The sequence below is a fragment of the Eschscholzia californica genome, unplaced genomic scaffold (assembly GCF_041429995.1).
Source record: "Eschscholzia californica isolate CP2 unplaced genomic scaffold, dmEscCali1.0.p SCAF_6, whole genome shotgun sequence".
Classification (NCBI taxonomy): domain Eukaryota; kingdom Viridiplantae; phylum Streptophyta; class Magnoliopsida; order Ranunculales; family Papaveraceae; genus Eschscholzia; species Eschscholzia californica.
This window is the reverse complement of record NW_028238483.1, coordinates 40,004,811-40,278,364: the sequence shown is the minus strand read 5'-3', so window position 1 is coordinate 40,278,364 and position 273,554 is coordinate 40,004,811. Positions and strand designations below refer to the sequence as shown.

At 36.1% G+C, this 273,554-nt stretch overlaps 36 protein-coding genes, 3 long non-coding RNA genes and 5 pseudogenes across 63 annotated transcripts; 19 read left to right on the top strand and 25 right to left on the bottom strand.

Moving 5' to 3' along the window:
• Nucleotides 1–2,762: 2,762 nt before the first annotated feature.
• On the bottom strand, nt 2,763–5,337 carry LOC147534828 (uncharacterized). The gene has a single exon (XM_086645386.1). It carries the CDS (start codon nt 5,127–5,129, stop codon nt 2,988–2,990), a length of 2,142 nt encoding a protein of 713 aa, XP_086501512.1. The 5' UTR covers nt 5,130–5,337; the 3' UTR covers nt 2,763–2,987.
• A 2,059-nt stretch (nt 5,338–7,396) lies between these two features.
• LOC147534827 (pentatricopeptide repeat-containing protein At4g21300-like) lies at nt 7,397–10,639 on the top strand. Its single transcript, XM_086647106.1, has 2 exons — nt 7,397–7,662; nt 8,212–10,639. Exon 2 carries the CDS (start codon nt 8,532–8,534, stop codon nt 10,365–10,367), a length of 1,836 nt encoding a protein of 611 aa, XP_086503232.1. The 5' UTR covers nt 7,397–7,662; nt 8,212–8,531; the 3' UTR covers nt 10,368–10,639.
• A 141-nt stretch (nt 10,640–10,780) lies between these two features.
• Nucleotides 10,781–15,742, bottom strand: LOC147534826 (translation initiation factor 3 (IF-3) family protein). The gene is made up of 9 exons (XM_086647107.1): nt 15,570–15,742; nt 15,035–15,521; nt 14,838–14,928; nt 14,558–14,625; nt 14,171–14,269; nt 13,684–13,740; nt 13,008–13,076; nt 12,244–12,306; nt 10,781–12,094 (listed from the first exon to the last, which is right to left on the bottom strand). The coding sequence occupies exons 2-9, from the start codon at nt 15,245–15,247 to the stop codon at nt 11,180–11,182; spliced, it is 1,575 nt and encodes a 524-aa protein (XP_086503233.1). The 5' UTR covers nt 15,248–15,521; nt 15,570–15,742; the 3' UTR covers nt 10,781–11,179.
• Nucleotides 15,743–22,152: 6,410 nt separating this feature from the next.
• LOC147534824 (dynamin-related protein 4C pseudogene) lies at nt 22,153–30,437 on the top strand (annotated as a pseudogene).
• On the bottom strand, nt 26,418–28,423 carry LOC147534825 (uncharacterized). The gene is made up of 2 exons (XR_015228389.1): nt 28,303–28,423; nt 26,418–26,666 (listed from the first exon to the last, which is right to left on the bottom strand). It is a non-coding gene; the product is annotated as an uncharacterized LOC147534825 (long non-coding RNA).
• Nucleotides 30,438–30,665: 228 nt separating the features above from the next.
• Nucleotides 30,666–35,838, bottom strand: LOC147534823 (proline--tRNA ligase, cytoplasmic-like). The gene is made up of 13 exons (XM_086649290.1): nt 35,611–35,838; nt 35,239–35,365; nt 34,312–34,394; nt 34,077–34,169; nt 33,743–33,859; nt 33,461–33,648; nt 33,238–33,304; nt 32,660–32,782; nt 32,394–32,546; nt 31,638–31,922; nt 31,333–31,551; nt 31,017–31,110; nt 30,666–30,879 (listed from the first exon to the last, which is right to left on the bottom strand). Exons 2-13 carry the CDS (start codon nt 35,279–35,281, stop codon nt 30,815–30,817), a joined length of 1,530 nt encoding a protein of 509 aa, XP_086505416.1. The 5' UTR covers nt 35,282–35,365; nt 35,611–35,838; the 3' UTR covers nt 30,666–30,814.
• A 575-nt stretch (nt 35,839–36,413) lies between these two features.
• LOC147534822 (putative dynamin-related protein 4A) lies at nt 36,414–37,706 on the bottom strand (annotated as a pseudogene). Its single transcript, XR_015227961.1, has one exon. The product of XR_015227961.1 is annotated as a putative dynamin-related protein 4A (transcript).
• A 1,949-nt stretch (nt 37,707–39,655) lies between these two features.
• LOC147534821 (dynamin-related protein 4C pseudogene) lies at nt 39,656–42,245 on the bottom strand (annotated as a pseudogene). The gene has a single exon (XR_015227960.1). The product of XR_015227960.1 is annotated as a dynamin-related protein 4C pseudogene (transcript).
• Nucleotides 42,246–44,265: 2,020 nt separating this feature from the next.
• LOC147534820 (dynamin-related protein 4C pseudogene) lies at nt 44,266–46,683 on the bottom strand (annotated as a pseudogene). Its single transcript, XR_015227193.1, has one exon. The product of XR_015227193.1 is annotated as a dynamin-related protein 4C pseudogene (transcript).
• A 2,702-nt stretch (nt 46,684–49,385) lies between these two features.
• Nucleotides 49,386–52,888, top strand: LOC147534819 (putative polygalacturonase). 2 transcript variants are annotated; one of them, XM_086645280.1, is made up of 6 exons: nt 49,386–49,988; nt 50,249–50,629; nt 51,200–51,320; nt 51,564–51,738; nt 51,838–51,914; nt 52,020–52,888. In XM_086645280.1, the coding sequence occupies exons 1-6, from the start codon at nt 49,965–49,967 to the stop codon at nt 52,718–52,720; spliced, it is 1,479 nt and encodes a 492-aa protein (XP_086501406.1). In that variant the 5' UTR covers nt 49,386–49,964; the 3' UTR covers nt 52,721–52,888. The 2 variants fall into 2 exon arrangements, with proteins under 2 accessions (XP_086501406.1, XP_086501407.1); XM_086645281.1 differs by having other exon boundaries at nt 49,827–50,144.
• Nucleotides 52,889–53,149: 261 nt separating this feature from the next.
• LOC147534818 (putative polygalacturonase) lies at nt 53,150–55,821 on the bottom strand. Of its 3 annotated transcripts, none has more exons than XM_086645283.1 (6): nt 55,670–55,821; nt 55,187–55,549; nt 54,603–54,723; nt 54,331–54,508; nt 54,155–54,225; nt 53,150–54,071 (listed from the first exon to the last, which is right to left on the bottom strand). In XM_086645283.1, the coding sequence occupies exons 2-6, from the start codon at nt 55,532–55,534 to the stop codon at nt 53,374–53,376; spliced, it is 1,416 nt and encodes a 471-aa protein (XP_086501409.1). In that variant the 5' UTR covers nt 55,535–55,549; nt 55,670–55,821; the 3' UTR covers nt 53,150–53,373. The 3 variants fall into 3 exon arrangements, with proteins under 3 accessions (XP_086501409.1, XP_086501410.1, XP_086501408.1); XM_086645284.1 differs by having other exon boundaries at nt 55,678–55,814; XM_086645282.1 differs by lacking the exon at nt 55,670–55,821 and having other exon boundaries at nt 55,187–55,656.
• Nucleotides 55,822–57,173: 1,352 nt separating this feature from the next.
• LOC147534817 (mitogen-activated protein kinase homolog MMK2) lies at nt 57,174–61,894 on the bottom strand. The gene is made up of 6 exons (XM_086645285.1): nt 61,221–61,894; nt 59,546–59,675; nt 58,884–59,021; nt 58,407–58,739; nt 57,773–57,956; nt 57,174–57,683 (listed from the first exon to the last, which is right to left on the bottom strand). The coding sequence occupies exons 1-6, from the start codon at nt 61,391–61,393 to the stop codon at nt 57,511–57,513; spliced, it is 1,131 nt and encodes a 376-aa protein (XP_086501411.1). The 5' UTR covers nt 61,394–61,894; the 3' UTR covers nt 57,174–57,510.
• Nucleotides 61,895–63,827: 1,933 nt separating this feature from the next.
• LOC147534816 (mitogen-activated protein kinase homolog MMK2-like) lies at nt 63,828–68,939 on the bottom strand. Its single transcript, XM_086648577.1, has 6 exons — nt 68,651–68,939; nt 66,016–66,145; nt 65,611–65,748; nt 65,132–65,464; nt 64,441–64,624; nt 63,828–64,348 (listed from the first exon to the last, which is right to left on the bottom strand). Exons 1-6 carry the CDS (start codon nt 68,821–68,823, stop codon nt 64,176–64,178), a joined length of 1,131 nt encoding a protein of 376 aa, XP_086504703.1. The 5' UTR covers nt 68,824–68,939; the 3' UTR covers nt 63,828–64,175.
• Nucleotides 68,940–70,514: 1,575 nt separating this feature from the next.
• Nucleotides 70,515–74,229, bottom strand: LOC147534815 (putative serine/threonine-protein kinase At1g01540). Its single transcript, XM_086648576.1, has 7 exons — nt 73,371–74,229; nt 71,983–72,087; nt 71,733–71,855; nt 71,453–71,623; nt 71,115–71,244; nt 70,814–71,020; nt 70,515–70,721 (listed from the first exon to the last, which is right to left on the bottom strand). Exons 1-7 carry the CDS (start codon nt 73,886–73,888, stop codon nt 70,680–70,682), a joined length of 1,296 nt encoding a protein of 431 aa, XP_086504702.1. The 5' UTR covers nt 73,889–74,229; the 3' UTR covers nt 70,515–70,679.
• Nucleotides 74,230–76,002: 1,773 nt separating this feature from the next.
• On the bottom strand, nt 76,003–78,216 carry LOC147534814 (small ribosomal subunit protein eS10z-like). Its single transcript, XM_086647573.1, has 5 exons — nt 78,011–78,216; nt 77,877–77,925; nt 77,503–77,779; nt 77,079–77,211; nt 76,003–76,302 (listed from the first exon to the last, which is right to left on the bottom strand). Exons 1-5 carry the CDS (start codon nt 78,011–78,013, stop codon nt 76,219–76,221), a joined length of 546 nt encoding a protein of 181 aa, XP_086503699.1. The 5' UTR covers nt 78,014–78,216; the 3' UTR covers nt 76,003–76,218.
• A 14,367-nt stretch (nt 78,217–92,583) lies between these two features.
• MDAR6 (monodehydroascorbate reductase 6) lies at nt 92,584–97,743 on the top strand. Its single transcript, XM_086650807.1, has 16 exons — nt 92,584–93,007; nt 93,115–93,214; nt 93,315–93,392; nt 93,480–93,551; nt 94,340–94,458; nt 94,781–94,865; nt 95,492–95,581; nt 95,783–95,884; nt 96,006–96,095; nt 96,184–96,264; nt 96,507–96,578; nt 96,673–96,767; nt 96,880–96,968; nt 97,083–97,145; nt 97,236–97,276; nt 97,468–97,743. The coding sequence occupies exons 1-16, from the start codon at nt 92,853–92,855 to the stop codon at nt 97,597–97,599; spliced, it is 1,464 nt and encodes a 487-aa protein (XP_086506933.1). The 5' UTR covers nt 92,584–92,852; the 3' UTR covers nt 97,600–97,743.
• A 737-nt stretch (nt 97,744–98,480) lies between these two features.
• LOC147534812 (protein REVEILLE 6-like) lies at nt 98,481–105,519 on the top strand. Of its 2 annotated transcripts, none has more exons than XM_086650804.1 (8): nt 98,481–98,844; nt 99,702–99,759; nt 100,134–100,257; nt 100,628–100,810; nt 100,912–101,034; nt 102,157–102,266; nt 103,802–103,861; nt 104,870–105,519. In XM_086650804.1, the coding sequence occupies exons 1-8, from the start codon at nt 98,648–98,650 to the stop codon at nt 104,936–104,938; spliced, it is 924 nt and encodes a 307-aa protein (XP_086506930.1). In that variant the 5' UTR covers nt 98,481–98,647; the 3' UTR covers nt 104,939–105,519. The 2 variants fall into 2 exon arrangements, with proteins under 2 accessions (XP_086506930.1, XP_086506931.1); XM_086650805.1 differs by having other exon boundaries at nt 98,506–98,844; nt 100,930–101,034.
• A 697-nt stretch (nt 105,520–106,216) lies between these two features.
• LOC147534811 (heavy metal-associated isoprenylated plant protein 39-like) lies at nt 106,217–107,983 on the top strand. The gene is made up of 3 exons (XM_086650806.1): nt 106,217–106,389; nt 106,755–106,830; nt 107,327–107,983. Exons 1-3 carry the CDS (start codon nt 106,384–106,386, stop codon nt 107,785–107,787), a joined length of 543 nt encoding a protein of 180 aa, XP_086506932.1. The 5' UTR covers nt 106,217–106,383; the 3' UTR covers nt 107,788–107,983.
• Nucleotides 107,984–113,194: 5,211 nt separating this feature from the next.
• LOC147534810 (1-aminocyclopropane-1-carboxylate synthase-like) lies at nt 113,195–116,393 on the bottom strand. Its single transcript, XM_086650442.1, has 4 exons — nt 115,717–116,393; nt 115,468–115,599; nt 115,191–115,351; nt 113,195–114,440 (listed from the first exon to the last, which is right to left on the bottom strand). The coding sequence occupies exons 1-4, from the start codon at nt 115,897–115,899 to the stop codon at nt 113,438–113,440; spliced, it is 1,479 nt and encodes a 492-aa protein (XP_086506568.1). The 5' UTR covers nt 115,900–116,393; the 3' UTR covers nt 113,195–113,437.
• Nucleotides 116,394–121,830: 5,437 nt separating this feature from the next.
• On the top strand, nt 121,831–130,521 carry LOC147534809 (DNA primase). Its single transcript, XM_086650803.1, has 14 exons — nt 121,831–121,973; nt 123,320–123,456; nt 123,761–123,930; nt 124,057–124,203; nt 124,332–124,383; nt 125,422–125,596; nt 126,213–126,295; nt 126,594–126,806; nt 127,659–127,775; nt 127,943–128,096; nt 128,759–128,866; nt 129,315–129,380; nt 129,482–129,717; nt 129,910–130,521. Exons 1-14 carry the CDS (start codon nt 121,916–121,918, stop codon nt 130,012–130,014), a joined length of 1,821 nt encoding a protein of 606 aa, XP_086506929.1. The 5' UTR covers nt 121,831–121,915; the 3' UTR covers nt 130,015–130,521.
• A 7,847-nt stretch (nt 130,522–138,368) lies between these two features.
• LOC147534808 (uncharacterized) lies at nt 138,369–140,435 on the bottom strand. The gene is made up of 2 exons (XR_015228338.1): nt 139,331–140,435; nt 138,369–139,238 (listed from the first exon to the last, which is right to left on the bottom strand). It is a non-coding gene; the product is annotated as an uncharacterized LOC147534808 (long non-coding RNA).
• LOC147534807 (WRKY transcription factor 22-like) lies at nt 138,592–140,599 on the top strand. 2 transcript variants are annotated; one of them, XM_086650799.1, is made up of 4 exons: nt 138,647–139,059; nt 139,134–139,264; nt 139,605–139,724; nt 139,844–140,599. In XM_086650799.1, the coding sequence occupies exons 1-4, from the start codon at nt 139,024–139,026 to the stop codon at nt 140,253–140,255; spliced, it is 699 nt and encodes a 232-aa protein (XP_086506925.1). In that variant the 5' UTR covers nt 138,647–139,023; the 3' UTR covers nt 140,256–140,599. The 2 variants fall into 2 exon arrangements, with proteins under 2 accessions (XP_086506924.1, XP_086506925.1); XM_086650798.1 differs by having other exon boundaries at nt 138,592–139,264.
• Nucleotides 140,600–151,799: 11,200 nt separating this feature from the next.
• LOC147534806 (putative NADH dehydrogenase [ubiquinone] 1 alpha subcomplex subunit 5, mitochondrial) lies at nt 151,800–154,648 on the bottom strand. The gene is made up of 2 exons (XM_086650801.1): nt 154,196–154,648; nt 151,800–152,195 (listed from the first exon to the last, which is right to left on the bottom strand). The coding sequence occupies exons 1-2, from the start codon at nt 154,506–154,508 to the stop codon at nt 152,002–152,004; spliced, it is 507 nt and encodes a 168-aa protein (XP_086506927.1). The 5' UTR covers nt 154,509–154,648; the 3' UTR covers nt 151,800–152,001.
• A 1,834-nt stretch (nt 154,649–156,482) lies between these two features.
• Nucleotides 156,483–158,231, top strand: LOC147534805 (uncharacterized). The gene is made up of 2 exons (XM_086650800.1): nt 156,483–157,092; nt 157,954–158,231. Exons 1-2 carry the CDS (start codon nt 156,491–156,493, stop codon nt 158,129–158,131), a joined length of 780 nt encoding a protein of 259 aa, XP_086506926.1. The 5' UTR covers nt 156,483–156,490; the 3' UTR covers nt 158,132–158,231.
• An 877-nt stretch (nt 158,232–159,108) lies between these two features.
• Nucleotides 159,109–170,082, bottom strand: LOC147534804 (uncharacterized). Of its 3 annotated transcripts, none has more exons than XM_086647341.1 (16): nt 169,531–170,082; nt 167,823–167,895; nt 166,667–166,732; nt 166,056–166,121; nt 165,875–165,957; nt 165,704–165,755; nt 165,137–165,205; nt 163,871–163,938; nt 163,725–163,773; nt 163,515–163,599; nt 163,315–163,416; nt 162,480–162,531; nt 161,695–161,746; nt 161,198–161,314; nt 160,134–161,123; nt 159,109–159,968 (listed from the first exon to the last, which is right to left on the bottom strand). In XM_086647341.1, the coding sequence occupies exons 1-16, from the start codon at nt 169,695–169,697 to the stop codon at nt 159,321–159,323; spliced, it is 2,739 nt and encodes a 912-aa protein (XP_086503467.1). In that variant the 5' UTR covers nt 169,698–170,082; the 3' UTR covers nt 159,109–159,320. The 3 variants fall into 3 exon arrangements, with proteins under 3 accessions (XP_086503467.1, XP_086503468.1, XP_086503466.1); XM_086647342.1 differs by lacking the exon at nt 169,531–170,082 and adding an exon at nt 168,616–169,342; XM_086647340.1 differs by lacking the exon at nt 163,725–163,773 and having other exon boundaries at nt 163,876–163,938; nt 169,531–170,075.
• Nucleotides 170,083–172,135: 2,053 nt separating this feature from the next.
• Nucleotides 172,136–174,546, top strand: LOC147534803 (late embryogenesis abundant protein Lea14-A-like). 2 transcript variants are annotated; one of them, XR_015228337.1, is made up of 3 exons: nt 172,150–172,439; nt 173,984–174,383; nt 174,480–174,546. XR_015228337.1 is itself a non-coding variant. In XM_086650797.1 (2 exons), exons 1-2 carry the CDS (start codon nt 172,234–172,236, stop codon nt 174,231–174,233), a joined length of 456 nt encoding a protein of 151 aa, XP_086506923.1. In that variant the 5' UTR covers nt 172,136–172,233; the 3' UTR covers nt 174,234–174,546. The 2 variants fall into 2 exon arrangements, 1 of the variants encoding a protein (XP_086506923.1); XM_086650797.1 differs by having other exon boundaries at nt 172,136–172,439; nt 173,984–174,546.
• Nucleotides 174,547–178,319: 3,773 nt separating this feature from the next.
• On the top strand, nt 178,320–187,797 carry LOC147534802 (respiratory burst oxidase protein F). The gene is made up of 14 exons (XM_086650795.1): nt 178,320–179,607; nt 179,705–179,864; nt 179,954–180,002; nt 180,439–180,552; nt 181,898–182,320; nt 182,984–183,364; nt 183,453–183,548; nt 184,359–184,474; nt 185,065–185,232; nt 185,320–185,479; nt 185,582–185,782; nt 185,887–186,015; nt 186,792–186,870; nt 187,007–187,797. The coding sequence occupies exons 1-14, from the start codon at nt 178,914–178,916 to the stop codon at nt 187,114–187,116; spliced, it is 2,880 nt and encodes a 959-aa protein (XP_086506921.1). The 5' UTR covers nt 178,320–178,913; the 3' UTR covers nt 187,117–187,797.
• Nucleotides 187,798–188,113: 316 nt separating this feature from the next.
• LOC147534801 (UDP-glycosyltransferase 88B1-like) lies at nt 188,114–189,705 on the top strand. Its single transcript, XM_086650796.1, has one exon. The coding sequence runs from the start codon at nt 188,114–188,116 to the stop codon at nt 189,233–189,235; it is 1,122 nt and encodes a 373-aa protein (XP_086506922.1). The 3' UTR covers nt 189,236–189,705.
• Nucleotides 189,706–194,784: 5,079 nt separating this feature from the next.
• LOC147534800 (putative membrane-associated kinase regulator 2) lies at nt 194,785–196,609 on the bottom strand. Its single transcript, XM_086650794.1, has 2 exons — nt 195,273–196,609; nt 194,785–195,158 (listed from the first exon to the last, which is right to left on the bottom strand). The coding sequence occupies exons 1-2, from the start codon at nt 196,327–196,329 to the stop codon at nt 195,052–195,054; spliced, it is 1,164 nt and encodes a 387-aa protein (XP_086506920.1). The 5' UTR covers nt 196,330–196,609; the 3' UTR covers nt 194,785–195,051.
• A 5,696-nt stretch (nt 196,610–202,305) lies between these two features.
• LOC147534799 (glycosyl hydrolase 5 family protein-like) lies at nt 202,306–204,498 on the bottom strand. Its single transcript, XM_086650675.1, has 3 exons — nt 203,887–204,498; nt 203,090–203,684; nt 202,306–202,879 (listed from the first exon to the last, which is right to left on the bottom strand). Exons 1-3 carry the CDS (start codon nt 204,457–204,459, stop codon nt 202,452–202,454), a joined length of 1,596 nt encoding a protein of 531 aa, XP_086506801.1. The 5' UTR covers nt 204,460–204,498; the 3' UTR covers nt 202,306–202,451.
• A 754-nt stretch (nt 204,499–205,252) lies between these two features.
• On the bottom strand, nt 205,253–207,604 carry LOC147534798 (glycosyl hydrolase 5 family protein-like). The gene is made up of 3 exons (XM_086650665.1): nt 206,837–207,604; nt 205,962–206,556; nt 205,253–205,772 (listed from the first exon to the last, which is right to left on the bottom strand). Exons 1-3 carry the CDS (start codon nt 207,413–207,415, stop codon nt 205,348–205,350), a joined length of 1,599 nt encoding a protein of 532 aa, XP_086506791.1. The 5' UTR covers nt 207,416–207,604; the 3' UTR covers nt 205,253–205,347.
• LOC147534797 (glycosyl hydrolase 5 family protein-like) lies at nt 207,445–210,396 on the bottom strand. The gene is made up of 3 exons (XM_086650663.1): nt 209,787–210,396; nt 208,359–208,953; nt 207,445–208,161 (listed from the first exon to the last, which is right to left on the bottom strand). The coding sequence occupies exons 1-3, from the start codon at nt 210,366–210,368 to the stop codon at nt 207,725–207,727; spliced, it is 1,614 nt and encodes a 537-aa protein (XP_086506789.1). The 5' UTR covers nt 210,369–210,396; the 3' UTR covers nt 207,445–207,724.
• Nucleotides 210,397–212,072: 1,676 nt separating this feature from the next.
• LOC147534796 (glycosyl hydrolase 5 family protein pseudogene) lies at nt 212,073–213,658 on the bottom strand (annotated as a pseudogene).
• A 5,118-nt stretch (nt 213,659–218,776) lies between these two features.
• LOC147534795 (glycosyl hydrolase 5 family protein-like) lies at nt 218,777–221,706 on the bottom strand. The gene is made up of 3 exons (XM_086650408.1): nt 220,899–221,706; nt 219,471–220,065; nt 218,777–219,273 (listed from the first exon to the last, which is right to left on the bottom strand). Exons 1-3 carry the CDS (start codon nt 221,478–221,480, stop codon nt 218,837–218,839), a joined length of 1,614 nt encoding a protein of 537 aa, XP_086506534.1. The 5' UTR covers nt 221,481–221,706; the 3' UTR covers nt 218,777–218,836.
• Nucleotides 221,707–223,612: 1,906 nt separating this feature from the next.
• Nucleotides 223,613–225,930, bottom strand: LOC147534794 (glycosyl hydrolase 5 family protein-like). Its single transcript, XM_086648647.1, has 3 exons — nt 225,303–225,930; nt 224,333–224,927; nt 223,613–224,135 (listed from the first exon to the last, which is right to left on the bottom strand). The coding sequence occupies exons 1-3, from the start codon at nt 225,882–225,884 to the stop codon at nt 223,699–223,701; spliced, it is 1,614 nt and encodes a 537-aa protein (XP_086504773.1). The 5' UTR covers nt 225,885–225,930; the 3' UTR covers nt 223,613–223,698.
• A 1,702-nt stretch (nt 225,931–227,632) lies between these two features.
• On the top strand, nt 227,633–228,650 carry LOC147534793 (uncharacterized). Its single transcript, XR_015228317.1, has 3 exons — nt 227,633–227,811; nt 227,950–227,966; nt 228,496–228,650. It is a non-coding gene; the product is annotated as an uncharacterized LOC147534793 (long non-coding RNA).
• Nucleotides 228,651–230,203: 1,553 nt separating this feature from the next.
• LOC147534792 (reticulon-like protein B3) lies at nt 230,204–232,743 on the top strand. Its single transcript, XM_086650792.1, has 5 exons — nt 230,204–230,697; nt 231,196–231,376; nt 231,466–231,607; nt 232,151–232,220; nt 232,342–232,743. Exons 1-5 carry the CDS (start codon nt 230,481–230,483, stop codon nt 232,509–232,511), a joined length of 780 nt encoding a protein of 259 aa, XP_086506918.1. The 5' UTR covers nt 230,204–230,480; the 3' UTR covers nt 232,512–232,743.
• A 359-nt stretch (nt 232,744–233,102) lies between these two features.
• On the bottom strand, nt 233,103–236,657 carry LOC147534791 (Tetratricopeptide repeat (TPR)-like superfamily protein). The gene has a single exon (XM_086650776.1). The coding sequence runs from the start codon at nt 235,796–235,798 to the stop codon at nt 233,258–233,260; it is 2,541 nt and encodes an 846-aa protein (XP_086506902.1). The 5' UTR covers nt 235,799–236,657; the 3' UTR covers nt 233,103–233,257.
• Nucleotides 236,562–242,861, top strand: LOC147534790 (S-type anion channel SLAH2-like). Of its 6 annotated transcripts, none has more exons than XM_086650787.1 (7): nt 236,562–237,032; nt 237,559–237,649; nt 239,339–239,543; nt 240,009–240,506; nt 240,798–241,568; nt 241,930–241,961; nt 242,059–242,861. In XM_086650787.1, the coding sequence occupies exons 3-7, from the start codon at nt 239,355–239,357 to the stop codon at nt 242,423–242,425; spliced, it is 1,857 nt and encodes a 618-aa protein (XP_086506913.1). In that variant the 5' UTR covers nt 236,562–237,032; nt 237,559–237,649; nt 239,339–239,354; the 3' UTR covers nt 242,426–242,861. The 6 variants fall into 6 exon arrangements, with proteins under 6 accessions (XP_086506913.1, XP_086506910.1, XP_086506914.1 ...); XM_086650788.1 differs by having other exon boundaries at nt 236,621–236,686; XM_086650784.1 differs by lacking the exon at nt 237,559–237,649 and having other exon boundaries at nt 236,576–237,032.
• Nucleotides 242,862–244,388: 1,527 nt separating this feature from the next.
• On the top strand, nt 244,389–248,621 carry LOC147534789 (G-type lectin S-receptor-like serine/threonine-protein kinase At5g24080). Of its 3 annotated transcripts, none has more exons than XM_086650773.1 (5): nt 244,389–244,795; nt 245,274–246,658; nt 246,855–247,035; nt 247,126–247,579; nt 247,883–248,621. In XM_086650773.1, the coding sequence occupies exons 1-5, from the start codon at nt 244,530–244,532 to the stop codon at nt 248,222–248,224; spliced, it is 2,628 nt and encodes an 875-aa protein (XP_086506899.1). In that variant the 5' UTR covers nt 244,389–244,529; the 3' UTR covers nt 248,225–248,621. The 3 variants fall into 3 exon arrangements, with proteins under 3 accessions (XP_086506899.1, XP_086506898.1, XP_086506900.1); XM_086650774.1 differs by having other exon boundaries at nt 244,427–244,795; nt 245,286–246,658; XM_086650772.1 differs by having other exon boundaries at nt 246,855–247,579.
• Nucleotides 248,622–248,799: 178 nt separating this feature from the next.
• LOC147534788 (uncharacterized) lies at nt 248,800–253,246 on the bottom strand. The gene is made up of 7 exons (XM_086650793.1): nt 252,877–253,246; nt 252,325–252,391; nt 251,408–251,529; nt 250,550–250,686; nt 250,179–250,326; nt 249,709–249,868; nt 248,800–249,115 (listed from the first exon to the last, which is right to left on the bottom strand). Exons 2-7 carry the CDS (start codon nt 252,335–252,337, stop codon nt 249,024–249,026), a joined length of 672 nt encoding a protein of 223 aa, XP_086506919.1. The 5' UTR covers nt 252,338–252,391; nt 252,877–253,246; the 3' UTR covers nt 248,800–249,023.
• On the top strand, nt 253,003–258,737 carry LOC147534787 (kinase with adenine nucleotide alpha hydrolases-like domain-containing protein). Its single transcript, XM_086650777.1, has 11 exons — nt 253,003–254,235; nt 254,868–255,315; nt 255,393–255,490; nt 255,575–255,827; nt 255,920–256,666; nt 256,775–257,023; nt 257,125–257,282; nt 257,381–257,460; nt 257,542–257,689; nt 257,771–257,920; nt 258,009–258,737. The coding sequence occupies exons 2-11, from the start codon at nt 255,111–255,113 to the stop codon at nt 258,255–258,257; spliced, it is 2,337 nt and encodes a 778-aa protein (XP_086506903.1). The 5' UTR covers nt 253,003–254,235; nt 254,868–255,110; the 3' UTR covers nt 258,258–258,737.
• Nucleotides 258,738–260,462: 1,725 nt separating this feature from the next.
• LOC147534786 (protein ABIL1-like) lies at nt 260,463–264,901 on the top strand. Of its 2 annotated transcripts, none has more exons than XM_086650791.1 (9): nt 260,463–260,986; nt 261,457–261,539; nt 262,128–262,278; nt 262,406–262,505; nt 262,598–262,684; nt 263,054–263,138; nt 263,238–263,290; nt 263,420–263,526; nt 264,273–264,901. In XM_086650791.1, the coding sequence occupies exons 1-9, from the start codon at nt 260,894–260,896 to the stop codon at nt 264,429–264,431; spliced, it is 918 nt and encodes a 305-aa protein (XP_086506917.1). In that variant the 5' UTR covers nt 260,463–260,893; the 3' UTR covers nt 264,432–264,901. The 2 variants fall into 2 exon arrangements, with proteins under 2 accessions (XP_086506917.1, XP_086506916.1); XM_086650790.1 differs by having other exon boundaries at nt 260,543–260,986; nt 262,592–262,684.
• A 189-nt stretch (nt 264,902–265,090) lies between these two features.
• LOC147534785 (uncharacterized) lies at nt 265,091–271,966 on the top strand. 6 transcript variants are annotated; one of them, XM_086650782.1, is made up of 17 exons: nt 265,317–265,502; nt 265,958–266,074; nt 266,338–266,729; nt 266,848–266,964; nt 267,519–267,663; nt 267,751–267,998; nt 268,326–268,384; nt 268,551–268,645; nt 269,057–269,159; nt 269,294–269,388; nt 269,471–269,533; nt 269,712–269,787; nt 269,888–269,996; nt 270,215–270,327; nt 270,483–270,541; nt 271,109–271,217; nt 271,646–271,966. In XM_086650782.1, exons 3-17 carry the CDS (start codon nt 266,339–266,341, stop codon nt 271,778–271,780), a joined length of 1,917 nt encoding a protein of 638 aa, XP_086506908.1. In that variant the 5' UTR covers nt 265,317–265,502; nt 265,958–266,074; nt 266,338; the 3' UTR covers nt 271,781–271,966. The 6 variants fall into 6 exon arrangements, with proteins under 6 accessions (XP_086506907.1, XP_086506904.1, XP_086506908.1 ...); XM_086650779.1 differs by having other exon boundaries at nt 266,848–266,970; nt 267,522–267,663; XM_086650783.1 differs by having other exon boundaries at nt 265,320–265,502; nt 265,958–266,092.
• The last annotated feature ends 1,588 nt before the right edge of the window (nt 271,967–273,554 follow it).

Genomic DNA, 273,554 nt, shown 5'->3' with positions numbered 1-273,554 from the left:
CTCAAACTCTGACTCAAACTCAACTAACTATGACCTAAAAGCCCATCTAACATATGGCCTAAAGCCCATCAACAATTATTTATGCCCTATAATTCCAAGTTCAATAATCCAGAAATTCCACCTTCTCTGAGGAACGAACGCAAGACCTCCAGGTACCTTTGGAGTATATGTCAACACTTTAACCACTTGGGCTATCAAGTGTTGACATACTAGTACTGTATTATGCCGGCCTTTTAGTAGGCCAAATTTTAAAATAAAAACATCTTGGATTGACGTGTAAATTTTTATCTTTTTTTTTTTTAGAAATCAAACTTGATTTAAGGGTCAAAAGGCTAATGAGAATTACATCATGACGTTTAAAATAACAAAGACACAACAAAAAACGGACAAACAAGACAAGTTATGCCCACGTGGGTTGCCTCTAGAGCTGCTTAATCTAACTGGAGGGCTACTTCTGGTGCAGTGGCCACTAACCATCTAAGGGTAGTTTTATAACCGATGCTTCTTTCACCTTCTCCTCTTCTCGCCGTCAACCGTCGGTGTGAAAACACTGGTTAGCGCCTCTGATTCCGGTACATCGGTAGAGAGAGTTGTAAGTTGATGAAGAAACTCCCAATAGTGGTCTATGATCAAAATACTCGGTCCTGAAAAACGAAAATAGCAAGAGGGTCCTAAAGACCAACAAAACAGGCCATAAAAGACCAACAAAGAAACATAACCTTTATTGTACTAAGTAAATAGAAAACTAGTAACTCTCTCTTCTCGCTTGCTCCGCATCACTAACTGGATGCAATATTTATGCACTAATAAACCCTAAGGCCATGTTTGGCACGCGGGAATCGCGTGGGAATGGAATGTGATTCTTGGGAATCACATTCCCGACTATTGTTTGGCTCGCGGGAATGCAGGGAGAATCCTATTCCTGGAGGAATGGGATTCCCCCGAAATGGGGTAATAGCAAACCCAGGGAGGGGGTGGGTTTGTGATTCCCATTCCCGGGAATGATTTCATTTAATGTTTTTGGACAAAATAATCCTTGATAAAATATTAGAATTCTCATAATATTTTTACTAAAAAAATTTAAAAATCTAGGGTTTCAAGTTTCAACTACCACCATACCAACACACTCTCTCTCTCCCACCCACTCTCTCGCTCAAACGTAACTCTCTCTCCATATCTCTAGTTTTTTTTTTCTTCTCTCTCGCTCTTTGTTCGTTAAAAATCGATTTCATAACATTTAAAAAAAATTAGTCGAGACCTTATTTATTTTAAATAAATCTTTAAATACAACTTAAATTAGTGTATTACGTTATTATTTCACATCTATAAATTTGAATAGACAATACTATTTAAAATATATATAGCAAAGTTGACCTATAATTTATGTAGTTTGAGTAAAAGGATATAACATGACTTTCGTAAAATTTACATTCCTATTCCTACACAAACCAAACAACAAGTTAGGAATCCATCGGGAATGGAATTCCTATTCCTGGTTGAACCAAACATTAAACTAAAATAATCTGATTCACAGGAATCGCATTACGGGAATGTGATTCCCGGGAATGACATTCCATTCCCGCGCGCCAAACATGGCCTAAAAGATACCTAAACAAAAACCATAAATTACATCAAACACATAATGATGAACAAGCAAAACCTTAGATTGAAATAATAGACTATTGTAAACACACAATTAAAACAAAAAGTTTCACAATCTTACCATCTTCGTTATCATAATACTCTAATTGATGACATAACTGGAAATTTAAGTTGCATCAAGAAACAAGAAAGATGAAATGAACCAAACCGGAGATGGATCTCCACTAGGAAAATACCAAACATCAACAACAATTAGATGCATTCCATTGTAGTAAATGGGTTTAGGGCGCTTGATTAAGAACAATTAGATACAAAAGAATCATGCATAACTTTTATAAACCATGAAAGAAATATTGCAGAAAAGATTCTCAATTGAGACTTTTCGAGTTAATTTAGAAGCGGGATTATTTTTATGAACACAATGGTTTGAATTTCTTTTTATGTTGTTCGCAGGTTGAGATGATCATGGGAGATATAGCGTTTTTGTTGTCGCGGAACAATTGCCACAAGTTCAAAAGACTGGGTGAAGACCTATTTGCCGAGCACACGTTGACTAAGCTGAAGCCTTTTGTGGATGTTAGTTTTGTTGTCCCATTTATACAGTAGACATTTACTCATCCAGACCAACCCTGTATCTATTTTGTTGCAACAAAACCAACCCTACAAGATGTGAAGAACAATTTTTCATTGTTAAAAAAAAAGTCAAATATACAACAATCGTTATATTTGGTGGTGTTGTTAAAATTTATAATATTGAGTCTATTTTCAACAAAAAAATAACTAGTCTCTGTATTCTAGTGGTGGTCGACTGACTTAACTGACCCATCATCCATGTACCCAAACTCAATTGGCATACGAAGGGGATGGAGATAAGTATAGTGGTGCAAGAGGGATGCTTAATTGACCCTGTACCCAAACTCAATTGGCATACGAAGGGGGTGGAGATATGTATGGTGGTTCAAGAGGGATGAATGTGCCCAACCGTAAGGAAGGGGTTAATGAAATGATTGACTATTTTTTGTGTTTATTTACTTATATTAATTTTTGAATGTTTAACTTATATTTGTCTCCGTAAATATTTAACCCTCTAGTGCATCAAAAAGAACTGTCCATGCCCCGTCAAGACACCCTCGTTAACATACAAGACAATAGGGAAGCAATAACATTGAAATTTTTTTAGCATATCTAATTTCATCACCAGCCACGACAAGGAAACAGAAAGTACAAATAAGAATTACAAATAAAATATCAGTCCATGACATCCACTACCACATTCTCCTTATCATACAAGAAAACTTAACCCAAAGTAATACAATATAAATCCAAAGAAACTGTCTTACAGTTCACAAGGACGGAATGGAATTTGATCCATCCACAACAATGCGCTAGGAGAGAGCTTTGTCATTGTTAACACGCAGAAGGCTCTCAGAGAAAGTAGCAACAAAACATTCGGTGCATAAATGTGGAACCGACACAGAGCTTCCACGTACTTCAAACTCTCTCCAACAACCCTTCTTCCAATTGTAAGAATAAAAAGACACACATTTCTTCTTCTCCGCTTCTTTACCACAATTTGGTCCCTCTGATGATGTCAAAATTATTTCATCATCTGATCCTACAAACTTACAAAACCTAACACCACAACTCTCACCCAAATGAAAAGGCAATTTGATACTAGTCACCTCACTCCATCTTCCAACGCTATTACTTGGATAACTACCACCGTTATCAATAGGCATTCTATTGACCTCCTCTTCCAATTTGTAATCATCATCTTCATAAATATACATCTTGAACAGACAATTGGTAATTCTAACTAACATAGCTAAATGTCCACCCACTTCTAATAACTTAACACACCCCCCAAAGTCAATATCATACGATGGACTGGTGAGGGGGTTGAGTTGGTCTCCAATATCATCTCTAGGTTGATTAAGGATAAAATCAGATACTGTGATTGTTTTAAACTTCTCCGTTCCTAAATCAAAAGCCAATATGCATACAGGACCATGTTTACTATCCCAGAAGCCATTATGAAGGAGAATACTGTTCCAATAAATAACACCATTCACATGAACGGAATCGTCATGTGGGCGATAAGGGATGTGCGGGACCTCTTCGATCCTCCTCCATCTATTATTGCCATTAATACCTTGACGCCCTACTGTCAATACCTCACAAATCAGAGATCTCCTATCACCACGATCTGTAGGAATAACTTTCCACAAACAGACCAATTTGTGTTCGTTAGTGGAAGGATCAAAACCAAATTGGTAGTTGGGTCGTGCATCGAGATAGTTATCCATCTTACTGCAATGTTTTTCTTGGCATGCCAATGACGATTCAAACCATGGTGACAATTCTCCAGTACAGATATTGCATATACGTACAACATACTTGACACGTGAGTCAATCAGACATATTAAACCGTTTATAGGGTTTGAAACATAATCGTAAGAGGTTGAATCCACCTCCCTTACTGTGTCAGCCACTACTACTAGTACATTTGTAGCAACACTAGTGTCTACTCCTTCTCCTTTGTTAGTGTTGTTGTTGTTGTTGTGTTGTTGAAACAAAATTAGGTCAGCTGTAATGTACGACTCGTTATCATGGTCACTGTCGATAAGGAAGATTTCATTACTTTGATCACACTCCTCCTGATTTATCTTTGGCGGACTAGGTGGTGTCTCTGGGGGAGACGGCCAAGGTACAGGGTTGAGAATAAATAGACGACGAAGACGGGAACGATAAAGAAGGTGTAAATCAATAAAATTTTGATCATTTTGAATTAAAAAACACCATCTCTTACAAACACTCTTAAAACGAAGAAGGGTTTTGACAGGGAGTCTGGTTAGTACCTCAAATATGAACCAATTGTCATTAACAGGAACAGGAGGAGGAGGCCTACTACTAGTAGTATCACTTGGAACACAATCAATCAGACCAATACTACTACTAGTAATAGTGTTGTTGGGTTCAACAAGATAACCATGGGGAGGAGTAATTGATTTGAATACCTTACTTCCTGCTGCTGCATTCACAAATACTAGTACGGCTAAAACAAGACGACTATTAGGAATACATAAGCCATAAGTTAAAAGAGTACCAGAATTCGTAATCCTCCTGCTCTGGTAGTAGTAGTAGATAAAACCATTGTTATAATTATGTTGAAGTAGATATGGTGGGAAGTCATCGGTATGATTATCATCATCATCATCATCATCATCATGGTGGGTGAGAAGTTGACAATTAAAATAACAAAGTTTTTTATTAGTGTCGGACACTAGATAAAGACCATACTTTTCAACCCTACTCCTCCTAGTATAACACATTATCTTCTTCTTGATAGTGAATAAGAGTAGTAATAGAGATTGTTTCTTTTGTTGAAATAACAAGGTTGGAATTTCAACATGACTTTCAACGTGAATTCCAATCTTCTCATTCTTCTTTTTATTCTTCACATTCTTCTTCTTCTTTTTCTTGTTGGTGGTGTTGTCAAGATGAAATTTCGGAGCAACTTCAAGCATTATTTAAAACATATAAGTATGTACAACTTACCCTAGTTATTAGAAGAAGAAGAAGAAGAAGAAGATCAATAGATAAGGCCAGAGATCCAAACAATTTCAAGAGATCAAGACAGAGAGAGGCCTCTCGTCCCCTTGTATCTAATAAACGAGGGAGGGAGGGAGGGAGGAGTTACTTTTATGCCCTAGCCCCAACGGTTCCGATTCAATTAAACTCAAGAGAAACACATCCAACCACTCACTCAATTTCATCTTTGGATTCATTCCTTTTGGCCCCCTAGTTTCTCGTTAGCTCCCTCTTTGATCCCTACGAAATTGGGGTCCCAATGAGTACCCATTTAAGCGGGAACAATCGAGCCACAACTGTTAGTGAATGCAGCAGGAAGTAAGGTATTCAAATCAATTATAAAAATGGTTTTATCGACTTCCCACCATATCTACTTCAACCACTCACTCAGTTTCCGGCCGGCCACCTTGCCGGAGAAGAAAGGGGTGAGTTGGAGAGAGAGAGGTGAGTTGGAGAGAGAGAGATGTGAATTGGAGAGAGAGAGAGAGGGGTGAGGTGTAAGGAGAGATGAGGTGGAGAGAGAGAGGGGTGAGGTGGAAATAATTTTTTCTTTAATGTTTTAAATTTATTATTAAGAAGGGTAGTAATGACATTTACCTGAAAATAGGGGGCCATATTTGAATTTACGAAGAAAAAGAGACCATAAAGGAAACTGGTCACAAAGTAGGGGGCCATATAGGAATTAACTTAAAAAAATTAGACACGGAGTAGAAAAAATGATCTCCATACTCCAATCATGGCCCAATACTTCTTGAAGAGGGCTGAAAACCCATCCAGCCCAGGAACCTTTTCCGAGCGAACGGTGGATAAAGCAAAAGAAAATGACAACCTCCTCTCTTGGTGTGCCGTTCCAAAAGAAAAAATAACAAAAATGTTCAAATATTTACATCGACTATCTTTTTCTTCTCTGTTAGTATTGGTATATTTCCTTATTTGCTGTTACATTGATGATTGATCTAGTATTTTCAATGAACTTGTACAGGAGGATAATTGTTCATGTTGATGAATCATAAGGAACAAAAAGAAAATTGGGGGAGAAACATCTAAAGCTAAAGCACAGTTTGGGTTGAAGCCTCAGAAGCTACATTTCAACCATTTGAATGTATACAATCTTTTAGAACAAGGAGTTCCTTCTCGAACAAATATGCAGCTATTGAAGGAAGCCGATACTTTTACAGTGACATTTAATTTTCAAATTGAGTTCGAATCTTGTTTCTTTTGTACATCTAGTGGAGATATTTGCCAATCCAGTTTGTTCTTACACAAACTTTTGAACGATCTTTGTAATGTTTGAAGCTCAATTGTGGATAAAAGAATTGGTTTCATTGTTCTAAAAAATGGGTTCGAGGATTCAGAGGTTGTTTAGAAGAATTTCATGGGAAAAACATGGAGATCTTATTCTTCTTAAACTATGAATTTCAAGGTCCTTCAAATATGTTCTCAACCAAGAACGATAAACTTCCGAACGAATAACCCCCACCTAGTGTGCCATTAGAGTAGGTCAGAGTCGGATTAAGTATTATTGATCATAAAAAATTATTTGGGTCTCGTGTAATGATTGTGGATGAATTGGCTGGCTGGCATCAGATTTTCATGGTGTAGACCATTTTTAAAGAAATTCTAAAACATCTTTAAAAATCCCATCTTATAAGTCTCAAATATAGAGAACCTCTAATTTGTTGTGGCAGTATATAGATCTCAATTAGAAAGAACATCTTCAATGAAAAACTTCAAAACCAAATAATTTGCTTACGTGGCGTTTTAAGGTTTCTTTTAATTTGTTAAAAGGAGCAATTTTTCCATCAAATGTGAAAAGGAAACAAGGGAAAGGTGGCGATGTTGAGGGGGCAGGAATTGGTGTTGATGGAGAGGCGAAATTCTGTGGTAAAAGAAAGGTTTTGCTTCAGAACAATAATTCTTATTTGTCGCATAGTTCCTCACAATCTAAGGAGACGAAAATATCTGTTAATCATTCATTTGAATTTGTTTTTTCTTTTTGCAAAAGCAAATTTCTCTATCCAAGTCTCCTTCTTGTTAACTTTACAACAGCCACTCCACAACAATCTATATTGACTCATTTTTCGAATAAAGTCTTTAGTCCTTGAAGCGAATTCTTGTGTGCCCCTAGCACTAGCCTCGAATAGACATTTTGAAAAGAGGGGCCAGACATGTACTTGGCAAAAGTTAGGGGCTTTTCACGAAAGTTAGGGGGACAAGCTGAGAGCTCAGTCTCAAACTCTCAATACCTTTTTCCCACCTCTTTCGAGTTTCCCCCATTGTTATATGTAGATGAAATCAAATTTGTTGTTTCCCTCCAACTCTTGAAGAAATTTTGATCAATGAAAATACCCAGAGGATATCTATCAAACTACTGCCTAAAAGTTGAAAAAAAAAATCAGAGACCTTCTTTTTGAGCTAAAACAAAGAAGAAAAGATTCAACCTTTTTTTACTATAATTTCTTCAAACAGGTAATAATCTTCAGAACTAGAATCAGCTAGACATCTATTTTTTCTGCCCTCATTTAGTTGAAGTTTTGAAGTGACACCCATTATGTGTTTATTGTTAATCATGAAGCATCAAACTTGTTTGTATTCAAATTGAAGTTTATGTTTTGTTTCTAATCATAAGATAAAGAAGAGATACTAGAGTAACCCACCTCCATGAATCACTCTTATAGTCAGTATAATCCATAAGATTGAAGTTTATGTTTTGGTTTTCGAAGAGGCGACAGCCATTGTCATGCATGAAGAAGCTTCTTGTTCATTCTCTATCATATAAAACCTACTCTAATTTTCAATCCTTAACTTCTATAAAAACCTTAGTAAGTAATGGCTTCTACCCACAAGCCCTCAAAGCTTCAACTTATCTTCTTGACATTCATCTCATTGAACAAATCTATTCCCTTTTCATCAAATCTGGTTTTACCCTTGACATCTTTTTAGGTAGCTCCCTTGTTGATCGGTTTTCGAAACTTGGTAATCTTGATAATGCTCATTCTCTCCTTCTTGATATGCAAGATACAGATATAGTTGTATGGAATGCATTGATATCTGGGTATGCTAGAATTCAACAAACTGAACAAGCTTTTAGCCTTTTCGATAGATTGAGATGTATTTGTCTTAAGCCTGATGTATTCACATTAAGCTCTCTAGTTAAATCCTGTTATAATTTGGAACAAATTGAGATTGCCCATGTTGTTGCTATCAAGTTAGGATTTTCTTCGAATTGTTTCGTAGTTAGTGGCCTAATCGATAACTATTCGAAAGTAGGAGACTTGAGATCTGCTAAGAAATGCTTCAAGGAGTTTTTCGTAGTGGATATTGTGGTTTGGACAACTATGATAGTTGGGTTCATTCGAAATGGAGCGATTGAATTGGCTCGAGAAACTTTCATGGAGATGAGATTATTGAACATGGGTGTGAATGAATTCGCCTTAACTAGTGTTCTTGGAGCAACTTCTGATATAAAAGATGGGGAAAAGATTCATGGATTGAGTATAAAGATTGGTTTATTAGCCGGTACTTCAATTCCGCTTAGTAATGCGGTTATGAGCATGTATTGCAATGTCGGGAGAAAAAGCGATGCGATTAAGATGTTCGATGAAATTTCTAACCCAGATGTTGTTTCTTGGACTGCTAGAATTGGAGCATCTTATGATGGTGAAGAAGCACTTGAACTGTTTAGGTTCTTGTGTTCATCCGATATCGAAATAAATGAGTATACAATTACTAATGTTCTATCGTTAATTGAAAACCCGAGACTTCTAAGTTCTTGGAAGCAAATTCATGCTCATTGTTTTAAGATGAATTATATATTAGCAATTTCTGTTAGTAATGCCTTGATTTCAATGTACGGAAAGTGTCAGCATATTGAAGAAGCTAGGCGGGTGTTTAACGAAATGCTCGAGAGAGATTGTGTTTCTTGGAATGCTCTCATTGCTGTCTATGTAGAAAACAAATTGGTAACTTCAGCTTTGGACATATTTTCTTGGATGAGACATTCTTTCTTTGTACCCACCAAATATACCCTAGCTAGTGTTCTTGAAGTTCTCTCAAACCCTTGTCTCATAGGGCAAGCGAAGCAAGTCCATGTACTCATAACTAAATTAGGGTTTATTTCCGATGATTCTATGGTTACCAATTTAATAACAGCGTATGGGAAATGTGATGAAATCGAAAATGCGAAACAAATATATTTAGAGATCGATAACTTAGGTACACTGCATGTGAATGCAATGGCGTCTACTTTTGTTCATGTCGGTGACCATTTCGATGCCTTAAAGTTATTCCTAGAAGTATGGAATTCTGAAGTCGAAGTGGACGCTATAACTTTCAGCATAGTTTTTAAAGCTTGTGGTGTTTTGACTACACTAGAACAAGGTAAATGTCTTCATTCTCTCTCTCTAAAGTATGGCATTAATCAAGATAACTTCACAGGAAGTGCTATTGTGGACGTTTACTGTAAATGTGGAAGCATAGATGAAGCAAAGAAGGCTTTCGAAGAGACAAGTAAAGATAACTTGGCTGCCTGGAATTCAATTATAATGGGACAAGCTCAGCACGGGAACTATGACGAAGTTTTCGAATTATTCAATCAAATGCCCAAATTCGGGACCGACCCAGATGAGATTACGTATCTTGGAGTTCTTTATTCATGTTGCCATGCAGGTCTAGTAAAGGAAGCATATACTTTCTTAAACTCAATGACGGAATGCCATGGCTTAATGCCACAGTTAGAACATTATGCTTGTATTGTTGATTTGCTTGGTCGGGTTGGGGAATTCGATGAAGCTAAGAAAATTATAGATCAAATGGTTGTTACTCCTGATGCTCATATATGGCAGATACTTCTGTCTGCCTGCAACATTCATGGGAATATAGAGCTTGGGAAGATCGCGGCGAAGAAACTTCTCGAGTTAAGACCTGAAAATCACTCTGCTTATGTTACCCTTTCAAATCTATATGCTTCGGCTGGTATGTGGGAAAGTGTTGAAGGATTGAGAAATGTTATGAAAGAGAAGATAATTGTTAAGGAGCCTGGTTCAAGTTGGATTCAAGTGAAGGGAATTTCGCATTCTTTTTTCGCCAATGATAAAACACATATCGACAATATAGAAATTTATTCAAAGCTCGAAGAGCTAAATAAGCAAATGAAGGAGGTCTCCGTGTTTTAGTCTATGTCTCTTAACGACGACATAGATGGTGGCGGAGCAGCGAAGACCAAAACTTTTGTGGTGGTTGCAGCTTGCAGGTATAGGTTGTGATTTTGTTTGTTGTTACTATGTGCATATGTATGTATACATAATGAGCTAAAGAGTCGAGGAGAAATACTATAAAAGCAATAGTACTTCTATTTCATACTCTGTTTGAAGTTGCCTGTTTGGAATTCTTTTCGGTCTGTTTGAACCAAAGAAATATGAATCCTAGTAAAGAATTTGTTTCGGTCGTGTTTAGGTTCCTTCTAATGGCTTAGGAATGTTCTTTCATTTCCTCAAGTAACAAATGAAGAGTAGGTTGCAAATTTTCTATAGGAGACACTTCTAGTGTTGATTTTGAATATTTTTTGATGAAGAAATAAGACATACAATTGGAAATGAAGATTAGAAAACTGTCAACTTATACGTAATGATTTAGTTGTACATTTAGCATTTCTCATGGAGAAAATGGCATCCCATAAAAAATGACCTAACAAGGAACAAAGTACTAGCAAGAAAACCCCAAGGAGAAAATTTTCACTATCCTATAAATTATTTGATCAAAATTTCTCATCTCTCTGGTTTACCTTCTCTAAATAAATCTTATTCTCAATCCAATAAAATCACAAGTAATAATATTAGATGCTTCAGCAAAATGATCTCCCAATAGGTGAAAGAGGAAGGAAGACCAGTAGCCAGTAAGTACTGCAATTGCCTGATCAGCTTAGGTAATCTTCATCTTCTCCGGAACAAAACGATAGATAAAGAAGGCGGTTCAAGCTATCGACTCATCATCCCTCCCTACTCTCTCTAGTTGTTGAACTGAATATACCCCACTTCTTTTCCTCGGTTTCTGGCCTTTGCCCACTCTCTGTTTTCTGTTTTTGTCGGTATGCTTCTGTCGCTGAATTTTGTGTGTTACTGCTACGAGGTGGAGGGTTAACAGGAGCTTTTGGGGCACTGAAAATGCCGTAACTTGGGGATGGCGGAGTTGGAGTTCCTAGTCGACCTTGTCCTTGTTTTAGAGCTTCATCATTTCCTCTGGCTGGGGGAGGAGGAGGCTGCCTTAATTGTGGTCTGTAAGTGGAGCTGCGATTTCCTAACTGCTGATTTTGTTCCGTCGATGGTGGTGGCTGTACCCTAAATGGTGGTACACCTGCAAGGGGTCTGCCAAAATCAGGCTTTTGCTGCGTAAAATTTCCTGGGACTTTTGCGAACACTTTAGGCTCTATCAAAGGAGAAGGTGGTACTTTTGTTGTCACTGTCAGGAGCACTTGTTGAGGATAAGCTGAATTTATGGTTTTTCCATTACCATTATTATTCACATCAAATATTTTTTCGAAATCATCGTTGTTTGCACCAAAAGCTGACCAACCCATTCTACTTTTCTCAAGATTTTTATCTGTACGTTCCAAAGAAGCAACGGATAAATCTGGGCGGTTAGGAACTTCGTCGTCTTCCAGTTCTGAATCAGACTCTGTAGGTATTGAACTCTCTTCGATCTGGTCGGAAGTTTGGACATAATTCACATTGTTGTTGGCTGTTGAAGACGTAGCCCCTTGTTCAGCCTTTGTTGGTTCTGAAACCTTGGCAACTTTCTTGGCAGGCCCATTCTTTGAAGGTCCAAACTTGACGTGCCTGACTATTATATACGCCTGCTTCTTCTCCACTCTTGGACCACTTTCTATGATAGCAACATCCTCTATCTGCAAAAAAGAACGTGCTTCCAATTTCCATAAAGAAAGAAATAATATGTATTCCCCTGAATGAACAGGCTCACCTGTGATTGCTATGTCATGTTGGCTAAATGAACACAAATATGAACAGGAAGACAAAGTAAAGGTTCATTAGTTACCAAAGCGGATAGACGAGCTATGAATCCCCCTAAATCTTGATCCTCTGTGCCCATGGCCATGCACTATATCAATCAGGAAAATATACAAATTAGACTCGACCATAAAGCATATGTAAAGCATAAAATCTTCGGCTTCCAAGAACTTGATTTTCCACAGCATCTTACTTAAGATGGCTTCTTAAATTTTTAATTTTTTGCCGTGTCGAATCCTTCTCATTCCCATAATTTGAGATTTGTTACTAAAACTAAATAAATTTGAGATTCTATTTTGAAAGAAGTTCAGATTTAGAGTATACATTTTAATTATACTTGCACAAAATCGTTTTGGACCATCAATTATCACTCTAGGTTAGTTTGCATACAGTATAGCGGAGTTGGTCCAGAAATAAAAGTAACATAATAATATATAGGACATTAGGATAAGAAAATATATGTGTCGATAGAGAAGTTGTGTTCTGTATCTGACAAATAAGTATCTGAGATTCTTTTATCAGACTGTAGTTTGTTAGTTTGTTTAGAACCAAACATGGGTGGGGGATATACAGTAGCCATACGAGATGCAGAACAAAGAATTTATCAAAGTGGCAATACTTTTATAAAAAAGGGAAATATGTTGGAAGAGTGATTAAAAAATCCCAATTTGAAAAAAAGTGAACCACCATGACCAAATCAAAGTCAGCAATAAGAGACTACTAAACATAAGTTTGTCGAAGAATGCATAATCTGAGAGAGAAGAATGCATCACGAGAGGGGGAGAGAGGTACCTTCACCCGATAACCTTTTTCCATCAATCTTTTTGCTGTATCTGCTTTCATTTGAAGGTCTTTTTGTTCCTGGAAACAGCAGCATTTTGTAATAATATTATAAAACATATCTTGGTTGCAAGGTACAAGATAGTTGAGGCTCCCAACTATCAAGGGCTATTATGTAAAATCTACAAGCTAGAGTAGTGACCTTTACCAAAAGATAACATTGAGAGAGCGAGATTTATTGAAGTAATGGTCGTGCATATGTAACCTCTAGTAGATTGACGCACAGACATCCCATGGAAGATAATATGCTAAAGGTACGAGTCATGGCATAAAATAAAAGTAGAAACCCAGCAAAGCCAACTTTTGAGGCTAACGAGAAAAACTTAGGACAACCATATGATTCAAAGACGTGTTTATGCAATTCTATTATTCCATAAGCACATGATCCTCGTTGTCGCATGGATAGGATAGGGCAAAATTTATTTAACAACTATAAAATCTAGCCTCCAACGACTAGTGTCTAAGTGAAACCATGTTTCCTCAACCTATCCACTTAGGCAGTTTACCTCCTGGTTGGAATTTATTAAACTCACATAAGTTCAACAGATGAATTATACAACAGATCCACAATTATTTATGTGAAAGAACCATAGAGATGCTTGATGAGAACGGAATAACTGTGACTTACCGTTTTTCCTGAAAAACGAACTTCCTTGCAATCTCCTTTGCGCAGTGTCAATTCTGACTGCAAAAAAAATTTCAGTACCGTTAAGTATGTTAAGACTGAAAATATTGATGCTTACACCACACGTGAACTATCTGATTCCTAATCAAATAAGACAATTTACACTAAAAACAACATATTCAAGTGATAATACGTTTAGCTGTAATCTTTACAAAGATTTCTCTACTCTACTTCTCTAGTAATTTTAGTTGAGGATGAAAAGATGTGCATGAGGGGCCGAACAGACAAATCCTTCCCACAGTTTATGTACGATATCTTCAACACTTAGACGCCTTAGTACCTATCAGCTTGTGGAATACCTAATATGTGCATAACAAAGTCATCGAATTTCTTTTCTCATGTAACTCCAAGAATGGGTTGTTTCGACAGTCCTATCTATACGCACGTTACTCCACAAGACCGAAAAGAGTTAAAACATAAAATATTTTACCTTGCCCTTTGTGCGCTCTTTCTCCTGTACTTGTTTTTTGTACTTTTCTCTATGGAAGTCCATAATTTTACAAACAGGTGGGTTTGCAGTTCGTTGAACCTGAAAAATATGAAACTAATGCTTCAGGGAGCCCAAGTATAAGTTATAAACTTATCTTGTCTTCATGTGACAAGGCATCATGAAATTTTCCGATACCAGTGAAATTTTGACACATTATCTTGAAAAGCAATTTATGTTAATCAAGGGACATCAAAGCCAGAAAACTTCAGCAGCTCCTTGACGCCGAATCTCAAAAGGTAGAAACACCACTTGTATGGAAAATTCAATACCGAAAATTTGTATATTTATGTTAATGAGTATGAAAGCGATGATGTTACACCAATGTACCTCAACCAAATCAAGCTTTAGCTTCCTTGCGCGATCCAACGCCTCACGCCTTGAAACAACCGTATGCCCTACAAATCAACGTAAATGATTACATTAATCCATCACATATACTAAATCACGAACCATATGGTGGTTCTTGAACCCTTCAAGCATTTCAAACATCTAAAACCTCCCCCCAAAAGTTAAAGCATTGTGAATGAATTTAACAAAAGATAATTCAACAACTTGATATAATTAACAAACAACGATTCTCACTACAAAAATGGATTAAAATAAACACCTTCTTCGCCAACAAGCCTAACGAATTCGCCGGTAATTTGATTATTAAGCCGAGGTCCATTGAAATCTTTTGTTTCTGGTTTAGGTTTAGCCTGAAATTCAATCAATTGACAATATAAACAAACAATATGACTATATGAGGATTCAAACTAAAATCAAGATAAGATAGAAGTAAAAAAAATAAAGGGGGGATAATACCTGAACTGGAGCAGCAAAAAACCTAAGACCATTGTCAAGATGATTCGGTCTCCAAGAGATGATAGAACTCTTAGGGTTATTACCACTTGAAGTGGTTACTCGTCCAGCTCCAGCAATGAAGTAAGAAGAGGAAAGTTGAGAATACCATCTTCTTTTGAACTGATGAGATATGGATTCTAATCTTAAATGCCTAATTCGATACCAAAAACTCATCTTTCCCAATTTGAAAGATTTCAAATCAAATAAAATTTCAAACAAAACCCTAATCCAACACTTCGAAGCTTTTCTTTATCTTCTGCTTTCTTTCATTAGTTTTAACTAGTTTCTCTCTGAATCGACATCGGCAATGGTGGTAGCAATGACCGTCGGCGGTGTTGTTTCAATGGTGGAGGAAGAAACGACGACGGAACTGGTGTCGTTGACGGTGGCACTATAAATAAGATCCCCCGAAAGAATAACAAAACTAGTCCAGTATGGAGTTAGGCCCCTCAACAAAAAAAATAAAAAAAAATAAAATAGAAGTATGGAGTTAGGCGGGTTGAAGGGGGTTATCACGCTAATTTAGGCTCGGCATAATTCGCTACATCAGCTTTCAGGTTGTGGTCCACTATATTTTTGGGTCAAATAACATTTTTCTTTAGTATTATTGTTTTGAGACGTTCATATCCATCGGACTTGGTGAACATATCTGATGTCGGATTTTCAGTCTTTTTTTTTTTTGAATAGGGTGATTGAATTATAACGAAAAGAGGGACAAAATATGTACAAGCCAAATCGGCAAGAGCGACAAAAAAAGAAGGAAAAAACAAAGAAACAACAAGCAAAAAACAAAACCCTACACCAACGAGATTACATCGATGAAATGAAGCCCCCCAATTCCCCACTATGTCCGAAAACGATCTATATTTGGCCCTCGGATTGTTTCGGCTCCAATGAAACACAAGACATTTAGCTGAAAAAAATTATATCTTCCACAGTCGGATTTTCGGTCTTTTCTCTCACCTTGATGCCTGACCCCCTTTTTTTCACTTGAGTTAGGCTGAAAAATAACTTAAGAGTTTGCGACATGTATTTATCCGTCCAAATAACGTGTAGGTCTATGAGTATCTAACACCTAGCCTCAGACTGCTCGACCTCGCTCTGGTGAAACTAACTCTCCACCATAGTCGTTGCATAGGCATAATGTCTCACCCAAGTATCCATCTTGGTAGACCCGATCACTACTAGTCTAGTCATTAGGGGGAGCCAAATTTTGATTTTATACATTATTTTGATGATGAATAAAAATCTTAAATTCTTTCTACTTTTAACTGGTACGTTTAACTAAAATCAAGATAAAAGTCAAGAACCCCTAACAATAATGACAACAACAACTACAGTCTAATGACCCCAAAAATAGTAAAAACAAAGAACTCATCAACAAAATTCTATTCCACCTCTTATCTCCAACTACAACGATGATGTTCGTCCTTTACTTGGCGTTGTCAATAAACTTCGCCACCTTCAAGTCACGAGTGAAGGAATTCAACTACCAACAATTGTTGTAGTCCCCGATCAATCCACGGGGAAGTCTAGCGTTCTTGAGTCATTAGCAAGTATTAGTCTCCCTCGTGGTCAAGGAATATGTACTCGTGTATCACTCATTATGCGCTTGCAAAACCACTCATCTTGCAAAAAGATGAAGATTTCAAAACCAAGAGATCAAAAGATGATAGATCTTCTAGTTGGATTAATCGTTTTGATAGATTTCTAAGTTTTACTCTTTTTTTTTTTTTTGAAATTGATTACGGTCAACGATAGTCAATACATTTGGCATTCATACATCAAATATGTAATAAGCTCGATAACCGCCCATTCAAACCCTTACAGGATCGGGCTTATAACCCAACTAAACTATGGCCTAAAGTCCAACTACACTATTTTTTTTTGTATGGTCAGCAGGCTTTTTCTAAGGGAAGCCAGAAACCCCCATGTGCCTCGAACCCTGACCTCGAGGTAGTGAAGCAAGAGCTTCACCACTCGGCCAAATATGTAATAAGCTCGATACCCTAATAATCTCAATTCAAATAACTAAAGACTCCACATTATCTGAGATTCGAACTTGGGACTTCAATGACTATCTGGAGTTTATGCCAACACCTTGGAACCACTTGGGCTACCAATTGTTGACGGTTTACTCTTTGTTGGTTAGAAGATTATAGATTGAAAGAAAAAGTAGAGAGAGAAAGTTACTGAAGAAGAAGGGGGTGCTTGGGGGCGCCTAACGCAAAATGCTATTCTCTGTACGGAAACGCCTATAGAAGGAGACCCCTACAATAATTTAAGGAGGCCCCTACGAACGCACCCTTCATCTTATTTGTTTTCCAACCAGACCATGTTGATATACAATGGTTCAACAAAAAAAATATTGATATACAATGTGCTATTTAGATATGTGGTGCCCCTAAAGTAATTGGAAGAGAGCACAAACGAAAGAATAAAAGAAATCAATCTTCAGATTTTCCCCAAGGACGATAATTTATTTAAGTGAAAAAACTGATAAACGACAACTTCAGCGATGAAATTACACATTAGCTGCAAATACATCTTTCTTTCGAAAGTATTAAATATTAGTTAATTTCGCGATCGCATTTGTAGATGCATCTGTATGGACAATACACCGCTGCAAATCACCAAGTTTGAGAAAATGTGTTAGTATGATCATAATAATCGAAAAAAAAAAACTAGTTTTAGAACCAAATTTTGTGTAAAAGTTTTTCTGACATTGAATAATACCAAAGTAGATAGATAAAGAAGGGCCTTACACAGGGCCGGCCTTGAGGGGCAAGCGAGCAAAGCCTCGCTTCGGGCTCCCAAGGCCAAAGGGCCTCACGAAAGGTAGAAAATTAAGAATCGAAGGGGCCCCAATTTTTGTATCTTTACACAAACAATGATCAAACATGACAAGAAATTAACATCAGCTCAATTGGTACAAAACATTTTAAGCAGTCCAAACAACCCATGTTCGATCTCAAGCATAAGCAGTTTTTTTCTTATTAATTTTTCTTTGGGAGATTTTGACCTACACCCCCACTATTATATCAATATTAGGACTACACCCCCGTTTTTTTAAAACTTTTGATTTATACCCCCACGTGGACGGAAACTGTTATTTCGTGGTTAAGTTGAGTGTGTGAGAAACACACGTGCCAACCAGGACGGTTTTTCCCCTGTAAAGTTTCTCTCTCTAAACTATTATCTTTATCGACCCAAAATTTTCTCAGCTCTTTCTCTCAATCCTCCATCACTCTTCTCTTCCCAATCTTTAAAAAAGTCATGGGAGTGTACAATCTGTATGATAAATGTGTTTATAAGGCATCTCACGAGCTTCATATCCAAGCTCAAAAGCTTCTGTACAAACAACAATGATATTTAATGGAGATATGGGTATCACCTATTTGAGTGGTGCCATTGATTCAACTGTTGCTTTTATTGTTTGAGGGCAATCACATGGATTTTCAATGCCATTGATCTCAGTTTGTGATAATTGATCCCATTACTAAATCGAACATATTTGAGGATGCTAGTACCATTAACCGGCACCACCATGGTTGATTCCACATGAAATTTCCTCTTTTTTCCACCCTAGATTCAACATCACCACCGCCGCCGCCACATTCGTTAGGGGGGTAGTGGAGCGGGACTTTCATAGACAAAATGTCCCGTAGACATTTCAAGACATTTCGGATGAGTTATTATAGACAACATGTGTTCATAGACATTTTCAAGACATTGAGAGTTTGTAGACAAAATGTCTTTATAGACATTTCAAGACATTTGATCCATAGACAAAATGTCCTGGGGACATTTTAAGATCTTGAGTCCATTGACAAAATGTGTAATGCATATTATATTTGTGCTAATCAAAAATATATTATTCGACTTTTGTAGACATCTATGAATATTTGTGGACATTGATGGACATTTGGTAGACATTTATTATTTTAATATTATTATTATTATTTAATCACATGAAATAATATATTAATACTAACATTTCAAAAATATATTTTTCGACTTTCGTAAACATCTGTGAATATTTGTGGACATTGATGGACATTTGGTAGATATTTATTATTTTAATATTATTATTATTTTTTAATTACATGAAATAATATATTTATACTAACATTTCAAAAATATATTTTTCGACTTTCGTAGACATCTGTAAATATTGTGGACATTGATGGACATTTGGTAGACATTTACTATTTTAATATTATTATTATTGTTTAATCACATGAAATAATATGTTTATACTAACATTTCAAAAATATATTTTTCGACTTTCGTAGACATCTGTGAATATTTGTGGACATTGATGGACATTTGGTAGACATTTATTATTTTAATATTATTATTATTGTTTAATCACATGAAATAATATATTTATATTAACATTTCAAAAATATATTTTTCGACTTTCGTAAACATCTGTGAATATTTGTGGACATTGATGGACATTTGGTAGACATTTATTATTTTAATATTATTATTGTTTTTTGATCACATGATGGACTTCAAATGTCTCTTGTTTTTTGAAAGACATTTTGGCTTCCAAATTTGTCCCAAATCCTTCACAAATTCATCAAACTATGAAGTCCACCAAAGTCTGAAACATATTTTGTCTACAATCGAATGCCTCGGACTTTCATAGACTCTCAAATGTCTGGATTTGAATGCCTCAGACTTTCGTAGACTCTCAAATGTCTGGATTTGAATGCCTCAGACTTTCGTGGACTCTCAAATGTCTGGATTTGAATGCCTCAGACTTTCGCGGACTCTCAAGAGTCCGCGAAAGTCTTGCTCCACTACCCCCCCCCCCCAAGTCCTCGAAGAACATTTACGTGATCAAATGGAGATTGATCACCTCTAGTCCCCGAAGAACAATTTTCTCTTTTCGCTCCAGAACCCTAACGAATCGACTGCATCAATAAGAAGACCATGGTGAAGCAGTTAGTTGAAATAAATATAAAACCTTACAAATCCAATTTTTGTAATCAAACCGATCCTGAAATGAAATCATACACTCGGTTTGAACTCAAAATCAAAATCTAGTAAGGAACTACTTGTTTCTCTAACTTTATCTCTCTAGCTTCAATCGAAATCAAAATCCATTAAGCTTGTGGTATTTGGGTGATGGATACAATTAGAAGTTTTAAAGAATTTTTGGAGAGTGGATGAAATTATACCTGTTGATCTGAGTTGGATTTCATTTGGATGAAACTTAGGTTCAAAGATTTGTTAGAGAGTGGGAACAAGGAAGTATTGGGTATGAAGTTCTTACTTTTGGAGATTTAAAAGATTTCCCTGAAGATAGTTGTTCATATGCCATTAATAGTAGTGGGCGATGAAGATGAAGAAGACGATGTTGGTAGTGGTCGGAGAAGATGACGATGACATTGGTGGTCGGTCGATGAAGGTGGTTGTGGTGATGGAGGTGATTAGAGATGATTAAGGAAAGAAGAAGATGGGCTTAAGTTGAAAATTGAAATTTAACGAGGGTATTTTTGTCTTTATTCACATGTGTCTTTGGCACACGTTTTACTTAATCCCAAGTTGACGGTTTCCATCCACGTGGGGGTGTAAATCAAAAGTTTTTAAAAAACGGGGGTGTAGTCCTAATATTGTTACAATAGTGGGGGTGTATGTCAAAATCTCCCTTTTTCTTTTCTACTTTAGTTGATTTCTACCACCACCACAACTACTAAACCTCCACATTGTACCTCCACTACTACACCCACGGTTATTAAACCTCTACCACTATCTCTATCATCACCACCACCATTAAACTGTAGATTTAGAAAAAAAAATTCTTCGGTTGACACTTCTACTACCACAACGATTACTAAACCTACACTACCACCACCACAATCACTAAACCTCTACCATTGTAGCTCCACTACCACCACCATCACAACCACGACTACTACCATTACTAAACCTCAACACCACAACTACAACCATTATAAAACCTCCAGGGCCACAATCATAATCAAACCGCAATCAACACTATCCCCTTAAACACAAAAAAGAAGGTTGAAACTTATTGATTTTTTTTGGAGAATCATTATCTAATATATATTTTTTCGGTTTAAAAAAATACTAAACAATATACTGATTCACCGAATTCTGAATTCGCTGAACCACTTAATTGTGAGGTTGTTCATAGACCGACAAGGGCTCTCCACGAACCCATGCCGATTTACGAGTAACTCAACCAAATCATTCAATTCAGAGTGCAAATTAATTGTGAACACAAGTTTCATGTTTAAATCTCACATTATGTGCAAAGAAAGCACAAAAAGTTCTGATGTACAAATTTTTTTTCTTGTAAAACGTGTATAGGCCCCATTTTTAAAACTCGCTTCGGGCCTCCAAAATCTCAGGACCGGCCCTGGCCTTACATGTGCCACATCGGCTGATACATTTGAGTTTACACAAAGTTTTCTTGTCCAAACTTTTCATGTCTATTGCCGAAGCTTGTTGATTGAACAGGGCTAGCATAACAAGTACTACCATAAAAAACATAGCTACAGTTATCATCTTCTTACCAACTTGCCTCTCCATATCTTCTTCCAAAACAAAACAACAATTTTGTTTTGGATCAAGCTTTCTATATAATTTCTCTCTAGGTTTCCGATGTGATGGGCTTATTTATATTACTAAGATGGTGTTGAAATAATCTTCAAATGTTCATCACTTTTTGGTTAACAAAATCCCCAAGATTTATCTACTTAAAAATAAAATCTCCAACATTTATCTACTTAAAATAAAATCTACTCCGTAATAGATTTCGGTAACTCTTGTACTCAGAGCCAAGAAGGTTCTGACATTGGTCAAAGCCCGACATCTATAGGCTCTTGGACTCACCTGTCCGAGGCCTAAAGCATGACATCGGACTAGGTCCAATCCGAAAGTAGTCAATTGTCTAGTCCGACTAGCCACGGACTAGGCCCAGTTCGAGGCCGTGTTTTGGGCCTCAGACACTGTCAGTCTGAGCCCAGCCGGATTAGCGTCTAACCTTTTTTTTTTTTTGAGAGAAACGAGAATTACAATCCAACAATTACATGGTTACGATGTTTTTGTCTCCTTGGAGTAAAAAAAAAGGAACTCATCAACAAAATTTTATTCCACCTCTTATCTCCAACTACAACGATCGTGTTCGTCCTTTACTTGACGTTGTCGATAAACTTCGCCACCTTCAAGTCATGAGTGAAGGAATTCAACTACCAACAATTGTCGTAGTTGGCGATCAATCCTCGGGGAAGTCTAGCGTTCTTAAGTGTTGCATTGGAGATGCTCTTAGAGCATCTCCAATGGGACACTCAATCTCTAACACTTAGAGTGCCACATATGACTTTTTAGAGTTTTTGTTAAAAAATCATCTCCAATGGAACACTTTGTTACACACTCTATTATGAGTTTGACACATTTATTATAGAGTGTCTAGAGAGAGAATCTCTAAAATGAGAGTGTCTACTTGAGACTCTCTAAGTGTTACTTTATTATTTCAACCAATAGAAAACGTTGTTTTTCAACTACTTTTTATCTATTGAATTGAAGAGGGACATGTGTATTAAGTAAGAGATTTTAGAGATCTCCATTGGAGACCAAACAAATGTAGTCTCTATATTGACACTAGGAAAAAGAATCTTTATTTGACACTTGACAACTAGATTTTTAGAGTGTTTATTAGAGTGTCCCATTGGAGATGCTCTTAGATACCAAACCTCAATTGTATCCGACATGCCCCAAAACTCATGGGGGACCACTTGCCTCTTTGCATTCTTTTCTTGAAAGATTGGAACGCATTCTTTACATTGAACATGGCGTGACTCTTCAATTCTATACTTAACTCTTTGACTTCCCCAACCCCACTACAAATTTCAACTCTAAGGTTGGAAATATGAAAACCCATCCTAGCAACTTCTCTTCTCTTCAGTTCTCTTTCTTTGATCTCTAGTTCTCAATGGCTACTCTAAGAGGCAGAGGAGCGAAACGCAGAAAAACTGACCCAAGTGGTGATAAAACTCAGCAGATTATAACCTCTAACAACAATGACTGTGAAGTGGATTAACCCACTTTGATTATGATAGAACCGAGAGGAATGGAGAGAGAGAGAGAGTAGTTCGGTCGACAGAGAGAGATAGAGGGAGAGAAAGTGAAACCAAAGTAAATGAGTAAACTCAATGATATTTCTCTGTAAGTTATTAGGGTTACAATTGAAACTATATATAGGTTAACAAAGATAAGTACAACTAAGGATACAAAAGATATTTACCAAGATACAAAAGATATTTACCAAATCTAAGTTGGTTAAGATCATGGAGGAGATCTTGTTTGCATGGGTTGCATGGGTCGGCTCCTTGATATCGCCGGTTTGGTGCTTGTGTCGGGTATGTGGGTGAGAGACCCATAATACTCCCCCTCAAGTTGGAGCGGAAATAGAAAGGACGCCCAACTTGCCAATAATCTTCGAAAACGCATCAGCTCCTAAAGGTTTGGTGAATATATCTGCAAGTTGATCCGTTGTCGGTGTAAACTTTGTTACAATAAGGTTGGTTTTGAGCTTTTCCCGTACCAGATGACAATCTATTTCAATGTGCTTCGTTCGTTCGTGGAATACTGGATTGTCGGCTATGTGAAGGGCTGCTCGATTGTCACAGTGGACCGTCATAGGAGAAGGATGATCGACTCCGAGGTCTTTAAGAAGATATTTGAGCCATTGTAGCTCACAAGTAAGAGTTGCCAAAGCACGGTATTCTGCTTCTGCGGAGGAGCGTGCTATAGTATGTTGTTTCTTTGATTTCCACGATAATGGACTTGATCCAAGCATCGTGAAGTAACCTGTCGTTGAACGACGAGAGGAAGGGCAACCAGCCCAATCTGAATCACAATAGCCAGAAACATGGAGTGAGCTGGTTGCGGAGAGAAAAATACCGTGATCCAAAGTTCCTTTAATGTAACGTAGGACTCGGTTAGCAGCTTCTAAGTGAGCAGTGGTTGGTTGCTGCATAAATTGGCTTAAGTTATTGACCGCAAATGAAATATCAGGTCGTGTAACTGTAAGATAAATTAAGCGACCCATTAGTCTTCTAAATGGAGTCGGATCTGGAATATTGATTCCATCCGTTGATTTGAGACGGAGTTTTTGTTCCATGGGAAATGAAGAAGGCCGGGCTGCAGTCAGACCCGAATCCTGAAGAATGTCAAGGGCATATTTTCTCTGACAAAGAAAAATGCCTGAAGAAGAGCGGGAAACTTCTATTCCTAAGAAATACTTAAGAAAACCAAGATTTTTAAGGGAAAATGTATCCCCAAGAAAGGATTTAAGCTTGGAAATGGCCATTTCATTATTACCTGTGATAATAATGTCGTCCACATAGACCAGTACATGAATAATTATGTCTGCTTTGAAGTAAGAGAAAAGGGAATAGTCTGATAGGGACTGTTTAAATCCTTTTTGTAAAAGAACTGAAGAAAATTTAGAGAACCATTGCCTAGACGCTTGTTTGAGGCCGTATATTGATTTATTCAGGCGACAAACACGTGTCTCCCCCTTGTTGGAATAACCCGGAGGTAATTTCATGTATACTTCCTCATTTAAGTCGCCTTGAAGAAAGGCGTTATTAACATCTAGTTGATGAAGAGACCAATTTTTGATGGCTGCAATGGAGAGGAGAACACGAACTGTTACTAATTTAGCAACCGGAGCGAATGTGTCATGATAATCTAGCCCTTCTATTTGCGTATAGCCTTTGGCGACTAGCCTGGCTTTGTAACGTTCGATCGAGCCATCGGGTTTAAATTTTATCTTGTAAACCCATTTACAACCTATGGGACGTTTGTTCATAGGGAGAGGGACAAGTGACCATGTATTGTTTGATTCCAAGGCCTCAATTTCTCTGGTCATAGCCTCTTTCCAATGTGGGAATTTCATGGCCTGAGAAAATGATGAGGGTTCATTTTCCGAAAGGACTGAGGCAAGGAAGATTTTGTGATCCGAAGATAAGAATTTATCGGAAAGAGAATGTGATAAAGGATAAGGAATATCAGAGTTTGAATTGGAGAATGGGAAAGTCGGAGTGGCACATACATAATCGTCCAAATGAGGAGGTGGACGCCGGATTCTAGAGGGACGAGTTGTGTCCACTTCCTCGGTGACTGGAATTGGGTCAGTGGTGACCAAAGATTCGTCGGAAATAGGAATCACAGAGGGATTCTCGATCGGTTGGGAAGCACGATTCGAAGAACTGGCCGAGGTGCCTATAGAATCAGTGGGAAGTGATGGGAGGACCGGGGTTGCGGTGTCTGCAGAACGATCGTCTGAGTCAGCTAAAATGGCTGAGGGCACCACAGGTGATGACGGCCCTGAGGTCTGGTCAGTTCTTATCGGCACTCCAGTGAGTGGTCGTGTCAAAGAGGAACTCTCTGTGGGCACCCCAGTGACTGGTAAGGCCGAAGGATGGACTGTTGGAAAGTTGAATGTGCCATCATCTTCTATAGAAATGAAGGGACGTTGTAGTTCTTGTGTGTTACAAGGATTAGATGACATTGGAAACGTGGATTCGTGAAAGACCACATCACGAGAGATGACCATACGGCGGGATCGTAAGTCAAACAATTTGAACCCTTTTTGTCCATGTGGGTAACCTAAAAAAATTGCCGGATTGGCACGAGGATCCATTTTGGTAGCGGGTTTTGGTGTTCGTACAAAACACAGACAACCAAATACCCGAAAGTTAGAGAAGGTAGGTGGTGATCCAAGTAATTTCTCATGTGGAGAAAGACCATTAAGAACCGGTGTTGGTAATTTATTAATTAAATAGATGGCCGTTAAGACGCATTCACCCCAAAAGGATAATGGAAGACTTGCTTGAAGTCGGAGGGATCTTGCAACTTCTAAAATGTGTCGGTGCTTACGCTCAACGACACCATTTTGTTGCGGAGTGTAAGTGCAACTACGTTGGTGTAATATTCCTTGAGTGGAAAACCAATTTTGTAGTTCCTTGTTCATAAATTCCGTTCCATTATCGGAACGAAATATTTGAATTTGAGGAAATAGAGTATTACCATTCCCCGAAGAAATAGAATGGATTCTTTTATTGAATTGGGTCGTTACGTAATTAAAAAAATGTGTGATCCAATTTGTAGTGTCCGATTTATTATGCATTAAATATATCCATGTACACCTAGAAAAATCATCGATTAAGGTGAGGAAATAGCGACACCCGGACGTGGAAGGAGTCGAAAATGGTCCCCACACGTCCGCGTGGATAAGTTGAAATGGGTGAGTGGATTTAGATGTGCTAAGTGGGAAGGGTAATCGTGTTTGTTTGGATTGTGGACAAATTACACACGGAACTTTATTATTATTCATAATAGTAGAACGCATACAAGGAATACGGGAAATAAAATACTTATAACGAGAAACCGAAGGGTGACCTAACCTCCAATGCCATAAATCAAAAGAACTAATATTATTACTACTAATAGAACTAGAAATTGAAAAGATCCTAGGTTCCGTGCGAAGTAAGTATAGTCCTTCGTGACATTCACCAAGTCCAATCGTCCTTGTCCTCCGTAGGTCCTGAAAGACACAATGAGAAGATCGAAAAATTACTTCACAATTAAGTGATTTAGTAGTTTCGGAAACGGAGATGAGGTTAAATTTAAAAGAGGGTATATGAAGAACATTACGGAGAAACAATGTAGGAGTGAATTTAATTGAACCTATATTGTGAACTCTTACTCGAGTACCATCGGGTAGTCGAACAAAATAATTGTCGGGAGCCAATGAGTAGGATGAAAAATAAGAAAGATCGGAACAAATGTTTTTAGCCGCCCCCGAGTCAACAACCCAAGTAGCGAACAAAGGAGAAGACGTACCTGTCATGTTGACCGCCGGGTCTTGCATAGTGGAGGTGCCTGTAGACAGTGACATTTGAGTATTTCTTTGCTGGTCCAGGAGTGTCAATAGGTATTTGTATTGATCAAGTGACATGGTTGTTGCTGCAGGCACCCCTGCGTCAGGAGCAATGGAGGAAACCGTGGCTGCCAATGGACCGGTTTTGGTCTTTGGTGGGTAACCATGTAACTTGTAACAAGTCTGTTGAAGGTGACCATGAAGTTTGCAAAAATCACAGAATGGACGAGGTCGTTTCGGACGAGGTTTATCAAAGGAGTCCACACGGTTTCCAAACCGAGAGTTGTTATGACCGACGGCTAAAGAAGCCGATTCAACATCAATGACGGAAGAGTTCACGATGTTTTGTTGAATCTCTTCTTGTTTAACAAGAGAGTGGATCTTCAAAAGTGATGGAAAAGGATCCATAAGCAATACCTGACTTCGAATAGCCGAGAACCGGTCGTGAAGACCTTGGAGGAATTCCATGGCACGATCCTGGTTAGTTCGATCGAGGATCGATTTGCCATGACTACAAATACACGGATCAATAGCCATTAAAGACAATAACTCGTCTTGAAGAGACTTAAGACGAGTAAAATAAGAAGAGACATCGGAAGTTTCTTGTTTAAGTGACGAAATCGCTCTTTTAAGTTGAAACACTTTTGGAGCGTTCGTTTGATAAAACCTATCGTATAAATTTTTCCATATGTCTGAGGCAACATCATCATAAAGGACAGATTGACGGAGATCGGGAGCAATGGAATTTGTGATCCAACTAACCACCAAATCGTTACAACGTTCCCACGAGTGGAGGTCGTTTGGATTGGTTGGTTTTGGAATGGTTCCATTGACAAAGCCGAGCTTGTCTTTAGCTCGTAAAGCTTTGGTCATACCTCGAGACCAAGACGGATAGTTATCTCCACTAAGTAGAGGCGTTATCATCACCGTAGTTGGTGAGTCGGAAGGATGAACATCATAAGGAGATAGAACTCGGTTAGGAGCTTGCATAATTGATTCAGAGGTGATATCTTCTGGAGTTGTCATTGAAAAAAAAATGAGAGAAATGGCTCTGATACCATGTGAAGTGGATTAACCCACTTTGATTATGATAGAACCGAGAGGAATGGAGAGAGAGAGAGAGTAGTTCGGTCGACAGAGAGAGATAGAGGGAGAGAAAGTGAAACCAAAGTAAATGAGTAAACTCAATGATATTTCTCTGTAAGTTATTAGGGTTACAATTGAAACTATATATAGGTTAACAAAGATAAGTACAACTAAGGATACAAAAGATATTTACCAAGATACAAAAGATATTTACCAAATCTAAGTTGGTTAAGATCATGGAGGAGATCTTGTTTGCATGGGTTGCATGGGTCGGCTCCTTGATATCGCCGGTTTGGTGCTTGTGTCGGGTATGTGGGTGAGAGACCCATAATAATGACAACAACAACTACAGTCTTAGGACCCCAAAAGTAGTAAAAAAAGGAACTCATCAACAAAATTCTATTCCACCTATTATCTCCAAGACTCCAACTACAACGATCGTGTTCGTCCTTTACTTGACGCTGTCGATAAACTTCGTCACCTTCAAGTCATGAGTGAAGGAATTCAACTACCCACAATTGTTGTAGTTGGTGATCAATCCTCTGGGAAGTCGAGTGTTCTTGAGTCATTAGCTGGTATTAGTCTTCCACGTGGTCAAGGAATATGTACTCGCGTACCGCTCATTATGCGCCTACAAAATCACTCGTCTCCTCAACCTAAATTGCAGTTGGAATATCTTGGAAAAGTAGTGCCTACTGATGAGGCTAATATTTCTGAAGCTATTTGCTCTGCAACCAAAGAGATTGCGGGAAAAGGTAAGTGTATTTCCGACACTCCGCTTACTCTTGTTGTTAATAAGAATGGAGTTCCTGATTTAACCATGGTTGATTTGCCCGGTATTACTCGAGTTCCTGTTCATGGTCAGCCAGAAGACATATATGAACAAGTTAGTACCATTATCATGAAGTATATTAGCCCTAAAGAAAGTATAATTCTCAATGTGTTAACTGCTACTGTCGATTTCTCTACCTGTGAGTCGATTAGAATGTTTCAGAAAGTTGATAAAACTGGTGAGAGAACTTTGGCTGTGGTTACTAAAGTCGATAAGTCGCCAGAAGGGTTACTTGAAAAAGTTACAGCTGATGATGTTAACATTGGTCTTGGTTATGTTTGTGTGAGAAACCGTATCGGCGATGAGAGCTATGAAGATGCAAGATTGGAAGAAAGTAGGTTATTTCAGTCTCACCCACTTCTGTCTAAAATTGATAAGTCTATTGTGGTGTTCCTGTTTTAGCTGAAAGATTAGTTCAAATTCAGGCAACTAGTATAGCTAAGTTCTTACCTGATATTGTGAGGAAGATATCAGAGAAACTGAACCAAAATGTATCAGAGCTCGATAATATGCCTAGAAATCTTTCTAGTATAGCCGATGCTATGACCGCTTTTATGTGTGTTCTTGGATCGGCTAAGGAGAGTTTGAGAAACATTCTTATCAGTGGGGAGTACAAAGAATTTCCAGATGAATCGAAGATGCATTGTACTGCTCGCTTATCTGAGATGCTCGATAGTTACTCTAAAGAGCTGGAGTCGAAGTCTTCTGAGAAGAGTAAGGATAGGTTTTTAGTGGAAGAAATCAAAGTGTTAGAGGAAGCAAAAGGGATTCATCTTCCTAAATTCCTTTCTCGTTCGGCTTTTCTAACACTCCTGGAGAGAAAAGTAAGTGAAGTAGCGGGAACTCCTATTGAATTTGCTAAAAAGGTCTGGAGCTATGTCGAAAATGTGTTTGTTCGTGTGTTGGTTATGAAGTCCGAAAACTACCCACAGCTTCAATCTTTGATGAGATCGGCCGCTCATAATCTGATGTCTAAGGTACGGAAGAAATCCATAAGCAGAGTGATGGAGATAATTGAGATGGAGAAAATGACAGACTATAGTTGTAATCCTCAGTACATAGAGACATGTGATATATTGATGTTGGAACAACAGAAATTCATTGAGTATATGAATGACAAGTCGAAACCGAAAAAGATGAAGTTGAAGATGATAGGTAATGTTGAATTTGGCCATTTGCAGGATAGTGCATTAGTTCAATAGGCATTTGACATGAAAATGAGATTGATAGCTTACTGGGAGATTGTTCGAAGAAGGTTAGTCGACAATTTGGCATTACACCTGCGTTTTGAGATACATAGTTTAATAAACAAAGAGATGGAAGAGGAGATTGTGAATGAGATGATGGGTGGTAAAAGTGGTGGTGGTGGTGGTATTGAAATGATGCTAGAGGAATCCCCTTCAGTGGCGACAAAACGTCGAAAGTTGAATCGAAGTATTAAACTACTCGGGGACTCGAAAGATGTTCTGGCCAAGATAATGGATCGGATTGCAGTTTATGGTGAAAGTTCAAAATAGCTTTCTATCTCTTGGGTAGTTGTATGGTTCTTGGTGTCTAGTGTTTGGTTGGGAGTACTTTCTAATTTGTTTTCATGTTATCTTCTTGTTTCAACTTATTAAGGAGTAATGGGTTTTAGCTATTGTTATTTATCTAGGGTTTGCTATTTTCTCACTATTCGAATTTGACTTTGCTGAATCTCAATCGTTTGCCTTCTATACTCATGGTTTTCTACAACAATGCCACTGTGATAAAAATCCGACTTCCGTCGAGAATTCAACTTCTTTCATTCAAATTGAGCGTGTTCACAATAAAAAAAAAAAGCATTGCGAAAAGTTTCAAAATTGAGAAGTTATAGTTGTTGGTTTTGTTTGTGAAGACAATATGTAGGCTACAATTAGTAGCTTCTGCCCCAATATGTCCACTTTGTTGCGGGCTTCCCTGAAGCAAAGCATAAAGTCCCTGAAAAGAGCAATTTCCCTGAATTAGACGCAATCAAATCCAAGAGAACAAACGACACAAAAGATCCATTTTTCGAAAGTATGTATATAAGAAAGGGAAGGGAAGCAAAAATTTTCGAAAGGTATAGAGAAATTTACCCTCCGGAAGTTCAGGCTGATCAAATGGAGTACACAAAGTCTTGGCTGCTCCCATCTCACCCTTTGTGCGTGCTTTCACATCTTTCTCAACTTCCTGCAATATCGAAGAGAAGAAGTATTGGAAATAATGAGCAAATGGATACAACATACAAAGATTTGGGAATCATAGAGACAAAAGAAAAACTGTGTAGGAAAATGGACAAGTTTTTATACCCCGAAAGGAACAAACCGAAATCTCTACCCGAATGAAGTACTAATTCAAAGTAGAATGCAGTAAAATTTGAAGGAAGTTGGTTATATAGCAATGAAATAGTACCTCCTCATCACACCAAGGAGCTAAGATCATTTTCTTCTCATTTAGAGCAGTTACAAATTCTTCCCATGTCTTAGCAATCTTAAGACTGGCATCTCGTTTTTGCTTGGCAGCATCAAAAAGACTTTGTTGGATATTGTCTAATACTTCTTTAATTTGCTCGACCAAGTTGGAAGTTGGTATATTAACTTTCGAACCATTGTCACGACGAACAACACGTACCTGTTAATTAATCAAACATTACTCATTTTTCATTTATTCATGCTCGCAAAACATTTTTAAGAACAATTGCAGGATTCATAGTTTACCTGATTATTAGTTATATCTTTTGGGCCTATCTCAATCCTTAAAGGAACACCCTTCAATTCCCAGTGAGAGTATTTCCAACCAGGTGAGTAATTGTCTCTCATATCAGCCTCCGCACGTAAGCCAGCTTCGTTTAACTTCTCCACAGTTGACGAGCAAGCATCAAAGATGGCTCGAGTATCAGCATCTTTGAAAGGCACAGGGATCACAATGACTTGGATCGATGCTACTTTTGGTGGCAACACTAATCCTTTGTCATCTCCGTGAACCATTACCATAACCCCAATCTGCAAAAGAAGAAGAGGCTTTCAAAATGAATTGCTATTATATAAGCTGGTACAATATTGACCACAATCTGGAAGCCACGCATCAAAAAGGAAATATGGGATCTGGTGCCGGTCGCAATAGTTTGGAGTCTATGGAAGGATCGTAACGATAAAATATTTAAGGAATCAAATTCTTTCTCGTCGGTTGATGTGGAAGATGTAAAAGGAACAATACACTATTGGATTAGTGGTTCCACGAATTTTAAATTCTCTTCTTTTGTGGATGTAGTTAGGAATTGGGAGGCTTGGGTTATGTAAATTGTCTCATAACTAAAGCAACCTTTTTTCTGCTCACGTCTTTTCTTCCCTGTATAGTTTTTTCTTGGTTTAATTGAATCTAGTTTTCAAAAAAAATATTGACGACAATCTAAGCAATGTCTATCAGAAAAGTGAACAACATTCCTCAAGCAAATAACACATGGAGAACATTACCGTGCGTGTGCTGTATCCCCAGGAATTTTGCCAAACTAGTTCCTTTTCTCTTTTCTCATTATCAAAGTTTATCTCGAACATTTCTGCAAATTTTTGACCAAGGCAATGTGAGGTTGCACCTTGTATGCCACGACCAGTGTTTGGAATAAAAGCCTAGCAAAAGGAAAAAAAAGGGAAGTACATAAAGTCGAAACTGATGAAAAGTCTTTACGGATATATAGAACATTGCATGTACAAGATAGACAATGCAGGCAACACATTTTCACCTCAACAGTTGTTGTGTAAAGGCCACCGGCAAACTTTTCCATCTTACTTTTAGTCCCCTTTACAACTGGCACCGCCAAAAATTCTTCATATATCCTTCGATAGAGCTCCAATATTTCAAGAACCTGTTATACATATATTCATGCTATTTGACTATTTCATATGGTAGAAGAATTACAGTATTTCAACAAAAAGAAAAATATTTCATCACAGATGGTTAAAAAGAACATATCATGTCTACAGGGGCTAGAGGTAGGACAAGCACCAGGAATGGCGCGTAAATATGGTAATTACCCTGGATGGGTTAGTAAAATAAGGATCCATCGTCCATATTAGGGCTATTGAATCAGACTAATGCAAAAAAGTTTGCCAAAGGCCATGAGCCTGTTTACAGTTTCGGGTTAATTGTGCGTTGGACCAATCGAGCAAGATCAATTTATTAGTTCTTTACGTATGATATATGTGCATTTGATCTGAATCTCTTACCATTTTGAGACTGTTTTGGTAAGAAACCTTAAGGAACATAACCATAAAGGAAAGCATGGGCATACTAAAGAGTTCAAGTATAGTGTAACAATACCTCTTTATCTGCTTCTGACTTTGTCGCAAAAGCTGTATGCCCTTCTTGCCAGAGAAACTCACGACTCCTGCACTCATAGAAAAAGTGAACTCGTAGTACAAAATCCAAAAGTCGCTTTTGTCATACATTACTACCCGAACTATTAACAGCTTTAAATTGATACTCCTGACAAAATCATAATGAAGAAAATACCCAAAAGGGTTATATTAGGAAAACTGAATACCTGATGAAGGGAGTAGGATTGCTAAACTCCCAACGAACAACATTGCACCATTGGTTAAGCCTCAAAGGCAAGTCACGATGTCCCCTAATCCATTTCGAAAAGTAGGGATACATGACGGTCTCACTTGTAGGACGGATTGCAATTGGAACCTCTAAGTCAGTATCTCCAGACTTCGTAACCCAAGCAACCTGAAAAAAAAGTACACGAGTACGACTATGAAAGGGATTTCCAGTAACAAGAGATACCAATGATGAAACACTTAACAAGCCTGTAAGTTCCCACCTCTGGAGCAAAACCTTCAATGTGATCCTTTTCCTTTTGTAGAACACCTTGGGACACAAAAACAGGGAAGTAGCAGTTCTTGATTTTCATCTTCTTTATTTCTGCATCAAAGAAGGCCTGCGCACGTGACAAATACTGGAAACTTAATACCATATGAACAACAAGAACCAGTATCACACCCACATCTACTAAATCATAAATGAGCAAACCATTGGCTCATTGTTGTTAAAATGTATCATCTAGTCAAAGTTAGTGTAAGCTAAAGCGTAAACAAGCTCGTCTCTATCTTCTCGATGGAATAAGTAACATTTAGTTTCGTTAGAAGATCTCATACCTGCATGATTTCCCAAATAGACATTGTCCATGGCCTCAGAATATAACAACCGGATATGTCATAATATTCAATCATTTCGCCTCTGACAACAACCTGCACAAATGAGGAAGCTTGCATTATGCAGTCGAAATCTTACAAGGAGACAACTGAAGGATATAAATTAAATACGAACTACAAAAAAAAAGCAGCGAGAGTTAAAGCCTTTGCTGTCTAAACATGCAATGAGCCACGATACCTCAGAATACCATTCCCCAAAATTTTCGTTCTTCTTGTTGGACAGACCAAGACCTGTCCCTTTCGTTACCTCCTTTTCATCCCCTAGACAGTAACAATAAATCTGAAATAATTAGAACAAAAGTAATCACAACATTAAGGAGAAGGAACAGAATGTTATATTAAGACCCGTATCATTGAATGTGATAGAATACTGAAACAAGAATCCATAGGACTAAATAGTAAGGCTACTCGGCCAACAACCGACAAGCTGGTGGGACATTAATCAAAAGTAGTTTTCACATATGCATATGTTAATTCTTATAATCAAGATTTAAATGACACAAAAGAACTCGAGTTTAGTATATCAAATTAAATAACGGCAATAGCATTACCACATAAGTATATAACTACAATAAGATTGAGTCTAAGTATTACATTATCAGTTTATCAACCATTGATAGTTGTTGTCAATTTCCCCTCACTAAAAAGAACTAAAAGCAACATAATTGCTAGTGCCCTTTGGGGTAGGTTCGTGGAGCCTTCGCCAAGAACAAAACCCGATACCTGTTGGACGTGGGTATCTAAAGTGGAAACAATATTCGATAATTGCTAACGCTTAGGGCGTCAAGATTCTCTCTCTAGCTGGTTCCAACCTAAGAGTATCTCCAATGCAAGACTCAAGAACAACCCTAAAAATCCTAAACCCTAAACCCTAAAGATAGCACCCAGTATAAAACCCCTGACTATTTGTTTTTATACAAGTCATATCAATTCACAAATCCAGTATCTAAACTCAGGAAAACTCAAGTTACATACGAAAACAGCACAAAATCCATCAGAGTCAATATAAAAGAACACATTATCAATTACTGACCATTACTTCTCATCATTAGTAAGAACACAAAATTAATGAAGACAAAGATAAAACAAACAAAATCAGACATACCCAAGGATAGAAGATTGATGAGGTCTTCTCTTAGGCTTTCCATTTTTCTTCCTTTTCGATTTGCTCTGCTTCTTCTTTAGTCTCACCTCCCAAAAGATTTTAGATATACGATCTAAACTTTTTAAAACTAAGAAAAAATAAAATTTAGATATCCCTCTTAAGACTTGTAGAATTCAAAGATTTAACCAGATACTTAATTTTATTGATAAAAACTTTATGAATTGAAGAACTAATACATCTCTTTATATAGTATTAGGGGTTTCTTAAATCTAATCGAACTCAAATTAGTAATTTATAAATAAATTAGATACTAGTTTTTTTAAACATTCTGATTAGGAACTTTTATATAAACAAAATACCATGGTAACTTACAAAGTTTCTTAAAAATAAAAAACTGTTCATGGACAGACCAGACCTCCGACGAAGGTCTCCCTTCGCCGGAGTGTTAGAGAGAGAGGAAGAGAGAAAAAAAAACTTTTCCTTTTTGTTGTTTGAAGGTCGCCGGCCGGAAAATTGGCCGGTTGGCGACCTTCGCCGGAGAAGATGATGAGGTGGCGAGAAGATGAAGTGGCAGAAAGAACAGATGAGATGGAGGAGAACTTTCAAAAAAATGTATTCTGTTAAAATTTATTCCCCGGAGAATTTTCAAAAAAATCTAGATTCCCTCGAGAATTTATTCCCCGAAGAATTTTCTTAATTCCCCAAAGGCCTTAAAAATATCATACTACTAAAATAACTAGTTCTCGTTAAGACTTTTCCAACGCCAATCGCCTGCTAATATATTAGTGTTCGTTTCCTTCTCTTAATATCAACTTGCCCTATATCTGCTCCATTTGCCCCTGCAATTCCAACCAAGAGGTACAATTTACTTTAATGGGTTCTTGTTTAATTGTTTTTTTTTTCTTATAATGCTTGTAGATTTGTGCTTACTATCTAAATTTAATGAGAGAATATTTCATATTAACAACACAAATGCGAAACGGAAACATCGGATTCTTAGCATTGATATATAAAACTGCAGAAACAAGCTAACGGAATACGTACGGACGCTGACCATTGGACATAGATTACCACCTAAGACATGATTTTCCTACCAAACCCAGACAAACATATAACATAAAGAAGTAAATCATAAAGAAGACATAGACCACCAACTGACACGAAAGACCAAGAATAACAAACTGAAGTAGACTGACAATTGTGAAAGCAACAAACAAAAACCTAATCGTCACCATTTACTGCGATGAGAATATTCCTCAAGCTCTCCTTAGCTGATCCAAGAACACGCATAAACGCTGTCATAGCATCAGCAATACTAGAAAGATTTCAAGGCATATTATTGAGCTCTGCCGCATTTTGGTTGAGTTTCTCCGAAATCTTCTTCACAATATCAGGTAAGAACTTAGCTATACTATTTGCTTGAATTTGAACTAGTCTTTGAGCTAAAACAGGAACCCCAACAATAGACTTGTCAATCTTTGACAGAAGTGGGTGTGACTGAAATAATCTACTTTCTTCCAATCTTGCATCTTCATAGCTCTCATCACCGATACGATTTCTCACACAAACATAACCAAGACCTATGTTAACATCATTGGCTGTCACTTTTTCAAGTAACCCTTCTGGCGATTTATCAACTTTAGTAACCACAGCTAAAGTTCTCTCACCAGTTTTATCAACTTTCTGCGACATTCTAATCGACTCACAAGTAGAGAAATCGACAGTAGCAGTTAACACATTGAGAATTATACTTTCTTTTGGGCTAATATACTCCATAATTATGGTACTAACTTGTTCATATATGTCTTCTGGCTGACCATGAACAGGAACTCGAGTAATACCAGGCAAATCAACCATGGTTAGATCAGGAACTCCATTCTTGTTGACAACAAGTGTAAGAGGAGTGTCAGAAATACACTTACCGTTCCCCGCAATCTCTTCGGTTGCACAACAAATAGCTTCAGAAATATTGGCTTCATCAGTACGCACTACCTTCCCATTATATTCCAGCTGAAGTTGTGGTTCAGGCGATGAGTGATTTTGTAGGCGCATAATGAGCGGTACACGAGTACATATTCCTTGACCACGAGGGAGACTAATACCAGCTAATGACTCAAGAACACTGGACTTCCCTGAGGATTGGTCGCCAACTACAACAATGGTGGGTAGTTGAATTCCTTCACTCATAACTTGTAAGTGACGAAGCTTATCAACAGCGTCGAGAAGAGGACGAACACGATTGTTGTAGTTAGATATAAGAGGTGGAAGAGCTCCTTTTTTGCTGTTGAGGGTGCTTTCTGGGCTACTTATTTTGAAATTGCACATTTTATCTTGAAGAGAAGACATTGAGAGTCTAAAAGAGAGAAATAGAGATGCAGAGCTAGAAATAGGGTGAGGGGTATTGGTAATTTGGTGACAATGGGGGGGTATAATCAGTTGATACTTATAGTAGTAGGTTGGTGAAGTTGGAGAAGGAAGAAGAGTCTACTTGCATTTAATAATGAAATTGGAACTTGATTGCTAAAGGTTAGTTAGTTGAGAGTATAATTAATGCAGTTGACTCATTTAATATGCTAATGAAAAAACGTTTAATCTTCCAAGAAGGGTTACTTTTACTCTAAACCTGCATTCTGTATTGACATCATTTTTTTCTAATAGTATAAACCTTTTGAGTCATTTTTTCAATATGATGTAGTCGGGAATTTGTACTACCATTTCACTTTCTTTGTTTTGTGCGTGCAGGAGTCGTGACTTTCTTTGGCAAGAAAAGCATACAGCTATTGCGACAAATTCGGAAGCAGATAAAGAGGTAGTATATCTTTAGCATGCCCATGCTTTCCTTTATGGGTATGTTTCTTAAGGTTATGTACCGAAGCGGTGCCCCTATACGTGCAAGACCGCATTTTTTGACAGATCATCATATGTAATCTGCTGTAAGGAATCAAAATTACAACGTTTACAGATTCAGATCAAAAGCACAGATACCATACGTAAAGAAAAATAAAACTAATAAATGGAAAAGTTCGCCGGTGGCTTTTACACTGCACCTGTTGAGGTGCAAATTTGTACACGCCCTATTCTTTTGTATTTGTAAGACTTTTCATCAATTTCGACTATATGTACTTCCATTTTGTCTTTCTTTCCTTCTGCTAGGCTTTTATTACGAACACCAGTCGTGGTATACAAGGTGCAACCTCACATTGCCTTGGTCAAAATTTTGTAGAAATGTTCGAGATAAACTTTGAGAATGAAAAGGAAGAAAGGGTCTGGTTTGGCAGAATTCCTTGGGATACATTGCTTAGATTGTCGTCAATACTGTACCATCTTATATTCTTATGTTATAGCAGTTCATTCTGAAAACCTCTTCTTCTTTTTGCAGATTGGGGTGATGGTAATGGTTCATGGAGATGACAAAGGATTAGTGGTGCCTCCAAAAGTAGCATCGATCCAAGTCATTGTGATTCACGTGCCTTACAAAGATGCTGATTCTCAAGTCATCTTTGATGCTTGCTCATCAACAGTGGAGAAGTTAAACGAAGCTGGTTTACGTGCTGAGGCTGATTAAGAGACAATTACTCACCTGGTCAGAAATACTCTCGATATTGGGAATTAAAGGGTGCTTGTTTAAGGACTGAGATAGGGCCAAAAAATATTGCTAATATCTGGTAAACTATGAATCTTCCAATTGTACTTGAAAAAGTTGTCTGAGCATGTGGGGCTATATAACTTACCTTTAGTTGCAACAAAGAAAAACTTACCTTTAGGTTAATACCGACAGTTCAGCTCTTCCTGTAAGTAATTCCAACGGTTTGGAGTTATCAAAAATGAAAAATTTCCCTATGGTTATAGGATATAGTTCGAGTTAAAACTTTTCCCACGCAAATCGACCGCTAAAATATTAGCCCGTTTTCCCTCTCAAAATCAGCTTGCCTAGGTCTGCTCGATTGGCCCCAGCAGCTCCAACAGAGAGGCATGTTGGATCACTAGATTACCTAGGGCTTTGCTAGCTTCCCTTGCTTCTTACAAGAAATTCATTTTCAGTTTCTTATGCTCATACTCGATAGTACACATCAATTTCTGCAAATTTCTATCACTCGCAAAACCTTTGAATGAATAGAAGCCTCCACAGAACAAATTATCATATAAATCTAAAACTTGAATTTGTTGAATAAATTTGTTAAATAAATTGGTTAAATATTTGGATAATGAATCAAATGAATATGCAAAATAACAATTCGAGATCCTGGAGTAGCATAATTATCATGAAACCTTCATGTTTAACCAAAGTTTACTCATCAATAATTTATGGGTTCTTGTTTACTTGCTTTAGTTTCATTGTGCTTGTAGATTTGGGCTTACTATCTAAATTTAACGAGAGAAGTAGTATGAAATATTAACAAAACAAATCCAGAACGAAGATAAGGGATTCTCAGCATTGATAAATGACTGCAGAAACAAGGAAATAAATTAAGTACGGATTCAAACTTTTGAACATAAAGTTCCACCTTAGACATACTTCCCTATAGAAACCACACCAACATATAAGATAAGGTAAACTAGATAAAAGACATAGACAACCAACCGAAATAAAAGACTGAGACAAACAAACTAAAGTAAAGACTGGGACTCCCAAAAGCAACAACCAAACACCTAATCTTCCCCATTTACGGCAATACGATCCATTATCCGAGCAACAACATCTTTCGACTCCTTAAGAAGCTTAATACTACGATTCAACTTCCCACGCTTAGTTGCAACAGAAGGTGATTCCTCTAGCATTCGTTCAATACCGCCACCATTAGGACCTCCCATCAACTCGTTCACTATTTCCTCCTCCATCTCTTTATTGATCAAGTTCTGAATACTAAAGAGGAGATGCAGTGCTAAACTATCCACCAATCTTCTAATAACAATCTTCCAATAAGCAATTAGTCTCATTTTGAGATCAAATGCCTGCTGAACCAGGGCACTATCTTGCAAATGTCCAAATTCAACTCCACCCATCATCTCCAAGTTCATTGTTTTTGGTTTGGACCTATCTCCCAAATTCTCTTTGAATTGTTGCTGCTGCAACATTAACCTATTCCATGTTTCTGTGTATTCCGGATTGCAGCTATAATCCGTCATCTTCTCCATTTCCACCATCTCTATTACTTTATCTAGAGATCTTTTCCTAACCTTGCACATTAGATTATGAGCCGCCCACCTCGTGAAAGATTGCAGTTGTGGGTAGCTGTCCGATTTCATCATCAAGACTCGTACAAACACATCTTCCACATAGCTCCACACCTTCTCCGCAAACTCAATTGGGGTACCCTCAACTTCATTCACTCTTCTCTGAAGAAGTGTTAGAAAAGCAGATCGAGGAAGGAAATTGGGTAGAGAAATACCTTTTGCTTCCTCCAAAATTTTGATTTCTTCCAGTAGAAAATTACCATTGCTTTTCTCAGGAGACTTAGACTCTAGCTCCTTAGAATAAGCATCAAGGAACTCAGCTAAACGAGCAGTACAATGCATGTCCGATTCATCTGGAAATTCTCTAAACTCCCCACTGATGAGAATATTCCTCAAGCTCTCCTTAGCTGATCCAAGAACACGCATAAAAGCTGTCATAGCATCAGCAATACTAGAAAGATTTCTTGGCATGTTATTGAGCTCTGACGCATTTTGGTTAAGTTTCTCCGAAATCTTCTTCACAATATCAGGTAAGAACTTAGCTATACTAGTTGCTTGAATTTGAACGAGTCTTTGAGCTAACACAGGAACACCAACAATAGACTTCTCAATCTTAGACAGAAGTGGATGTGACTGAAATAACCTACTTTCTTCTAATCTGGCATCTTCATAGCTCTCATCACCGATACGGTTTCTCACGCAAACATAACCAAGACCAATGTTAACATCATCCGCTGTCACTTTTTCAAGTAACCCTTCTGGTGATTTATCTACTTTAGTAACCACAGCTAAAGTTCTCTCTCCAGTTTTGTCGACTTTCTGAGACATTCTAATTGACTCACAAGTAGAGAAATCGACAGTAGCAGTTAACACATTAAGAATTATGCTTTCTTTTGGACTAATATACTTCATAATTATGGTACTAACTTGTTCATATATGTCTTCTGGCTGACCATGAACAGGAACTCGAGTAATACCAGGCAAATCAACCATGGTTAAATCAGGAACACCATTTTTGTTAACAACAAGTGTAAGAGGAGTATCAGAAATACACTTACCATTTCCCGCAATCTCTTCAGTTGCAGTACAAATAGCATCCGAAATATTAGCTTCATCAGTAGGCACAACCTTTCCATGGTACTCCAATTGCAGTTTTGGCTCAGGAGATGAGTGATTTTGTAGGCGCATAATGAGCGGTACACGAGTACATATTCCTTGACCACGAGGGAGACTAATACCAGCTAATGATTCAAGAACACTGGACTTCCCTGAGGATTGGTCGCCAACTACAACAATGGTTGGTAGTTGAATTCCTTCACTCATAACTTGTAGGTGACGAAGCTTATCAACAGCGTCAAGAAGAGGGCGAACACGATCATTGTAGTTAGCTATAAGAGGTGGAATAGAATTTTGTTGATGAGTTCCTTTTTCTAAAACTTTTGGGCTCTTAAAGCTGTAGTCGTTGTCATTGTTGTTAGGGGTTATAATCTGCTGAGTTTTATCACCTCTTTGAGAAGCGTCATGAAGTGGACGAACACGATCATTGTAGTTTGAAGTAAGAGGTGAAAGAGTTACTTTTTTGCTGTTGGAATTGGTTTCCAGGCTACTAGTTATTTTGAACTTGGAAATTCTATCTTGAAGGGAAGCCATTGAGAGACTAAAAGAGAGAAATATAGATGGAGAGCTAGAGAGGAGTTGGATGGGTAATTTGGTAGCAATGGTGGGTATAATCAGCTGATATTTATAGTGAGTTGGGGAAGTTGGAGATGGAAGAAGAAGCTTCATGCATTTAATAATGAAATTGGAACTTGATTTTATTAAAGGTTAATTTGTTGATTAGTATAATGAATAGTGTTAACTCATTTAAATTACTATTGGGAAAACGTTTAGTCTGCCAAGAAGGTGTACTTTACTCTAAACATGCATTCTGCATAGACATGTGAGAAGTCTGTACAACTTCATGTTCTTGGGGCATGTGGAAAAAAACTGAGGGAAAAGATTTTCTTGGAGATGCCTATAGATATTTTACTCATCTTGGAGGTGTCAATAGCCCACGTAATATAACAGGAATGACTACACATGCTTGCTTATGACAATCTATGGGTGGAGTATGAGAAAATTAAAATTTTTTGGATAGGCACTATTACCCACCTCTTTTCATTTGGATCCTAAATGTTATATAAAGATCACTTAAGCCATCTTCGAAGGCCCTCAAAACCAATTACTTTCATCAACATGCGATCTCAAAAGCTCATGGGCTTAAGAGAGGTGTCCAACTATTACACCGAAAAAGTTACTAAATTTTGATTACAAAATGAGAGACTTGTGCTTGGGGGATTATTGGAAAATATTTCATAAACATAAACATGAGGGTCTAAACACATGCCAGAACCACTAGTCTTAAAATGTACACAAATTGAGATTAGTGGCACTTAATTCAGAAGGAAAAAAAGCTACTCTAGAGACGAAGCTTCAAAATCCGTTCAAAGACCTTCTTTTCCTCCTTTTTTTTTTTTTCTTTCATCATCTCATTCCACCACCACCTTCATTTATCTTTCTTCTCTATCTCCTTAACCATATCTCACTCTACCTATTCCTGCGAAGGAGAGGATCTCCTTCACCAAGGAACTGATTTGGTTTGGGGAAATCTCCCAAACCAGCCCGACTACTGGTCTAGGGGAAATGGAGAATCTCTCGACCAATACGCTGATTCGGGAAGCTAGGAACCAGTGTCGTTTTCTTGGGAAGGGATCTTCTCGTTCGTTTGAACAACTAGAGAGAGGAGGGGAGAAAAAACAGAAACCAATGCCGTTTTCTGGATCTTCTCCTTCGCCGAAACAACTAGAGAGATGGGGGAAAAGAGAAAGAGAGAGGACGAAGAGGAGTAAAAGAGGGCGAGAGAGAGAAATAATGGTGGTGATAGTAGTCGATGGTGGTGAATGAAGGAAAGATTGGGAAAAATATTAAAGGTTTAGGCTTAAAGAACGTCAGACGTGTATGAATAGTCCCACTTGAGAGAAAGAGTATTTATTATGGAAAAATATAATGTTGAAGTCCTCTCCACTCGTTGCAAGTGATTTGAGTTGGATGACCACAAACTTATCTAGTTCTAATTCTTTTGTGTTAGGTTATATTTTCTGCATCAACCTTTCATTTTACACATCTTAATTTTTATTTCCTTTTTACATTCGGAGAAAATATAGTAAAAAAGAAATCCAAATAAAAATGAGAATCTATGACTCTATATCAATGCCTTGTAAGAAATTTTATACTCCATATCTACAAAATACTATGGGGCTATATAACTTACCTTTTGATGGCTCCTCATTTCCGACAGTCTTAGATTTTTCCCTACAGTTTGAGAATATAGTTCCCGTTAAGAAAAGTCTTCCCACGCAAATCGCCATTTTCCCTCTCTCAAAATCAAGTTGCCCCAGGTCTGCTCGATTTTCCGCAGCAGCTCCAACCGAGAGGTATGTTCAATCACTAGATTATTTATTATCTAGGGTTTTTCTAGCTACCCTTGCTTCTTACAAGAAATTCATATTCAGTTTCTTGCATGCTCATATTTGATATTATACATATCAATTTCTGTAAATTTCTATCATTCATAAGACCTTTAAATCAATAAAAGCCTCCACAAGATAAAGTTCATCCCTAATTAAATAAATTTGATACTTGAATTTGTTGAGTTTTTGGTATAATTAACCTAATTGATATCTGATAATCAAATGAACAATTCTAGAATCTACTGATATAACTAACAAAAAATGTAAAACGAAAACATCAAATTCTACATTGATATACTACTGCAGAAAGAAGCTAACAAGATAGGTAGGAATTCAAACCTATGACATAACTTTCCTAGATTACCTAGCCAAACATATAACATAACGAAGTAAATCAGACAAAAGATCGATAATCACAAACTGGGGTAGAGAATGAAAATCGCAAAAGCTACATACAAACTCCTATTCTCCACCATTTAAGGAGATACGATCCATTATCTTAGCAACAACATCTTTGGACTCCTTAAGAAGCTTAATACTTCGATTCAACTTCACACGCTTATTAACGACAGAAGGTGATTCCTCTAGCATCCTTTCAATACCTCCGCCGTTTGGGCCGACCATCAACTCATTCACAATCTCCTCTTCCATCTCTTTGTTAATCAAGTTCTGAATACTAAAAAGCAGATGCAATGCTAAACTATCAACCAACCTTCTTCGAACAATCCTCCAATAAGCTATGAGTCTCATTTTAATATCAAATGCCTGCTGAACCACGGCTCGATCCTGCAAATGACAAAATTCAACTTCACCCATCATCTCCAAGTGCATTTTCTTTGGTTTCGACCTATCATTCATAATCACCCTGAATTGTTGCTGTTGCAACATTAACCTATTCCATGTTTCTGTGTATTCAGGATTGCAACTATAATCCGTCATTTTTTCCATTTCGACTATCTCAATTACTCTATCTATTGATCTTTTCCTTACCTTGCACATTAGATTATGAGCCGCCCATCTCGTAAAAGATTGGAGTTGCGGGTAGATGTCCGATTTCATTATCAACACTCGTACAAACACATCTTCTACGTAATTCCAAACCTTCTCGGCAAACTCAATCGGGGTACCCTCTACTATATTCACTCTTCTCTGAAGAAGTGTTATAAAGGCAGAACGAGGAAGGAAATTGGGCAGAGAGATCCCTTTTGCTTCCTCTAAAACTTTGATTTCTTCCATCAGAATATTATCCTTGCTCTTCTCAGGAGACTTAGACTCTAGCTCTTTAGAGTAAGTATCAAGCATCTCAGCTAAGCGAGCCGTACAATGCATCTTCAAGTCATCTGGAAATTCTTTAAACTCCCCACTGATAAGAATGTTTCTCAAACTCTCCTTAGCAGATCCAAGAACACGCATAAAAGCTGTCATAGCATCAGCAATACTAGAAAGACTTTGAGGCATATTATTGAGCTCTGATGCATTTTGGTTAAGTTTTTCCGTTATCTTCCTCACAATATCAGGTAAGAACTTAGCTATACTAGTTGCTTGAATTTGAACTAACTTTTGAGCTAACACAGGAACCCCAACAATAGATTTATCGATCTTAGAGAGAAGTGGGTGTGACTGAAACAACCTATTTTCTTCCAATCTGGCATCTTCATAGCTCTCATCACCGATACGATTTCTCACACAAACATAACCAAGACCAATGTTAACATCATCTGCTGTCACTTTTTCAAGTAACCCTTCTGGCGATTTATCAACTTTAGTAACCACAGCTAAAGTTCTCTCACCAGTTTTATCAACTTTTTGAGACATTCTAATCGACTCACAAGTAGAGAAATCAACATTAGCAGTTAACACATTGAGAATTATACTTTCTTTAGGGCTAATATACTTCATGATTATGGTACTAACTTGTTCATATATGTCTTTTGGCTGACCATGAACGGGAACTCGTGTGATACCAGGCAAATCAACCATGGTTAAATCAGGAACTCCATCCTTATTAACAACTAGTGTAAGTGGAGTGTCAGAAATACACTTACCATTTCCCGCAATTTCTTCGGTTGCAGAACGAATAGCTTCAGAAATATTAGCTTCATCAGTAGTCACTACCTTTCCATGATATTCCAACTGAAGTTTTGGTTGAGGAGATGAGTGATTCTGTAAGCGCATAATTAGTGGTACGCGAGTACATATTTCTTGACCACAAGGGAGACTGATACCAGCTAATGACTCAAGAACACTCGACTTACCCGAGGATTGGTCACCAACTACAACAATAGTGGGTAGTTGAATTCCTTCACTCGTGACTTGAAGGTGGCGAAGCTTGTCGACAGCATCAAGAAGAGGACGAACACTATTGTTGTAGTTTGAAATAAGAGGTGGAAGAGTTTCTTTTTGGCTGTTGAGAGTGCTTTCTGGGCTACTTATTTGGAGCTTGGAAAATTTATCTTGAAGAGAAGCCATTGAGAGTCTTAACCAGATTGAGGTAGGAGGAGGGGAATGAGTAATTTGATGGCAATGGGTTGGTATAATCAGCTGATACTTATAGTGGCCGGAGTTGGGAAGTTGGAGAAGGAAGAATCAGCAGGAATTTAGTAATGAAATGGAAACTTTATTATATTAACAGTTACAAAATTTGGAATTTGATTAGTTAGTGGAGGAGTATAATGGATGGTGTTAACTCATTTAATTTACTAATGAGAAAACGTTTAGTTTCTAAACCTGCAATTTATATAGACATGTGAGAAGTCTGTACACCTTCATGTTCTTGGGGCAGGTGGGAAAAAACTGTTAGGGAAATGCCAGTGAACTTGGGGGTGCCTATAGCTATTAGCTGGGAGATGCCAGTGAACTTGGGGGTGCCTATAGCTATTTTGCTCATATTGGAGGTGTGTATAGCCAACATAATATAATAGGGGGTACCAGTAGACATTGCTTGCCTTGTGAGAATGAGAGAATCTATGGGTGGGTAATGAATATTGGTTACAATTCCTTTTACAAGGACTCCAACCGGATATGTTATAAAGTATGAGCTAGATTAAGCACTATTTAACCGCCCACTCAAACACTAACAACACCGGGCCTATAGCCCAACTAGACAATGGCCTAAAGCCCAACAACATTATTTATACCCTAATAATCCCAATTCAAATAACCAAAGATTTCACCTTCTCTGAGATTCGAACTTGGGACCTCCAGGGCTTTCTGGAGTTTATGTCAACACCTTGGAACCACTTGGGCTACCTACTGTTGACACAGGCCTTACTGTTGGTTGTTCGAATGGTTAAGGATCTAGGGTTTCATAAAGCCCTATTTATAGGCGATTCTCGAACGGTCATAGATGCGGCAAGGGAGGGCGGAGATTGCGTCCCGTGGCGGATAAGGGCCCTCATCTTGGAAGCGAATGAACAACCGGCGCCCCTATCATGGAAAGTCTTTACAGTTGTCGCTGCTTCAGCTTTGCCCCCGTAATTTCTTTGTTATTCTCATAACCTCCCCAAGTCTGTTTAGGTTGGTTGACTAATCTGTTGTCCTAACTTCATTATGTAACCCATTACCTCTTTATTATTAATGAAGTTCTTTTCCAAAAAGAAGAAACATTCCATCTCACAATTTTATGAGCTTAAAGATAGGTGTCTATCCATTACAAGAAAGGGTGGTGGACGTTTTCTTTACACAATGAGGAGATTGGATATTATTGGAAAAACCTTCATAAACATAGGGGTCTAGCCACATTTCAGAGGTACTAGTCTTAAAATGTACACAAATTCGCTGGAATCCTCATCTATGTTGGTGAAGGAGATAGCTCCATTTCTGGAAGACTGGAACCCTCGCCTGAAAAACCAGACGAAGCTTCGTCTAGAATGCTTCGTCGACCTAGAGTCCATATCGAGACGAAGGGACTCTTTCTTTAGTCAGAACTTAAAGAGGGAAAAGAAAAGACAGAGAGGGGAGAAGAGAGAAAATAGATGAAAATGAGAAGAAAAAGAACTCTGGCACGACATAAAAAGAAGGAGGTATTTGGGAAAAAAATCAAAATGATCCACCCTATGAAATCTTGTACCCCGAAAAACTTTCTTGTTTTTCACAAAACATCGACCAAAGTAAATCATTATTACCGACCTACAATTGTGACCGCGTGGTGGCGGTGTGCCGCACTGGCCAGATCCATTTTTTAGTATGCATACTAAAAATGTGTAGGAAAGTATAGTTATAATTCTCTCTCTAACCACTAAATCCCTCAACTTTTCAGTTTCTTTTTCTAACATCTATCTATAGGAATGTCTTGATTATGATTCTTTTTTTTGTAAGTTTTAAACATATAATTTAATTTATTGGTTATCTCTAAGACTCTAACCACATATCTTCAAGCACTCATCTACAATCCTACATACGATTATCTTATCGTTGTGCTGTTGTTAGAGTGTTAGCCAAACTAAACTGGTAATTACATTTTCCTGGCATAGTAAAAGTCGAAAAGAACTCGAAAATAATTCCATTTTCTCATCACTATTGCATTTTTTCATCACTCAAAGTATATGGTCGAAAGACCAAAGTCCGAAGAAGAAGAAGAAGATAATGGTGTGCCCCAGTCTCCACTATGCCCTAACACCACGCTTGTACTGAAGCAATGGTCATCCGTGACCCAAACACATAGTGGGGGCGGTGGTGAATGTGTAGTGCACTCTAAGGATATCCCTTCACCAACCCCACCCATTTGGGCTTTGCCCCACTAAATTGGACTCCTTTTTAAATTTCTTGCAATATGGTGGAGCACTAGTCTTGAATAATATATCTATACTAGTTACGGTATTAATATAAATGTACGATGGCAGGGGCTAAAGGCCTCCTGACGAAAATGTTGCAGGCCCACGAATTACACATGGGACTTCTCACAATTGTTGTATAATCCGAAATCGTTAGGATAGAAGCTACATACGATGGAATATTTGGCCAAAAGTTCACCCTCCATTACACAGGAATAAAATTTTGGGTCAAATGAACAATTTGAACACCTATTGATTCTAACAACTGATTGCAGGGTTGATCATTCGGTCTTTTCCTCTAGCTACTAAGATGTTTCAGTTCGCCAGGTTGACTCTTGCCTACCCATGGATTCAGCAGCAGTTCGGGAGGTGTGAATATGCTTGTCCAACAGATTTCTTGAGTGTCAGGGTTTGGCCTATTCAAATGGTGCTGCCTCAACTTTATTATTGTAATATACATCTTGTGAGTACATAATTGGACCCCCACTGAGAAGCAACACCCGTGAATGGGTTGTTGAGTGGACGGGTTAGGGCAAAAGAAACCAAAAATTGGTAAAGCTTCACGAGATAACATTACACTTGTAAAGTCAAAAGTTATGGGGTACCCTAACCAACAAAATTCCAAATTGGTAATAACCAAAACAAAATATAGGTTGTATTTAGTTTTTGACTCTAGTGGAATGAGATTTCCGACTCAAACTCTTAACTTACGATAAGTCTCTCAATCGAACCATGTAAATCTTTTGTGACGACAAAAGATAGACAAATACAACTCGAGCATCTTCCAATGAATATTCATATTATCTAAATCGTGTGACGACAAAAGCTCATCCAATCACCAAATTGATCTTCCTCGTATGACATGATATCAGACGAATACTAATCGAGATCACCAGCTATAGTTTTTTTTTTTGGAAAGGCACCTGCTATAGTTAGAGTCATATCAAATGACGTTTCTATTGTGTATCTCATATACAAATATACACGACTCCTCTTTAGTTACTTAAGTAATTTCAAATTACAATGAATATAATTAAAGAACACCAATTAGTTATAATGTACAAGTAAGAGATAATTGACATGACCCATTGGCCAAACACTCACTAGATCAAATCAAGAAAAAACAGAATATAGGACCCCAGAACTTTACTCCTCAAAACTTCAGAGTCCTCCTAGCTATGAGAATTATAATGGCAAATCCTATAAATAAGTCTACTTTTTTCCTGCAACAAATGTCACAAAAACAACTCCAAATTCCTTCCTTATAGCAATGGAATTATGCAGAAAAACTCAAGTAAACTCCCCTTTTTTGTTTCATACTACTTTTTCTCTTATTATTATGACTCTAGCTTTATACACAAAAATACATTCCTTTTCCTTCAATATTTAACTTCTCTTTCACCAAAATAAAAAGGTTTTGGTAAGGGGTTGGTTGGTTCAAGCATTTCAAGTACTTTTTCTCATCCATACTTTCTTCTAATTACTTCATAAATGAACCTCATTCCTTGTAAAAAAAAACCCATTTCTATCTCTAACTTGTGAATTGTTGGACAGGTGATGAAAGAGATGACAATGAGAAAATCAATTCTTGTACTAGTTGGGTTACTACTCTGTAGTATTGTTGGCAGAGGAATTGAATGTACTACTAGTAGAAGCAGAAAAGAGATGATGATAATGGAAGAAGATTTTGATTACTCAGCCATTAATTGTAGAGAATATACAGCTTCTTTGACTGATTTTGGTGGAGTTGGTGATGGTCAAACTTCAAATACTAAAGCTTTTCAATCAGCCATTGATCATCTTAGCCAGTTTCAATCTGACGGTGGATCTATGCTCTTTGTTCCTCCTGGTAGATGGTTGACTGGTAGTTTTAATCTTACCAGTAGTCATTTTACTCTTTACCTTCATAAAGATGCTGTTATTCTTGCTTCTCAGGTTTGTTTTTCATTGAACTCTTACCATTTATTTAACCGTTTTTATTGTCGGAGTTTTTTTTTTCCGTTATTATATTTGAGTAAGTCATTTCATATCATTCAAATAAGTAATTTCAAATAACTGACTTGCTGTTTGGACCCCTTTTCGTATTACCGTCGAAAGAAAGTCCAAAGTGCATCACTGGAAAAAGGGAGTCCAAACAGCAAGTCAATTATACGGAAGGAGTCCACACAGCAAATTTCCCTATTCAATTTTAGTCATTTAGACGTGTAAGAAAGAAACAAACTTTATGAAAATCATGTTTAGTTTGATAAGGAAGGTCTAATAGAAATTTGTCAAAGTTCTTGCTTTTAAGTTAAAAAAAAAGGAGTGTTTGGTTGGTGTTTGAATGCATTATCAAGTAGCAACATTGAGTAATAAACTCAAGTTGGTTTAGAATCATTGTAGTTTAGGTACTTATGTTTCAACGTTAATTGTAATCAGTTTCCGATTGTAATTACGTCGGTTTTAAGGTAATATACATGTAAAGTTTGATCATAATGTTATGTAAATTCTGCCTGATTGATTCAGACAGTGAGTGAATGGCAAGTGATTGATCCATTGCCATCATATGGAAGAGGAAGAGATGCTGTTGGAGGGCGATATATAAGTCTGATTTTCGGAACAAACCTCACTGACATTATTATTACAGGTATGCGCGTATATAACAGCTAATCGGCACTTGTTTTTGTGAAATTTAACTCTTATCCGATCGAAAAAACTTACGTCAATCTAGTCCTCGTGCTACGTGTCAATAGGAAATAAATTTTACATGTTAGATTTGTTTTAGTTAGATGAAATGACGTTTTTCCCTTGTATTATTTGTTTAGACACTCCATTAGTGAAGGATTTTACTCTAGTGGCTTTGCTTATATGTGTATTTTTGGCTATGAAGGTGCCAATGGAACAATAAATGGCCAGGGCGCTTCATGGTGGCGAAAATACAAAAGTAAGAAGCTGAAATACACAAGGCCTTACTTAATCGAGATAATGTACTCAGATCAGGTTCAGATATCAAACCTTACTTTGATAGATTCTCCATCGTGGAACGTTCATCCCATTTATAGCAGGTTCGGGTTTCTCCAATCTTACTTTCATAGTTTCTCATTGTCAACATGTAAGTCATTCTTACCCTGTATATCGTTTATATGAAATCAACGTTTTTGCAGCAATGTTCTTATACAAGGGCTCACAATACTCGCTCCGATTGTTCCAATATCTCCAAACACTGACGGAATAAACCCAGGTTCATTTCCACCCTAACATCATAGCTACTACTTTAACTTACATATACTTGTTATCTAATCTTTGTAGTTTCTTTTCTTTCCTGGGGTCCTTTTTGTTCTTTAAGACTCTTGCACGAACGTCCGAATTGAGGATTGTTATATTGTCTCTGGTGACGATTGTGTTGCCGTAAAAAGTGGTTGGGATGAGTATGGGATCTCGTTTGCGATGCCAACTAAACACTTGATAATAAGAAGACTCACTTGCATTTCTCCCGATAGCGCAGTAATTGCATTAGGAAGTGAAATGTCGGGTGGAATTCAAGATGTTAGAGCAGAAGACATTTTAGCTATCCATTCTGAATCAGGAATTAGGATCAAAACTGCTATCGGTCGTGGTGGATTCGTTAAGGACATTTACGTAAGGAGAATGACAATGCAAACCATGAAATGGGCTTTTTGGATGACAGGAAATTATGGGTCTCACCCCGACAATAAATATGACAAAAATGCCCTTCCTATCATTGAAGGGATTAACTATAGCGATATGATTGCTAATAACGTAACTATGGCTGCCCGGTTGGAAGGTATAGCCGGGGATCCGTTTAAAGGAATTTGTATATCGAATGTTACTATTGGTATGGCAGCTAAAGCTAAGAAAGTTCCATGGACTTGTACTGATATCGAAGGTTTAACAAGCGGTGTAAGTCCTAAACCGTGTGATACGTTACCGGAACAAGTTACCGATTGTGAATTTCCTACTGATATCTTACCAATTGATACGATTGAACTTAAGATGTGTTCTACCAAAACTAAGTACCTAATATGAAATTCACTCTAGTTTCATTTACAATTTTATGATCCTGTGTACTTTATTATATATGCAGTTTATATGCTTAGTCAAAGTTCTGTCTAAGAAGTAAGAACATACTTGTGTTAAATGACATGTTCTGATCTGAGTTTATATGCAGTTTATCATGTGTTTTTGTTGGTTTCAGCTAAATCTAACTCATCTGAGTGAATCATGATATTCATCTATCTGATTGATCCACATCCAATGAGACTTTCGATGAAATGTTCGACAAGAGGACATAATTTATCTTTGAATTCAGATTTAAAACAAGTCAGGGCTGGATTGAGCCTAAAATTGATCTGCTTAGACATAAACACGGGTCAAAATGAATAGAAAAATGAAATAGTCGGAAAACTAACTCAGACCGACGACTCAGGAGTCAGACCCCATTAAAACAAACCTCAGTTTTGAGTTGTGAAGGCTTAAATGCCAACCAACTTATTTTGATCCAGTTTTATTAATCAGAGCAACATTCATACATCTAAGTGTTCATTCTTCTTCAATAGTGAGCAGATGAACAACAACACTGACTTTCATCTTCACAGTTGGTAATCCAACAATAGGTTCGTAAATTTCTACATTCACAATCTAGGAACATAGATACATCAAGTGTTTCACTGCATAGATGCTTAGTTTCTCTTCTGGATCGAACACTTCTTCAGTGTAATTCTATCGATTGGTAAGATATCCTCAGGGAACGGACAGTTCGCACCTTGCTCTGATAACATATTGCATGGTTTAGGAGTCACACCTTTCGTCAACCCTTTCACATCACTGCATTCCCACATGTCGTTTGTCAGCGCTTTTGGTCCCAAACTCATTGTAACATTCGATATACATATTCCTGTAAACGGATTTCCGACCATACCCTCCAATTTACCTGCCATTCTTACATTAGTAGCAACTATGTCGCTAAAACTTACTCCGTTTATCAGTGGAAGGGCATTATGGTCATATTTATCGTCGGGATGGGTATTGTAATTCCCTGTTATAATAAAAACCCATCTCATGTTTCTAATACTCATTCTTCTAAGAAAAATATCTTTAACATATCCTCCTCGTCCAACTGTTGTTTTGATCCGAACTCCTGATTCAGTTGAGATTGCTACAATGTCTTCGACTCGGACATCTTGTATCCCACCAGACATTTCACTGCCTAGAGTAAGAACGGCATTGTTTGGAGATGTGCAAGTGAGTCTTCGAATAATTATGTGTTTGCTAGGCATTCCAAATTTGATTCCGTACTCATCCCAACCACTTTTTACAGAGACACAATCGTCTCCTGATACAATGTAACAATCTTGGATGCGTACATTTGTGCAAGAATCTTCATTACAAAATAAATATCAAAAGTTAATAACGAAGTATAAACATGACTCACGAGTGAAGAATATTTTATTCGAGCGGAACCTGGGTTTACGCCGTCCGTGTTTGGAGATGTTGGAGGGGCGAGGATCGTAAGCCCTTGTACAACAACATTGCTGCATATAAATCAAATATGAGATCACCCGACAACATACAACTGAAGTGGATTATTCATGAAGTTGCCTATAAAACCATATACAAGGGGATTGATGTTAAAGTACCTGCTATAAACAGGATGAACATGCCATGAAGGAGAATTAGTTAGTATAAGATTTGATATCTGAATCTGATTCGAGTAAATTATTTCTATCAATCGTGGCCTCGTCGATTTAAGCTCACTATTACTTTTTAGTTTTTCCCACCATAAAGCGCCTTGCCCATTAATTGTCCCATTATTTCCTGCATTTATATTTTACTAGTCAATTATAAATATCTACATAAAATAATGTAACAAAGAAATATGTAATTAAATATAAAAAAGAAACAAGTGTACCCGTAATTATAACATCGGTGAGATTTGTTCCGAAAATGAGACTTTTATAACGTAGACCGCCCATGTCTTTACTTCTACCATATGAAGGCAGAGGCTCGATCATTGGCCAGTTGTTTACATCCTGAAGTTCCAACGGAAAATGAATAACAAATTTAAAAAAATATATTTCTACTTAGCAAGATCAATTATCATCTGCTTTTATTCTTATTAAATATTTTAAAATTATATGGATAAATTATTTTCTGTTTCATTTTTTCTTGAAATGCCTAACTTCAAAAAGAAAATTTGACTTTAGGTAGGGTTTCTGTTATATCTCGCCTTTCTCGGGATTGGGTGGGCCAAACTGGTCATTTTAGCGCCCATGGCCTGGCTAGGTAGCAGGTTTTCGGTCTGTTTTTGCACCCCTACATCATGGGCCCAAACTGTGTTTTGCACCCATGATCTGCAATCATTCTTTTACCAGTGTGACTCATCGAGTCAAAAATTTTGTCATAATGGACTCTATATAACGGAAAATCGGATAAAAAGTTACCAGATAACGTTTTTTTAACAAAAAAAACGTAATAGTTATAAGGAGAGCAAACCTGAGAAGCAAGAATAACAGCATCTTTGTGAAGGTAAAGAGTGAAATGACTGATGAGATTAAAACTCCCAGTCAACCATTTTCCAGGAGGAACAAAGAGCTGAGATCCACCGTCAGATTGAAACTTTGTAAGAGAATCAATGGCTGATTGAAAAGCTTTAGTATTTGAAGTTTGACCATCACCAACTCCACCAAAATCAGTCAAAATAGCTGTGTGTTTTCTACAATTAATGGCTGAGTAATCAAATTCCTCCATTATTCTCTCTTTTCTACTACTACTACATTCAACAATTCCACTGAAAATAATACTAATCAGTAACCCAAGTAGTATTAGAATTGATCTTCTCATTCTTCTCTCTCTCACCTGTTCCAGATTCATAAGAAAAATTAGAAGAAATGCAGAAAAGGGTTTTCAGTATTTTTCATGGATTTGAAGAAAATGAAGAGAAATAATGGAAAGAAGAAGAAGAAAAGTAGGGATTACTTTATTACTTGTTTTCCAAATATGGGCTTTTGTGTGAGTAGATAGAAAAAGGAGGTGTATTTATAAGGGGAAATTTTGGAGGAAAAGCAAGTGGGGAGAGAGAGAGAATAGGTATTCTAAGGGGAGGGGACAAATTGAAGATTGGGCAGGTTAGTTCTTTATCCACAACAATCCTATTATATGATCTTTTGAACCCTCATATTTTTTTAAATTATACTAAATTATGCCTGGTTGCGTCCGAGTCCTGTCTGATTCCCACCCCAATACTGTATAAATTATATATTTAGAACTTACAAAGTGTCGGCGCGCTATATTAAGGTCTTAGAAATTTGGTCATTCACATTTTCTTTTTGACAAATAATAATGAGTTGGCTTGACATAATTGAAATTTTAATTTATCTTATTGTTTTGGGATGTCATTCGCGAATGAATCCTTGTAAACATTTATATCAAAAGTATCTCCCATATAAGAAGTAGTTGATGGTCAAGTACGTGGTCAGAAAATGTTATATCTGACTACTCGTTTCAACTTTGAGTAAGATTTCCAAAGAAAAAAAACTTCTAACTACTAGAAGAAAATATCGGACGACAAGCTCATTATTTTAGAAGAAAATAAGGGAAGACGACTCATTTGATGTGTTGGGAAAGATGAATAAATAACCATGGTATGTTATTTTGGGATGCCATTTTAAAGGAAGCAAGAAAAATAATCTCCATCCAGTATTCAACGTAGATACAAGATTAAGAGAGATAGAGCAACGAACCTATTATATCTTTACCATTTTTTCTAAACAATACTGTATGAGTAGAATTCTTAATTTTTATCACTAAAAAAATACCCAAATCTCCACTAACCGTATCTTTTAGTTTCAAAAATATACTGTATTTTATTTGGAATATTATATGGTTGGGCATTCACCTGTTTTGGAGGAGTTCCATGTGATATAATTGATTAGTAAAGCAAGATATAGAACATTCATTTCATCCATTAATGTTTATCATGGTGGAAAAGGACAGAGTTTTGCAAAAGAATAAATTTGGTAACCTTCGGCATGAAATGTTCGAGAGGAGCAGCAAGGCATTGTGAGACAGAGAGTGAGATTAAGTTGTAGCCGTTTGAGCTTGGCTGTTTAGTGTTTTCTCTTTGTTGTTTTGTTTGTTTGTATGCCTTAGGGCTGCGACTTCTTGTATTTGACTTTCGACTTTCTTGCCCTTTCTTGATTACTTGTAGTTGGGTTCAGGTCCCTTAAAGCCTGCTGATTTATGCACAAAAAAATAAGAATAAATTTGGTTTGGTTTGGTAATGGATGGCATTGTTAAATTCTGTATGACAAGTTTACAGCTTGCTATATCCCTAGTTAAGGTACTATGGACGCGCGGATTATTCAAGGCTCCATTTGTTATGCAAAAAACGTTTGGGTGTGGAAATCAAGTATTTCTCGTGAGAAAGAAATCATCATAAGAAATTTAACACTAAAACTGAAAATACTTCAACACACATAACTTGCTTTAAACTAATGTCATAAGAAATAAGTATAACACAAAAACTATATCCAACCAAAAGTCACATAGTTTACTTGGAAAACGAAAAACATGAGACCAACATACACCTTTACATAATGTCTGAACCAAAGTTCCAGAGCTCTGAATGAATCCTCGATATGCAATGGCAAGAAAAGACCTGCACAACGAGATTCGAAGGAGTTCTGCTAACAGTATCACTAACAACCTCTCTAATCACTCTATAACATCATAGTGCCATTTTAATTTATTGCATCTCCGAGCAGGTAATTCCGTACCTCTCCACTGCATACATTACATATTAACCCGCTTCTCTCTCTTCAATGAGTTGGGTCTGGGTTGAACTTCACGGATTCCCTCCAGATTAGCTCCTTGATGTTTTCTTCGGTGAAAGAGGGTTGCTCGAAATCAAAATTGAAAGGCTTTGCACAAACAGGTTCATCGTTGATGTCGTGAAGAGATTTTAGGTAAGGGTGGCAAAGGGCCTCTTCAACTGCATTCATTTCGAGATTTATATATATGAAAAATTAACAGAGGAATTTGATTTAAAGAAAAAACATATTTATGAATATGATGTGATACCCGTAATACGCTTGCTTGGATCAAAGACGAGCATTTTCTCTAGCAAATCGACTGCCCCAAGAGATTTGTCTGAGAATCTAACAGAGAAAGGTTGTTTTGGATATTGTGGGAGTTGTCTAACATATCTCCGTGCATTATCACTTCGTAGGAACCCAAGACTGGAATCATCTGGTGAACCTAGTAGCTTTGTCACCGGAAAAAGCAAAACTCTGTCATTCTCAAATACTAAAAACATAAAATCTCTGCTCCTATTATTATCGACAACATAGAGGTATAACTTTGTTCATCTACAATCTAGTATGATTATATAACCTCGAGCCGAGCAATTTCTTAAAAACGTATTCGCTTATGCAAGCAATTGGTTCTTTTCAGAAGTGAAAGGTGTAAATATTCGAATAACACTATTAGCACCCAAATACTGTTTTCAGGCATCAAAACTACGAGCCTTTGTAGTCAGTCATGAGACCAGTAGTAAAGTATAAGCAAGTACAAACTCAATTTGAAGCAAAGATGCAGAAAAGAAGCAAAGTTATGCAAGTCAGTAACCTAAAATGTTTGAGATTCTGAATAGGAAAAACAAAGAGGTGGAAGATAAGTGGTAGTGATTGAACACAAGAGAACTTCAAAGGAATACCTCGGTGATCAGTCTCAACTGATGAACATAATCTTTGCCTGGAAAAAGGGGTTCTCGGGTCATGATTTCACCAAGTATGCAACCCACAGACCAAATATCAATTGCTGCAGTATACTCTGAACAATTAAGGAGCAACTCTGGTGCCCTATACCAGCGAGTAACAACATACTCAGTCATAAAATCAGTTTCAGAAGTCGTCCTCGCCAACCCAAAATCGCCAAGTTTAAGGTCGCAATTAGCATTTAGAAATAAATTGCTCGGCTTAAGATCACGATGCAAGACATTTGCAGAGTGCACGTATCTAAGTCCACGTAGCAACTGATAGAGAAAATACTGCAGCAGCCACCGTTGAAACAAAAGTGAGTCAATAACGTGCAATATGATTTGAAAAACAATTATAACAAACAATAACTACATAATGGAATATTTCATATATCCCTTAAAGATACCCAAGAGAAAAAAACGGTATTGTCAAACCTGACAATGGTCATCTGTTAATGGCTGGTTGGAGCGTATAATCTGATGAAGATCAGTATCCATTAGCTCGTAAACAATGTATACATCATTGAAGTTTTCCTTCTGTGGAGGCCGTATTATGTCCTTGATGGCAATAACCTGTGACAGGAAATAAATATTCAGTCATGCCAAGTAACTTCACCAGAAAAAGAAACCCAACAGAGAAAAGCAAGGAAAATCCTTGATGGCAACTAACAAGACAATACTAAAATGCAGTGTGTTTAAGAGGGCAAGGTATACTTATATTGCTCGAGAGAAAGTATTTTAGGTAAAGGTGCATACATATAAAGTGGGAAAAATTTTATAATGCATGTGAATTATGTGGCAAGTTGAGACGCCTAACCATATAAGCCCATCGTCGGGAGCTACTATCGAATATGAAGAAGAGGACTATCGAATATGGAGAAGAGAAGAAGGGAGGAAATATCCCAAACAAAGACATTAATACATTCTTACATCAAGAATGTAGTAAAGAACAATAAGTATGTCAAAATATAATAAAGGATTTGAAAGTTTACCGAATGGAGTAAAGGACAAAGAACTGAAAGACATTATAGAAGTTTTTTTAATCATTGGGTGCTTAAAGGGAAGGCATTTAAAAGCTATGGCAGTAAGAGACTTACATTTTCGTGATCCATGTGACGCAGAAGCTTAATTTCTCGCAATGTCCTTTTTGCATCTATCCTATTGTCAAATGCATTTCCTATCTTCTTAATTGCAACTTCTTCTTTTGTATCTGAATTCATAGCAGCACTGGAGAAAAAAAAAGTTAGTAGTACTCTTCATTTTTGTTTCAGGAAAAATGGAAGACATACTAGATAAACGAGATGACAAATGTATCTTAGTCTTATTTCCCCACAAATAAAAAAAAAGACGACTTAAAGTAAAAGTTGTGATACTATAAGCTCTAGATGAAGAAAACCTTACAAAGACAAAAGCAAGAAAATGCGAGAGTGTCTTCAAGATGTTTTTCCAAGACAAATTTTTAGTCTTAGAGTATGGAAAACATTCCTATCAAGATATGCTGTCGGCAGTAGATAGCACAAAAGTAATTTAATGGTGAGGTTTATTCATTATAATCAAGACAAGACCAGCCTCGTTCTTGAAGGAACTGAAGATTTAGATGATATTAAAGTGTAAGCTGAAACATCCGAAGAGGTTCAACAAATACATTAACAACAAGAACTCAAATAAACCTTCTAAATCACCAAAATCCTCTCAATGGGGCCAGCCAGCCTATACTAATAGTACATGTATTTCCTCTTTTCTATCTACTTTGTAAATCCTTTTCCTAATTGAAATAATCAAATCAAACCAGAAATTTACCTACACATCCCAACTTTTATGATGTGAGCGAAAGTTTCATGTGAGAGCACTTAAACCCACTAGACCTCTTAAAAATGGTTAACAAAATCACACATTTTTTTAGATCTTGCCAAGGAATGTTGAGCAAGTCTGGCGCCTAACTGGTTAGGCGGAGAAGCCCAAGGCGGTTTAGGGTAAGCCCTTGCAAAGGAAAAAACTTTCTACCATGTACTACTAGCCTAGTGGGTCGAAGACTCCGAGTGATGCCTAAATCAATTACAATATTGACCAATCAATAATTCTTCATTTCCGGTAGAAAATGATAATATGATCTCAATTAAGTCAAAATCCAACACACACCCTGAAAAAATACAAAAATAAATGCCCAAATCCCAGCTAAAGGCGACATATAGAAACTCAAAAATGAAGTCATTGATACAACAAATAAATACAAAGTTAAAAGATTATCCAAATAAAAACTTATAATTTCTAAATATGAGTTTTTCTTCTCTTTTCATTTTTTCTTTGTTGTCAACCCAATTCGAAAAAAAAAAAAAAAAAAACTTGTCCCTCTACTTTGAGAGCAGCTGAAAATGCTTAAGAGAGCTCAAATAACCCTACCTCAAAACAATAAAAACTTCTCCAAATGAACTCAAAGAATCACAAAAGATCAAACTTAAATCTTAGCAATTACCTCAAAATAACAGCTAAAAAACAATTGAAGTAGAAGGAAGAGGAACAACTAACATTCTAAAAGTGTAACAAGAAAAACCCTAGTAATTAATAACATCAGAACTCCTCTACATGACCTAAAAAATTACCTAAAGCCCTGATTGAATGAGAAATTCATCAAAACATGAGCTCAATCAATAGAACCCTTGACAAACCAAAGAAACCAGTAACTCTACAAGATTACCCAAAAGGAAAAAAATTTACTACAATAAAAGAAAGATACACTAAAAATGAACCCTAAAAACAGAAGAAAAATCTTACCAAACAATACCATAAGCTCCTCGACCCACAGGTCGAATCGGTGGAACATACTTGGAAGAAACTTCAAATAGGTTTCCATAAACATTATACTGAATATAACGACCATCATTAGTAAGAACTCCTCTGATATTATTATCACCCACCACAACTGAACCTGTTTCTCCAGACATCATATTTCAGTACTAGTAATAATTTTCTCACTCTAAAATACAAAATTGAGAAATGGGTATTGAAGAAAAACACTGAAAGAGAGGAGAACTAAAAAGGGTTGGAAAAAAGTTGTCGTCTTCTCAACAAGTCTGAATTTTCTCTTGTGTTGAGACAGAAATGTGTATTGGGGAATGAATGAATGAGTGGACTCCGCGTGGGTGGGGACTGGGGAGAGGGAGACGTTTGAATGGAGTTTGGGTGGACTTTCTTCTCTTTTGTATTCTCAAACTTCAATGGAGTTTATTTGATTCAACTACTAGTAGTATAAAATTATGGTCAATAGAGGTAAACTCTCAAGATAATGCCTAGATAGATATGAGGGTTGGGTCGAATTGGGTCCGACTGGATTGGATTGGAGCATTTACAAGTTACTTGCACAGAGGAAGATCCGTTCTCGCTCTACCATGTAATTTTTGGTCTTTGTTGTGCTATGCAGAGATTTATAAATAGTACGAGGCTTCAACAAAAAAGATAAGAAAAGAAAAACCTTCGTAAATGGTTTAGATGTACAAGTATGAAAATTGGGACCATATGATACTTCTATTATCTTTTAAGGAAAATTTAGAAATGAATTTTGACGTTGGAAGTAGAAGTTTAAACTCAACAAGTAACCTAATTTGTAATACGCTCGAAGATCTTTCTTACAGATGTCTATTTGACTTGCACTTCGACTGCAAAACTAAAAACAATTTTAGTTATTGGTGGGCATTAGTTATTGATTACAGGTCCGATTATGTGTTCTAAACATTCATCTAAGAAAAACATTGTCCATTCGGGGCTCCCTAGACAAAAGTTCTTTTCACTCGGAGCAAAATGGATTGTATGTAACCAACCACCTTTTTTATTTGTTGAAAGGTACGTGACCAACCAACTAAAGACCCTCTTTTAACTTCCCAATCCATTCTCCTTTGGTCAAAGTCACTGGTATAAGTCAATAAACAAAATTGTCAAACATCCGGAACCCCTTGACTATGACCATTCAAACACTTCAATCATCCCTTGTTAGCTTGAAACGTTACTGGTGGTGGCATGTGTTGGTCAAACAAGAAATATTCTAGGCTTGGCATTTACAATTTATTTTTATTTTTTGTCCAAATTCGCATTTACAATGTTAATAGATAGATGGGATTGAGCTCTTTTTTTCTCTTCAAATGATGTGATGGAATCTTTCATCCTCTAAAATCAAATAGGTGACTTACCACGTTGCATTATATTTTAATTGTACCTAAATTTTATAAATATAATAGTATCAATTGTTCTATGACTGAGTTATGTCGAAGAATCACATAGTTCTATCTTATGTTTACTTTTGTGGTAGTTAGATACATAGTTTCATCAAAACCTAATTTTTTTTTAGGGATAAATGTACATAGTCAAGTCATGTTTTATTACAGAGACTCCGGCATGTAGATGCTTGTAACGCGATTAAGAGCAATAAAGTGCCCTAGTCTTGTCTTAGTTACGCGTGTATTTTATTTCGATTAAGACATTACTTGATTGTATCATATCCTTATGAGTATGATCCACAATATCAAGGCATTGTGGGTCGAATACATTAAGAAAAATAAAAATTTAGAAGTAAAGCAAATTGCTTTAAATAAAATCATGTCTATGAGTGAGTACATTGAAGTGGTGAGAATGGTCAAACGAGTTCCCAACTAACTTGATGTGAGAAGCAATATGGATGGTTCCTTTTCTCAAAGTCTTCTCTTTTATTAGTATAAGCTAGTAAACTTCGAATCTTTGAAAACGAGTGAAATATTCCTATAACCATCCGTACGATAATAACATTAAATAAAATGTCAAGTTATATGAAGTTTTTTTTGGGTCAAAGGCGATATAGTCCTGTCCTTTTAATTGAAAGTTACTCACATTGGATGAATTCTTTCAAAAGCTTATTAAATTATTTCATGATCAAACATTCTTTTTTAACAACTAATAGAATTTACCCTCTTCTTTCTCTTTATGTTCTTTTTATCTTCTCACCATTTCATTATCATCGTCATAATCATCGAAACCTAATTCCACCAAGCATAGACCACTTCTTGTTTTCCTCCATTTTTCTCTTCTTTTCCTATTCTCACATAAAAATGGCAAATTACCATCCAACAAAGATAGAAAGTTCCAGTGCCGATCGAGATTGTGATAGAAAATAAAGATGTTACAAAGAGAATAATACATGAAAATCTTCAAAAACTACATCCTGGTTTCTCATTACATCCATAACACTGGGAAGAATGAATTTTCTGTCATACAAATGCTTGTATAATCCGTATACTAATAAACTTTATGGTTATTCCGTTAAATATGTTTGTGTGATAAAAGAATGAAAGAATAAAGATGAAACGTTGGTCACTCACCGATTCGAATTAGAACCCTCTTGTGTATGCGGTCAAATTTTCTGTCATAACTTGCTTTAAACTAATGTCATAAGAACTATAACACAAAAATTATATCCAACCAAAAGTCACATAGTTTACTTGGAAAAAGAAAAACAAGAGACCAACATACACCTTTACATAATGTCTAGACCAAAGTTCCAGAGCTCCCAATGAATCCTCAATATGCAATAGGAAGAAAAGACCTGCTCGACGAGATCCGAAGGAGTTCTGCTAACAGTGTCACTAACAACCTCTCTAATCACTCTATAATATCATAGTGTCATTTGATTTTATTGCATTTACGGGCAGGTATTTCCGTACCTTTCCACTGCATGCATTACATATTAAACCCATTTCTCTCTCTTTAATGAGTTGCGTCTGGGTTGAACTTCACGGACTCCCTCCAGATTAGCTCCTTGATGTTTTCTTTGGTGAAAGAGGGTTGCTCAAAATCAAAATTGAAAGGCCTTGCACAAACAGGTTCGTCGTTGATGTCGTGAAAAGATTTCAGGTAAGGGTGGCAAAGGGCCTCTTCAACTGCATTCATACCGAGATTTATATATAAGAAAAACTCACAAAGGAGTTCGATTTGAAAAAGAAAAAACATATTTATGAATATGATGTGATACCCGTAATACGCTTGCTTGGATCAAAGACGAGCATTTTCTCTAGCAAATCGACTGCCCCAAGGGACTTGTCTGAGAATCTAACAGAGAAAGGTTGTTTTGGATATTGTGGGAGTTTTCTAGCATATCTTCGTGCATAATCACTTCGGAGGAACCCAAGACTGGAGTCATCTGGTGAACCTAGTAGCTTTCTCACCAGAAAAGGCAAAACTCTGTCAATCTTAAGTACTAAAAACATAAAAATCTCTGCTCCTATTATCTCGACAACATAGATGTATAACCTTGTTCATCTATCAGTCTAGTTATCTAGTATGATCATATAACTTTGAGCAATTTCGAAGAAAGTTCTTGGTTATGCAAGCAATTGGTTCTTTTCGGAAGTGAAAGGTGTAAAGATTCAGATAACACTATTACCACCTAAATATATTGTTTTCAGGCATTAAAACTACGAGCCTTTGTAGTAATGAGACCAGTAACGAAGTATAAGCCAGTACAGGCTCAATTTGAAGCAAATATGCAGAAAAGAAGCAAAATTATGCAAGTCGGTAACCTAAAATATATTTGAGATTCTGAAGCAAAAAGTGGCAGATAGATGGTGGAAAGTTGTCTTTGGTACTTCAAACACAAATCGTGTTACGTAGAAATCAAAAATGCCGGGAATAGTGATTGAACACAAGAGAACTTCAAGGAATACCTCGGTGATCAGTTTCAACTGATGAACATAATCTTTGCCTGGAAAAAGGGGTTTTCGGGTCATGATTTCACCAAGTATGCAACCCACAGACCAAATATCAATCGCTGCAGTATACTCTGAACAATTAAGAAGCAATTCTGGTGCCCGATACCAGCGAGTAACAACATACTCAGTCATAAAATCAGTTTCAGAAGTCGTCCTCGCCAACCCAAAATCGCCAAGCTTAAGGTCGCAATTAGCATTTAGAAATAAATTGCTCGGCTTAAGATCACGATGCAAGACATTTGCAGAGTGCACGTATTTAAGTCCACGTAGTAACTGATAGAGTAAATACTGCAGAAGCCAGCATTGAAACAAAAGCAAGTCAATAACGTGCAATATGATTCGAATAACAATTATAACAAACAATTACTACATAACGGAATATTTCATATAACCGTTAAAGATACCCAAGAGAGAAAAAAACAGTATTGTCAAACCTGACAATGGCCATCTGTTAATGGCTGGTTGGAGCGTATAATCTGATGAAGATCAGTATTCATTAGCTCGTAAACAATGTATACATCATTGAAGCTTTCCTTCTGTGGAGGCCGTATTATGTCCTTGATGGCAATAACCTGTGACAGGCCGTATTATGTCCTCGATGTTATTGTCGACTCAACTAGCGAGACAATACTACACTGCGGTGTGTTTAAGAGGGCAAGGTATACTTATATTGCTCGAGAGAAGGTATATTATAATAAGAATGTCAAAATATAATATAGGATTTTAAAGTAAGTTTATCGATGGAGTAAAGGACAGAGAACTGAAAGACATTATAAAAGCTTTTTGAAAATTGGGCGCTTAAAGGGAAGACATTTAAGCTATGGCAGTAAGATAGTTACATTTTTATGATCCATGTGACGGAGAAGCTTAATTTCTCGCAATGTCCTTTTTGCATCTATCCTATTGCCAAATGCATTTCCTATCTTCTTAATTGCAACTTCTTCTTTTGTATGTGAATTCATAGCAGAACTGGAAAAATGGAAGACATATTAGATAAACGAGATGCCAAATGTATCTTAATCTTACTTATTTCACCACAGAAAAGAAAAAAAAAAAAGACAACTTATAGTAAACGTTGTGATGTTATAAGCTCCGGATGAAGAAAACCTTACAAAGACAAAGGCAAGAAAATGCGAGAGTGTCTACAAGATGTTTTGTCTTAAGAGTATGAAAAATATTTGGGCAGCACACAGCCCAAAAGTAATCAATTCAGAGCAGAAATTTATCTACATATCCCAACTTTTATGATTGAGTGAAAGTTTCATGTGTAGAGCACTTAGACCCACTAGACCTTTTAGACTTGGGTCTTGCCCAGGAATGTTGAGCGAGTCTGGCGCCTACCCTGGTTAGACGAAGAAGCCTGGTGCAGTTTAGGGTAAGCCCATGCAAAGGAAAAACTTTGTACCATGTACTAGCCTAGTGGGTGGAAGACTCCGTGATGCCTAAATCAATTAGTGTCATTGACATAAGAGATGTCGTTTCTAGTCTATCTCTTTCTATTTCTATATATGGAAAGTATTTCTCATTTCCGGTAGAAAATGATAATATGATTTTAATTACGCTGAAATCCAACACGCACCCTTAAAAAATACAAAAACAAAGGCCCAAATCCCAGCTGAAGGCGACATATAGAAGCTCAAAAATGAAGTCATAATGATACAACATATAAATACAAAATTAAAATGCCCAAATCCAAATAAAAACTTATAATTTCTAAATATGAGGTTTTCTCTTCTTCCTTCTTTTTCTGTTGTTGAAACCAGATTCGGTATGGTTTGAAACCTTACCGAATCTGGTTTCAAGGTCTGGTTTCTCCTGCGAAGGGAACCCCCTTCGTTGGAGCTATAGAGAGAGATAGGGCAGAGAGAGCGAGATTAGAGGGAGAGATGGAGAGATTAGAGAAAGAGATCAAAGAGGGAGAGATTAGAGAGAGGGAAAGAGATTAGAGAGTAAGATATATATAGGGCAGAGAGAGAGAGGGAGATTAGAGGGAAAGATTAAAGAGGGAGAGATTAGAGAGAGATAAAAACAAAAATGTGAAGGTCGCCGGAATTTTTGACCGACCGGCGACCATCGCCGGAGAAGATGATGAGGTGGCGAGAGAGTGATGACGTGGTCCAGAGAGGTCATGAGATGGAGGTGAGAGAAGTGTGTTTAATGTTTTTAAACAAATTTCAGTTTGGCCCCCTAGTTTGTTCTAAATAAGTTTAAATTTTTTGGGAATCTACCCATATTTAAAGGCCGCGCCTTTGGGGAATAAAGAAAATTTTCCGGGGAATAAATTCTCGAGAGAATCCAGATTTTTTTGAAAATTCTCCGGGGAATAAATTTTTATGGAGAATACAGAATACATTGTTTTGAAAGTTCTCCTCCATCCCATCTGTCTCTCTGCCACTTCATCTTCTCGCGCACCTCATCATCTTCTCCGGCGAAGGTCGCCGGCCGAGCAATTTTTCGGGCGGCGACCTTCAAACATAAAAAATAAAAAAAAATTATGTTTGAAGGTCGTCGGCCGGAAAATTGGCCGGCCAGCGACCTTCGCTGGAGAACTTGATGAGGTGGCGAGAAGATGAGATGGAGGAGCCTTCTAAATTTTGTTTTATTTTGAACTCCCAAAATTAGAAGCCCGTTAGCAATAAAAAGAAACATAAAAGTCAATCTTATTTGACTAATTTTAAGAAAAGTCTTTATTCTCTGGAGAATTTTCTGTATTCCCCAAAGCCACGACCTATTTAAAAGGGGGTCAAATTTGAATTTATAAAATCTCTTTTATGGAAAGGGCAATTATGGAAACAAAAAACTTAACTACTAAAGTTAAGTAACGATGTTAACAAAAAGAGTCCAAATTTGAATTTACGAAAAACAGGGGGCCATAAAAGAAGCTGGTTACAAATTAGGGGACCAGAAAAAAAAACAACTCTTTGTTTTTTAATATAATGTTTTTACATATATTATATATTAATTATATAATTATATTTAATATATCAAATTTTAGAAGTTATAATAAATAAAAGTAATAATTATAGATTTAAAATTAATAAAATAACAAAGATGTCAATATAGATATTTGAATAGTGATTTACGCTTGGAGTGAAACTTTACTTAAAAGAGTAAAAATATAGAGATTATGCCGAGCTCCAACTTTGGGAGATGCTCTTAGCAATTACTTCAAAATAACACCTAAAAATCAACTGTAGTAGAAGGAAGAGGAAACAACTAACATTCTAAAAAGTGTAACAAGAAAACCCCTAGTAGTTTTTTTTTTTTTTGTTGAAAAGAACCCCTAGTAGTTAATAACATTAGAACTACATGAACTAAAAAAAATGACCTAAAACCCTGGTTAAATGAGAAAATCATCAAAACATGAGCTTACTCAATAGAATCCTTGACAAACCAAAGAAAACAGTAACTCTAGAAGGTTACTCAAAAGGAAAATTTTACTACAATAAAACAAAGATACACTAAAAATCTTACCAAACAATACCATAAGCTCCTCGACCCACAGGTCGAATGGGTGGAACATACTTAGAAGAAACTTCAAATAGGTTTCCATAAACATTATACTGAATATAACGACCATCATTAGTAAGAGCTCCTCTGATATTATTATCACCCACCACAACTGAACCTGTTTCTCCAGACATCATATTTCAGTACTAGTAATAATTTTCTCACTCTAATACAAAATTGAGAAATAGGTATTGAAGAAAAACACTGAAAGAGAGGAGAACTAAAAAGAGTTGGAAAAACTTGTCCTCTTCTCAATAAGTTTGAATTGAATGAATGAGTGGACTCCGCCTGGGTGGGACTCGGTCACTGGGGGGAGACTTTGTTTTTGTTTTTTTTTTTTGTTGTTGCAAGGGGGGAAACTTGGTTTCTTTTTCTACTACTACTAGTATTTGTTTTCCAAACGTTTGAATGGAGTTTGGGTGGACTTTCTTCTCTTTGTTTTCACACACTTTAATGGAGTTTATTTGCTTCAACTAGTTTAATTATGGTCAAAAGAGGTAACTATCAAGAGAATGCTAGATCCATATGAAACTTGTTACTCGCATAGTCGAAGATCTTATTCTCATAAGAGTATGCTTTCAATTATTTTTGGTCTTTGTTATGCTATGTTGTAATTGTGTTTCAATCTTTTTAATCTCTTATTTCTAAATAAAACGAGGTTTCGAAAGAAAAAACTTTCTAGATGGTTTAGATGTACAATTCGATTTTTTGGTCAAAAGTAAACATACTAAGAATGGTGTGAAATAGGGGAGGAAAGGATGACAATACTTTGGTTTTAGCCATCCAAAGGCTTTGTATGAAACTTTGGGACAATGTGATACTTCTATTATCTTTTAAGGAAATTTTGGAAATGATTTGTGACTTTGGAAGTGCAAGTTTGAGCTCTAGGCTAGCCTAGTTTGTAATACACTCGGGTATTTGAGTATTAGTTATTGGTCATTGATCAGAGTTGGATCATACATTTCAGACATTCCTCTAAGAAAAATATTGTCTGGTTTGGAATTCGTTCTAGACAAAAGTTTTTTTCACTAGAACAAAATCGATTGTATGTCACAACCAACTTTTTTATTTGTTGAAAGGGGTGTGACCAACCAACTAAAAACTCTCTTTCAACTTCCGCACCGTTCTCCTTTGGTTCGATTAAGACATTACTTGATTTGTAGCACATCCTTATGAGTATGATCCACTATAGCAAGGCATTACCGGTCGAATGCAATTATACAAATAAAAATGTCAAGCTAGTGGTGAGAATGGTTAAAGGACTCCCCAACTAACTTGATGTGAGAAGCGGTATGGTTGGTTCCTTTTCTCAAAGTCTTCTCTTTTATTATAAGCTAGTAAGCTTCCAATCTTTGAAAACGACCTAAATATTTGTGGTAACCATCCGTACGATAGTAACATTAAATAAAATGTCAAGTTATATAAAGTTTTTGTTTGGGTCAAAGGCGATATAGTCCTGTCCTTTTAATTGAAAGTTACTCACATTGGATGAATTCTTTCAAAATCTAATTAAATTATTTCATGATCAACTTTCTTTTTTTAACAACTAACAGAATTACCCTCTTCTTTCTCTTTATTTTTTTTATCTTCTCACCAGTCACCATTTCATTATCATCATCATAATCATCCAAACCTAATTCCAAGCATAGACCAGTTCTTGTTTTCCTCCATTTTTCTCTTCTTCATCTTTCTCTCTTCTTTTCCTATTCTCACTGTCTCACATAAAAATGGCAAATTACCATCCAACGAAGATAGAAAGTCCCGTTGCCAATCGAGATTGTGATAGAAGATAAAGATGTTACAGAGAGAATAATACATGAAAATCTTCAAAAACTACATACTGGTTTTTCATTACATCCATAACACTGGGAAGAATGAATTTTCTGTCATACAAATGCCCGTATAATCCGTATACTAATAAACTTTACGGTCATGCCGTTAAATATGTCTGTGTGATAAAAGAATGAAAGAATAAAGATGAAACGTTAGTCACTCACCGATTCGAATTAGAACCCTCTTGTGTATGCCGATGTTTCTACAAAAACAAATGATGAACAAATAGGTCATTCAGTAATCGAAGCATGACAAGGATGGATATTAATAAACAGTTGAAAGAAAGATTCATACTTTATCTTCGAGGTTGTCTGCTTCAATCATGTGAATAACTTGTCCCATTTTAGGCCTCTGGTGTGGGTCTGGATCAACACATCTAAGAGCAGCTAAAAGAACCCGTTTCAGTTCCTTCCGAGGAGGAAGTTCAGGAAATTTAGGATCAGCTATTTGGTCGTAGCTTCTATGCTTAATCAGTTGTTTTACCCATTCCACCAAATTCACCTGTAAATCGACTAGTTTAACTACGAAGTTTCTCTAAGAAGACGATAATAAATTAGAAATAGACTGATATAAGAGGAGCTATCTAATAGATTACCTGATCAGATGATTCATAGTAATTAACGGGGTTTCTGCCAGTAACTATCTCCATGACAAGAACTCCATAGCTGTAAATGTCGCTCCTTTCACTCAGCTTACCAGTGCAAGCATATTCCGGAGCAACATACCTAGCAAAACACATAAATAAGTCTATAACATAATTTCAAACCCCTAACTAAGGCTTCTTCAAACAAGAAAATTTTGTTTGTTTTTCACAATTTGAACCCTAAATGTTGATTCTGGTTTAAACCTACATTGAAGTTCGGTAAATTCAAAATGAAATGGAAATCTAAGAGTTGTCACAAAGTGAGCACAAGAGGTCAAGTAAACACACACCCATATGTTCCCAGCACACGAGTTGTCACGTGGCTCATTTCAGAATGCAGCAGCTTGGCGAGCCCAAAATCAGTAACCTTGGGATTGAAATGTTTATCAAGTAGTATATTGTAAGATTTCACGTCCCGGTGGACAACCTTCGGCTCAAGACATTCATGGAGATAAGTCAAGCTGCGTATATATAAATATGTCAGAATCATTTCTGAGTTATGTATGTGAAAACTTGCGTAAGAACTTCGTGAGAAAGTAAAAGTAAGTTTTCTAGAACAGAAGTATATACGCTTTTGCAGTTCCGAGAATAATATTCATTCGGATGTCCCATGGTAGAGGAGTGAATTTTTTTTCTTCGCCGTGAAGCCACTGGTGGAGATCACCATTCTCAACATACTCATAGACAAGCAACCTAAACAACAAAAGCAGACGATTTTAATAAAAGAAGATCTCCCTGTGGTAATATTAGTCCTGAACCTAAAGAAAAAAAAATATAAATAGAGAGAGAATAAAATTATGAAGTAGACATTAATCAATACCTAGAATCTCCCTCTATGCAATACCCGATTAACGAAACGAGATTCTTGTGTCCAATACGTCCAAGTGCTTCCACTTCAACTTTAAAATCCTTCTCAATTTGACCTCTGATATTAATTCAAACACTACGTTAAGTTGAAATATCCAAACAATACAAATGGCAACCCGAGGAGCCAACATTGAACACAATTAGAAGCAGAAAACATTGAATGCCAAACAAGGAATTATGAGAGTAGTGAACATCAATTGGTGCTAGCAGTTTGTAGAAACCTAAGTAGAGTCGTTTTACTGTTAACAAATGTCATGCGACAGTTGTTAGTGAAGCCCCACTTTGGTTGGCTGGTAACATGCGTATCTCTTCACCGAGGAGAGCAAGGTCAAAATGTTCTTGTTCCAACAAAAGAGTCGGTGATTGTAGTAAGAAAGGGTTGCGAGTTGAGACACCCCTATATTAGTATCTCATTTTAGATTATACAAGGTGCTACATGTTTCCGTGACAAAGACTGGGTAACATTGGTACTAATGCTATCTAGCCAAATACATATTTTATCTAGCCAAATATTATTTTCTATATGATTTATAGGTTTCCCTCTTCTTCAAATTTTACTCAAACCAGTTTGTATTCCTAAATTAACTTCACCGTGTTTGGGGGATCTTCAAGAGACCTTAGAGAATTTGTTCTCAAATTAATATGAAAGCAGATACAGAAGAAAATGACACGGCTATAAAAGAGACGTGCAGAGTTGTGAGATTAGTCCCAAATGGAAAAACAGTAATCTAGTAGCCAAGAATATAATGTCTAGGTCCTTTTCTACTCAGCAGGATTGGTTTTGAGTTGGATGACCACAAACTTATCATGCTAAGAGAGCTAAGCTCACACGTGGTAGGACTGATGACCATCCCTATTGCTCCAATTCCAAGTCAGCCGCCAAAAAGAAAGACACATGTTAGGCCCAAAGAACCCCACAACGTGAGGGAGCGTGTGAGAATAGTCCGACATGATAACCAAGAATATAATGTCTAGGTCCTCTCTACTTAATACCAATTGGTTTTGAGTTAAATGACCACAAACTTAACAAGAGTAAACCGGGCAACATAAAAGCTAAGACAATAAAGAACATGGGGGGTTTTGGCAGCAAAATCGCGGATAATTTTCCTTCAAACGAGCTACCCTTTGTTTCTAATCATTCAATATATAATTCAATCAAGTTCTATTATAGTTGAGGTGAAGTTCTCCCTCTCCTAAACAAAATCTACAATCTAGTCTAAAATTATGAACAAATCAAATATAGTTGTTATTCAAACTAAAAGAACTCCTCAATAGAATAATCAGATAGTTGGTTTTTTCTCTAATGAATCAAAAAGTATGATTTTTGGGAAGTTAAGTTACCTGTTATTGAACAACTTTTTCACAGTAATCAAACTATTATCCGGCAAAACCCCTCGATAAACACTTCCAAAAGTGCCAACTCCGATCACATTACCTTCAGAGAACCCATTGGTTGCCTTCTCAAGTGCTTTCAGACTATACAAATTTCCCCATCCAGCATGAGACACCTCCGGATTTGACGACGAGCTAGTAGAAAGTACAGCTGGATCCCCTTCTTTTTCTACATGAATTTGAACTTCAGGAAGAACAGATTGATGAGGAGGAATAGAAGAAGAAGAAGAATCTGGGAGCTTGTGTTGTACTAGATTGGTGTAATTAGGATTAGGGTTTTGGAAACGTAGTCTTGATTGACGTCTAGATTTAGAAGATTTTCTACAAGTACAAGAGATGATACAGGTACAACAGAGGATAAGAAGAATTACTAGTCCAATACAAATAACAATCAAAACCCACAAATGAATGCCCAAAATAGATGTGGGTTTGGAAAAAAATTTGGTAACTGAATCTGCTATAGACATGGCTAGAGTCTAGAGAGAGAGAGAGAGGGAGTTTCCTAGAGAGAGAGATGAGTAGTAGTTTTTTTTTTTTGATGAAGGAGATGAGTAGTAGTTGGTAAGGGAAATTTGGTGAGATTAGGATTTGAAGGAAGATCTATGATCTACGTAGTTGAGTAAAGAAGAAGAGTATAATCAATCATTCATCAGTTATAATACAAGTCGAGTCAGATTTGAGTGAGAGATAAGAAGAGTGAATGAGTTGGGGAGTGGGGGTAGAAAACAGAACTGTGTAACGGTTAGATCTGTCTTTTCTTTTTTTCTTTGTTTAGTTGTCCACTACAAAGTATCATGGATTCATGTGTGATGTGTCTACTTTTAATGGAGGATCTATAATTGATTTAGATACATAGAAAAAGAATATCTTCTGTTTATTACTATATGTTTAAGCGCATAAATCTTGCCTTGTTAAGAGAAAAAAATATTATTTTTCTTAAGAAAATTGATTACTCAATATTTGCTGACTTAGTTAAGTATCATACTATTATATTTAGAATTTAATGACAATGAGAAGTGTAACAAGAATATATAGTGATATTCGAGTGTTTCCTTGAAAATTTTGTATTAATATAGTACATTCTATTTGTATTGAACAACGTTCAAGCTTTTTACATTTTAATGTGCTAATCTGAGTGGTGTTTCGATACATAAATTTTAAAATTTTTGTTTTTTTGTTTATTAAGTTTACAAGTTATGGTAATTTTGTATAGTGGATCAAATTTCCTTTTTCATTTGGAAAGTAAAGGCCTAGACCCTATCTTAAGATCTATAACTCATGTATTTTTACTTCAAGTGAAAATCATATCTTGGATCTCCCAATAATAAAGTGAGTGTCCAACAACTACATGAAATAGTAGTGGAGAAAATTTTCTTCCTAAATGTTTATGATATTGAATTGTTATGGTCACTTTTTTGAACTTCTTGTGAGGAATCTCTCAAATATTTTTCATTTTAACTCTATCTAACCTGGTTGGTATGTTCCCTAAAACTCGAAATGAAGAAGTTCCTTAATTCTTTTTTCGCCTGTTTTGTTTACATTTTTTACCATCTTTTCTTTTCTTTTTCGCTCATGATAAGAGCATTAGACGCACTTGAGATTCCTATTTCTACGTGGTGAATAGAGATCTTTCAATTTTTGCCTCTCCGATGTAAACCTCTAAAGTCGTTTGTGTTACTTAAGTGACATGTTAATTATTGTAAACAAACATATAAAAAAAGAAATTGTAAAGAAATACTGTAACTATTTTGAAGATACACGGAGACTCAATTTTTGTTAGTCTAAATCTATTATAATAAAACATGGCATCTGGTTGTCTAAAAGATAAGTTTGGTTGTTTATTTCTATTGGGAGTTTGATAAAGATCAGATCCAAACGACCGATATAAAATTCTCTTCGTTTAAATCGTCACATTTTGAATCAACACTTGGTCGCTCGAAGGTTTATACTTTCGGCTATGGAAAGTGAAATGGAGGCTTGTCTGTTTGCCCTAGATATTGGGCTCTCTAAGGAAAATTCACCTTATATACGAAGGAGATAGCCATACGATCGTTGGATTAATCACGAACGGTCAGGATGAACCTCCTTGGCCCCAATAGCGTTATCCGGTTCTGTCGAAGAGATGCAAACACGGCGGCCCACGAGAAGGCCCAGCAATTTATGACTAACTGAATCTCATGTTGGAATTGTAATCTTTGTTTTTCTTTAACTTCATTGTCTTGTATCTCATTTGCTGCTTAGTCAGCCTTATACGAATTTTTCTTTTTTGTTGAAAGACCTTGTACGAAGTTGAATTTCAAAAAAAAAAAAAGCAAAAAAGAAAAGACATCCTAGAGGTCCCAATTATAATAAGTACAGCCATTTCATATTTATTTTTTTGGAATTGGACGTAGAGCTCGCCTGCCAATTTCCCTACCAAGTACCGACGTCGCTCCCAAATCCAACTTATATACAGGAATTAGAGAGTATGTCTAAATCAAGAAGATTCAGACTAATACAAACCTTCCACAATCTGACCAAACCCAATTCAGACTGCAACTCAGACTTGTAAAAAGTAATCACTACTACGATTCAACTTAACTTGCAACAAAAAAAAAAAAGATTCAACTTTACTTCCTCAATAACAATTTATCTAGAAGTGTATTCATAATATCTGAAAGCTCAACAATAGATTGTCAAAAGCAACGAAACTGGTGGCACAAATAATGAAATAAATCACAGTTTCATCATACTTTAGTTCGAAGCTATTCTAAAGTGATATGCTATAATAAGATTCTGAAAGACCATCACTCTGAAATCAAGGAAGGTCTGAGCTAGCAGGTCCTGCACCGTAACCACCACCACCACCGCGACCAAAACCGGGCCTCCCGCCTGGACCTCCCTGCAAATACGAATTTAACAATCAGTTAATAAGATTCCCAAAGTGGTTGGTATTAGGGGGGAAACAAAGCCTCCTAGCTATTACTCAGTAATGGTATGGTATAATTGAATTGCAAACAGAAAATCCATTTTTGAAAATTTAAAACAAGCATTTCATTAAAAACTTATTGTAGTCAGTAGAATCATGTTATTAGTGCAACAATTCATCTATAGAAAAGATAAATAAGGAAAAGAGCACAATGTCCAAAACTTTCAATTTGTATTTGGAAAGCGTAATCCCATTCAGAGCGGTGTTCCGAAAAAAGCAAGAATTAAAAACTAAGTAGATAACAGAACTACGAGGAGTTCCGAAAAAGAAACCAATCAACCATTCTTGAGGCGTTAAAATGAAGTCCTGAAGTAATAAAAACGAAGAGGCTAGTCTCGGAGTGTATGCCTCTAACCGTGTCTTCAGACATTGATCACAATGTCGAACTAGAAGTCTACAACATGTCTGAACTCCAACGTGTATATGACCTTATTCGACACTTCACATTGATTCATATACAAGTTCGAGAAATTTGGAATAGCAAGGCCGGAGTACATTTGGTTTACTTAGCCCATATAGTATTCACATAGGTAAACAAATACTTGAAGTGTTTTCAAGCATGTACAGAAGCAATTAAATTCCTAATACCGAAAGTTTACTTATCACACTTCCCTTAACTACAAAAGTGAAAGCATTAGTCATAACCTTGATACAAAATAACAATCCAAAACTATAAAACAGAACTTTACCCTAAAAGAAGGTTGGAATTCAGGTGGAGCTCCTCCTTTGTCACCGAACTCGCCAGTAGGCCCTCGGGGACCTCCTCGGTACCCATCACGATCACCAAATCTGGGTCTGTCTCCTTCGAAACGAGGAGGACCTCTGAAATTTCAACAATGAACAAACCCCAACAAATCAAAATTCAAATTTTATATAAATAAAACCCACATAAACTAATCCCATCGTGATGGGAGACAAACTTAGCGTGCCCCTTATAAGGGATTAAAGATCACTTCTCACTAACGCAATTTAAGGTGGCGAGGCCCTAAAGTGCCAAACCGACAATGTCGCCAGCATCCTAGAAGGCTGGTCAACGCAATCTAATAACAATTTAGCATCTGCTCAGATGTTCAAAAATCACCACTAAAATGGTTGATAGAACTAAAATATTACCTAGGTCGATCTCCTTGAGGACCCATTGGCCTACCACCAGGCTTAAGAGATTTCTTCAAAGTAGCAGGAACAATCTCAGATGGAAGATTCAAATACGTTCGAAGAAATTCAATGCCTTCATTAGTGAGATACCAGTAATAATGCATCCAAGCAAAAGTCTCACGAACGTATTCTTTCGATTTGAAGCTTTGCATCAGCTTGATTACCTGCAAGTTTGGTACATCAATGTCTGGATGTTTTGCGAGATTGTAATCTTTCTTCGCATAGCAAACTCCCTCTGATTTGATTCCAAGTAAAAGATAAAGTAGATAAGAAATTAAAATAGAACTATAAATTGTTTAATTAGTAATGTAGTTAGAGAGTGAAAATGGAACCTTGGAAGAGGTATTTGGAGATCTCTCTACGGTTCTTCTCTGAAATGATCTGAGAGAAAATGATAATAATAATAATAATTATGAGATTTGCATTGCTAGAAAGGAAAGTTGGAAAATTAGGGTTTTTCACTTACCATGGTTGGAGATGTTGAGAAGAAGACGAAGATGAGACGAGGGAGGTTCTGCTGTTTCTGGTTACTTCCGTGATCACTTTACTGCATAAGTTTGTAGTGGAAGAGAGAACCACAAAACCCTAGAAGGAAGTTCTATAGGCAACCCCAATTTTGTTCTTCACGCCCCTTAAATTAGATTCCGTTTTGATCCCCACTTTGTGACCAACTGGCCGTTTTGACCACTATAAAGTACAAGTGTCTCACAGTTCGATTTGACCTCTAAAATTTGTCCATATTTCCACTTTTACCCTTATTGAATTTTTGTTTTTATAAAGTTTTGTTTGTTCACCTCATATTCCTTTTGTCGTCCACTTCACTCTCTCGCTCCTCTAGTGCATCACTCCCTCAGTCTTCCGCATCACTCCCTCTCCACAATACCTTCTCCAACCTAAAAAGATAGTTGATTCTTATGTATTGCACATTTAGTTTACATTTTTACCCTGTGAGATGTGACGTCGTCACATCTGAACCTAATCTTAGCTCTCTCGAATTTGAAATTTCATCTCCACACTAGACATTTTGCACTGATGTCAATTATTGTTTGTTCTGACGTAATTCTTTTTCGTATTAAAAAGTTATTTTTGGAACAAAGACTAATTTATTATTAGAAAACTCCATTGGAAAAGGGGTCCGCCTCACTCATATTAGTTTGTGAAGTCTTAGCCTTCTCACAAACCAGGGGCGAGCCCACATAGGGGCCCGTGGGGGGGCACGACCCTAATGTGACTCGTATGTGTTAAATTGCATTTGTGACTATATTATGTATCTATAGTTCCTCATTTTAAACAAAATTCTTCTCTAGCTCAAGTGGTAAAACGCTTGGGCTACATTGTGGAGGTCTTGAGATCAACCCACACAAAACACCATTTTTTCTTGAATTTTCATTACTTACACTTTTTTCGTAGAATGTCTACTATTTACGTTAGTTAAAAGTATTGTTTGGTTTAAGATGACTGCTTATTGAAAATACTTTATAAAGTGCATGTTTGGTCTAAAATTGGTTCTTATTAATTGAACAAATTCAATTTGACCTCCTTAAAGTGACCAACTTAATAAAACGACTTGGTTGAGATGATGAGTTTTCTAAATAACTCCCTTAAATTTGATTTTGTCTGATTTTTCAGTGACTTGTATTTTAGACTTTAAGATTATTTTTTTACACGTTTGTTATAGTAAACATGTTATTAGAAAGAAAAGTTTATCTTTATTTTTTTTTCATTACGATCACTTTTTTTTTTGAATTGTTCAGCGTGTCTCGAACCCTTGACCTCAAAGGTGGAAGATTATACCTCTTACCACTCCAACCAAGGGTTGTTGACTCATTACGATCACTTGCTCTTCATCATCTCCACAATCGTTTTCTTAATCTTCACCACTATCTCTTCATTCATTCCTTTGTTTTTTATTTTAATATTTTTTGGGATGCAATTGGGGGAAAGATCCCCAAACCATATTAATGAGAAAATTATTACTTGTTGTACATCAAAATTACCATGGAATATCTAAACTATAAATAAAATTTTGTTGAAGTCTTATTTTTTTATTCAGCCTGATCGTACACTATGGAATTCTTTCACTAACTATTACAAAAAAAAGTGCCCCCACTCATAAAATTTTCTGGCCTCGCCACTGTCACAAACTGGGGCAATTCGAAGGCACTCGGACTGGGCCTAATCAATAATGGGTTTGAACAGTACAGACTCAACCCAGTCTCATGCCCACATGAAGTGCCACCCTCCTCGTCGTCCTCGAGCAAAAAATGGGGCCCACATAGATATACTATTGGTGAAGGTGGTAATCTATCATTGGTGCTTCCCAAGAAAAAACTTGGGAGAATTACTGAAACCCCCGACTTTTGATTATGCGTTTACTGAAACCCCCGACTTTTATTAGTAATTACTGAAATCCCCGACTTCTGTTAGATTTAACGGTGTGATGCTGTTAAAGGGAGAGAAATGACCAAAAGGCCATTTACTAAAACCGGACCTGTTGGGATCAGAAAACGCGAGCGCCTTAAACATGATACCGGGGCGCTTATATCAACAATCCTTCTTCTCCAACCAGAACAAATACCCAAATCCGTCACTTAATTTGAAATCAAAACATACTCTCTGGTCACAATCTAACTAGTCATAAATTATTATGGTTCATTCAAGTCTTACCACACTATCAAAGATAAAAATCTAAAACCAAATAGAGCATAAGTAATCGAAAAGCTCCAAACTCCTGCTCCATTCTCTCAAAGTCCATAGAATCTTCAAATGACTTCAAATCCCTAGCATTATCTATCATTAACAAAATTTCAAAACATAATGAAAGTATTTAAAAAATTCAAAATATAAAGAGATTGTGATGCAGGGGCACCCGGCGTGGAGACTTTTTCCATGACCGAACCCGGTCATGGGCCAACCGGCCAGAGAGAGTAGATTTAGGAAGTCCTTATTTTAGTATGATTATTAGATAATTTAGGTTTAGGAAATTATGTTATTTTAGTATTTCCAATAATTGGAAAGGTCCAGATTTGAGTCTAGTTATTTAGGCAGTTGCAGTATTTTAATTATTTAGGAAAGTCTAATTCAAGTCTATCTAGGAAAGTCCAGAATCCTATAAAAGGATATCTAGTTTGTCTATTATTCTCAGATTGAGAGAAAAACCCATTTGAAGTTTTAATAAAGTTGAGTATTTAGAGTTATTTGATCTTTATTTTCATCGTTCTTATTTAGTTATTTCATTTCTTTAATTCCGCTGCGTTTCTACATCAAGTGGTATCTAGAGCCAGAAAATTTTTTTTTTCTCTTCATCACCATGGTTAACACTACTATCACCGCTACACCAACTAAGGAGAAAACACCAACCTTTTCATCTGAATGGGACAACATTAAAGAAGGGCTATCTGCAGGTAAAAAGTTGGAAGAAGGTTTCAAGGAGTACAAGAAGGAAACAACAGAAAAATTCGAACGAATCGATCAACGTTTCGATCAACTCACCGATTCCATCAACAATCTTTCAAAGCAACTCAAAGGTATGTGTATCAATCAACCCTCTTCCCACACTTCAAACCCGTTACCTATCGGTTCCAATACACCACCAATCCTCACCACCACTTCACACCCTAACCGGTTTTCACCTATAGGCTTCCCTACCGATACCAACATACCCCTATTCGGTCACACCATTAGCAATCCTTGCCCAATTACACCTCCACCCTCCATCACAAACAACCCAACGACTCCTACAGTAAAACCAACAACATACCCCTCCTATAACATTCCACACTCAACCACTCCCAACACCCCACAACCATCATCATTCTCCTTCACCAATTCCACCATAAACCAAAACCGACCACAACCCGAACCCTACCTCCTAACCGAACATCACCACTATTCGACATCACCCGAACATCGTATCCCAACCAACAACCAACACACCAACAGTGGACACCAACAACAAACCCAACCTATCGGTCCCTCACGTCCTTCCCCAACGTATCTCGACCCTCACACCCAAAACCCGTTCACCCGAACCGACACCCATCTTCTTTACCAACCACACCCCTACCTCCAAAACCAACAACCCGACAACCACCATTACCCCCACACTCGCGATACAACACCATCACCTAACCAGCCCTATCAACTCCGAGAACACCCAAACACCACTCGACCCCAAGTTACCGAAACAGCCTTACCCTATCATCTCCAAACCGATCCTCACCCTAATCCACGTAACCGAGACCCATACCAACCGATCACCCGAAACCGAGAGACCAACCTAACCCTGATGAGTCATGAAAATGTCTCATCTGAATCTCTTAATTTGGATTAGTTAGTCCAGTTCGAGCGGTTACTCTGATGATTTGTTTGATTTTCTTTCTCAGGTCTCATTTACGGAGTTCGAGGCGAAAACATCGTGATAAAGACATACTTGAGGGGCATTTTGGTCATTTTAATGACAAGGGTATTCTGGTCAATATTAGTGCTCAGATGAGAAGTGGAGTCCATGACGAGTCCGTTGGTGAAAACAGAAGTTAAATCGGAGTCCGGACGAGAAAGATAAAGCGAGTCAAAGTTTGGGTCAGAATTAGTTGATTATAAGTCAACATAGATTTTCGGAGACACGTGGCACAAATGTAAACGTCAATATGAGATTTTTCGGTGCACTGTTGGGCGTAGGCGGTAGACTTTCGGGATGCATAAGAGTCTTCGATCCCATACACGTGAAAACAGTTTACCATGATAGTCCCAAGTGCTCCAGCCCTTCATCTCCATGCACGCTGTGATCGGACGGCATCTGCGCGATCCTTGCTATCCGACGCCTTGTATAAGTACGTCTCACACTCTTAAACTGCTCCCCGCTACACCATATCACTCCTAATCTCCTACACAACGTGAATTGGTTAGTTGGCACCAGATTTGTATCTCCATTTCTCTTTATCTCCTCTCTATATTTAGTAGAAACAAAATAAAGATAGAGAGGGAAAGTTTAAGAACCGAGAAGGAAAGATTGAGAGAAGGCAAGATTTTGAAAGAAAAAAAAGGAAAGAAGAACCGGGAGAGAGAGAGATTTATTTTCTCTTTCTAACAGAAAAGGAAAGAGGATGGAAACGAGCTAGAGAGAGAGAGAGAGACATTGGCTCGGCTATATTACAACAACATCACGGCCATTGAAAGGGACTCGGTTTTGGGGATTGATCCTCTCGAGCTCGACCTATAGCAAAATCAGAGAGAGAGAGAGACAGAGAAAGACAGAGAGAAAGAGGAGAATCATCTCTCCATTCGGCCATTAAAGTATAACCGAGAGCTAGAGTGAGAAAGAGTTTGAGAGTTTACTGTTAGGTTTCTTTTTCTTTTGATTCTTCTCTTTGTGAGAGAGAGAAGGAGAGATTGAAAGAGTTAGTAAGAGAGAAGCTCTTGAATTGTAGAGAGAGAAAGAGATTTAATTAAAGTTATAAAACTCCATTATTATTTTTTCTTCTTTCTTCATCATATTCGGTTATAAAGATTAAGAGAGAGTTTCTGTGTTCATTAGAGAGAAAAAGAGAGAAGATTGAAAGAAAAAGAAAGAGAAAACAGAGAAGGAGAAGAAAAACCAGGGAAGGAAAATTATTTTCTCACCTGGAAATCGTTTCCGGGAAGACGAGAAAATAGTTTTCCCTAAGGGTCTGTTTGGCGGAATTTTGGGAAAAACAGAAGGAAATCATTTCCCTAAGGCCCTGTTTGGTTTGGAAATAGCGAAAAAGATAAGTTTTCTTCCATTCTCTTTTATTATTCATATTTATTTAAATCTCGATCATGATTAGCTAAGACTCTCCATCTAGGGTTTTACGATGAAACCCATTTTTGACCTTTTAGAGATATAATTTTTATTGATTAACTCTTGATTAATGCTTCATAGTTTAATTCGTTTTAGTTTGATAAATAGATTTTCTTTTCACTATTTATACTTTTCGATTTGATGCATCGTGCTTATGTTAAATCATTTGACGGTTCATACTTATTAATTGATAAATAGTAGTTTAGAGATTTATTTATTTAAAATAAAATGATTACATTGTTATGTTTTATTCGGTTTTAACGAAAACATCTCCCGGAATTAGGATAGTTCATTATCCGAAATTCTGAGTTATAAAAAAGAGAATTAACCATTTTAAGTATTTGTTTCTAAAAGTGATTTTATGTGGTGGAATCCTAAACCCTAGACTCCTCTCCCCATTTGAGTTCATTTTCATTTCCGTAATTTTATTTATTTTATTTTAAAAACCAAAATCAAAACCATTTTCAAAATCGTCTTACTTCCAAGTCTTAGAATAGGTTTCACTTAGTCTCTGAGGAACGAACCGGTCTTACCGGAATTATTACTTGACGCCCGTATACTTGCGGGTGGTGACCTATTTAGGGTAACCTTCTAGGCCCATCAAGTTTTTGGCGCCGCTGCCGGGGACTATGTTTTAAATTTATTCTAATTTTGGAAAGTTTTTATTTTTGGTAAGTTTTGAATTTTGGATACTTTGACTTGCTTCTCTGTTTTTTGGTGTGCAGAACACTAAGGAGCTGAAGAGGAGGCGCAACAAGGAGGAGGACCTCAAAAGAAGAAATTTACTGTTTTTATTTTTTTGTATTTATTTTGGTGAGGAGAGACTTAGACTTTTTAGTACTTTCTTTTGTTTTGACCCTAAATTGGAGGGCTTTTATAAATTGTAACCGAAAAACCAAAAAGAAGCCTCGGGTTCGAACACTCGCGGGGAGAGTGGCCCGGGTCGTCTACAAAGGTCGTCGCCCGTCTTGAACGGGAGGTAATTTTTCTAATCACCCACGAATCCCCTGTTAGTGGGTACTTTTTATAAGATCTTAGTAGTGCTTCCTCGGTTTTTGTGTTAAAAAAAAAAAAAAAAAAAAAAAAAAAAAATGGACCAATAAAAAGGAATCAAGTGTAGTTTTTGCAAGTGTCAATTCCCATCTTGTGATCGTGCCTGACCATCATGGCGCATTTTTCTAATGGTTGGACGTACCCTGTTGATGATGATGACCTTGATCTAAAGGGACCCGTCATCAACCGAACTGATATAACCTTAAGAGAATACCAACAGTTGCGTAAAGACTGGCTTAACCAACGTGGTACGACTCTAAGAGATTGTCAACGACTTAACGAGGGGAATAGGCTAGTTGAGCCTAACCGAACTGGTATGACCCTAGGAGAGTACCAACAGATGTGTAGAGACGAGCCTAACCGACCGGGTATGACATTTCAGGATTATAAACGAATGTCTAGAAACAGTCCGATTAGTGAGTGGAGTAGACCATATGAGCCTGATCAATCTCATATGACATTAGGAGATTATCAACAAATGTGTAGAGATGGTCCGATTAGCGATGGATATGGTCCGACGCCAAATATATATGAAAGACCTCATAGTCCACACTATTCTGAGACCAATGACTTTAGAGACAAGTATGATCCTAATATGTACGGTGAGAGTTTTTATCAAGAGTCTTCATTTAATTACACTCGTGAGCCTTATTATGAGGAGACTCTTGAAGATAGATCTCGATCAGAGTCCGAGAGTCGTCTTATTGAGATTATGTCACAATTTGCGACTCAAATGCAGCAGGATACTGAGTCCTTGGCTCAACAGATGAAAATGTTTAAGTCGCAGTTATTCGCCGACGAGGAAGGGGGTTCACCACCCCAAACTCAGGAAGGTACTAGGTACGATGACGAGGTTAATACGTCTAACCCTAGTACTAAGTTAAATGTCGATGAATTTACTGATAATACCCTAGAGCCTGAAAGGTCTGATGACCTTGTTGTCTTGCTTCCTCCACCTATGTCATCTCACCATGATAGGACTACACTAGACATTGATATTCAAGATGATGGCTCTATGAGCAAGTTTGGGAATGACACTATTCTGAACTTTCCGACATTTGAGATTTGTAAGGAGTCAGCCTTAGATGAAATTCTAGGAAGGCATGATATTATACCTGACTGCGAGGCTTCAGATGTCTTTGAGGACATTGATAACGTTAGAGACATGTTAGATACTTTGTCAGACTGTGTACCTAAGGAAACCATGGACCTTGACCTGGTCCCCGAGCATATTGCCTTACCCTTAGAGTCTAGTTTGACCTTTCACATGGTCTCAGACTCGGTTGTTGATCCCTTTTGGGACACTTCAGATGTCTCCTCTAGAACGTCTATGGAAATAGTGGATATTCTATCCACTAAGCTTGCAGATGACTTTCTGCCTTCGACGGATATATTGGCCCTTCATTGTTATGTCGATCCTTTTGATGACTTTCTAGTCATTGGTCCAAGTATTTATAGTTACTTAGTGGACTGTGCATCCACTAAGTTTGGGGATTGCCCCTCATCTTTAATAGTCTCACATGCACTCTCTGCAATTCACAAAGATGTGAGACTATCGTTCACTGAAAACTTTGTGTTTTGGGTGGACCCACAGATGTATCGAATATTGGTTTACAGTTAAACACATATCTGTAATCCAGTAGGTTAGTTCTTTCTATTTGTTCGAGTCATCTGTTTCGTCTGGCTGAAGACGTTAAACTTAGCGCTTTCTGGGAGGCAACCCACGCTTAGGACTTCCGAATCAGGTAATATCTTTCCCTCATCCTGTTATTTTTGCATAGTCTTCAGAACATTGAGGACAATGTTCGGTTTAAGTTTGGGGATAGGGGATTGAAATTTTTGCTAAGTCCTTATTTCAAAAATTCAAAAGGGTTTAAAATTTTTCAAAATTTTTAATTTTTGGATTGAAAATGCGAGTCTAGTTGTTTTTGCTTGTTAATAGTTATAGAGTCTAGTTCGTCAGACTACACTTTTGCTAAAGGTTTTTTTTTTTCACGAATTTCGAGTCTTGAGGTTGTCTGTGCACTAGCCATGTGAGTGTTAGATAGGTGAAGAGTTGACTTTTCTGAGAGAACTTAATCGATCATTAGTGGAGACTTAACCTATGTGAGATTCTGAGCCTTTCTTGTTGTTTTGAGTGATCTCTTCTGAGCTAATTCTGAGTAGAATGAAGAGCTACTCAACCTCGCAATATTGAAAGAAGAACTCATTTGATCTATTGAGTTCAAATTTTACAACCACTAGGGATGTCATCAGGAAGTAAACCTTTCTCTTGTAGTCTGAGAAACTTGAAAACAGTGTCAACTAGAAGAAGATAGAAAGCCATTTGTTAGAATCCTGAGAATAAGGCATGAAGCAAAGTGGAGAGAATTTTACCCAAGGAAAGTGTTAAGAAAGTTGTATTTGTATTTTGAGCATAGTACCAGTGTACTGAAAAAAAAAAAAAAAAAAAAAAGGAAAAAAAAGAAAAAAAAAGGAAATAGAAAAATCAAAGAAAAAGTGTGTTTGTTTAGTTTAAGTGTTTATCCCTTGAATTGGTTCTTGAAGATTTGAAGACGTCGAGTTCTCAGGAGTTCTAGTCCATCCTTAGTGTCTATTGACCTCTAGGAAGCATTGCTAGAAAGTAGATCAGGTGAGAAGAGTTGGTTAACTTCCCCATTCCATATTAGTGGTTGTTTCCTTCCTATGAGATCAGTCGTTTACGGAAAATTTAGTCCATCTTTTGTAATGTGTGGAGTTTTCTTTCATACTCATACTCGCACATTGAGTGAGCCATTTCTGAGTGACTTTAATTTTTGAGTGTATGACCGTGAGGCAGTAGTCGAGGCGAAATGTATCGAGACGGTAATCAAGGTCTTGTCTTTTCAGAACCGAAATGATACTCATATTGGCTGGTCACGTGCACTTTGGGACTTGATTACTAGTGAAGGGATTTTTAGCTTTTGTATGGTCTAGTCGACTTGGATTTTGTGTCTATTAATTTTCGAAAATCTACCAGATAAACATTTTTAGACCATATCATATTTAGACCCTTCTGCATTTTGAAATTTCTGAATTTTGTGGGTATATTCACTGCAAACCCTCACGAGACAAAACTCGTCCTCTAGGGTAACCTAGAGGTTTAACGGCTTGTTGCACGTGCTAAGTGCAATCGTGAGTCCCTACGAAAGTGGTGAAATGGGTTTAGTTTTATTTTTCTGTTTTGCTCGAGGACTAGCAAAATCTAAGTTTGGGGATGTTTTGATGAGTCATGAAAATGTCTCATCTGAATCTCTTAATTTGGATTAGTTAGTCCAGTTCGAGCGGTTACTCTGATGATTTGTTTGATTTTCTTTCTCAGGTCTCATTTACGGAGTTCGAGGCGAAAACATCGTGATAAAGACATACTTGAGGGGCATTTTGGTCATTTTAATGACAAGGGTATTCTGGTCAATATTAGTGCTCAGATGAGAAGTGGAGTCCATGACGAGTCCGTTGGTGAAAACAGAAGTTAAATCGGAGTCCGGACGAGAAAGATAAAGCGAGTCAAAGTTTGGGTCAGAATTAGTTGATTATAAGTCAACATAGATTTTCGGAGACACGTGGCACAAATGTAAACGTCAATATGAGATTTTTCGGTGCACTGTTGGGCGTAGGCGGTAGACTTTCGGGATGCATAAGAGTCTTCGATCCCATACACGTGAAAACAGTTTACCATGATAGTCCCAAGTGCTCCAGCCCTTCATCTCCATGCACGCTGTGATCGGACGGCATCTGCGCGATCCTTGCTATCCGACGCCTTGTATAAGTACGTCTCACACTCTTAAACTGCTCCCCGCTACACCATATCACTCCTAATCTCCTACACAACGTGAATTGGTTAGTTGGCACCAGATTTGTATCTCCATTTCTCTTTATCTCCTCTCTATATTTAGTAGAAACAAAATAAAGATAGAGAGGGAAAGTTTAAGAACCGAGAAGGAAAGATTGAGAGAAGGCAAGATTTTGAAAGAAAAAAAAGGAAAGAAGAACCGGGAGAGAGAGAGATTTATTTTCTCTTTCTAACAGAAAAGGAAAGAGGATGGAAACGAGCTAGAGAGAGAGAGAGAGACATTGGCTCGGCTATATTACAACAACATCACGGCCATTGAAAGGGACTCGGTTTTGGGGATTGATCCTCTCGAGCTCGACCTATAGCAAAATCAGAGAGAGAGAGAGACAGAGAAAGACAGAGAGAAAGAGGAGAATCATCTCTCCATTCGGCCATTAAAGTATAACCGAGAGCTAGAGTGAGAAAGAGTTTGAGAGTTTACTGTTAGGTTTCTTTTTCTTTTGATTCTTCTCTTTGTGAGAGAGAGAAGGAGAGATTGAAAGAGTTAGTAAGAGAGAAGCTCTTGAATTGTAGAGAGAGAAAGAGATTTAATTAAAGTTATAAAACTCCATTATTATTTTTTCTTCTTTCTTCATCATATTCGGTTATAAAGATTAAGAGAGAGTTTCTGTGTTCATTAGAGAGAAAAAGAGAGAAGATTGAAAGAAAAAGAAAGAGAAAACAGAGAAGGAGAAGAAAAACCAGGGAAGGAAAATTATTTTCTCACCTGGAAATCGTTTCCGGGAAGACGAGAAAATAGTTTTCCCTAAGGGTCTGTTTGGCGGAATTTTGGGAAAAACAGAAGGAAATCATTTCCCTAAGGCCCTGTTTGGTTTGGAAATAGCGAAAAAGATAAGTTTTCTTCCATTCTCTTTTATTATTCATATTTATTTAAATCTCGATCATGATTAGCTAAGACTCTCCATCTAGGGTTTTACGATGAAACCCATTTTTGACCTTTTAGAGATATAATTTTTATTGATTAACTCTTGATTAATGCTTCATAGTTTAATTCGTTTTAGTTTGATAAATAGATTTTCTTTTCACTATTTATACTTTTCGATTTGATGCATCGTGCTTATGTTAAATCATTTGACGGTTCATACTTATTAATTGATAAATAGTAGTTTAGAGATTTATTTATTTAAAATAAAATGATTACATTGTTATGTTTTATTCGGTTTTAACGAAAACATCTCCCGGAATTAGGATAGTTCATTATCCGAAATTCTGAGTTATAAAAAAGAGAATTAACCATTTTAAGTATTTGTTTCTAAAAGTGATTTTATGTGGTGGAATCCTAAACCCTAGACTCCTCTCCCCATTTGAGTTCATTTTCATTTCCGTAATTTTATTTATTTTATTTTAAAAACCAAAATCAAAACCATTTTCAAAATCGTCTTACTTCCAAGTCTTAGAATAGGTTTCACTTAGTCTCTGAGGAACGAACCGGTCTTACCGGAATTATTACTTGACGCCCGTATACTTGCGGGTGGTGACCTATTTAGGGTAACCTTCTAGGCCCATCAAACCCTTACCCAAACCCGAGAACCAAACACACCATTCCACCGTACAAACACCCAAACCCAACGACAACCGATTGTTTTTCAAACCCCTCAAACCGATCTCGAACACCACCATCAACAAACCGAAACCGATTGTCCCCATCCAAATTCATCTTACCGTATTCGAATGGAAGTACCATCATATGATGGTTCAATAAATATCGAAGACTTCTTAGATTACGTCTCACGACTCGAGATCTTCTTTGATGTTATGCAAGTAGAAGGTCCTGAACAGGTACGTTGTGTTACTGGTTATTTATCTAAAACTGCTCTAACTTGGTGGAAACAAGAATCCGAAAATCGACGTTTATCACAACTACCTCCTATCTCTTCTTGGTTAGAGCTTAAACCATTAATGTTCTCACGATTCCTCCCTCCGGAATATGAGAACCAATTGTGTGTTGATTATTTGTGTTGCCGTCAAGGAAGACGTTCAGTTGAGGAATATGCTTCGGAATTCCAACGTCTAATCACAAGGCTTAATCTCCCCGATTCAGAATCAATGAAAGTGGAAAAATTCAAAGACGGACTTCGGAATGATATTAAGGATTTGGTTAATTTAGGGTCTTTCAGTTCCGTATCTGAATGTATCAGTATAGCTCGATCTTTTGAATCAGATTCTCGTTCCATCTTTCGGGGACACAGTACTAGAAGTCAATCGGTAAGAACTTTACCGGATGAATTAGATCAACCAAAGCAATCGGAGGAGGGAACTAAAACAGTAGCTGAAAATCCTTATAAAAAACCTCCACCGGTAAAGTGTTATCGTTGTTATGAAACGGGACACTATTCTAATGCTTGCCCCTCTCGCGGTAAAGCAAATATTATAGAGAAGAAATCAGATTCTGATTCGGATGAAGAACAGTTGGAACGTATTAACCTTACTCCAGACAACGGTGATCGAGTTATGTTACTAACTCGGAGAGTTCTTTTTACACCGTTCGGGAGGAATTTATCTCAACGAAAGAATTTGTTCGTTACACGGGGAACAGTACTGAATAAAGTGTTACCTATAGTGATTGACAATGGTTGTGTAGAAAATTTAATTTCTACAAAGCTTGTCAATTTCTTAGGTATTCCCACAATGATTAAGTCAAACCCGTATAAAACCGCTTGGATTCAGTCGGGTACTACTACACGGGTTGATCACATGTGTACTATTAATCTTTCTATTGGTTCTTCTTATTTGTCTACAGTTAATTGTGATGTCACAGATATGGATTTATGCCACATCATATTAGGACGACCATGGAAATCTGATGTTGATGCCACTTACCGTGGTCGTTTGAATGTTTATGAATTTCCATGGAAGAAGAAGATCGTGACGTTATTACCAATTGAAGATGGATCGGAGGAACTACATTCTCTTCACAAACGGTTCGGGACGAACCTCTTGAGGGAAGGGGATGCTGATGCAGGGGCACCCGGCGTGGAGACTTTTTCCATGACCGAACCCGGTCATGGGCCAACCGGCCAGAGAGAGTAGATTTAGGAAGTCCTTATTTTAGTATGATTATTAGATAATTTAGGTTTAGGAAATTATGTTATTTTAGTATTTCCAATAATTGGAAAGGTCCAGATTTGAGTCTAGTTATTTAGGCAGTTGCAGTATTTTAATTATTTAGGAAAGTCTAATTCAAGTCTATCTAGGAAAGTCCAGAATCCTATAAAAGGATATCTAGTTTGTCTATTATTCTCAGATTGAGAGAAAAACCCCTTTGAAGTTTTAATAAAGTTGAGTATTTAGAGTTATTTGATCTTTATTTTCATCGTTCTTATTTAATTATTTCATCTCTTTAATTCCGCTGCGTTTCTACATCAGATTGCTTCTGAGAAGAAGACTCGATGTCATCAATAAAATCACCAATATAAAAAGAACACCTTGCATGGTTCTCAAGAGAAAGAACATATACAAAAAAGTGCATGAAAATAGGTAGGGTAGTCATACCCAAGCATCTACGGAAAATGGTTCCTTCCCTTTGAGCTTTACTTAGAGTCACTATCATCGAAATCTCAAGCATATAATCTCTTCATTTGTTTTCTTTAAATAAAATTCACATTACTAATTGATGTATTCTCCCTCTCTCTTCATTCGGTGTTGTGCACGTTAATCTTTGGGACAATTGGATTTTAAAACAGAAACCTAGGATTGGAAATCAATCGATAACCCATCAACAGAAAAAATTTTGAATTTAAAGCAGAAACCTAGGATTGGAAATCAACCGATAACCCATCCGCAGAAACCTAGGATTTTAAAAAATTCGATTTTAAAGCAGAAACCTAGGATTGGAAATCTCCGGTAACCGGTTAGTATGATCTGGTCCTTCTAGGTGTAGCTCCAGCGAGAACAACTGCTTCCTGTGCTTTGTCTCCAATAATTGACTATTGGTTGTGCTTCCTTCATAAAATTTGTTTCTCATCAAGAAAATAAACCTTAAATTTCTTCTAAGCAAGTGGGAGATTTTATATTAAGAAAAATATGAGCTTCTTTGAAACCCCCGACTTTTGATATTGTCCATTTATTTCAAAAGTCGGGGGTTTCAGTAATCTCAATTAGTAAAGGTGGGGGTTTTAGTAAGGGGATAAGTATGTTAGAAAAGTCGGGGGTTTCAGTAATCACATTATCAAAAGGTGGGGGTTTTAGTAAGAGGGCAAGAAAGTAATATTGAAAATATGAAAGTTAAATCTAACGAAAGTCGGGGGTTTCAGTAAACGCATTATAAAAAGTCGGGGGTTTCAGTAATTCTCTCAAAAAACTTTGATCTTTAAACCCATAATACAATAGCGACCCTGCCTACAACTTGGTCTTTCCCTCTCTCTGGCTGACCCTTCAATTCTAGCAAGAGACAGGATTCACTCCACCAACTCAAGAACTTCTCATTTTTTAAATACTCCCATCAAAATAACACCATATCTTCAACACAACCATCTCTCTCACTCTAAAAACCCTAATTATTTCTCTTTCAATTTCTCTATCCAAACATCCCACTTCAATTAGAAATCAATTACTCAATTCCCCATGACAAATTCAATGAGTTTGAAACATGGGCTTTCTCTATGGTGTCCTCAATCTTCCTTTGTAAATCGAATTCCTTCTTCTTCTTCACTTCCATTTGTCAGATCCCAAAGAAAATCCATAGTTTCTTCAGCTTCTTTTGCTAATGAAAATCGAGAGTGAGTATATTTGATTTAATTCTTCATACCCCATAACAATTTCAGAGTTAAAAAACAAAAAATATCTTTTCAAGTTTAACAAGTTCGAATTTTTATCAAATTTTCAGGTATGTTATAGTAGGTGGTGGAAATGCAGCTGGTTATGCAGCTAAAACTTTTGTTGAACATGGATTGGCTGATGGAAGGCTTTGTATTGTTTGTAAAGAGGTATACAAAAATGGGTTTCTCTCCAAATTGAACTTCATTTCTTCAAGTGTTTTCTAATTGTTAGAGTTCCATTAATGGTGGGTTTTTTTTTCTTGTACAGGCATTTGCTCCTTATGAGCGTCCAGCTTTGACTAAAGCTTATCTATTCCCCAAGGATAAAAAACCAGCTAGATTACCTGTAAGAAATTTTGTCCTAAATTATATTTCTTTTGATTTGGTTGTGAACTTTAGCTGATTTTTTATTCTTGTTGGATCATGTTTTAAGGGTTTTCATACTTGTGTTGGATCTGGCGGGGAAAGGCAAACTCCTGATTGGTACAAGGAACATGGCATAGAGGTTTGATATAGATATTACTTTTGCTATATTTTTCCTTTTCTCAAGAGTTTTCTATAGTTTATACTACATTTTGATTTTCAGCATCAGATAAGTTAAGCAGAGCGAAAGAAGTTTAAAATTTTCATTTGAGATATGAATCATGACTTAGAACTCAAGTAATTTTTTGGGACAACGGTGCGTAAAAAAAGTTCATTTGTCACAAATAAGTTCAAAATGAGATATTTTTAGTTAATACAGACCTTACCATCTATACCAGAAAAAGGAAATGTAAACAAAGTTTCAGAGCGGGTCGTATCATCATGTGTAGTCGTATGCCTCAAGTCTAAAACCTCCACATAACAGGTGCTTTGGTTGTTTAGTTTGTAATGTGGCCTTCACTGCAAAAATTATTTTGTGAACAAAGAAAAACGAAATTAACATTATTGTCTACTATTACCGGAAGTATTAACCTGGAGTGGTGTTTTATGGTGTTAAAATGATCGATACCAAGATATTTCTAAAATAATATAAAGGGCTTGATGAGTAATTCAAGAAAATACGTTTATATAAGTGTCGCACATGACTTATTCGCAAATTACTGAATGCACTCTATGCTTGAATTGTTGCTCATTTCTGTCTGGTGCCAATGGCTCGTTCTAGTTCCGTGTTTTATGACCCAATCTACAGACTACATATTACAATGATCTACAGACGAAAGTCCTGTAGCTCATATAACAATGTGATAATTCACTTTTTATTTCATCTCTCGTAATATATTTTATATAACTTCACTTCTTTGCTTATGATAGGTGATATACGAAGATCCCGTAACTGGCCTTGATATCCAAAAGCAGACTCTAACTACGTCTTCAGGAAAACTTCTCAAGTATGGGTCCCTCATAGTTTCTACTGGATGTACAGCTGTGAGGTATGCTTAAGTAATGTCACAAGTGATTGTCAGCAAGGTATTAAGTTTCGGTTTTGGCATAGATATCAGTAAGGTTGGAAGACAAATACGTCTTGGCCACGTTTCAGTTAGTACGAAAATCTTTACAAATTTATGGAAATGTTTGAAATATTGTGTAAATGAAGGAATATTATGAATTTTTTTTCTTATAAGTTAGCAAAGAATAAAGAAACATAAACGCATGCAAAATTTCATTTATCCTAACCAATTCATTATGTAAGAGATTTTATCCAACAGAACTTACAAAATTGTAATAGAGCTGAACGCGTCTCATATATATTAGATTCCCGGAGAAGATTGGAGGGAACTTACCTGGCGTACACTATGTTCGGGACGTTGCTGATGCTGATTCACTGATAGCATCGTTGGTATGTTCTTTTACACAATCCTTGTTCTTCAAGTTGTTTCTGTAATCTAATCCTGTAAACTTGTGTTTTACTATCTACAAAGCTAAACTAAGCTCAAACTATCTATTTGAAATTTAGTTTGATTCGTCATACTTCTCTTTGTTAGAGAGTTGTGAGCATCTCCAGCTACTCATGATGAATTTTACAACTATGCCACTTGGGAAGTCCTCAAATTTTTGTTCTATGATTTGGAAGCACAAACTAGCAAGTGTTTGTTGATATCAAGAGCTCATAAATTACCACCTTCTAGAAGTTAGATTTTGAGTTGCTGAGTAGGATCATCCGAAGCCAAAATGTGGGCGACTTGAGTAGTCAAGCTATCCTATAGTTTCATGCTAATTAAGTCCTATCTCACATTTTAGCATATATTAGATTTGTATAGTGGATGATAAGTTACTATAGGTTAGCGAAGTCGATTTCGAAGTGAAATTACACCTAATTTCAATCTTATTTCCAAGTTCCAACTGGTTATTAATTATATGAATGCACAATATCTCTAGGATCCTGCAAAATACTGATTTTTTTCTTTACCTACACATTTTTAATTGTACTTTAAGACCCTCATTCTTAAAGAACTTGTCTTCTAGGAGAAAGCACAAAAGGTTGTCATTGTTGGCGGAGGTTATATAGGCATGGAGGTTGCTGCCGCAGCTGTTGCTTGGAATCTTGATACCACGGTATGCTCCCAATTTTGTTTTAATAAACTTTGTAGTGGCACTACCACTCAAGTTGGTAATTCTATATAATTATTCGATTGCCAGTGCTTATCATTTCGGTAAAATGATTGCCATTTCTAATTTATTTATATACTTACTAGTTGCTAAAATCTCTAACTTCTATTGATGTATGATGGGTTTTATTTCGCTTGTGCTAAATAGATCATATTCCCTGAGAGTAATCTACTCCCACGATTGTTTACTCCTTCACTTGCGCAAAGATATGAAGAACTCTATCAACAGAATGGCGTTAAATTCCTCAAGGTACTTACTTTTCAACTTTCATGTTATGGGTAGTTACATCTTTATCTACTACGTAATTGTGCGTGGTCCTAGATACAACTTATAAGTTATATAACTTTCTTAACCATGTTAATGTATTTAGGGTTCTCTTATCAAAAACATTGAAGCTGGTCCAGATGGCCGAGTGTCTGGTGTCAAACTTGAAAATGGATCTACAATAGAAGCAGACACTGTATGTAATTATAATCAGTATTGTTTTACATTTGGGAAGGGATGAATCAATTCAGGGAAATGAAATCGCCCTTTCTTCTGAAATGCAGATCATAATTGGTGTTGGAGGAAAGCCTGCTGTCCAACCTTTTGAAGCTGTCGGTTTGGATACCAAAGTTGGCGGAATAGAGGTCAGTGAAAAAATTGATAGAAACTATAGCTTATTTGCTTAACAACAAGCAAGAAAATTGGGATTTCTGGCTGTAATTCTCAATTATTTATAGTAAGCATGAAATAGAATAATGACACGATCTATTTTCGGCTGGTATTCTTCGGATTGAAATTGTGGTAAAAAGTTTTTGAATGTCATGAGCTGGGAATCCTTGCGGAATGAGTCTTAAACTCTTAATATCTTTTGTATCTCGTTTTTCAGGTTGATGGTCTATTTCGCACTAGAGTACCTGGTATCTTCGCCATTGGTGATGTAGCTGCATTTCCTTTGAAGGTAAGCATTTAAAAGACTAAGTTCGAACAGATCCAATTAGTACAAATTCGTACACAAAAAATTAAATTTTAACTATTTACGGCATCGGGAACAGTTGTATGACCGCGTTGCTCGAGTTGAACATGTCGACCATGCTCGTAAATCAGCTCAACATTGTGTGAAATCATTACTAACTGCTCACACTGATACGTATGTAAACCTTGCTCATTTACGATTTCCTTTTCTACAACTGTATATTTTTCATCATTTAACTCTACTCACCTATTTGCCGTTTACTTTCGATGATTTTAACGATATTTAGATACGACTACCTCCCATACTTCTACTCAAGGGTTTTCGAGTATGAAGGAAGTGCAAGGAAAGTTTGGTGGCAATTCTATGGAGAGAATGGTAAGGACCCATAATATATACATATACAAATTTCAACACAAGTAACTCAGATTGTGTTATTTGATTCTTGAGTTCAATCAAGTTCTGGCTTAACTTGTTCTCCTGTCGTTGTAGTTGGTGAGGCGGTTGAGGTTGGAAATTTCGACCCTAAGATTGCTACTTTCTGGTTGGACTCCGGTAATAATTTATTTTATCCGTTTCTTTGATTATTCACCTCTAATTTGACGTGCATATGTAAAGGAACAACATTTTATTGGTTTGTAACAGGTAAACTGAAAGGAGTTTTGCTTGAAAGTGGAAGTCCTGAGGTACTTCCTGTCTGATCTTATCAATTTTTTATCCTTCATTGGATTTTTCGACTTTGTATTCCTCAGTCGATAAAGACTAATTGCTCAATTACTCAAGTATCCGAAAAGTTAGATTTAATAGATATTGTATTGAGAAAACGACAGTATAACTTAATTTCTCGCCCGTTAATGTAATTGTTATGTTGTTTCAGGAATTTCAACTTCTTCCTAAACTCGCCAGGAGCCAGCCGCTTGTTGATAAAGCCAAGCTTCAAAATGCATCTTCCGTCGAGGAGGCTCTTAAAATCGCCGAAAGTGCTCTAGCCTCCCCTGCTGCGGTTTAGTTTATTTATTTCTATGTAAACGGGATCCTGTCACCCCCAAATCATAAAGGCGAAAATCTTGAAGGTGATATACTTGGCAACTTCAGGACTACCAAACTTGAGACAGTTTTGAATAAGATGAAATTGATCCATATTCCACTTTTAGTTAGTCCAGTATTTTCATCTCCCAACTATTGAATGCTTGTTTATTGTTTACTTCCGTTATGTTGGTATTGGACTATAGTATTGACATAATAAACTGAAAAAACAGTTCTATAACATATGTTATGTTACAACTAACAAAAAATAGTTCGAGAACTCCATAACTCAAAAGTAGCTCAAACCTCTGTTATGAAGTTCAAAAACACATTCTAAATACTAAATAATAGGTTCACTGGTATGTGTAATTATAGCCAAGTAATGATTCTGTATGCATACCAAACTCTTCTAAAAGATAAGACATGCCTAAAGCATTTAATGACTCAATAAGTACGAAATGAAATAAATGTCAGTTTAATGTGAACCAAAAAATGTTTTCGTTTTAGAAATGGTGATAGGTGTACTTGTCTGTATAGATAGACTCTGTACAAGAGCTAGCTCTTGATACATGCGGAGACATAAGATATTGTAATTTCTTTTCGGAGTAAAGCAACATTAAAAATATAAGGTTTTCCTCTGAGAGCAACGCAAAGGAAAACAATGGGAAAACCACATACCCATGTGTGTTCACAAGGAGTGAATATCACTAAATGTTATAAAAAATTTCAAATAAACCCCTCGGTTATGAACATTTTCTCAAATGACCCAAGTCTAATATCTTTAGCAAACCGCAAACGCTTAAATGGGTACCAAGCTATAATTTCGATATAGATAAGGAGCTATGAGGAAGGTGATCATAAAATAGGAGTAATTTTGGAATTTGCACTTGGTAAAGGAAGAGCTTTAGGTGTAGCTAGAATTCTCCATTTCCAACTCTTCCAACAATTACAGAACAAGGGAGTAGAACTTAACATTCAAACACACACACACAAATAGCATACATAATTCTAGAGAGAGAGAGAGAGAAAATATGATGTCTGTAAATCCAGACCCAGAAGGAGAAAGTAGTTTCTACTTGGAGATGATTGGAGTCAATGATGGTTTTTCAGGAATTGCTTCTTCTTCAGAAGATCTATCAAAGAAGATAAGAAAACCCTATACTATTACCAAATCTAGAGAGAGTTGGACTGAGCAAGAGCACGATAAGTTTCTTGAAGCTCTACAACTGTAAGTTGTCAACTTTCTTATTCTTAACTTTGTTTCTCTTACTAGGGTTTTTGTTATTTTGTAATTGAAGATCAAGGAAATTAATTGAATCCCAAAAACCTGAACTTTTTCTATACTGAATCCCTAATATATAAGAGAAGCCCATAATTTCTTTCTTAGAGCTGTTGGTTTTTGTTGCTTCATAAATTATGTTTTGGGCAATTTTAATTCGATGGAAAGGAACATCCTCAGCACTTCCACCACCACCACTGACACCGCAAAACCGCCACCACAGACACTGCAGAACCACCACCACCGGCACTGCGTAACCACCACCACCAACACCGCAGTACCACAACCATGAACCTAAACAATCACGGACACCGCGGTATCACAACCACCGACACCGTGGTACCACCGCTGCCGCGGTACCACAACCACCGACACCACCTCTATCCCATGGCTACCACAACCACAGCCATCATGGTCATTACATCAAATACACTTTATTTCTATGTAATGCAAACATCCTTGGAAGCCAATATAGTTCGATCACTTGAGACTTCGGTGGGCTTTATGTGCTTAAAAGTTCGGTAAAAGCGAAAACGAAAGATGTGGAATTTTAATTTCTCACTATAATTTTTTTGAGTCAAAACTGAAACAATGTTGCAATTTAATGGCTTGAGCCCGTTAAATTTGTGTAAAGGTTTTGTGGCTTGATAAAGCCACATTGCATGTGAAGAATGGTGATGATTCTTTAAATGTCATTCAATATAATGTTTCCGTTAGTAATTCTTTGTCATCCAAAGTTTAGGTTTCAACATCCTTCACAAAAAGAGCAATCTGACATTATATTCCACTTGATCCCCTATTTTCAGCTTTGATCGTGACTGGAAGAAGATTGAAGCATTTGTTGGCTCAAAGACAGTTATCCAGGTAATGTCAAAGTGCAGATTTTCATTTCCTGATATTTCCTGTCTAATCCATGGGTGTCTGGAACTTATTTCCGGGTTAATGTTTGTATTATATCCTAGCTTCTGAAACAATCAAATTCAAAACCATATGTTACTTCAGAAATGTTATCAACGCTACATTAGTTACCTATATTCATGAGCTTGGAAAGTATATTAATTTGGATGCAGCTTACCTAACTCTTTTAGGTGCATACTCGCATCTGCATATTCATACTTGAGCAATTGAATGTCCATGCCTTACTGACTTATAGCTATTGTCATTGTAGTCTCTGGTTTGTTTGTTCAACTTTACTAGCTAATTCCCTTGTGAACTTTTTAAAAAACTGTAAATTGCAGATCCGAAGTCATGCACAGAAGTACTTTTTGAAAGTTCAGAAGAGTGGCACTAGTGAACATGTACCACCCCCACGGCCAAAGCGGAAAGCAGCTCATCCATACCCACAGAAAGCTTCCAAAAATGGTTAGAATATCTTACAAATATTATTTAATTTCTAGGCGTTAAATTTATCTCCCCTCATATTGTTGAAAGTGTTTTGAATAATTTAAGGGTGTATCCTATTGATGGTTTTGGGAAGAGAGTTAGAGGCGGTTGAGTGCTAGGGTTTTAGTGAGATACAAATACTAAAACCCTTGAGAAATCTCTGTAATCTTGTTATCCATTCATAGTGAAAATCATCGCGTCATTGTTCGCTGTAGAGTGCGTGTCACCTACTAAACCACATACCTGTCACCAACTAAACCACGTAAAGCTCGTGTGTTTATGCGATTGTTTACTTCCATTATTGCTTTGTGTGCTTGTTCTTCGTCATAATACATATTTGTATTCTCAGTTCTAGTTCCCTCACAATTGATGGAGCCCTATCAGTCCTCGTCTGCTTTACTTGAACCGGCATACATTCTCAAGCCAGATTCTGGTTCGATGATCACCAACTCTAACGGAAGTCCGGCCGTATCTTCATGGACTCAAAATACTACAGCACCAGTCAACGTATCAAGTTTAAGTTTAACCGAAGGTTTGTTTGTTCTTTCTTGCTCTAGTTTATCATTTGTAATATTAGTGGGTAGAGGAAATTTTTCTAATTGATTAAATTGATTTATCAACTTATCATGCCAGATGATGTGGGATCTGCAGGGCCTGCTGTCTTAAACAATTCTTGCAGTAGCACTGAAAGCACTCCAAGTAAACCCTCAACTTGTGAAAAGGTTAACCCAGGGAAGCAAAATCAGCCAAGGAGAGGTGATTGCCCTTCTATTACAATATTCATATGGAAAGATCTTGACTCAGTTAAGATATTAGTCTAACAAAAAGATCAGTTCTGGTCCGAAAATGGAATCTAGATTTATTTTGTATCTTCCTGTTTCATCAGTTGGTAGTTCGTGTTGCTTTATCTTTCCCTTTTCAAGATGAGTGTGTTATAGTAGGTAGTGAAATTTTGTGCCGTATGCCAAATTGCCAATACTAGGACAATGTTCAGAATGAAGGCAGATGGATTTTGGTTGCGATTAGATGAAGAGAATTCAGGAATAAACACATTTTAGATTTGGTTGTCTATAAACCCTCTGCTGGGGGATATGAATCTCAGAGTCAGTTGGATTTTATTCATCTTATGGAAGAAGGATACTTGGAGACGAATCTCATATTAAATGAAGATTGGGGGGAAGGAAATATGTTGCAATTATCTTGATGCTGAACTCCTGCACTTCAATATTCTTTACTTCTCTTTTGATGTCCTGCAATGATCATAAGACAGTGAAGAAATTATTAAGACTAAAAGGGAAACAGAAGATGTATAAAGACCCGAGTACCCATAGCTATTAATTTATTAACATAGAAGTCACCAGATCCAGTCTTCCTTGAAATGTACAGGACCATCGTGGGTGAGCCAATCCGGGTTGGATCGTAAACCACTATCTATGCCCGATCCCCTTGTTATGGAAGGCATAATTTGGTTGAAATTTAAGTACTAGTAATGACTAAGCAATCCATCCTGATCCTGTTAATGGTTTTTGAGGGAGATAGAGGTTTTGGTTTGTTGGTAACAATGATGTGAATATACTGGGATGACAATCTATCCACCGAAACTCAGCCCGTGGATTATCATTATCTCAAAGTGGACCTCTGTCCACTGTATGTTTTTGTGTACGCTGTATTGCTTTCAATGTACATTAGTTTGTTTGAATTAATAATCCTCGGCTTATGTTTCTGAATTATGTCTGGCAAGTGCATAGTGACAATCTTTACAATAATTTTTCTTATTTGCTATGCAAAATAGGATTTAGACATGCTACACCCACTAAATATTGTGTTTGTTTAACTTTAAGAATCAACATTGACTGTCCAATTTGTGGCTTGATGCAGTTATGCCTGATTTTTCACAAGTATACAGCTTCCTTGGTAGTGTCTTTGACCCAAGCACAACTGATCACTTACAAAAACTGAAGGAGATGGATCCAGTTGATGTTGATACGGTATGCCTCTTGTCAAACCTCAACTATTTTGGCGCATGATACATTAGGTCGTTTTTTTATAATTAACACAACCATAGTAGGGAATATGATCAATATTAGTGAAGGAACTTCCTTTGATCATTTTTTAGTTGATAAAAGAAATTGAAACAATCACTGAGAGGGAACTGAATATTTTGAGAATAGAACTTATGTCGTTCTGTTGTTAGATTTTGTGAGTTAAATGTGGCTCATCCCTTGGTGCCGCTTCGGGTATTTTTCTCCTAATAACAAACTGCCTCGTCTGCTAGCATGATGTCTTGATTGGAAAAACTATCTACCCTCAAACTTAATAGACTGAATATCCAAAAAGATCCTAATCCATTACTGTTCTTCAGTTTTCCCCACGTCGACCAAAATCAGGTACCTAGTTCTTTTTACAAGAGAAATAACCGTTGTACAAGAATGTATGAAATTTACTAATATAAAGAGTACGTACAAGTTCATACATGCAAAAGTGAGTAGAAGCTATATTATTGCATTACAAAAAATAAGTTATATTATCGCAAACATAGCCTCTCGTTTAGTATTAAAGTTCGAACGACATTGAAAAATAGCAGGGTAAGAGTGGACAATTTGATATTCTTAGAGTTGATTCTTCTCCCTTGAGGGTAGCTCTACGAGTCTATTCCAAGTCCTCCAAATTCCCCAAACAACTGCATGTGGATAAAGTCCCAGAGCTTCTTGGCCTCCGTAGAATGTAACCCTTCTGCCTCCCTCCACAAAGGGCATTCATATCCTTCGGCATGGTCTGCAGATTGCGACATAATAACCTGTCTATCTATAAGGAACCTCCTGCGTTACCTTGTTATTACTCAAATTGAACTATGGAGTTGTTTTATCCATGGACCATGGGTTTATCTTTTTCAGCAACTCAAGTTAGAGAGAAAGCTATGTAACATGAATACCTTCATTTCTTTTTCTCGTATTTTTGCCGTGACAAATATAAGGGGACTTGTGCTAGACACTTGGAGTTTTTCACTTCAACTGGTATAGTCTGGATTTTTGTATGTACGCTTTGTTTCTATTAGCATATGAATTTGTTTTCACCAAAAATTACCACTCTAAGTTTCATCTTTTGTGTGTAATGTACAACATTTGATACTTCGAAATGAGAAAGAAAGAAAGCACATTGAGTTGGTGGAAAACCTAGAGTTAAAAATAGCTAAGACAAGAGTATGAATACTATCATATCCACTTACTGCCCTTTTCTACTCTCCCTATCCGACACCTCATACTAGTATTGGTGTCAGTGTTACATAGAGATTAGAGTAAAAGATATATTTTTCTTCATGATTAGAAGTAGGGAAAAAAAAATCGAATTACGATGGAATTATCCCGTCAGTCACACAATTAATATTAATTCTACCTATAGCATTTTCAGAGTTCAGTACTATCTATCTCTTACTGTCTGTCAGGCAGTGACTGGCTATTTGTCTATTTCATTTATGAATGGATCAGCTTTTGCTTTTGACTGATTTTTCTTCTTTCCTGCCCAGGCGGTGTTATTAATGAGAAACCTCTCTGTAAACTTACTGAGCCCTGATTTTGAGGACCATGTACGTATTCTTTCTTACTTATTTCTTACTTGCGTTTTAATATCTTCAGCATTACAGGTTCTTCTAGATTAAATATCTTTTTTGCATAACTATTTAGCCTGCAATGTCGTCTTTCATTTTGAGGTTTCCTAAATGTACTGATAAATCTCATCGAGGTGACGACTGACAAGCTCAATTTTTATTAGGGGTAAAAGCTTTCATGTAAGCCCATTAAGAAATGATGATATTAAAAAGTCTCTTTCCTAAAATTATAGTAATAGATATTGGTGGATGTTGGTATTCTACCATATCTTATGAGAGTATACGGCGTCTTAGATAAGAGTTAAAACTATGTAATGTGAGATTGGGCTTGCTAGGTCATTATAGTTGCTTGCAATTTAAACATGGCCTTCTCATTGAAAAAGACGGCAATTTAAGCATACCTTCAATCTCTGTGGGATTAAACATTGATAATGACAATTTTACTTTTTTGTGCCAGGCATTCTGTAAGATGCTCTTTATATGTATACTGCATTTCTTTGATTATAATGCACAACCAATATGAATAGAGCATGTGCATACTATATCTTTGCAATTGCACAACCACTTTTTCTAGGAGTTGTTAAAATCACTTAAGTTTGACCTGAGTTTTACTCATTATATTACTGACACAATCTGTACCTTTATTTTAAATCATTGAGATTCTGAAAAAACAGTTAATGAAAGTTAGTGGTGAGGAAGATGTCACATCAATATTTATGCCGAACTCTGAATTACTGAGCGAGACTATAGGAGAAAGAAACATCTCTCTCTTTTGTTTCTTTTTCTTGCCATTCACATGAACCGCCTTAATCTCACCCTCAAACACATGCAATGGCATCCTCATATGAGTAATTAATATGTATGGATAGAATTTCTCATGATCTCTATCATAGCAATAAGTAAAGATTGATTGTTATTAGCAAACTGTGATTTGGTGTTTCTCGGATGAATCAGTTACTAATACTTTTTTTTATCTAATCAATGCAGAGAAAGTTGCTCTCATCTTATGAGCTCGACTCAGAAAAGCCTAAATCAGGAGGTGCGGTTCTTATGTGAGGTCGTTTCTCTCCACTTAAAGTAGAAAGAAAAGAACGAAGCTAACGAAGTTCCCCGTGTTAATTACTGCAATATAATTCTTGCACAATCAGCTATTGATTAAGCTCCTCACTCAGTGAAGGCGAGAAACTTCTTTTCGTCCAAATACTCTCAACTTTGAAGTTTGATGAGTGGATCTCTACTGAGTTTTAAAATTCAAGAAGAATTGGGTCTCTCCATTTGCATAACAACTAAAGTGATAACAACTGTCCAAAGTTGATAAAAGTGCAACTTCTTTATGTTATTGAAATTATCGAAGAAGCCTCTCGACGGAACTTCATACTTTATTGTGTATATATGTCATCTTCAGACAGTAGGTAGCTGCAGAATGAGGGTTATGTTGTACAGAGTATGAGTGTACCCTAGACTTTGTGCCTTCAGTGGTGGGTTTGTGGATCTAGAATCTTATAGTGGGTATCAGTAAAACCTTGTATTTGTTAGGAAACTGGTTACCCATTTTATAATTTTGTTATGTTTCTGAAAGGAATCATGTTTAAATATTTCTGTGAGTAATGTTCAGTTCCTGTCTTCCAATTGATCAATTTCTTTGCTATGTATATGTGGATATAATGTTCTCTAGCTTGGTTTAAGTTTTTAGGGTTTCCTTTGCAAATCTTTGGGAATTTATTCAGTCACTTTAGAATTTCATGCATTCAAAGTACATTAGTTCTGAGAAAGTATGAAGTCAACCCTTTTTTAGGTCCTTTGTCCATGCCTAGATGCAATGTTTTAGTGAAGTGTTAGTTGTGGATTAAAACTGGCCACCTTCCTTATTCCTAAAAAGGTAAACTACTACCTTCAAACCCTAGCACTACTAATGGGATGTTTATAGCCTTTTGTCTCATAAGAAGGCCATTGTGTGGTGATTGAATCATTAAATAATAGTTAAGTTTAAGATATTAATATCAATATTGAGTTTAATATCAGTTAAGATTAATTACCGTTGGTAAATGTTTAACTTAACTATCACTTTAACTGTCAAAGTTAACCAGTGACCCTAAATTCATCATCTCGTATTTATGTGGGAGCTTCTTGCTAGTTGAAGAGCTCACCAAATTATCGGAAAAAAAAAACAGATAAATATGTGATACTGGACATGTAATAGATTAGTGGCTATAACTACACATTAATATAATTGTTTTTTTTGCAAAAAAGTAGAAACACTTTTTTTTAATCAATACTAATTACTATTAAATTTGCACCACTCTTTTATCTTGTTTTATTGTTTGTTTTTGTCTTAACTGGCTGGCGGTTTGCTTTATTTTATATCAACATCTTTTATTGTTACAGAATGTCTATACAAATTCTCTTCTACTTCTACTTCTACTTCTTGGTCTTGGGTTCTCTCTCTTCTTTCTTTTTGATTTCCATACTATTCTCATTCAGATCACTAAACCTAAGTGGAAATGAAGGTAAAATTCCATCTCTGATTCAAATTCAATTCAAGAAATTTCCCTTTTTTTAGTTTATTTTGATGCTTCATCATTTTGTTGAGTGCCTCTACTCTTGGGATTCATGTGTTCCAAGAGCTTCTGGCATCCTTTTTTAGGTAATCTAAAATATAATTCTTCATGGGTTTTGATAGTAAAGTTGTGGGTACTTGTTAGATTTTGTTCTCTGAATCATTCTAGGGTTTTAATGAATATACTACTACCTTTTTCTTTCAGGAATCTACTTTATTTTTAGAAGATTTGAATTGAAAGATACTCTGATTATATCTTTTCTTATGTTTCCTTGATTTATAAAAGTTCTTTTTTTTTTCTTTGGGTATAAGCAGAAGCTAGTTTTGACATTGGATTTACATGACAATAAAGACAAGCAGAGGGCTATGAAGAAGGTTTCTAGTCTCCCAGGTATATATATCATCAACTTCTCTTGAATTGAAATAACCCTAAGTTATATATATATTAACAAAATTCTAGATGTACATACATACCTTAAGGTCTATATATCATTTTACATATGTTAGGGGCAAGGTATTGTGACACTCCAAGCCTTAGCAGATATTGATATTGTCCATGCGTTATTACAATCTCCACCCTCGACGACGAGCCGTCCTCGGCTTTGGTACCATCTGTGACGCCCTGCACCCTAGCAATAATTGATATTGTCCCCACTATAGACCCAGTCCCAAGCCCAAGATGTACGGGGTTTTGTTCTTGGCGCGGACTCCACGAGCCACGCAAAGGCCTCCACTCTTGCTAAGCTTGAGGAGACACTTATAGCTCTCTTAAGTTTCAAGGACCATCTTGCGCTTATCACATACTGCGAATGAAAATTTTGGTATTTTTCGAAGTAGAATGTCTCGTATTATTAAACATGCAAGTTTCGGTTTTGTTAATGTTGTAGGGATTGATTCTATCGCCATGGACATGAATACGAGGAAACTAACAGTGATAGGAACGGTTGATCCTGTGGATATTGTGAGCAAATTAAGGAAACTATGGCGAACTGATATCGTTTCAATTGGGCCAGCTAAAGAACCTGAAAAGAAAGAGGAACCAAAGAAAGAAGAAGCAAAAAAAGATGAACCCAAGAAAGAGGAAGACAAGAAAGAGGAAAACAAGAAGGAAGTAGGCAAGGAGAAAGGCAAGAAAGAAGAACCAAAGAAAGAAGAAGCAAAGAAGGAAGGCGAACCCAAGAAAGAAGAAACGAAGAAAGAAGAACCAAAGAAAGAAGAGAAGAAGTTTGATCAAAATCAACAAATTGCCGAGCTTGTGAATGCTTACAGAGCTTATAATCCACATATGGTCTCCCATTACTATGTTCAAAGTGCAGAAGAAAACCCAAATGCGTGTGTTATTTGTTAGTATCATGAAAATTATAGCTTGATGTTGTGTGTCTCTGAAGCTGCCAATTCAAGGCAATGTACCAAGAACAGATAAAGCTCATCGTACGTGTAGTTGTTGATGGAAAAAATGGGTCCTCATGATTCTGTTCAAGGGTTATGTATAAGAGAACTTTATAGAAGAAATAAATATTGGAATGTATGAGTCTGTTCTTTTCTTTTTCGTGTAAGAGCTATCGATTAATGAGCTCCATTTTCCATCCTTTGTTGTTGTGGTTGTTGTTCTGTTCAGCCATGGCACAAGAAAAGAGCAACCAAACTTGAAGTAACTAGGGTAAGTTCATTTGGAATTGTTTACCCAACTTTTCTTAACTATAAAATTGGAATACTGGTAAGCATTTTTACATATTACTAGTAATTAGCTAGTTTAGACTTTAGATGGCAATTATGCATTTTAGGTCTTATCTGATATACTTCATTGGATCATATAGTAGGTATAGTTCAAAAGTACAAGCTAGCCTCAATTATTGTCAAAGAAGTTTCTAGAGATAACCCTTTGGAAATTTATTGAGATACCAAATATTTTCTCATTTTTTATGATACAGAGAAAGTTGGCCAGAACTCCTCAAACAATTTTTGTTCTGTTGAAAAAAAAAATAGTACTTAATCTTTTTCTACTCTTTAGCTCCCTAATTTTTATACTCTTTAGGTCTCTAAATGTTTTCGTGATTTCCAATTGATTATAAGAGGATTGTAACTTGGTTCAAAAGGGTTGTAAAAATTAAACATTAATTTTTTTAAAAAAAAATTGACAATTCAGTCCAATTTCTTGTTATTAATCGTGAATTCTTCATATATTGAAGAAAAACTTAACAAAATTATACGAAAATACATCATTGGTATATGGAAGCTCTTACCACTTCGTCCTTTCGGTCTGATTAGTGAGTGTGAATGTGGGAGTAGTTATTCATTTGAGCCAAAATTAGATATGACCTTTCTTTATCCTCATCTTAATGACATAATTGTTTTAAATTAATAAAATGTGATGAAGGAATGAAATGACTCTTTGCATGCGACCTTTGGGTTTGAGTAAATATAATATGAAGATAGTGACTCCTACTTTAGCATGTAGTTTTGATCATTTTGTATTTGACCATTTGAAGAGAGAACCTATTAGCTAGGCTAGCTGACAATCTTCTAGGATCAAGAAATTCTTTAATGATTGTGACCGATGTGGAATTAAAAAATTAAGAAATTATAGCCATCCACGATGGAGAAGTTTGGCTATTTGTTAGAATGATGATTCCACACCTGGACGTCGAGCCCACCATATGATGTATTCATTTTCTGACTCCATTCACCGTCTAATGAATTATTATAAGTTAATAAATTAGCTTAAGGGTTGTCGATGTCATGATCTTTTAATTTGTATATGTATGTCTTCATAATGACATGGATAATGCGTATAATTTCAATCTTATTCAGCTAATTCCTTGCAAACGTCATTTGATTTATATAAAAGTTTTACCCACTTTGTTATTTTAATTATAGAGTCATAGTTTTTTTTGTTAAGGAATTATAGAGTCATAGTTGATGATTGGAGTTTTTTCACTAGTGAGCTGATCTACTAATACTTGAAAGAAAAACCTAACATCTGCTAAAAGAAAACGAGAAATAGAATTGGACCACCGTGACAAAAACATCAATCTCTTTTTGTTAAACTAGTAATGATCTTCTTGGAAAAGAAAAATATATAGAGATACATTTGCAGGGCAAGAGATAGATTTAATGGGATCCTTCTATCTCGTGTACTTCTTACATTGTAAAACTCTAGGGCTTTATATGTACTTCCTCATCCCATTTGTTGTAACTAATGATTCATGGGGTTTATCCAATACAAAAATAGTTGCAATTTTACATACAATAGCTAGTCGACTAAGCCGAGCAGGCCAGCAAGCCAAGAAAGTTATGTCAAATAAGTAGACCATGACTGAGCCCCAAATGGTGGATGTGGTCTCTGTGCGACTATTGCAATAAAGGGAGTTTTTATAGGCGCCCCTCATCGATGTTGAATGCCTGCTTTTCTACATGAGCATCCATAAAATTTAGTTGTAGGGCAGCCTTTAGCAATACCGGAGACGCCTATAGAATTTTCATTTCAACAATCTTTTCCTTTGTACATAGGGATGGATGTCCAAGGTTATCCTTCCCCTTTCTGACCTTGCACAATAATATCTCAAATACTTGGGTAAGTCATGACTCTGATATCATTTGTGGACGTGGTCTTGCACCTCTTTTGCTGTTAAGTGGTACCTTTCTGGCCTTGCGCAATAATATCTCAAATACTTCGGTAAATCATGACTTTGATATCATCTGTGGACGTGGTCTTGCACCTCTTTTGCCGTTAAGTGGTATTAGGCTCTCTCTTACTCCAAAACCTAACTTAAAAGGTAACTCTTAATCTATAAAGTGACTATTACTCCTTGATTTATTCTAATTCACATACAACAACTACCATTCATCAATTCTAAGGTGATAACAGATTACAAAATCAACAGATTGTTTGCTTCACTAAACATATGAAACCAAGTAATCAATGTCTAATTGGTTTGTTTTCTTTTTGAAAGATGTTTAATTCATTTTAGTAAATAATCTACCAATCACTTTACTTGCATCAATATCAACCAAATTAAATTTTTGCCTTTTAGTAAGTAGAATTGGTGGACCAAAATGAAGGAAAAATTGTGATATTCTAGTGAAAATTTGGATCTTTCGGCCTAGTTAATTCACATTCTTAAAGAACAAAGATTGAGTACATGTTATGCTAAAGCCTAAAGCTTGTTTTATTTGTTTATGATTTGGGTCCTATCTCACTGAATTGCTTCCGAAAAAATAAAACAAAAGAGATATCGACACGTACAATGATAAGAATAAAAATCTCAAATATTTTTATATTTGAAGAATTAGTTGTCCTATCTTTTGTTCCCAATATACGAATAAGAGAATGAGATTGAGATTCTTTTAAGACTAGTAAAGGGGAACCTTGTGGACCCAGTACTAGTCCCTATGAAAGTTATAAGAAAGATCAAATGTCAAAACTCAAATTTTTTGAGTTGAAAATTAGGGTTCGTGTGGTAGGGCTCCCTCTATTATTTATGCATTAATTTATGAATCCTGTCCCATAGGTAATTGAATGGATGGGAAGCCAGCTTTCAATTTGAATTAAATAGCAAAACTAGTGCAACTTGAATAATTGAAGAATCAAATAAGTACATTTGTTATCTAATTAGGAGACATAGAGAGGCCTTACAGATCAATAATTTAATGGTGCTCTCTCAAATTATTTAGAGTTTTAACTAGTATAAGTGTTAACCTCAACTTAATAAGTGTCAGAAGCCTTTTTTTTCTTATTGATCTTTACTTCATAGACTTTTTCTTTTTTGTTGAAACTTTACTTTACTGATTGATAAATATATTTATTATTGAAAATGTGAATTTGAGATCGATACAACATATAATCCAAACAATCAATAAAAGAAGATTACTGTGAGTCAAATAAAAGTCCCGCTTGTCTATAAGTACAAAACTTAATTAAAACTAGTACGTGCAAATCTGTACAATATGTTTATACGTGTTTCCTCTCAGGTAAGAAATATGCACGAACAAACATATCGAATTTATGTATGATTTTAACATTTTTTAAATATAATATTCCAAATAAATTATATCTTATGAACAATTATTAGGGTAATGTGTATCTTTAATCCAACACTCCAGTCTAGCCACAGCTACAAGATAGTTTATCTGTCTTATTTGATTCCACGACCAACCAATTTTTATTAAAATTTTATTTTATATTTTCCTTTTTATAATTTAACTCTCATTACAATCAATTTCCAAAAACAGGTAGAATATATTCTGCCAATTGGCAGAGTTCATAAGTTATTGAAAGTGATTTTTTTTTTAGTTAGTTTAGTATACATCAATCCTAGTTGACACATCTAACTTAATATACTATTTTACTTATATCAGTCGAGTTGTCGTTTAATTTCTTAGTTTTCAAGATTTATATGTTTCCATCAAACTTCAATTGGTAATATAATCATGGGATGATTGTGTTCTAATATACTATGTAAAATAGAATGTGTATTAACATCCATTAATATTTTTGAACAAAAAAAAAACGTCCATTAATATAACAAACACTACCCAACATCAGGAATTCACTATTAAGTTGAGAGGAAACCATTCGACAAATATTTCTGTCACAAAGTATAACAATTTCAAAATAATATTGTAAGGGTCTGTATTTATTTCTTTAAAGTATTCGTGCGGCAAATTTTCTTTTTTATAAATAATAATCTCTACCAAGTGACGCCTTTTCGAGATTAGTTGAAGAAGAGCATTTACCTAACATATAATGTGAAATATAAGACAATGATGACAATAAATTCCATCTATACCCCTTTGATCGTGAATCCCAACCAGATATACAAGTCTGCTTATGACTTGGTCCATGCATAAATCAATACTGTAGTTCTTTTTGTTTGTCCCTTCCTAGTAGTACCAATTTTAAATTTTTTTTTAGTTAAAAAGATAAATTATATTTTTTTTTGTTAGAAATTAAAATATTTGATTTTTGTTTGGTTAGAACCTAATATTTTTTTTACAAAGGTGTTACAAGGCATTACAAAGTTGTTTCAGGCGTTGCAAAGTTGTTGCAACACGTTTCAAAGTTGTTGTAAAGTTGTCGCAAAGCGTCGCAAAACTGTCGGAAGGCGCTGCTAAACTTTCGCAAGGTGTTACAAATTAAAAAAGTACTCCGGGAGCTGAAGACCAAAGAAAATTGACTGATCTTTTTTAACCAAATTTCCTTTTTTTTTATGGGACATTACGTTTTAAAGGGCAACTTAATTTCCCCTTTACATAATGTTATGTTAGCCTTCTAAAACACATTTCATGCATTTTTTTCATATTTTTTTTTCATAATGTGCATTTTGGCATTTGAATCTGAATATTGTTAAAAGATGAAAGACTCGTAAAGAGAAAGTCCACATTCAGTCAAACTTTGAAAAGTATCTCACCACATCATTTCGGCAAAAACTTTGTCAAAGTTTTTTGTGAAATATTCTCACAATAACAGCCTATACAGTATACATGGTCGTCCAGTTTCAATGATTCCTTGCATTAATGATTTTTGAGATATAACTTGTTTTATCATATGTTGCACTTCAATTCTCAAAGACGGATAGCATTGCCTTGTAGAAAGCTTACAAGGAAGAACTCAAATTCTAGGTCTCTCGTCAGTACTTCTGTTGTCACGCCAGGATCTGGGAACCCTAAATATTATCAATTCTGGGAACCCTTTGGTATCTTATTGAACACTGGAGCAAATTATCATTTACTTAAATATTTGAAGATCCTGCAAATAGAAAGAATTCTCCTTTCTTTATTTCCAAGTAGTTTGCATATATGCTACTATTACATACCATTTAAAGAAAAAGAGCTTGCCATCACAAGTCATGAGACATTTTTTGTAATAGTCCCATAAAAAATGCAAGCATTCAAAAAATGGGAAGTTATGAGACTAAAACCTTTAACAACTACTAAAACACACACACACACACACAAATGATTTAGACTGTTAATTATCATTCATGATCAATAAGCCATTAATAGCTAGTGTGAACCATTGGTGAATGAGGCATTGGCGAATGAGGCGACATTATACGCGGTGTCATGAGAGCATCTTCACATCTACGAGACATGCTAAGACGCAGATTGTTACGCCATCGCGGCTTACTACTCTTAACCGGAGCTTCCGAATTCTTCACTTGAATCACAAACTTTCTTATTCTTCCAAGAGCAATATCCATGGTTTCATCATCCATGTTTGCGAAACAAACCCTAAACCATCCAGGCTCTGAACAATGAAATGAAGAACCAGGTGAAACATTTAGTTTAACATCTTTGATTATAACCCGCCATAATGACATCTCCGCTTCAACGGTAGACTCTTTTAGAAGTCGTCGTAAATCCATCCAAAAGAATAATCCTGCATTGCTTTTCAAACTACCAATTCCAACTTCTTGAAGTCCTTGTGTAAAGATCTTATGTCTTGTTGCTAATCTTTTCCCACTCTCTTTGATAAATTGATCAACAAATTCTTCGTCCGATAGCATTGATGCAATTAAATGTTGAGTTTGTGTTGAAACTAGTCCAAAACTCGACATTTTTCGTGCACAATTTACTACATTTTTGTTATACGAGTAAATAATACCAACTCTAAACCCCGGAAAGCCCATATCCTTTGATAGACTGTACAAGACGTGGATTAAATCGCGATTACATTCTTTATCTTCCTCAACTACCTCAGAAATGCTTACAAAATCGGGCTGGCTGAAGACGGTGGCAGCGTAAATTTCGTCACATACCAAATGGATTTGTTTTTCATTGATGAACTTAACTAGGGTTTTTAGTGTCTCCTTGTCTAGAATAGTTCCCAATGGGTTTGATGGGTTGTTTATGAGTAAACCCTTGACTCTAATATTAGCTTCTTGAGCTTTCTTATATGCAGCTTCTAGTGCACTAATGGTGATCTTGAAATTGTTAGAGCTATTACATACAACTGGAAGTAATTGCACCCCGGTTCTCCATCTCAAGTCACGGTCGAATCTGCAATAACGAAATAGAAAAACGTAAGAAGTCGTTTTCAGAAAAGCTTAAAAAATAGTCAGAAAATAACTTAGAATGTGCTAGTCAGATTGTAGGTCCAATTAGGTGATGCTAAATTGATGTCAAACCATATTCATGTCGGATAATTCAGTTCAAAGACCTTAGACACACGCTATTGCTATCAATTTATCTTTTTCGTGTCAAATCTTCGCCTTATTAATCAAACAACAACTAATTTGTGGGGCTAATATTGATCAAGTGTATAAGTGGTCCTAAAGCTAACTAGTACACCACTTGCCATATTTAACTATACGTATCGAAAATGACTTTTTAAAACGTACTGTCGGCTTTAGTTGATCCTAAGTTTGATAAAAAAAGTATTGAAACTAAATTTTTCATTAGACCAATTTTTTGTTTGACTAGATTATACCTTTTTTGAATGATGAGTTGATCTTTCAACAAAAAAAAAAAAAATGATGAGTTGACAAAAATTGAAAAGTTTGACTTGGTTTTCAAAGATTATTCTAACAACTTCAAGTCTAGAAGGAAGAATAATCTAATTAAGAGTTGTTTTACTATATTAACAATGACTTATCTATAAATTAACTTAAAAAAAGAAGTTGTCAAGGATGAACAAACTAAGATTATGACTTATCTATAACTGTTTTTTCTAAAATTAGTAGGAAAGGAAAACTAATAAAATAAAAAGAGAAAATAAGTTTGGAAAGGGAAGGAGGAAATGATGCTTACGCTGGATAATATGGTGTCGGAACGAGGAAGGCCTCGCCGGGGTCAGCCAGGCAAAAGGCGATAGTCTCGGCCGCTCCGGTTGCTCCACCACTCATGACTATGTGGTTTGGATCAAATGTGACCTTACCTCCTCTCACTTTCCCCATGAACTTTGCCACAGCCTATAAAAAAACAATAAGATAACATGTTAATACAAATTCACTATAAAGCTTAGTAAAGTTAAATATACCAATTCACAATTAATAATAATGAAGTTACATTTTATGTATATACTTACATTTCGGAAAGCGGGTAAACCATGATAATCTTGATAAAGAGCGATATCTTTGAACTCGTTAATGCCTTCGATAGAACAAATTGAAGCTTCGGGATGTCTCTTGATCCAATCTTTAACTAAATCAAAGGAAAGCTGCACATAAATGAAGATCACAAGATAAGAACACAGTTTAGTATAACTAGTCCTATATTTAGTTCAATCAAAAACCAAAGGGAAGGCTAAGTATTAGTATGCATTAAGGTCAATTACCTGATTTTCAGCAAGACCCATTTGGATAACACCAGAAGGATTCTTTGTTAGATGAAAAGGATCACTATCATAAGCTTTCCAACCATCAAAATACGGCGAATCTTCACCGTGACCGTCGTTTGTTGCTATCCTAGAAAGAAGTTGGTTGCTTCCATTGCTTATAGTAGTAGTAGTGAAACCCATTTTAATAGTATCAAACTTGAACTAGTAGCTAAGTATTCTCTTAGCTAGAGGTAGGAATAATATATATTTAGCTAGGTTGCAATAAAATGAACACAGGAGAGTTTGTTAGCTTCAAACAAGGAATAGAGAGAGATGAAGTTAGAAAGATGGGGGAAGGAGATATTTATAGCCAAAGAATTCAAACTAATTTAGCTTCAAACAAGGAATAGAGAGAAAAGTGATGATGAAAGAATAAGAATTTCTTGAAAAAGCAAATAATAATGCTGTTTTTGTGTTGGTTGGTCAGAAGTCCAAGTTGTATTTTTCTAGCTTGATGGATAAATTCAGTGATATATAGTTGAAAAAAATTAAAATAACTAGATCTGGTTAGTGTAGAATGAAAGAACTTTACTAGGTTTTCAGATGATATTGGTATTGGTATATGTGAGAATATTTATAGGATGAAGAAGATGAGAAAAGTAGTAAACATAGAAGAAGTTTCTCATGAAAGAACTAATTAATTGATCATATTTGAATAAGGGTTTTTAAGAGATTTCCTTAGCTGGAGATTAGGAATTTAGTTAATTTTAATGTAGTTGTTGGGTTAAATTTCTTTTTTGGACTTTTTTGATAATTCTCTATCTTGTCCTTGTTGAGAAATTGCTAGGGAATTTCATGGTTCATATAACAAAATCTCAATTTGGGTCCAAATTGGATTGTGAATTAATGATCTAAAGATTTTTGTGCATTGGATAAATTTAGATCTGACTTGTCTCAATGGTCACACACTCAGAGTTGACTTCTTAATCTTTGTATTTGACTAGTGTGTCTCAAAGACTGATTCGAGTTGAAACACTATCGACCCTTTCAGATTGAGTTGGTGTTCACTGAGTCCATATTAGCTAGGAAAATTCATTACTAAAAAGTCTTCGAGAAGGCGGTTCAAGAAGAATGTTTCGCAGCATCACATCAGACAGTGTTTGAGTGAAAGCCACTGAAGAGTTGAAAGACCGATCGGGATGGGGTTTGTTAAGTTTATTGGGATCAGCTTTAAATAATTCTAAGCTAAAAATCTTTTTTCTAGAATATTATGCTATAACTATTGTACTCTTGATCAAAACAAATCAGATTCAAAAGAGTCAGACTCAGACGAGTCATACTCTGACAAAAGAACAAACCCCACCTGACAGTAGACTAAATGCAAAACAAATGATTCACATCAGAAACATGAGTTATGAGTATGTAGTCGTATTCTCATGAATAGAGATGCATCACCCTATACACTAAAGATCTTATATGTCATAATTTGTCGAGGCGTGAAACACAACTACTATGACGGAGAAGAATAGAGACTTCCCTCACACATATCATATACATAACTGAATATCCATTAATTGTTAATTAGATTTGTTCCGTTATGAATAATTCATAATAACAACATGTCAACATGTATTTACAATTTAAATAGATGAAATAGTATTTGTGTTTGTTAGACATATTCTTATCATTATCATGAAAATGATTTATAACTCTCTCCAAAGTCCAAACTACTGTTTTATATCAACTCTGAGTTTTTCTGTCATGTACTACCTTTGTAGTCATTTATTTATTGACTTCCATCTTTTTCACCGACTCTTTGTGTCATAGATGTCGGAGAAATAAAATACTAATAAATGCACACGGTGAGCAGACAGCTTAGCTTTATTCTTTGGTGAGTGACAAGATTGCTTAAGCTTACCTTTTTTTTAGTGAGACAAGAAGTATGTACTATTAAATAACGTAGCTTTCACGTGTTCCGTTTGTAGAGTGTGTAAAATTCAGACCATTTGGTTCACATTTTTTGTGTTAGGATTTGGGGGATCAAATTTGCTTATAGTCATTGAATAGGATCACAACAATTGAGGTAGAAGATAGATAGATAGGTTTTGAAATTGAGTTACATTCCCATGTGACATGGACATTTAACCAAATTGTCCCATTAATGGAAATTTAATTCCTCAAACTAATGGAGACCATTAGACCACCATGCACATGCATTGATCATGGCATAGTGTTTAATTACATCCCACCAATCATGCCAACAAGTTTGAAAGATCGTCAAGATTAAGGTTGTGAACTTTTCATTTCATTTTTTCAGAGTAACATGGCTTGAGAATTCCATGGTTTGGTGCCAAATTTTACACGAGGGTTCCGTAGAATTTAATCAAAATTCTCTATAATTTTTTTGATTTTGTAAAAAAAGATTACTTAATTTTCTAGTCTTTAGCTCTAGTTATTTTTGTAATTTACAAGTGTGTGAAGAAGTTTGCAACTGATTTGCAAAAATGTTGCAAAAGATATTAGATTTTTAACTAAACAAGATATAACAAGGCAAGCTCTTCGATCGACAATCTTCATTGCCTCTTTCCGACCTTCGCTTTTGAACGAACTCTTTCTTCTCGAGCTTATGATCACTAGTTGGCCTCTCCGTAGGTATAGCCAGCCAGAAAGCCGAGCCCGCAGGAACCTGCCTTTTGCCAATTAAAAAACTTAAATATAATTATAACTCCAGGGTGCATGTTGTCGTTAAAAGTTAGAACAAGTTAATCAATGAGTAAGATATCTCAACAAAAAAAAATCATTAAGTAACACCAGATACTTTTCGTAAATCAGTATCTCATTTAACACTAATATGTATTTAAGTAACATTCAGCTCTAAATTCAACAGCTCGAAGAGAGTATCGCCTGAATAAGTAGAGCAAATTGAGTTATCTAGTAGTTTTTTTTGACGAGAGAGTTATCTAGTAGTTAGTAGAGTTCAAACAAAATTTCAAAAGAATATTATGTGGTAGGGCTAGTTCCGACATACTTTCAATATAGTATTAAGATACACGTATACCGAGGGCCCTGTTTGGTGGGGCGATGCGGGTAAAGTTCGAGTGCCTCCTATCACACACTAGTGATAATTTATTCCTATATCTAACATTTTTTTTTTTTTTGTTGAAAGATGTTCCTATATCTAACATGAATTGTCCATTCTTTTATTCATTTGATGGAGTTTGTTTTCCAAAAAGATTCATCTCAAATGCTTTTTAGTTAAATTGTATGTAAATATTTGAGAAAAACAAAATCTATTTCTTTTTAAGATATTAAAATGCTTTCATCGCATATAAAACTGGTTGGGTTCTAATTTAAATACACAAGAAAAATAAAATGTAAATATATAAGTCTAATTGAATTCAGACGAGAGATTTCAACTGTTACAAAAGTAACGACTAAGTTTTGATCACCCGTCAGAAAAGAGTAGTGTTGACTAGGGAACATGTCCCCCATAAGCCCATGTCATATACACGGATGTATATAATTGAAAGTTGTACAAGAAGATATTAATGTTTAATAATGCTATAAAAGAAATTAGTTTATACGGTCTAATTAGCAAGTTCTTTTTTATGAGGGAGTAAACTATAATAATATTCAATTTGAAAATATTGTCACGCCATATTCACACTCGGATTCCATATGATTTAAGGGTTCGTTTCTCCTAATGAGATGAGCATATGAGAATTTAACCATATACACCTTATATTTTTCAAAAATGAGAAAATGTGGTCAAGACTAAAGACTAATTGGGTTGCCAAGCGTGATCAAAGCATGTACTATCATTCTTTGCAAGAGTTAGTTGAAAAAGTTGATTAATTTGCTTTTCTTTCTTTTACAGTCGATCATTTGTTATAAGCGCGTATACGTGGAAGTTCTAGGGAAAACAATGAGATTCAAAAGCAATGCAACAAAAAATTCTCGCTTTTTTGATCTGGTCTTTCTTTCAACAATAGTGACAAAACATTCTTTTTGTCTCCTTCACATCTTTGAGTTGTATTTTACAACAAAAGTATTTATTTGTAGGAGGAACATTTATTTTTATGAAATTAAAGGTTTACGTGGAAGTTTATTTGGATAACAAAAACATTCATGAAGGATAAACAGATACCGCAAAAGTAAATGAATTTTACTGTACAGTAAATGGAAGACATACAAAATGTCTGTTATTACTCATCAGTATTTTCTAATTATTTTGTTTATCAGTATTTTCACATGATTTTCATAGTTTTTACTTTTCTCTTAAGTAGTACAATTAACTGTAATTAACAAATGACAACGACCTAAAAAAATCTTAACCGCTAAAAATGATTTCACTAAAAATACAATAACATTTATGGTGCGTGGGTAAAAATAAATTTCTTTTGACAAAAAGGAAAATGAATGATCCTTCTCCATTTACTATCGTCAACAAAGAATTCTTTAAATAGAAGACACCACAAAATGTATGTTATTACTAATCCGTGTTTTCTAATCATCTTGTTTATCGATCGGTATTCTTACATGGCTTGCATATTTTTATCATTTCGTTATTATTCACCTAAGTAGTACAGTTAACTGTAGTTAACAAATGACAACAACCTAAAAAAATTTCAACTGCTAAAAAACAGTTCACCAAAATAAAATAAAAAATAATATTTATGATGCCTAGGCAAATATAAATTTCTTTTGACAAAATGGAAAATGAATGACCCTTCTCCATTTACTATCGTCAACTAAAAGAAAAACGTATTTCATCAAAAAAAAAAAAAAAACTAAAAGAAAAACGTAGTTCAACAAAAAAAACCTAAAAGAAAAACATAAGAGATAAATCAAATTTTGACTTGAACATGCGGTCAGAGTTGACTAAATAATTTTGATTATTCACCTTATGAAACTTCACTTCTAATTTGGTTGACCAACGCACTAATTGATAAATTCTAATAGACTATTGAAGTGTGATTCTTTGTTAGCCCTAGCAGTCCATGTGTCAAAAATAATCAAGTCCTTAACTTTATTATATGAAGAAAAAAACAGATGGTTAAATGAATTTCAAACAGAATACCAGGAAAATTAGGAATTAAGCTTTGACCCAGGGGGTCAGAGCTGACACTGAGTCAGAAAAGAAATTCACAGCTGACTCTGGACCTAAGCCATCAGCATGTTCGCCTGAGTCACTTGACTTGGTGGTGGTGGGTCTCTCTCCGTTTACTTTCTACTTATCATATGTATATACCGTGGTTATCTTACCATTTGTATTTTAAAGAGGATAAGAATTTATCTGATTGGGACATAAAGTTTCGTTGTATTTCTTTTTTATTTCAAGAAATTGACCCCTATTTTACGTTAGGCTAGGTTTTTTTTCGATGAGACGTTAGGCTAGGTTAGAAAGGACATTTCAATACTTTATTTGGTTTGAGTTTTCTATGCGAATATGGGTAAACTTATACATATACGTGCAAATTATTCCTATCCTTAGAAAAGAAAAAAAATAAGATGAGCGAAGGGAAAAGAGATTCGATAAGATCTCCATCAATCTATCTATCCTCGCTGCACTATTCCACTTTGTTAAATGTTTCCTTAAAAAAAAAGTGATAGTGAAACAAGAGAATTAGAAAGAGAGAAAGTTAAAACCCATAGCTTCGACCCGAAAATTGTATGAGTTAGTCCTCATCTAGTCCCTACCACTCGCTAATTTAGCCATTATATTTTGAGCAGTAAAATGTTTAGACTTGAGCATAACACCCATATTAAGAAAATGATAAAATTTATTTATTTTCGCCCATTTCCTTTGTTACCCTTTATCCTATATTTTTCCATCTTTCACTTAAATTAAAACAACGACTCCACCTCTTTATCGGAAATGATACCATTTCTTCGTTCCTCTCTCCCTCTTCGTCACTCTCATCCTCCTCTTTCTTTTCGGTTGTATATGCAATTAAATTAAAATGACAATAATAGTTCCGAGGGTTAAATAGGAAATTGAAAGTAAATTAGAAGACACCAAACTAAATTGTTAATCAGGGGATCGAATGATCTACTGATCACAACGTGGAGGCTAAATGAGCAAGTCAGTCACAATAGGGGTCAAATACGGAATTAACCCAAACTTTACCCCTCTTTCAAATGAAAAGCAATATCAATAGTAGGAATCCCACATTCCCGCCTTCCACCTCTGAGTGAGAGAAAATTTAAGAGAGAGATGATGGATGATGTTGATAGACTGTTTGAGTGCTTCAAATGTGGTGTCACTCCTCCTAGTAAGTCACTCCCATTCTCTCTAATTTTACACAATTTTTATGTTCCTCGAAAATAACTAGGGCATGCTTGGGTACCATTACTGTTTGTTTGTTTACTCCAAATCTAAGATTGATCATTCAGACCTTGATATCTATTCAGTGATTTAATTATTAGGGTTAATGGTTCACGGTTTTTTTTAAGAAATTAATCTGTTAACACACCAATTGTTATGAATTAAGTTAGGTTGTTTTTAAATTTTATTCACATTTCCTCCGCTTGATGCTTTGATAGTTATTTATTCGAGCGTATTTGGATCATAGGTTTGAGTTTGAAACAATTGGGGCTCGGAACTTTATTATTTCGAGGACCGGGATAAGTATGGAATCATTTACCAAAAGCTAAGAAACTTCATAAATTAATTGAATAACATACATTTTGCAGTTTCATCCGTTTGATGTCTTTACACGCTTTTTACATCTCACTGTTTGAACCTTTGAGGTCCCCAATATCAAGTTTTGTCAGAGGGTGTAAATACGAAAAAAAATGAGCTTGTTTACTTTATTATTATTGCAAGAGATGTGGGTTTTTCAAGCGGAAAGAAATACCCATTATGTTTTATGTTTAATAATGAAGTTTGTCATGTTATCCAATGTGTATAGTATATATACCTACTAGAAACTTGTGGAGTGGTGTTTACTGAGGATGACTCGTGACTAGACTAACACTTTCATCAGTTTTAATCAAAATGAGTACTAAATTAACTGTTTTTAGAAAGCTTAAATGATGCACACACTCATGCTCACAACTAAGGATGCCAAGACACTTTCATTTGTATTACAAGGATGACTCAGGGATATTGAATTGGAAGTTATTTTATTACAAGGATGTCTTCATGTTCTCCTGTTTTTTTCATCATACTCAATATGATATTTGACCAAGATCCCGAAGGCTGGAGGTTAATCTAATTTTAAGACATTGAACGGCATATTAACTCCCCAGGAAATTAGGAGGTAGACCTGTGAACCTAGAGGAATATTAGATACCAATAGCACAATATCAAGTCTAACATAGGCATTTTACAAGTACCACATATACGTTAGAGGAGGCATGGCATGGGACCCATGCATCGTATTTATCAATGGATTTTTATTTTACCATTATAAAGCCACGCAGTATGGAAATCACTTCAGAGTTCAGACTTTTTCTTGTATGTAATGTATGGTGGAAGGTTATAAGGTTATATAAGTTTTACAATGTGATGAAATGACTGGTGTTCTGTTTTACCCTTAACTAACTAATACTGCACTTCTCCCTTACTTATGCTCGTTTGAAATAGTTTGCAAGTTATAATATGTTTATATGGCAGAATCTGCAATTAGAGAAAGAAGGAAAGGTCAGAAGAAGTTCAAAAATGGGAGTTTGAGGCAAGGAGAAATGTCAGCATTAGTTGGGTCTTCTCCTCCAGGACAATCAAGACAAACGGAGAGCAATTCATCTGAGAAAGTAGGTCTTATTTCTTTTCACGTTTGAAAATACTTTCTCCGGTGCTTCAGGACAGAAACTTTCTTCTGTCTTTCTGGTAGGGATTTTCCTCTTCATTCGCGGTAAAGCAGAATAAGAAGAGCAACGAATTAAAGATAGTCTGTTCACTTTGGGTGGCCCTATTTTTGTTGAAAATTAACTTCCTTTGAGATTTTTCTGACTTCACATTTATTTAGATATTTGTTGGGTAACTCATTAACTGTAAAACATTGCTTGTTTGTTGCAAATTTAATAACTCATTAACTGTAAAACATTATTTGATCAGAATGGTCCAACAGAAATTACTCCAAGCATTCTAAGTCGAAGAAAGCAGATATCTCCACTTGTCTTTTATGGGTCTCCACATGGTTTGCCAACAAAACGGCCAAAACGGCTGTTGCAATTACTACACGAAATACGCAATGATCTCAGTGAAGAAGATGACTTGAATTCAAGGTACCTGAACATATCTATGACTTTTTATTGTTACAATCTAGTCAATTTACCCATTCTTATTTGTTTTTGTGTTCTTCTGTTGTCTCTTGTACTCTATGATCCGTCACATCATTGTTATTGGTATAGGAAAGTCGTATGGTCTACCTTCCCCAAACAAGATCAGGCGATACAGTTCGCCAAAAAGCATTCTCATGTTTACATTTTCAGTTATCAAGATCATTTGAATGGACAAAGGAGATTTCTTGTTTCAACACATAAGGAGTTCTGGCAAAGGTTTTCTTATTTTGACTCCTAGAATCCGACTACATTCTGAATTTACTTGATTGTGTAGTATGTAAATAGGTTCTCAGATGATTATTTCCATATTTGCTTCTGCTGACAGTATGACTTGCAATATTCAGGTACAAAAAAATGGATTCTAAATTTCGCCATCATTATGAAGTGATTCAGGAGGTGACATGTTTTTTCCTTCTCTAATATATCAAAATTACTGAATTGGTGTTTCTTTTTGCTTCAAGACATTTTTAGTTTCGTTTCCTTTTTTGCTTCTCGTACATGGTTTAAAGAAATATGATATGAAACTTTTACGTTGACATCCAAGTGAAGCAGTCCATGTGTGGAAGCAACTGTTAAATTTATATGTATGTTTGGATTTTAGTATCCCTAATAGAAGAAAGAGTCTTATTTGTTTAATTACTCAGGTTCTTAATTGTTTTTTACTTACGTGTAAAAAAGATACTGATAGACAAGAAATTGAGAGAGAAGAATTTTTTTTTTGGGAATACTCCATTAATTACAAACCCAAACAGGGAAAAGGAAGAGCTCAATGACAACTGACATGAGTGAGGTACCAGAATTGTCCGTAAAAGCCTGTCTACCTATAAATATAATTTGTACATGTATGATGTCAAAGCCCTCCCTTTAACTTAATTATATTTTGTCCATCAACCTTTGGTGCAACGGTTGGGCACCCCTCTTAATCCCATGAGGTCGTGGGATCGAGTCCCGGTGGAAGCAGTTTGCCATCAATATTTATCCCATGTAATTTAGGCTATATATTAAGTAAATAATGTAGTAGTTTGTCGGGCTTTAGGCCTCTTTCATGTGTTGGGCTCTAGGCCTCTTTCACTTATGGTTTGAAACTTTGAATTAGGCGGTTATTGTGCTTATCACATCTTCATGATGTATCAACGCCTTGTAACGACTAACGTAGATCGTAGTCGAATTCTCAAAAAAAAAAAAAAAAAACTTGATTATATTTTTCAACTAAGTTAGATATTCAAATTTACAGGTAATGTTATAAATAGAGGATTGTTGTATAATATCCCTAGATTACATCACCGTGTGTTGTGTGATAATATGTTTCTTGTAACATTTGCTGAACGAACATATGTCTTCCAAATTCTATTCATCAAGTAATGGTTTCGTAACGTGTCCCTTAGTTCATCTTGAATACGTTTCTTACTTTCCCTAGCTATGCATTTTCTGCAGGGTCTACCTTGTCACTTGTATTTTGATCTGGAGTTCGATAAGAGATTCAATGCAGACAAAAATGGTGAAGAAATGGTGGATATCTTGATATCAGTAATTTTTGAAGTGTTTTTTGATAAGTACTCTATACGAGGAAACCTGGAGTGGATTGTAGAGCTCGATTCGTCAACTGAAGGTATATTTATGTTATGTGCTTCACTAGTTTGTTCGTGCTTAACGTTCTTGTCTTCCCGTTTATCATGTTATATAGCATCTAGATCAAGTATGAGTGTATGATTTAGCTTCACTTGGTAAACTATGGGCTTCACCTCAGTTAAAATTGTACAGATTCTCCTATTGTGGGTATATCAACTCAACTTATATCTATTCTGCTCTTAAGGCTGCAGTTGTAGAATATTGGATGTTTCTATACAACTTAAGCATTTCTAGCCAAATAATGTAAGAACTCTTGGTTTGACATTACTCTAGCCTGTGAAACTTGAGAGAAGTAATCATACCCATATACTAGAGTCTAGAGGTGATCGAACTAAGAGAAATGCATCCGTAGATGCTTTTACTTGAGAGAAGTAATTATATGAAGGGTACTTAGTAGTTAGTACTATGAAATCGATTCAGATTTCCACCTATTTCAGGCCAGGGGAGTTAAGCAGGAACAAGATAAAATCTCAACTGCAACCATAGAATATTAATTACTCATAGACTACCATGTCTTATAAAGTTATAAGAACTGTTAGCCTAATGACTCTGACTATAAACCTAATCACTAATCAGTAATTTCTTCTTTCCATCAGAAAAGTTTTCACGTCATTTGATCATCCGCATTCCAGAAACTGCATTCAAGGACAACTCACATGCTGGTGCATTTGTTGCTGAGGTATGCTATGGTTTACCAATCATTTCCCACTTTTTAGCAGTACATGTGGAAATCCTTCTGTAATACTAAAGGTAGAAGCTTCGTCTCAAATTTGTTTCTTGAGTCATGACACGGGTCTCTATTTAATAATAATGTGTCACTTCTGTAGATAATATTATAACAACAATTAAATATTAAGCTTTGCAATATACTATTGTTATCTGCATTAGTACACCCTCCCATTGCACAATCATTTTAATACCTCATCTAATAATGTAGTGATAATTTGCTGACATTGTTTTGGTGACACTTTTTCTAGGTATGCTCAAGAATTTGTAGTGCACGGCAAAATGATCAGAGACTTGAAAAATTGTTCATTTTAAAAGATTCATGCAGTGATGAGTTCCCACCTCGACTTTTCGTTGATACTGCTGTCTATTCACGAAACCGCTGTTTCCGCTTAGCTCTATCCTCAAAGGCAGGAAAGAGTTCTGTTCTTTTACCTACTGGGCGTTTCAAATGTAAGACCATGGTATGCTACTTCCTTACAAAATTACACGTAATAGTATTAGTTTCTTGATTCTACATAAGCCTGCAGTTTTAACATTCTAAATGCTATTTTCCTTTTTCTTTGGATCCTATTATTGAACTTCACGCTTCACATTCAGATCTTCATTGTCTTATCTCCTAGTAATTTCTTTTCTTTGTAACCCCTACCTCAAAGGGTTCTCATAAATCCTTTTTCTTCTTTCAATTTAATTAAAACAGAAATAAATATTCAGTTTGGTGTTGTCAAAGGTAACTCTTTTGATGCCCCGCCTGTACAGAAGGCTCTATTTTTTCCCCTCGGCCTTTTTGGTTTAGAACAGGTTGGAGTCTCAATAATAAAATTACGTTTTCTTGGTCATTCAAATAAGTATGTCAATAAAATATACTAGCATGTCATTTTTCCGTTCATTTAATAGGCTAATCTATAAAAGATAATGTGTTTCAAGTAGTCATGCTCTATGACACCAAACGTGACATAATCTTGACATCTATATTATGTAGGCATCATACACCCCAACCTCTCTGCCTTGCCCCCACCATTAATTTTAGAATCCTTGCCCACATTTTTGCATGACAACCTTAGTTGTCAATAGTCCAGGTTCTTAGTTGCTTCTGCAAGTTATCTGTTAATTAATTAGGTCATGTGTTGTCTTGTAGTCTTGACTCAGTTAGTCAACTGACCTACTTGACGCGAGGCCTTAACTTGACCAATTTCAGAGGCAGCACATGCCTTGGCCGTGGTACTGGTTCACTGATAAGCAGACGTGAAATTCAATTCTGATGTCATTTCACACTTCGATTGACAATTTGCTTGCATGTCGCTTTGCTTATTTAGAGTGAGGAAGAAATGTTCATGGAATCCTTAATCTGCAAGATTGATGCTGATAGCAAGAAGCTTCTAATATGCAAACTGGACTCAGATTGTATGAAGACATTATGCTTTAATACTGAGGTAGTTGAACTTCCATATGAACTTTTCTTACTTTCTGAAAGTTCTTATTTGGTGATTCTAATTTTTAAAAATTATGGCCGAGAAATGTGACTGTTGAAATGATTGTTAGGAATGGCTTGCCTTTAGTTATCTTATTAGCTGCAGCATTTGAATTCCTTTTGGTGCAGCTGAATAATAATAATAATCATGGATCTTCTGGTGTCCCACTTGCACTGGCTACCTTCCCTAAAGATATGCCCGAGACATATTTGATGGGAAAGTCGCCATTCCCTGCTCTGGATACATTTATCAAATTTATTGCCTCGACTGGAAATGTGTCAGGTGGTAGCTGAACCTTCTTATCATGTCTTTCTGTATTTTTTTTTATATGTTTTATTCTCAAGCCTCCTAGTTACATAAGAATGACTCCATTTAGTGTACTTTCTTTTATCAATGATATTGCACATTTGCACCGTCAGTCATTGTTATTGAACATACTAAACAAAGGAAAACTCACATTGCTTGCTTGTGCATTGGCCGTGGCCCGTGTGGCATTTTGTGGTTAGCGATCATTTCTCTCTGCCGAATTTAGTAGTTGGGCTTGATACTTACTCGGACCTAACTCGTCCTAGCTCGGTCCAAAACTCAGTTTTTGTACGTGCATCTATGTTGTCAAAGGCGCACTGAGGCTTCGCCCAGGCGACCAAGGCACAAGGTTGGGAAAGGGTTCGACTTGCCATGGTGCGAGCCCCCTGGTTTCCCAGTACTTTGATACTTACATTTGAAACCTTAGTGACGTGTTTAATGTCAGAAAGTTTCTCCAGAAATATGTTCAACTCTTTCTCAAATGCACTTGAAACTAGAACGCGTATCTCTCCGCTTCATTATCTCGTTTAGTAAAATACTGACATGATTAAATCTAAAAAACCCAAAGAGGACTCATGGTTAATACAATTAGTTCTCACATTCTTGTTTGTTGTTTCTTCATTTTATTACAATTGCAGGAAAAATTCGAAGCTGGTATTGGTTCTCAGAGTATGGTTTGATGATTTACAGTATGTCAAGAAATAGATTCTGCGAGCGTATTGGTCGAGAACACAAAAGCAATCATGGTAGCATTTGACCTTGATTTTTTTTTTGAGAAATCGACTACGATCTACGTTAGTCGTTACAAGGCATTGATACATCATGAAGATGTGATAAGCACGATAGCCGCCTAAGTTAAACTTATAATGAAAGAGGCCTAATGATAAAAGCTTTTCCTCCATTAGATTGCATGAATATGTTGATAAAGTCGATAAACAAATCTAACCACAAACTAACAAATTAACAACACGCTTGACCTCACACAATATCTAAAGACAAGTCAATGCTGTCAATGTTTTTAGAATCACTATGAACAGACAATTTTTCTCCGAAGTTACAACCCTTAGAAGATCTTTTTGGACCAGAATACTGTAGAAATGCTTTGTGGTTTTCTCTTTTCATTTCTTATCTTGCATTCTTTCAATATTTGAGCTGGAAAGTTGAATTACATTTCATGTTGCATGTTTGGTCCAGTGATGTATATTGTCGATTTCAAAAGGGCTGTCTATTATCAGAAATGCTATGACCCTGATTGCAAAGGTTTGGAAATTAGAATCTTCCATTATTTTCTTCAGTATGAACACCTACAATTTATGAATTCCTAGTTCATAATTATTCTATAAGCTTATTATTGTCACCAGGGTATCGATCTCCCATGCGTCCAATTCCCATGGATGCAGTTCCAGACATTGCGAGTCCCTCACAAACAGATGGCTGCAGGTCAATCTGTAATAGCCTTGATGGTAATAACAGTATGGAGCAAAATTCATGTGGTAAGGAATTGAGTAGCTGCAACAAAAGTGGTTGGTGGTTCGAAGCTGTAAAAGTTGCAGATGATATTGAAAGTAGGAGGAAAGCAGTAGAGAAAGTTCAACCGGTTAGTCTGCATATAATATCCATTTTGTTATCTATGTTTATAACTTGTCATAGGGTTATGTTATAGAATTGGGTGCAGGCTAGTAGTCGGTATCGTGATATAATCGTCTTCATTAAGTTTAATGAATTATTAAATCTTATCGCCATCCCGTGTTCCAACAGACGAGTCATTTAGTTCTACATGTGGTGGCAGGTGCCCTATCAGGAGATAGTTGATGATGACGACGATTACGACTGGTGGATGGCTGTGGAAAGGACTGCTTCCCAGGCTGAACAACAACGACTCCACTCACATTAGTTCTACAATTGAAGCTGCTAATTTTGAAAAATCAGCATCCGTTGTCTAATTGTTATACGACCCATATATAACCAGCAAAAATCATGAAAAGAGTCGATCTTTTATTGAAAGGAGACGAGCTTGATATGACAGGATTATGGCTTGTACGTTCGGGGTACTCTCACTATGGACACTCAGAACTTAAACAATGTGGGTGTTTATGACATCAGTGAAAACGATTGATTTCAAGGAGAGATGTCGTGTGAGTCGTTAAATAATTCAGTTTCAGATCTTGGGAGGCGACCAATGAGATACCTTCACCATTCAATCCATCTTCCTCCAGTAACTTATCTTATGCGATTAGGTATTCATCAAAACATTATATCATCGAGCTTTCATCCAATAAATCTGATATAACATGCATTTTCGATCCAATTTCCCAAATAAAGCCATGTATAGTTTTGTAAATAGATGTAAATTTTTTGAAAAAAGATTGAGTTATTATTAAAAACCTTATATAGTTTTGCTTGGTTTAGTGTTTTAAAATTTTGTGGGACCATGAATCCGTTTTCTGGTCCCCGCAATAAATAAATAACCATATAGAAAGACACCACTTTATATTTAAGTGTCAAAGGAAAAATGTGAAGATTCATGCAAATATTTAGTTTATATAAATGAACAAACACATCCGATTCTAAATGTCAACGAGGTATTACTATTTCAATCCACAAAAACCTTTTCTTTAATTCTTCTTCATATTTTTCATAAATTCGTGTTGACTTTCCTTTAGTAACATACTAACACCTCCATCCATGGAATGTTAAGAATGTTTTTGACGTCTCAAAGTTTTCTTTCTTCGTGAAATTGGAGGAAAAGAAATATTTCTTTTACAAATTAGACCTCCATTCACCGAAGAAGTTAAAGAAGAGAAAGGTGTGGATAAGAGAAGAAAAATAATTATGATAGTGGTTTCGGCGGTCGGAAAGGAATTTTCAAAGGTTTAATGATGGGGAATGGGTATAGCCGTTTAGTTGGTATAGAGGACCCAAAAATAAGCTCACTAAAAAATGAGAGGGGGAAAAGAATAATTTCTTGCTGAGATTACCCACAACCTAATTCTAAGATTATAAATGTTGATGGGGAGATTTTATAGGGCCTCCTCATTTTTGTTAAAAGGCACCCCCTTAATGATAATTTACCAAGTAAAATAGTTCATGGGGAGGCCTTTTAACAAAATTGGGGAGGCCTTATAAAACTTCCCATGTTGATTTACGTGAATAACCATGATATTTTGTGACCGTCTAGTTTGCGGAATACTAATAAGACTATAAATGTTGATTTAAGTGATCAAGAATGATATTTTGTGACCTTGTAGTCTGTAGAATAGAGGAAAATGAGCGGTATTTCTAAATTCTTCATGTTCACCTAAGTCAACGATTATCTTGATAAAAAAACCCAACATGAATTACTAGAGAAAAATATTCCCTATACTTTGTCAACAAAATTAGCATTAATAGGCATATTCCTTTTTGATGTTATCATTGGGTATGTCATGTGTAGTTGACTTGTAACATAAATATGGAGAACTAGATCAATATCTCTAATTTAAAATTAGGAAGATAACCAAACAATTCGTTTTGGTTAATCATCTTGTACCCTTTTTAATGGTACTCTAGAGGATGAAGTTTCAACCTAACCTTGATTACCTTTGTATCATATTATCCAGTTAATCAAATCATACAATCACAATTAGGCATGTTCAATCACATCTTGGCACAATTATGGTAATATGTAAAGTTAGATAAAGCAAACGTGAATGCCTCTTTATGGGTTTATATTTTATGCTAACAGCCTGACATTTCCCAATCCAAATCTTATTGGTTGACAAGGTCAAGCGTTGACTTTACCATGGAATTGACTTTTGTTAAAAGTCAATGATGGTAAGCACATTAAAGTCAGCACCTGTCATGGCTAACACTGTCTCTCTCTCTATCTCTCTCTCTAGATTTAAATAACATAATGAACAGCAGAATAGATCAAACCTACATTTGAGAAAAAAAAAAAACATGTCTACTCCACGTCTTATTTATTGGTTATATATATATATGTAGTATTAGTACAAATATTTCCTTAACTAAGCTAGCTATTCTCTGGGATCTTCATATAGTTGTTATTGATTGTTCCAATTCACCCATTATTACCAAAACTAACATGGATAATGATTCAGGTTTTTACTTTAATGCTACTAGTAATGATGATAATTCTTTCATGAATAACACTGATAATTATACTAGTATTGGTTATCATGATAATGAACTACTACTAGATCATGTTTATTCTAATGGTTTTGGTTACCCATTTCCCCCTCTATCACCAATTCATCTCTTTCAAACTCCACCACCAATAGCACCACCACTACCAAGAACAACAACCCTTACTGGAGAATTAGATGATGATGGTGATAATAGCTTCAGACCAAGCTTATTTTCTGCCAACTGCTTCCAACCCATGTTCACTGCAAATGATGAATATACATCCTCCTCATCTGTTTCTCAACTATTACAGTTTGGAGAGTCGTCATCGTTACCATCACAAGTTCAGCTGCAACAGCCACAACAGAAGGTACCAAACCAGCATCGCCATACTACCGCCACTACCACCACCAAGTGTCAAAGATTGAAAAGAAGGTTAGTTGTTAAAGATCATTAAACTATGTCATATTTTATCGATTTAGTACTTTGTTATCTCTTTGACTAGCCTATCATTTGAAGAGTACCGCTAGTTCATTTACATATCAATTGGTATCATAGCGAAATAGTGCTATGGTCTAGTTCTCTCCAACAAACTTCTACAGCTTCTTGACTTGAGGAGCCGAATATGAAAGAAAAACAAGGATCGATTAAAAGTAAGATTCTTAGGTAGTAGTGTATGTTCTTTGTCTAAGTCAGTTATGAAATCTGATTTTAGGTTTGAATTGGCTTGTGTCAGGTTTCAGATTGTTTGTTTTTCTTTGACTCATGATGTCTGACTCGTCTTAATAACAGGTTTGGGTTGATTTTTCTAATCTATTTGATTCAGATTCTGACGAGTCAGGTCAAGACAATGAAACTGAAACCTAAAAGAGTGGTGTGATCAATGAGGCACATAGCTAATGGTTAATCCAGACCTGGAATACTGACCCATAGATGGTCCTACGAGCTAACTAGATCTTCGTCTCCTTAGCATGCTGATTATTGGCTCCCAAGGAGTATGAGTTGGCCTACTTAATTAATTATCGAAGGAGTAATTTGATTTTTGTCTCACAGTTTTCTTATCTGTATTTGTGCAGGAAGATCCAGCAGAAGAAAGTTGTGTGCAGGGTACCAGTTGATGGTATTACTTCAGATAAGTGGGCTTGGCGAAAATATGGGCAGAAACCCATCAAAGGCTCCCCATATCCAAGGTCTGTCAGTATGAAGTGTTTAATGGTGGAACTCCATTAGCATTGCATGTTTTTTCTTCTCAATCTATAATGTAACGACCCAAGTCGTAGCAGTTATTAATATTGTCCACCAAGCTCAAGGTCGTGGTAAAGCACCATGAGTCCAGCCAAAAGTTACAAGAGCTAGTACCCCTAGTCCTGTCTCCAACCCTCTCTCAAACGATGTTGGACTACATTTCCCCCATTATTAGAGATTAGGTATCCCGGACTCTGATACCATTTTTAACGGCACAAACTCTATTAGTTACCAATATTGTCCTCACTTTTGTCATCTAGGCCCAAGCCCATTCGTACATGGTCTTGTTTCCATCAAGGGCACCACAAGCCCAACCGAAATTACACTTACTAAGCTGGACCTTGTACCTATAGTCAGCCTGTGGACGATCTTCCTGTGAGAATAGTTTCGCATGGGAGAAGGGGCATCTAGCAACCAAAAATATAATGTCTAAGTCTTCTCCACTCATTGCCACTTGGTTTTGAGTTGGATGACCACAAACTTAACACTCCTTAGTGATGTGGGAAGTTACATGTAATTAGCTATTTTGTGTCTGAGTGTCTACTTCTAAACCTACTTTGCACATTTGATTGGGAAAATACTTCAGGGGCTATTACAGATGCAGTAGTTCAAAAGGTTGTATGGCAAAAAAACTAGTAGAGAAGAGCTATTCCGATCCAGCAATGTTGATAATAACTTACAAGGCGGAGCACAACCACCCGATACCGACCCAACGAAGCTCTCTTGGTGGAAATAGTAGACAGAGTAATAAGTTGGATTGTATGTCCGCGGCTTTAGCTCCACCAACTTGTTCTTCCTTATGCATGGTAGAGTCATCCATGGAAGACAACAACAATAAGCTTTTGTTACAGCAAACCAATGTTAGTGTGAAGAAAGAGAGTTGGAGCGAAGACGATAATACGAATTCGATGATGAGAAATACGAATGAGTTATTTATGGGTTTAGAAGTTTTTAGTTCTGCACTATCTAGCACCAGCCCTTCTCACCATATAATGTTTTAACAAAATCCAACCAAACATAGGACTAGAATACAATTTCCACCGAGTATAAGACTGATTATATTATAAATGATCAGGTAATTTTTTAGACATTTCTTAGCCTAGTGACTAACTTGGTCATTTAGGGCATGAGAAAGGTTGAAGTTCTGAGGGTCTTCCAATCTCTCTAACTTATTTGTGTTTTGTATTTGTATTCAGATGTATTAAGAATTTATCACATGGTGTTTATAAATTTGTTATGTTCTTTAATCTCTCACAAGGTTTAATGAGCTACTTATATAGAGTAAGTAGCTTCAATAATCAAAATGATGACCAATCCTAGCATGAATAGCTAAGGATCCAATAAGTCCGACATTGATTCATTCAGACGTGTCAATTGAGCAAATACTTCCGTAGTGACTAGGATGTATATCTCGTATCCGAAAACTAGCAGTTCGCCCCCGACACCATGGAATTGCCACCGCACTATACTATAGGAGTAAGTCTGAGCAACACAATTCAAAATCAAGGTTGCATGGATCCAAAAATTCATTTCAGACAATTGAACCTTCTCAAATTGTTGCTTTTTAAGAACCAAAAATATCTGTGCAAGTTAGACATAGAGAAGGCTTATGATCATTGGACTTTCCTGGATTACATGCTTCAGAGGACAGGTTTTGGTTTTAGATGCGTAGGTGGATGAGGACCTGTATATCCACAGCATCGTTTTCCATTTTTGTCAATGGCTTTCCAGCCGGTTTTGTGAAAAAGCCTCCGCCCTCCTATTCAACGGGCCACTAGAGAAGCAGCTTCGTTCCTTGACTTCTTTGCTTGGTCAAGTTTTAGGCTCCTAGTAAGGTTTGCACGGATTTGAAGAGGTTGCAAGGGCTTGCACAGGTTTTGCTGGAGTAGTGTGCACATATAAATTGCACTTGGTTTTCATGTGTGCATAGGTCTGCACGGGTTTGTATAGAGAGCCCAAGCCTAAACAATATTGAATAGAACCCAAGCCTAAAAGAGTTACTTATATCTCTTAACATGAAGTAATAGACGGGCCATATAAGAGCCTTGTCATTGTGAGAACATTTATGTCTAGTAAGTTTCATCGAAACCAGAGAAAGAAAACCCCTGTTAGACCACCTTCTACGAGTTTGTTTGACCCGTAGAATGATGTCTTTAGACATCAAATACTTTACAAATTTTCTGATAGATCTTTATATTGATAGACCCTTATTGTTGTAGCCTTGACAAATGGTTGAAAGTTTCATGCATGTGAAAACTCACCCCATGTTATTGATGAAACCCTATAATTAGCTACATCCATTAAGTAGATCATCTTCCCTTTATTTGTTTCAGTAGTGATTAGATTCTTTTGCTTTGGTGGTTAAGAATGTAGTATTTTAGTAAATATCTCTTTACTCATTGGGTGAAACATTTTACTAATTTAGTTAATGGTTCACATGGAAAAAAGGACCCAAAGTGTTATCCCTTGTCAAAGAAAGCACACTCCTTTTTCAGGATCTTGTGGGTACTTAATCTAATAGTATTCTAATATTATAGACTGAGTCTGAGATGGCAAATTGAATAAAAAGCAACTTACATAACCCAGGAGACATTTAGGCTTTGAAATGGAAAGCAGACAATAATACCTATTCTCTTTTCAAACGGGGTACACCAGGAGAAGGTATATATATATATATGCCAAGAAAGAAAAACAACCACTCACTTTAGTGACAGTCATTACCGACGGTTTATAGCAAAACTGCCTGTAGTGACGACTATTGTCAAGAATCCAAATACTTGGTTATCTATATTGATAATCTACATGTTTGAAAATCTTGACAAACTAAGCGAATCAATGAGTTGAATGCAAAATTATTACAATTAAATGAATTATTTTGATTGTTTGATCTCTGTAATAGGGGTTTCTTCTAACGGTCATATCTATTTCTGCTTTTGGATGACGGTTAATTTTTTATTACATTAGCGACGGTTCTAAACCATTAGAAACAAGTAGCAGTAACTGCTTTTTAGCGACGTCAGATAAAGTGTCGGTAATACTATTCCCTTGGGGGTTTTCAGCGCAGGAAATTGGGCTGGAGACCCAATTTTTTGTTTTTTTTTGTCAAAAAGACAAGTTATCTTTTTTTCCTTCTAGGCACCATGAAAAGTTTGGAAATAGGCTTGAAGGACAATTCTAAAAATCCCTTAATTTTGTATACCTGAATTGACCTTTGTATAAAGGAAAATTTTAGAAACACCCTCAGATTTTCCAAAAACCCTCACATTTTATATAATCTTACTTCTTAGTTACTTATTTTGTTAGGGTTTGATTTTGCGAAGCTTTGCAAACTAGTTTGCAAACTGATTTGCAAACTGGTTTGCACTACTTTGCAAATTGGTTTGCAATCTGGTTTGCCTTGCAGAGCTTTGCAAACTGATTTGCAAACTGGTTTGCAATCTGGTTTGCAATCTGGTTTGCCTTGCAAAGCTTTGCAAACTGATTTGCAAACTGGTTTGCAAACTGGTTTGCACTAGTTTGCAATCTGGTTTGCCTTGCAGAGCTTTGCAAACTGATTTGCAAACTGGTTTGCAATCTGGTTTGCAATCTGGTTTGCCTTGCAAACTGATTTGCAAACTGATTTGCAAACTGGTTTGCACTAGTTTGCAATCTGGTTTGCCTTGCAAACTAGTTTGCACTGCTTTGCAAATTGGTTTGCAAACTGGTTTGCAAACTAGTTTGCAATAAGGTCAGTTTTGTCTTTTCCCTATATTAGATAATTTACAAAAATGCCACAGGGAGCTGAAGCCCATAAAAAATTGTCCAATCCTTTTTAACCAAAGGTCAAAGTTTTTAGGGAGTTTTGGCCAAATTTCCCTTTTCAGCGCTTGTATTGTTATTGACGGTACCAGAACCGTCGCTGTATATATTCCCGAAGCGACGGTCTAAACCGTCGCTGTATTTTGTAGTTAAACGTTATAGTCTTACATATATTCGACCCAGTTGATCCTCCTCTATGAATATAAATAAATCATTTGTGAACTCGGACCAAGGGAGCTGAAAACTCTAAACAATTAACAAGGTAAGTTGTCTTTTCAGAGAATCAACTAGAAATAACATTAACAACTATTTTACCATACCTATAGTGACAAGCCGCGGATAAGGACCTCAAATATCGTAGTGCACCAATTTTCATTAAGAAAAACTTCATCCTCAAATCGGAGAATCGGAGATAGACATTTGGAGAAAAAAATAAGCCTCTCACCACCAAATTAATAGAAAGAAAAACCTTATTTTTCTTTATAACATTAATTATGCAAGTGCGCCTTATAATAATGTTCTTTGCAAGTATAAATAGGATCATTGTTATAATTAGTTGATGATTTAGAGAGAGAAAGTAGATATAAGATTCCATAGTCCTAGGACCACAAATAATGAATTCATTAAATATAGTATATAATCTCTTTTACTTTTATTTTGACCCATGATTTAGAAAGCTCTCATTCAAACATCACAATTTGAGTTCTGTGCTCGAATACCGTAGATTTTAATGGAGTGTGATAGTTTAGTTGTATCACTTGGAGATCTACGTTTAGTAGTTTGAGTTTAAACATCAAACTTCAATGTCAGAAATCATCGAATCATCTTTTGCTTTATTTTTATACACTTATTAGAAAGTAACACTCTAGATCTATCACGGGACGTGACAAATCGTCGAAGTTATTTTATTTAAATTTACTTAATTATTAAGTCAGAAAGTTATTTGAATGATGTCACATACACTATTAATTAATAGATCTGATTTGTTTGAAACCTTCTTTATTATTAATTCTTATATCAAGTGGACTTTTTGGAGTATAAAATACTTGCTGATTTCATCAAATGCATACAAGTTCATTGTATCAAGGTAATATTTCCATAATGTCCTCAGTTTTTCAAATTCCCTAGAGGACTTTATAGTCTCTTTACATCCATGTAAAAGATTCTACTCCACTTGAGGTATTAAGACTATGTCCTAAATGACTTTTATTATAAATATGTAACAATCATGTGAGGTAAGAAAAAAAAATACATTATTTTAAGGTTAATGCGTATATATATATATTGCGCGCAGAAATTAGACGCCGTTTATAACTCAAACCCCTAAGAATATAATTGTATCAAAGTATTTTTGTTATATCAATGGACGGAGTTGCTTGGGATCTTCAGGCTATTGTTAGTAGTTTCCCAACAAATAATTATACAAATTTCGCCGCCACATCCACCACTACCACCAATGACACTACCACCTCCACCGCCACCACCACTACTGACGGAGCGGCCTCTGCCACCACAATTGATCACACTGCGACGGCCAGCACGGCCTTTATAGATGATGATTTAGATTATTACTTTAGGACTATTAATGAAGACTTCATGAATGACAATACTATCATTCATGATGATGAATTACTACTAGATCAATTTTTTGATGAGCTTATGTTCTCATCATCTCATCCTTTACCATCAGATGTCCTTGAAACACAACAAACAACTTCTTATGGTAAAAAAGTAGATGAAGAAGAAGAAGAAGAGGGTTTCTTCAAACCTGGTTTGTTGATCAACTTCCAACCCATGTTATCTCCAAATGAAATCAAACCCTTACCTGTTAGTCATCTATTTCAGTTTGGAGAATCATCATCATCTAGGGCACAACTTCAACAAGAACCACAATTTCAGTGTGCTGCTCCAACTTTTACCCTGACTACTCCCACCAGTGGTACAAACTGTCTGACCAGTACCAGATCAAAAAGAAGGTGGACTTTTTAAGAACTTCAAACAATATTGGATTAAGCAATTAACTTGTGTTTATATATATATACCTGCTCCTTGACTGCCTGGTTTTTTGAAGGTTACTGAGTATAAGCTAGCTTCTGGATGAAGCTAGGGATCCAAATTATGAAACCCTAACATGAGGGTATTTGATCCATGGATGGAGGTTCTTGCAAGAATCGTTCGAGCCGGCCTTCAACTAGTCTTGTTGTAGTATTTACTCCAACAAGAGTGTTAGTTAAGGTAGTAATTACAGAAAGAGAAAAAGATTTTTTATTAACTTATTAGTCTGATGAGGGTTCTATGGTTTTCATGATGATACAGGAAGATCCAGCAAAAAAGGGTTGTCTTCAAAGTACCAGTTGATCAAGGAGGGCTTACTTCAGATAAGTGGGCATGGAGAAAATATGGGCAAAAACCAGTCAAGGGTTCACCATATCCAAGGTGCAAGACACTTCTAGCTACCTCTTAATCAAAACCCTAACTTTGATTTCTATTTCAGATTGTGTTCTCACTGTTTGATATTGAAACTATTTTGTATATTTGGGTGGAGAATTTTATAGAGCTTACTACAAATGTAGTAGCTCAAAAGATTGCATAGCCAAGAAACTAGTAGAGAAGAGCTACTCCGATCCGTCGATGTTGGTTATAACTTACAAGGCTGAGCACAATCACCCAATACCGACCCATCGGAACTCACTTGCCGGAAGTAGTAGACATTGTAATAAGTTGAATAACCTCTCTTCTGTTACTTCAACATTACAACCTTCTACTCCATTTTTCACGTCAACTACTCAATTCCTCATGGCAGACAACAACAACAACAACAACAACAACAACAACAACAATAATATTAAGCAAGGAAGCTTATGGAGAGAAGATAATTCTCATCTACTGATGAGAAACACCAATGACTTCTTTATGGGTTTAGAAGTTCTTAGACTAGACCCACTTGCACCAATTCTTCTCATATGATGAGATACTAATAGAGACGAAAGCTTAAGAGAAGCTTGACTAGCGACGATAGGTACGGGAATTGTATTTTGTTAGTGTGTTTCGCATTCGCGTTTAAAAGAATAAATGAGGAAAACCATCTAGGCTTGTTTTCAAGCTATTCGGAACTTCTTCCTATAAGTAATGTGTTGATGCAGTCGTAATCTCTACGATGAACTTCACCTAAGACTTATACCTAGAAGTTTAGGTAATGAGGTTTGTAACTACCATTGTGGTGTCAAATACCACATAAATTATGTAACTTTTTTCTCTTGGAGTGAATTAAGTTAATAGCATATATTAAGCCACTAAGGCATTGTAGTGCATCCATATTGTTGTGGTACTTCAGTCATTGGGTACCACCACCCCATTCAGTAAACCGTTACGTCTAATATAACTGAGCTAAAATGGTAGACCGCCCGTGAAGGTTAATCTTTATCGAGCATTAGGCAAAGAGACCAATCCACCATGTCAGCTATCTGGTTAAGATAATGGAGCTCGAAATTGTACACCACATTGATGAAACACATGTGTTTTCAGCTGAAAATCATTCGAAAGTTGAAGTTATTGTCTTGTGAAACAATCATTTTTGCCTTGTGAAACATATGTAATATTTTCTCAAGAACTTTCGCAATGAATTGTAGTTATTTTTATAGAAACTGAGCTGCGATAGATTAGCAAAACTCAAAGAATTTCCGATCACGAATCACAAATAGGTAATTGAAATTTTTGACACGGGTACAAAATTTTTGTACATCGACTAATATACAAATGGCATGCATTGGTTATGAAGACAAAGAATAATGAGAATTAAGATATTATAACAATTACATTCTCTTTGGCGAGGGGTATGAAATATAAATTTACTAAATACAACTCAATGAATAATCAAAATGAAGGTTGCTTTGATGATTATGTCCTAAACATAAGACATTAGAATATTTAGTTGTGATCACAAAACCATATAGAACCTGTATAAGTCAATAATCTTATCGTTCTTTCGAGCTTTCCAGCTATCTTGGAGGAGTAGTAGCATGGTGAGATCACACCCTTATTCCTACGCGATTATATTAAGATCAATGATCTAGGTTTAGTGTTTCATTATAGAGTTTAGGTGGAAAAAAAAAAATCCTTCTCTGACATAAGCAATTAGGTCATAAACTGGTTAATCAAGATCCAATAGCAACATTATAATATTAGGGGTTTTTCACTTGCACATAACATTTTGTAGGATATAAAGATTTGTAATATGAAAAGGAGATTTAGCTTACCCAATAAGTTGTCTATTCTCTGCCTTCACGTTGGATAAAGGACTATTTAAAAGTCAATTCCGTAGTTGTTTAGAAACTAGGGTTTGTGACATACACACAATAGTGAATTTTAATTGGTAAGCTAGTTTTATAATAATAAGTATGAGTGGAAAAAATATACAGCTCTTCTCCATATGACGCATGTAATTACGTCATATGGTGTCTCAATTTAGACCCCATATGAATAGAAATATTCAGTTACAACAAAAAAACTCTTAATATTTTATTTTCAATTAATGTATAATAATTGAACTTGCTGAAATCATCCAATAGTAACTCCATTTTAAATATGTTCAATCTTGTGTGAAGTTCTAAGAAAAGCAGCGCCCGCGACTACGTTCTTTTCTGAAGAGAGGCGTCTTTAGCAATTTTGTACATTTTCGAGAGCGTTTTTGGAATAGAGATGTTCTTAGCAAAAGGATGCGCCTTTAAGTATTTTCTACTAATATTAGTCTCTGTTGTTTGGTATAGGGAGCCTGTATATGATATTTATACATTGGTACCTCTCGAGGGGTGCCTAGGGGTGGGAATCGGTCCGGACCGGTCGGTATCGGACTCTAACTTCATCGAACTGGTCGACTCGGACATAAACTGTTGGTGACCACCTATTTACTCGGGAGGACTCGGACGGTCACTCTCAAGAATTCTTTGTCCATTGACCGTCCAAGACCGTTTATTTTACCGGTCCAGTCGGACACCGGACGGTCTCGGTCCGGACTTTCCAATAAATTTACTTAATTCAGAACTTTATTTTTATTACCACAAACAAAATTACTTACAAATGAAGATGTTTAGCCAAGAAATCAAAAGTAAATATAAAAAAAAGAAAAAACACAGTTGATCATCATTTGACAAGATATAATTAAGCCATTCACATACTCCAATATAGACTTGCCGAACGTGAGCAACTCATGTTTTTGGTCCGCCAGCATGATTATTATTCTTGTTCGGACCCCTACTTTACTCTTGTTAAAGAAACGTTAGTTTATTTGTTCGGATTTATTCTTCATTTTATTTCTAATTCGTATCTACCTTTCTGTTTATCTCCATTTAGTTTCTCTTTTCTGCGAGAAAAATAAAAAGACATGGGCCCCTTTGCCAATGAAGAGGAAGGACCCCCTTCTCTAGAAAGAGGTTTCTCATGTCCTCTAAGAGGACTTCCCGTTCCCTTGACCTAAAGGTCTGGTTCAACAGATTCCGGCAGACGACCTTCATCGGAGAAGACAGAGTGAGGTGGAGAGAGAGAGAGAGAGGTTAGGTGGAGAGAGATGGGTGAGGTGGAGAGAGAGAGAGGGAGATAGGTGAGGTGGAGAGAGAGATAAGGTGGAGAGAGAGAGAGAGAGGTGAGGTGAAAATAATTATGTTTTTTAATATTTTATTTTGAAATTAAGAAGGGTATTTACGCCATTTACATGAAAATAGGGGACCAAAAAAGAAGATGGTCACAAAGTAGGGGGTCAAATAGGAAATAACTCGGAGTTTTTTTAAGTAGGATATTGATCAGACTTGAGCCTTAAATCAGCCGTGTCCTTGGTGCAATTTCGGATCTACATTTCCCTTTACTAAAGAAACCGGCTCAAGGCTTAAAACTAATCTTTACAACATCGGAAAGAGTCGGAAGACCATTCAAGAATAGTAAGATGAATCTAGAACAGAACAGTACTTCAGGATGCATCTAAAAGGCGACTCCCGATTCAGGATGCATCTAAAAGGCGACTCCTGAACCCGATACTCAAAACGTACACCAAGATTATAAAAAGTGTATATTTGGCATGAACTGCTTCCTGGATCCTATTGTGAATAGGATAAAACAGAGATTTGATGCAAAAACTAAAGATATTTTCTGGTCTAATGGAGGAGACCACTACCTCACTCAAGCTAATGCTTAAAGTTGATAAAAAACTCTGATGCTTTATTCCCATCTTCGAGTGCTATTTATACAAGAAATTGGCAACGGAAGGAAACAAACAAATGCTAAACTTTAGTAACCACTCCTAATTCTAAGGAAACCTCTTTGACTCAAACTCCTAACTTATTTGAATTTAAAAATCATAACAGAATTAAAAACTACCTTTAGGACTTAGTCAATTGATACACAATGCTTGTGACAACTCCCCCTCTCTTACTATGCTCTTGTCCTCAAGAGCAAAAATCTGGAAATTGCTGATTGAAGTCTTCAAAAACTTCCCATGTGGCATCGGCAGGTGAATAGCCCTTCCAATGCACTAACACCTCCTTCTTTCTTTCATGAGTTCTGTTATCTAGTATGGCTAAAGGAGTTAGCAATCTTGGACCTTCAGCAGGTAGTTGAGTACTAACAGCAATTTTGTCACCAATATGCCTTTTAAGGAGAGATACATGAAATATGGGATGAACCTTAGCTTCAGGTGGCAACTCCAATTTATATGCTACAGCACCCACACGTTGGACTACTTTAAATGGTCCATAGTATTTAGCTGATAGCTTATGTATTCGGCGACTTATAGAATGTTGTCGATAATCCTGGAGTTTTAAGTAAACTATGTCGCCAATTGCAAATTCCCTTTCTTTATGCTTCCCATCGTAGATCTTCTTCATGCGGTTCTGCGCCACGGCGATCTTCTCCTTTACTTCACGAATTATACCATCTCTTTCAATGAGATGGTCCTCAACCGCAGCCACCTTAGCTGTTCCAGCAACATAGGTGAGTAGAGTCGGAGGTTCTCTCCCATATACAACTTCAAAGGGAGTTTTTCTTGTTGAAGAATGCACGCTGGTGTTATAACAAAATTCAGCCCAAGTTAGCCACTTACTCCACTGTTTTGGTTTAGAGCTTGTGAAACAACGCAAATACATCTCCAAGGTTCGATTAACTGCTTCAGTTTGTCCATCAGTTTGTGGATGGTAAGCGGAGCTGAAGTTGAAGCTTGTTCCGTTCAATCGGAACAATTCCTTCCAAAATAAACTAGTGAAGGTGGGATCTCTATCACACACAATGGAACGTGGCATTCCATGCAGCTTAAAGATGTGATCAAAGAAGCATTGCGCCAAACTAGATGTTGTATATGGATGGGAAATAGGAGTAAAATGTGCATACTTAGACAACCTATCCACTACAACAAATATGGTTGTCTTTCCGTTAGAGTTTGGCAGCCCGTCAATGAAGTCCATGGAGATGTCTTCCCAAATTTGAGTAGGAATAGGTAGAGATTGTAACAGTCCAGCAGGAAGTGTTTGTTCTACCTTGTGTCGCTGACAAACTTCACACCTTCGAATAAAATCTTTGATCTTCCTTCTAAGGCCTGGAAAATAAAAATCAGACCTTACCCGTTGGATGGTTTTATAGAAGCCTTCATGTGTGCTATTGTGGAATTGTTGAATAATCAAGTCCACCAAATCTGAATCTTTTTCTAAGTATATTTTGCCTTTAAAGAAAAGAACTCCATCACGGAAATTCCAGGGACCTATGGCTTCTCCTTCCTTCACCCGTTTAATTAATTCTTGGATTCTTGTATTAGTAGAATTTTCATTCCTCACAGTCTCTAGCCAATTAGGAACAGGTGATGAGAAAGCCATTAGAGACTTAGGTTCACCAACATCAACCTTAGACTTTCTTGAAAGCGCATCAGCAACCACATTCTCCTTCCCCTTCTTATACTCCACAATGAAATCATAGCCCATTAATTTGAATAACCAACGTTGTTGTGCTGGAGTCGTAATTTTTTGGGTCCATAAGTGCTTCAAACTTTCATGATCGGTTTGAACCACAAATTGTCGTCCCAAAAGATATGGTCTCCATTTCTGTACAGCTAACACCAAGGCGAGAATCTCCTTTTCATATGTTGACAGAAGGAGATGTTTCCCTTGTAAGGCCTGGCTAAAAAAAGCTATAGGTCTTTCTTGGCGTAGAACAGCACCAATACCGTAACCTGACGCATCACACTCCACAATAAATGATTTAGAGAAATCTGGAAGTGCGAGAATTGGGGCGTGAGTCATCACCCGCTTTAATTGAGTGAAGGCCTCTTCTGCATTTGTATTCCATGTAAAGTTATTTGTCTTCAACATGCGAGTGAGAGGAGCAGCAATCTTTCCAAAATTCTGAATGAATTTCCTATAATACCCACAAAGACCAAGAAAACCCCTCATAGCCTTCGTAGTTTTTGGCTTTGGCCAATTCATTACAGCTTCCATTTTATCCGGATCTACAGCCACACCTTGGTTAGTAATAACATGACCAAGGTACTTAACTTCCCTTTGGCCGAAATGACATTTCTCAAGTTTTACAAACAACTTATTCTTTTGTAGAATAGAGAGGGCCAGTTCTAAATGTTTTAAATGATCATTCCAATTTTTACTGTAAATTAGAATGTCATCAAAAAAGACTAGTACGAATTTCCGAAGGTAAGGCTGAAATACCTGGTTCATAAGAGACTGAAAAGTTGATGGTGCATTTGTGAGACCAAAGGGCATCACTAAAAATTCATAGTGCCCTTGATGAGTACGAAATGCTGTTTTCTCAACGTCTGAATGATGCACACGTATTTGATGGTAACCTGATCGGAGGTCCAACTTAGAAAAGAATAGTGCTCCCTGCAACTCGTCAAGAAGTTCGTCTATCACTGGTATTGGGAATCTGTCTTTGATTGTGATTTTGTTGAGTGCTCGATAATCGACACACATTATCCATGAACCGTCTTGTTTCTTTACTAAAATCACAGGTGAAGAGTATGGGCTCGTGCTCGGTCGGATAACTCCAGATTGCAATAATTCTGCGACGATCTTTTCTATCTCCCCTTTTTGATGATGGGGGTAGCGATATGGCCTAACCGAGACAGGTTGCTCCCCTTTATGCAAAGGTATATGATGATCTTGCAGCCGTAAAGGTGGTAAGCCTGATGGTGTTCGAAATATATTCTCATACCTACTTAATAGTTGTTTTATTTCCGGCATGTAGACTGTAGTAGTAGTTATTGATTCACTTTTCTGAATATGAAGGAGAATTCCCTTACCTTTACAAGTGATTTCACCCATTTGGTCACTGTCCACAATCTGATTTGCAGCCTTCTTTAGACCTTGTAGTAATACTTCTTTGCCGTTTAGTTGGAATTTCATTTCTAAGTGTAAAAAGTCCCAAAGAATTGGGCCTAATGTTTGTAACCATTGGGTGCCCAACACTACATCGCACCCTTCAAGCGGTAGGAGATAGAAATCAGTCTGGAAGGTATAACCTTGTAAATACAGACCCACCTGCTTGCACAACCCTGTGCTTGTCAATCGTTCTCCTGAAGCCACCATCACTTTAAACCTTTTACCTTGTCCTGCATTCAGTCCCAATTTAAGAGCTAAACGATCATTAACAAAGTTATGAGAGCTACCTGAATCAAGGAGCACCATTACTGACTTTCCCTTCAAATACCCTCTAACTCTCATGGTCTTCGGATCACAAGTTCCGGAAATTGCATGAAGTGATATGGCTGGGACATCAGTTGGTGATGTCGCCTCAATCTCCATTTCCACATCGTCGTCTTCTGCGTCAATCACGGCTTGGATTGAAAACAACCTCTTGCACCTGTGTCCTGGTCCATATTGCTCATTACAACGAAAGCAAAGACCAAGTCTTCTTCTCTCGTTGAGTTCTTCCACATTCAGTCTCTTAACATGACTTGTGTTGGAAGATGCATTCGTTGGGAGACGTGGTATCTGCTGCATAATAGGTTTAGGAACGATAATCTTCCTTTGAGAATTGACCTTGGTCTCATAGAGGCGTGCAAGATTAATTGCCGATGAAAGTGTCGTTGGTCTGTTTGCTAATACTTCGGTTCGAATGGAGTCTTTGAGCCCGCTGACGAAGCAACTTACTTGTCTCTCAGTAGATAAGAGTCCTACCTTGGCCAAGAGTCGTTCAAATTGAAGTCGATACTCATTAACCGTTCCTTGTTGCTGCAACTTTGTTAGCTCGCCAAAAAAGTCAATGTTTGGTCCGTATCGAGAATGGAGCCCTTGTTTGAAATCTTCCCAAGATATTGTTGTATATTCTTGTTTTAGCAATTGAAACCATAATTGTGCTTCGTGTTCCAAATGAAAAGAAGCTACTGAAACTCGTTCTGCCATCGGTGTGTTGTGAAACTGAAAAAATTGCTCAGCCAAAAAAGTCAATGTTTGGTCCGTATCGAGAATGGAGCCCTTGTTTGAAATCTTCCCAAGATATTGTTGTATATTCTTGTTTTAGCAATTGAAACCATAATTGTGCTTCGTGTTCCAAATGAAAAGAAGCTACTGAAACTCGTTCTGCCATCGGTGTGTTGTGAAACTGAAAAAATTGCTCAGCACGACAGAGCCAGCTAGTTGGGTCTTCATGTCCATTAAATTTTGGGAAGTCAAGCTTCATCTTTGGAACAAAACCCATGATACTGTTGCTGGATATTGGGTTTTCATGAGGTCCTTTATTAGCAGAACCTTCAGCCTCTCTCTTCGAAATCCTGGCGAATTCCTCAAACTTTGAGTTGAACTGCGAAAGCATTTCATTCATTTGGTTAACAATCGACTGCTGGCTGCTAGATAAGCCTTCAATTGTTGCCTCTAATTTCTCTACCCTTTGGTCCATACCTGTGCTCTGGTACCACTTTGGCACGAACTGCTTCCTGGATCCTATTGTGAATAGGATAAAACAGAGATTTGATGCAAAAACTAAAGATATTTTCTGGTCTAATGGAGGAGACCACTACCTCACTCAAGCTAATGCTTAAAGTTGATAAAAAACTCTGATGCTTTATTCCCATCTTCGAGTGCTATTTATACAAGAAATTGGCAACGGAAGGAAACAAACAAATGCTAAACTTTAGTAACCACTCCTAATTCTAAGGAAACCTCTTTGACTCAAACTCCTAACTTATTTGAATTTAAAAATCATAACAGAATTAAAAACTACCTTTAGGACTTAGTCAATTGATACACAATGCTTGTGACAATATTTAAGAACTTATTGAAAAATACATGACCCTGCAGTCTTCGATAAATAAAATGGACTAGAAAGCATAAGTGTTCTCCATCTTGGTTAAACAAGAATTTGCTCTCTAGGTGCAATACTAACAATTGTAAGTTCGAGTTTGAATAAATGAATTGCAGTTCCACTAAGTGATTTATGAAAACAACATATCTTTCTAGTTATTTTTCAATTGTAAATGCATAAATAAGACAGTAAAAAATGGATTATGGTTTTTGTGAAAGACAACCCCAATCAAGCTCTTGATCAGTGCTGTGTGACAAGTTAGGTTCAATCCAGCTGCAATTTAAGTGTTTTTTCATATCATAAAAATTCTCGGCAGAATATTGACCCCCAAGAGTGTAATATCGATTTGTATCAAGACAATAGTATAATATCTCGTCGCCATGAAACCGATCCAAGTAGATTTTGTTCTCCATTAGACTATTTGCACCACTTGCAGACATAATAGAAGTTCAACTTATGAATAACATATGTTTTTCTAAACTTTCAAAACCTAACCCAATTCATGTTGAGGTCTAGTCTAAATATTTGAACATCCTTCCCTAGATATCCTAAAAACACTGATAACAACTTTCCTCCACACTCCACCAAGAAAATCTTATCGAAATCATCATATGGTCTTTCGGGCTCAGCGAGAACTTCCCACTTACGCTCTTTCCGTGCATCAGAAACCCCCAAAGTCACCTGATAATCTAAGCAATAGAAAGCTCCTTCAAAGAAAACGGGATTGATAAGCCATGGAAAGAATAATTCTTTATTTATGTCATTTACACTCATATGTGGAACATGGTTGAAAACCCTTGATTCGTTCCAACAAGTATCTCCCCTTGAAATTGAGTAGATTCGACCAAATCCCAAACACATTTTTTCAATAGCAAAAATTACACAGTCTAAAGAAGTTGGTAGAGACGAGAATGAGATGACAGAAACTATGCCAACCGTAGGTAAGTCAGGAAGTCGAATGGTCTCTCTTGTGAAGGGATTGAGAAAGAATGGGGAGTTCTTGCCTCTTAACATTAGTAGCCAACCACCCTTCCAGAAGCGAATTTCAGCATCTGATAAAATCTCTGAGAGTTCTATGTGATACTTATCATTATTAGTATAATCTACGAAGTTCCAAATAGGATATTTTTTTCTTAGGAAAACAAGACATGGAGATATAATAATTTTTTGGTTGTACGATATGACTACTACTAGTTCTTTTTGCCATTACTTTGAGCATGCTAGTCTTTTCCTCTACATTGTTACAAAGTAGTAGTATATCCTCTCTTCTTCTTCTTCCATTGGTTTCCATAACCCTATCTGCCTGTAAATTAGATTGCATTAGTAGATTCGAAGAGTAGGAACAAAGAGTCATCCTCAAGGTCAAATTTGTAGAGGCTTTCTCCGTCTTTCGAAATCAGTATTGTAGACACAACCCTTTGTTAGACCCAACTTGGCTGCTGAGAGAGCAGCAATTGTGTTTTCCCCCTATAAAAAGGACATGATCACCCATAGTTTCCACTTCTTCCCATGAATAAGCCATTGAATCAAACTTAAGTCTGCAAACTTTTATCGAAAACGTTCTTAGCGTGTAACGAGAATTAGGACTATAAATTAGTCTCAGTACCTTGAAGATTTCGTCATCACATCCGACAAAATGTATATAACGAGTGAAACATTTATCTTTTCCCCATGGATGGGGATTATTGCTAGTAATAGTGATTGTTTTCATAGATAGCTCAGGCTGAAGTTTTTCGATCTCATCAAATGTACAAGTGTCAGCAATATATAACTTGTTTCTTGGTTTGGACCAGAAAAGAAAATAAGCAGATAAATGAAAATTATGTGTTCTCCATTGTTTCTGTCCAGGACTACAAAACACAAGGTGGTGATTAGAACTTGATGCAAAACCCTGGAAGAAGAAGAAGAAGAAGAAGATACCCATAGAATTAGGATTACTTGGAGGGGATGATAACATACAACATTTACTAAATAAAAAATTTACTTCAACCCAATGGAAGAGAGAAGGTAACATAATTGTGTGAGATGTTGATGGATTCCATAGAAAGCAATCACCTTTTTTCCACCTCCTTGAGTTTGAATTTAACTCTTCATCATTTTCATCATGTTCAGAGTACAACTAACCATCCTTCATGAGAAGGTGATTCCCAATACATAAACAGGTTACGACTCAACTCATCTCGTGTACTCTTCATGTAAATTGGTACTGCTATAGAGGAGATTTCAGATTGATAATCCTGGTTGGAGGATATCTGAATCGATTCATCTTCCTCTATTTGATAATTCATCTCTCTTTGCACTTTGAGTTTTACTAGTGATCAAGTTGGAATTTGATATTAGTCTGGATTAAATTATTCATCTTCATCTTGATCGTATCGACAGTTTTGCAACGTCTTGCGACAACTTTGCAACTGCCTTGCAACACATTATAACAGTTTTGCAAAAAAAATATCGAACTTTCAACCAAACAAAATACAAATATGTAGCTTTTTAACAAATCAAATTAAAATTTTGGATTTTTAACAAAAAAATATATAACTTGTCTTTTTAACTAAAAAGATTTTAAAATTGGATCTTCGGGTCAATTTCCTGTTATTTTTTTACAAATGCCTTTTGTGCATAACAACTAAAAGAACACCATTTCAACAAAAAAAAAACTAAAAGAACACCTTATATTTGCATCATCTCTTGTAGATTTAGTGAAAAATCATATGGAGACATTCTCAATGCAGTTACCCATCGTCCCTTTCCATTGTCATCCTTATTGGGTATTTTCTTCAGGTTATGGAAGTTTGATATGTCATCCTTCCAAACCCTAAGAACCCCTTTCTTGTTCTTCTTCTTCTTTCAAATTTCCACCTGCTTCTACCAATCATTGGCATTCACCCCTCCAGATAATTATTACCTCATCCACTGTGGGAAGCCAAACGAAAACATAGAGAGGGTTTTCATTGGCGGTTCTTCAGATTCCTGATTTCAGCCATTTATCATACATCTAGGATCTTCACAAAACCTTCGAATTACGAATTTGAAATCAAAGAAAGAGGAACACTTTTAGTACGTTTACATTTCTTCCCTTTATTTCTTCAAAATTCGATCTCTCTAATTCTCTTTTCCATGTTTCGATTAATGGGTTTTTGCTTTTATGCAATTTTACTGGTCAAGCGGAAAATCATAATATCAGAAACACCGTATTAAACAACAATAACGATCTGTGAGGAAAGATGAATTAAACAACAGATTTACTGCAAATTCTCTCCAAATGAGCATTTTTTTTCAGGTTCATATGGCAAATTTTTAAGCATTTAACAACCAAAGAGAGTTGACATGTCACAAAACAGACATGATGTATTTATGTTAAAGCTGACAAAAGATGGCCCATTTTATGTTTAAAGGACATAGAACAGAAAACAATCATGGAGTGAGCTTACTGCTTCGAAGTGGACTCGCTCGAAGTAATAGCAGGATCATCTTTTTTGGGGGAAGTAACAGCCTCCAATGTTCTGAAGAACTCCTCTGGTAGCGGACCAGGACGATGCAGTGGGACGTGCTTAGGAACTGGAGCATCGTTCTCAATAACCTCACATTCATAGTCGTCTGGAACTCCCCATGGATCCCATTCTGCAGTTAAAGATAATACCAAGTGAGCATATAGTCCCATAAAATTCAATGTTTAACCAAAGAGAATGAGATGTGCAAGGAAACGGATATAGAAGACGGTCTCGACATCACAGGAAGTTCAATTGGTAATCAATAATGTTCAATTCATTAAGAACGCAAGAATCCTGATAAGCATCTATTAATTTTTCAGGTATGAAAACAAAATAGAATTTGCTAGTTAATTTCATAATAAAGAAGCAATAGATGATAAATAGTAAAATAAAATTGAATTTAGAACAACACAATATTTCAGGATGCATCTAAAAGGGGAATCCCGATACTCAAAAGGAACGGCCTATGACACTAAGAAACTACAGGGTCATAACTACTGTTGCCTATTTTCTTTCACTTCTTTCTTGTTTTTACACAAAAAGCGAGTGGTAATTTCAGAAGGAAAAAATTCAAAAGATATGTAAATTGTGAAGTACTGTAACACCAAGATTATAAAGAGTATATATTTAAGAAAATATTGAAAAAGACATGACTTTGCAGTCTTCGGTAAATAAATAACCACATTGATGTTCTATCTTACTATCTTAGCGATCGTTAATTGAAGTGCAAGTAAAGTTCAACAACACCGAGTAGTAGAAGCAATGGTATACAAAGTAAGGTATTTAAAATAAAGAAATATGATAGTATAGATTAAAGTGAACTGATAGAGTTAGAATGATTAGAATGAAGGGAAGATTAAATAATTATGGCAACAACATTTAATCAATATATATGACGCGTGACACAAGGTGAGACATGTTCCATGGTCATAAGAATGAACAAATTGTTGGAAGTGGATTCAGTTCAAATGAAATGTGAGATAAAGACAAGAAATGACTTAGTGGCATTGAAATATATGAACAGTCAACCATGCATTAACTGAATATACTTGTGAGAATTGTCCCACGTGGACAAGGCAGAACCTCGAGGCCATGGTGCCTGAGTAGGCTTACTTGATAAGCCAGACAGGACCACGTGGTCCACGTCACTCAACAAAAGTAAACGTGGTATGCTCGGAGAAGCCACACACGATGAATGGTATGACAAATTTCCCACATGGACAAGAGAGTCTCATAACCAAGTAAATATTATCTAAGATAGGTCCACACATTACTAATTTGTTTTAGATGGATGCCACAAACTTAACAATACCACTACTAAAAAATGTCGACAACAAGATAAAATCCATCACGTCCCCATTGTTGGAAATAGAATATGCAATTACATATAACTTGCACAGATGGAGCAGAAAGACGTGCACATTGGGCTCCCCCTGGGCCTATGTAGATGATTTTACTAGCACTAATAAAGTTTAGACAAGTGATAGTATACATCGAGATCAGCTAAAGCATACAAACTCATATTTATTGATCACGGAAAGTAGGCTAGGAGTTCTTGTCAAAAAAATATATTTCAAATCCAAATAGCTTCCAAGTTGCAAATGTAGATGAATCATACATTTAGGAATCTCATTGTGTTAGGTTTTGGTTGTGCACACCATTCATAAAAGTTTGCCCTTATAGATGATCGTGCAGCAAAAATATAATCTCATTTTCTTCATACATCTTGAAAAACCGAATCGGAAATTATTACAATTTTTGCATCATTTTCAATTCTAAGAAAAACACAATAGATTTTGGAACAGTTCCAATGAGACCAAGAACATGTGTATTATAAGCCGTTTCTACTATGCACAATCCTTATATCAGTGACAAATGTTCAAATCTATATATCTCCCAACCCCTTAAAATGATCCTTGTCGAAATCGTCACTATCAAACAGACCCCAATGACTAAAGTTCCAATTTTTAACCTTGTATAGTTTAATTGTCATTTACGTTAACTTTTTAAACAAACGATCAATCTTCAAATAACGAAGTACTAATGTACGTAAGAATTAGGGCATCAATGAGTCGAATTATCAATTAATTGTTGAAAGAGAGATAGGTATTTGAGGAAAGGGTATTTTACCAATCATCTTGGAGATGAGTTTGAGTTCATCTTGGGCTTCTTCTATGAGCTCCTCAACTTGTCCACAAGCGAGTTTCTTCTCGATCTGTTCCCAATCTTCTTCCTCCTCACAGACCTTCAGTCTATGTTTGGTGAAGCTCTCAACAGCTTTTCTGTAACCCTCATCTTCAGGGACAGCTTGGATCTCTTTTAGGGTTTTGTTATAGAGAGAGATCAACACTTCCCTTGCATTAGGAACTACATCAAGTCCTACGATTCCTGTTGTCTGCTTTACTCTCGCTAACAATGGACCTGCAAATCTTCGGAGGAACATCTCTCTCTCTTTTTCTCTCTCTAAAAATATGAGCGACTTTCTTTCCGTCTCATCTCAATGAAGAAGAAGAAGAAGTTCGATTTGAATAGCCGTGTCGTGTCCCCAATTTTTGACGGAAATTTTGGCTAATCCTTATTTCCACCTCATATGTGAACAACTTGCTATTTTAATCCCCGGATTGTTCAGACACTTTTTTTGGTCCCCGGCGTAACCAAAAGTTAATTCTTTTTACCGATATTATCCTGTGTTCCTTATTCTAACTTTTCTTCTTGTCTCTCTTCTTGTTCATCTTTCTCTATCTCCTCCATTGAATAGCTTTATCAACTTCAAAATAACATAAGCTACATGTTCAAAATCAAGAATCCATTCATATGGAGATCCTCTTAAAATATATGCAAAGGGGGTATCCCCTTTGATAGCAAGAGTTATTAATTTAATTTCGAAACTGGCCTTCAAAGGAATTGGTTTGAAACAAGATCTTTTTAATCTTGATAGGTGATAAGAGAAATCAATGAGAGTCTGAGGCAATAAGAAAGGGAAAGAGAGATGGAGCATGAGAGAGATACAAAAACAAACGAAGAGAGGCCACAGAGAGGTGTAGTAAGAAAAGGAAATGATGGAAAGAGTAAAACAAACAAAGATGTAACATAGGAGTTAGATTTTTTTTTTCTCATACGGTAAAATATGGTTGGCAAAAAAATTGTTCGAAATATGATCGTAGTGAATGTTATTCTGACTGCATTCTGTCAAGAATCATATAATATCGATGGCATATTAAAAATACACTGAAGGCAGAGTTTGTCGCCAAAAACCACATTATTATAGTGAGAATGATGCTACTTTGTCTTCTACTTGCACCTTTAGTTACATTTCTTTTGACTATCTAACTATTTGTTTACTTGCAACAAAAAAATACTTATTATCTTTTTATATAGGTACGCGTGTCAATCTCAAAAAAAAAATGAGAATTCGAGAATCAACACATCATTGGTACGATCGATCCATGCAAGAAAAACCTCCCGAGATGTACTCAGCTAAAATAAATGGAGCAGGTGGCATATCTAGAGAATGGTGCATGACATCATCCATGCACCTAGCTACTCTCAGGCATGCAGATGTACATTAAACTAATCAAACTACAAACTTCCATGAATATGGTGATTGGGGGTAAACGGACCAAAAATTATTATATACAACCATGATACCACCTCTTCCTTTTTTTATTTAACTGCACCACTTCCTTTCTAATTTTTACACTATTCGGGGGCTACGCCCGGCAAGTATCCAGCTGAATCCCGACCGGGTACTTTGACAGACATGATCTAGTGAGATACCGGGGTGGGGTACTTGTCGGGCATACCATCAATTTGTTTTTGTTTTCACAGTGTTTGTCATATTATACAGGTAGAAAAAGTGTAGAGATGACAATAAAATTTGGAAGAAGTAAAGTGAGGGGTATTTAATACATATTTTGATACATACATGAACATGCATGCGCTTGTTTGGTGGTGATGATCTATGAGATTGACTGAGATTGGGTAGTGGAGTACGTTTCCCTTTCAAACTAAGCAGTTGAACAGAAGTAGGTGAAATATAGTTGGCCTTTCCTTCCTTCCCTGCCTCTCTTTTTCAGGTCTATCTCTTCTAGTTTATATAGATAGAATCAACAAACCGGAGTAGTACTTCACAAGACTCCCCTTCCACACATATACATATCCATACAAGAAATCTCTCTCTCTCTCTCTCTCTCTCTCTCTCTCTCTCTCTCTCTCTCTCTCTCTCTCTCTCTCTCTCTTTCTCTCACTTTCTCATCATATAACTTAAACTTTTCTGGCCACCACATTCCCACCTTCCAATTATATCACTTCTTTTGGACAAACAGTATATATAAGTTATGATCAATAGTAGCTTAGATTAATTCATTCTCTTCATCTCTTCATCTCTTCCTCTTCAACTTTACTAGCTAGTCTTCTTCTAATAATATGGAAGATGATAATAGTAATAATAATAATAATAATAATGGTGGTGATGAAACCCCACAAATCCCACTTTCATCTCATGACAACCATGATCCTGATCAGTACATCCAATACCCTAACTTTTTCTTTAATTCACCCTTAACTCCATCAAATGATAATCCATTAATGAACCCACTTTCATCCCTTATTAACCAACAACAACAACAATTACTACATGATACTAATATTGATTGGGTTACCCTCTTCTCCTCAACTAACCCTAATAGTACTAATAATTCACTTGGATCAATTTTTGGTGATCACAATCAAAGTAATCAGCTTCTTCCATTATCATCATCGTCGTTATCGCCATTAGCGGGAATGGCTGCATCTTCTTCTTCTACATCATCTGCTGTAACAAGATTAGAAGGAGAAGAAGAAAATGGTGCAGGTGGTAATAATAAGGAAAATAAGCTAGGGAAGGTCATGACAAGTAGGAGCAAGAAAAGGGTAAATCGACCCACTCGTTTCGCCTTTCAGACGAGGAGTGCTGATGATATACTCGACGATGGTTTTCGATGGAGGAAATATGGACAGAAAGCTGTCAAGAATAGCATATATCCCAGGTTTGTTGGTCATTTATTTCCCTGGAACTAATTTCTTTGTTATATAATAATACATGCATTCTCTTGACTCATTGAGTGTATGATCAAAAATAAAGAAGTACAGTATACACGATAAGATTCGGCCTCTAGTCTCTCCGATAGAGAAATATATATGTTACAATAGATAATATATTAATATAGCATCCTATAAAAAGTAAAAATACATAAACCAGGTTGTAGCTCCTTCTAACCATACTACAAAAATATCAGACTCTTGAATAATTTGACCGTACTTCGTATATAGGTTGTCCTTTAGAAGCTTCATAAAATCTTTGCTCTAACCTAATGCCCTAGGTAATACCAGTATAGGATAACATGTTCTAGTGAAACCCTTCATATACCTTGTCTATTGAGCATATGATATCTTTCATGGAGGTAGTGTCAAACCACTTAATAAAATGCATAATGTTCTCCAACAAACTCTCGGGCATGATAACGACACAAGTGATTCACCGACTCTTCATCTTGTAAACACATTTAGCATCAATTTTGTTAAAATGACAAGGAAACCAAATACCTAGCTGAACATTTTATGTTCAAAAACTTAGCTAGCTAGATTCTTAAACTGTTAGTTTATGTGCATATATGATAATTATATAGTTTGAGTGGGTTTAATTGATCTATATAAACAAACAAGGTGAGGGTGCATGTTCGAAGTAGTTTTACATTGGCCAAAGTTAGCCTTGTACCAAGTACAAAAGATTTTGGTGTCACGATCCAAGCTCTCTATTTTTCTCTATCATTTAAACCTTTTTAATTTATAATCCAACTATATGTACTTAAATGTTTTCATGTTGTGTTTGGAAAACGAGAAAATTACAGAAGCTATTATCGATGTACACATCATACATGTAACGTAAAGAAACAAATACAACGCTTATCAAAAGACACTGGAATCGTCGTAACAACGTACGAGGGAGTTCACAACCATCCGTGCGAGAAATTGATGGAAAGCTTAACTCCTCTTCTCAGACAAATGCAGTTCCTCTCTAGATTCTAATCATGCATGTTACATTCAAAATATCAAGCAAGGACCAAAGACCAAACAAGTGCTTGAGGTCTTCAAAGTTACTCAAACTTATTAATATCACATAGTTTATACTTACTGCATATTTTATATAATTAATTAACTATATAATCTAAATATATACACTTGTAAAATCAGAATTGGGAGGAATATGAATTTGATTGTGAAAATGAAGTAAACTTTTGTAATTAATGAAGTATTCACCTTTATATATTCTTTTTAATAACGAGAAAATTCGAACTCTGGTCTTTCTAGTAGAGATATATACTTACCACTCATCACCTAAAGTGAGTTTCACAGTATTCACCAATATATAATGATTATAATCCCTAGACGGACTCTTCGATGCCACCTTTACACATCCCAATACAGAAACAATTTTGAAAACAATATGGATATGACATCTTTTTATGAAAAGGCAAATACCACATTACAGTTTCTACGAGCACATGGTTGGGGGTGCCAACGACCGACCCCTCAGGCCCTCACCACAATAGCCCCCAAAAGTAATATTGAAGTATGCCGGCGAACCCAACAGCCCCTCACCACAATGGCCCCAAAACATAATGTTGAAGTGTCCGCTCCTTCAATTTTTTTTCGAGAGAGTACACAAACAGCTGCTTAGACTCAGCATCCCAGCCTATCTACGATTTGCACGTTTGGAAATTTTGTTAGAAGCACAATCCTCGCATACTCCCCTTAATCCCTCTCTTCATCGATAATTTTTATTCTGTCCACTCTCTCTCTCTCTCTCTAGTTCTCTCATAAGTTTTCTCAACTCTTCCTGTGTTTAAAGAAATTGTATACTTAAAACATTTGAGATTTATTTGGGACAAGGTCCGAGATTCTCAGCCACGGCCTCTCAATAGTCAATCCTAATCTGTATTTGCTAGATTTTGTCTTATGACTAACCATGAAAGTATACTCTAAAAGTGTAAATAAATCACAGATTTTTGTAACCAAAACCCATACTGTATGTCTATACCCATCATAACTGGAGGGACTTTACAAAAAGAAGTGGCAAAAAACACTCCTAATCCTTCTTTTCATTTCGAACGAACTATATATATATATATGTATTTTCTTCTTTTCACTTTCAAACTAAGTATATATATAGCGAACTCTTGTAGCTAAATGTATTTCGAATTGTGATGATCAATAATCAATGAGTAACCCCAAAGCTCCTACTCCCTGGCGTCGTTGGTCCATCTCCTGTCGTTCTTGGGATGCCTTGTGGTTGTGGTCTCTGGAGATTCATAGACGTCTGGAACTGCAGATTATTACCAGAAGGTTGTGATATCAGCTCATGTGGGTTTCTGACACTTTGTGGAGCTGATTGGGTTGGTTGAATAATGAGCTGGCTAAGAGAATCTGGTATAGCTCGACCAGATAAACTTCCCCTCATTCGTTTCTGAGGGCACCAGGTTTCTGCTGAGAGAGGTCCTACCAAATCTTCTGTTCTCGTAACTGCTTGAACCTGGTTTGATGTTCTACTTTTACCACCAAAACCTGTTGCCAAACTTGACCGTGTTTGAGCTGGTTGGAGTTGAACTGGTTTTACTGGTAATACTCTAGCCATAGTAGAAGAACGTTGAGCAGAAGTTGCAGGAAGCTGAGCATTGATGCTCGAAGGAGTGGGTGTGGATCGGGAAACCCGAAGGTGTGGAGCTTGCTGATGTGGGAAACTACTTGATGGTCCAACCATGATTGGAGCAGGTCGAACCCCCGAGTCCGGAGTCTGTCGATTATATGAAAATTGAGTAGACAGTTGTCCAACCATGCTTTGAGGCTGTGTCATGGGGAAGTAATGCTGCAAGATTGAGAACAAGAAGAATAAAGAGGTGCTTAGCAAATGAAGCCCAGTTAAAATGGGTGAAAACAAGTGACTCTCCACTACAAAGAACAGAGTTTGAATCTTACTATTTCAAAAAATGAACATGCTCTAGATATTGTTTCAGAGTCGTAGAAATCAAACCTGTTGGATCAAGTTATGTTGCATTGAAGATGAAGTGGCATCGCTAGTTGAAAGTGGATTTGCATGATAGTTAACAAACTGTGGTTGCCTATCCAAGGTACCACCTATTGCGAACCCACTTACAACCTTTGGTATCGAAAGGGGAGTCTGAGAGGCAACAGGAGAGGGCATAAATGAATTCAAATTGGTACTTGAGCGCTGACATGAGTCGAGTAATGTCTGTGCTGGAAGTGCCTGAACTGAAGCAACAGGGGGGGAGAGATTGGGTATTAATGGGTTTAAACCTGTACTTGACCATTGATGTGAAATGGGTGCCGTCTGGGTTGGATCAAATTGACTCGAAAACTGAGTTTGATAAGGCGTCAAAGGATTAAAGCTTCTTACACTTGGCTGCTGGTGTAAATTAGGTGTTGCCGGGGCTGCAAGTGCCTGAACTGCTACAGGTATTCTTGTTACATTTCTCATTATCGCCGACCTCCCAAGATCACTATGGACAATTGCATTTTCAATCTGAGAAGTTGCAAGATGCGAGCTTGGTACCATTATTTGGTGAGGGGAAAGAGAAACAGTAGTTGGCGTAGATGGCATCAAAGAATGATCAAGAAGAGAATCAGAATTGCCTTGAGATATACCAAAAGGCGAACATACTGAGGACATTCCGGACCATAAACCATTCTCGATTTGATGATCGGAGAATGGATCAACAACCTCTAAGGCATTGTTGTTGACTCCTAGCGGTTGAGTAGTCGTCTCAGAGAATAAACCTGGTAGTGTATCAAGGTGAGGTTTCCTTTCTTCCATCTCCCAAGTAACGTCCATTTCATCTGTGGTAAGGTCCATAATAAAAGCCGTAGATTTCGAAGATCGAGAAAGCTTTGAAAATTCTTGCTGATTTCCATTGGATTTTGTACTGCATGAAGGGGTCGTTTTCCATGATCCATCTGCTGATATAAACACGTCCACTGAACTCTCTCCTGCCTCTTGTAAGACCTGAACAACAAAGCAAATGTTTAATCGGGTGAGAGAAGTGCGTAAAAGTTAGTACAAGTTTGATACCTTCTTACCTTAACCATAAATTGATCGATACGTATGTCAATGTAGCTAACAGACTGACCGCACAAAGGACAGTGCCAAGATGGTCTTCTTAAGTTTATTTCTATGAAGTTGTCATAATCAAAACACTGCAAGATGTAAATCCGAACAACAAAATTTAGAATAAAAAGGTGTTAAAAAATATATCACGAGAAGATCAGTCAAATAATTATACATGAGAAAATCCAAGATGGTCTTCTTAAGTTTATATTAACATGAACTGACATGATCTCCTATGCCTAATTGGACTCGATAGAACTATTTTTAATGCCACAGCGCCTGGTGATTTTAGTCGCTGGTGATTCAATTACCTTAAAATAGACAGATACAGAGAAACAGAATCATTCCTACCCCAAGGACCCAAGGTAAGAAATATCAACCAATCGAATCAACTCAATTCGTATAATTATATGTATACTAAATTACCAATATCCCTGAGGTAAACCATTTGTCACCTCTCGAGTCTTACCTGATGGTGTTTACAAAGATGTCCTTTTACTGGAGTTTTAATGCGCTTCAAGCTGTCAAATAATGGAAACATAATACCAATCAAACCATTGCCAGATATCTGAGGAGGCCGTCTTCAGGAAACATAAATTGAACATGTGATATCTAAATTTGAACTGATTTAGAAGATAAAAAAAAAACGAAAAGGAATTCAAAACAACGGACCATCACTTAAGTAACAACAGTCAACTATCAAAAATTCCCAAAGATGCCATATATCAGTCATCAGTACAAATCAAATTAAGAAGATGAAGGGCCTGCAGGAACTAGGGAACCCTTTTATTTCATAACAATATTAGTAATTGATAATATTGTGATGTTGATTTCAAACTAGTTCAGGATATCTATTAAAACCTATTGGTTGTTGTTTATAAACAGAGATCGTGACAAAGTAATCAATTTTCCCGTATATTTGCTAATATCCAGAGTGTTTAAAGGGTTGTTAATTAGTATCCAAAATTAGTAAATGAAAATATAAATCAAGATTCTGTAACTTGTACAAACTCCAACTATCGCTATACGAATAAAGATTACATCTGAATCCTTAGGGATAGTAATAATGTTACATGTACATATAATCAGGGGCTCGGGGCATTTTTCTACACATCTGTTTAAATTGGATAATTAATTTAAAAACTAATAGAGAATTGTAAACTAATCATGAGTTACTGGAAATAAATTTGATAGAGGATTTCAGACACCTAAAGAGCAGGAAAGACATGAAACAAATATTGTATCATAGCGTACCTTATTGGACAATTTAGTGAAATTCGTGATGAGCCCTCAGTTATGTCAGAATCTAACAAAATGATAGTAATATAGTCATCAATTTAGGTTTAATACATGAACCAAACAAATCATGTTGCAGTAGGCATAATCATGAATGGTTAGTGACAAATTAACTGCAGATCATATCAAGTCAGAAACTCCCTACACGAATTAAAACCTAGTGGGAGAGTTGTATCTCTAACAAGAAAACGCTAACCGAATCATCTGCACTTTGATTCCCTCGTTAATTAACAGCAATTTTCTCTATCGTTTGACTAGTAACTTTTCTCACCTTTGTTAAGAAAGTAACAAAATAAAGAAATCTTCAAGATGTAAACAGACTCCTCACATTGGGTGAGCAAAAATCAGCCGAATGGATCGACCCAAACCGGATCGACCAAATGGCAACGCTTTTCCAACCGAGCCAAATCGAGCCTTATTAATTTGGTTTGATTTCGGCTTGAGCATTTTGAAACCGCTCAAACCGAACCGACCAGTCCTATGTCACAAATTAGTATAAAATGATACTTTTACTAATTTATAATACTACTTTTTTTGGGTAATGAATGACATAAAATTTCATAATTAAGACAGTCATTATTTTCGATCGGTTGGACCGACCAACCAAACCGAACCAAACTAGACCAAACTTAACCGGCTGAAATCTTAATTGGCTCGGTTTCGGTTCAGCCAAAAATGGGCGGCAACCGACCAATGCTCACCCCTAAATCTAGTCTTTCAGATGCATCCAATCAGAGTCTTCTATCTTCAAAGATGACAACACTAACAAATGATTTTTCATCTTACTGCATACCAGAGTTTTCAGCACTTAAAAGTGGTCTGACATAGTCCTGCAAGAGTGGAGTATTTGAGGATGAAGTCACACCCATGAAGACGACAGCGATAATGCAAGTACCTGTGACACAGTTGAAGATAAATTACGCTAGTCAGTAAGCAAACAGTTGCGAGCTACAAAGTCTAGATTTAGAGAAGTTGAAGCTGAAATCAGCAAACCATCGAAATTCCCAAATGCTTGTAGTAGGTTACTTCCATACTTGAGCATTGAAGTCACATTTGTTGGCAATTGTGGTCCATTTTCCTGATCAAGAACATAAACCAAAGAAGGATAAATAACCCACTGTTAAATCTTTCATAAACTACTCATACTGGAAAATATTAACATGAAAAACATCCCATCCAAAAGTTCTCAGGGACAAGACAAACCATTGAATCATTAGTTCTTTTCTCAACTCCTTTTCCATTTAATAAGAAACTACATTAGTAAGACAAACAAGATGATCAGAGTAAATACAGGGAAAAAAACGAAGTCCACGGGGATCAAGGGGAATGACTAAGGAGCACAGGCATACCTTACTTGTGGAGGACTCGCGATACAAGAGGATGTTTCTGTGTTATCAGTTTGAGCTACAAACAAGTACTAAAAGACCAAGGAAAAAAATCAAAAACAATAAACTAAGCAATAATTTTCATCCTAAATAAAGGAAAGCATGTGCAGACAAATAAACAGCCGACTAATTTTTAATGACCACCATCAATTATTCTGAAGAGAATCCAACATCCCCTATTCAACACGAGCTTATCCTAGCACCTTATTCACTGGCTGGTGCTCACACATGACAATGTCCAAGGGTTTGCTGTTCGGAGGCAATTATGTCATATTGTCCTGTCAAGAAACCACAGTGCCCGGATTTCCTATTATCCGAACATGTATATATATTTTTAACCATCCACTTTATAGCTAACTAACAAAGTTCTGAAGGGGTTTGAAGACTATAAGGAATTTGGTGTTTACAATGGTGATCTAATACAACAAGGAGATGACAAAATGAGCCTATAGATCATCTTCAGATAAACGCAACTTAAGATGTAGTGAAGTCGCTGAATAATACTTGGGATCCAACCAAGAAAAAACTGAGTGACTAAGGTTATCATATAGTCCTCTTGTACAAATGAACAAACAAATAGTGGAGCTAAATGGACTTAGATTATTTAGATCAATTTCTGTATTTCTAGTTCTCCTATGCAGGTTGTAGTTATCAGGAGTTCGAGAAGGAAACAGGAATTGTTCCACATTATCCCGGACGTCACCCAAATGTGATGGAATGTACTAATCTAGTAAATATACTACGGTCACCTGCATAAATGAACTCATGCCACCCACCATCATCATATATCAACCACTGACGTGCAAGTATTTGTACCGGAATCTATCCAGTAGAAAGCTTCTAATAGTTTTAAACGACATAAGAAATAGAATCAATAGTTGATCTATATTTTTAGAACAATGTGACCTAACATTATTTCATCAATTTGCATATCTAGCATAAATTTACGAAATACTGTTCGTAAATAAGACTTACTAAGGTGCATGAACGGTAAAATCCAATTTTAGCTTCCAAAAGCAAACAAAAGGCTATCAGGTAGTATACATACTATCGGTTATTCTTACTAATAAGAAAATGTAGAGTATTTATGTATCTGAAAATTGGAATTTTTAGTTTATTACCAAATGCACTATTCATCTCAACGGACTTGCCTAAACCAGTTGAACCAATTATAGCACAGAAGTAGATTCATCAAAAATTCAAAACAATTCGATGCTGGTGGATGCTTACTATCATCTCCTTTGGGTTCATCTGTCCCTTCAGTATATTGAAATCAGTCATGTACGTTCCAAACCCAGGCTGCAAACAAGAAAGAAGTTTCCAATGCCTCAATGTCAAGTGTCAATTATGCAAACTTCTCCTTCCATGTGCCATTCCAACTACTTTGTAAAGAATTTAACAAAACTAAAATTTCTATAAATACAAAATTTGGATTCTAGGAAGGTACACTTCCCTTCTATATTGATTTTATATTTCAACAAACAACATTTGAAGTACTAAGAGTGTATCTCTTTTCCGAGAGTTTACAATGTTGACAAACACAGAATGTTAAATTATTTGGAAAACATTTATCTATTATTTACACCAATATATATATATATATATATATATATATATATATATATGAAATGTACAAACTTGCCTATAAAACTAGTGAAGTCTTACATCCAAGAAGAGTTTAGAGGAAGTTACATAAACACTAAAGAAGACAAGCCAGATTCAGGAAAACTGATGAACCGAACAATTCCCTTTTTTTCCCGAAATCATGAACTAGTCAAAAATCAAACATCAACAAACCTTGACTTGGAGAGAAACAATAATGTTTCCTATTTCCAGTAGAGGGTAGAATCTGTAGACAAAAGGGAAAGGATGAGGCCTGTGTTCTTTATCATTTAATTTTCTTGATATGAAATAAAATAGGATTTGGAATTTCTGGTCTTTCGGCTAACGAAACCATGATAGATATACCTGGCCATGATATCGGAAATAATGGGAATAACGTTACTTGGTTCGGTGTGAATATTATCTTCACTCTGGAAGATGCTTCCTATCTAAAAATCCAGAAACCTCGTGTCGTTAGGGACAACATAGCAGCATGAAGAACACAACAAGAAATAATTCAACTAAAAAACTTCATATGTCAAACAACCTCATTTGTAAGTTTACGAAGTTCTTCAGCATCCTTGTCCATAAACCATCCACTTCTACACGCACCCTGAAAAGCAAATGATAACATTGACAGATTACAATTTGTGCAAAGTTGCAAAAAGAAATGATCTATATACTAGATGTAATTTGGAAAAACCAACAGCCTGAGAAAATATTGCTCTAAAGTAACAAAGTTACAAACTGAAAAATATTTCATACTAGGCTCTTCAGGAGAGGGTGAAATTTCAGAGTTATGGCTGGAAGTGGGTTAGAGATTCTCCAGAAAATATGAGTATATGGTCCTCGTACTAGAGATTTGGATACAATTAATTTTTGACAATTAATTTTTCACAATATGTTCATAATATGTACAAAAGTTGTGCGAAATGGGCTGACAAATAAGTATTTCTAGAACAAACCTTTCATATTTACTAGTTTATTGCTGTTCTATAGTTTTTAATAAGAGTCAATGTGGGATTTACATTGGATGTTACAAGATATATCGCAACGACCTATAAAACTGGGATGTACTCTCCAACGTTGGCTTCCGTCTATACATATTGAGAGTTACAACACTCGAACAAAAAACTGCAGCCTACAGGAAAAAAGTACCTTTATAGAAATCAATAGCATCATGATCACTGGTTGCAGGGAGAACTCATTTTTACGTTGATACACCTGTGTTACAAATTTGGATGACTTAGAGTGATGGCCAAAGTCTAATACTCTAATGATATAATCTATGATAAAGGAAAAAAATAAGTAAAATTCAATTAGAACTCTCAAACTATCAGAGTAGCAGATTCCAAATGACTTAGAAATGAAACATCTACATGACCACAGAAGTGATTAGCAGGACAGCTGGAGAGAGCATGTAACCTAGATAAAAGAAGAGTGCAGAATTGCCTATTCCAGTTATCGTACATCTGAGAAACTGATAGTAGCATGGAATTACAACAGGAATGCATTGAAGGCAGATAAAATTACACTACGTTAATGTTGAAAATTAGATTATGAAGATATTAGATGTTTGTGATAAGTGAAGTCAGTGATGCAAGTCTCAAGTAGTCACTCTAATGAGAAAATATTCAGTGGCACATACATATTCCAATGCAAATGAAATTAAATCTGATACATCTCACAACAGACACACTTTCATGGAAAGACAGATTCCAAATGGCATATAATAATATTCAATAGTACATGATATACGTCTGAGACAATGTTGTGTGCGTCAAGAGTATTGCTCCGAAGGAACAGCCTCCAACAACCTGTACCAGGTAGAAGTAATGGAATGTGCAAAAAGCAGGAGATTTTTGGGAGCAAACTAACCCAATAACCCCTATGCCCATCACTCAAAACCAGTCCTCACAAATTAGTAGTACCCTGATATCGTGCTTCCCCTACTTTACTTGACCATAAGTTTTGTCTTGTTGAAGCGGTACACTGAGTGAGGGCTCAGAAGTCAGACCCAAGACAAACTAAAAGAAAGGAAACTGTCTACTGTCCAAGTACATCTTCCATCCTCATCCTCTAAAAGAATAGTATTCATAACCAGTATTCATAACCATAAGATTCTGAGAAAAAAAAAACATTTTAGATCCATGAAAGATGATATTGCCCCCTCAGTAAACCAGAAAGATAGCACATAAAAGATAACCAGGACAATAGGTGCTACATAAAATCGTTTGTGATGGTTGGAAGTGTACATATAACTGTTCACTATCAATTACAAATCACAAGCCGGTAAACTTAGACATACAATCACCTGTTTTAATAATAAAGGCAAATCTGAGGCTACGAGTGGAATCTCACCGTTCGCAACTGCATAATCGATACCTCTGTATTTGTCAAAGAAAATCATGTTAGGTTTAGCACTTGGGAGCAAGGAATGAAATTTCAGTTTCGGTAGGCATGGACTATTTCGGTAATTTCGACTGAATTACTCAGAAATTTATTTCCTTAACAAGACATTGACACATTGTTAAGAGAAACTTAGTCAAATTTCGGTTTCGGTGGAAATTTCGGTAGGCATGGAAATATTTCGGTCATTTCAACCGAAATATTTCGAAATTCAATTCCTTGCTTAGGAGAGAGATGAGATGAAATGAAAACAACAACTAATTAGTTCAATGAATTTGCTTCTCCTACTACAATAAAGTACACAAAAAGTTAGATAAAATGTGCATGTATGATCAACTAAGCTAGAGACTAGAGAGTAATATTCGAGGATTCTGATTACAATAAACTGCACAATATTATCAGATGTTACCATAAATGGAAAAACTAGATTGAATATATAAAAGTAGAAACCACTAGCGGCGTGCATCACAAAAATATCAATAGGTTTGTGGTGTGTATTACCATGTTATTGCCAAAAACACAAAAACCTCTGTAGATCGGGAAGCCAATTTCGTCTAGCACCTAAAGAATGGGATTTGGCTTAAAGGACTGAAAATTTGTGACGTCGGACAAGGCATCATTTCAAAGTAATCATTTCCATAACTACATATAACATAGTACATGTTACAAAAACCGAGCTTTCACTTCATAAATCATACCCACTGCCTTTTCGGGGTTCCTCCAGTGTACCTCTCTAGCAACTTGTTCCACATGCCAAATGACATTTTCAGCAGCCTCAAACTCAAGACCAAACTTAGACAACACAAGTACTATTATAATCCAGATTCCATCTTCGTCTTTAAGAAAGAATTTCATATACTACTACAATAATCAAGAAAAGCGTTAAGATAACAAGTAGATAGCTAGCATATTTTTCTTTTTATCTCTAGCATTTTGATGTGTCTAAAAACCTTTTCAAATTATTTATTTCTTCAACATAAAACCTTTACTTTCCTAGTGAAAGTTACTGAAGTTCTCCTAGTATAGGAGTGTTGGTTGGGTGGTCTTGGGTCTCAATCACCCCAAAAGCTAGCGCAAGAGGTGAAACTTTCGGTGGCACTAGTGATCCCACCACCTGCTTTTCCGTAACTACACTATTAAAAAACTAATTAGTTGTTATACTACAAACAGAACCAATAACCTATACCATCAATAGAATAAGATACTATTACTACATTAAAATATATGAAATTGAAATCACAACTTTGTACCACCTAGATGCACCACCTCTAATCTCATTAAAAAAAAAGATGCACCACCTCGAAAACTGCATCTAAGCGAATAAATGTTTTTCTAAACATTGTCTATAACCAATGTGGGACTATTCCAACAAATACTAGATGATAATCAATTTATAGCATTAGAGGAAACTCTTCCAGGTACGGAAATAATGTATTTGATGAAAAATGCATATATATACTAGAAAAATAAGAGAAGAAACCACAGAAACTTGCTTCCCAAGTCAGTAGTAAAAAAATTGAAGCGAGAAAGGAAAAACAATCTCTGATACTAACTAGAACTCTGATTCATGATAAGGAAGTAATTAAGCAGTCATAATGATAATAGTACCAAACCTTGCTAAAGAGATGCAAAGATTAAGGAAATCATCCGGATCAGACCGTGGATTAGGTTGAACGTGTAGCTGTAACCGGTCCATTACAGCTGATATACGAAATGAGTTCACCGTCGACGCGCTGTACGTGATAGTATTCGTCGAAGTTGATCCTACCGGCAACTCCATTCTCTCTTTCTGTTTCTCTCTCAAACTTTCTCTCTCTAACTCTCTCTGTTTTCCTCAAAATTTCTCTATTGAACTTCCAGTCACTCAATAAAACTCGGTTTCTTCCTCTCACATTCTCTCTCTAAAACTCTCAACCTCAAACTTTCTCTCTCTAAAGCTTTCTAGTTTCTCTCTCTACTGGTTCGGTGATGGCCAAAAATAAATAGGTTTGAAATATTTTCTTCTTTCTTCCCCTTTCAGTCTGCCATAAAGTAGAAGCAGAGTCTATGCAGTTCCTCGCTCAATCAGAAAATAGCCCGCGCGGATGTATCGGTTAATATACGTGGACGGGGGTATATGAAATGGGGCTCCATTATCATGTTATTACGGAAATGTATCAAAGAAACTTTGGGTGATCTGTCTTTGCTATTTATGGTATCAAAAGAAAAGATATAGAAAGTTCAACAAAAAAAAAAAAAAAAAAGATATAGAATAGGCACAAGTATATCTATAACCTACCCTATAATCTCTAGATAGAGAGGATAAGTTTGAAAATTGAAACTTGACTTTGACTCGCCTTCTACAAAAGAATTTTTGATTGACCTGACTATTAATGCTTACACAAGACTATACATAATTGAAAAATACGTATAATATACCTAATTGAAAATCATCTCTCCAAGTAAAAAAAAAAAAAACTAATATACATGTTGGGTTTCTGGCATGGTTGGGCCCATTTGGATTCATTCTTGGTTGGGCTCATTACCATCTTGTAATTAATTGAAAGTGAGCCTCACAACTTCCTACTAGTGAAGAGTATCTTGTCTTCTAGTTACCATATGGGTGGGACCCACCTCTTAAGAGAAGATGGCATTCAAAACTTTCTTTCTACAATTATCCCACATCTTCCAACTAGTGAAACTAAAGATGTTTTATGATAAGTTGCTTGACAAATCTTTGTAAAGCACATGGTGGAGTAAAGAGGTTCCCACACGCATGCGAGGCAATTGGACTTTTGGCCATTTGGTTCTTTGGGCACTAGGGCCACTTTGCCCTTTGGGTCGTTGACCCGTGAGCCCAAGTGAAATTACTCTTTTGTCATGGAGAGCAGTTTTACTTGACTCAAATTCAGTTTTCTCTAAGGCTATATATACAAGCCGAAACTGAGAAAGAAAACACACAACTCAATTTCGGCGATCTTCCTCTCTATCTGCTTAAGCTTCGAGTTATGCAATCTCCATTACTATCTTTGTCAGTGCAATCAGAGGCAGTAAGCAGTGGTCAATCCTTGGGGAGTGAACGGAAACAGTAATTCGCACCAAAGTTACACCGAAATCACTTTCAAGGCCGTGGCCTCCATACCACGACGCAACGAAGAAAGTTATTACATGTTCGACAAATTCATTCATCTACCCTATATTTCCAACAATACAAAGAGGGGTTTTATTCAAAAAATAGAAACCGTTAATTTAACTCAGCCTTCTGGCAAAGAAATTTTGATTTGCTCATCTATTATTAATGGTTAGATAAGACTACAAAATTGAAAAATATAAAATAGGCATAAATATATCTACAACTTATCCTATACCTAACTGGAAATCAACTCTCTGGAAAACTAATCTATAGAAAGAGAGATTTAATTTGAAAATGGGAACCGTTGATTTGACTCGCCTTCTTTCAAAGAAATTTCGATCGACCTGTGGCTATTAATGGTTATATAAGACTACGCAAAACTGAAAAATATAGAATAGGCATAAGTACACATGTAACCTACCCTATACCTAATCAGAAATCAACTCTCTATTGAATGTAAAAAAACTAATATATAGAGAGATATTTGATTCGCAAATAGAAACTGTTGATGCGTGGTAGAGTTTCTATTTTTATTTTCCTACACATTTTTCACGTGTCAGAGACTCGAAATATTTCACTCATTTACTTAATGCATGTGTGTTAATTCAAATGATTTGCATTATGATCCTACCAGAGGATCAATCCTTGTGTTTACCACACATTGAACAATAAACAATTTGGTGGCATCTAAAAAAGATTGTATTTCATACCATTCAGGGTAAAATTAGTTTCCCTATTAAATAAAAGACATTTAAAAAGTTTTTCGCTGTAAAACAAATATACTATCACAATTGTATGTAATCAATGTTCTCATTTATGAATTTAAATAGAACTTGCAACAAAATAAAGTGACGAACAATAGCTATTTTAGAAGTTAGACCTAGATCATTTGGATAGATTGATCATTTTTAGATGGGCAAGATGGAATAATTAGTTATAACAAATGATAGAGGCAACATAGCCCACAAGTTAGAGAGGCGATATAGCCTAGAGTCACGGCCTCGGCCTAACCAATTCATTCGAAATTTAACACATATGGCTCCACGTAATGAACATATTCCCACTCCACGCGTTATGAGCAAGAAATGTGTCAAAAGATTATCACACAGGAATACCAATATCTACTTTAATTCCTCTCTCTAGAACTTTATATGGTTCTCTCTCTCTAGGCAGTAAGCATCTAGATCAATCGATTGAACAAGAGATGGCTGATTTGATGAACAAAGCTAAGAATTTTATAGCAGATAAAGTAAGTGAGATAAAGAAACCAGAGGCAGACTTGAAAGATGTAGATATGAAGCATATGAGCCGTGACTCTGTTATATTCAATAGCAAACTCTCGGTTAATAATCCATATAGTCATTCTATTCCAATTTGTGAGATTTCATACTCTTTCAAAAGTGCTAACAGGTTGGTTGTTTTTCTCTCCTCTATTTTCATATCAAAATTTATGTGAGATTATACTACTCCGTAAGGAAAAATATCAAAATTCATCCCAAGGAGAACAAATTATTACTAGAAAAAACAATTCTAGAAGTTACTAGTCAAAACCTATTGTCCATCTATATAAAATCAAATGTCTTTTTTTCTTAAAAATATTTTTTTAAAGAAAAATGATAAAAGTCACTTCAAAATATACAGACTATATCCCTAGATAGGAATCAACCTCCATCTGAAAAAGTCTATCCAGAGAGAGTTGATTAAAAGTAGAGACGGTTGAATTCATCTGGTCTTCTACTTTTAATATCTTCTTCATGTGATCGGGCAAACTTTTATCTAGCCAATGAAAAAGGGCGATAGTCTAGGACTCCACTAGCTTGGTACAATTAGAGAGATGCAAGAACGTTTCAATTTTGAGGTATTGGGTCCGAGCAAATCCTATAGAGAGAAAGAGGGCAATAAGTCAGACTGAAATAAGATGGTTCAAGGCTTGGGTTATTAGATCGTGACCCTTAGAAAAAGGGCCTCAAAGTAGGGGTGTTCATTTAGTATCCGAACCGACCAATCCAATCCAAATGGATTTGGGAACCGATCCAATTGTGAGACGGATTGGTTCGGATGTTAAAATGACAAAAACGTGTGGTTTGGATCGGTTTATGGATTTGGTTGGCGGATAACCGAACCAAACCATTTATTGTTATTTCTTATATATTATATATATAATTAATACGATCGGAATGATGGATGGCTAAGATTTAATAGTTAAGTTAGTTCCATGTGTTGTCGATACTGTAGCTTAATGGCATGTGTAACAGAATGTAAATGACGTGGAGAATCGTAGCTTAATTCAATTCTATTAAGTTAGTTCCATATTTTTAAGTCAAAAATGCGAAATTTTGTTTATGGTAAAATGTCATAGGTGGTTCGGTTATCCAACCGATCGTGCATAGTTCGGATCAGTAACCGAACCAAACCACGAACGGATTGGCTCGGATTTAGATTTGAAAAAACTGAACCCTTCGATCTGGACTTTGGATTGGCCCAAAAAGTCGGTTATCCAACCGATGTTCACCCCTACTCAAATGGATGGCCGAGCAATTGGATGGACCAGCCGTGTTATTTGGCCCGATGATTGATGTGACTCGCGGACTCTCAGCCCCCATTTGGGCGAGTCTATTTTCTCCCTCAATATGGTAGCCAAATTGGGGTCTCACCCTTTGAATGGGCTTTTCTTTCTCTAAAGGACCCTCAATGGGGCCAGGCTGCGGTAGGCCTCTTTTTCCAGCCAAATAGCATTTTTCTTCCTTAGCTGACTCCTCATGTCTGTCCGAGTTGTCGGGATCCCTTACACCACCAAATTGCGAAAATGCAGCCCCTCCAAATTTACTTGAAGTAGGTGCATATAACAAAAACGGGGGGCATCTGTAGTACTTCCCCCCTTGCAATTTTCAGGTGAATATCAAATTTGTGAGATGTTTTAAACTAATTTGTATTGGTTTGGTTTTGGGCACAAGAGTGATTGCTTCAGGTACAATGCAAGACCCTGGATCAATAGAAGGAAATCAAGCAACAATGCTAGACATACCAATGAAAGTGCCCTATGATATATTGGTGAGTTTGGCAAAGGACATTGGCTCAGATTGGGACATCGACTACGAGTTGCAGGTTGGTCTCTCGGTCGACGTGCCCATCCTTGGTAACTTCACCATCCCTCTGACGAAGAGGGGTGAGCTTAGGCTTCCTACTCTTTCTTCCATCTTCTAGTAGTTCATCAATAATATGTAACTAGTTCTAAGAGGACTGTTGGTCGCTTAGACTTTGTTTTTAATGTTATAATGTAGTAAGTACCAGGACAATTTGGTGCAAAATAGTTTGTTTACCAATGCGGATCATGCCCCCCCTGTTGTCACTATGGTGTAGCTTCGTGGATTCTTGGTCTTCCCCTTCTCCCATTTCTTTTAGCTGCCCTTAGTCTCATGTTCATCAAACTTTTAGTACAAAAAAGTATAGGGGAACAGGCCAACGTCAATGTATCAAGTGACTTCAATATAAAGTAGTAAATGGATTTGGTATATAATTGTCAAATGTCGTGATAATTTTTGCCTATCTACACAATCGTGCAGATGACATAAGTTCGTTCCTTTCTTAAATACTACATACGAAGGCTTAATTTAATAGATTCGTTAGAGTCCACCAATTGATCCACAAAATGTATCGATGGTAAAATTTAGACCTAATTCAGAAAAGGAAATACCGTGACGCATGAGTATGAAAAGAATCCTTTTTTTTTCTCTCTGATTGAATATGAGGGTCTTCATAAAGTTTGGCCTATACTGTAAGACCTTCTAGAAGGCACCCTCACCAACTCACTACTTTATTTTTTATATATATATATATATCCATTATAATTAGTTCATGACCAAAGCTTATCATGCATGGTGTGTGAAGTAGGTGGGGTGTAACTATATATACAGACTACTAATTCTTTTTTAGTCATTTCTCCTAATTTAAAATGTATTGATAATAATAATAAACTACTTGTATAATAATGATTTGAACATCATATCTTGGCAAATGTCACTGGTCTGGAACTACTATAATGTTTGTATTTTCATATGGTAATTATGGTTTTCTATCTCACCTTTTTTTTGTTTTGTTTTGATGCAGTGAAAATAATGATTAGAATAATTTGAGACAGAGAAAGAGAACAAGAAAACCCCCTAAGCAGAGGCCCAATATATAGTAAACAAAGTGATGAAATAAGAGAGTTCACCTAGAAATTTGAAAACACCCAAGAAAATAAAGAAAAGGTAAAAATATTTTGCAAAAAGGTAAAAAAGTTTGTTCAAGGAATAGAGAAACTTTGAATTTTGAAGAAGTATTTACATATTAGGTGAACCATAATGGGCTTGTTTTAGATAAACTTCGATGAATAATCTAGAGAGAGAAACAAAGATAATCTTGGTAGCCGATGCATAGACTTTTCAATTAGGAGAGTGGTTGGTAACTGATATTGTCATAGAAGTAAGACATTTTGGTTTGAGAAAGAGGTTTGGTTTTGTTAATAAGACGTATCTTGTGAAGGAAGTAATATAGTACTGGTTTGGTTGAGAAATGATTCCACCCCAAATTAAGATAACTTAATTAAGATGTTGTTTAGACCACTTTTGGAAAATCATACATTTGTCCCTATTTGCTTATAGGTTTTGATCTATTTTAATCTTTCTTTTCTTTTGTGAGAATCACTAATTAAATTTTACTAGTTGAAATATATTACCCAAAATAAATGTTGCTTCTTAATTATTCTATCTCCCCGCACTCGAGCAATTAGAGAGAAGATAGACAACAAACATAAAATTATCGTCTTTAATTTTGATTTGATCAGAGAAGAACACAGTTGCAATTAGTATTAATATGTATACGGTGAAAAAAAAATTGGTAACTACTCCTAGCCTGAGTAAACTAGGTCAAACTGAAATAGAACAAGTTGAATCTGGCCAAATTTTCGGATCTTGGTTCCTAGGGGGAGAGATAATGATGATGATCGCGGGGTGGATCCAGACGTTTGAAAAATCTCTGGTGGAGAAAAAAATTAGGGCAAAATTATATATATTGAAAAAAAGAGTAATGGAGCTCAAAGGAAGATTTGAGCTCTTAACTTCTCACACGATCTATATCTGTAACCACCATCCACGACTAAAATCATGCTTCTAACCTGTTTTCGAAAATGTAATTAGTCTTTCAGAAGTGACATAAAATTCAAAAGCCCTCAATTGTGTTGGAGTCTAAAACGGTCGCTTTGGCTGCATTGGTCCTGTGTCTCTCGTGGATAGATGGTAGTGGTGAAGGAGAGGCAAACAAGGAAAATACTGTTTTTCTTTTTAATCGAAAGTTGACTACAGATTATCGAGTCACCTTCTGCCAACCATTCCTTCGGACGTGACGAAAGAAAAAAGAAAAAAACATAGTCACTGTGAGATTTGAATCACAAGCTACCTTTGTTATCCACGAGAGGAAAGAAAAAAGAGAGAAAATATTGGCTGTGAATTAGGGGTAGGTGAGATATTGATTCAATCCTAATTCAAGACTTCATAATTCTTTAGATTCAATTGTGTTAGAATTTTTGGAAGCCAAAAAAAACGAAAAATTCTTGATTTCCACCAAATCTCATTTTCAGTTAATAAGTGCGAGCCGACAATTTTAGGTAGTTCATTTTTTCACTTAACAAGTGAATATTGTTTCTAAGCGGTGGCAAAATAAGTGCAGAAAAGTAAGCTCGAACGTGAAGTTCATTTTTTTTGCACTTACTTTAAGTGTTAAAGATGACATTTTTATCTTTCCTCTGATATAATAATGACCAATATAATCTTAACTAAAAAGTAAATTTTACTCCAAACAATTGACAAGTACAAAATTTTATAGCGATGGTTCTTCTCTTTCTTTACTAGTCCTTTTACTTAAATTTTTCTCCTAAATTTGTTAATTTCTCCTCCTTCACTAGTAATGGAACCGTCAAACTATATAATTTAAGGTAATCTCTTTATCCTTCGTAATTTTTAGAGAAATTTAGTAATAATTTCATACAAAAATTGACTTTTGTTAAAAAGGATCAGCCAATTTTTTTAGTCTTCAGCTCACTAAGTACTTTTTCTTATTTCTAAAACTCTGCGATAGCTTTGCAAGGCACCTTGCGACAACTTTACAACAGCTTTGCAGCGCCTTACAACAACTTTGCAACACTTTTGTAAATAATATTAGGTTTTTAATCAAACAAAATAAAAACATTTGGGTTTTGTCCTAAAAGGAAGATTTTTTTTTTGGAAGTCGACTACGATCTACGTTAGTCGTTACAATTGGCATTGATACATCATAGATGTGATAAACTCGATAACCGCCCACTCAAACTCAAACAAGACCGGGCCTATAGCCCAACTAGACAATGGCCTATAGCCCAACTACATTATTTATGTCCTAATAATTCCAATTCAAATAACCAAAGATTCCACATTCTCTGGGATTCGAACCTGAGATTTCCAGGGCTTTCTAGAGTTTATCTCAACACCTTGGAACCACTTGGGCTACCTAGGGGTGACAATTTGATTCGAACCGGCGTTTTTTTTTTCCAAACCCGCCTCTAATGGGACGGGTTTTACCGAACCGTTAATTAAATGGTTTGGGTTTGGTATGAAGTTAGAAAAACTAATCGGGTTTGGGCGGGTTTGGTTTAGATAGTAAACTCCGTCCCGAACCGATTAGTATGTTATATATCAGTACATGTTTTATTTAAGGTTATGTTTCTAAAACTTTAATCTTATATTATCAATTTAATTATTTTATGCTTTATATTATTTAAGTAGTTGTAATGTTTATGATTGATAAACTCAAAGCCTTACAAAATTTTGTTAACAAATGTTATGTGACTTAAAAGTAAAATAACTTTTGTGAAACAAAGTACTTTGAATCCGACCCGACTCGTTTTATATTAAACGCGACGGGGTAAGGTGGTAATGGTTTAGCAATTTTTAGTTGGGACGGTTATGGTAATTGAATATCCACCCCGAATAATTATTGGGACGGTTATGGTAAAACCCGTTTACTAACGGGACGAAGTTGGGAAGGGGATGAACCGTCCCAAACCCGCTCCGTTGACATCCCCAGGGCTACCAACTGCTAACAAAGGAAGATTATATGGACTACTGGGTCAACTTGTTTTGACCAAGTCTTGGGTGACAAAACATTGCCTTTAACACGAAATTTAAAATGAGTCTTGTAAAATTTCCTCAATTTTTTATAATTTACCGTTAATATTTTATAAACTAAAGATTCATAAGTCTTATTTTTTGTACCCAAACTCATGAGTTTAATGCATTAACCCTTCCTTATTTCTCTAATCGAATTTTCATGGTAGGACATTATTTACACTAACAAGTAACAACTGGGGTACGTTATTATCCCTTGATTCCCTTCTAAAATTTTAAATATAATTTCCGTTTAAAAGCCATGACTCATTTTTACAAAAGCAGAAAAAAGAAACAAAAAAAGAAATCTAGAGAGAGAAAGAGATGAAATTGAGGTAAACTCTTTGTTCTATGGTTGCGATATGAGTCTGTGATTTTTCCATCTATATGGTCTTCTCTTACATTGCAGTTTTCAGAAGTGGCTCTCTGTTACGAGCTTGTCCTTTTCTCTCTTTATATTCATTCTCTCTCTCTCTCTATCTTTCCTCTTTTTGGTTCAATTTACCGCGTAAAATGCCTTTTTCGAGAGATTCCTAACGCGTTTCGATGACTCTTTGATTTTTAAAATATTCATAATCCCGATCGTCTTCTCTTCGAGCCAATCGTCAATTCAATCTAGAGAGAGAAAGAAAGAATCTTCTCTAGTGAGAGAAAGATAGAGAGAGAGAATAATTTACTACTACTTACTACTAATTAATTTTGATTAATGAGGGGATCTTCTTCTTCAAGGCACGAACGGCGATGGACATCAGATACATTAACTGGAAAGATAATCAGCGGCAATTCATCGCCGGTAACAGAATCATCTAGATCATCAGTTGTTCCAGATGAAGAGTTTGTTGAAGTTACACTTGATTTTCAAGATGACGATACTGTTGTACTTCGAAGTGTTGAACCTGCTACAGTTGTTGATATCGATCTTGATCTTATCGGCGGTGGTGGTGGTGGAAGCGAAAGTCCATTTTCTTCATCTTCAAGATCTCCGACTATAAAAAGAAGTTCATCAAATAGATTACGTCATTTCTTTTCACAGGAATTGAAAGCTGAAGCTAAAGCTAAAGCGAGACAATTCTCACACGAGTTTAAAGCTGAGCTAATCAAGAGATTTTCATGGAGTCAAAATCAATCATCAAAATCACTTTCTTCTACTTCGGCAGCACCGAACTTATCTATAGCTCCTGGAAGTGGATATGAATCAGCTTTAGAAGCTCGAGCACTTCGTCGACAAAGAGCACAACTTGATCGAACTCGATCTGGTGCTCATAAAGCACTAAAGAGTTTAAGATTCATTAGTACTAGAAGTTCTAAATCAGTTGATGCTTGGAATGAAGTTCAAACCAATTTTGATAAACTCTCAAAAGATGGATTTCTTTATCGACCAGATTTCGCACAATGCATAGGTTTTTTTAGTTCTTTCTTTCTTCTCAAATTCAAATTTCTAGTAGTACGATTTTAGTACCTTATTAATTTCTTAAGAGTTTTGATCTGATTTTGAAGGAATGAGAGATTCAAAGGAATTTGCATTGGAATTGTTCGATGCATTGAGTAGAAGAAGACGATTAAAGATTGAAAAGATCAGTAAAGATGAACTTTATGAATTTTGGTCTCAAATTACTGATCAAAGTTTCGATTCTCGGCTCCAGATCTTTTTTGACATGTAAATGATTACTCCTTAATCCTTATTACATTGATTAATTAAGTACTATTCATAAATTGAAGTTTAATTTGTTATTATATTAATTACAGGGTAGATAAAAACGAAGATGGTAGAATCACTGAATCAGAAGTTAAAGAGGTTTTTCTCTCTTTACTTTCTCTCTACTCTTTCTACTTTACTGTTCTTCTCTCTCTTTGGTTCTAAAGGATCAACCTCGATTAAGCAAAACTCTAATGTTAATTAGTAGTCCTTTTAATTTAAGTAATTAATGTTAGAGAGAGAGAGAGAGAGAGAGAGGGAGAAAGGGATTTGGTGAACTTTCAATCGCACCAAATAATACAGAACCCAACGACTCCAGTCTGCCGGTCATACATCATTGACCTGAAAAAGTGTTCTATCTGTATTCTCCTTCGTTTTCAACTAGTGTTTGACAGCTTGTATTAAATAAAGTTCCCAAAGTATTTTGATTCAATTTCAGTCGTTTTCAGGGAAGTAGGCAATGGTCTTATTGTAATTTGATGAAACTAAAGAGGGTAATTGTTGAAGAAATCTTTTGAATTTGTTTTGATGGTAGATTATCATGCTGAGTGCCTCGGCAAATAAGCTTTTGAGACTGAAAGAACAAGCTGAGGAATATGCGGCTCTTATAATGGAGGAATTGGATCCTGAGAGGCTTGGTTATATCGAGGTATCTATGGTCGGATTTGCATTAAATATCTTATTAAAATTTTATATTTGTAGCCCTAGTGGTAGAAAATTCAGTGTTGGGATTTAATGCAATTAGGGCAGTAAGGCGGATGCAAACTGTCGGTAAGATTAGGTTTTCCTAATTTCTGTAGGAAAATGGATCTGGTCTTCAAAATTTGTAGTGGTACAAGTGCTGGATTAAAAATGAAAAAAAACTTATAAAAGTCACTAAGCTAATAGTTTTGACATGTGTTGTAGAAAAACCCAATTAACATTCCAGTTAGATGTTCAACCACTTTTAGTTCTTGTCATTTTCCATTCATCAATCTCGGGAATACTCGATTAAATGAACACACGTCATAAACTAGGATCGAGCTCAGTTAGTTTATTTATTACGATGACTCATTGAGGTTACTTGTTTCATTGTGGTTAACCAAATCGAGAATTTCTGTTTAGAAAAAGAAATTATTATACTTGAATTGCACAAGTTGATTTTACACGTTTTAATTATGGATTTTGAACGTAAAGGATAGAGATCAAGACACCCGAGTGATATTGAAAGTCGTAATCATGATATAAGGTGAAGGGGTTGGGTACCAACCGTGCATTAATATGTAAGATTTGGACTTAATAATGTGAGAGACTGCTTTTCTTCTTTACCTTTTATTCTTTATAATCTGTAGTTGTTGTTTGAGTTGGACTTTTGTAGGTTCAATTATTAGAAGACAAGTTATAAGGATATTCCCACCCCATTTATAGCCAACACTAGTCTTTTCTCTATCTTGACTATTATCAAGATGATAGAAGTTGTCGAAAGTTGTTTGGTACAATTATAGCAATTTTCTAGTTTGAACTTAGAAGTGTGGAACAGCTGTTTAGTTGTTTCTTCTTTTAATTTTCTTATTATCGTATGGGTTTTCCTAAGGTGTGTCCTAAGAAACGTTTATTAGATGTAAGTTTTTTCTACTCTTAATCACTATGGATCAATAAATCACTCTCCTGCTAGGTAAAAAAGAGCTGAGAAAAGAGACAGCCAAGCTCATGGGTTGACCTGAAACTTAAGTTGTCAAAGTCATACCACATGGATCAGTTCTAGAGTCACCAACTCACAAGTCAATTATACCAAGAAAAACAATAGTCAAATGTATGGGGCATTTTGTTTTTTTCTTTGTTTTCTCCTAGATAATTGGAGTTATCGAGCCTAGACAAATGAGTAAACCAAGATACAATGGACATCTTATTCTTTTTTCACTAGAACTAAAAAACCTATACCACAACATTGCCAATAGATTAAAACGATAAGTATCACTATGTCGATCTTTGATCATTAAATTTCTTTTGAGCAGCTGTGGCAGCTGGAGACATTATTGTTGCAGAAAGACACATACTTGAATTACAGTCAAGCGCTCAGTTACACAAGCCAGGCATTGAGTCAAAATCTACAAGGATTAAGGAACAGAAGCCCCATAAGAAAAGTGAGCAGAGACATAATTTACTACTTCGAAGATAATTGGAGAAGGATATGGGTGTTGGCTTTGTGGATAGCGGTAATGGCAGGGTTATTCTTTTGGAAATTTTTTGAGTACAAAAGGAAGTACTCATTCCAGATAATGGGCTATTGCCTTGTTACAGCCAAAGGGGCTGCTGAAACTCTCAAGTTCAACATGGCTCTTATCTTATTGCCTGTTTCAAGGAACACCATTACTTGGCTAAGGTCCACTCGGCTTGCCAATGTCGTTCCGTTTGACGATAATATTAACTTTCATAAGGTACTCTTCTGGCTAATAAACAATGACAATTTACTTTAAAAAAATCAGGAAATTGTCAATCGTGTGTAGAGCATTTTGTTTTTCGTCTAATTTAAGACTTTTTCTGTTTTATTTTGACTTTTCCCGTTTCTTTCTAGAAATTTTGGACCAAATACATCTATATATCAATGTTTTAAATATACACTAGTCGAACATCGGAATAAACTAGTCCCAAGCTGAGAAATACTAGGAGGTGCTACTAACCTTGATTTATTCAATTACATGAAAAGAAAGGATTAAGTGTACATGAAGTTGGATCCTCTAAAATGACAATTATGGATTGGGATTCACGTAGATATTGCGTTCAGCAAAGTAAGCTTTCCTCCAAGTAAATTGTAACGTTTATTGGTTACAAAATAGTACAATGTAAAATATTATTCTCCCCAAAGTTGGTAAATTTCTCGGTCAAAAATTTGTATATTAAACCGTGGATCAGTTACACGAGAATTTAGATCCATGACTTATGTATGATTTGGCTAAAATAGAGACTGGTCCAGTAAGATAACTGTTCAAACTAAACCTTTTAGACTTTCATTTTACTTAACCCTTAAAATTCTACTGACACACAAGATTCCAGTTAGACTTTCATTTTCATTAACTCTGAAGTTTTTCTCTGTTGAACAGACAATTGCAGCAGCCATTGTAGTTGCGATAATTCTCCACGCTGGGAATCATCTCGCCTGTGATTTCCCACGTTTAATTGGATCCTCGGATAATGACTATAAGCCTCTTGAGGAAGACTTCGGCAAACGTCCATCGTATATGGAACTTCTTAGAGGAATAGAAGGCATTACAGGAATCCTTATGGTTGTTTTCATGGCTGTAGCATTCACTCTCGCAACCAGATGGTTCAGGCGGAGCTTAGTCAAGTTTCCAAAACCTTTTGATCGGCTTACTGGTTTCAATGCCTTTTGGTATTCTCACCATTTGTTAGTCATTGTGTACGTTTTGCTTGTTGTTCATGGTTGCGCCCTCTACCTTGTTCACAAATGGTATGAAAAAACGGTATGTTATCACTTAAAGGTAACACCTCTTAGTTTCTTATAAATGTGATACTAGCTTATGCTCATAAGTTGTTATTTTGTCACTTCAGACGTGGATGTATCTTGCTGTTCCTGTTTTAATCTACGCAGTTGAAAGATTTGTTAGATTTTTGAGGTCTGGGTTTTACTCTGTTCAGCTTCGAAAGGTAAACAATAACTTCGATTTCTGTGAATTGTATATTTGGGGTACTGGTTAATGAAATTTCTTACTTCGTGGTAAAAAAGATAAAACTGGTAGCTAATAAATGAAATTGGGGGGATCCTCCCGCTTCATCTTTGGCGACTGGTTGGGTAGTTCCATGTTCAATGAAATTAAGCTCCCTCACCCATGATCTGGTATTTTATTACAACTGGGAATATGAAGAAGTGGAGGAGAGTAGGGAGTGAAAGAAACAATAAAGAAAGCTGACATTTTGATGTGACAGGAAAATAAAATTGGCAACTTGGAAGGTTGGTAGGGAGGTGGTGGTCTTGTTGAACTTCATAAGAAGAATGTTGACCTTGTTGTATGTCTTACAATTTGCATTTCTTTGTTAGTTTCGTGGCCGGCATCAAATGTCTATGGTCACGAGGTTGGTCAAATTTTCCACCATTGGGTTGTGGGACTCAATCACCATAAGAAAATTTCCCACGTTTGGTATCACTTCTGGATCAGAATCAATACAATGAATCAGAACTTACACCATCTAATCAGGGGCTTCAACTTAGCATTACTAACGAATCAACCATGCAATGATAGATTAACAACTTAACGGTATATGACATCAACTACCTAACTAATTCGAGTTCACTTAGTACTAGATTTGACTTATATTTTATGAGGTTCTGGGGGTCTCCGATATAATGAGGTGACATAAGGCTCATGTGATTGATGTTAATTTACGGTTACGCGATTTCTTATTTGACTTCTCCTATTTGGAACATTATTTTTTTTAATTCTGTATTTGAATATTCAGGTTGCTATTTATCCTGGTAATGTGCTTACGCTACAAATGTCCAAGCCTCCCAACTTCAAGTATAAGAGTGGCCAGTATATGTTTGTTCAATGTCCTGCTGTTTCACCTTTTGAGTGGTAAACTAATCAAATCTAGATCTTTTACAAATTCAATTTGCTTTTTTATATTACAGATAATTTAACATAGAAAACTTCAAAAAGATTCACAAACTAAAAGAAAAGCTCATGCTCTGCTGAAAATTATTCTAACTACCCTTGCCAGTTAGATGTGATTGGAATTGTTTAGAATGCTGAAGAAGCTTATGTTATTGGACATAATTAAGCTATTAAAAAATAACTATAACTAGACAAAGATTTTTAATTTAGATATGAAAGAAGAGCTCCTCACTGGCTTTCATTTTTCACATATTGCCCGTTGGTTGCTCGTTAAAAAGACATGTCAATACTTTTTAGAGTTGGACTCCTTATGCAAACCTCCGCACACTGTGCAAATGTCCGCAAATCATGTGTCAGATTGTACAAACCATGTATATCTTACATAGGAAGGTGAAGCCTAACAAAGTTGATGGTCTTTTTTTGAAAAAAGAAAACTTGGCCGAGGGAATTTTGGCCATTTTCCTTAGTTCTACTCTGCGAGGTTTTATAGTATTTTCAAGAATTTTGTCTGTGGTCAAAAAATTTAACAAAATCTGGTTTGCACACTCCAGGCATCCATTTTCCATAACTTCAGCTCCCGGAGATGATTACTTGAGCATTCACATTCGACAACTTGGCGACTGGACACAAGAGCTCAAGAGGGTATTCTCAGAGGCGTGCGAACTTCCAGCCACTGGGAGAAGTGGGCTTCTAAGAGCTGATGAAACAACCAAGAAAAGGTATACATAATAATAGTATGATTTGGATTTTTACATGTCTTTTCACATCACAGTAATCCTTAGGGTTAACCCTTCATTTGGTTACAGCTTACCAAAGCTCCTGATAGATGGTCCTTATGGAGCTCCAGCACAGGATTACAAGAATTATGATGTTCTGTTACTTGTTGGGCTCGGAATTGGAGCAACTCCTTTCATTAGTATTTTGAAAGATTTGCTCAACAATATAATCAAAATGGAAGAGCTGGCTGTAAGTAGTTAATCTTACTGTTACTAAGCAATAATATATTTTTATATCTAGATTAGGAGTTATAAAAGCAAATTCTAATTTCTCAATGTTTCCTATTTTTAGGAGTCAAATTCAGATCTGAGCAGGACATCAGATCAGAGCAGTGCAGGAACTTCAGATTCTCCCTCACTTAGTAGGGTGTCTCCGAAAAGAAGGAAACCTTTGAAGACGACAAATGCTTATTTCTACTGGGTAACTCGGGAACAAGGCTCGTTCGATTGGTTCAAAGGGATCATGAATGAAATTGCCGAGCTTGATCAAAGGGTAAAACTAAAAACATTTTGACCTTTTAGATGTTCTTTTCTTAGTTGCCAGGTTTATAAAACAACAATGGTTGTTATTTCTTATTTCGTTTGGGTATCAATTAGGGTGTGATTGAGATGCACAACTACTTAACTAGTGTGTATGAAGAAGGGGATGCTCGTTCTGCTCTTATCACCATGGTCCAAGCCCTCAACCACGCGAAAAATGGCGTGGACATCGTTTCAGGAACTAGTGTAAGTTCTTTAAATTCACCGTATATAGATGTACTTTTCTTCTCTCACACAAGAAAATATTATATAGTACTAGACTAAGCGGGGAGTACCTGTATTACATAAATGTGCTTTCTAGAACCTCGATTTCTCATGTAGTCTGTGTCTCACTGTTTAGTCGGGCTTGAGAGTTACTTGAACTAAGCAGCAGAGCACGCACGAGTTTAGTAAACTCCGGCTTCACCTTTTTCTCATCACCATGTTGAGTCCCTTCTGTGGGGAACTCCTCTAGGACCGGACTTGGACCTAGCCGACCCAGGACCGAGTCCCACTCTAGTTTAGTCATTTATTTTCGACCTGTTGCACTTATAGAGGACACTAGCCTTACCACGATTTTTGTAATCACCATAATACGTTTTACTAGAACGACCGAATGAGGAAAATAGTATGCGGCATCGATGTTAGCTGAATGGCATAGCATGTTTAATGCTTCAATCCGATTCATATTCACGCGTAAAGCTAAGTTATTTGAATAGTCTAATCTTTAGAGGGTTGTATACCTCAGATTCATCTCAATTTTCTATCTGAATACTTGCCTTAAAGGTCCTTACTACTTTTCAGCAGGAATTAAACCCATCCAAATTACTGAACTCTAACAAGTTTAACATACATGAATTCATTTCAAATTCAGATCAGTAAATGCGGCCAAATACCGGTTTCATCTCGAAATCGACTGTTCTAATCTAGCACTATTATGTGAATGATATCAAAATTAACATGATCGAGTATTATTAATTCAGGTGAGAACCCACTTCGCAAGGCCCAACTGGAAGAGGGTTTTCTCAAAAACATGTTCTAAGCATCCAAATGCAAAAATCGGTATGTCATCTCAGTTCTACCTTAGAAACAGCAAAACTCTTAATTTTCGTAATAAATTGAATATTTTTGTCTCCTTCTCTTCAACGACTTCTTTTTTTCTTTCGAATTTACTCGGTTCTTTTATTTGTTCGAGCAGGAGTTTTCTACTGTGGGGCACCAGTCTTAGCTCAAGAACTAAGCAAGCTCTGCCAAGAATACAATCAAAAAGGTTCCACCAAGTTTGAGTTCCACAAAGAACATTTCTAAACAATCTTAAGGGGTGAGTAGTATATCTATTATCTTTCACCCACACCCACTTCTTCATCACCCTTTTCATATAAATCCCATCTCTCCTATCTACTTAGTTAAACCCCTTCTTCACCTATACCCAAGATTCACAAAAAAAAAAATACTTGAGCAAATAAATGTATAGTTTTAGAGAAAGAAAATGTGTATAAGATTATATATAAATTATAAAGATATAAAGTGTCATCTAGAAGAACACTACCTAGGAACGAATATTTCTTGGTTGGTGGTGAAAATTGATAAGTAGGTTTGGAGAAAGGAACGGCTAAGATGTTGACAGATGAACAAATGAGACATTAGGATGTGAGATATGTGGTGGGGGACCTCAAAGAGGAACCTTCATTGAAGATTGGTGCAGTTTAGCTTGACCTCATGAAATGAAAATGATGTGTTGGTCCATGATTAGGTTTTTCAGTGGTGGGGATGGAAAAGTTTGAAGCTTTTCACTTTTGTTCTTTATAGTTTTAAATTTATATGAAGAATACTTCTCTAGTAAAGGAGAACAAGAGATGCTCTCATATATTGCTATGCATTTAGAGTATTATAGCAATTTGTATGCTCAATTATTGAGTCCTAAATACTACCATCAATCAAAGTAATGGTTGCTTTTTCTCTTAGGATTTAAGGCACTTGTCTTTCAAATAGTTTGGCATTATCTATCTTTTATAAATCAGTATTTTATCTTCTCGTCGAAAAGATTTCCAACAAAAAGAAAGGAAGAGTACTAATAATTTGGTAGACTGTAAAAAAACAAGATGTCAACAAATCATATGTCCTTTTGGGTATTATTGATTTCACATAAGGTACAATATCATTGCTTAGGAGTTGTATACTTTTCCATTTATTATCACCTTAAAATCAAACTTTACTTTTATGCTTTAGAATTGACATTCAACCTCTGGCATCTTAAAACCAAAGCATATAGTAGTATTGAATTCTAATAGTATTTCACAAAACAATGAAAGAAGTTATAGTTCTCTACCCTTCACCGGCGATCGGGCACTTGATATCCATGGTGGAGCTTGGTAAGCTTATTCTCACTCACCACCCTTCCTTCTCCATTATCATCTTCATCACAACTCCACCTATCAACTTAGGCTCTACTACCCCATATGTAAACCATATCTCTCAAACCACACCATCTCTCATCTTCCACCACCTCCCCACCCTCTCTCTCCCTCAACTCAACTCCTCCACTGCCGCTCCGACTCACCACGAAACCTTAATCTTCAGACTCCTCCAACTCAACAACCCTAATGTCCACCTAGCCCTCCAAACCATATCCAAATCCTCCATAATTAGAGCTTTTGTTATTGATGCTTTTTGCTATAGTTCTCTTCCCATTGCTCAAGATCTCAACATCTCAACTTTTTTCTTCTTTACCTCTGGTGCTTCCGTTCTTGCTGTTTTTCTTCACTTACCTACTATTCATAAAAACACCATTAAAAGCTTCAAAGATCTTCATACCCAACTTGAATTTCCTGGTTTTCCATCTATTCCAGCTTCTTATATGCCAAAAATTACGTTAAATCGTGACGATGAAGTATATGAATACTTCTTAAACCTTACTATTAATCTTCCTAAATCACATGGAATCATAGTTAACTCTTTTGAAGAACTTGAGCCTAAACCTATCAAAGCAATCTCTGACGGCCTAGGTGTTCCCAATGGTCCGACACCATCCATTTATTACATAGGACCGTTGATAGCCGAGAGACGTCTGAACAATGATGGATCGTATTGGTTGGAGTGGCTTGACTCACAACTGAGTCGAAGCGTTGTGTTCTTGTGTTTTGGTAGCTTAGGGTTGTTTAGTATAACTCAATTGAAGGAAATAGCTATTGGGTTGGAAAAAAGTGGACAAAGGTTCTTATGGGTGGTGAGAAATCCACCCAATGAAGATAAACCTACTCAGAGATTATTAGCACCACAAGAACCTAATTTAGATGATTTGTTGCCAGAGGGTTTTTTGGATCGGACTAAAGAAGTAGGTCTAGTACTAAAATCATGGGTTAAACAAGTTGAGGTGCTGAGTCATGAATCGGTGGGTGGGTTTGTGACTCATTGTGGGTGGAACTAGGTTTTAGAAGCTATTCGTGCTGGCGTTCCGATGGTGGCGTGGCCACTTTACGCCGAGCAACACCTTAATAAGGCGGTGCTGGTAGAAGAAATGAAGTTGGCATTGCCAATGAACGAATCGGTAGATGGGGTGGTGACTTGGATCCAGGTGGAGAAACGAGTTAGAGAGTTGATGGATGGAGATGAAGGGAAAGCTCTTAGAAACCGAGTCGGCGAGATGAGTCGGGGAGCCAAGGTTGCAATGAGTGAGGGAGGGTCGTCTCTTCGAGGGTTGGCCGAGTTAGCCCAAACATGGAAGAAATGAAATGTAAATGTAGCCTAAAATTATGATTTTACCAGTGGTTTTATTATCTCATGAATTGAGGTTTTGATGTAATTTCTTGTAAATAGAGTTTCATTGTCCCATTGTGTTTCACAATTTTGTTAAATTTCGAATGGAATGATCAAAATTGCATACTGTTCAGCACAAAATACTCATAAACTTCAGTTTTGAGTTTTTTTTTTCGATTATTCTCTTATTTGTTTCTGAACTTCATCAAAACCTCTCAATCTTTTCTATCTCTTCTTTGAACACTTGTCTCTATAAATATCACATTCGTTAAAGTTCTTCTTCATCATCTTCTTCATTTTCATTTTATTCTTGGGGTGAGTAGGGTGAATCTGTAAAAGAGGAAACAACATGGTGAATTCCAATAGAGATAGTGGCGCCTGTAGACATATTGACCTTTTGGAGTAAGAAAACTAGTGCCTATAGACATCATTGATGAAAAGAGAAATCAATGCTAATAAAGGGTTCATTCTTTTTATTTCATTTCAAAATACTTCAATTGGACATATCACCCAGGTTCGGGTCCATAAGCCGTGAAAATTGCCCTATGAAGACCTGCTTTCCCTACGGCTCCGTTGGGTTCCTTTAATCAAGCCACTGCCTATGAGTCGCAGGCTCTCCACAAAAACTCCTCAATTGAATTGTATTTTTTATAAGAACAAACTACTATTACCAAATAGGAACTACGCAAAAAGAAAAAGAGTATGATCAGTACATACTTTCACAACAACATTAGACTGTAGCTCTTATATGGACTTACGATTTACGGTGACAAAATTTGATCGTGTTTATGTAGGCCTAGAAAAATAAATTTACGGAACCTCGCATAAATCATCTTAGGGGGGGGTAGTGGTTCAGGACATTGGAGGACACTCAGAGACAAAATGTTCCAGAGACATTTCAAGACATTTCGGGACATTTGTCCGTAGACAAAATGTCTTTATGGACATTTCAGGACATTTGATTCATAGACAAAATGTCTCAGAGACATTTCAAGACATTTGGTTCATGGACAAAATGTCCTGGGGACATTTCAACATATTGAATCCATGGACAAAATGTGTAGTGGATATTATTATTATTATTATTATTATTATTATTATTATTATTATTATTATTATTATTATTATTATTATTATTATTATTATTATCATTGAAGGATAATTGGTAGACATTTATTATTTTAATATTATTATTATTGTCAGACCATATGAAATAATATATTTGTACTCATGTTTCAATAATATATTTTTCGACTTTTGTGGACATCTGTGGATATCTGAGGACATTGATGGCAGTTGGTAGACATTTATTATTTTAATGTAATCATTGTTGTCTAATCATACGAAATAAATTTGCCCTACTACTTTGAAAATATATTTTTCGACTTTCGTAGACATCCGTGAATATCTGTGGACATTGATAGATATTTAGTTGATATTTATTATTTTTAATATTATTACTGTCTTACCATATGAAATAAAAAAATTAATTAATATTTCCAAATATATACTTTTCGACTTTCGTAGACATCTGTAGATATCTGTAGACATTGATGGACAATTGGTAAATATTTATTATTTAATATAGTTAAATATTAATATAATATAATATAATATAATATAATATAATATAATATAATATAATATAATATAATGTAATGTAATGTAATGTAATGTAATATAATATAATATAATATAATATAATATAATATAATATAATGTAATATAATATAATATAATATAATATAATATAATATAATGTAATAATAATATAGTAATATAATAATAAGATAATATTATAATAATATAATAATATGATTTGATAATAATAATTATTTTTATTACCTTCCTTACTCAAATATATAATAATAATAATAATATAATAATATAATAATAATAATAATAATAATAATACAATAATATAGTAATATGATAATAAGATAATATTATTATAATATGATTTGGTAATAATAATTATTTTTATTATCTTCCTTACTCAAATGTCCCCAAGTGTCTTCCATATTTTGAGAGACATTTTCTCTCCAAAAGCTCTCCAAATTTACACTAAAATGTCTCCAAATGTCCCCAAAAACAATTTGTCTTGAAATGTCCCTAATTTCGTGTCCCGAACGAATAACACAGACATTTGGGGACATTTGAAATGTCTCCAACCAATAACACGGACATTTGGGGACATTTGTAAATTGTATATGTTCTCTTATCGGATGTATATTTTTATTTTAATGATCTTATTGATCTAATTAAATTTGTGCGTACATACGTTGTGTGACAAATTTGTAACTAAAAAGTTTAGGTATAAAAATGAGCGACTCTAAGAGAAGTCCAATAGATAACCTAGTGTGTGGAGATGAAATCTTTCTTGTATAAAGCAAAATCTAGTTGATAATTCAATGTAATGAACATATGACATAAAAAAAAAATACAATTGCACCAACACAGAGCTCACAAGTCAGCACATTTTGATATTAGTAAATGCCATACATCCCCTCAACTTCATTAGGAGCACACTGACACCAAGAAAATGTGAGAGAAAGAAATCTTCATAAAAAGACTAAAAAATCTAAGGCTCTTTACAAAAGGGCAATAGCATAACTCACTATGTTGTGGTTTTATTTAGCCAAAGTCACCCACATATTCTTGAACAACACAAACTCCCATCTATTCATTTGTCATACCAAATTTCTAAAATCTTATTAAGTTAAACACAAATGGATATGAGTTTGTTTGAAATTGTCATTGTGCTTCTAATTTTTAGTCTTTAAAGTGGAAGACTAGACCTCTAACCATGGCAACCAAGAGTTGTTAGCGAAAATTGATACGAGTTGCTAACTGCCTCCTACAGTTAATAAAAAGTTACCCAAAGGGAACCCACGCTAGTCTATATGTTGCGATTCATTATGTCTTTTGTAGGAGAAGAACCAAACTCAGTGTAATAAAATGCTATTTCTAACTTGATATCCAAATTCTAACCCCAATACCCCATTCCTTGACCCTATACTATAGGAATGTGGGGAAGTTAATTTTAAGATGAAATAAAATGCATGTATATATCCTAGAAACTTGAGACCCTCTCCCTCCCTCCCTCTCTTTCCACATGTTATCAAGGTTTGAGCATATGTAGATAAAGAAGTTAGTGAATGCATGAACTATCTTTTCTCTTAACTCGTTTTGGGACATACAAACAAACACCTAAAAACAAGTTTCCAGTTTTAATGGCAATACATACATTAATTAAAGATGCTTTTAAGATCCCTAAATTATCAGTTTTTAAATGGGATCCCTGTAGTTCCGGAAGTTTGTCTTTAGACCCAATTCTTTGTGTTAATTCTGTGGTAGAGACAAAAAGTTGGATGACATTTTAGTTGCCGGCTCAATTGAATAATTACAGTTATTGGTTATAAAACTACACATGGTGCTAAACTTTTTTATTTCTCCCAATGAGTTTGTTTTGGTCTGCATAGTGGGGTATCCATCTTTTTGAATAAATGTCCTTTGACCAAAATAAATTTTCCATCCTTAACAAAAAAAAAAAAATAAATAAATAAATAAATTTTCCAAATAAAATTTGACCTGCCCCATCATACTCGGATCCATTTACTTTTAAATTTGAGATATCTCTAGACGTTCTTAAATGATCGTTTTGAAGTAAAAAAAAATTGATAACGTCTGATTATGTAGACAAACAACCAAACACATTTGTGCTATAAATGGGTTTTGGTGTTTACGGTGTTGTGGATGTTTACTTGTAATGAGAGGTGTTGTGGATGTTTACTTGTAATGAGGGTTTATATCCGTCATTGTTTGTGGAATGCCATGGAATGATGGTATATCCGTCATTGTTTGTGGAATGCCATGGAATGATGGACACAGGAAATTAAAAGTTGTCATATCAAGGCCATCTAATGGGTAGTTTTTACATGACCAACCTACAATGGAGTCCATCCTTAGCCTGATTCAACAATGTTGTGTGAGATTGTAGTCTACAAACACATTTTTCTAATGTTTCTGATTTTATATCACCCTTAGATAATACAATATCCATTTTCTTGTATCTGAATTCTTTTGGATTTTCTACAAAAGTAATCCTCTACCTCTACCCAACCTAATATCGTAACAGAGTTCAGGCTAGAATATGTGAACAGAAAAGCACTTCATCTCATTTAAACCTTGATTTGGAGAAATTAGTTGAAAAATATATGGAAGAAATTTATGCGGCCAAGTATAAAGGTGACAGATAAAAAACGGGCAAAACCGAAGATACGGGTGTCGGAATTGGACGAAACTTTGAGGGACGGTGCGAAATGACCTCCAGCTCATTCCTTGTCGTTTCGCCACAATCGGTCCACTTTGAGAGTCAAATTCCATCGTTAAGGTCCTCAAAACAGACTTTTAATATATTTTTTATTATTTTTAGTAAGTGTTTTAGTTTGGTATCTCTTACTTTCTTGAGATTCTAGTGATTTATTTTCTTAGAAGTTGTTACTTGAATTTGATTAGGTTAAGAAACCCTAAGGCTATAGAATAGGAATCTAGGAATTATTTTATGCATTAAGTTTAATCAATAAAGTTCAGTATTTTAGTTTAAATCTTCTTAGTTTGTGTTCTAGTCTTTAGACGAAGATCTAAGACTTTTGAGCTTTTTCGTTGCGTCAACCCTGCTAGTATAATATATTCCTATTAAGATTATGTCAAAATATTTATCCGGTAGAAAATCATTGTTAACTTTTGGAAAATGGGATTATGTATGGACATTATCCTAGCTAGATTCCGTCCGGTATACGTTATAGGACGATTAGATCGGTCCGATCTTATACCCTAGTGAGGATTCTGTCGAGATTGAGGTCGAAAGACTACCATTCTCGTTTTTTTTTAGGGGTTAAACTTTTTTACCTTATTCCACTTGAAGGCCTTCCTTTTTCAAAAGAAAGCGTGGAACTCTCGACCTTGTATGTATCATCACTCCATTTTTTCTGTCACCATTTCCTTTCTTCTCTCTCTCTTCTCAATTTTTCTGTTTCAACTTTTTCTTTTAGAAAAAGCTTTCACTATACCTATTTCTGTCTATACTTACTTTACCCTTGTGTTGACTGCCAAACACAGACTCAATTTCGTCCTCTTCCTTGAAAATTGAGCGGGAAAAAAAAACTCACCAAACAAAATCAATTAAAGTAGTACTACTCAAATACTACTTTTCAGATCTTTGAAATTCTTCTTCTTTTTCAACTAACTTCTCATTATCTATTTCAACAAAAAAAAAAAAAAAAACTTCTCATTTACTCTAATCTATAGATAAAATAAAAATTAATTTAGAGATAACACGCATAAAACCTAGTAGTATTACTTTCATTTCTGAACATAAATACTTAAAATTTTTTGAGAGAGAAAGAAAGATTCATAACTTCTCTTAAAGTTTTCACACAAACAAAAAAGATCTAATTATCCGATTGATTTCTCTGATTTCTCTGTTTATAGAGATACTTGTTCTTCTTTGATGAAGATGGAAGTATTTCTGAAATAAGAGATTGATTTCTCATGAGATGGATCACTCACAGATCTCGATAACAAAGTAGAATCTGAAAATTCAACCAAACAAAAACAAAAAAGATTAGTTTAAGTTTAATCTTAAATTAATATAGTAGTATATGATTAAAAAACAGACATTCTTCAAGATTTTGATTTGTTTATACCTCTAGAAGAATTATTGAACGATTTTTTGCAATAAAGAATTGCACTTTGAATTCCATCTTCTTCTTGGAGATTTTTTCTTTGAATTGTTGGAATAGAAATTGAACCTGAAGAAGAAGATGAAGCAGATCTACTTTTCCCTAAATGTTTACAAACAACTCTTAATCCAGATGGTAAATTTCCACTTTTTAGGGTTCTTGAGGTACTACTAAGAAGAATCTCTTCTTTTTCTTCAAATTCACCGTTTAAAGGTCTGGAAAATCTTGATTTCGATCCAGATCTCTTTGAAACCCTAACTAAAATAGGTTTAATCAACTTCAAATACTTCTGAACTACTTCTTTCCCCAAATTCTTTGATTCTGATGAAATTTGATCTTCGGAAAGAGAACTACTAGTTTGTTTTACTGATGAGTTTCTCAATCTCAGACTGTTTTCTCTACTGAATAATGACATAATCGGAAGTTCTTCAACTTTGATTTTCTGTAAGATCTCAAATTTCGTTTGTCTTAGTGATTTCTGTTTCAGAATAGTTGGAGAACCGCCATTAATTTCTTCAAATTTCTCTGATTTAGTTCTCTTTAATCCAAACATGAAGACACGAAATTTGGTTGCAGATCTGAACAAGGAAACATTTAATTGATGATTATGCTTGGAATTATTAGGTTCAGATGATGATGAAGAAGATGAAGATGGTGAAGATGTAGATGGTGATTGTTCAAACTGAAGAAGACGACCTTTAAAGAAAAGATCATCAGAAGGAGAAAGAGAGAGATTGTGATCAAATTTTCTACATCTAAAATCATAATCTCTTTCACAATCATCTGTAGCTGCTGAATCAGTATCTCCTTCATCTTCACCACTATAACTTGTTTCAATCTTTTGTTCTCTCTTCCCACCGTCGTTATCATTAAATTCTAAATCAAAAAATGATCCTTCATCATCGTCATGATCATAACCGTCGTAACCATCAAAATTCTTTCTGTGGTCGGTGGCACCGATTGTTGTTTCGGTGGCATTAGTGGAAGTTCTCCAGAATTTCAATATGTTGATGGGTTCCATTTTAGAGAGAGGAAATGGGTTTTGGAATGGGATTAGGGTTTTGGGGAGGTTTAAGAAGGTTGTTGAGGAGAAGACTGAAAATGTTGTTGGACTGGTGGTGGACTGGTGGTGGTGACAGCAGAAGAGAAGAGGTAAGAGAACTTTTTGGCTGGTAGAAAAGAGTGGTAACGATCTCTCTCTCTGGCTCTCTCTACTTTCTCTTTCTGTTTCTCTCTCTCTCTCTGAACTCTGAAGATTAGGGCTTGTTGTGTTGTTGCTTCTTTTTGAAATTGTTTCTTGTTTTCTTGCAATTTATATGGATTTTACAAGTGCAGATACTGTGCTCCTGGAGTTGGGTTACACGTCAACAATGACAAGGGTTTGTTTGTTTGTTTCCACCTCTCTTTTCAACAGTATCTCCGATGCAAGATGCCCCATCCATAATTGTACAGTCTATACGGAAATAACTTTTAAATTTATGTTGCATTTGGATATTATCCTTTGAACGGATGATCTCAATTTTTTTAAAATTGAGTGTTAGATTGGGAATGATTTAAAGATCTTTGTGAAACTCATTTATGTCACTTATTACGGTTATAGTGTTTAGTCAGTTCATCTATTTAACTTTAAGGTGTACTAACGTTGAACATTATGATTTTCGAGTCTTTGTTAGAAAAGAGAATCACTGTCTGTAATATGAAATATTTAGAATGACGTTACGTGCACAATCTTAGGTGATGTTTGTGGTTGTAGGCTCATGAAATATTTACGTATCTATTAGTTTGTAAATCTAGAATATTTGTTAGTTAGATTTCAATTTCCATTGCATACACTTTTAATTAGAGTGCTACTGTAAGAGTTTTTTTTATTAAAGATGTTGTGAAGTTATCTAAAATTTGAAAAAGAAACTAATATTTTAACATTTTTTATTATAAATTTAGTAATCTTAAAAATTCTTAAAATAAAAAAAAATGTATCATCTGACTTGATTTCAAATGACTTTTGTTGTTGCCATTGAGTAGTACGTAATGATTTCTTCTTTTCCGTAATATTTTGGCTTATAAAATGGAAAAGATGAAACAGATTGGAGTTATATTATACTTTTGTACATTTTTACTAAATATTTTGGTTAGTATTGTATAACCACGACTCTTGATTTCTAATATTGGTTTTACCTCAAAAGTTACACATTTATTTAATTGATTCATTTTATGTTGTGTAAACTATATCATACTAGTAAATGATACGCAACACAGAAAAACTAATAAATGATAGACAGATACTTTACCCAAAAGAAGTCTAGTAGATTTTCCACACAAATAAACAAGTATAAAGCTTTGTCACAAGAGAAAGCAAGAAACAAGTATAGATAAAAATGAAAACCTAAAGCTTACGAAAAACTAAAGAATAATTTCAAAAATCTTCTTTTTCTCTTTTGTTTAGCCATAAAGTCTAAATTTTTCCTTGACAAAAAAAATAAAGTCTAAATTTTATAAGCAACCTAGTGGTTCGGTTATTATAGTCAAATTTAGTTGGTATTGGTTTCATTAACTTATTGCGAGAACACTATGTAGTCTATATAAGTTCTCACTACTTAGTCCTAATACAATATGTCAATATCCCTTAATTTTAACACAATAGGAGTAATTAGGTTAACAAGTATCGTATACTTATTGAGAATAATACACAAACATGAGCATTTATTACTATATCAAGAGTTATCTCTCTCCCTCCCTTTGGGAGTTCTCAGATCGATTGAAATCACAAGAGTTATAGATTCTGATCGTAGGTTTCATATAGTCGTCGGAAATGGGAGTTCTCAGATCGATTGAAATCACAAGAGTTATAGATTCTGATCGTAGGTTTCAGATAGTCGTCGGAATTGGGAGTTCTCAGATCGATTGAAATCACAAGAGTTATAGATTCTGATCGTAGGTTTCAGATAGTCGTCGGAAATTGACTCAAACTTTATATTTTTTATTGCTATTAACATTGCAAAACGTGAGAAATTTACCACAAAAATGGACAAGAGAGTATTTGTTTTGGTATGTAATAAGATACAACGGTCCCCTCAACAAAAAAGAAAAAGATATGGATGTATATATTGTACAAATATTAACAATTTGTTCACTTTTTTTTCTTTGTTGCATCCTTGATAACAAAAAAGAGTGAGACTTTTGTAGTAGTAGTAGTAAAGGATCACACTGTCTTTTTTGATGAAATATCCTCATTGGTCCACACCCACAAATCAAATTGTGGGTCATTGGTACTTGAATATTGGGTAAATGGTCCTTACTTGGAGATCAAATTTTCCAAAGCAATTGGGATGGATTTATGAACTTTGACACTATAATGAACCACTAATTATCTCTCTCATCGTGGCTGCCTCATACCCACTGAAATTAACCTAGAGAATGTAACAAGTTGTTATGCTCATATTACCAAGAAAATCAAGAAGAGTGTTTAGGTATACTTTCATGCGCAACAAATTTCTCCTAAAAACGTTATATTTTGTTACAGGTTAGATATAAATTAATGGAGAGATGCTAGAGTTACTTAGAGTATGACTTAGAGATGGCATAATGACGTAGAAATGATGGAGTGACTTAGAATTTGGTACTTAGAAGATGACATGTTTCCTCATTTGGAAACAAAAGCGGCCCCACCTTAGTCAAACTTTGAAAAACCTTGTCTTTTAGTGAATTCCACGTCATTATGTCATCCTCTAAGTCATTCTCTAAGTAACTCTAGCATGATTTTAAAAGGCCTCCCCGTTTTTGTTAAAAGGCCTCCCCATGGTCAACGCTCGTTGACTTAGTAAAAAACCTTTGACTTAGCTTGGTTAAAGGGCCCCCCTCTTTGAATGGGTGGAAAAAAACCCCTTTAAAGGTGTATTTCACCCACATTTTCTCTCCTCCATCTCATTTTCTCTCTCTGCCACATCATTTGACCACGCCACATCATCATCTTCTCCAGCAGGGTCGCCGACCGGCCAAACTTCCGGCCGGCGACCTTCAAAATATATTTTTTTTTATTCTCTCTCTAAAAACAATTTTTTTTTTTTAAACTCTCTCTCTCTCTACAGATCTAGAGAGAGTTTTAAAAAAAAAAAAATTTTGTTTTTAGAGAGAGAGAGAAGAGAGAGAATAAAAAAAAAAAAAAAATTTTGAAGGTCGCCGGCCAGCGACCCTGCCGGAGAAGATGATGATGTGGCGTGGTCAACATCACCGGTCTTGGGTTAAGTTTGACCTAACGGCGTTAACTTTGCCGTTTGGTCCAATATTGATGAAGGAGGTGTTCTTTTGTAGAGGGGGCCCTATAACCAAATGGGTTATAATGAGGGACGCTTTTAGCGGGGAGGCCTTTTAACAAAAACGGGGGGGCCTTTTAAAATTTCCCTATAGACAATAAATAAAGTAGAAGTAGATGGGCTTTCAGCCCCCCTAGAATGGCTTTAAGGGTTTTTATATACCTTTAGGATTCAAGATGTTATAATTAGCGATAACAGTAATTATCTAAATTCATGATTTATTGCATATTATATTAAAAATGTATCGATATCATTGAAATGTAATGACAATTGGAGTTAAATTTTAAAGATACTCACATATCTTTTTTAAAACAAGAGAAAAAATTTAACCACTCACAAAAATTAAAATTTAAAGGGTACCAATTAGAGAAGTCCATCATTTCAACAAAAAAAAAAATTAGAGAAGTCCACCGTCACTCTCATATGTGTAATGAAAAAGGAGGCGGTGGAAATTTAAGAAAAATATAAGAATTTTGTTTTTTTTTTTCTATCAAAAACTTTGTAATCTAAATTCTTTTTGTGTCCTTAAAATAACTGCCATAAAATAATATACAGATAAAATCGGTCATTACATTCACCCGCCCACTAAACATGGATTAAGAAATAAAGAAAACTAAACATGGATTATCGAATAAAGAAAAGAAAAAGGTACTCCTCAGTCCTCACTCCATCACTTAACTCTTGTGATGTCTTAGCCTGGGAAATGGTTTAGGACACAAAAGATCATTAAAGTCTTAAATTGGACTTTTTTTTTAGCTTTAGATTTTGGCTTTACCCACTTTTTGTTATCATTTTTTTTCTTTACCCTTTCTTTTTTTTCCAATTGACCCATTTTGGTCATTTTTTCTTTTCCTTTTCCACTATTAAAGTTCCACACTCTGTAAAGTTTGACATTCTTGGTCAAATTACATAAATTGATTTTTGCTGACCATTTAGTGCTTTTGTCCTTTTTTTTTTTCTCATCTTTTACTTCTGACCAGTTCTACTGGTTCCATGACTGTTGCTTGACCGAGTCATTTGACTCATATTAAGTCATCTTTGTATGTTGAGTCCAAGACTATTGTGAAAGGCATCAATAGATAGCTTCTCTTATTCATCTAAATTTTGATGTCAGAAGTTATAGGCCTACACAAGAATGACTTAACTATTGAAGATCAGTATTAGGTTTCACTCTCTTTCATACAAAGAGAGAATGAACCAGTGAGCAATGATCGAGTCATCAGTTAGTATTAAAATTTAAATTGAATATATTTAAGTCACCGTATAGATTATTGCCTGACTTATGTAAGGATGAAAAGTACAAATCTTCGAAACCATCATTAATTGAGGTGAACTGATAGAAGAAAAAAAAAGTAGGCGTTGAAAGAGGGGTTAATTAGTGCATTGTACAAGACTGAGGGTCAAATTGACAATTTGGCCAAAACTTGGTTGCAAATACGAGAATTAGTATTTTGAAATGACGTTAATGATTCTTATGTTAAGGAATGTCATGAGAAATATCCTGAATTAACAACGAATATCTATCTAATCTACTAGAAGAGGAGTTTAGGGCCGACAAGTAACACAATTGGGTCATTCAAACTGTAACCCTAGAATCCTTATTAGGACCGATGGTAACCATCCAATCCCTAAACAAATCAAGTAAAGATTCTCTGATCACCATTCATCATTAATTTGAATGTCTTATCAAACAACAACACCACCAAAACTGGTAATACATTTTTGGCCATGATTCAATTTTCACTGATGAGGCTAGAGGAGGGCTTACAAGATACGTACGTCATCCTATTTATGACACTTTGACCAAAACCATTGTTAAAGTATTCCAAAAACAAAAGGGAGGGTCTATAGTGACCCGTATTGAGGGGCTTGAACAACCCCTAGTAAGGTCCAATTCCAAGTGCCTTCGAACGGTCTACTGTAGGTCTCATGTTATTTAATTCAATCCCGGTGGGGAGTGTCAAGACTACCGAAAGCGGTCACGGAATAAAAAAAAAAACATATCAAAATAAAAATGTTAAGACGACCTAAAGCCAAGATGAATTTCCGTTAACATTTGACGTGTACAAATGAATTTCGTCTAAAATATGATGTGTATGGATTGATTTGGCATTTAATTCTCCCTTTTCATAAATTTGGGTGAAATCTGACTCAGCTAGTCTGATTTCGATCGTATATCATCGTTCTATTTGGACATTCCAATCCAACATTATATAACGAAATAGAAACAAGAGAAAAATTGGATTTCTTTTTAGAATAGATAATATCCTATCTAATCACTCTGTTTATATTTGATTTAAATGAATCAAAATTTGCCTAAATAAACTATTTATGTAAATGAAAAATTGGATTTCTTTTCGGAAGAGATTCTAGTTAAAAACAAAATTAAAAGGTGGACAAATTCCATGTGTTTTGAACAGTCCAATCGAAAAAGAAAGCAAGTCCTTGATCATCATAGACTTGGGTTGGTGTCTCTCTCTGTCTCATCAACACCACTGAATTGAAAGTTTGAAACTGCATGGAGATATGACTACAACGTCTACAAGTATGCAGTCAGGCAGGCAGAGGTAATTATTATACATCCAACCTCCTCTCTGGTTACTTGTGTTACCTACAGGGTCATGCTAGAGGTAAGGATGACGTACCACACTATAAAATGTAGTATAAGTTTTAAACTATAAAATATGTTTGAATGAGAAAAGAAGAAAGTATATTTGATTTTGTTGAAGAGATAAAATTATGCATACAGTCTTGCATTATATTTGAAATGTGAACATAAACATGAATCTCATTTGGATTCAGACTAAAAAACTACTTTAGACATGTAAATTACTTATTTGACATTTGTTGGAATCAACTTAAACCATTGAGTCTCAGTATTATCTTGACACTGATCATCTGTGAGGCATGTACATTCCTTGGTTAAAATTGCAGATGAATTTGAAGGATTGTTCTCCAAGCAAAGTGATTTTCCTTGTTCATTTGTTGCTGATAAATGTAACATTGGACTTGATACAGTCTTCCAAATGCTTTGATTACTAGAACAATCTGTCGAAAGCGTGGCTGGTAGTCCGTCCTTGACAACCTTCAAACACATTGATGTACCCATCAATTTTATTGGAGATCCATCGCCGACATGAGTCCAATGGCTTCGTTTCTCACAGTTGGTTAGTTGAATATTGTTTTTCTCATCAACAAAAACACAACGTCCGCTCAACGGGTGGTACAATATTTGATTGGTTGACTGTTTTGATTCAGGATCTGCAAGAAATAATTAAGTTTAGTTAGCTAGAGGGTGTTGGGCCCTTTAAAAAACTATTGAAGACCACAGTCTTTTCATACATAGGTAACAAATTTGGGAATTAATGTGGTATTTTTCAAAAAAGTGTGAGTAAAAGTGTGACTTAAACCACAAATCTAAATGGTGCACCAAATAGAATGAAAGAAAAAAATGCACAAAAGTAAGCATACCTTGCAACATATCAAGAATGATGCTAAACTTTTCTTTGAAATTATTAGGGTTTCTTGGGTTCCAATTGGTATCCAGAACACCATAAGTTTCTTCCATATCAACAATTCCATCTCGCAAGTAATAGGTCCCTTGGAAGGCCCATAATGCCCAATCTAAGTCCCTTTCCCCAGCATAAGCAAGAAAACAACTTAAGAACTTGTTATCGCCTACGTTCGCCCCTCGTTGATCCACACCAAATTCACTAACGAATAAAGGAAATGGTTTCTTGTCCGTAGCTAAGAACCACGCTTGGTTATCGAATTCTTTCATTGTAAGAGCACATGTCTGATGTGGTTTTTCAGCCCAATCTTTGTTTCTTCCATTAGAAAATGAATACCAATGTGCTTCGAAAACTAGTTTCTTACCTACATTCAATCTTAGAGGACGTACTCTTAAGAAATCCAATTCTGTATCGTAATTCAAACCTGAAATAATGACAAGTACTTTCGGATTCATTTTGTGTACCCGTCTTGCTCCTTGACCGACATATCGGTACCAATCTCTCATGTTTTGCCCTGGTCCCCGTAGTTCATTCCGTAGGCTCATTGCCACAACCTGTTACATAGATAGTTTACTTCACATTTTCGATAAATGTAGACATGTCGAAAGAGTTAGGGTTAAAAGGGGACTAGTCTTCTAGGTGTTTCTAGCATTCGAAAACATGTACATTTAAGAAAAAAAGGTATAAATGAGGTTAAGAAATTAAAATTTGTGTACATAAATTCATGTATAACATTATAAGTAACGAAAAACAAACCTGTGATTTATCCTTGTACCGGTTGGCTACTATGGTTAAACCTTTTAGCCATTCCTTTGGATTAAAATACTTGTCTCTAAAGAACCCATTTCCATCATTATTATCACAACACCATTGTGGCTTACTAACATGGTTATCAAGCACAACCATGATACCCTTCTTACCTAGCTCATCGACAACTGCATCGTACGCTTCATGAACCGTTAAGTTTGGAAAAGTTGGATTGTTCATAGCTATTCCATCTATCTCCTTTTCGAGACCTAACGATTGGAACGATTGAGTAACTGTCAATTTTTCATTGCTTATGTTTGTGAACATATAAATGGAATATGTTAGTCTAACACAATTGAGACCTAAAAGAGGAAGCGAATCAATAATATCTCCTAAGGGTTTCTTGTTTAGTCCTAACACCAACAAAGTTTCCATGTGCCCCGGCCAATTAGCGCAACGAAGCTTCACACGATTACCTGTTGCATCATCCACTATCCATCTTCCATTCGTTGACAACGGAAGCGAATTGGCAAGAGACCCGAAGAAAAAAATTGAAAGTAAGAAGATTGTTTGCAAATGCATTTTGCTAATCAAGTACTTGAATGGAAAAACAAGAACCAATGTGTAAGTATTTATAGTTGTTAATTTGTGATAAGTAATGAAGAATTGATCATCAATAGAAACAACTTTTTGAAAATTTGTTGTAATCCATTAATTGAGATGTTATAAATATAGGTATGGGTAGTTGAAATGATTTTCAATGGACAATTATCATAAACTAATAATGGATAAAGGAATCTTGAAAAATAGCTTATATCCCTAAAGAAGTGGGATAGTAATTAGCCTCACCATTTGCCAGGGTCTATATATGCTCCAATGGTACAGAGAGAATAACTCCCTTTAATTTTTGTACAGAAAAGTTATTTTGCTTGACCTAATTTTGTTAGTGGTTGATCAGTGACCGACCAAGCAAGCGATAGGATCAAGGTGTGGTTTCCAGCCACTAGCAAACCCTAATAAAAATCGTTTTTGTCCTGTAGAATGAATGTGAAAAGGAGAATCCTCCGGATGGTATGATCCCTTCGCCCGAAAATTCAAGTATTTGGGCGATAGGCCAGTTCGCGAGTTTAGTAATAGTGGCTATTCAACAGAAAAGCCTTAACATGAAACATATAGGAAAATTTTGAATGACCATTTTTGTTTAAGTCAAATGGGATCAGAGTGTGACAAATTGAAATGGTAAGTTAATATAAAATTTTGTAAAATTATACGCCCTAAAGAAGGATTTCCCAATAATTACCCAAAAACAAGCTAACTTTCGCGAGTTGTAGGCCGAGACCATGAATTCCATGAGTAAAGACTAATAACTCTCTAATGATAAGAAGAAGAACTAAAGATTACTTCATCTCAAAAGATAACATAAATTTAATAAACCAATCAATTTCTCCCTAAGAAACTAGTAAAAGGTCTTTATTTGATATTGCTAGGAATTAGCTTAAACCACTGAGTCTCAGGATTCTCTTGGCATTGACCATCTGTGAGGCACATACATTCCTTAGTTAAAATTGCAGAAGAATTTGAAGAGTTCACTAAGCAAAGAGATCTTCCTTGTTCATCTTTTGCAGCTAAAATTAGTTTTGGACTTGAAACCATCTTCCAAATACTCTGATTACTAGAGCAGTCTGTGGAAAGCCCCACCGAAAGCCCAGTTTTGACAACCTTCAAACACTTTGATGAGCCCATCAATTTTATTTGAGTTCCGTTGCCGTTGTAACTCCAATGGCTTCGTTTTTGACAATCGGTTAGTTGAATATTGTTCTTCTCATCAACCAAAACGCAACGTCCAGTCAGTGGGTGATACAAAATTTGATATGTTGAAACTTTGGATCTAGGATCTGCATGAAATAATAAGGGTTAGTTTTGGATAAAAAGAATCATATAACCAATCAAAACTACTAACTTAATTTGTTAATACTGAGGTCTTTCTTTTACAAACCACACTTTTCTTGAAAGTGTGACAAATATTTGTTTAATACCATGTTACACCAAGGGGAAAAGGAAAAAAATGCAAATAACAAACACACCTTGCAACATTTCTTGAATAATCTTATACCTCTCTTTAAAATTAGGGCTCCTAGTATGGTTCCAATTTTTATCCAAAACACCATATGTTTCTTCCATATCAACAACTCTGTTCCTTATGTAATAACTTCCTGGCAAGTCCCATAACGCCCAATCGACGTCCCTTTCCGCCGCATAAGCAAGAAAACAGCTTAAGAAATTGTTGTCAGCTAGGCTAACACCTCTTTGATCAACACCAAATTCACTCAAAAATAAAGGAATCGGATTGTTGCCCATGGTTAAAAACCAAGCTTTGTTATCAAACTCTCTCATCGTAGTGTCACATATTTGGCTAGGTTCTACCTTCCAGTGTTTTTTTCGGCCATTAGTAGTCGCGTACCAATGTGCTTCATAGACTAGCTTGTTTCCTAAATTAACTCGTAGAGGTCTTGCTTTTAAGAAGCTTAAATTTGAATCATAACTCAAACCTGAAACAATGATAAGTACATTCGGGTTCATTTCGTGGACTAATGCTGCTCCACGACTAACATATCTGTGCCAATCTTCAACATTTTGTCGTGACCCACGAAGTTCATTCCGAATGCTCATTCCTACAACCTGTGACAAAAATCACATTTTCTAGGTTAAGACTAGACCCAACAAAAATTTAGGGTTAAGATCTTTGAGAAAGGGGACCATGAATATAACATTAGCTAAAACAAAATTTTACTCTAGTACTTGTTGGAAACAAGTTTAACTTATATTTCAAGTTCTCTTATATGGAAAATGCTTCTTTTCCCTGGACTGACACTCAAAGTCTTGGTTTGAGATCGATGTGACATCATCTACCTACATACTTTCACCAACTATTCTTCGGAAAACTTCGTAATTGACAAACCTGTGGTTTATGCTTGTAACGGGAAGCCACTATCCTTAGACCTTCTAGCCATTCCATCGGATCGAAGTACTTGTCCCCAAAGAAACCATTTCCATCATTTTCAGAACAACACCATTGAGGCTTACTGACATGGTTATCAAGAACAACCATAATCCCTTTCTTACCAAGCTCATCAACAACGGAGTCATATGCTTCAAGTAACGTAAAATTCAAGAAAGATGGATTGTTCTTTCCTATTCCTTTTCTCGCACCGTTTAGACCTAAAGATTCAAACGATCGATCAACTGTTAAAAAATTGTTACTTATGTTTGTGAACATTCGGACTGCCCACGTTAGTCGAACACAATTAAAACCCAATGAAGACATGGAATCGATTATCTTTGCTAGCGGTTGCTTGTCTAGCCCTTCTACTACCATAGGATCTAAATGTGACGGTAAATTTACACAACGAAGCTTAATACGGTTACCCGTTGCCGAATCTACCACCCATCTTCCATTTGTTGACAGTGGAAGTGAATTAACAAGAAACTCAAACGTGAACAAAGAAAGGATGGTAATGGTTTTCAAGGATATCACCATTTTCAATCAAACAAGAGAATAATGGAAGGTGAGATCTGAAGCTAGGATCCAATAGTATTGATACATTATGCATATACATCTATGTTGTTATTATGGAACTGGTAAACTTAATCTGCCCATGAAATAAGTACCTTTACCTACTTGCTTCATCACATAGAAGGCATGTGTGGTGAAACACTTATTAAGGTTGAAAACGGGTCGGTTTGGGTTCGGTTATTATATATCTTTGATCTGAACACAGTAGATATATCCTTACTGTTTTTTTTTTCGAAATTGAATTACAAAGAGAAAGCAATCCTACACTTATATTTAATATAGAAAGTTTGTTGGAATCAATTTAAACCATTGATTTCCAGGATTCACATGACAATATTTATCGTCTGAGAGGCACAAACACTCCTTAGTCAAAAGCGAAGAAGAATCAGTCGTCGGATTATTCTCTAAGCATAGGGGTTTTCCTTGTTCATCTATTGTTCCTATACGCAATTTCGAACTTGAAACTAAGCTCCATGTACTCTGTTTGCTATTACAATCGGTAGAAACTGACACAGAAGTTCCATCCTTGACCACCTTTAAGCACATTGATGTCCCTATCAGTTTTATCTGAGTTCCGTCACCACTATAACTCCAATGGCTTCGTTTCTGACACCCGTTTAGTTGAATGTTGTGGTTGTTGTCAACCAGCGCGCAACGTCCACTCAATGGGTGATACAATATGTAATTTGTTGGCAAGCTTAATTTGGGATCTGCAATAACAAGTAATATATCTTAGATTACTACATATAATCATATATTGCTCAAGATTTAAGGCCACACTTTTGAACCAAAAATGTTGCTGAAGGTCAATATAAACAACAGTTTTTTAGGACTGTCGCGTAAAGTATGACTCAAACCACATCTTTCCTATGTTGCATAGTATAGAAATAGAATGATATTAACATACCTATCAACATTTCTCTGATTAAACTATACTTGTCTTTAAAATTAGGGTTCCTAGGTTGGTTCCAGTTTGCATCCAATACACCATATGTTTCTTCAATGCCAACATTTGTGTCCCTTATATAGTAGCTTCCTTGCAAAGCCCATAATGCCCAATCTAAATCCTTCGTGGCCGCGTAAGCTAGAAAACAAGTTAAGTACTGGTTATCAGCCGAGTTAGTTCCTTGTTGGTCAGCACCAAATTCACTTAAAAATAGAGGAACCGGGTTCTTATCTTCCACCACAAATCCAAATCGACTATCAACTTCCGACATAGTCGTTGCGCATTCTCGACCAGGTTGTAACTCCCAATTCTTTTCTCTTCCTGCACTAAAAGAGTACCAATGCCCTTCAAATACCAACTTGTCTTCTAAGTTAACACTGAGACTTCTATTTTTTAAGAAACTCAAGTCTGTGTCATAATTCAATCCTGAAATAATAACAAGTACATTAGGGTTATCTTTATGGATTTGAGCAGCTCCTTGAGTGACATATTGGTACCAATCTGCCACCGATTGTCTTGGACCTCTTAGCTCATTTCTCATGCTCACTCCCACAACCTGTGAATATCAATATTTGTCTCATTGAAACAAACTTAGTAGTTATGATAAATATTGTCAAGTCAAATTTAATAAAGTGGAATACAGTCTATCGAAAATATAAACGGCTACTTCTAGTTTTATATTCCTTATAAAAAATGGATTGTTTTACTGCTATAACTGTTAAATATTCGTTTCAGAGTTTTTCTGCAATCTCGCTTTTTTAATGAAAATTTGTTCAGATGAATGTCATAATCGTAACTACCATTGGCTTGACTTGATACATTAAGTTATTTGTTACTCAATTCTATTCTATAGCCCTAGCTTCTGCAATTTGGTAGACATTATGCAGAGAAATGAATAATTTCGAAAAAAAAAATTGAGACGTTGATGACACAACTTCTTCACTGGATTAAATACTTAAATTACTCCTCTTCGTCTCGTTCTCTACTATTTCTTGTGTGAATAATAATAGTTAGGATTTATTCCATTTAAACTGATAAGCTTTAGTTTGCACTATGTAAATTTACTTTTGTTTTTGGATGATTTACGTCCAACTCTGTGGCTCGTGTCTCCTCGACATTTAATGATCAATATAAAATAATTAAAAAAATAAATTAATATCTCATACCCCTAATTAACCCTATTAAAAAGTTGTTCTAGAATCAAGGATGGAATGAAATTCTTTTAGCAGTTGCAAATTGACAAAATACTCTTGAAAACCTTTTAGTAGGTGTTGAAGTTGTATGAGCATTTGAAACAAACAATATGAAAATCATCATTTGTAATACAAGATAATTGTTTAAAATTGATCGAGTCATCGAAGAAAATGGAATACAAAAAATTGTACAAACCTGAGATTTTCCAATGAACCGTTTAGCTACTGTGGACAAACCAAGTAACCATTCATTTGGATCAAAATACTTGTCCCCAAAGAACCCATTTCCATCATTATTATCACAACACCATTGTGGCTTACTAACATGGTTATCAACCACAACCATGATCCCCTCCTTACCAAGTTCATCGACGACCAACTCATACGCTTCAATTACACGTAAGTTCAACAAGGACGGGTTATTCTTAGCTATCCCATTCTTCGCTTCGGTAAGCTTCAATGACTCAAATGATTGACCGACAGTTAAATTCGCGTAATAATTTTTCGTGAACATGTAAGTAGACCAAGTAAGTCGGACACAATTGAAACCTAAGGAAGAAATCGAATTGATTATATGTTTTAATGGTTTCTTGTCGAGTCCTTCGACTACCATGGGTTGCATATGTGAAGCCCAATTAACACAATGAAATTTAACCCGATTGCCCGTCTTTGTGTCTATTACCCATCTTCCATTCGTCGAGAGTGGATATGAATTAACAAGAGAACCCAAGAAGAAAAGAAAAGACAATAGAATAATTTGTAAGGAAATCACCTTCATTTTCTTGTAAAAAAATGATTCTCAAAACAACCAAACCAATACTTCAAATATATATATGTATATGCATATACTACTGGTACATTCACTTAACTTCAGATTCCAATCGTACGGCTTTGCTTGCTTGGCTCATGTGCTTCTAGATGCAAAAAGATTGTAATCGGTTGGATTAGAATAATGAGTCATCCCCAATGCAGCACTCTAAATACTTAATAATAACTTAGATTTCATTTCCTAAATGGGTATATTTGCTTTTAATATTCAAATATATATATATGTATATGCATATACTACTGGTACATTCACTTAACTTCAGATTCCAATCGTACGGCTTTGCTTGCTTGGTTCATGTGCTTCTAGATGCAAAAAGATTGTAATCGGTTGGATTAGAATAATGAGTCATCCCCAATGCAGCACTCTAAATACTTAATAATAACTTAGATTTCATTTCCTAAATGGGTAGATTTGCTTTTAATATTGTGTAGCCAATTGAGATCATTGAGATCCTAAAAAAAAATCTCAAATATTGAGTTTCTTCTTGAGATATCTCAACATTAAATGATGCCACATCATATTGAGATTCAAATTGAGTGTTGCATTGGAGAAAAAATCCTACTTGGCACTTTGAGTTTTTTAAACTGAGTGTTGCATTGGAGATGCTCTAAAGGCCCGAATTGATCAAGTTAGCCCCTTAATTCATGGGGTACCCTAACTATTGAAATGGACGGGCAAAATTAATGTACAAATAGGTTCAATTAGTTTCTTTGGTTGAAGTATTAGTAAGTATATATTTATTAACTTAGTCAAGGCCTAATTGCAAAATTTAGAAGGCACACCCTTTCGAACAGTGAAAAAAGACTATGGAAAACGAGACCATGACTAGAATAGCGATTTCCATTTTTGTTACTACACTATTTTTTAAACCATGGTACATATTTGTGTCATATGTGGTTGTAGTTTTGGTTCTCATGCTACTTGGACTTGCCACCTAATTTCCATCTTTGCTCTCAAACCATTTTCTTTTTGCCTTTTCTTACTTCCACCTTCTTTTTGTGAAAATACCATCCATTTTCTATTTGCTTAGAAAATATTGTTTTCAATGTGTCTCCTTTTTGTCAACACTTGCTTGCCCAAGTAGTCGAAAGTAGCGACATAAATTCCAAAACTTTGAATCTTCCAAATTTAATTCACAGACAAAAAATGGAGTCGATTTCTCAAAAAAAACAAAAATGGGTCTCCTTTCTCTAAAAGAAATATTGACTTGTTCTTCTCTTTCTGTTTTGCCAAGGAATCAACATTTTCCACCACCACTACAATAGTTCATACAAATTATTTATTCCAAATGTATCATGTGTTAAAGCCTTGTGCCCCATATCAAAAGTTTGGGTGGTGTTCTTTCTTATGTGATTCGGATTCATTCTAAATCAAATTGACCCAAAGTTTGGTTGTAATCAGATGAAAAACAAAGTTTGTTTTGAATGGAATAATTTCAGATCCTAAATCATTTTTGTGATCTTACTAACATACCATAACCCAACACCAACGGCCAACCCATTCCTAAAAGTTGGGTTGCACATGGACTATCGAGACTGGGCTTTTGTACGCCGCGAGTCCAAAACAGAAATAAGATATGGGATATCTCTGCGCTAAGGGTGTAGTATATAGTATCCGAACTGATCGCAGTTTGGGGATCGATCAAATGGTTATTCAGATTGGTTTGGATATTAAAAGGTCAAAATCGAGGAGTTTGGTTTGGTCCACGGATTTGCTTGACGGATAACCGAAAAAAGAAACGAACACACCTTGCAACATTTCTTGAATCATCTTATACCTCTCTTTAAAATTAGGGCTCCTAGTATGGTTCCGATTTCTATCCAAAACACCATATGTTTCTTCCATATCAACAACTCTGTTCCTTATGTAATAACTTCCTGGCAAATCCCATAACGCCCAATCGATGTCCCTTTCCGCCGCATAAGCAAGAAAACAGCTTAAGAAATTGTTGTCAGCTAGGCTAACACCTCTTTGATCAACACCAAATTCACTCAAAAATAAAGGAATCGGATTGTTGCCCATGGTTAAAAACCAAGCTTTGTTATCAAACTCTCTCATCGTAGTTTCACATATTTGGCTAGGTTCTACCTTCCAGTGTTTCTTTCGGCCATTAGTAGTCGCGTACCAATGTGCTTCATAGACTAGCTTGTTTCCTAAATTAACTCGTAGAGGTCTTGCTTTTAAGAAGCTTAAGTTTGAATCATAACTCAAACCTGAAACAATGATAAGTACATTCGGGTTCATTTCGTGGACTAATGCTGCTCCACGTCTAACATATCGATACCAATCTTCAACATGTTGTCGTGACCCACGAAGTTCATTCCGAATGCTAGCTCATTCCTACAACCTGTCACAAAAATCACATTATCTAGGTTAAGAGTAGACCCAACAAAAATTTAGGGTTAAGATCTTTGAGAAAGGGGACCATGAATATAACATTAGCTAAAACAAAATTTTACTCTAGTACTTGTTGGAAACAAGTTAACTTATATTTCAAGTTCTCTTATATGAAAAATGCTTCTTTTCCCTGGACTGACACTCAAAGTCTTGGTTTGAGATTGATGTGACATCATCTACCTACATACTTTCACCAACTATTCTTTGGAAAACTTCGTAATTGAAAAACCTGTGGTTTATGCTTGTAACGGGAAGCCACTATCCTTAGACCTTCTAGCCATTCCATCGGATCGAAGTACTTGTCCCCAAAGAAACCATTTCCATCATTTTCAGAACAACACCATTGAGGCTTACTGACATGGTTATCAAGAACAAGCATAATCCCTTTCTTACCAAGCTCATCAACAACCGAGTCATATGCTTCAAGTAACGTAAAATTCAAGAAAGATGGATTGTTCTTTCTTATTCCTTTTCTCGCAACGTTTAGACCTAAAGATTCAAACGATCGATCAACTGTTAAAAAATTGTTACTTATGTTTGTGAACATTTGAACTGCCCACGTTAGTCGAACACAATTAAAACCCAGTGAAGATATTGAATCGATTATCTTTGCTAACGGTTGCTTGTCTAATCCTTCTACTACCATAGGATCTAAATGTGACGGTAAATTTACATAACGAAGCTTAATACGGTTACCCGTTGCCGAATCTACCACCCATCTTCCATTTGTTGACAGTGGAAGTGAATTAACAAGAAACTCAAACGTGAACAAAGAAAGGATGGTAATGGTTTTCAAGGATATCACCATTTTCAATCAAACAAGAGAATAATGGAAGGTGAGATCTGAAGCTAGGATCCAATAGTATTGATACATTATGCATATATATATATATATATCTATGTTGTTATTATGGAACTGGTAAACTTAATCTGCCCATGAAATAAGTACCTTTACCTACTTGCTTCATCACATAGAAGGCATGTGTGGTGAAACACTTATTAAGGTTGAAAACGGGTCGGTTTGGGTTCGGTTATTATATATCTTTGATCTGAATATTGGGAAAACAAACACAGTCTAAAGCTCAGTCATAACTGAATTTCAAATATCAACCAATTCTCAACAAACTTCACAACAACCTTAAACTAATTTTGTTTTGTAACTAACTTGTAACAACTCTTTTCTGTTTTTGTAACAACTCAGCTATGACTCTATAAATAGCTGAGTTCTCTTCATTTTAAGTTAAGAAATGAAATAATAGCAAAGCTTCCATTAATGGATTCCTTCAAATTCTATTATGGTATCATGAGCCAAAGCTCTTAAGCTTCTGGTTATTCGATCTTCCTTTTTCAGTAAGATTTCTATCTCTTCTTCTTCTCAATTTGTCTGCTAAAAACACGAACAATGTCAAATTCTTCTTCGTCTTCTTCATCTTCTAGTTTTATTTCGCTTCCAGCGCCTCATCAAATCGTTAATCTTGTTCCAATTAGATATTTAGATTATTAACTTCTGATAACTATATCACTTGGAAATCTCTTTTTCTACCAGTATTACGAAGGTATGGTGTTTTAAACCTTGTAGATGGATCTTCATCTTGTCCAGAAAAGATCATCTTTGATAATAATGGAATGGAAATTCCAAATCCTGCTTATTTTGAATGGATTGAACGAGATCAAACTCTTTTAATTTGGTTAAACTCATCACTTTCTGAGAATCTTCTTCCCTATGTTGTGGGAGTTTCATCTTCTAGAGAACTCTGGTTATCTCTTGAACATAAGTTTTCATGGCTTTCTACTTCTCATGTCTTACAATTACAGTCTCGACTTCAACAACTCAAGAAAGGTTCTTCATCTATGAGTGTTTATCTTCAACAAATCAAGGAAAATGCTGATCAACTTGCTGCTGCAGGTGCTCCATTTCCTGATAAACATCTTGTTGTATTAACTCTAAAGGGATTAACATCAGAGTATGAATCATTCAAAACATCTGTCTCTATTCGAACTCCTCCTGTTACTGTTGATGAACTTCATAGTCTTCTATTAAGTCATGAAGTTTCAATTCACGAGTCACAACTTGTTCAAAATCCTCTTCTTATTGAGACGCCAAATCAAGCCTATATGGCTCAAGGTTCTTCTTCTTCTCCACAAGTCTATAATGCTCAGAGTTCGATCAATTACCAGTCTCGATCCTCTAACAGAGGACGAAATCAATATAATAGGGGCAGAGGTAGAGGTAAACCTCATTATTCTTCTGGAAATCATTCACAAAGTTCTCAAGATTCATCCTCTTCAGACAGACCTATTTGTCAAATATGTCAGAAAGTTGGGCATCTTGCTATTGATTGCTTTAATCGATTGAATCTCAGCTATATTGGGAAAACACCACCTGCTAAACTGCATGCTAAATATGCTGCTCCTTCTAATAATTCTCCTAGCTACTGGTATGCTGACAAAGGTGCGTCTACACATATGACTGCTGATCTTTCTAACATTCAATCTGCAAACCAATATCAAGGACATGACAGAGTTCACATTGGTAATGGACAAGGTTTGTCTATCTCTAACATAGGTTCTTCTTGTTTTAAATCACATGATCATCTCTTCAAGTTCAATAACATATATCATGTGCCTGATATTTCTGAAAATCTTTTATCTGTTTTTCAATTTGCTAAAGATAATCAATGTGCTCTTACTTTTACTGATACTGAGCTCACTGTGAAGGACAAGAAATCAGGGAGGACTCTTTTCCAAGAGCAACCTAAAGATGGAACCTATCCCTTGTCACTTCATAAAGCTGCCTCTTTAAATACTCACAAAGCTGCCTCTACACATCCTGTTGCTTTTGTCTCTCAGTCTATTTCTCCATCACTTTGGCATCAAAGACTTGGACACCCTTCTCTTTCAACACTTCACAGTATCATCAACACCAATAATCTTCCTCTCAACAATAAAGACTTCACCTTCTTCTGTAGTGAATGTCAATTAGCTAAGGCTAAGAAGCTGCCCTTTCAATCTTCTTCTTGCAAGACCACTGCTGCCCTGCATTTACTTTACATTGATCTCTGGGGTCCTTCACCAGCTACTTCAGTCAGTGGTTATAAATACTTTGCTACTGTTGTTGATGATTTTACTAAGTATTGTTGGATATTACCTCTTTCTAATAAATCAAATTTCTTTCTTTCATTTGTTGCTTTCAGTAAAAGAATAGAAACTGCATTACAATCTAAAATTAGATTCATTAGAACTGATTCAGGAGGGGAATTCACTAGTAATGCTCTTGAAGAATTTCTAATTTCTCAAGGTATTACACATCAATTTTCATGTCCTCACACACCAGAACAAAATGGCACTGTTGAAAGAAAACACAGACATATTTTGGAAACAAGTAGGTCTCTTCTCTTTCATTCTCATGTTCCTACATCATATTGGGTTGAAGTGTTTCAGACCTCTGTATTCCTTATCAATAGAATGCCAACTGAAACTTTGAATAATGTTTCACCCTATCAAAAACTATATGGTAGTCCACCCAACTATAGCTATCTTAAGGCTTATGGGTGTCTCTGCTTTCCTTGGTTAAAGCCTTATGCTCATAATAAGCTTGAACCAAGGAGCATCCCATGTGTCTTCATAGGGTACAGTCTCAATCATATGGGGTTTAGATGTCTTGACCCAGCAACAGGAAGGGTCTATACTTCTAGACATGTAACTTTCAACGAACAATGCTTTCCTTTCTCAACACTCAAGGCTGGCTCAGATAAAGTTGTCTCTCCTATCTCTAATCCATTATTTTCAGCCAATTTTGAATCAAATACTACTCCTTCTACTCCAACTACTTCTATAGCTGATACTACTCCACCTACTCCATCTGCTTCTATAGCTGATACTCCCCCTACACCTATTCCAGTTGCACCTGATCACTCTTTGCCATTATCTCCTATGCACACAGTTGCTGGTCCTACCACTTCTGACCAATCTGCCTCTATTCTTCCTGATCACTCATCTACTGTGTCTTCTTCTTCTTCTCAGCCTGACCCTTCCATTCCACATAATACTCATCCAATGCAAACAAGGGCAAAGCAGGGAATTTTTAAACCCAAAATCAATCTATTTACTGCTACTAAACACCCTCTCCCAAAGGCTTTAATCTCTCAATGCTCTGACTTAACTCCCACTTGCTATACTCAAGCTGCCAAACAAGAGAAGTGGAGAGAGGCTATGACAACTGAATTTAATGCTTTGCTACAGACAAAGACTTGGACATTGGTGCCTTATACTGGTAATGAAAATCTTGTGGGGTGCAAATGGGTTTATAAGATCAAAGAAAGGGCAGATGGTACAATTGAGAGGTATAAGGCAAGGCTGGTAGCTAAGGGCTTTCATCAACAATCTGGGATTGACTATAATGATACTTTTAGCCCTGTAGCTAAACCATCCACAATAAGAGTTATCTTATCTCTTGCACTTCACTTTGATTGGGACATCACTCAGCTAGATGTCACCAATGCTTTCCTTCATGGGACTCTTAAGGAAGAGGTCTTCATGGAGCAACCACAAGGTTTTATTGACCCTGACAAACCTACTCATATTTGCAAATTACAAAAATCCTTGTATGGCTTGAAACAAGCTCCAAGAGCCTGGTATGAGGAATTAGTTCAAGCTCTATTAGGTCTGGGTTTTCAAACAGCCAAGTCTGATTCAAGTCTATTTGTTCTTAAAACCAAGGCTGACATTGTCTATCTTCTTGTTTATGTGGATGACATTCTAATTACTGGTAGTTCCTTATCTCTTAATCAAGATATTATTAATCAACTTAAGAGTTCCTTTGCCATGAAAGACCTTGGTTCTTTACACTATTTCTTGGGGTTGGAAGTTTTCAGAGATAAGCATGGTATCTTCTTATCTCAATCCAAGTATATTTTGGATCTTCTTCAAAAGACTGATATGCAAGGAGCAAAACCATGTAATACTCCTATCTCCACCTCAGAGAAACTTGATCATTTCTCTGGTCCTCTACTTGAAGACCCCACAATTTTTCGATCCATGGTTGGTGCACTCCAATACCTTACTTGGACAAGGCCTGATATAGCCTTCTCAGTAAATCAGGTATGCCAATTTATGCATAGCCCAAGGGTTCCTCATCTAACTGCAGCTAAGAGGATTCTTAGGTACTTAAAAGGAACAATAACTCATGGAATTCAATTTACTAAAGGTCCTATTTCACTTAGTTCATACAGTGATGCTGATTGGGCTGGTGATTACAATGATAGAAGATCCACAGGAGGTTATGTAATTTATTTGGGTTCCAATCCAATTTCATGGAGTGCCAAGAAGCAATCTACAGTGGCTCGATCCTCTATTGAATCTGAGTATAGATCCTTGGCACATACGGCTGCTGAGATCACTTGGCTTACTTATCTTCTTAAGGATCTTCGGATCTTTCTTCATGATGTTCCATCTATTTTGTGTGATAATATTTCAGCTATCTCACTGGCCTCAAATCCTGTTTTTCATGCTCGAACAAAGCACGTTGAGATAGATTATCATTATGTTCGAGAGTTGGTTACTTCTAAGCTTCTTCAGATTCTCTATGTGTGCACACAAGATCAGGTTGCTGATGTGTTTGCTAAGGGACTCTCTTCTGTTCGATTTAGTATTCTTCGAGCTAAGCTTTCAGTTCGGTCTTCTCCCTTCAGCTTAAGGGAGGGTATTGGGAAAACAAACACAGTCTAAAGCTCAGTCATAACTGAATTTCAAATATCAACCAATTCTCAACAAACTTCACAACAACCTTAAACTAATTTTGTTTTGTAACTAACTTGTAACAACTCTTTTCTGTTTTTGTAACAACTCAGCTATGACTCTATAAATAGCTGAGTTCTCTTCATTTTAAGTTAAGAAATGAAATAATAGCAAAGCTTCCATTAATGGATTCCTTCAAATTCTATTACTGAACACAGTAGATATATCCTTACTGTTTTTTTTCGAAATTGAATTACAAAGAGAAACCAATCCTACACTTATATTTAATATAGAAAGTTTGTTGGAATCAATTTAAACCATTGATTTCCAGGATTCACATGACAATATTTATCGTCTGAGAGGCACAAACACTCCTTAGTCAAAAGCGAAGAAGAATCAGTCGTCGGATTATTCTCTAAGCATAGGGGTTTTCCTTGTTCATCTATTGTTCCTATACGCAATTTCGAACTTGAAACTAAGCTCCATGTACTCTGTTTGCTATTACAATCGGTAGAAACTGACACAGAAGTTCCATCCTTGACCACCTTTAAGCACATTGATGTCCCTATCAGTTTTATCTGAGTTCCGTCACCACTATAACTCCAATGGCTTCGTTTCTGACACCCGTTTAGTTGAATGTTGTGGTTGTTGTCAACCAGCGCGCAACGTCCACTCAATGGGTGATACAATATGTAATTTGTTGGCAAGCTTAATTTGGGATCTGCAATAACAAGTAATATATCTTAGATTACTACATATAATCATATATTGCTCAAGATTTAAGGCCACACTTTTGAACCAAAAATGTTGCTGAAGGTCAATATAAACAACAGTTTTTTAGGACTGTCGCGTAAAGTATGACTCAAACCACATCTTTCCTATGTTGCATAGTATAGAAATAGAATGATATTAACATACCTATCAACATTTCTCTGATTAAACTATACTTGTCTTTAAAATTAGGGTTCCTAGGTTGGTTCCAGTTTGCATCCAATACACCATATGTTTCTTCAATGCCAACATTTGTGTCCCTTATATAGTAGCTTCCTTGCAAAGCCCATAATGCCCAATCTAAATCCTTCGTGGCCGCGTAAGCTAGAAAACAAGTTAAGTACTGGTTATCAGCCGAGTTAGTTCCTTGTTGGTCAGCACCAAATTCACTTAAAAATAGAGGAACCGGGTTCTTATCTTCCACCACAAATCCAAATCGACTATCAACTTCCGACATAGTCGTTGCGCATTCTCGACCAGGTTGTAACTCCCAATTCTTTTCTCTTCCTGCACTAAAAGAGTACCAATGCCCTTCAAATACCAACTTGTCTTCTAAGTTAACACTGAGACTTCTATTTTTTAAGAAACTCAAGTCTGTGTCATAATTCAATCCTGAAATAATAACAAGTACATTAGGGTTATCTTTATGGATTTGAGCAGCTCCTTGAGTGACATATTGGTACCAATCTGCCACCGATTGTCTTGGACCTCTTAGCTCATTTCTCATGCTCACTCCCACAACCTGTGAATATCAATATTTGTCTCATTGAAACAAACTTAGTAGTTATGATAAATATTGTCAAGTCAAATTTAATAAAGTGGAATACAGTCTATCGAAAATATAAACGGCTACTTCTAGTTTTATATTCCTTATAAAAAATGGATTGTTTTACTGCTATAACTGTTAAATATTCGTTTCAGAGTTTTTCTGCAATCTCGCTTTTTTAATGAAAATTTGTTCAGATGAATGTCATAATCGTAACTACCATTGGCTTGACTTGATACATTAAGTTATTTGTTACTCAATTCTATTCTATAGCCCTAGCTTCTGCAATTTGGTAGACATTATGCAGAGAAATGAATAATTTCGAAAAAAAAAATTGAGACGTTGATGACACAACTTCTTCACTGGATTAAATACTTAAATTACTCCTCTTCGTCTCGTTCTCTACTATTTCTTGTGTGAATAATAATAGTTAGGATTTATTCCATTTAAACTGATAAGCTTTAGTTTGCACTATGTAAATTTACTTTTGTTTTTGGATGATTTACGTCCAACTCTGTGGCTCGTGTCTCCTCGACATTTAATGATCAATATAAAATAATTAAAAAAATAAATTAATATCTCATACCCCTAATTAACCCTATTAAAAAGTTGTTCTAGAATCAAGGATGGAATGAAATTCTTTTAGCAGTTGCAAATTGACAAAATACTCTTGAAAACCTTTTAGTAGGTGTTGAAGTTGTATGAGCATTTGAAACAAACAATATGAAAATCATCATTTGTAATACAAGATAATTGTTTAAAATTGATCGAGTCATCGAAGAAAATGGAATACAAAAAATTGTACAAACCTGAGATTTTCCAATGAACCGTTTAGCTACTGTGGACAAACCAAGTAACCATTCATTTGGATCAAAATACTTGTCCCCAAAGAACCCATTTCCATCATTATTATCACAACACCATTGTGGCTTACTAACATGGTTATCAACCACAACCATGATCCCCTCCTTACCAAGTTCATCGACGACCAACTCATACGCTTCAATTACACGTAAGTTCAACAAGGACGGGTTATTCTTAGCTATCCCATTCTTCGCTTCGGTAAGCTTCAATGACTCAAATGATTGACCGACAGTTAAATTCGCGTAATAATTTTTCGTGAACATGTAAGTAGACCAAGTAAGTCGGACACAATTGAAACCTAAGGAAGAAATCGAATTGATTATATGTTTTAATGGTTTCTTGTCGAGTCCTTCGACTACCATGGGTTGCATATGTGAAGCCCAATTAACACAATGAAATTTAACCCGATTGCCCGTCTTTGTGTCTATTACCCATCTTCCATTCGTCGAGAGTGGATATGAATTAACAAGAGAACCCAAGAAGAAAAGAAAAGACAATAGAATAATTTGTAAGGAAATCACCTTCATTTTCTTGTAAAAAAATGATTCTCAAAACAACCAAACCAATACTTCAAATATATATATGTATATGCATATACTACTGGTACATTCACTTAACTTCAGATTCCAATCGTACGGCTTTGCTTGCTTGGCTCATGTGCTTCTAGATGCAAAAAGATTGTAATCGGTTGGATTAGAATAATGAGTCATCCCCAATGCAGCACTCTAAATACTTAATAATAACTTAGATTTCATTTCCTAAATGGGTATATTTGCTTTTAATATTCAAATATATATATGTATATGCATATACTACTGGTACATTCACTTAACTTCAGATTCCAATCGTACGGCTTTGCTTGCTTGGTTCATGTACTCTAGATGCAAAAAGATTGTAATCGGTTGGATTAGAATAATGAGTCATCCCCAATGCAGCACTCTAAATACTTAATAGTAACTTAGATTTCATTTCCTAAATGGGTAGATTTGCTTTTAATATTGTGTAGCCAATTGAGATCATTGAGATCCTAAAAATAATCTCAAATATTGAGTTTCTTCTTGAGATATCTCAACATTAAATGATGCCACATCATATTGAGATTCAAATTGAGTGTTGCATTGGAGAAAAAATCCTACATGGCACTTTGAGTTTTTTAAACTGAGTGTTGCATTGGAGATGCTCTAAAGGCCCGAATTGATCAAGTTAGCCCCTTAATTCATGGGGTACCCTAACTATTGAAATGGACGGGCAAAATTAATGTACAAATAGGTTCAATTGGTTTCTTTGGTTGAAGTATTAGTAAGTATATATTTATTAACTTAGTCAAGGCCTAATTGCAAAATTTAGAAGGCACACCCTTTCGAACAGTGAAAAAAGACTATGGAAGACGAGACCATGACTAGAATAGCGATTTCCATTTTTGTTACTACACTATTTTTTAAACCATGGTACATATTTGTGTCATATGTGGTTGTAGTTTTGGTTCTCATGCTACTTGGACTTGCCACCTAATTTCCATCTTTGCTCTCAAACCATTTTCATTTTGGCTTTTCTTACTTCCACCTTCTTTTTGTGAAAATACCATCCATTTTCTATTTGCTTAGAAAATATTGTTTTCAATGTGTCTCCTTTCTGTCAACACTTGCTTGCCCAAGTAGTCGAAAGTAGTGACATAAATTCCAAAACTTTGAATGTTCCAAATTTAATTCACAGACCAAAAATGGAGTCGATTTCTCAAAAAAAAAACAAAAATGGGCCTCCTTTCTCTAAAAGAAATATTGACTTGTTCTTCTCTTTCTGTTTTGCCAAGGAATCAACATTTTCCACCACCACTACAATAGTTTATACAAATGATTTATTCCAAATGTCTCGTGTGTCAAAGCCTTGTGGCAGATATCAAAAGTTTGGGTGGTGTTCTTTCTTATGTGATTCAGATTGGTTTGGATATTAAAAGGTCAAAATTGAGGAGTTTGGTTTGGTCCACGGATTTGCTTGACGGATAACCGAAAAAAGAAACGAACACACCTTGCAACAATTCTTGAATCATTTTCCAAAAAAAAAAAAAAACATTTCTTGAATCATCTTATACCTCTCTTTAAAATTAGGGCTCCTAGTATGGTTCCGATTTCTATCCAAAACACCACATGTTTCTTCCATATCGACAACTCTGTTCCTTATGTAATAACTTCCTGGCAAGTCCCATAACGCCCAATCGACGTCCCTTTCCGCCCCATAAGCAAGAAAACAGCTTAAGAAAATTGTTGTCAGCTAGGCTAACACCTCTTTGATCAACAACAAATTCACTCAAAAATAAAGGAATCGGATTGTTGCCCATGGTTAAAAACCAAGCTTTGTTATCAAACTCTCTCATCGTACGTAGTGTCACATATTTGGCTAGGTTCTACCTTCCAGTGTTTCTTTCGGCCATTAGTAGTCGCGTACCAATGTGCTTCATAGACTAGCTTGTTTCCTAAATTAACTCGTAGAGGTCTTGCTTTTAAGAAGCTTAAATTTGAATCATAACTCAAACCTGAAACGATGATAAGTACATTCGGGTTCATTTCGTGGACTAATGCTGCTCCACGACTAACATTTTGTCGCGACCCACGAAGTTCATTCCTTTATTTTTGAGTGAATTTGGGTTCGGTTATTATATATCTTTGATCTGAACACAGTAGATATATCCTTAATGTTTTTTTTTTTTCGAAATTGAATTACAAAGAGAAACCAATCCTACACTTATATTTAATATAGAAAGTTTGTTGGAATCAATTTAAACCATTGATTTCCAGGATTCACATGACAATAATTATCGTCTGAGAGGCACAAACACTCCTTAGTCAAAAGCGAAGAAGAATCATTCGTCGGATTATTCTCTAAGCATAGGGATTTTCCTTGTTCATCTATTGTTCCTATACGCAATTTCGAACTTGAAACTAAGCTCCATGTACTCTGTTTGCTATTACAATCGGTAGAAACTGACACAGAAGTTCCATCCTTGACCACCTTTAAGCACATTGATGTCCCTATCAGTTTTATCTGAGTTCCGTCACCACTATAACTCCAATGGCTTCGTTTCTGACACCCGTTTAGTTGAATGTTGTGGTTGTTGTCAACCAGCGCGCAACGTCCACTCAATGGGTGATACAATATGTAATTTGTTGGCAAGCTTAATTTGGGATCTGCAATAACAAGTAATATATCTTAGATTACTACATATAATCATATATTGCTCAAGATTTAAGGCCACACTTTTGAACCAAAAATGTTGCTGAAGGTCAATATAAACAACAGTTTTTTAGGACTGTCGCGTAAAGTATGACTCAAACCACATCTTTCCTATGTTGCATAGTATAGAAATAGAATGATATTAACATACCTATCAACATTTCTCTGATTAAACTATACTTGTCTTTAAAATTAGGGTTCCTAGGTTGGTTCCAGTTTGCATCCAATACACCATATGTTTCTTCAATGCCAACATTTGTGTCCCTTATATAGTAGCTTCCTTGCAAAGCCCATAATGCCCAATCTAAATCCTTCGTGGCCGCGTAAGCTAGAAAACAAGTTAAGTATTGGTTATCGGCCGAGTTAGTTCCTCGTTGGTCAGCACCAAATTCACTCAAAAATAGAGGAACCGGGTTCCTATCGTCCACCACAAATCCAAATCGACTATCGACTTCCGACATAGTCGTTGCGCATTCTCGACCAGGTTGTAACTCCCAATTCTTTCCTCTTCCTGCACTAAAAGAGTACCAATGCCCTTCAAATACCAACTTGTTTTCTAAGTTAACTCTTAGACTTCTATTCTTTAAGAAACTCAAGTCTGTGTCATAATTCAATCCTGAAATAATAACAAGTACATTAGGGTTATCTTTATGGATTTGAGTAGCTCCTTGAGTGACATATTGGTACCAATCTGGCACAGATTGTCTTGGACCTCTTAGCTCATTTCTCATGCTCATTCCCACAACCTGTGAAAAATCAATATCTGAAACCCCTAATTAATTAACCCTATTCAAAAGCTGATCTAGAATCAAGGACGGAATGAACTTCTGTCAGCAGATGCAAATTGACTTAAAATACTCTTGAAAACCTTTTAGTAGGTGTTGAAATTGTATCATGAGCATTTGAAACAAACAAAACGAAAATCATCATTTGGAATACAAGATAATTGTTTAAAATCGATCGAGTCATCGAAGAAAAAACTAAATTAGCTAGACCTAATTAGCCAACGAATAGCTCGTTTGTGCTTCGGGTGAACAAAAACTCTAAGACTTAGCCGAATTTATATTCCTTTAGAGCACATTATTGTAAAAGAAAAGGGAACACAAAAAAATTTGACAAACCTGAGATTTTCCAAAGAACCGTTTAGCTACTGTGGACAAACCAAGTAACCATTCATTTGGATCAAAATACTTGTCCCTGAAGAACCCATTTCCATCATTATTATCACAACACCATTGTGGCTTACTAACATGGTTATCGACTACAACCATGATCCCCTCTTTACCAAGTTCATCGACGACCAACTCATACGCTTCAATTACACGTAAATTCAACAACGACGGGTTATTCTTAGCTATCCCATTCTTCGCCTCGATAAGCTTCAATGACTCAAATGATTGACCGACAGTTAAATTTGCGTAATAATTTTTCGTGAACATGTAAGTTGACCAAGTAAGTCGAACACAATTGAAACCTAAGGAAGAAATCGAATTGATTATATGTTTTAATGGTTTCTTGTCGAGTCCTTCGACTACCATGGGTTGCATATGTGAAGCCCAATTAACACAATGAAATTTAACCCGATCCCCCGTCTTTGTGTCTATTACCCATCTTCCATTCGTCGAGAGTGGATATGAATTAACAAGAGAACCCAATAAGAAAAGAGAAGAAAATAGAATAATTTGTAAGGAAATCACCTTCATTTTCTTGTAAAATAATGATTCTCAAAAGAACTAAACCACTTTCAACAAAAAAAAGAAGAAACTAAACCAATACTTCAAATATATATGTATTTGCAAAATACTATTGGTACATTCACTTTACTTCAAGATTCCAATCGTACGGCAGTGCTTGCTTGGTTCATGTGCTTTGAGATCTGCCAAGAGATTGTAATCGGTTGGATTAGAATATTGAAGTAATTTTGTTGTCAGGTTGAAGTAAAAATGGTATAGATGGCGTAATTTAGTAAGGGAAACGGAACGGCCAATTGGAACGGATATAGGGGAGACGAGCTGAGGCTGAGGGCTTGAATTGATTTAGTTAGCCCCTTAATTCATGGGGTACCCTAATCATTCAAATGGACAGACACAATTAATGTATAAATTTGTTTAATTGGTTTTTTTTTTGAGAATTCGACTACGATCTACGTTAATGGATACAAAACATTGATACATCACGAAGATGTGATAAGCTCGATAATCGCCTAATTTAAATCATGAATGAAAGAGGCCTAAAGCCCAACAACATGAAAGAGGTCTAAAACCCGACAAATTCATTACATTATTTACTTTATTTATAGCCTAAATTACATGAGATAAATTTTAATGACAAACTACTTCCACCGAAACTCGATACCACTACTTCATGGGCTTATGAAGGGTGTACAACTGCACCAACAGCTGGTGGACTATTTATTAATTTAGTCAAGGTCAAATTGCAAAATTTTGAAGGCAGACTCTTTCCAATAATGAAAAAAGACTATAGAAGACAGACCATGACTGGAATAGCCATTTCCATTTTTGTTACTTTAAACAAGAACTTTGACAAGAGTAGCATTTTCCTTTTATTTACTTGGAAAATAGTGTTTTCAATGGGTCTTCATTCTTTAAAAAAGATATTGACTTGTTTCTCTTTTCCTCTTTCCGTGCACATGAACTATACCCAGATCGAGCTTTTGTTTGTAATCACATGAAAAACAGAGTTGGTTTTGAATGGAGTAAATTCATATCCTAAATCGTTTTTCTGATCTTATTGATCATACCATACCCCAACACCAATCCATTCATAAAAATAAGTTGCACATGAACTATACCCAGATCGAGCTTTTGTACCCACGAATCCAGAACAGATTCGATCTCTGGTGTACATTTAGTATCCGAACCGACCAAACCAATTCGATCAAAATGAATTTGAGCAGTTTGTGGACCGATCTAATATTCTAATGATATCCGGATTGATTTAGATACTAAAAGGTCAAAATTGAAGGATTTGGTTCGCTCCATGGGTTTGCTTGACGGATAACTAAAAAAATCTTTCATGAATAGTTTGGTTGGGCAACTGAATGGATTGGTTCTGATAGAGATTTACAACAACCGAACTTTTTGGATCGGACTAGGGTTGGGAATTTGGTCCGAAAACCCGAATCCGCCCGCGTCCGCCCACGTCCGCAAAGGACCGCGACCGCCCGTGACCGAATCGGGCAAAGCCCGTCCGACCGAGAAGGCTCTAGTGGACGGTCACGGACAAAAGGGTCTGTCCGGAGGTTCGCCCGTGACCGTCCGATTTAGTTACTGCCCGTCCGCCCGAACCTTAACCGGAACACTATCGACCATTAGATTTTATAGGGTTATGTTAAAGCCGTTGGATTTTCGTAAGGCTTAGTATATAAACCCAAAGAAAACCCTAAGTCATTTTATCTTATTTCTTCATCTTCAGTTCTTCTCTTATAGCTTCTCGGCTACAAAGAAAAACCCTAACCCTAAATCCCTAAGCTTCCAAATCTTTTGAAGTTCGAATGTTCAAGTTCAACCCTCTTTAGTCTTTTAGTCTTCATTCTTCAACGAAGTGGTGAACTGGTGAAGTCGTTACTCGTTATTATCTTCTTCAACCTTCGATTCTGTTCGATTAAAGGTATGATTCATTCAACCCTCTTCAGTGGTTTCTTCTATGTTTACTTATAATAAAAATCTAGAAATAATTACTTATTATATTCACTTGTTCTTCGTCTTACATGGGCTGCGATACAAATATTGTTCTTCGTTATGCAAGATCTGCTAGATCTAAAGGTATTAACTTTTATATTCCTGTTTTTAGTATACTGTTACATTCTTCTTTGTTATTTTTTTCTAGTTAGGTTAAGGACAAAAGCTTCCATTGATTAATCTTTATTATATTTTGTGTTCTGATTTTGGGTCTAGTTAGTTTACTCTTATAAACTTCCTTATTGATTTTGGGTTTAGTTAGGTTATGGACAGAAACTCCCTTTGAGTTGTAGCATTTATTGATTAATCTTTTCTTTTGTTAATTTTTAAGATCTAAATATATTCATTCTTCTTTTGTTGTTTCTAAGATCCAGAAATAATTTTAAGTAACTTTTTGTTTAAGATCTAGAAATATTTTGTGTTCCAACAAATTATTTTTTGTTCGAAATATAGTGTTTACTGATTCATTCATTTTCTCTGTTTTTTATTCATCTTCTTAATCTTACATGGACTGATAATTTTACATCATAAGATCTACAAGATGTATGTTTTGTGTGTATGTTGTTGTATTATGTTTGAATGATTTCAGTTTATATCTTATTTGTTATTTCAGGACACAACAACAACACATGAAGAAGAAGACTGCCAAAATCTGGAAAATGTGGGACATCGTTGAAGTATCTGATCCCGATGACGCTGGTAGAATTATAGAAGTCGCGCAATGTAAAATTTGTGGTGAAAGAAAGATATGCGAGTCTACGACTGGTACGCTTGATTTCTTCAGGCATATTCAAGTTTGTTCGAAAACGCACAATGTTGATTTTGAAACAGTCTAAGAATGCATCCAAAGTGACGGCGGAATGATGATATTATTGATTAAATTTTTGAATATGTAATTTTATAAATTTTTGTTCATAAGGACTATGGATGTCAAGTAGTTACAGGCTTAATCTTCGTACTTTTGATTATGATGGTTTGTTACTTAGGTTAGGCTTCTTGAGTTTGATTGAAGTCGACATTTGTGGCTGTTGAAATTTTGAAGCCTATGAGGGTCATTCATTGGCAACATAATGGTGTGTCAAAAAAATTTGCATCTTTGTATTTTTTATTTAATTCTTCATACCCGAAGCCCGACCGTCCGCTGTCCGGGATGTCCGGATCGATTATACGGACACGGGCGGACATTTTGAGATAAAAATTCCGGTTAGTCCGTCCGTTTAGTCCGCTTGTCCGAGCGGTCAATGTGAGGTTTTGTCCGTTCCGTCCGAACCCGGATCAAGTCTGTCCGCGGACTGTCCGTCCGGACCGATTCCCAACCCTAGATCGGACTATACTTAGACTCAAAAGATCTATTAGGGATAGGGGTGGGAAAAAGATCCGGAAGACCGCTATCCGATCCGTTCGACCGAGATAAAAAGTGTCCATGAACACCCGATGGTCATAACGGTCAATGTCCGACCGGCCCGAAAGAATTGGCGGACGGTCACGGTCAAAATTTTATGTCGAAGGATCGACCGTTGACCGACCGGTACGAGTGACCGAATAGGTTGACCGACTAAACTGTCCTCATTTTTAGAAGTTGACCGTTGAATTTTATAGACATATAAATATATGATGATCGTTGGCTATAGTCATATAGTCCTCTGGAAGACCAAACATTAGTGCATGGCTTAATTATATCTTGTCAAATGATGATCAACTGTGTTTTTTCTTTTTTATATTTACTTTTGATTTCTTGGCTAAACATCTTCATTTGTAAGTAATTTTGTTTGTGGTAATAAAAATAAAGTTCTGAATTAAGTAAATTTATTAGAAAGTCCGGACCGAGACCGTCCGGTGTCCGACTGGACCGGTAAAATAAACGGTCTTGGACGGTCAATGGACAAAGAATTCTTGAGAGTGACCGTCCGAGTCCGCCCGAGTAAATAGGTGGTCACCAACAATTTATGTCCGAGTCGACCGGTTCGATGAAGTTAGAGTCCGATACCGACCGGTCCGGATCGATTCCCACCCCTAATTAGGGAACCAATATTCACCACTACTCACGGGCTCACGGCTATGTTGAGAGTCAGACCGACAAATCAAACCGCTGAACCCTTGCAACCCTAGGAAATGGACCACATTAAAAAAAAAAAAACCCTAGGAAATGGACCACATTTTGTACACCTGTATCCACGTGTCCACGAAAATCAACAGACGGTTTCCAATTGTCAGACAACCGACGTAGTTCCCAACAGCCACGTGGACACATACTGACGGCGTCAATCAAAATGAGGAGTCAATAGACGCTGTTAAAATTAACGGCTTCAATATTTAGCCTCGGAGATATCAATGGAGAATGTCGCTTCTTGATTCTCCCAGATCGTCCACCAAGCCGATTTTAACCCGAACCAATAGGCTCGGTAATACAAAATCTCAGGTTCGGAATGATACAATCCGACGGCTATTTGTACAGTCGGTTTTCTGATCCGACAGTTGAAAAATAAAGCCCTGTTTGTTTTGTATATAGACGAGAAATGAAACAATAAGAACGGTAGTTCAATTTCAGATCTGTAAAACTTTGATTCTAGAGAGAGAAAGTGAAAGAGAGAAGGAGTCATGGCGGAACACAAAGAAGAGGTTTCTGATGTTACGTCTGAATCGTTAATCGATAAGATCACTGAGAAATTTCACGGCGATGATTCCTCGTCGTCGTCTTCGTCTGATTCTGATAACGAGAAGTCATCATCATCAACTACAGCAGCTGTTAAATCTTCTGTTTATCGACTGTTTGGAAGGGAGAAACCTGTTCACAGTATTTTCGGTGGAGGAAAACGTGAGTTCTCAATCACTTTTATCATCCTTTTTCCTCGCAGTTTTTTGTTTAGGAAGTTAGCTGCATATCATGCCAAAGCCCTAGTTTCTGATTCCGTTTTGTAAATCGCTTAAATATCAATTTTATGGAACGTAATCTTTTTAAAAGCAAGAAATTTTTTAGATCGAACTTTAATTTCAATTAGAGGATTACAGATTTTCTGAAATCTGTTGAAATTTATTATCTGTATCAAAATCAAACACTGATTTAATTCTTCTCCTTGATCGGTATAAGAGAACTATGAATTATTTGTTTGATTGCAAACCTAGTTTTGATATATCTTTGTCACTGTACCTGATGTAATTGTAAACCTAGTTATGATCGGAAAACAGGACTGTTGAATTTTTCCTCCATGAATCTGATATCACTGATGATTTATGAGATCTCAATTGTGTAGAAAACCCTAATTGTTTTTAGTTAGCTTACTAGCAGTTCTGATTGTTTGTTTGTTTGTTTCAGCTGCTGATGTATTCTTATGGAGAAACAAGAAAATTTCTGGTGGTGTTCTTGGTGTAGCCACTGCTATCTGGGTTCTTTTTGAATTACTTGAATACCATTTTCTTACCTTGATCTGTCATTGCTTAATACTTACCCTGGCAATCTTGTTTCTCTGGTCAAATGCTACTACTTTCATCAACAAGTAAGCAATCAATGATTTCTAACCTTTTGTTTTTTGAGTTGATTTTATTTTGCTAAGTGTTTTTAATGTACTTGGAATTTCATCTTTAGGTCTCCACCACACATTCCAAATGTTCATCTTCCTGAGGAACAATTGCTTCAAGTTGCAGAAGCTCTGAGGATTGAAATTAATCGCGGTCTTTCTGTTTTACGCGATATTGCATCTGGGCGTGACCTTAAGAAGTTTCTCACCGTATGTTTGATTTATACTCACTTTTTTTCTTAGGAGTTCTAACAGTTTTCAAATCACCTTGTTACCCAAATAGTTTACTAATTACCTTGTTGATTTGGGGCCAATTTTCCAAAAGTTGATGAATTTGTAACTCATGCCCTAGTTTACAAATCTCCCTGTTAATTTAGGGCCATTTTTTCCAAATTGAGGAATTTGTAACTCATGCCCTAGTTGATAACCAGCACTTCTATCTCATGACAACTATATTGGCATATCATGAGCAGCTGAGGACTGAGGTGTTCATTTTTTTTTCTTCTCATTGTCGGAATCTGTCTCGCCTGAATGAAACGGATTCCAAATCGACGCGATCCCCGAATCAGTCATTCAAACGAGCAGGACAATAAACTATCAGTCTAAAATCCATCTTGAATCAGTTTCTAAATCTGACTTTAAATACTACTACCTGAGATGTGTAATCTATATTAATACTCTGTTTGTGGTTGTTCATTGTAACCTTTGATCTGTTTTACATCTCATAATTTAAGATATTTTGGTGTCTATTAGGTAATTGCTGGCTTATGGGTTCTATCGATTGTGGGTAGCTGGTGCAATTCCTTGACCTTGTTCTATATAGGTAGATGAGAAGATTCCTCTCTTCTTTTGTCTTTCTATTACTATATGCTTATGAACCTAATTTTAACTGTCTATTACTATATGCTTATTAACCTAATATTAACTTTGTCATGGAAAAACAGCATTCGTAATCTTACACACTGTCCCTGTACTCTATGAGAAGTATGAAGACCAGGTTGACTCCTTCGGCGAGAAGGCGGAGCGTGAGATCAAGAAACAGTATGCTGTTTTCGACGCAAAGGTTCTCAGTAAGATACCTATTGGAGCACTCAAGAATAAGAAGAATGCGTAGGAAAGAGTTTAAAGGTACTCCATAGCTGTCTTTAGGTGATAAACAATCAGTTAGCTTGTTGTTTCGACACTTTGAAATTTAGCTAAAACCCTTGTCACTACAATTATGTTTTTAGCAATGTTTGGGTTTTTCTGCTTTGGATGAATGTTGTGGGTTTTTGTAGTCAAACAAAGTTTAGATCATGATCGAATTTGCTCTGTATATCATATGGTGCTTTTCATGGTTGTTTTCAGCTTGGAATTTATTATTTCTCTTTTCTTTTTCTCATTTGGAAGTTCTCTGGTTGATGGTGGTGACAATAAATATTGAAGTTTAAATCTTAGAATCACAATTCCTCAACATGCAAATCAAAAGGAGTAATTTACCACTACTATTGTTGTTGGTAGTTTTAGTTTGAAGGTGGTGCTGGTGGGAGAAGAGGATGAAGAAAGAAATAATTGTTGCACGAGAGGATGACAATGTACTAAGTCGATGTATTTTTTTTTTTGAATTGTCAGTTTGCCTCGAACCACAAAAAACTGGAGGCCTATAAATCTCCTAATTGGGTGAGCTAGTGCTTCAGAAAATGTATTGGGAAGGAGAGAACACAAGTGGATAGAAGAATGCTTATTATTGCTTCATCTATCTATATCAGTATCCTTCAAAAAAGTTGGAACAAAAAAGTATCCTTTCAAAAGGTTTCAAATAGATGTAGTATATTTACATACAACAATGCTGGAAAACCCATTTCAGTCTCCACAGAACAATCACCAATAGCCTCTGCAAGAGCAAAATCCATCTTTAAAATGATGGAACCGACTCGAATCTCTCACTATGATCTCATGATCAACAATCTTTGATATGAAAATCATGGCACTATGACAATCACCACATACACGAAGGTTCTTGGTGATCCGAATGGGTGTTCCAGGCGATGAGGTGAGAATTCCAAAAGCAAGAGCTAGCTTCTCACTATGTTCCGATAATAGATCGTTTTTCTCTTCATCATCTACGTCGTGAAGAGCAAAACTCGTTTCTGGTACATACCCGATCGCCTTAATACGTAAGATCAAATCCCCAAGCAACTCGTATATTTGTTCTGATTGTGGATGAGATCTATCCCCAACAAAAAATGTAGTATTACCTTTCTTCCCCTCAACCCAACTGCATCCGGGTCTCTTCCTTATACCAGTCTTCTTCATCAATGACCTAACCCTAGCTACATCTTTCCACCGTCCTGCTTTCGCATATATGTTCGAAAGTAGAGTATAAGAGCCATCATTCTCCGAATCCATTTCTAGTAGCTTCTTTGCTGCAAATTCTCCTAGTTCTACATTGGCATGTGTTCTACAAGCACTAAGCAATGCCACCCAAATTATCTGACTCGGTTTCATCTGCATTCCATTAATAAGTTCCATAGCTTCATTTAATCGACCTGCTCGACCTAAAACATCAACCATACAAGCATAATGTTCTACCTTGGGTACTATTCCGAAATTTTCTGCCATATTGTTGAAGTAATTGATTCCTTGATCAACCATTCCTGAATGACTGCAAGCATAGAGTACAACAATGAATGTGATTTCGTCAGGAACAAAACCCGCTTTTCTCATTTTATCGAAGATTTCAAGAGCTTCTTCCCCTCGGCCATGCATTCCGTACCCAGTCATCAGTGAAGTCCAAGACACGTCGTTCCTTTGTTTCATTTTATTGAAAACATTCCGAGCTGCATCAACGTCCCCACACTTGGAATACATGTCTATAAGACAATTAGACACAAATAACATTGCAGACTCATATCTATTTCGAATTACATAAGCATGGATCTGTTTCCCACATCGTAATGCAGAAAGACGAGCACAAGCCATTAAAACACAAGATATGGTGAAATTATTTGGAGTATTAGACCCGAGGATCATCTCCGAGAATAGTTTCATTGCATCATTTGCATCGCCGTGTTGTGCATAACCGCCGATCATGACAGTCCAAGTAACCACATTTCTCTCTTTCGGTGTTATTGATTTGAAAATTGTGTAAGAAGCATTATTTTCTCGGCATTTAGCATACATATCGATAAGGGCATTTATCACCATAAGATCTTCTCCATGATCACTACCATCTCGTTTTAGAATGGATTTGATCACAAAACAATGTGTCTCCTTACCTTGAAGTAGAGCTCCAACAGCGGCACAACCCGATAAGAGGGAAACAATGGTAACCACATTAGGCACAGACCCAGAAATCTGCATCTGTCTAAATACATTTAAGGCCTCATGACCAAGCCCCCTTTGAGCATAACCAGCAATAACAGCACTCCATGTAACGACATTCAACTCGATCCTCTTCTCCTTCATTTTTTCGAACAAAAGCAACGCATCACTAAAACAGCCACTCTGTGAATACCCAGTAACCATAGCATTCCAAGTCACTACATCTTTAATTTCCATAATTTCAAAAACTTTATTAGCCTTACCCATCATTCCACATTTAGCATACATATCAATGATAGCATTACCCACAAAAACATCATCAAATAAACAACTTCTCATCGCGAAACCATGAGCTTCCTTACCATGTACCAGAGCTTTAGAAGAAGCAAAAGCAGGAAGTATGTTAACTAAACTAACCGCATCTGGCCGATACGTAAAATCCTTCGCCATCCTAACGAACAACTTCATTGCTTCATTTGAATCCCCAGACTGCATATAAGCAGCCACAATTGAATTCCAAGAAATGATATCGATTACATCTCTGTGAGACATTTCATCGAACATTTGTCTAGCTTCTTCAAGTGCACCACATCTAGCATACATAGCGACCAAAGAATTACAAACAAAGACATTTGAATCAAACCCATTATAGCAAATAACAGAATGAACTATAGTTCCTCGACGAAACGAAGGAATCTCACCACAAGCTTTGAGAACAAATGGGTATGTATAATGATCAGCTACCCATCCAAGTTTTTGCATTCGAGAGTAGAGATTGAGAGAGTTATCCAGAAACCCAAATTGAACATCTCTTTTGATAAGAGCATTCCACCAGTAAACAAGAGATGAAGATGGAGGGAGGCGTTCTAGGATAGTAAGAGCAGAAATTGGAGAGTTGCAGGAAATGTACATGGAGATGATGTCGATTGTCACGTTTAAGAGGTTTTCTCCTCTTATTAGGATTTGCCCATGGAGAAGTTTCGCTTTTGAAAGAGTTCTGCATTCTTTTAAGAATGTAGTGATCGGGTTGGTGGTGGTGGCGGCGGCGGCGGCGGTGGAGAAGAAGTTGGCCGTAATGGAATTATTGGGACGAGGCATGGTTTGTTATTGACATTGTGGTTCCTATTCAATTAGCCGTTCGGAAGTTGAAATTGGGTTCATTGGGTTGAACAAAAAAAAAAAGAGTAACTAATGTGTTTCTTCTAATGACACCCTCACCATCTCAATTCTGCCATCCCTCAGTTTCCACTAGAAGTAGATTTTTTTTAAAAGGAACTACAAAAGTAAATCTACGTCAAGCCTAAATAGAAATCAATGGAGAACGAAAAATCCACTGAGAAATAGAGAAAGTTGATGACAAAATAAAGAACTTCGATTTCTAGTACATCTATGCGATGTGTTAAAAGCACCTCCCACCTGGGTTTAAGGCGCGTCTCACCAACAAATTTAAGTGAGTGCATCGTCAGATTGTCAGGAAAAAAGACACCTTTAACATTTTTGGGGGCAAACTTCCCATATGATCATTGTGATTAATCATTTTATTATTGGATATCTGAAACCCTTGATGGTAGAATATGAACATTTCCTATTTGATATGAGATTTCGGCTTGAGATGTGACGCCCCATGCCTTATATCAGTTGTCGATATTGTCTCTGCTTTGGTCACCACGTACAGGTACAGGATTTTGTTCTTAGATAGGGCTCTTGGAACCCCAAAAAGTCTCGACACTTACTAAGCGCCAGGTTACATCTATAACCCGGATTCTGGACACTCTCGCGAGCTATGTGGGACTACCGCATGAAAGATGGAATACTTTAGGCATTACATGGGCATTCATTTTTGGACTCTCACCCATTTTTTGTTGTTGAATTTTTATACTAAAACATTAACAAGTCCACATAAAAGAACAATTTGCACCGTAAGAACTCCCTCAAATGTGAAGAAGCCAAATGAGCTGACATTATCCGTGAGAAGCGAAAACTAGGGTTAAACCTTAATCCTACTTCGTCACGGATCTTTTAGCTTCTTCTTTATTAATTGAGATTTGTATGATTTTTTTTTTATCATATTATTAGTGTTTAAAAAACAAAGACAGCTTACCTACTTATAAATGTCAAATTCAAAGTAGTTTCCAGATCATCACAATTAGTCTTACATTTCAAATCTAGTCAGGCTCGCAGAATCCCTAAATTTCTCCTTACAATTACCGAAATGGGATTCATACTGTTGATTGATTTACTCTCAGTTCTAAAGAAACTTGTAAAAATGGCGATTCTATGTGAATTTGAAGAAATTTCATGGATATTCAGTGAATATGAACCTGAGTATATGGTGAGTAATAATCAAGATCTCAACTTCTTAATTTTCTTATTTGACGTTTTGGTTGGCCAATCATTATTATTATGTGGTTCTATTTAATTACTACTTTATTGATCTTTATGGTATATTGCTGTTTGTGGGGACTCTTGTGAATTGATTTAGTAGGATTTTTTTTTTCTTCCCAATAGTCAGATCTGAAATCTGACTCGATGGCTGAGTTGATCTGAGTCAGATTTTAATTGTCCGTTGTTCTCAAGCTATTGATGTTTGACTCGTCTGTTTAGCTGATTTTGGGTCCATTTGAGTCAGATGGTTCAGATGTAGACCAGACATATTCGGACAATTAACGACAATAATAATTACTACTACTAGTCTACTATTACTACTATTTTATTGATCTTTGTTGCATATGGCTGTTTGTGTCTTTTGTGGGGACTACACTATGAATTGATTTAGACTGTTTTGTTGTGTGGCTATGTTTTCTTTCTTTCTTTTTTTTTATGCCTCATTTGTGATTCCTTTATGTTTATATTATTAGGAATACGGCTTTTATATATGAAAATGGTCCAACCTGAATACGCGGTGGGAAGAGCTTGGATTCAAACCAACCTTTAGCTGTCATTGATTAGGTAATTTAAGTCAATTCGTCTTAGAAAATGTTTTGGCAAATCGATCACGTTTCTTGTATTAGTTGTGGTTAGCTTTTGTTTCTTGTGGAATTTAAATATATGTATAGTTTCATTTTATCAATCCAACTGTATACTATCAAGCAACATATTTCTTCTTAATTGCTTTTTTGGCGCTTCAACTCGCTTATTTTATCGGGTGATTCCATTTTCTGTGTTGTATGTACTTGTTTAGTCAAATCGTAAGTCATGATCTCTAAATTTTAAAAAATGTTTGATATCGATGAGAATGTTTTTATAGCTTATAGACCTGTCCACTTGCTCTGTTTATACTGTTTTCAATCAAACATAAATGCTTTTTCTTTACCATCTTGACCAAACATTTGGACACCTCAAGTCAGTAGCTTACCTATAATCGCTCTTTTCTTTTCTTGATTCGAATGTCTAAATATAGCATATTCCAGGAATTTCGTTCTCAAGTATGTCTATTATATACATGTATAATATAATATATATAATATGCATGAATCCAGGTAGTTCATTACTCGATTATGTCTGTTGAATGGGTGGCCATCCTCTTGATCAGTGGCATTATTTTATGATAAATCAATCATACATGAAATCGATTGGATGTAAATATTGCAGGGGTATGTCATATTCTGTACTTATTCATCTTCACCTGTCTAGAGGATATATGTTGTTATGCTTATCTATATAACTTGCTTCTTTCTTTTATAAGTATATATTATAGTTATAGACATAACTGTCCAGTGGTAGCTTTCCTCTAGGTTCACCTTTTTCAGAACAAGAGCTTTTCTTATAAACCTGATCGTTTAATCTTTTGATTTTTGGTTGAGCAAAGAAATAACGTTGGAGTGGAGGACTATTTCCGGTTGATTATAAGTTACTGATTTTGGAGGTTATTTTTTTTCCTTTGGGATTGTTTTTAGAAGGATTAGTTCTATATTCCTTATGCTTTTTATTTTGAGATCTGAGTTTCATAGTTTGAAACACCATCTGTTAACAGTCTTCTGTGCATCAATTTTGTATGTCATTTGAGGTTTATTAGTGGGTTTAAAAGCACATTAAACTAGTATATTGACATAATAACGGATCATAGTTTGTACTTTCTTCGCTCTGTCAAAAACTAAAAAGTAATACTGTATATTAAGTTCTATTATGTTTGTTTCATAATTTTTGAAAGTTCATACTCTATATATAGTATGCAGTAAAGTGTGAAAATGTTTTGGTTTCTTATTAAAGTTCAAGGAAATAAGCTAGAAGAGTTGGATTGCAACAAGGGGATCTCTGAAATTTCTGTTTCTTATTGAAGGTCCAGTACTAATGTTTTCTTATCTGAAAAGTCCAAACATGAATATATGTTCGGAGTCTGGTGTTGTCTAAAATGGTCTACAATTTTGTATGGTCCTTTTATACATGAACATTTGATTTTGTTTGTCATTACCGTTCCCTAGTTGTGAAACAATTACAATAGTATGATTAGTTGCTTAGGCACTTAGCGCTTTAAATTCATATAATTCTCCGTCAATTAAACGATTCACGTTTTGTTTGTTAACCAAAAAAGGGAAAAAAATAAAGGCATGTTGTATGAGCATTTTATGCAATTTCCGTGTACTCCTATTTCTGTTTTCTTAAGGTGTAAGAGACACTAAATTGAAATTGTCTGTGTAGGTACAGTAGCATTCTCATGGATAACAGTGAATATCTGGGTTCCGTAAAACAAGATCACCCAGAAGAGCTTCCAAGTTTATTCAAACATATAATATCCGCGAAGGTAGCTGGGTTTGACAGTATGGAGGAAATTGGTATCGTTAATCATCAATCTCAAGTGGCTTACTCTCCAAATATCACTATTCCAGAGTATACATTTCCTAATGTACGTTAACATGCAAATACTTATGGTAGTACATGATTCGTTGAAAATAGTAACATTCTGCTTTTGTCTTGTGTATGAACTTGATTGTGTAAGCAATATTGAGGATAATAGTATGGTCAAACTGAGATGATATCGATTCAGTATTAAGTACCCTGAAAATCCAACTCAGAAGTAGTTAGTTTTTGGTGTGGGTGTCTAGATACAACTCTTGTTATGATGACACAGGATTGGCATTGTTGAGCTCTAGTGGATTAAGGCAATTATGCCGATCATTGGGTGAGATTGTAATGCCAGATGCTAAAATTACTTGTTTCTGTACGGCAATTACTATTCTACAACTTGCAAGTATAATATATCTATTCTGTATGGACATCAATCGTGCAATCAATAAAAGTTCTAGCAACTTTTCCTTCTTTATATCTCAATTGCTGTCACTTACATGTTCCTTTCGAACTTGTATTATAGGGAACTGAAACGACATCATTCCAGGCTAATGCATCTCAAATCGATAAACCACACCAAGTTCCTTCTGTTTCCATCAGCATGCCGTGTTCTCCTTTGGGGGTCAAAAGAGTTCTCTTCATTGACAACGATGGAGCAAATCTATGTAATCCCGTCTCAAGCATTCCTGGCTCATTGACCAGTCCCGAGATTGAACTATTGAAACAAACAAATATTCGTTCCAAGTCAACACCATCTGGTAATTCATATTCTCAGCCAATTTTGAACGGGAAGTTGTCTGACCCTCCCGAGCACCAACAGATAAACCCAAGAATTAATAGGCTGAAGGACAAACGGTTCGACTCTTTCAAAACATGGTCAGGAAAGCTTGAGAGGCAGCTTACTGGAAAGTCAAAGGATCGTGAACCAAAGAATGATGATCCACAGCCTTCTGAGATCCAGACCTTACCTGTAGACCGGTATTTTGATGCCTTAGAAGGCCCTGAATTGGAGACTCTCCGGGTATGTTCGATCCTCTTACTTCCATTCAGATTAACTTTTTATTTTGCTTACGAGTTTCTTGTGGTTATACGTAATACTTTTTCTAATCAAAGAAATGCCACCAAACTTTCAAAAATAAGCGGAGACTTCTTAAGATAAAACGCTTCATGGTGGAGGGTCAGTTAAAGTGACCCCTTTGCAAAGTAGTTGTTATTTGTTTTCCGGAAGTGTTCGGAGTCAATGAAAAAAAAGTTATTACCAAATATATCGATATGATGAGTACTAAACATTCCTTTTTATCGCTTTCTATAGGCTTCAGAAGAGTTGATGCTTCCAGAAGACAAAAAGTGGCCGTTCCTTCTTCGTTTTCCAATCTCTTCCTTTGGTATTTGCCTGGGTGTGAGCAGCCAAGCCATTCTTTGGAAGACACTTGCTACCTCCACATCCACGAGTTTTCTCAATGTCAACCTGGGCGTCAACCTCGTCCTCTGGTGTATCGCTGTTGCTCTTGTTGTAATTATCGCCTTGATCTACCTTTTGAAAGTTATATTTTATTTTGAAGCAGTCAGACGTGAATACTACCATCCCATCCGCATCAACTTCTTCTTTGCTCCATGGATATCCCTTCTATTTTTAGCATTAGGGGTTCCACCATCTCTCACGAAAGACCTACATCCGTCTCTTTGGTATGTTCTCATGGCTCCGATATTCTTTCTTGAGCTCAAACTCTATGGGCAATGGATGTCAGGAGGTCAGCGGAGGCTCTCGAAGGTAGCCAATCCTTCGAACCATCTCTCCATTGTTGGGAATTTTGTTGGGGCATTGCTAGGTGCATCAATGGGGTTAAAAGAAGGCCCTATCCTCTTCTTTTCTGTTGGACTCGCACACTACCTAGTCCTATTTGTTACTCTCTACCAGAGACTTCCAACTAATGAGACCCTACCAAAGGAACTGCATCCTGTATTCTTTCTGTTTGTTGCAGCTCCATCTGTTGCTTCTATGGCTTGGGCAAGAATTCAAGGGACGTTTGATTACGGTTCGAGGATATCTTATTTCATCGCATTGTTCCTTTATTTCTCTCTGGTAAGTTGATTATATTGTTAAACCTAAATGTATACTATTGTGCATGCTTCTTTATGATAACTATATGAACAATAATGCATACTGCGCATGCTCAATGGAAGTGAGTTCGAAAGAAAATGATAAATCAAAATATGACAACTTTTTGAGCTGCAAAATTTGCCTTTGGAGGTTATTCTTGGCATGATCCTTGAGGAGTCATCTTTACGGCCTTAGGCTAGTTCTGGCTATTGGAAACAAAGTCGAGTGATTAGATAGTTAGAGTAGATATAGTCTATCAAGTATCAAGGGCTAACATGGAATATTTAGAATTTTCTAAAGAAAACGATCATAACATGTTCTTTTTCCTTGGTCTTTTTTTCAGGCTGTTCGGATTAATTTCTTCCGAGGGTTCAGGTATATAACTAACGTATCTTTTAAAGAACCTCTTTATCGTCCATATATTTGCTTCTTATATGTCAGTCTTGCTGAAGTTCTTTTCTCGAATTAATAGGTTCTCATTGGCATGGTGGGCATATACATTTCCAATGACAGGAGCTGCGATAGCAACCATCAAATATGCGAATGAAGTAAGAAACCCTGTAACTCGGACAATGACAGTGGCTCTCTCTGTTATCTCTACCTTAACAGTAACAACTCTGCTGGTCTCCACCATTCTCCATGCTTTTCTTATGCGAGATCTCTTCCCAAATGATATAGCCATTGCCATTTCTCAAAGAAGGCCAAAGTCAAATAGAAGGAAATTTCATCGCAGAACTTGTAGCTCAGATACAAAAGACACTCAAAATTGTTTTCCGTTTACCAGCGAAGATAACAAAGATCTTGAAGCATCTATTCCAAATGATTCTGGTAAAAATTGATCCACCACTTATATTTCCTACCATCACTTGTCTGCTAGGATAAGAAAGTTCGTTTAAAGCAGCCGATGGTAGAAGAGGAGGATTTCGTGTTTTCGCTTGTAGAATGTGAACTTCTGCTGCAAAAAAAAAACCCTCAATCTTCGATGATAAACAGCTATCGTAATAGACTGTAAAGAGAAGGTTGATGGTACACAGTCGGACTTGAAGTTCTGGCAATGATCAAACCTGTGTACTGCTCCAGGAGTCTCTGAGAGTTTTATGTTTTTCTTTTCGTTCTTTATTATTGCAGTCAAGTTCTGGGATTAGAAACATTTTTTGTTTCGATTTTTAGATATCAATTGAGCCCCTTTTTTTTCTTTTTCTGAATTATTATCATACAATCATGTAACGACGGCTTTGTATTATATCTTGAACTTGGTAGCGCAAAGTTTGATCATTGGCTTCGAATGTACCCCCTATTTTTATATCTTGAACGTTGTAAGTCAACAACTTACCACGAGACAACAACTTACCACTATCTCGAATTAAATTTTTCATGAAAAACATCTCATATCCCCAAGTTTCAAAGAATGAGATTCAATATTTCCAACTCCTAATCACTTTACTGACTAACCAGTGAGCTAGCCACATCTTAATCATAATTTGTATATCCTCAAATAGGAGCTAATATAGAGAAAAAAAACTCATGAAGTACCATACCACTTAGAGAGTGACCAACTTATACTCGCCTCGACTGGTATACATATTTTATCAGACTAAAGAAAATTTACTATTATATAACGAAGCCAAAATCGACTTTGAAATAAACTCCAATGTGAATCTTACTTTGTTAAAAAGACAATAAGAATTCAAGCTTAAAATTAGGACTACACCCCCACTTTTTGAAAACTTTTGACATACACCCCCACTATTATATGAATATTAAGACTACACCCCCACTTTTTGAAAACTTTTGATATACACCCCCACTTGGACGGAAACCGTCAACTCAGAGTTAAGTTGGGTGTGTGCGAAACACACGCGCCAACCATGACGATTTTACCCTTTTGTAGTTGTTCAAATATTTTGAGCGATTTTGACATACACCCCCACTATTATATGAATTTTTGGACTACATCCCCATTTTTTGAAAAAATCAAAAATTTTCAATTTGCCCTCCAACGATCATCTTTTACCTTTTGTCTTATAAATTTATTTATTTTAGACAAGCTAAAAGGTCAAAGCGAAAGAACTATTTGAGATATCAAACTATGGAAAAGATGGGAGGAACTATTTGGGATATCAAGCGAAAGAATTTATTTATCTTATATGGGAGGAACTTATTTATCTTATTTGACATATAAGATAAATAAGTTCTTTCGCTTTGATCTTTTAGCTTGTCTAAGATAAATAAGTTTATAAGAAAAAGGTAAAAGATGATCGTTGGAAGGCAAATTGAAAAATTTTGTTTTTTCAAAAAATGGGAGTGTAGTCCAAAATTCATATAATAGTGGGGGTGTCTGTCAAAATCGCTTAAAATATTTCAACATCTACAAACGGGTAAAATCGTCATGGTTGGCGCGTGTGTTTCACACACACCCAACTTAACTCTGAGTTGACGGTTTCCGTCCAGGTGGGGGTGTATATCAAAAGTTTTCAAAAAATGGGGGTGTAGTCCTAATATTCATATAATAGTGGGGGTGTATGTCAAATTCTCCCTATATATTATTGAGTACGAACCACAAGAGGTACTTTAGTATATTGTTTGAAAAAAATTTCAATTGTTTTAGGAAATATGACCATAAAGAAATAAACACGTGCCAAATTCATGACATACTCACAATCAATTCTCACACCGTCCATTATTCGCTGCAGTTACTTTTCAAAGTTTAGCTCACCCACTTCTTTATACGTGTCTTCACCTCCCAATAAATCATTTCTCTCTCTCTCTCTTCTTTCCTCTTTCTCTCTCCCTCTCTAGTCTATACCATAGTCCATATATATATATATACTTTAAAAAACACATACACACACACACACCTATTTCTCCCCAACTTCTCTCTCTCTTTTTGCTTAAATAAGTAAACTTATTGCTTTAATTCTGTTATCATATATTCATGTCCCAATGGCTTCTTCTTCTTGTTTTTCTCTTGCTTCTTGTTTCCCATTGTTATTCTTCTTATATCTCATCGTCGAAATATCATCAGCCGCCTTTGCAGGTCGAATTACGATTGGGTCGAGGTTGTTAGCTAGTGAAAATCAAGTATGGATATCTGAAAATGGTACATTTGCATTTGGGTTTAGTCATGTGGACTCAATAGACAGATTTCAATTAGCAATTTGGTATGCCAACCTCCCAGGGGATAGAATTACTGTTTGGTCTCCTAATAGGTAATTTTCTTTTCTTTCTTCTTTTGGTTTTCGTTCACGATTAATATGTATTGTTTCGTCGGTTTTTTCTATTTGATGATATGTGGTTTGGAACAACGGAAATTTATTAAGTTGCTTTTGACTAACACTACTCATCTTCTGCTCGTTAAGCTTAAAATACTCCAACAATTTTCATTGCAACCGAACAAGTGCTAATTTTTTTTGTTGATATTTAGATATGATATTTTACTTGTTAATCAAATTTCAAGATTACCATCGGCTAAACTTTAAAGTAATTTATCCTTGATTCAATACGTGAGTCAGGGCATCGTGACCTACATTTTCTAGGTTGAGCATTTCTGATCTATCAGCTACCAATTAGTGAAAATGTCAACCTACACATATCTAAGTCGACTACTTCTAAGTTGACTCAGCATGACTTTTGAATGAAACTTGTAAGTTTTTGATGAAGTAGTCAATGATCTAATTTTCCTATCAGTGATATAAACAGGGACACTCTAGTCGGAAAAGATGCAATTTTGGAGCTTGACAACACCGGAAATCTCATACTTACCGACCAAAAAACCACAGTATGGACATCAAACACATCTCGGGCTGGTGTCGAATTCGCTGGAATGTCAGATTCCGGCAACTTTATCCTCTACAACTCTAAACTCAACCCAGTATGGCAAAGCTTCTCACACCCATCTGACACACTTCTCCCAGGCCAACCATTAACAGTTTCCTCAGAACTATCAACATCAAAATCATTCTACCATGGTGGTGGTTACTACACACTAAAAATGCTTCAAAAACCAACTTCACTTAGTTTAGCTCTTACATATAACTTGCCTGAATCTAACAACGCCTCCCCGAAATCTCATTCGAACTATTCATACTGGTCTGGACCTGAAATCTCTAATATTACAGGAGATGTTACTGCATTGTTAGACGATTCGGGAAGTATTAGTATCATTTATGGGGCGTTATCAGATGGAATCATGTATGTATACAAAAATGATGCAGGTGAAGGAGGAACAAAAGCAAATGGAAACAGAACAATACTTAGAAGATTAACACTCGAGACAAATGGGAATTTACGTCTATATCGATGGGATAATGATGTTAATGGGTCTCGTCAATGGGTGCCCGAATGGGCAGCAGTTTCAAATCCATGTGATATTGCTGGAGTTTGTGGAAATGGAATCTGTAACTTGAATGGAAGTAAAACAAATTCTAGTTGCAGTTGCCTGCCAAAGAATAGTAATATTTCTTCTGAATTGAGAAATCCTGATCTTGGGTGCTTGTCTGATTTGTCGTTAATAGTTAACTGCGAAGATTCAGATAAGAATTCGAATTCGAATACTTCGAGATATAAGATAATGAAAGTATCAAATACAAACTACTACTTTAGTAAATCATATGTAATTGCAAATTATAGTGATGAAGAAACGATATCGAAGTGTGGAGATGTTTGTTTATCAGATTGTGAATGTGTTGGTTCTGTGTATGGGTTAGATGACGAAAAAGCATATTGTTGGATACTGAAAAGTTTGGATTTTGGTGGGTATGAAGATCCTGGAGCAAGCTTATTTGTGAAAGTTTTGAATAATGGAACAATACCAGGAGAGAAGAGAAGAAATGGAGACGGTTCAATGAAAGAATCAAATAGTCACCATGAAAAGGTTTTGATTATTCCTATTGTTCTTTGTATGGTTCTTTTGATCGCTTTGCTTTCGTTCTTGCTTTATTATAGCGTTAGTAGACGAAAATCATTAAAGAAAGCGATCGAAAGCTCTTTGAGAGTCTCGGGTGCTCCTGCAAATTTTAACTATCGAGATTTGCAGAATGCTACTAATAACTTTTCGGAATTGCTTGGAACAGGTAAGAGTTAGACGTACTTGTTTGAGATGAAAGTCAACTAGTCCTCCATAATTCATATAGAACAAGGGAACTCAATCCGATTAAGATGGGCTTAGGACTCGGACCTGGCTCGCCAGAGGCACGAGCTCGGGACCTTGTCATAGATTTCATATGTAATAACTAATGATTGTGTTTTCTTTTCGTTTGATTCTTGCAGGAGGATTTGGAAGTGTTTTCAAGGGAGATTTTGGGAATGGCAATCTGATTGCAGTAAAGAAACTAGAAAGAGTTTTACCTCATGGAGAGAAAGAATTCATAACAGAAGTAAACACAATTGGCTCAATGCATCATATGAACTTAGTTCGCCTTTGCGGGTTCTGTTCGGAGGGCTCGCAGAGGTCAGAAAACCTAATTTCTGCAGATTTCCCTTGTTCTTCCATTCCAAGACCTTACACCATTAATGAGTTTTTGATGATTTTTCTCTGCAGACTTCTAGTATACGAGTTCATGAAAAATGGGTCACTGGACAAATGGATATTTCAATCATCTCATGGCGAGAAAAGATTACTCGACTGGCCGACTCGATTTTACATAGCGATTTCGACTGCACAAGGAATTGCATACTTCCACGAGCAATGTCGAAACAGGATCATACATTGTGATATTAAGCCAGAGAATATCTTATTAGATGAGAATTTCTGTCCAAAAGTATCAGATTTTGGATTAGCTAAGTTAATGGCAAGAGAACATTCTCATGTTGTAACTATGGTTAGAGGAACAAGAGGTTATTTAGCACCCGAATGGGTGAGTAATCGACCGATAACTGTTAAAGCTGACGTTTATAGCTTCGGAATGCTTCTTCTGGAGATAATAGGCGGTCGGAGAAACCTAGATATGTCATTTGATTCAGAGGAATTCTTTTATCCTGGATGGGCATTCAAGGTATGTATCCTCTGTGTTTGCTTTTTGTTTGCCTGGATCTGTCTTGCTCGAGTTTAACATATCTGATTTGATTCATCGAAGTCTAACCTATTACGTTATCTCTGATTCAAATGAACCCAAAATAAGCACAACAAATCAGAGAAGTTAGTTGCAAGAGTTAACTAAAAAAACAAATACTCTAAAATCTGACTCAAGTCAATTCTGGTCACTAGTTAGATTTCATATTGTTTAAACAAACATCGCATCAACCAATTGTTCTTGGTTTTTGTAATCAAACGGTGTATAATTGTTCTGTTCTTCCAGGAGTTGACAGAAGGGACACCGATGAAAGTTGCGGATAAGCGGCTAAACGGGATGGTAGAGGAAGATGAGCTAGTGAGAGCCCTGAAAGTAGCATTTTGGTGCATACAAGATGAAGTGTCTATGAGACCTTCAATGGGTGAAGTAGTGAAGATGTTGGAAGGATCAGTTGGTATAAATGCACCACCAATGCCCCAAACAGTGTTGGAATTGATTGATGAAGGCTTAGATCAAGTTTACATAGCCATGAAAAGGGAATTCAACAACCAGTCTAGTTTCTTCACCATTGCCACTCACACTTCCTCGCATGCTACTTGTAGCTATTCATCAATGTCTCCCAGATAAGCCAAGATTTAACCTAGATCGCCGTCAATTTAACAGGACTGCAGTTTCTGATTTTGGCCGTCAAGTGCCTGATTGTGGTGCCACTGCGTTGAGTCAGGGAAGGAAGGTTTCAATACGGTGTCGATGTAAAGAAACATGAACAAAATCTCACCGCATCTCAAAAAGGGTTTGTCGCCTGCAAGAGGTTATAGCTTTCAACCAAATGGACTTAGGCGGTGTCTTTATTTATTGTTTGAATCCGACTTGCCTAAGTGTTAGTTGTATGAATCTGAGTGCTACAAGTCTAACTTGTTTTGGTTAGGAGCACAGGTCATTTCAGGAAATGGGTTGGAACCAAAATCAACTCCAGCCCCATTCAGACAAGTCATATGAACGAGTAAAAAAGAACATTCTGAAATCTGACTCAAGCCAAAATCTGAATCTGAAAGAACACACTAGTGGCAAAACTACTATCTAGAGAGGTTCTTAGAAAAAGTACCAATAACTCGTGATTCATTGCATTCTCAATGTATTCAAAGATCTTCGAGAGATGCACAATTTTCTTAGGCCAAATGTAGGTTGATCATCTAAGAATATTTTGAAGTCTAAGCAGAACCAAATAATTAAAACGATAAGAAACCGAATAAGGTCTTATTCAACATACCTCAAATCAAAACAAATAAACAAATTTCAAGTGTTAAAAAATGGTCAAGACTGTTTTTTAATCTCAACTTTTTCTTCTTTTACATTAAAGATGCTAGATTACTAGTCTACAATTGAAAACAAAGGAGAAAACAGGTTTATGGTTCCTAGAAGACACTCACATAAAGTCATAATCGTCAAGGGCGTCGTATGTATTCGCCACAGCCTCATCATCGGGCTTATCAACATGAAGTTGTTTCTTCTTCGCGGCTGAGAGACAAGAAAGCAATAGAAGAACTACTGATTAGAGAAGAGATGTTGCAAGAAACGAGAATTATTTTGAAACCTATCAATGGACTCCAAATTTTTTCCAAATTTTGAATTAATATTAATAGGAAAAAAGAGGAATAAAACAATGATAGGGGTACAATACTAACACGAAGGGGTCTAATTACAAATTAAAATACTACCACACATGAAAGGCTCTATTTTATGTTTGGTGCCTGCCTTTCGTTATGACATTCTGAATGACAATAGTGAAGTTCGACGTTTGGCGATGCAAATAACTATATTCTCTCGTATACTAATATATCACTTATCTGTTGATTTATTCATCAACTTATTACGTATATCCATATTTTATAATATGAGATGTAACATAGACATAAATATCTATATAATGCGGGTGGTGCCGTGCCGCCCACGGTCCACTATTTAAAACTACTCCATCCTGCCTCGGCTTTCGCCTCTGACAACCTTGCATGAATGGAGACGAACCTCAGGGAATGTCTTAAACTACACATTGAGCATTTTCATCCATCTGAAGTTTGGATCACCCAAACAAACTAATATAAGGTGGTTACCTGTTTTTTTTTTGCCGGCATTGGCTTCTTTCTCTGCCTTAAGCTTTTCATTTGCAATTGCTGTAATGGAAGAAGCAACCTCTTTCGCATCAGCCGCCTTTAGTGATGTCATCGACAGTCTCATTACAGCTTTGAGTAAGCCCAAATAGTGGAAGCTTTTCTGCAACAATATCAAGACTTGACCTGTGAATCATATGAGATAAAAATGCTAATTGATAATTGAAGAACCTAACACCAGTTAGAGAACCTAAATCTTATCATAAAACGGTCTGGGGCATGAAACTGAATATCAAGCTTCACGTGATGACATAAAACTCTCATGCCATGGTGGCCAGAGGATCCAGAAATCGAGAGGATTACTAGAACAAATTAATAGGACAAAGATCAAATATATACATCTTTGGAGGTCTTTCTAACCTATATAACAAACAGAACCACCAGTTCAGAATGCAACGACCAAGTCTGCTTACCTCATAGGGACGAAGGTTATGAGCGATAAGCTCAGCGTACTCCAAGAAATCACTCTCCGATTTTGGAATGAAAGTATCTAAGGACTTATCATCGCCTTTCTTTCCGAATAATTCTTTGGTGGACTTATAATCAGCTTCTTCCACGAGCCTGTAATGGAAAAAAATAAGTATAAAACTATTAATCACTCGTGTGGTTATGCATTGTAATCATTAATATAGCACTCTAAGACACTGAACCGTTGGTAGCTCTCTAGTCTCTAACTCTACTGATTAGATGGGTAACAAGTTAAATTCATGACCAACCAAATCACATTATCAATGATAACTGTATATACTACACCAAACTAAAACTAGATGGTAATCTATTTTACCTTTGTTGGTGAAGCTTCTCTGCAATAGGATCCAGAACTTCTTGGGGTTCTGTGATGCTGGTTGACGCTTTACTTGCACCGGCTTTACCCACAGATTTCTTGGCGGGCTTTTCTGGAGGAGGTTGTGGTGCAACTACCTAATCATAATAACAACATATGAAATATGCTTAGAGAAAACCCTACATAAGGGGAGGTAATCAATGTGCAAGTAGTTTAGTCCTTTCAGTGAGGTAATTAGTTCGAAACTCAAGTTCGAGATTCAATATTGTGTAGTCGAAGAGAACTCAACGAACAAAAGATCACCCAAATAAATACTGTCTAATATATTTTTTGTCAAACGAAGTCACGCAAAGTGAAATATCCATGGGTAAGTCATTTGTTTCTATACATTGAATTAGTAATACATCTCTAGTTGTTCACCTTTTCCAGTACATATTGTAATTTATAACTTGCCTCATTTTATTATTTCTTCGGATGGGTGTAGTTGTCTCGTTTTACAGAGAAGGAAAATCTTTTGAGCTGTTAACGACCAAGTTTAACTATATTTAGTCGATTCAATTGGAAACCGCCGAATAGTGACCCCAATTACCCAATGTCCGAAAGTACTTCCAAATTCAAACAGTGTTTCAAAACTTAGAAATCGTAAACAAAAGCCTTTGATCAAGTGAAGTGTTAAGTGGCATTCATACACATGACACTTAATAAGAAAAAAATACGCTTTCCAGATTCCTCCATAAGATGCATGTAATTAGTTAATAAACCTACAGTATCCCTTTTTTTCTTTCTTTCTCGATATGGATAATGGATGTAATAGCCTAATAGGGGCATCAGATAATAACTATAAGGAGCATGCATTACCGGAGCAGGTTCATCGTCATCCTCCCAAGATTCCTTTACATCATTATCTTCTTGGTCTTCATCGTCCCATCTACTTCTAGGTTCTTCCTTCTTAAGAATTGGTGCAACTGGTTCATCGACCTCTGTCATAAATGCGAGCAATTATTAATTGGAGAAAGAATTTTAAGATTTCCAAGGTTACTTAGGCAGCTTCCCTAGTCTGCATTAGAAAGCCCTTGATTAAAGCTCAAGTAGCAATGCTTCTTTTAAAGAAAAACCATCAATATTATTTCATGCTTATAAATAAAACAAGGTTTACTATCAGAAGCAAACAGTGGTTCAGGGTTCATTAATTCATAACCATCTCAATTTGCAGTTGAAAAATTTGAATAGATAGATGTACAAAGTAACAAAACCGTTAGCCTAAAGAAACTACAATAGACTGATTAGGCACCTAGGGGCCAAAAGAAAGTGTGAAAATTACAATGAATTCATCAAGGCTTCCCAAGAATAGGTAAAATCCATAATCATTCTCACTCTTGAAGATTATTATTATTATAAGAAAACATCCCCATCAAATGAAACATTTGGCCCAAGATAAACGACCGGTCGGGTACAAAATCTATTCAAACATAAAATGAATAAAATATGTATGACCAAGTGAATTTCCATAGATAACTTATCAAGTTCACTGAGTAGTATACGTACTAACTTGCACATGCTGAGGCATTAGCGAGCAAAATATTGGAAGGTCTATTTGTGAGATCATTTTTCATTATATGATGTCACCCACCTAATTACCTCATTACTAGGAGAACAAACTATCTAATTAATGCCTAATGACCATTGTTTGAAAATCATTTTATCTCTAGAGTCCAAACACACAGTTTGCATAATAAACAAAAAACGAAGTGACGACTGAGAAAAAGAAAACTTACCCCAATCTTCCATCTTGTCGTACTCTTGACACCTAGTTCAAATATCAACAAAATCTGAAAAAGGATCCTGCATATACGAAAGTGCTCAACCTGTAAATGATCTCAATTCATATTCTCAAGTAGAAGGAGCTAAAAAAACTTTCTTTGACTATATCAGTATATCAATTTATCTGCTGGAATGTGGAAACACTTAATTGGGTATCTTTGGTGCCCAATCAGTTTCACATAACATATATATCTAATAACCCAATTAAAAGAGAAGACCTTTTATTCATCCTATCAAGAGTTGGCTACTTGTTGTATTAGATCTTAACCCTAAAATTGCAATCTTGGTTGATTCTAGACCAGTAAAACTCGAATAAAAAACGTAACTAGCAGGCCCAAGTAACTCAAAGCAACCAAAATGGGGAACTAAAACCAATTATCATTTCATTTCCAAATCCAATCTCGAATAAACCCATAAGAAAAACGATTATGAGCAACAGAAAAAGAGATCCCAACTCTGAAACCCCTAATCTTATCATATCTACATTAAAAAAAAAAAGAGAGTACCCCCAAAATGTCGTAAAATTCCCAACTTTGAGTAAACAAACTTCTGATTATCCTCGCGGAAGAATAAATGAAAGCGAGGGGAATCTCAAAACAGTGGCTTTAGTAGATTAGTTGGTGTTTTGAAGAGCTGCCGCCATTAAAGAGTTTCTCCTAGTAGTCCTTCAGAGTGTTTACCAGATGAGACTTGAGAGTGAGAGAAGGTAGAGAGAGAGTAAGAGACTGATCCCTAAATCAATTTTGAAAAATTGTTAATCCCCCAAAAGTCCCTAAAGGTGGTTGATTTGAGAAACAAAAACCATTTGTGGGAAAAAAAATTATTTGGGTGTAAATATTTGATTTCTCTCAAAGCCTCATTGTCACCACTTCTTCTCTTCACGTCGGCATATTGCCACGACGTTTTATCTTTTTTTCTTGTATCTTCTTTTTTCTCTTTTCCTTCCACCACCACCACTGGTCGACCACTACCACCACCACCATCTCCGATTCTCTTTTTCTTTTTCTCTTTCTCTCTTCGATTGAAACCTTCGACGATTTCTGATTGAAAACTATGGGATTTCATTTCATTTCTGGCAAAAACACATGCGGTTCTAGTGGCCTAGTCACGATTTTAACCTTATTTCCTATTTACTTTCTCCCGTAACTCATCTTTATCTCATTTCTTTCCCCGTGAAGATTGTTCGTGTTCTTTTGTGAAAAGTTGACTTTAAGTTTTATTCACGTGTTTACTTATTAGTATAATTTAAGGTTTTGCATGCATCCAGACAAATTTAGAGTTTAAAACAAGTCTTTATTGCAATATAGAAAAAGAAAGTGTTTAACCTTCTTTGCCAAATTATACGTTATATTTCGCTTCTCTTTACTATTTTGGAGTTTATGCACTCTAATAGTTGCAACCACGATACTGGTGACAACAGTGGTTATTTTAATGTCTTTATTATACAATTGTAGTGATGATGGTGGCAGTAGTGGTGGTTTAATATTGAAACATTATGCACTAAAAAACATTGAAGTCGGGAGGGAAATAACCAAACAACAAAGCGAGGAAACTGTCAAGCTAAGGAGGCGAATATCCATCGAACAAACTAATGGGTTAAAAGGTGAATTAGTCATAAATAAGGGAGTATTTAGAGATGAATCAAAGTCTCTTCCGGCAAAAATACCCCCTCTATAATTGTTATGAGACGAAAATACCCTTAAGACTGTTTGTTGTTATATTGGGAAATTTGGACCTTCACTTTTGTTGTTTGTTGAGAAAACGGATTTCTTTCTTCTCCACTCTCCTTTACTCTCTCTACTTCCTCTCAGAGAAGAAGCTCTACCAATTTCCTTGACTGAAAATCCTTCTCTCTCCTCTCTCAGGTAAATTTTCTCTCTCTTTCTATCTCTACTCTCTACTCTCTCTTTTGTAGTCTCTTTCTCTCTCATTTTTAGGTTTAGTTTTTCTTTCTCTCTCTAGAAATCAAAGTTTCCATTTTTGTTCTTAGTCAATATATTTCATTTCAAGTGTTTTATAGTCTTCATTACTAGTAATTATTAGAAAATCAAGTTATTTTAGTCATGTAATTGGGTCGAGATCTATTTGATTTTGTTTTTGGAGAACGAATTAATGTATTGATAGGGGCAAAAAGTGTTAAGTATAAAACTCAAGATCTCACTCTAGGAAGCTGGATCGAGTTAAAAGATCCTGAAAATTAAACTAGATAAAGTTAATGGGTATGCATTAAAACATCCCAATTTACAGTGAAATCAGTACAAAATTTAGTTTGTAAATAGTCTAGATTGCAGAAGTTCTTAAAAGGCAAACCCTTAATTGGGTATACCTTATAGTTTATACTGAATCTTTCTAAATTTATGTTTTGTATAAAAACATTAGGGTTTATATAGTAAGTGTTAATGTTAGAAATTTTCGAGACACGATAGTGGATGGAGTTTCTTCAATTTATGACTTTTTCGTGTTTTTGATAATTTATACATGTTTTTGTGTTGATTAGAGAGAGGAAAATAAAATTAGGAAGTGGTTTGTGTTATTAAAGTAAATCAAAGGGGGGTGGGTCCAACTGGGACAACCATGAAAGTGATGAATGACCAAAGAAAGAAAAGCAATTGGTGAAAATATTTAAGATATGGATTAAGATTTGCAACGACCATCAACGTCATCATTATATATGTAAGTCTCTCTTGCGTGGATGATCTAATATTATCAAATCGCATGCTGCTAAAGAAGCCAAGGGAAGATGAAGAAGAAGATTATCAAGAATTGCATGATGGAGGAAGAAGAGGGGAAACAATTGGAAGAGAGAGGTAATGCTAGTGGTGGGAAGACGGTAATGGTAGGAGTGAAATTAGATCAACAAAGTAAAGAATTACTTACATGGGCTTTGGTTAAAGTTGCTGAACCTGGTGATCGTGTCGTTGCTCTACATGTTCTCCACAACTCTGGTACCTGCTCTTCCTGATATCCAACTTGATATTTCTTACCCAGAAAAACCAATGATTTTTTATTTTTAATTTTGCAGAGGTTGTCGATCGAGATGGTAAATCATCGCTTCTCTCTCTTGTCAAAGCATTTGATTCTGTACTTGATGTCTACGAAGGTTTTTGCAACTTAAAACAGGTAAATTCCACCCTGCTCCATTGGCCCATTTTCTCTTTGTAATAACGTACAATAGTTAATCACTTTCTGTTGTTTCTTTTGCAGGTTGATCTCAAGCTTAAGATCTGTAGAGGTTCTTCAATCCGGAAAATCCTCGTTCGAGAAACAAAATCATATTTGGCGAGTAAAGTAATTGTGGGTACTGCAGATAAGAAGCTCCATGGAATTACAAGTTCTACTTCTGTTGCTAAATACTGTGCCAGGAAACTCTCCAAGGATATATCTGTTCTTGCCGTCAATAATGGCAAAATTATCTTCCAGAGAGAATCATCTTCTCACACCTCTTCTGGCTCAAGCGGTTAGGCTAATTGACCCCTTCTTCTTCACTTATTATCTTCTCTTCTAGTAGGAATTATCTCAATCTATTATGGTTACCCTATTTGTAATCAGGTAATGAAGATCATCATGTGCATCAAAATTTGTTTTGGGCTTTCCATCGAACTTTGAGTAAGAAATGTAAAGAAGTAAACAAGTCAACTGCAAATTATGATCAAGGGATATCCCTAAAGAAGAAATGTACAACTTGTTCCCAAACTTCTGATTTAGTCCCAGCAAGCCCTAATGATTCTACAAATACTAGTGACACCAGACAATTAGCAGGAGAAGAGTCGTCATCTGCTGATGCCTTAGTAGATAATTCTATGGCTTTAGTGCCCGTACAAAATCTAGAGGCATGCTCCACTTCAACTTCCCTCGTAGTTCGAGAAATTACCGAATTAAGACCTGGTTGGCCTCTCCTCCGTCGGGAAATCTTGTCAAACAAGCATAAATTGCAAAGATCTAGATTCAAGGAAATATCTGTAGTTCAATGGGCAATGCAGTTGCCTTCCCGTCTTTCTTCGTCTGTCGTTCATTCTATTGATCAGAATGAACGTAGTAGTATTAGTAATACTAGTAGCTGTAATAATGGTAGCGATTGCGATCAGAAAGATCGTTTTCCTAGTGTGGGTTTGGACGCAGAGAGTGGTGCAATTGTTCTAGTTGGAAAAGATTTTGTATCTTTACCCTCCTCTCCTAACCATAATCTCGAAAAGAAGCTACCGAAAGAATTGGAGTCTCTTCATGAAAGGTTCTCTTCAACATGCCGATTGTTCAGTTATCAAGAACTTCAGTCTGCCACTTCAAACTTCATGCCAGGTTTGTTTCTTCTTCGTCCTAAAGTTTATGGTTACGTTACTTGGTGGAGTAGGTTCAGAAATTCTAGATTTTGTTTTGCTCTAACGACCAGACTTCCGAAATTTTCAGAGAAATTTATTGGCAGCGGAGGGAGTAGTCAAGTATATAAAGGGTGTCTTTCTGATGGGCATGAGCTTGCAGTGAAGATCTTGAAGCCATCTGAAAATGCTATGAAGGAGTTTGTCTTGGAAATTGAGATCATCACTGCCTTACATCACAAGAACATCATTTCTCTCTTTGGTTTTTGTTTTGAGGATGGTAATCTACTCTTGGTTTATGACTTTCTATCAAGGGGAAGCCTGGAAGAGAACCTTCATGGTACTTCAATAACTTTTCAATTCTCTTTGTCTACTTCCAATTGAAATATTCAAGTTCTTCTTTATTTAATCTAATCTTGTTTCTTTCTATCAATTAACTAGGTACTAAGGAAAATCCTTCAATGAGTTGGCCAGAGAGATTTAAGGTCGCCGTCGGTGTAGCTGAGGCACTTGATTATCTTCACGGCAATGAACAAGCCGTGATCCACAGGGATGTGAAATCATCCAATATCCTTCTCTCTGGTGATTTTGAGCCTCAGGTAATTTTTTGTTTGCCGTTTTCATACTTTATGCTTATGCGTCAATGACGATTCGTTTGAAGCTTTGAAAGCTGAATTTTTTATTCTCTGTGTGTCAGCTGTCAGATTTTGGGCTCGCTAAATGGGCTTCAGATAGTACATCCCAAATAACCTGTACCGATGTCGCAGGAACTTTCGGGTTTGTCATTTTTACCTGAAAGTTCATGATTACTTGATGTACTGGAGTAAGTTTACTTCATAATAATTCATCTTCTTGCAGATACTTGGCTCCTGAATACTTCATGTATGGTAAGATAAGCGAAAAAATTGATGTTTATGCATTTGGTGTCGTACTTCTTGAGCTTCTTTCTGGAAGAAAGCCTATCAACAGTGAATATCCTAAGGGCCAAGAGAGCTTGGTAATGTGGGTAAGTGGTATTTTGAATTTCCTTCCTACTATATTTGTTTCTTTGACATCAACTTATAATGAAAATTATGGCCATGACTAGGCTAAGCCTATTCTAAATGGTGGGAAGGTTTCACAATTGTTGGACCCCGAAATGGTTGATACTTACGACCATGATCAGATGGAAAGGATGGTTCTTTCTGCTACTCTTTGCATGAGAGACGAGCCTCGATCTCGTCCTCGTATGAACCTTGTAAGTCGTTCCTTCTAGCTCATTTCAACTGCAATTCTAGTTTATTTCATATTTGAAGATTTTGATGCAGTTTTGTTCTTGAGTCCAGGTCTTGAAACTCTTAAACGGTGATGCCGAAGTAATCAAGTGGGCGAGACAGCAAATTAGTGAATCAAACGACATCAATGGAGTAGAAGAAGAAGAAGAATCATTTCCAGTTCCTAACATCAGATCGCATCTTAACCTCGCATTACTAGACGTGGAAGATGATTCACTGTCTATTAGCAGCATTGAAGATGGCATTTCTTTGGAGGAATATTTGCAAGGAAGATGGAGCAGATCATCAAGTCTGGACTAACCTACTCCGACTTTCTACTACATGGAAAATACTCATTCTTCAACTTCTATGATTCTTCTTCGTGCATATTTTATGGGTCCATATTTTTCCTTCTATTTATCGTGTCCATTTTATTTATTTCCATCATCCTTGGCTTTGATGAGAGGTTGTTTATAGGTGTTAACCCTCCTTGCCTCAATAAAAGGACTTGTTTTGGTCTCTAATTTGTCTAGGTGGTTACATATATGCATATATGAAGGGTTTGTCTAGAAGTATTAGTGGCTTATTTGAAAAGAAAAACATGAGAGTTGATTTTTTTTTTTTGTTGAAGGACATGAGAGTTGATTTGGAGAAGTGTTTTTTATGGTGCACATAAGAAAAACTCAAAAAAGTAGTTGCTTGAGAATATAATCAATCCCAAACAAGGGGTTCATAAAAGCAAGAACTTGTATGTATTTGTATTCAATTTATTATGTTTATAATGGGAGTTGGTTTGTCCTCTATTTTTTCATTAATTACAGATTTTAGTTGAAGCAAACACATAGGCAACCAATTTTATTTTTTTGTCATGACCGAGGCATTGGTACATGGACACGATGTGATAAACGTGATAACTATCGAAATACTACCTGTCTAAAGCCTGACGAAATTAAATGGTCTAAAGTCCACAGAAAGTACTTTTGTTTATTCCAAATTCAATATTCTTAGATTTGTATTTCCATGTGATCGAATCTGGGACCTCCGAATTGCGGAGTATATGCACTTAAACAATAAACACTAACCCTATCTGTTTCTATTGAGTCGTCTATCTTTTTGGGAAAAGTAAGACTGAGTCGAACCTTTTCATCTCTATAGTAACTTGAACCTTTTACTTTCTCAATGTTGCTACTGAATTAAAGTATGCTTCACCAGAATCCGAGTGTTTGGTGACTAATAATTAAAATGTTGATTTTTACATGTTAACACGAGAAAAGAGCCAAACTCATGATATATGGTTTGAGGGCAAACTTTTTACACCTTTAAAGTATTATAGCCGAAAGTTGTACATTGGATTCAGCCATTCATGTTCAAATCCATGAAGTTGGATTCCTTAATGAGAGGAAAAGAAAAAAAAGTGTTAAAGTTTCACCTTTTTTGCTTGTTTGGCTTTAAATGACTCCTTTTCCTTCTCTTAATACCATAAGAAATGGCAACAAAATGATTAACTTGTGAATGATCCGAAAAAGATTTAGATATCAAATCAACTTTTTATTATGAGGATTTAGTGCCTTGTTTATGTAGATATGTAAAAATAATGTTTAATGACCAAATCAATTTTCAATTATAAAATTGTACTAACTGGCTAAAAAATGCTAAACTGAAAGCTTCTGTTTTAAATTTGGTAACCCTAGTTGATGAAGGTGGAGAGAGAGATAAAGATAATAAAAAAGAGACTACTGAGGAAAACAACTTAGAGTGAAGGCATCTTTCAGAAACGGGAGTGTTACGTGTACAAAATTTTTGATAAAATTCTCGACTTAATGACTCATTTTCATTAAAAGACAAAAGTTGATCAAAACTTGACTTTGATCCGGACCGTTTTTTAGAATTTTGTCAAAGATTCTTTGTACACTTTAACATTTCCCTTTTGTAAAAGTTGAACTTTTAACTCTCGACGATGAACCTTTAGAAAAGAGGATCAAATCATCAAAATTTACGGAAAAAAAAGAAGATTAAATATTTAGCTAGTTATAAATCAGGGAAAACTAAAACTGCATTCAACGTAATCTCTGACGACTCATTTTCTTATACATGGAGTGACTTGTTTGACACCTACCCCATTTGTTTCCTAGGTTAACTAGAGTTTTAGCCCCATTATTTACGAGAATTCACATCCAGGACTCATCTGGTTACACTAATACGAGTCTTGGTGTGAAGAGAAAATTGAACTTGTTGTATTAGACGTACTGACTCAAACTTTGTTTCTACCCATTCGAATCCAACATAGATTAAGTCTCGATTTAGACATATCAGACTCAGACGAGTCAGGTTACACTTGAAGACTCAACCATGATGTCTCATATCATCAGAAAATTAGTTCGCATAGGTTTTGTGAGAATAGTTACACATGAAAGAAGGAATATCTAACAATCAAGAATATAATATCTAGGTCATCTCATAGTCAATTAATTTTGAGTTGGATGACTACATACCCAAAAGTTTCGAAGAGTTCTTAACTTTCTAGTCAGTTCAAGATTAGAACCAATTGGAATGGCTCAATCTGGTTCCGAACTTAATATTTTAGTTCCATTTCCGTTGAAAATAACATACTACTCCTAACATGAAACTTTGTCAATTCTGGCTTGAAACGGAGACTGCAACTACCACTCTCTTTCTCTCTCTATATCACCATCTCTCTCTCTCTCTCTTTCTCTCTCTATAGCAATAACTCCAAAACCCACTTCCCAATGTTGCTTCTACTCTACTTTAACACTTTCTCTCTCTTGCTTAATTTCGTTTGATCTCCTACCTTTTACCTAACGCCACACAACTTATCTAACAATTAATACTTCCAGCATCTTCTCTCTCTCTCTCTCTAAAACTAGGAGTAGTATTTGTTTAACTTCTAGGGTTTCTTGGGTTCTGCAAAAACTTCTCTGTTTCATTAACAAGAGATCATGGAAATGTTGCATTCTCATTCTGATCATCTCCCCATGACTTTTGATGAGATTTCCATGGAAAGAAGCAAGAACTTTGTCAAAGCTTTGCAGGTAACTTCTCCTCTAATATGGGTTATTCTTATGTTTAATGATCTAAATCTCTAGGGTTCTTTTTTTTTTGCCAAATCTTACCATGGAGTTTCTTTGGGTTGAATGAATGACTAGTTTTCCATTGTATTTTGATAGTGATCATACTTTCTGATAAGCACAAATTCTAGATATGGTTTAGCTGCCATTGCTTTTGTTATCAAATCACATTATGTTTTTGGAATCTTGAACTTAAAGATTTGTTCATAAATCAAATGGGTATTTTTGTATACTGCATGATATTATTATTAACCTGGGTTTACCCTCACAGATTTTATTCACTTACCAAATGGTGAAATGGGTTTCTCTGTTCAGATTTCAGAACTAGATTTGCAATGAAATCAGTTGTGATTTCCAAGTTTATTCTTGTATTTTATCAATTATCAGCTTATTCATTATGTGAATCATTGAATTGTTTGGGTTGGATGATTCAGGAATTGAAGAATTTGAGGCCTCAATTGTATTCTGCTGCTGAATATTGTGAGAAATCTTATCTTAATAGCGAGCAGAAACAGATGTAAGATTACTTTGCCCGCCTATTCTGTTTGAAATTTACAATTTCTTTGAGACTTTAGAATATGTTAGCTAAACACTAATTTGATTTAGGTTAAGAGTTACTAAATCCGAAATATGATCCAACATCCAAATAAAGCTGGCCTTCTCATTAACTCTTTCCCGTATTCTTCCTTTTTACCATTAGAAAGATCGAACTATTTATCTCAAACACTTTTGGCAGTTTGCCACATTTTCAGAGAAAGAGCTTTTCTTTTAACTTGATTCTTGACGTCTATGTTATCTCCAAAAAATAGGTTGCTAACGTTTTAGAAAAATAGGAAGGTTCGAGATTTTGTAACCTTAACAAGAGGTTTTAGGATTTGTAAATGACCCAAATTGGAATATCAAGCTAGGACTACCCACCCGACTGGAATACTTGACTATCGTGATGATTGGACTCTTTATGGTGCATAATGATCGAGCCGCAAACCCTGATCCTGTGAACCTTTAGTGTTACCCACAAATAACATGTGATGTGCTTGCTTTGTTAATGGATTTTAGCATTATTTCCTTGGTTGCCGTTGTAATCTAAGACCCTTTACTGTATCAGGGTACTCTACAACCTCAAGGACTATGCATTACAAGCCCTTGTAACTGCCGTGGATCACCTGGGTACTGTAGCTTACAAATTAAATGATCTTTTTGAACAACAGACATTGGATATCTCGACCATGGAACTAAATATCTCTCATCTCAATGAGGTATATTTACAACCGTACTAAATATTTCGTTGAAGAAAGCTTGTTTTCTTTTCTTTTTTCAAATCTTCTTGAACTTTAGAAAATATATGAAGTATGGTAGCTAACATACTCACCATTCTTATCTTAGAAACTTCTTACTTGCCAAATTTACACGGAGAAAGAAGGTTTGAGGCAGCAACAATTCCTTACTACCATTCCGAGACATCACAAACATTACATCCTACCAAGTATGAGGGAGACCTGTTATTACTCTCATTTGCTTTTGGTAAGTACGAGACTGGTTCTAATTCTTACTCTTTTGATTCCTTACTAGATTCAGTCAACAAAAAGGTGCAGTTTAGTCCACAAATACAGACAGATGCCAGACAACAAAGTACTTATTCAAGGCCCCGTGCTAATCCATCAGGTATCTTATTTCATCTGTGAAGGGTGTAGAGATAGGTTAATTAGTTTTTTCCTCCTTACTCCTATCCTGAAATATGTGACATGAGAGGCCGGTGAGACTCCGTTTTAACTTTTATTAGTGTGTAGACCAACAAACATATGAATACTCAAATAGAGTTTGTCAAGATTGTTGTAAGTGGGGTGTCATATTATTCTACAAGGTAGAATGAAAACAAATTACCCATATATTGTTTATAACTCATTTGTTAGTTCGGAACTGTAGCTCACTTGGTAAATTGCGGTTTCTATATTTCTTTTGGCTTCAATAATTACTTCTTTGTATACTGTATAGACGAGTATGTCAGTAGTGATAAATATTTACATGTTTTAGGTACTAATGCTGCACAAACTCTTTCGTGGCATTTAGCATCTGAAACTATTTCAACCTTGAATGCCACAAATCATGCTTTGATACGGTATGTTTTCTGAACTTCCGAAGGAACAATAGACAGCATGAGCCCTAATGTATTTTGTGGGCTTTAAGCTCTGAATCTCTTGCGTCATTTTTACTGCAGACCTGATGACTCGAAAGCTAGTGGGACAACTTCTGGAGCCTTCCACTTGTTAGGTATTACTAATTTAGTAACCTCTTGTGTTCATTGTCCAGTTATCTTTGTTAGATTCCTAATTGAGGTTTCTAAAGTCAACTCTACTATAGGAGTATATCCATTTAAAACAAGATACGTTATTCTTGTAGATTCTAAAGAAGTTGCCTCGTCAAAGTCATCACCTTCCCATCTCCTCTCGGCTAGTCGAAGTCCTGCTTTTAGTCCATCTCGGAAAACATTTGGTGTCAAATTGAAGGTAATGTTAACATCAAATAATAACCACATACATCTATGTTCTTCTAAATTAGTGTGTAGCTAGTAGCATGGAGAACCAATACATGGTATCCGTTCTTGGCTCCAGTACGAGGTGTTGAATACGATAACCTAAAAGTTTCAGTATGGAAACAAAAGCGCAGAACGTAATGCGAAACTTACACACAAATATATATATATATATATATATATATATTATATATGTTAAGCTAGGTCAAGGTGACAAAACCCATTTGGTTGCAATTTCGGGGAGGAGGTAGTCATGGAATTCGTCTATAAGTGAACTTTTTAGTTTGATTTACCATTCATCTTCTGTGAGGAGATAATCCTTAACTGGAACTCGTTTGCAAGTGGACCCAACTTTAGTAGGTCCTTTTATCCTATGACCAATTTGATGGATGATTTGAAGTGTTGAATCAGGGATAAATGTTTTTACCATATAAGCCATTCACACTAAATCTAATCATGTCTATAAAATAGAACAAATGAAATATTTCCTATATTATGTAAATGATGTAGATCTGGTGGCTCCGCAATACACAAGAAGTTGCTGAAACTGATTATATTGGCGATGGTCACTCTTTATTTTTTAGTAAACGTAATACTGATATTTAAACATAGCCTCATATATGATTGAACTGCTTCCGCTCTGAGCTCCATAATAGAAACCCCGTAATCTGTTTCGAGGATCGTCATTATGTAACAAAATTAGCAAATTATCTTCTGCAGGAATCTATAGAGGCGTCGAGACCATCAACACCATTCAGATCTTTTGACAAAATGAATCATCATGAGACTGTTCGTTCACCTTCTCGTAGCAAAAGCATTCTCTCAGCATTCTTCCCAAAGCAAAAGACAGCAAAGCCAATATCAATCTACACCAAATGACTCTACTACCCTAGTCTCGAAACAAGAAACATAAACTGCACTACTTGTTTGTTTCAGATATCTTCTTTATTGCCTTCTTATACGGACTAATTGTTGTATCTACGTTGGGCGAGAAAGCATCTCTTGACTTGCAGTTTTTACGGGAAAATACCAGCTAGAATGATCTTTTGATATCTTCTACCGGAAGCCTGGCCACGAAACAAAAACGAGGTCTAGTTTTGCTCTTCAACGATACAAATTGGTGAACAAAATGTAGATTACTTTTCTTTTTAGTTTAATGTTTGTAAAGAGAGTTCATTGTCTAGATAGTAATCAGGTTGTTGTAGTGGAGGGGGTAAATTTGTATTGATGTTGTATGAAATTTGATTGATCTTGACTCTAGTAGATATAGATGTCGGTTGATGAGAGCTGAAAGTCTGAAAACTCGTAATGATGTTAATGATGACATATATTTCTTGAGCCTTTTCTTTTCTTTACCTCTTTTCTTATTTTAGGCTAATGTTCAATTTAACCCGTATGGGGATATATATATATATGGATGTTGGTATTTTCTCATTGTCTAAATTTTTTTTTGTTGAAGGGTCATTGTCTGAATGTGACTCATCTCAATTGTACCAAGTAGATCCAAAGTCAATTTGAATCAGCCATTCAGACGATTTACACGGAAACAAATTTGAAAATATGGATCTTTCCAAACAAAAAGCAAGATGTGCGCGGCTGTGTTTTTAGGTGTTTCTCCGAAAATCTTACCACCATCTTGACTTTCCAACCTCCAAATATTTCTGTTTCGAAAAGATTAAAATTGTGACTTCAACAAAAAAAAAAAAAAGAAGTAAACATTTTGGGGCACCACGCATCAAAAGAGACCCACGGCTTGAACGTCCTGTCACCTAAACGGCGTATGTTGCTAATGGCGCATATCTTACCTTAACCCGAAGGTTTGGGTTTCAGGCGAAAATCCTCTTCTCAGCTTCTACTTCAACTATATCAATCTGAACCTTGAAACCCTAATCGACGAAGAAGAATCGTCACTTTCCATGTCTGTATCGTCTTCATTCACAACACTGAAAGGTATCAATTTATCTACTAAGTTAGATCTATTAATTCAGTACAAATCTGTTAAACCTAATTATAGTGACACTATAATTTTAGAAAAATTCAACCTTTAGTTAAAGAAAATTTGTGTCAGGGTTCAAATTTCTGTTTGTTAGCATTTCAAATTATGTAAATTTCGGGTGTATTGTAATATTTCGGTTCAATTTTTTCTGGTTTATCTTAAAGAGCTTATCGAATAATAAAAGCAACTTTTTTACACTAACAAAGCTGGAGATTGTGGAAGGTTAATCAATTCGTCAATTTTTACTAATGTGATAACTTGGCAAGTAGAGATCACCCACTTCCCATGTGAATATGCCACAAGGAATTAATTTTAAATCTTACGAGAAGCTAATACTTTGTTTGAAATAGATTTTAGTTCAAATGATTTATGCAACTATTCTAACTTTATAAGTTGTTGGATTGAATAGGATGGTATTTGATTCCGTATGAGTCATGAGATTGTGTTCGGAATTTGGAAAGCATAGGGCCACGTTTAAAGGAGAGAGGATGAATTTTGATAACTTGAAACTTTTTCTTTGGTAAAGGTTAGCATGCTTTAAGGGGTATGCCTCCGTGTCTCGAACCTTTGACCTCAGGGTGGAAACCAACTCGGTAACCACTCCAATGAAGGGTGGAAACCAAGTTGTGAAACTATCTTCGCAATGGAGTCTTTCCTTTTCTTGTATCTATCTTATATTCATAATCAGTCTAATATCTTCTTGTCTAGTAAAGGAAATAGGGAATTCACTATTAGATTCTTTCTTTTATCTTTACAAAAGCTCGAATTGTCTTTCTTTTTTGTGCACAGGATGGAAAATATGCAGTATGCGGAAGAGCTTGTAAGGGAGTTTCTTGTCTTCAGAGGGTTTACAAATACTCTTCAAACATATGAGACTGAGTTGGCCACTGATATTGCTAAAGGATTTCAAGTTGACAAGATCCTAGAATTGGTTTTCTCTTTATATGTACCTAAGTTTCAGGCAGAAAAATTAGTTTCTCTCTTGTATTTTTTCAAGCAGTGCTTCTCCACATCCACTGAGACAGTACTCATCTCCACATTATCAAAATTGGAAGCTTCAATTCTACGTTATTATGTCGTTCATGCTATAAAATCGGGAAGAAAGGACAAAGTTATAGAGTTTTTTGGAGCAAACGGAAATGATTTGCTACAGAGAAACCAAGATTGGAGTCCATGGTTCGGTTAGTTCCTCCACTCCTCACACCCTGCACACATTCACCTGTTCTTTCTCTCTATCTCTCTCTCTCTCTCTCTCTCTCTAAATAACATGTGCTGTTTCTCGATTGAACTTTGCTGCAGCCATTCCTTATATAAATAACCCAAGTTTGGAGCCTCAGTTTCGCGTTTACTTTTCAAGGGAGTGGTTTGATGCTTTACATCTGTCATTCAGGAATTTCTTGAGTGAAATTTTCAACGGTACTCATATCCTTAAATAGGGGCTAGATAGTAATTGATCGTGATAAACTGTAGTTATTAACCTACTGCAATTATATCGCTCATTGGGCCTACCTACGGTCCTCAGTCTTTCACGAGGAGGATGTGGATAGTACCAACATTTAGATCATCTTCAGTTAGACATTAGTTAAAACAAAGTTATTGGGCCTAGATTCTATTATTGGTTATCAATGTTCTGAAAATTCATATAATTTGTGTTAACTCTTTCCAAACCAGCAGTGATAGATTGTTGAATGTTAATCTAGTTATGGTAAAGTTAGGACACAAAAGTTAGCTTTCTCAGTATATTTCTTTCACTCTTAGATTAGGGATTCTATTTAGTTTTGAGTAAAATGGTGCAGTGATCTACAAATTTACAGGTTCTAAGTACTAGTAGAAGTTACGAGGAAAAATATTTGAAGAGGTCATAGATACTTAAAATTTGCATCATGATATCAGTTCAACAATTTCCTAGGGTAGGTTATTATTATTGCTCGTAACTTTGTTGAGTACCCACCGAATTACCTTAACCATAGCACGCATCCCTGGGCTGTTGAAGATCAGTACAGAAAAAAACACTGTTAAGCATCTCAAAAAGGACATCAAGCAACTTAATAATAAGTTGTCACAACTCCAAGTGTTATTGGAAGAAAAGGATGCTCAAATACGCCAGTTAAGGAGGTAAGGATCTGTATTTAATGGGAATGTATTTCGGCAAACTCCATCTTATGAGTTATGATTAAGAACTATAGTTGGTTTGTTACTCAGTACTCCATCAGCAGCTGAATCAAGTCTGTCACAAAAAAGCAGCAACTTAATGTACAACCAATTGGAGACCCTGCAAAAGGGGTCATCCAGAAATTTCAGTGAAACTGGTGCTTCTGAATCTACTTCCTCTGTTGGTGAGAAAGATTGTGAGTCTACCGATAGTTCTATGGTTTCAGCTGGATTGACCCGATTGATGTCACAAAAGGCTTCAAGTTCTCCAGTGGACCTTTCTGTTCGAGATGGTGGAGGTAAAGGTCGCCTTCAGTTTCTGCAATGTTGTAACTATTCTTCTCATTTCTTTGATGTTCTTACAAAGACATGCACTTCTCATCAATTTTTTATAATCACTTCATTTTCCAGTTTTAAAGGAATAACTGATTTTATATCAGGCGGTCACTGAAATATTCTTAGATATGGGAAACAATTGACTTTTAGAGACGGTAGATGCAGTGATGCACTTAGTTTCGTAAAGGTGTTATAGTCTGTTTGAGCTTTCACGCTTCATCTTTTCTGAAGCACACTGCAAAAAAAAATCTGTAGTTTATCCAATTTATGTAATATGGTTGTATGCACAGAAAATGGTGCCGAGATTCAAAGAGAGGAAGAATTTCCAGAAGTGAAAGTAGAGTTCCAGGTCAATTCTGTCATCACATCTCTCATAGTTCTTTCAATTCCTTTTCATTTTTTCCATTATGGAGCCCTATTTCCTTCTTCGAAGTTCGGGTTACCATGCTATACATCTAAAGGTCTTATTACCAATTTATTAGAATACAAATGGCTTTTGTTATTTTGGCTTGCAGGAAACATTCTTAGGCCACACCAGTCCAATAACTAGGTCCCGCTTTTCTGTATCCGGCGACAACATTGCAAGTGCTTCTGTGGATGGAACTGTGAGGTGGTTCCAAAACTTGCTTTACTGAAACAGAATTATATCATAAGTACACAATTGCCTTCCGCCCATGATAATTATTTGGTCTGATTGTGTGTTTATAAAATTTCACATGTTCATTATTTTGGACCTTCCGATCCCTGAGAAATTACAGTATGTATGTCAACTACTTTCAAAGATCATATAGTGTCCCATAACTATCAGGCCATCTGCTTTTTGTGGAGCCTTTTGAATATAGGTAGCAGCTCGTTAGATGTTACACAAATTTATTACAAATTACCCACATTATGTTGTTTGCCAAATCGTTCTGAAAGATGGCATTTAGTTAGACAATCTGCATAAAATCTGTGGGATTTGTGTATTACTCAACTTAAACTTTCTAATTCAAATTGTTTTTGGTTTTGTGTTCAAATAAAGGATATGGACGTATGACTCATCATCACCAACATCTAGAAATGCGACAATTTATTGTGGGGCCGAGATAATGTCACTTGAGTGGGAGTGCAAATCCGACCGCTTGGTGTGTAAAATTGCATGTCAACTATAGTGTAATTTATTGATCGGTGTGCTTCTTGACTTTCATATTGTAACCGTTGTTAAATTTAGTGACACAAGCTTGTCTTTTGCAAGTCTCCTCATTCGTCTTGACAATAGCTTCTCATAGGTACAGCTGATGGTGGTATTAAAGCCTGGAACGTTGATGCAAAAAGAGTTGTTTGTGACCTCAGCACAACTTCATCATTTCCTAGGTTGTCACATTAAATTCTGTATCTGCATTCTCATAAACTTTTTATGATTTTACCACGTACTCACAGACCTCCTCAATTGCAGTGTCTTGGATTTGAAATGCAGCCCCGTGGAACCAATTTTTGTTTCTGCAGCTGCATCTAGAGGGTACCTTTTTGGCATTTTTTCTAGCCTTAATTGATTTTTTTTGTTGAAAAGGTTATTTAAATGTGGATCTTCCGCATGATAAAGAGTATCTTTAGCATCTGGCAAAGCTTCAAATTCATTGAAATAAATTTTCTATTTGAGGTAGCTAGAGATATTCATGATGTGCTTATTCTTGTAGGCATGGTTCAAGTAATCTTGATAAAATGGGATTTGCTTCATTAACCGTTTGGAACATGAAGACATGGAAAGCAATGGTGCGCTTTTAATTGTCTATGAAATTTTCTATTTGTATTTCAACTAGTTGGTTCTTCAACTGGTCCGTTATGCTGTAAAGACTTTTTGTTAATTCTTAAGACAGTCCTTCCTCTTGGTGAAGACCCACCAGCAATTACTTCTCTTTCCTTCAATCACAACGGGAAGATTTTAGCAGCTGCTGCTGCTGATGGAATGATCCACATGTTTGGTATCCTTATATGTGTAGCTTAATTATTTATTTGGGCTAACTAAATATTAATCACATTATATTACTTCCAGGTGAAAAGAAAAGGACAGAAGTTAAGAGATGAAAAAAGGAACCCTTTTACATTTCTGTTATGCTTCAATATACATATTTGTTATATGCTTGGAATCTTGGATATACAATTTTGTTATGAACATAGCATAATCCTTGACTATTTGAAGATATGTCTGCTGGCCTCCAAATTACTGGCTGGCCCGCCCATGATTCTGCCATAAGTTCTATTCTATTCGGGCCTGATGAAACCAGCATTTTCAGTCTTGGCTCTGATGGAAAGGTGAGTAGTTATGGTTGTGGTCTGAAATTGGAGCAAAAATGATATAGTTTCTGATCATCCATCAAATGCATGTAGTTTCATCAGTTTCAAATTTTGTATATACTCTATAATATTTTCTTTCTTCTGATTATGTAAAACTTGACCTGCTAATACAGATATTTGAATGGAGCCTCCAGAATCATGGCCAAATTCTTTGGTCTAGAGATAACAGCAGGTATGAAAAGTTGTTTATTTCTCGATTGTACAGTATACGTACAGCATTTTGAGTTGTTTATTTTCACACTTTGCTTGGCTATAATTTTTAGCATTTGCTTAAATTTAGTTAAAACTCTCCGTGATAGACTGAAACTTCTATTTCGCCAACTTTAGTGAGCGTGTTAGTATTAGTATTACCTTATTATATGCTTTCAGTGTGACAAATTTGAAGCACACCATTAGTAATGTCTCAAAGATCTTGTTCGTGAGGGAATGCCGATCTGGTTAGATTACCGTCCTTTTTTTTGGGTTGTAACTTGAGACCTGTTTACTGCTGCAACTGGTTCAGATTCGGTATGTCGAGAGGGAAACAAGTATCGACGGCATTCGCCTTTCTTGAATTACGAATGGTTTGTCACGAGTTCACAAAATTTGCGAAGAGAGATGGGCACTGACTAGTGAAGAAAAAAAAATGTCCATGTGGTTTTTTGCTGTATATGGTCCATTTGTTATTTGTAGTTGTTTATTTCGTCTATTTGTAGTTGTTTATTTCGTCTATTTAAGTTTCTCTTTTTCTAATCCGCAGGTTCTTCAATCAAGAGAGCACAAAGATTTGTAGACATGAAATGGCGTTAGATGCTCATGGGAGGAGGCTATTAGTAACTTCTGATTTGGTTAGATCACCCATATATCAGGTGAACTTATTAAGTTATTTGTAATGTTTCCTTTCGTCATGGGATTAGTGGTTTCGTTGAGTTGTTGGACCTGGCAACTGCGGCATCTTACTGCGGTTCAGCTAACCCCGGCAAACCACGACCCCTTATTGTTAACTTGAAGCCGTGGTTTTGTACATTTGGGTCAAACTATTCAAGATTAGAGCCGGCATAAGCGACTAGTTTAAGAAATAATCAAGTCTTTCGTCTCTCATTTCATCCCTGCAACTCTCGACGAGTCGGCCTTTTCTACATTATATCAGATAGAAGGCCTGAACATGTCTAACCGGGATATGCGGACCTTAAGCCTGTGAAATGAATAATGTTTTGGTTGTCATTTGTGTGCCAGTTTGCTATCATCTGAAGTGCCTACATTCCTACTAGTGGAACTCATTTAAAATTTGTTTCAGGTTCAAGGTCATACGAACGGATTTCGGACACTTCCACACACTGCAGCAATAACGACCGTGGACTGGCACCCAACCTCCCCCATCTTCTTGACTGGATCGGCCGACCATTCAGTTCGAGTTACATCTTTATCTTAAAATTCTTCATCATTTCATTGTTTTATTTTTGGTTTTTCAGTTTGGTGATAATTTATTACATTTGTGATACATCCATCATTTAGGGAACAAGGGTGGCCGCACTGTAAGAGTGATTCTTTTTTTATTATGTTGAAATAGTGTTTTATTTTAATTTTTTTGATGAAAGAAATAGAGTTTTATTTGATAGAGATATATTTAATTTCTGATTTGATTTGAGGCTCACAACATCTTGAACCAGGTGAAATCTTAATTATGAGGTAGACAGTCAGGCTACTGCTGTTGCTAAGAAAAATTAAGGACAAAATTGCTACGTTTTAGGGTTTCAGTCTTTCAGCTCAGAATGTGTGGGTTTCTGTCACTTATATTTTGTCAAAAGGATGGGGAGAGTTTGACCTCCTCATAGAGGGGGAGGATAGATAATGAATGGATAGTTCTATTTTGGCCCCCTAAACATGACTGGTTTCTATTTTGGTCTATCTTTTATCTTCTTTTCGTTCAGTCAACTTTAACTGATGTTTTATCTTTATCTTTTATACCCCTCTTGTCAAAACTCTTTTCCTCCCATCCTTCGTCACTTTCTTCGGTCGGTGACAATAACTTCTTCTTTCCTCTCTCCTAGTTCTCGCTCTTCATGATTCACTGTCTCGTAGCTTCTTTGTTTCGCCACTTTCTCTCTCTATTGTTATTTTTCAACAGAGAAGAGAGAGAAGAACCCCTTAGTCAAGGGTTCCATTGAACCTTCGATCAAGGGTTCTATCGAAACTTTAGTTCAAGTGTTCAAATGAACTAGGGTTTCTATGAACCTTTGGCCAGAAGGTTCTCGTTCTCTCTAACGTGGAGGGAGATGACATAGTAGAGAGATAGAGAAGAGTTGTTGGACTGAGAAGATGGAGTGTTGAGAAAAAAAAAAGAGGTGATGGGGGAGGTGTGATTGTCGGCCAGTAGAAGTAGTGGTGGTGGGAGGGGAGAAAGGAGATATTAAGTAGACGATTGATCTACCAATAGCGATCGACAAAAGGAAAGTGAGGGACAAAGTCTTGAAGAAGAGTAGAAAAAGAAACGATAAGTTGACATTTAAATTTGATCGACGAAAATAATTTTGTAAAGAAAATAGGCCAACATGGAAGATGGTCATCTATATGTGATCATTTTAGTGAGGTGATCATCTTTAAGGGCCAAAATGAAATTATCCAGTAAATGAGAGGTGGAAGTAACATGTTTGCATTGAAGAATGTGCAAAAAACCAACATTTCACTGCACATGTATTAATCCATTTTACAGGTGTACTCACCAACATACCAAGTGGTCCAGACGAAGAGGGAGAAAAAAAAACTTAAATACTTCAATTTTTTGCACTCAATAATACCCTCTATCTCTCTATATTACCATTTTTTATAAATCAATCATCCTTTTTAATTGGACATGTGATTTTGACATTATCCAAAATGAGTGTACTGAGATACATAATGTCAAAATAGTCTTGCTAGACTAACTTCAATTCTAACATATGGATAGAAATCCCTAACATTAATGAATTTCTACGTCATTTCTATTGTTATGTAATAAGCTCGAAGCAATAAAAGCTGAATACTTGATATAAGTTATCAATTTCATCGTCAACCAATCCACTAATGTCATTTTCTCAAACCCAACCACCATTAGAGATGAACTATTCCATATTTAATAAACCCAATCACTTTGATACTAGTTGTGGTCGGATTTGAATGAGATGACATCAACCTAGTGACTTCATTTGTTAAAGACACACTTCTAT

What these genes read in the sequence shown, in the direction of transcription:
- LOC147534810 (XM_086650442.1), bottom strand. Translation starts at nt 115,899, where the DNA reads ATGGGTTTCACTACTACTACTATAAGCAATGGAAGCAACCAACTTCTT. An exon ending in GTTTACCCGCTTTCCGAAAT is followed by an intron (nt 115,352 to 115,467) that starts GTAAGTATATAC and finishes GTTTTTTTATAG; the next exon opens with GCTGTGGCAAAGTTCATGGG. An exon ending in CCGACACCATATTATCCAGC is followed by an intron (nt 114,441 to 115,190) that starts GTAAGCATCATT and finishes TCGTTATTGCAG; the next exon opens with ATTCGACCGTGACTTGAGAT.
- LOC147534791 (XM_086650776.1), bottom strand. Translation starts at nt 235,798, where the DNA reads ATGCCTCGTCCCAATAATTCCATTACGGCCAACTTCTTCTCCACCGCC.
- LOC147534804 (XM_086647341.1), bottom strand. Translation starts at nt 169,697, where the DNA reads ATGGAGTTGCCGGTAGGATCAACTTCGACGAATACTATCACGTACAGC. An exon ending in AGCATTTGGGAATTTCGATG is followed by an intron (nt 163,417 to 163,514) that starts GTTTGCTGATTT and finishes ACTGTGTCACAG; the next exon opens with GTACTTGCATTATCGCTGTC. An exon ending in TCACTAAATTGTCCAATAAG is followed by an intron (nt 161,747 to 162,479) that starts GTACGCTATGAT and finishes ATTATTTGACAG; the next exon opens with CTTGAAGCGCATTAAAACTC.
- LOC147534788 (XM_086650793.1), bottom strand. An exon ending in ATAACCTTCGTCCCTATGAG is followed by an intron (nt 249,869 to 250,178) that starts GTAAGCAGACTT and finishes ATATTGTTGCAG; the next exon opens with AAAAGCTTCCACTATTTGGG. An exon ending in TGCCGGCAAAAAAAAAACAG is followed by an intron (nt 249,116 to 249,708) that starts GTAACCACCTTA and finishes CTTGTCTCTCAG; the next exon opens with CCGCGAAGAAGAAACAACTT.
- LOC147534800 (XM_086650794.1), bottom strand. Translation starts at nt 196,329, where the DNA reads ATGGAACCCATCAACATATTGAAATTCTGGAGAACTTCCACTAATGCC. An exon ending in GTTCAATAATTCTTCTAGAG is followed by an intron (nt 195,159 to 195,272) that starts GTATAAACAAAT and finishes TTGAATTTTCAG; the next exon opens with ATTCTACTTTGTTATCGAGA.
- LOC147534823 (XM_086649290.1), bottom strand. Translation starts at nt 35,281, where the DNA reads ATGGAAAGCCTAAGAGAAGACCTCATCAATCTTCTATCCTTGG. An exon ending in GGGGATACAGCACACGCACG is followed by an intron (nt 31,923 to 32,393) that starts GTAATGTTCTCC and finishes CTTCTTTTGCAG; the next exon opens with ATTGGGGTTATGGTAATGGT. An exon ending in CTCCTTGGTGTGATGAGGAG is followed by an intron (nt 31,111 to 31,332) that starts GTACTATTTCAT and finishes TCGATATTGCAG; the next exon opens with GAAGTTGAGAAAGATGTGAA.
- LOC147534789 (XM_086650772.1), top strand. Translation starts at nt 244,530, where the DNA reads ATGGCTTCTTCTTCTTGTTTTTCTCTTGCTTCTTGTTTCCCATTGTTA. An exon ending in ACTGTTTGGTCTCCTAATAG is followed by an intron (nt 244,796 to 245,273) that starts GTAATTTTCTTT and finishes TTTTCCTATCAG; the next exon opens with TGATATAAACAGGGACACTC. An exon ending in TTCGGAATTGCTTGGAACAG is followed by an intron (nt 246,659 to 246,854) that starts GTAAGAGTTAGA and finishes TGATTCTTGCAG; the next exon opens with GAGGATTTGGAAGTGTTTTC.
- LOC147534814 (XM_086647573.1), bottom strand. An exon ending in CCTCAAGGAGATCGACCTAG is followed by an intron (nt 77,212 to 77,502) that starts GTAATATTTTAG and finishes TTGAAATTTCAG; the next exon opens with AGGTCCTCCTCGTTTCGAAG. An exon ending in AATTCCAACCTTCTTTTAGG is followed by an intron (nt 76,303 to 77,078) that starts GTAAAGTTCTGT and finishes TCGTATTTGCAG; the next exon opens with GGAGGTCCAGGCGGGAGGCC.
- LOC147534785 (XM_086650778.1), top strand. Translation starts at nt 266,339, where the DNA reads ATGGAAAATATGCAGTATGCGGAAGAGCTTGTAAGGGAGTTTCTTGTC. An exon ending in TGAAATTTTCAACGGTACTC is followed by an intron (nt 266,971 to 267,521) that starts ATATCCTTAAAT and finishes TAACCATAGCAC; the next exon opens with GCATCCCTGGGCTGTTGAAG. An exon ending in AAGTGAAAGTAGAGTTCCAG is followed by an intron (nt 268,385 to 268,550) that starts GTCAATTCTGTC and finishes TTTGGCTTGCAG; the next exon opens with GAAACATTCTTAGGCCACAC.
- LOC147534798 (XM_086650665.1), bottom strand. Translation starts at nt 207,415, where the DNA reads ATGGTGATATCCTTGAAAACCATTACCATCCTTTCTTTGTTCACGTTT. An exon ending in GTTACAAGCATAAACCACAG is followed by an intron (nt 206,557 to 206,836) that starts GTTTGTCAATTA and finishes TTTTTGTCACAG; the next exon opens with GTTGTAGGAATGAGCATTCG. An exon ending in TATTCAAGAAATGTTGCAAG is followed by an intron (nt 205,773 to 205,961) that starts GTGTGTTTGTTA and finishes TATTTCATGCAG; the next exon opens with ATCCTAGATCCAAAGTTTCA.
- LOC147534805 (XM_086650800.1), top strand. Translation starts at nt 156,491, where the DNA reads ATGGAAGATGATAATAGTAATAATAATAATAATAATAATGGTGGTGAT. An exon ending in AAGAATAGCATATATCCCAG is followed by an intron (nt 157,093 to 157,953) that starts GTTTGTTGGTCA and finishes AGAAAATTACAG; the next exon opens with AAGCTATTATCGATGTACAC.
- LOC147534803 (XM_086650797.1), top strand. Translation starts at nt 172,234, where the DNA reads ATGGCTGATTTGATGAACAAAGCTAAGAATTTTATAGCAGATAAAGTA. An exon ending in TCTTTCAAAAGTGCTAACAG is followed by an intron (nt 172,440 to 173,983) that starts GTTGGTTGTTTT and finishes TTTGGGCACAAG; the next exon opens with AGTGATTGCTTCAGGTACAA.
- LOC147534797 (XM_086650663.1), bottom strand. Translation starts at nt 210,368, where the DNA reads ATGAAGGTGATTTCCTTACAAATTATTCTATTGTCTTTTCTTTTCTTC. An exon ending in GGTTCATTGGAAAATCTCAG is followed by an intron (nt 208,954 to 209,786) that starts GTTTGTACAATT and finishes TGATATTCACAG; the next exon opens with GTTGTGGGAGTGAGCATGAG. An exon ending in AATCAGAGAAATGTTGATAG is followed by an intron (nt 208,162 to 208,358) that starts GTATGTTAATAT and finishes TTGTTATTGCAG; the next exon opens with ATCCCAAATTAAGCTTGCCA.
- LOC147534802 (XM_086650795.1), top strand. Translation starts at nt 178,914, where the DNA reads ATGAGGGGATCTTCTTCTTCAAGGCACGAACGGCGATGGACATCAGAT. An exon ending in ATAATATTAACTTTCATAAG is followed by an intron (nt 182,321 to 182,983) that starts GTACTCTTCTGG and finishes TCTGTTGAACAG; the next exon opens with ACAATTGCAGCAGCCATTGT. An exon ending in GATGAAACAACCAAGAAAAG is followed by an intron (nt 185,233 to 185,319) that starts GTATACATAATA and finishes ATTTGGTTACAG; the next exon opens with CTTACCAAAGCTCCTGATAG.
- LOC147534811 (XM_086650806.1), top strand. An exon ending in GAAGGTTTCTAGTCTCCCAG is followed by an intron (nt 106,831 to 107,326) that starts GTATATATATCA and finishes TTAATGTTGTAG; the next exon opens with GGATTGATTCTATCGCCATG.
- LOC147534816 (XM_086648577.1), bottom strand. Translation starts at nt 68,823, where the DNA reads ATGATGTCTGGAGAAACAGGTTCAGTTGTGGTGGGTGATAATAATATC. An exon ending in GGAGCTTATGGTATTGTTTG is followed by an intron (nt 66,146 to 68,650) that starts GTAAGATTTTTA and finishes CCATTTTTCCAG; the next exon opens with TTCTGCTATGAATTCACATA. An exon ending in AGTTGAAACTGATCACCGAG is followed by an intron (nt 64,625 to 65,131) that starts GTATTCCTTGAA and finishes CTGGTGAGAAAG; the next exon opens with CTACTAGGTTCACCAGATGA.
- LOC147534790 (XM_086650784.1), top strand. An exon ending in CTGAATTGGAGACTCTCCGG is followed by an intron (nt 240,507 to 240,797) that starts GTATGTTCGATC and finishes CGCTTTCTATAG; the next exon opens with GCTTCAGAAGAGTTGATGCT. An exon ending in AATTTCTTCCGAGGGTTCAG is followed by an intron (nt 241,962 to 242,058) that starts GTATATAACTAA and finishes TCGAATTAATAG; the next exon opens with GTTCTCATTGGCATGGTGGG.
- MDAR6 (XM_086650807.1), top strand. Translation starts at nt 92,853, where the DNA reads ATGACAAATTCAATGAGTTTGAAACATGGGCTTTCTCTATGGTGTCCT. An exon ending in TAGCTGCATTTCCTTTGAAG is followed by an intron (nt 96,579 to 96,672) that starts GTAAGCATTTAA and finishes CATCGGGAACAG; the next exon opens with TTGTATGACCGCGTTGCTCG. An exon ending in CTAACTGCTCACACTGATAC is followed by an intron (nt 96,768 to 96,879) that starts GTATGTAAACCT and finishes AACGATATTTAG; the next exon opens with ATACGACTACCTCCCATACT.
- LOC147534828 (XM_086645386.1), bottom strand. Translation starts at nt 5,129, where the DNA reads ATGCTTGAAGTTGCTCCGAAATTTCATCTTGACAACACCACCAACAAG.
- LOC147534795 (XM_086650408.1), bottom strand. Translation starts at nt 221,480, where the DNA reads ATGAAGGTGATTTCCTTACAAATTATTCTATTGTCTTTTCTTTTCTTC. An exon ending in GGTTCATTGGAAAATCTCAG is followed by an intron (nt 220,066 to 220,898) that starts GTTTGTACAATT and finishes TGATATTCACAG; the next exon opens with GTTGTGGGAGTGAGCATGAG. An exon ending in AATCAGAGAAATGTTGATAG is followed by an intron (nt 219,274 to 219,470) that starts GTATGTTAATAT and finishes TTGTTATTGCAG; the next exon opens with ATCCCAAATTAAGCTTGCCA.
- LOC147534809 (XM_086650803.1), top strand. Translation starts at nt 121,916, where the DNA reads ATGATGGATGATGTTGATAGACTGTTTGAGTGCTTCAAATGTGGTGTC. An exon ending in AGAGCAATTCATCTGAGAAA is followed by an intron (nt 123,457 to 123,760) that starts GTAGGTCTTATT and finishes TTATTTGATCAG; the next exon opens with AATGGTCCAACAGAAATTAC. An exon ending in CTATGACCCTGATTGCAAAG is followed by an intron (nt 129,381 to 129,481) that starts GTTTGGAAATTA and finishes TATTGTCACCAG; the next exon opens with GGTATCGATCTCCCATGCGT.
- LOC147534812 (XM_086650804.1), top strand. Translation starts at nt 98,648, where the DNA reads ATGATGTCTGTAAATCCAGACCCAGAAGGAGAAAGTAGTTTCTACTTG. An exon ending in AAGTTTAAGTTTAACCGAAG is followed by an intron (nt 100,811 to 100,911) that starts GTTTGTTTGTTC and finishes TTATCATGCCAG; the next exon opens with ATGATGTGGGATCTGCAGGG. An exon ending in ATCCAGTTGATGTTGATACG is followed by an intron (nt 102,267 to 103,801) that starts GTATGCCTCTTG and finishes TTTCCTGCCCAG; the next exon opens with GCGGTGTTATTAATGAGAAA.
- LOC147534819 (XM_086645280.1), top strand. Translation starts at nt 49,965, where the DNA reads ATGGAATTATGCAGAAAAACTCAA. An exon ending in AATTATGCAGAAAAACTCAA is followed by an intron (nt 49,989 to 50,248) that starts GTAAACTCCCCT and finishes ATTGTTGGACAG; the next exon opens with GTGATGAAAGAGATGACAAT. An exon ending in CACTGACGGAATAAACCCAG is followed by an intron (nt 51,915 to 52,019) that starts GTTCATTTCCAC and finishes TTGTTCTTTAAG; the next exon opens with ACTCTTGCACGAACGTCCGA.
- LOC147534806 (XM_086650801.1), bottom strand. Translation starts at nt 154,508, where the DNA reads ATGTTCCTCCGAAGATTTGCAGGTCCATTGTTAGCGAGAGTAAAGCAG. An exon ending in ACTCATCTCCAAGATGATTG is followed by an intron (nt 152,196 to 154,195) that starts GTAAAATACCCT and finishes CTTTAACTGCAG; the next exon opens with AATGGGATCCATGGGGAGTT.
- LOC147534787 (XM_086650777.1), top strand. Translation starts at nt 255,111, where the DNA reads ATGAAGAAGAAGATTATCAAGAATTGCATGATGGAGGAAGAAGAGGGG. An exon ending in GTTTTTGCAACTTAAAACAG is followed by an intron (nt 255,491 to 255,574) that starts GTAAATTCCACC and finishes TTTCTTTTGCAG; the next exon opens with GTTGATCTCAAGCTTAAGAT. An exon ending in AAGAGAGCTTGGTAATGTGG is followed by an intron (nt 257,690 to 257,770) that starts GTAAGTGGTATT and finishes GGCCATGACTAG; the next exon opens with GCTAAGCCTATTCTAAATGG.
- LOC147534807 (XM_086650798.1), top strand. Translation starts at nt 138,651, where the DNA reads ATGGACGGAGTTGCTTGGGATCTTCAGGCTATTGTTAGTAGTTTCCCA. An exon ending in AGTACCAGATCAAAAAGAAG is followed by an intron (nt 139,265 to 139,604) that starts GTGGACTTTTTA and finishes ATGATGATACAG; the next exon opens with GAAGATCCAGCAAAAAAGGG. An exon ending in AAGGGTTCACCATATCCAAG is followed by an intron (nt 139,725 to 139,843) that starts GTGCAAGACACT and finishes AGAATTTTATAG; the next exon opens with AGCTTACTACAAATGTAGTA.
- LOC147534827 (XM_086647106.1), top strand. Translation starts at nt 8,532, where the DNA reads ATGATAGTTGGGTTCATTCGAAATGGAGCGATTGAATTGGCTCGAGAA.
- LOC147534799 (XM_086650675.1), bottom strand. Translation starts at nt 204,459, where the DNA reads ATGCATTTGCAAACAATCTTCTTACTTTCAATTTTTTTCTTCGGGTCT. An exon ending in GGTACAAGGATAAATCACAG is followed by an intron (nt 203,685 to 203,886) that starts GTTTGTTTTTCG and finishes TCTATGTAACAG; the next exon opens with GTTGTGGCAATGAGCCTACG. An exon ending in CATTCTTGATATGTTGCAAG is followed by an intron (nt 202,880 to 203,089) that starts GTATGCTTACTT and finishes TATTTCTTGCAG; the next exon opens with ATCCTGAATCAAAACAGTCA.
- LOC147534801 (XM_086650796.1), top strand. Translation starts at nt 188,114, where the DNA reads ATGAAAGAAGTTATAGTTCTCTACCCTTCACCGGCGATCGGGCACTTG.
- LOC147534817 (XM_086645285.1), bottom strand. Translation starts at nt 61,393, where the DNA reads ATGATGTCTGGAGAAACAGGTTCAGTTGTGGTGGGTGATAATAATATC. An exon ending in GGAGCTTATGGTATTGTTTG is followed by an intron (nt 59,676 to 61,220) that starts GTAAGATTTTTC and finishes TTTTTTCTCCAG; the next exon opens with TGCTGCTATGAATTCAGATA. An exon ending in GTCACATGGATCACGAAAAT is followed by an intron (nt 59,022 to 59,545) that starts GTAAGTCTCTTA and finishes TTCCTGTCACAG; the next exon opens with GTTATTGCCATCAAGGACAT.
- LOC147534818 (XM_086645282.1), bottom strand. Translation starts at nt 55,564, where the DNA reads ATGAATCTGGAACAGGTGAGAGAGAGAAGAATGAGAAGATCAATTCTA. An exon ending in CTGTTATTCTTGCTTCTCAG is followed by an intron (nt 54,724 to 55,186) that starts GTTTGCTCTCCT and finishes TTGGAACTTCAG; the next exon opens with GATGTAAACAACTGGCCAAT. An exon ending in CACGGACGGCGTAAACCCAG is followed by an intron (nt 54,072 to 54,154) that starts GTTCCGCTCGAA and finishes TTTGTAATGAAG; the next exon opens with ATTCTTGCACAAATGTACGC.
- LOC147534826 (XM_086647107.1), bottom strand. Translation starts at nt 15,247, where the DNA reads ATGAGTTTTTGGTATCGAATTAGGCATTTAAGATTAGAATCCATATCT. An exon ending in AAGAGCGCACAAAGGGCAAG is followed by an intron (nt 13,741 to 14,170) that starts GTAAAATATTTT and finishes TTTTTTTTGCAG; the next exon opens with TCAGAATTGACACTGCGCAA. An exon ending in AAAAAGGTTATCGGGTGAAG is followed by an intron (nt 12,307 to 13,007) that starts GTACCTCTCTCC and finishes TGATTGATATAG; the next exon opens with TGCATGGCCATGGGCACAGA.
- LOC147534792 (XM_086650792.1), top strand. Translation starts at nt 230,481, where the DNA reads ATGGCGGAACACAAAGAAGAGGTTTCTGATGTTACGTCTGAATCGTTA. An exon ending in TATTTTCGGTGGAGGAAAAC is followed by an intron (nt 230,698 to 231,195) that starts GTGAGTTCTCAA and finishes TGTTTGTTTCAG; the next exon opens with CTGCTGATGTATTCTTATGG. An exon ending in GCTACTACTTTCATCAACAA is followed by an intron (nt 231,377 to 231,465) that starts GTAAGCAATCAA and finishes TTTCATCTTTAG; the next exon opens with GTCTCCACCACACATTCCAA.
- LOC147534786 (XM_086650790.1), top strand. Translation starts at nt 260,894, where the DNA reads ATGGAAATGTTGCATTCTCATTCTGATCATCTCCCCATGACTTTTGAT. An exon ending in ACTTTGTCAAAGCTTTGCAG is followed by an intron (nt 260,987 to 261,456) that starts GTAACTTCTCCT and finishes TGGATGATTCAG; the next exon opens with GAATTGAAGAATTTGAGGCC. An exon ending in AATAGCGAGCAGAAACAGAT is followed by an intron (nt 261,540 to 262,127) that starts GTAAGATTACTT and finishes TTACTGTATCAG; the next exon opens with GGTACTCTACAACCTCAAGG.
- LOC147534794 (XM_086648647.1), bottom strand. Translation starts at nt 225,884, where the DNA reads ATGAAGGTGATTTCCTTACAAATTATTCTATTTTCTTCTCTTTTCTTA. An exon ending in GGTTCTTTGGAAAATCTCAG is followed by an intron (nt 224,928 to 225,302) that starts GTTTGTCAAATT and finishes GATTTTTCACAG; the next exon opens with GTTGTGGGAATGAGCATGAG. An exon ending in AATCAGAGAAATGTTGATAG is followed by an intron (nt 224,136 to 224,332) that starts GTATGTTAATAT and finishes TTGTTATTGCAG; the next exon opens with ATCCCAAATTAAGCTTGCCA.
- LOC147534815 (XM_086648576.1), bottom strand. Translation starts at nt 73,888, where the DNA reads ATGTCTATAGCAGATTCAGTTACCAAATTTTTTTCCAAACCCACATCT. An exon ending in ATTCTCGGAACTGCAAAAGC is followed by an intron (nt 71,624 to 71,732) that starts GTATATACTTCT and finishes ATATATACGCAG; the next exon opens with CTTGACTTATCTCCATGAAT. An exon ending in CAGACAACCTCGAAGATAAA is followed by an intron (nt 70,722 to 70,813) that starts GTATGAATCTTT and finishes TTGTTTTTGTAG; the next exon opens with AAACATCGGCATACACAAGA.